General features: G+C 41.1%; 5 protein-coding genes and 1 long non-coding RNA gene across 18 annotated transcripts; 4 read left to right on the top strand and 2 right to left on the bottom strand.

Moving 5' to 3' along the window:
* Positions 1-57,864: 57,864 nt before the first annotated feature.
* Positions 57,865-75,151, bottom strand: thumpd1 (THUMP domain containing 1). Its single transcript, XM_072559936.1, has 5 exons — positions 75,099-75,151; positions 74,738-74,940; positions 61,862-62,030; positions 59,944-60,192; positions 57,865-58,784 (listed from the first exon to the last, which is right to left on the bottom strand). The coding sequence occupies exons 2-5, from the start codon at positions 74,936-74,938 to the stop codon at positions 58,444-58,446; spliced, it is 960 nt and encodes a 319-aa protein (XP_072416037.1). The 5' UTR covers positions 74,939-74,940; positions 75,099-75,151; the 3' UTR covers positions 57,865-58,443.
* Positions 75,152-75,266: 115 nt separating this feature from the next.
* LOC140464620 (acyl-coenzyme A synthetase ACSM3, mitochondrial-like) lies at positions 75,267-160,442 on the top strand. 10 transcript variants are annotated; one of them, XM_072559927.1, is made up of 14 exons: positions 75,267-75,454; positions 97,044-97,340; positions 99,147-99,357; positions 105,436-105,643; positions 113,165-113,308; positions 117,811-117,967; positions 120,976-121,055; positions 130,285-130,408; positions 133,189-133,269; positions 138,827-138,928; positions 142,734-142,861; positions 144,115-144,214; positions 144,588-144,707; positions 160,206-160,442. In XM_072559927.1, the coding sequence occupies exons 2-14, from the start codon at positions 97,086-97,088 to the stop codon at positions 160,293-160,295; spliced, it is 1,800 nt and encodes a 599-aa protein (XP_072416028.1). In that variant the 5' UTR covers positions 75,267-75,454; positions 97,044-97,085; the 3' UTR covers positions 160,296-160,442. The 10 variants fall into 10 exon arrangements, 9 of the variants coding, with proteins under 9 accessions (XP_072416028.1, XP_072416027.1, XP_072416025.1 ...); XM_072559926.1 differs by lacking the exon at positions 75,267-75,454 and adding an exon at positions 95,975-96,074; XM_072559924.1 differs by lacking the exon at positions 75,267-75,454 and adding an exon at positions 96,128-96,239.
* Positions 160,443-170,612: 10,170 nt separating this feature from the next.
* Positions 170,613-224,122, top strand: LOC140464622 (acyl-coenzyme A synthetase ACSM3, mitochondrial-like). Of its 2 annotated transcripts, XM_072559933.1 has the most exons (13): positions 170,613-170,867; positions 171,710-171,920; positions 186,615-186,822; positions 190,202-190,345; positions 192,710-192,866; positions 198,807-198,886; positions 200,927-201,050; positions 210,017-210,097; positions 212,464-212,565; positions 219,188-219,315; positions 222,158-222,257; positions 222,713-222,832; positions 223,414-224,122. In XM_072559933.1, the coding sequence occupies exons 1-13, from the start codon at positions 170,637-170,639 to the stop codon at positions 223,498-223,500; spliced, it is 1,773 nt and encodes a 590-aa protein (XP_072416034.1). In that variant the 5' UTR covers positions 170,613-170,636; the 3' UTR covers positions 223,501-224,122. The 2 variants fall into 2 exon arrangements, with proteins under 2 accessions (XP_072416034.1, XP_072416036.1); XM_072559935.1 differs by lacking the exons at positions 198,807-198,886; positions 200,927-201,050.
* A 1,697-nt stretch (positions 224,123-225,819) lies between these two features.
* Positions 225,820-239,781, bottom strand: eri2 (ERI1 exoribonuclease family member 2). 2 transcript variants are annotated; one of them, XM_072559923.1, is made up of 9 exons: positions 239,477-239,781; positions 237,082-237,146; positions 235,307-235,390; positions 234,589-234,716; positions 233,675-233,831; positions 233,185-233,285; positions 231,852-231,933; positions 227,810-227,898; positions 225,820-227,636 (listed from the first exon to the last, which is right to left on the bottom strand). In XM_072559923.1, the coding sequence occupies exons 4-9, from the start codon at positions 234,610-234,612 to the stop codon at positions 226,263-226,265; spliced, it is 1,827 nt and encodes a 608-aa protein (XP_072416024.1). In that variant the 5' UTR covers positions 234,613-234,716; positions 235,307-235,390; positions 237,082-237,146; positions 239,477-239,781; the 3' UTR covers positions 225,820-226,262. The 2 variants fall into 2 exon arrangements, with proteins under 2 accessions (XP_072416024.1, XP_072416023.1); XM_072559922.1 differs by having other exon boundaries at positions 239,565-239,781.
* On the top strand, positions 227,591-234,080 carry LOC140464623 (uncharacterized). Its single transcript, XR_011954951.1, has 3 exons — positions 227,591-227,659; positions 227,765-227,869; positions 233,603-234,080. It is a non-coding gene; the product is annotated as an uncharacterized lncRNA (long non-coding RNA).
* Positions 239,782-239,915: 134 nt separating the features above from the next.
* Positions 239,916-287,347, top strand: LOC140464618 (RNA exonuclease 5-like). 2 transcript variants are annotated; one of them, XM_072559919.1, is made up of 20 exons: positions 239,916-240,024; positions 245,622-245,897; positions 247,892-248,007; positions 249,037-249,163; positions 250,945-251,038; positions 251,583-251,750; positions 252,182-252,270; positions 254,850-254,965; positions 256,760-256,898; positions 260,659-260,753; positions 266,132-266,234; positions 268,163-268,329; positions 271,472-271,592; positions 273,883-274,008; positions 275,532-275,669; positions 278,147-278,239; positions 282,487-282,703; positions 283,571-283,788; positions 284,622-284,731; positions 286,171-287,347. In XM_072559919.1, exons 2-20 carry the CDS (start codon positions 245,754-245,756, stop codon positions 286,223-286,225), a joined length of 2,436 nt encoding a protein of 811 aa, XP_072416020.1. In that variant the 5' UTR covers positions 239,916-240,024; positions 245,622-245,753; the 3' UTR covers positions 286,226-287,347. The 2 variants fall into 2 exon arrangements, with proteins under 2 accessions (XP_072416020.1, XP_072416022.1); XM_072559921.1 differs by lacking the exon at positions 275,532-275,669.
* The last annotated feature ends 1,011 nt before the right edge of the window (positions 287,348-288,358 follow it).

Below are 288,358 nucleotides of genomic sequence, written 5' to 3'. Positions count from 1 at the left end.
TCCTCCCTCGTCATCCAGCATGACTAGATTAGCTTGGGCTAAAGGTGGAGTCTTGCCCCTCAATCCCAGCCTCCATAGACCAACTGTACTGAATTAATGTGCTTTTCCCTCTTTTTTTCCATGTGTAGCATTCCTATCACAGCCCTGAATTAAAGCACCAAATATTAGCTGGAGTTGTGTTGCATGCAATTGCCCAGTATTATGTTGTAATTTACGAGTTTATGTTACGATGTGTATAGTTTGTGTTGTATTGCATTGCCTTGAGGGCCCATACCTAGCAGTACCTGGCTTTCAACATTGTCCAAACAGAATTAATTTCTCACTTTTACAATTGGAAATGGCACAAGATGCTGTGGAGTGGATTCAACATCAGAGTGAAAAAGTGTGGTGCTGGAAAAGCACAGCCGGTCAGGCAGCATCCAAGGAGCAGGAGTGTCAATGTTTTGAGCATAAGCTCTTCATCAGGAATGTTTCTGATGAAGAGCTTATGCTCGAAATGTTGACACTCCTGCTCCTTGGATGTTGTCTGACCGGCTGTGCTTTTCCAGCACCACACTTTTTCACTCTGATCTCCAGCATGTGCAGTCCTCACTTTCGCCTTGTGGATTCAACATACCCATTAGTGAAAGGATATAATGTGAAAGTTATTGTGTCATCCTAGGGTTCAATATGAAGCTATTTATTATTTTTTACAATTATTAATGGACCTTTGGTTGTTGAAAGGTTTCCCTTGGCAGAGGAGAAGCAGATTACAGTTCAACTATGACTCAGCCAGCAGTACTCTCACCTCTGCATTACAAGGAATGATGTCTCACTCCAGGGCTTGAGCTCAGCTGTACATGCCAACAGTCTGCTGCAGTACTGAGGGAACGCTGCAGTACTGAGGGAGTGCAGGAGTACTGAGGGAGTGCTAGAGTACTGTGGGAGTGCTGCAGTACTGTGGGAGTGTTGCAGTATTGGTGGAGTGCTGCAATACTGAGGGAGTTCTGCAGTACTGAGGGAGTGCTGCAGTACTGAGGGAATGCTGGAGTACTGTGGGAGTGCAGGAGTACTGTGGGAGTGCTGGAGTACTGTGGGAGTGCTGCAGTACTGGTGGAGTGCTGCAATACTGAGGGAGTTCTGCAGTACTGAGGGAGTGCTGCAGTACTGAGGGAATGCTGGAGTACTGTGGGAGTGCTGAAGTACTGTGGGAGTGCTGCAGTACTGGTGGATGCTGCAATACTGAGGGAGTTCTGCAGTACTGAGGGAGTTCTACAGTACTGAGGGAGTGCTGCAGTACTGAAGGAATGCTGGAGTACTGTGGGAGTGCAGGAGTACTGTGGGAGTGCTGGAGTACTGTGGGAGTGCTGCAGTACTGGTGGAGTGCTGCAATACTGAGGGAGTTCTGCAGTACTGAGGGAGTGCTGCAGTACTGAGGGAATGCTGGAGTACTGTGGGAGTGCTGAAGTACTGTGGGAGTGCTACAGTACTGGTGGATGCTGCAATACTGAGGGAGTTCTGCAGTACTGAGGGAGTTCTACAGTACTGAGGGAGTGTTGCAGTAGGGTCATAGAGTCATAGAGATGTACAGCATGGAAACAGACCCTTTGGTCCAACCTTTCCATGCCGACCAGATATCCCAAACCAATCTAGTCCCACCTGCCAGCACCCAGCCCATATCCCTCCAAACCCTTCCTATTCCTATACCCATCCAAATGCCTCTAAAATGCTGCAATTGTACTAGCCTCCACCACATCCTCTGGCAGCTCATTCCATACGCGCACCACCCTCTGAGTGAAAAAGTTGCCCCTTAGGTCTCTTTTATATCTTTCCCCTCTCACCCTAAACCTATGCCCTCTAGTTCTGGACTCCCCCACCCCAGGAAAAAGACTTTGTCTATTTAACCTATCCATGTCCCTCATGATTTTATGAACCTCTATAAGGTCAGCCCTCAGCTCCCAATGCTCCAGGGAAAACAGGCCTAGTCTATTCAACCTCTCCTTATAGTTCAAATCCTTGAAAATCTTTTCTGAACCCTTTCAAGTTTCGCAACATCTTTTCGATCGGAAGGAGACCAGAATTACATGCAATATTCCAACAGTGGCCTAACCAATGTCCTGTACAATTGCAACATGACCTCCCAACTCCTGTACTCAATACTCTGACCAATAAAGGAAAGCATATTAAATGCCTTTTTCACTATCCTATCTGCCTGAAACTCTACTTTCAAGGAACTATGAACCTTTACTCCAAGGTCCCTTTGTTCAGCAACACTCCCTAGAACCTTACCATTAAGTGTATAAGTCCTGCTAAGATTTGCTTTCCCAAAATGCAGCATCGCACATTTCTCTAAATTAAACTGCATCTGCCACTTCTCAGCCCATTGGCCCATCTGATCAAGATACCATTGTATCTGAGGTAACTTTCTTTGCTTTCTTTACACCTCCAATTTTGCTACTGTACTGAGGGAGTGCTACAATACTGAGAGAGAGCTGCAGTACTGTTGGAGAACTGCAGTACTGAGGGAGTGCTGCACTACTGAGGGAGTTTTGCAGTAGAGAGAGTGTTGCAATACTGAGGGAGTGATGCAGTACTGTGGGAGTGCTGCAGGACTGAGAACGTTGCAGGACTGGGGCAGTGCTGCAGTACTGAGGGATTGCTGCAGGACAGAGAGTGTTGCAGGACTGAGACAGTGTTGCAATACTGAGGGAATACTGCAGTGCTGAGGGAATGCTGCAGTACTGAGGAAGTGTTGCACTTCTCAGACATTAAACTGAGGTCCTGATGCCTGCTCAGGTGGATGCAAAAGATCCCTTGGTATTATTTTGAGGAAGACTGGGAAATCATCCTTCACATCCTGGCCAAGATTCCAGCAGCTCAATGACTAGCCCTGCAGCCTCACAGCGCCAGGGACCCAGGTTCAATTCCAGCCTCAGGCATTTGTCTGTGCGGAGTTTGCACATTCTCCCTGCATCTGCATGGGTTTCCTCCATGTGCTCCGATGTACTCCCACAGTCCGAAGATGTGCCAGTTAGGTGGACAGGCACAGTCCAGGTAGATGACCCATGGGAAATGCAGGATTATTAGGACAGGGTTAAGGGTGAGTCTGGAGGATTGGTGTGGACCCAATGGGCTGACTCTATGGTTCTATGAAAATTTACCCCTCAATCAACACTGTAAAAATGTAGCATCTGTTTGTTATCACATTACTGTCTGTGGGAGCCCGCTGTTTGCAAAATGGCTGCTGTGTTTCCTACATTACCACAGTAACAACTTGGCAAAGGTAATGCATTGGCTGTAAAGTGCTTTGAGATGTTTGATATCATGAACAGTGCTCTATAAATGCAAGTCTTTCTTTTTCTTCTTAGGTAATCAAGAATTGTGCCTAAACAGACTTAGATGAGTAATTCTCTCTATTTCCACTTGGTCGAATTACATTTGATAGCCATGTAAAGGTGAATATTCTTTCAACAATTTACCACTCTTCTTCAACTCATTATAACTTGAAAGAGCCTACAGCTTCTGATGCGAACTTTATTTGAAGTTATGACATTCATTGAACATTGCCTTGTCTGACAAACTTGTCCATACTCATTGAGTGGGAAACTGCGAGGTCTTTGATCAAGGATTAAATCTAAATGTAATTGCCTTAACTGCCATTAGTTTTATTTTATTAATAAATGTCACAAATATTTACTTAAAGAAAAGCAGCAATGCAGCGAATGCAGGAAATCTGTCATAAAAACAGAAAGTGCTGGAGAAACTCAGCAGACCTGGCAGCAACTGTAGCGAGAGAAGACAGAAAGAACGTTTTGTTTCCAGTATATTTGTGTTTTTTTTGGAACAGTCCCAAAGAGCAATTAGCGCACAGGCATGAAGTGCTGCATCACAGCCAAGCACCAGGCAGCAGCTGTGTGTCATAAAGTTGGCACTGCCCATATGTTCACAAAGGAACTCCTGAGCATCTTCAGCAATATAAGTGTTGCATCAAGAGTAAAGCTGAGAATTCTATCAACTGATACTGGTTACAATGATACTTGTACAATGAGGAATGTGAGGGGTATTCCCGATCAATTTAATGAATAACTATTTGTTATTTATATAGATTTTGCTGAGAATGGTGAACACAAATTTCACAGTGAATGCAATGATCGATTAAATGTAGAGGAGGTTTGGTATTCCAAATTGTCAATGGTTCATCGGAATAGTGAATGGGTTGAGTGCGATTTCCAAAACCATGGAACACCTCAGAAAAATGCGGTAAAATGTGCTGATGTCATTGCACTCCACCTGATATCATCTGCACAGGAGGCTATCATAGGAAATAGGAGCGGGAGTAGGCCATTCGGCCCTTCAGCATGACAATGGCTCCCAGCACCAACTTTAATGGCAGCCTATGTTAGGAACACACATTATTTTTCATGACTTCCATTCATTGGGTAGTATTCAATGGAAGTGATCAGTCTCTCTCCCACTGGCTGGTGAGCACTACATCTGGGAAGATATTAACTGGGCAGCAGCAAGTGACTCTCCCTGAGCTGAAGGGCCCTGGGGACAGATGTCCTGGCTTCAGAGGCTCTTAATCGTTTAGCATTGACACAGGAAGGTGGAGGGGGTATGGGGACAAGAGTGGGTGTGTAGGAGTGGCTGTCACCATTTACTACACCCACCTGAGACCTAAGATCACCAAAGGACCGAGGGACAGATGAGTGATGGCTGGATGGCACCAAAGGGTGGAGGGCAGGATGGCAAAGAATTGGCGCCAGTGGGCTCTTTCTCTCAACCATCCCATTGCCGCTTTCTTGATCAGGCATTGAGTATCTTTGAACAAGTGTCGCATCTCAAAGGGTTACCTATTTGGCTTCCTACAAAGGCCAGGATCCTTCATGTCACTGGATGAACACACCCACCATGAGGTCCTTAAGTGGGCATAAATAGGTGCCAAGATCATCCGCAGACCTGCCTGCCATGAACATTATTGGGGTAAGGGAGAGAAAACACTGGAGTACCCCTTTCTCACCTTCTATCATAATAAGTACCTCCTCACTTGCCCCCAACTGTACCATGACAGAGTCGAGAGTGTGGTGCTGGAAAAGCACAGCAGGCCAGGCAGCATCCTGATGAAGGGATTTTGCCCAAAACATCGATTTTACTGCTCCTCAAGTGCTGCCTGACCTGCTGTGCTTTTCCAGCACCACACTCTCGACTCTAACCTCCAGCATCGGTAGTCCTCACTTTCGCCTGTACAGTGACAGAGACCTAGTACTTGCATATTGCCAGAATGCTTTGTTTCATCTACCCTCGTATGAAAGGTAAGAGGAGCAATATATTAAAAAATTATTGGGAGGATTGTTCCACACATGACAACTCCCAGGGCCTATTATGTAGTCAGAACTTTAATTACACTGTAAATTGAGCATTTTGTTTCCCTAAGTAAGGGCTGCAATTCTTTTTCATTTTAAGCCATGAATTGTAAACACTCAATCAGGAGAGAGTTCGAGCTTTGGACTTGAAGCATAACACATATAAATTTTGCGCTAAATCAGAGTGTGGGAAAAGGATGCCTTGTGAAATTGTCAACACATTAGCCACTTTGCTTACATCATTGCAGTAAAAGACTCTCTTTAGTAAATGTCAGTAACTTAGGTCTCATTAACCAGTTGCCCAAGTTTCCCACAAGGTTGGCTTGTTTGTAGATCCCCTAATTTATCCACAGGAGGGGATACACCAGCCTCCCTACAATTTAAGATTTCGCTTATCTTAGACAAATGTTGGCATATATACGGTCATTTGTGGTGTGCAGTTGAAATATAGTTGGATGAGTATCAAGGGCTGATAATGACTGAAAAACAAACAATCCCTTCCACCCGTACCACTCTCCTGTTGCTGAGTAAAACAACTAACTCAACAAAAGAGCTCTTTTAGCAAACTGATTAACATCACAACAGATAAACATTTCACATCAGTACTACAATCTCCACAGCTCTACCAGTTAAGTCTACTTAGTTTGTGATATGCATTTATACTGTGGACTATTACCAAATAAATCTATCAATAATAATTAAAATCCAATCTTACTTAGTTCAGAAATAGCTTTAAACCTTGGCTCATAGGTGCGATAGTAACTATTTCAAACCCCATTGCCCTTCGTATCTCTTTTAAATCTTTGTCCTCTCATCTTCAAAATCTGCTGTTCTAGATTTTAAAACACAAGGGTAGTGAGAGGGAAGGTTGGGGAGATTTTGAATGAGATGGCATAATGTTAGAATTCAAGTTAGGGGAGTGAAACGATGGAGCACTTTGAGGATAGGAGAAATCTGGAAATATCTGCTTGGATCAATTAGAGCATTCAAAACAGAACAACAGACTTTTTTGTTATATCAAGGGATATGGAACAAAGGTGCAGTGCGATAATGGTCAGCCATGATCAAGTGGAGTCAGTAGTTCGATGGCATTTTTTTCTTTCTAAACCCCTATTAAAATTCTGGAGGCATTACTGTGAGAGTCACCGATGTTTACATGTATCTTCAACAACTGAGATCAAAACATAATCCCATCCCCTCTAGCAATCCTTGCTACGTGCCTTAACAAATTTTGGGCTCAGCAAATATCACATGCACTTCACAGCAAATGAATAAATTTTCATTCATTAATTATGTCATAGAAATGTCAGACAGTGGTCACAAAAGAATATCCTAGAGACATCAAATGAAAAACATGAGCAGATATTCTTTTTTATTTATGGTAGGGAGTGGTCAGAAATATAGGCTTTGCTAACAAGGCATCAGAAGGTGGTGGTAAAGCAACTATTTGAATCACAGTAGTCTGTGTGTTGCAGATATACTCACTTGATAGTAAGAAAATTCCAGGGTTTGACCCAGTGACAATGAAGGAACAATGTTATATTTCCAAGTCAGGATGATATGTGCTTGGAGACATGCACCTCCTAAACATGCTCTTTTAGACAGACTAAGGCACAAGTTTGGCATTAGCTACATTTATAATGTAATCAGCTTGATTTGTTTCTTTTTATCATACCTAACTAATTATAATTCATGAAGAAGAGTTATTTCATATCATTCATTTACAAAATTTTGAGCTAGCAATCAGTTTGGAGAGGAAAAATAGCATGGGGTGGTGTTGGAATAAATGTCCTCACTGTCACAGGAATGTTCAGTAAGATCAGAATATCTTTACAATGTGTTTGATCAAGGAAGGCATAGAACTGAGTAGCTTTAGAGTCATAGAGATGTACAGCACGGAAACAGACCCTTTGGTCCAACTCATCCCTGCCAACCAGATATCCCAAATTAATTTGGCCAATATCCCTCTAAACCCTTCCCATTTATGTACCCATGCAGATGCCTTTTAAGTGTTTTAATTGTGCTAGCCTCCACCACTTCCTCTGGCAGCACATTCCAAAAATGCACCACTTTCTGCATAAAAAAAGTTGGGTCCCTTTAAATCTTTCTCCTCTCACCTTAAACCTATGTCCTCTGGTTTTGGACTCCCCCACCCCAGGGAAAAGACCTTGACTATTCACCCTTGTCACAAAGCTGACTCCTTTTTTTCTAAAGGCTGTTCCTTTTCTCAAGAATGCTATCTCCTTGTTTTTTTTCAGAGGGGTCGTTAACGCTTTCGGTGCCGGTTAGACTGGTTTGGTACAGAGATTAAAGAGTATTGAGGGTCCCTTTTGTTTATATGTAAACAGATGAGACTGCAGGCCAAAGTGGTCATGTTTTAGAAGTGACCTAGTTAATGAAAGGGGAGTGGTCAGTTCTCTAGCTGAGCAATTCAGTCCAGAACTAGTTGGGAGTTCAGCAGTAAGCAGTGTGGAAACTCAGTCTCTCGCTTTCTGCCCTTCTAACTTCTGTGTTTTAAGGGGGTTTGCTTACTGGGACTGTTGTGTATATTCGGAACAGCATAATTAATTCTAGTTTGGATTGACTGAGTTCTGTAGGGGTTCTTTATTCTGTTCTTTGTGTTTCATCATGTGATTTCATGAATAAATTTCTGTCTGTTTTAAAACCTAATAGCCAACCTAGCTAGCTTACTTCTGGTAATTCTCACTGTACACTTACCAAAACAAATTGCAAAGTTATGGTCTGGGTTGCCTGCTCAAGAATGTTTTGAGTAGTCAGGCCTAGTTCATAACACCCTATCCATGCCCCTCATGATTTTATAAACCTCTATAAGGTCACTCCTCGGCCTCTGACTCTCCAGGGAAAACAGCCCCAGTTTATTCAGTCTCTCCCTATAGTTTAAACTCTCCAAAGCTGGCTACGTCTTTGTAAATCTTTTCTGAAACCTTTCATGTTTTGCACATTTTTTCCAATAGGAGTGAAACCAGAGTTAACTGAGAGTTTTCATGGGAAATTGACCACAGTAAGAGCACTCGGTACTGATCCCATAAAATGCACTACCATTCAACAAGAAGACCTCACTTGTCTTTGTATTTAAAGGATTGTCAAGATTTTCCAAAGTCTAGCTTGAACCTGCCCCTCTTAACAAGCTGGTTAATTCTTTTGCTTCAAGCTGAAATTATGTTCCTTTGAACACTGCCCTTCCTGCCAGAAATTTTGTTAGGGCAATTTGTGACAGAATTAAATCAATGTTATTTTTTCTGACTGCACTGTTTAGCTTTTACTGACATTTCATTAATTACAATGTAAGTTTTATAAACAAGAGCTTGGTCAATAGGCAATTTCTTAATAAATCTAGGAATGAGAAAAGGGCATTCAAACCCAATATCTCACCCAGCTATTTCAATTTATATTATTGAATCAACGAATCCCTACAGTGCGGGAAGCGGACATTTGGCCCATGGGGTCTGCATTGACACTCCGAACAGCATCCCATCCAAACTCAGCCCCCCCCCCCCCTCACCCTATTGCTGCAAACCTGCATTTACCATGGCTAACCCACCTAGTCTGCACATCCCTGAATGCTGCAGAACAGTTTGTCATGGCCAATCCTCTTAACCTGCACATCCCTGGACACTATAGTACAGTTTGTCATGGCCAATTCTCTTAACCTGCACATCCCTGGACACGACAGAACAGTTTATCATGGCCAATCCTCTTAACCTGCACATCCCTGGACACTATAGAACAGTTTGTCATGGCCAATCCTCTTAACCTGCACATCCCTGGACACAACAGAACAGTTTATCATGGCCAATCCTCTTAACCTGCACATCTTTGGATTGTGGGAGGAAACCAGAGTACCCGGACAAACTCACGCAGGGGGGATGTGCAACCTCCATACAGACTGTCACCCAAGGTTGGAATCGAACCAGGTCCCCATTTCTGTGAGGCATCAGTGGTATCTGTGATGTTTTGGTTTTGCTATTCTTACGTCTCTACATAAGCTGGTAAGATGATATGCTCTTACAATTGGCAATTGTGCATCCCAGCAAACTGATCATTTCCCTTGATGAATGCTTCTATCACAGCCCTACTGAGCACCGTGCTACTGACTGACCTAGATCTCAATGTGAATGATCCATCACCAACCCTGCATCCTTTGGAAGATACTAGCGAAAAGAAGAGGTCGAGAAGGTTTGTTTGAGCATTGACTCTTAACCTTTTCACAGAAAGGTGATGGAAGAAAAGAATGCTGCTACCAATATGGACTCAAACATTCTAGCCATCACAGTACAACTATATCTTCCAATCAGGCAGCAGCTTAACACATGGTCACTGTGTGCTTTCTGTAGTTACTGGGGCAACAAGCTTCCAGCAGGGAATTGTGTAACCGGACTCCTCCAGCAGGGGGCAATGGTGATGGAGGGCATTGAGTCAGAGAGCTGAGCAATACACCAGCAGGTGGTGGCAGTGAGGGGGTGGGGGAAACTGAGGCAGTCCAACTGTTGATGAAACTTAGGTGAATTTTGTGGAAGGAAAGGGAAAAAAGAAAGGAAGTTTTCAATACTATGCAGGCTTATTCCATGTAGGCATTGCAAAAAGCTCCTCATTTATCCTTAATTTCCCCTCATGTTTCCAATGACCTGATGCCAACGGAATAAAGAATCCCTGTGTCATGGTCTTTGAGTTGCCCATGTGTTCAAAACTCATGTTAGATAATGCTTCTGCCCATTTCTTCCAGGATTATCCAATCCCTGCTGCCAAAGAGATGCATTCCCTGGGAATTCCATCAGAGTCAGTGAAAGATGGGACATGGCTCCTTTTTATTCCGATGATAGCTGCCAGACTTTGAGTGGTAGTGGCTGGATGAATGAAGTAGTGAGTGAGGGTGTTGGTGAGTGAAGTGTGTAGGCAGATGAAATGGGTAGGAGAGGTAAGTGGGTGTGTGGACAAAATCCTAGCTGGAGTGAGTCAGGACCATTCAGATCTGAATAGGAGCCAGTCAAGTATTTAGGGTAATCGGGTGGTTGGCAGGTGGGGTGGTAATGTCTGGTCAGGGGGTAGTTGGGTCCACTTGGGCTATCAGAGGGGTATTCAGGTTCGATAACAGGGTGGGGGGGAGCTTAACTGCAGAGTTAACTAGTTGTCGGTTAAGGTTTTTGCCTAATCTTTCCTCTCCAACATGATCTCAGAGTCAGACACATATATGGAGGGTCCCAGGGAGCACAAGAGTTGCCCATCAGGGATTTAAACTTCCCAAGCATTTCCACTGTAGGTTCAAACATCAGCATTTCCACAGAAACCTGACTCACATCTTCAGTTGTGCTGCCAGTTCTGACAATCTGGAGACCAGAAGATTTGGCCATAGTTTTACCACATTTAAATATATCTAAATCAGTCACAACATTGGAGCTTGAAGGCATCTGTACATAAATAGCCCTTTAAAAGTTGCAGCACTAAAACCAATGAACAAAACAATGCCACGCTGTAACTAAATGTGTTCCAGATACAGAGTGGACCATAGACTTCCAGTGCTTTTTGCTTCAAGCAATGTAGTGGTTTTGATAAAATGAAAATATTATGGATGCTGGAAATCTGCAATAATAAAAAAAAATGCTGGAAATACTCAGTAGGTCAGGCTGAATTTAGGCAGAGAAAAACAACATTCAAGGTTCAGATTGATGGCCACTCTTCAGGCAAAAAGATCCATTTCTTTCTGACAAATGGTTACTTGAAACATTTGTTCTGTTTCTCTCTTCACATGTACGGCTTGACCTAGATATGTTTACAGCTCTCATTTTCTGTTTTCATTCCAATTGTTTTAATGCCCTAGTGATAGTAAAAGGGCTAAAGCTGTGAATTTTCAGAAGTAGCCAATTAATGATGGAACTAATAAGCCAAATCTCTCCAATTTTACTCAACTACAGTAACCATCCTTACTACAATTCCCTATTGTTATAGATGTTTATAAATTGAATGTCACGAATTAACAGGTTAGCAGATGAACGTTACCGTTTTGCCGAATCCATCATTCAGAACCGTCTTCTAAGAAATAATTTCACTTCATAATAACTGCAATTTTCAGCATTTTTGTTTGAAAATTAGTTGTATCTAGTTAGGGCTTACAATAATTAGTCTTGGAACTACAATGACTAAAACAAAAGACAAGAGCTAACTGTGTAAAACTATAATGGGATAATAGCCTGGATAAGTGCTGCTCCAACAGCACTCAGTGACAAAGCAACCCACATCCATCACCTTCAATATTCCCTTCACCATCAACATGCAGTAGCAGCAGTGTGTACCATCATTTTTTTTCCCTATCACTCATGGGATGTCAGCATTGCTGGCTGGGCCGGCATTTAGTGCCCATTCCTATCTGCCCCTAAGAAGGTGGTAGGAAGCTGCCTTCATGAATCATTGCAGTCAACTTGGTGTACAATACAACACTGTCAGGAAAGGGATTCTAGGATTTTAACCCAGCAAGAGTGAGGGAACGGTTATATATTTCCAAGTCAGGATGGTGAGTGACTTGGAGGGGAACTAGCAGGTGCTGGTTTCCCATGTATTTGCTGTCCTCGTCTTTCTAGATGCAAGTGATTGTGGGTTTGTAAGGTGTTGTATAAGGATCTTTTGGTGAATTTCTGCAGTATACCTTGTCGATGGTACACACTGCTCCTACTGAATGTCAATGATGGTGAGACTAAATGCTTGTAGATATGGTGCCAATCAAATGTCCTGGATGGTGTTAAGCTTGAGTGTTTTTGGACTCATCCAGGTAGGTAGGGAGTATTCCCACATACTTCTAACTTGTGTCTTGTAGGTGGTGGACAAGCTCTGAGGAGTCAGAAGGTGAATTACTTACTACAGGATTCAAAACCTCTGACTTGGTCTTGCAGCCACAGTATTTATATGGCTATCCAGTTCAGTTTCTAGTTGATGGTCAGGGTTCTGTTACTGAGGGATTCAGTGGTAATAATGCTATGGAATGTCAAGGTTAGCTTCTCTTTTGTTAGAGATGGTCATTGCTTGACACTAGTATGTCACAAAAGTCATTTGCCTCTTGTCAGCCCAAGTCTGGATCTTGTCCAGGTCTTAAAAGGTAAAAACAATGACTGCAGATGCTGAAAATCAAATACTGGATTAGTGGTGCTGTAAGAGCACAGCAGTTCAGGCAGCATCCCACGAGATTTCGCTGCTCGTGGGATGCTGCCTGAACTGCTGTGCTCTTCCAGCACCACTAATCCAGTACTTGTCCAGGTCTTGTTGGGTTTCAATATGGACTGCTTCGATGCCTGAGAGGTTGTGAATGGTCCTGGAAATTCTGCCAATATCAGCAAACATCCCCATTTCTGATCTTATGATGGAAGGAAGGTCATCGATGAAGGAGCTGATAATGGTTGGGCCTAATACACTACCCTGAGAAGTCCTACAGAAATGTCCTGATCTGGGATGACTGGCCCCATTAACTACGCCCATAAGACTTAGTGCCAGGTATAAGTCTAACCAAACAGAGAGTTCCCCAAAGTCCCATTGACTCCAGCTTTATTTCTTGATGCCACTGAGATGACTGACATCAAACAACCACAACAAGCTTTCATTGTGCTATGTATCACTTTAATAAGTGATTCGCTGACACCAGTTTTGCTAGGGGTCATTGATGCCACGCACAATTAAATGTGGCCTTGATGTCAAGGGCAGTCATTCTTGCCTTACCTCTAGTAATCGGCTCTTTTGTCTGCTTTTGAACAAAGGCTGGAATAAGGTCAAGAGCTGAGTGGGCTTGGCAGAACTCAAACTGGGTGTCAGTGAGCAGGTTATAGCTAAGCAGGTACCGGTGGACAACACTATTGATGACACCTCCTATCTGTTACTTAAGACTGAGAATAGACTGATGGAGTGGTAATTGGAAGATTTGGACTTATCCAGCTTTGTGTGTACAAGACAGACCAAGACAATTTTCCAACTTGTTAGGTAGATGCTAGTGTTGTAGCTGGTCATTGGAACAGCTTGGCTAGAGGTGCAGCAAGTTCTGGAGTACAAGTCTTCAGTACTATTGTAGAATGTTGTCAGAGCCCAGTAACCATTACTTTCAGTTGTTTCTTGATTTTACATGGAAAGGATCAGATTGGCTGAAGACTGGCATCTGTGAGGCTTCAGAAGATGATGGGATGATCCATCACTTCTGGTTGACTATTGTTGCTAACATTTCAGCTTATCTACATAATACACTGCAGCAACTTACCAAGACTTCTTCCACAGAACCTTCCAAACCCACAACCAACACCAGCTCAAAGGACAAAGGGCAACAGGTCCATGGGAACACCACAACCCTCAAGTTCCCCTCTGAGTCCTGATTTGGAGCTATGTCGCCATCCCTTCTGGAACAGGCTTGAAACTCCCTTCCTTACAGCACTGCAGGTTTTCCTACACCTCAAGGACATCAGCGGTTAAAAAAGAGAGCTCACCACCATCTTCTTCAGGGCAGTTAAGGAAGTGCAATAAATGCTGGCCTAGCTAGTGACGAGCACATCCCATAGATGAATAAAGAAAGCAGTCACTTTGGCAAAGCAAGGTAGACCTAATATGGGAATAATGTTGTGTCAATGAATAAACCATGGGTACTCAACCAACCATCAATTGTGGCTAACGCAGTTGCTACATTTACTACTAAAGCATGGTAAGTCATTACTTAAAAATGAAAAGATAAGATCATGAAGCTGAAATAGTGCAAACAAAGACGAAAAATATTTCAAGAATAATTATGTGCATTTGCTTTTATTGATAAAAGCTGGCTTCATGTTTCTAATTACTGCAATTTTACACAAATGAATAAATGCTAGAGTTAACGACAATAGAATTTTTTTTCACATATTATGTTCATTACATTTGTCTGAATTCAATGTACTGCAGCTGTTGAGTCATAAGGAAGTGACTGAGACAGAAGGAGCAATGTAAATGTGTTGACAGCAAAGCACACTGTCATGAAGATTCACCCACGGTAAATGTAATCGCTGAGTGAAGGCATTATAGCTGAAAAAGGCCATTCTGAAGCAGTGGATTCCAAAATGGAACTTTATCCAACTATTTCCATCACAGGGAAGCAGAGTGACATTGTAACAGCTGATCTTTGATCATCTCCTGGCTTTCAAGTTCAAATTCGCAAAATTTGTCAGAGCACTGAATGAATTATGGGCGGCACGGTGGCACAGTGGTTAGCACTGCTGCCTCACAGCGCCAGAAACCGGGGTTCATTTCCCGCCTCAGGCGACTGACTGTGTGGAGTTTGCACATTCTCCCCGTGTCTGCGTGGGTTTCCTCCGGGTGCTCCAGTTTCCTCCCACAGTCCAAAGATGTGCAGGTCAGGTGAATTGGGCATGCTAAATTGCCTGTAGTGTTAGGTAAGGGGTAGATGTAGATGTAGGGGTATGGGTGGGTTGCGCTTCGTCGGGGCAGTGTGGACTTGTTGGGCCGAAGGGCCTGTTTCCACACTGTAAGTAATCTAATCTAATCTACACTGAATCAGGGTCTCTTCAGTGCCCATCACCAAAAGTAGCTCAGTAGCACCACAACTGACAGACATGGTCAAGTCCTAAAGATATATCTGTCGGATTGGGCCTCTTTCAGTTGAGGAGACAACCAACATGAGAGAAATGACAAATCTCAGCTATTGTTCTGGGGACCTGAGTTCAAATCCCACCATGGCAGGTGATGGAATTTGAATTCAATTTTTAAAAATCTAAAATTAAGAATCTTCTGATGACCACTAAACCATTGTCGATTGTTGGAAAAATCCATCTGGCTGACTAATATCCTTCAGGGAAGGAAACCTGCTCTCCTCATCTGGTTTAGCCAACATGTGACTCCAGACCCACAGCAATATGGTTGACTCTCCGTCAACCTCTGAAATGGCCCAGCAAGCCATTGTTGTATCAAACAGTATGAAGGAATTAAACCAGAATGAACACCTGGCATTGACCCCAGTACTGGAAAAGAAAACGCTAGAAACAGCCGTGTTGAACCGCCAAAGTCCTCCTGACTAACATCTTGGGGCTAGTGCCAAAACTGGGAGAGCTGACTAACAGACGAGTCAAACAACAGCCTGACACAGTCATAACCATGGAATCATATCTTACAGACGACATCCCAGACACCAACTTTATCATCTCTGTACAAGTCCAGTCCCACCAGCAGGACAGATCCAGTAGAAGTGGCAGCACAGTGGTCTATAGTTGGAAGGACGTAGCCCTGGGAATCCTCAACATTGACTCTGGACTCTACGAATGACTTCAGGTTAAACATGGAAAAGGAAAACTCCTGCCGATTACCACATACCGCCCACCCTCATCTGACGAACAATACTCCCTCTATATTGAAGAACATTTGGAGGAAACACTGAGAGTGACAAACGTACAAAATGAACTCTGGGTGGGGGGATTTCAATGTCCACCGCCAAGTGTGGCTTGGCAGCAGCACTACAGATCGAGCTGGTCAGGCCCTAAAGGACATAGCTGCTAGATTGGGTCTGCAACAGATGGTGAGGGAACCAACAAGAGGGAAAGATGTACTTGACCTCATCCTTACCAATCTGCCCACTGCAGATACCGACCGCAGCAGTTCAAGAAAGCAGCTCACCATTACCTGCTGAAGGGCAAGTAGGTATGGGCAATAAATGCTGGCCCACCCAGTGACACCCACAACCCAAGATGAATTTTAAAAAACCAACCCCCTGCAGATGCGCTTTTCCACAATGCTGGTAGGAGGGACCTGCATAAACACTCTACCCGGAGTTATCTCTTAACCAGCACCTGAAGCATAATATCTAATCATTATTGTGTCACAGGTTCTTAAGAATTTGATGACTGCATTTCTTGCACAGTAATAACGACTACATTTTGAAAATGCTTCATTGTACAATAAAGTGATTTCGAATATCCTGAGAGTGTGAAAGATGTGAAATAAATGCAAGCTCTTCCTTTACCTGCCTGTCACATTTTAATTGCTTCAGCTGTAACTTCATGTAATCGATAGCTTAATGTTACAACAATATTCTGCAAAATGGCAATCAAGATTGCAACATGCCGGCTTCTTCAGAATGCCTGCGAACAGCTTGGGGCTCCTCATGTCTGAATCGTCTGAAGTGAAGCTCCCTTCGAACTGCCGCAGAATTATCAAAGCCGGCAACCCGAAGCCCATCCCAAAACCACCATCAAAAGGAGCAGTGTAGATTCAAAGCTCTACCCTGAGTTTGAAAAATAGTTGGGGAAGCCCACAAGTTAATTTCAAAAGGAGCAAAAAAAGACCTTTCCAGAGAGATCATAAAGTTGGCTTATCAGCAGCCTGACTCTTTCAATTTGATTTCTTTCATGTTTGGAAACTTGGGAGGGGGCTATGTTTCATTGATTCCTTTCAAGTTATCTTTAAAAAATGGCAAGGTATGCACTGAGTTAAACACAACATATTGATCTAATTTTTGAGTTGCTGTTTATACAGTCAAAATGACCTCATGACAATTTTATGCCTAATTAGCAGCATTTTATATTAGGTAGTTCCTGTTTCTTATTGTTGCATGAAGTCAAACATAGAAAAAAAATTAGATCTTCATCACAGAATGTAAAATGTACATTTGTGGATGAATTTAAAATTTGACCTTGAGGTGAGACTGTTAGAGAGATGGTGGTGGAGCGATAATGTTGTGAGGCTATAAGCCTGAGACCCAGGCTTATTCTCTGAGGACAGCTAGTTCAAATCCCACCATGGTGACTGGTGGACTTCCAGTTCCGTTAATAAAGTCTAGAATTGGAAGCTAGTCTCTCTACCTAATGGTGAGCATGCAGCTATCATCAAATTTCATTCTGAAGAAGACTTGTATCAGACTCAGGATATTAAGTCTTTTTTTCTATCTCCAGAGATGCTGCCAGATCTGTTGAGCTTCTCCAGCATTTCCTGTGTTTGTGTCAGGTCTCCAGCATATGTACAATTTTGCTTTTATCCATAAAAACCCATAGGACATGACGGAGCTCTGCCATCCCTACCTGGTCTGGCCTATGTGAGACTCTAGACCCACAGCAATGTAGCTGATTTTTGGCTGGCCCAGCAAGTCATTCTGCACAAGGGCAATTATGAATTTGCTACAACACTTGGCCTTGCTAGCGATACCCCCCTTCCACAAAACAATAAAAAGCTCAATTCGTCCCATGCTCCTTTATAATTGAAAAGGAGTTTCATTCAAATGTGATGTGTCTTTGGAATCCCCAGAGGCTTAGAGCTCCTCCATGTTGCATTTAACTAGAGAAGGTGAAAAAAAGATTGACCAATCTAATATCAGAACTGTGAGGTTATACCAATCAAGAACAAGCTAGAATCAAAATCAGAAGTTGCTGGAAAAGCTCAGCAGGTCTGGCAGCATGTGAAGAGACTTTTCTTCACAAATGCTGCCAGACCTGCTGAGCTTTTGCAGCAACTTCTGTTTTTGTTTCGGATTTGTAGCATCCATAGTTTGTTCGGTTTTTAAGAACAATTTTCTAGATGTCTGGTAGCCTTAATCTTAGAAAGCTTCCTACATCAGAGTGCGACAGCTCACAAGTTTATGTCTGTTTCCAGGAACAGGTCACTGGCCCTAAGGTGAGATATAACTTGGGGCCACCAATCTGCATCATATGGTTGACCAGGAACATTCCTGTAGGCCTATTGGAAGGATTTACAGGTTGACAATCAAACAATTCGTTCACGTGATGAACATTATCTGCCTGAGTCCATTGAGTGCTGGAGAGGGACTTAACCTCAGCACTCCTGCCTCATTGGCAGGAACTCTACCCACCGGGATAGGCATGGAGAAAAGGTAGGGGTAGGAGAGGGGACTGTGCTTAAAATGAAGGGTCATAAATATTTTAAGAATCATCGATAAATCCAATAGGGAATTCAGGGTAAAAGCCTTTACACGGAGAATGTGGATCTTGCTAGTACAGAGAGTGGATGGGTGAGACAAGGCTCAGATATTTAGAAGGGTAGGTTAAGTATGAAAGAAATGTTTAAATTGGGTGGAGAGTTCATGAGAAGCACAGATATCAACATATACTAGTTGGGCCAAAACCTCTGGTTCTGTTCAATAAAATCCAAGTAATTCTATGTAATACATAGGAAAACCACACACTAAGAGATGAGAGCTTGCACAGTAAGGCATGCAATTTTGAAAATCGAAACCAATTCCCCTCAGTTGCTGTAATGTTAATTTGATGTTGTATAAAAATCTCAGTCTCAGTGAAACCAGCAGTCCATGTGGGAAGCAGTGAACATCGTGGCTGCTACTTCAAATTAGCAAGAATGGAACAGCAATTGCATCTGTTGTTTTATTAACTGAACTGGTTTCATCTCAGAGGAAAACAGCACTGTTTTTCAGGACTCGCCGGATTTTAATAAACAGCCACAGGGAACGGACAGTATCACCTGAAAATTACAATTGTTAGGACCAGCAGAGGAGGGGTCATGGGTCCCCTCTTTTTATAATCCCTCTTGATCAGCTACGAGTTGTTTTTCCCTTTTAGCATGTAGCTATCATTAAACTTAATTAACCAGTTCAAAAATGAAGGCGAGTGAATTCCAAGGATTTCTTGAGTGAGAGATTGGAGTTTAATCGCCACTACTCTGAAAAAATATAAAGCAAAAAAAAATCAAACACACACCCAATACACAGATATTGAGGGAAGGATATAAGGAGGTACAGGCAGGAAATGAAAGGGAGTTGCAGTTTACAGGATTTTCAAGTCATGTATTACAAGTGTTTAGCTTCTATTTTGTTTTCTCCATAATGGCAAAGGTGAGAATGGCCTGTAATTCTTCTTGAATTGTTGTTGTTCCAAGTTGCTTTTCATCAACTTTCTTTCTGAGCTTGAAAAAGGCTGTGTGTGTGTCTATCTGTCTCTGTAGGTGTGTGTGTGTGTGTGTGAGAGAGAAAGAGAGAGAAGAACTTCCAAAATCCTTGCTGTTATCAGTCCATGTGGCTTTCTGCTTCTGCGTTGTTCCTCAGAGCAAGCTACTGAAATATGGTTGATTTGTATATTCCGAGGAGAAAGTGAGGACTGCAGATGCTGGAGATCAGAGCTGAAAAATGTGTTGCTGGAAAAATGCAGCAGGTCAGGCAGCATCCAAGGAACAGGAGAATCGACGTTTCGGGCATAAGGCCTTCTTCAGGAACTTCCTGAAGAAAGGCTTATGCCCAAAACGTCAATTCTTCTGCTCCTTGGATGCTGCCTGACCTGCTACGCTTTCCAGCAACACATTTTTCAGCATTTGTATATTCCAAGGCTAGCTCCATTTACTTTTTCAAAACCGAACACTCTGCAGGTAACCTTTTACCCTAATATGTGAAGCTATCATGAATCCATGAGAAAACTAAATTTATCAATGTTTCACTGAGTTTCAGTTGTAAGAGTACAGAATTTTCTTTGGAGATGTAAGCTGAAATTGAATTTGGATGCTATAATTGAAGTACCAGGACAATTTTACAATTTAAAGTACAGGTGCTGCATATTTTTTGGAGTTTTGTGATATAATGCTGCTTTTTGAAGCATTTGAGGCAAAATGGCACTGAGGATCTTTTGAGTTAAGGAAATGCTGTCCGACAGTAGCCCTCTGATCAGTTGAGCTGCAGAGTGTTAAAAAGCTGCAAGTGCCAGCACCAATGAGAGAAAGTTCCAGAGCCTGCAAACTGAAGCCATCCATCTTTCCCTCCCTCTCCTTTTCGTTCCCATCATGTGGGAAAAAGACAAAAAAATCAAGAAAGCTTCAAAGAAATAACTCTGATGGAAGAAAAGATCTAGGTCTACCAGATCAACTGTTGAATCAAAGAACAACCAACCTCTACAGACAAGAGTGTCAGCATTGTTAAATATCAGAATAATTGTGAGAAAATAACTTTCCATCTTGTAATCTAAGACTTTGAAATTTGTTTATCCAGTCTACATTCTTTCACCATCAATGGCATCTGTGTTAAACAATTTTTCTTCATCTGCCCTAGTTGTGATTCAGTCTATGTGTCATTGAGGTTTTTGAAGGGATATAGTTTAAGTGGCATAGATTTTATTAGGAATCCCTTCTTTTCTCTGTTTTTGTTAAAGTGAAGTGTGTTATAATGAATAGTTCTGATGTTCCTGAAGAATCCTGGTATGAATTAATTTTGTCTTGAATTGCAGTCAATCAAGCAAATTGATCATTGTGGTTGGTGTCGTTGGGATTTTATACCCTTTGTGACAGCTTGTGAAATTGTGTGCCATGATTGGTGTACTGTTCCCAGCGAAGAGAGGACACTGTGTCTTCATGACTACAATGGTACTTCTGAGGCAGTTGGTTTTGTGTTCCATGGCTTGCCTGGGCTTGTCAACTGAATACAGCAACCATTTTAGGCTAGTAGTATCCTATTTAAAACCAGTTTCCATGAAAGTCTCAGCTATTAAAGTCAATTTTGGTACGTTGATGGTCCATTTTCACTTTGATTGGAGCACAATGAATAATTTACATAACCTTTTCCCCCATATTCCCTCCCAATTTGCCCTCTTTTCCATTCCCATACCTGATCATATCTGCCAGTATTTTATTCGGCCTTCACCTGGCGAGTCCAGGAAACCAGTTGTTCGGGGAGACCCTAGTCCTGGCAACTGAATTGAGGTTTTTTACAGGGTGTAGATGCATTTCTGATGGCCAGGGATAACTGAATGCACTTGTTACAGGTTTGAAGTCGCCTTACCGGAGTGAGTTGCAGAAACCACCACGAGCTGCTCGAAAGGTCTTTGTTCTTTCCTAATCTGCTGTCAGCCCCTCCACATCTCCCTCCCTTAACCTAGCCTCTGCATGGCCTTTTGGCTTTCTCCTGATGCTCTCCGACCAGTTTTGCTCTTCCTCTTTATCCTGTCCTGAGGCTTCCTTCATGACCTTTTGGATCTCGTCCACATCTGGTACTGCTCTCTGCTCTAACTATGGCTGATCAATTAAAACATGCCCAGTGCTGAGGATGTGACACAACCTCCTGCAACTGCACTGAACGATGCCAAGCAACTTGCTAAACTAATAAGCGGACTCAGGAAATCAGGTTCTGATTGTTTATTTTGTACGTACATATAGAGATGAACATTGACATGTGAAGTAAAAGGCTGGTGGTTGACAAACCATCTTCAAGCTTTATACAGATTACAGTACACATATTACCACTCCTTCACTTCACTCGTTTTATCTTTATTTTCCTATAGGCGTGGAAACAGACCTTTTAGTTAAATCAGTCTGCGGGCAATCAAGTTCTGGATTAGTGGTGCTGGAAGAGCACAGCAATTCAGGCAGCATCCAAGTAGCTTCGAAATCGACGTTTCGGGCAAAAGCCCTTCATCAGGAACAATCAAGTTCCCAAACTAAAGTAATCCCACCTGCCCATATCCCTTCAAACCCTTACTATTCATGACCTTATCCAATGTCTTTTAAATGTTATAAGTACACCTGCATTCACCACTTTCTCTTGCAGTTCATTCTACACAGGAACCACTTTCTGAGTAAAAAGTTGTCCCTTATGACCTTTTTAAATCTTTCTTCTCTCATCTTAAAGAAATGCCTCCTAGTTTCAAACTCCCTCACCCAAGGGAAAGAACGGTTGTCATTCACCTTATCTATCCTTTTACCCAAGGTCAACTCTATCTTGCTGAGAGTGCAGCTTCTCTCCTTTTAGCCTGCTGTGGATACCTGTGGTTCCCATTTACTTTTGCAATATGACTAAAAGTTTAACCCTTAACTAACTGAAAATAATTCAACCCCTTCAGCTCCAGAGAGCAGCTCCCAGATCGCTCAAGCCCCTCACTCCATATGCTACCTGTTCGCACTTCGGTCAGGGATCACGACACAAATTGAAGCTGTTATGGATCATTGTCACCCACTTATGGTCACCAATATCAATCAGTTACCTGATAAATAGATGGGCTCTGTCCAAAAAAGCTAGATTGTAAAGTTTAATCATTAGCTTCAAATGCTCAAGATTGTTGCAAAACCTAGATTGGCTGAATAGTTCAAGATGAGCACAACCAGACCGTTTTAATAAAAGATAAACATGGATCACATTGGTTTGTTCCACTGCTGGATTCTCAGCTTTCTCACCCACAGTCCACAATTAGTGAAGATAGGAGAAAGTGAGGACTGCAGATGCTGAAGATCAGAGTCGAAGAATGTGGTGGTGGAAAAGCATGACCAGTCAGGCAGCATCCGAGGAGCAGGAGAATCATTTCAAGCATTATCCCTTTATCATTAATGTATTCCAGAATCCATGCAGGATCATGATGAAGAGCTTTTCCAGCACCACACTCTTCCAGTTAGTGAAGATAGGTAACTGCACCTCCCCCACAATAACACTCAACATTGGAGCAGAGCAAGGATGTATTCTCAGGCCCTTACTATACTCCCTGTAGCCCCAACTGTGTTGCCAAACTCTGAATGAACACCATGTACAAGTTCACTGCTGACACCACCGTAGTAGGATGGATATCTAACAAAGACAAGTCAAACTACCGAAAGGAGATAGAGGGCTTGGTGTCACGGTGCAGTGAAAACAATCTCTCTCTCTCAATGTCAGCAAAAGGAAAGAACTGGTCATTGACTTCAGAAAGAAAGGAAGAGAACACGCCCCCATCTCCATCAACGGAACTGAGAAGGTGGTGAGCATCAAGTTCCTCAAAGTGACGATAACTCACAACCTGTCCTGGAACTCCCATGTGGATGCAACATTGAAGAAGGCACAACGACGCCTCTTCTTCCACAGGCGGCTTAGGAAATTCAACATGTCTGTAAGGACCCTCACCAACTTTTACAGATGCACCATGGAAAGCATGGTGACAAGTGACAAGAAATCAATCAATCAATCAATCAATCAATCAATCAATCAATCAATCAATCAATCAATCAATCAATCAATCAATCAACCATCCCCTGGAATTTTGAAAGCAAAAGAATGTGAACATTTGCAATATTTTTCCAGGACATTGGAACACACCCACTATTTCATTGAAGGAAATGATGTATATAATCTATCCATCCTTTCTGTAGTCAGCGCTTACAATCACTAACTGTCACAGTAATTGTGTAGACACTGTCTACCTCCCAATGACTATAAGCATAGCACAGTCAGCCTCCCTATGAAGGTTCCCCCTCTACTTGCACTTTCTGATCAGATATACAGTATCAGGAGATTCACTTTCCCCAAGCCAAGCCTACACTGCCACATGTACTGTACTTTGATTTGTCAAAGTAGCAAGACCTACATGGTTTGCAAATTCATCAAGGGGGCAGTGACGGAGTGTGCTGGCTGTCCTACAGACAAACCCCTCCACAGTTATGATGTTCAGAGCAGTTATCAAGCAAATGGCCCTTTGATTTGTACTCTTCGAAATGGTAATGTCATCAGCTAGCCATAAATGCACTAAACTTGTCTTTTCATGTGAGCAAACAATTTCATCTGCATTTTCTTGAAAATTTGACTGCCAGCACCAAGAAAGATCACTGTATTTTCAGAGAATGGCAGCTTTTCTAAAGGTCTGGGGGATAATTACAGAAATAGCTCCACATGGTCCTATTAATGGCATGGACTATCATCCAGGTACATTCTTAAGGTGTGCAATATTACAGAGCTATACCACTCCTCCATGGAGTGCAAATGTTCTGCATTTTTCTTCCCACCTATGTTAGATTAGACTAGTTTCATTTGGGAAACCTAGTCAGCATAGATGATTTGGACTGAAGGGTCTGTTTCCATTCTATATGACTAAGCAAGTAGAAGAAAAATAATTATGACTGATTTAAGTATGGTTCGTATACAATGGGAAATTATACTGCACATCCATAAGCGTCATCACACAAATCTCAACTAAGGGCTGAGCAGTCACTATAATGAATCCTGTGATGCAGATAGCTTCCATAGTCAGCGTGTTTTAAGTAATATTACAATCCATATCATGGCAAATGTCAGAAAGCCACTCATAATATTATAGGAAACCTATTATTGTTCAAGTTATGCATGAAGCAGTATGAATAATAAATGCATTGGCCTTTAACCTGTTGAAGAGCAAGCATTTTATTTTAATCAATGACTAATACTGTACATCCATATCTCCCATTGATTACTTTACCACAAAGTGCAACTTTGCAAAATCAATTACAGAACATGAGGAGAACAGGCTTCTAATTATAATTTCTGCTGCAGAAATGGATTTTTCTTTGTATTAACCAAGGTGAAAGATGATACATGAGTGACTGAACCATTTTCTTTCGTTGTTCACCAATTATGCTACACAAGATTGAATATAACATATCTTTTATGCAATTGAAAGTCTCCTCTCTGTTGCTCAATGTCAATTCCAATTTTATTCATTCCTGGAAAGATAGCACCATTATAAAGGATGTCAACCCTAACTGCCCTTGATAAGGTGGTGGTGAGCTACTGTCTTAAACCACTGCTATTCACATGGTGTATATACAGACTTCCAGGAATTTAACCCAGTGATGATGAAAGAACAATAGGAAGGTGTGCATCTTAGAGAGCATGCTAAATTTCCATGCACCCACTGCCCTTATTAATTCAAGGATTTGTATGATACTTGAAAAAAAACTTGGCAATTTGATCTCATGCATTCACATCGTGCTGCCACTGTATGAGAATGATGAATGGAGTAAATCCTTAAGGTTGTGGATGGACTGCTAATCAAACAGGCTATTTTGGACTGAATAGTATCAAGCTCCTTGAGTGTTTTTGGAGTGTCCTGTAGATGGTGACATTAGGAGTCAAAGTAAGTTCTATCTGCAGAATTCCCAGCCTTGTGATCTTCAGTAGTCACAGTCCCTTTATGACTGATCTACTTAAGCTATTGATCACTGTTATGCCCTAGGATGTTGAAGGTCTGTAAAGGAGAGATGGTTACACTCTCTCCTGTTGGAGATGGTCATTGACTGGTACTTGTGTGGGTGTTGTCCAGGCCTGATGCATTATTGCAGGAGTGGCAAATAGAATTTAAATACTGTTTAATTATCAAGCAATATCCCAAATCACACCTTATGGATATTTTCTAATTGACCCATTCAGTGGTGTTATTACATTCCTGTGGAGCAGGTGGGATTTGACACTAGGCCTCCTGGTCCAGAAATATGGATATTACCACTTTGCCACAAGACCAAAAAGTCTTGCTTGTAGCTGAATATGTTTGGGCTTCAAGCACTACCCTAAGGAACTCTGATTCCTTTATTCCAGACTCAGTCAAGTGCAGACTTGACGTCAACAGTAGTCACTCTCACCTCATTCTGGTCATTAGCTTTGATGTCCATGTTTGGACCAATGCTGTAATAAGACCTGGAGATGAGTAACTCTGGAGGAATCAAACTGAATATTGGTGAGCAATGGTTATCGAGTACCACTTGATAGCAACGTCAACTTGACATCTGATAAGATGGCGGTGAAGTAGGATTTCAGAGCCCTGGGTCTTGTCTGCTCTGTCCACCTTATTTTTTAAATTTCTTCTCTCTTAACTCATGTTTTTCTTCTTTTTTTCTTTTTCACTTACCTCTTATTAAAGAATTCGGTCTCTGCGATGGTTTTGGTGAGTGGGCCAGTGTGGATACGAGTGAGCCCCGGCAGCATCAGCAGTGGCTGCATGAGTAAAGGGGTGGCCTGAAGCCAACTCACAGCAGTGACAGAAGAGTCAAGTTTGGGCTGGTGCGGTACCTGGTGGTATCAGTGGCACCTGTACTGGCGAGGTCCAGTGAGGCCTCATAGTGACAACAGCATTGGTGGAGGCAAGATGGTGCCGAAGAGTACAGACTTTTGTTCCAGAAACAGGCGGCAACAGCAAAGGGGACTCATGCCTAACCACCAGGCCCATGGACCGTGATGGGGCACTTAATAAGAAGGACTGGAAAGGTGAACACTTTTTCTTTATTTCTTCATTCTTCTGCCTGTATATTCTGGGGTTTTTTCTGCGCTTTAAGATGGTGCCAAAGAGTGGTGACACAATGCACCACTTTTCACTGTGTTTTGTAAAAAAGAATACAGGTGACATTAAATTTATCAAATCAAATCCAATCAAACAGAACAAACAGAACCTTCCATGATGATTGAGAGTAGACTGATTGATTCAGCAGTAACTGATCAAATAGAATTTGTGCTTCCAGAGCAACGTTCCACATTGTAGGGAAGATCCTTGAATTGCAGTTCCACTGGAGCGCATTGACTATAGGCCTAGCTAATTAGAGTCATTGAGTCATAGAGATGTACAGCATGGAAACAGACCCTTCGGTGCAACTCATCCATGCTGACCAGATATCCTAAATTAATCTAGTCCCATTTGCCAACATTTGGCCCCTATCCCTCTAAATCCTTCCTATTCATACGCCCATTCTTTTAAATGCTGAAATTGTGCCAACCACCACCACTTCCCCTGGCAGTGGATTCCGTACAAACACCACCCTCTGCATGAAAAAGTTGCCCCTTACATCCCTTTTAAATGTCTCCCTTCTCAGCTTAAACCTATGTCCTCTAGCTCTGGACTCTGGGGAAAACACCTTAGCTATTTACCCTATCCATTCCCCTCATGATTTTATAAACCTCTATAAGGTCACCCCTCAACCTCCAATGTTCCAGGTAAAACAGCCCTAGCCTATTCAGCCTCCCTCTATAGCTCAAATCCTCCAACCCTGGCAACATCCTTGTAAATCTTTTCTGAACTGTTTCATGTTTCACAACACCCTTCTTATATCAGGGAGACCAGAATTGAATGCTGTATTCCAAAAGTGGCCTAATCAATGTCCTGTACAACCGCACCATGACCTCCCAACTCCTATACTCAATGAAGTAAAGGCAACTTCAACAAAGATCAACAAAGGCAAGCATACCAAACACCTTCTTCACTAGGAGAAAGTGAGGACAGCAGATGTTGGAGATCAGAGTCAAAAAGTGTGGTACTGGAAAAGCACAGCTGGTCAGGCAGCAGCTGAGGAGCAGGAGAGTTGACATGCTGGCATACGTCCCTTTTCACTACCCTAGCTACCTAGGACTCTACTTCCAAGGAACTATGAACCTGCACTCCAAGGTCTCTTTGTTCAGCAACACTCCCCAGGACCTTATCTCTAACTATATAAGTCATGACCTGATTTGCCTTCCCATGATGCAACACCTCACATTAAATTAAATTAGATCGGCCACTCCTTAGCCCATCTGATCAAGGTCCCATTGTGCTCTGCGGTAACCTTCTTTGCTATCCACTACACCTCTAATTTTGGTGCCATTTTCAAACTTACTAATCATACCTCCCAAGTTCATATCCACATTTTAGAGCACAGGTCTTCAGTGTTACAGCGAGATGTTCAGGGGACCCATTGCCTTTCCTGTACTGTTTACTTTGACTTCTCTCATAATATCGCATGGAGTGGATCAAATTTATTTAAGGCTGACCTACTGTGCTTTTATTATCATCCCTGCATGTCTGACTGAAGATGTTTGCAAATTTGTCAGCCTTGCCTTTTGAACTCATGAGCTGGTCACCTCCATCATTGAGAATAGGAATATTTGCACAGTATCCTCTTCTTGTTAGCAGTTTAAGTGTTCATCATCATTCATGACTGAATGTGGCAGAACTGCAGAACATTGACCTGGTCTGATAAGATATGGATTTGTATAGCTGCCTAAAACTTGCTGCTTCCACTGTTCAGCATGCTTGTAGTTCTCTGTAGTCATTTCACTAGGTTACCATCTCATTTTTAGGTAAGTTTGTTGCTGCTTCTGTCATTCTGTTTTGCACTATTGAATGAACCAGCGTTTGATCCTGTCTTAATGGAGATGGTTGAGTGAAGGATATGCCTTGGATGTACTTAATGACTAGTCTCGACATCCCTCAGCAACAAAGAGTTCCACTATCTCACCACCCTCCTCATCTCTGTCTTAATTCGTCGAACCTTTACTTGGATATGATGCCGTCTGGATCTTGAATCTCCCACAAGAAGAATTAACCTCTCCATATCTATCTTGTCACACCCCCTGTGAATCTTATACATTCTTTTTTGGAAGCTGGGCAAAATAAGTGACAAGGCTGTTCATTATGGATGGGCGACACGGTGGTTAGCACTGCTGCCTCAGAGCACCAGAGACCTGGGTTCAATTCCCACCTCAGGCGACTGTGTGGAGTTTGCACATTCTCCCCGTGTCTGCGTGGGTTTCCTCTGGGTGCTCCGGTTTCCTCCCACAGTCCAAAGATGTACAGGGCAGGTGAATTGGCCATGCTAAATTGTCCGTAGCGTTAGGTAAGGGATAGATGTAGGGGTATGGGTGGGTTGCGCTTCGGCGGGGCGGTGTGGACTTGTTGGGCCGAAGGGCCTGTTTCCACACTGTAAGTGATCTAACCTGAGACTTAGATTTAGATTTTTATTGTCACATGTACTCAAGTACAGGAGAACAGTGAAAAGTGTATAATATTGCCACGCATGGCACCACCTTAGATTCAAAGGTACAAAAAGCTCAGGTACAATGCACTAATCCTCCTTTTGAACCATTGGCAGCAGCTTGTTACAACTGAGTGACTAGAGCTAGGCATTTTTAGAGGGAGTTAAAGTTAGACTGGAGTTGGAGATGGCAGCAAGTGGGAATAAATAACTCAGAACAAGGTACAACATACAATTTCAAGATGGATTTTAAACTGAATTTCAGTTCTCAAACCATGCTTGGGTTTGTACTTGGATTTATGAATGCAGGTTCAAATGGCGATCGAAGCAACATATTCACTACACTGATGTATCTTACCTGCAAAAATCATAGCTTGATACAACTGTAGAGCCCACTGCACATATTAAAATGGGCACCAAGTTATGCAGAAGCCTTTGTCTTCCTTCGGTTACATCAGATTTCACAATTGTACCACAGATCTTTTGTCTGACATATTCTGGGCAATTATAAAAGAAAGGATTGTAACATAAAAATATCTCTGTGATCCAGTCAGTTAAACAAGAATATTAATTTACAACTGGCATGTCATCTAATGGAAGGGGATGTAGCTAAGTTAAAATGACTTTCCTGCCTGATCTTCAGATTTGAACAGGACAATGCAGATTTCAGCAGCCCCAGGACAGGGTTTCTAGCCTCAGCTTGAGTCTCCCTAAACCCTGCAGCTCAGTGTGACTTTGAAAATGTCAGGGCAAGAAGTCACTGATCAGGATCGGCGATGCAAGATCGGGTAACAAACAATATTCTTTTTTGTAATCTCAATGCTGAACAGCAAAATCCACAAGCTCCTTAGATAAATGAAGCCAGCTCTGAAAAATGCCACATGCGGTTTATTGCTGGGGAATTGGCATCATGAAGCTGTTTTGATCTGATGTGAGCCTTTAGTTATGATAAAATACTGCATTGATAGGATCAGAGGCACCATGTCAAAGAAAATTAGGCTGATCCTGCCCCCTCTTGAAAAGAAGGTAGTACTGCACTTGTACAACGCCAAATGTATTAAGCAGACATTACAGCACTGCATTACTTACCTTGCATATGAGTAAGATCAAAAGAGATGTATTTTCTTTTTAACACCAAGAGCATAATTGTTAGATGCTAACTTCTGAATTGTTGAGCTGGACAGGTATCATGCTTCTGTTCTTTCCCTTGCTTAAATGTAGGGCACAACAGACAGCCAACGTAACAGACTTCCAGCTTTGCTCATACGTACAGGGACAGGTGGACTGGCGATCCTGTTGCCTGCTACAGTGTGAACCTGCTACCAAGGAAACTGGGTCAAACAAGCAGGGGGTTAGAATGTGTTGCCACAGCTCAGTTACATGATAGTGGAGCTACCACACGGGTCAAGTCTGACTGTATAACAGGGTTTTGGAACAGAAGCGAAGAGAGGAATATATCCCTGACTTTTAACATTGTGATTCTTTGGACAGGCAGGCACATTTAACATTTTCGACCGAATGGACTGCAAAAGGAATTATCTGTCAGTCTTGCAGATGAAGAGGAAATGGTTAGTCATTGAAAAATATTAGCCTTCATACTTCAAATAAATCCTTTCTCTACGGTTAGTGGTCAGGGTCTAGATTAGAGTGGTGCTGGAAAAGCACAGCAGGTCAGGCAGCATCCGAGGAGCAGGAAAATCGACGTTTCAGGCAAAAGGTTAGTGGTCAGGAACCAGCAGTGCTCATGGGGAAGGGAAGTCTATTTTGTTTATAACAACATAGGCAGACTCAGGAGACTGGGGCTGTTCTCTTTGGCAAAGGATAAGGGGAAATTTAATGGAGGCCTTCGGAATCATGAAGTAAGTAAGAGGAGAGTTGTTTTTAATAATAACAGTGACTAATCAGAGAACACAGGATTAAGGTAATTGGAAAGGAAACATAAGTGTTTTACTGCCCACTGAATGATTGTAATCAGCAATGCATGTCCCCGAGAGGGTCCTTTAATGGTAAACTCCAAAAGACAACTGAATAACTACTTGAAGGCACAACATTTGTAGGATCACGAGGAAAAGGCAGGGGAGTGGAACTGATTTACCTGCTCTTTCAAAGAGTTGGTATAGGCAGGATGGGCCAAATGGCCACCACCTTTGTTGCATCATTCTGTGATTCATATTCCAATCCTGATTTTAAATCTGAGAGTGAGTGGATTTTTCAATTAGTTAACATTTCATCTTGCAACCTCTCTTCCACTTTGTAAATGGATCAGTCTTTCCCTTCCACAGGTGAGCCTGTATGCCAGTGTGGATTAGCCATACCAGGTGGACACCTCATTTTTAAGTCTGCATGCAGATGCTCCTGACTTGCTCTCCTGCTCTCCTCATTGAACCAAGGATGGTCTCCTGGCTTGATGGTAATGGTAAAGTAAGGAATCAGTCAGGCCCGAAAGCTATAGATTACAGTGATATATATGCAAACAGTTGATGGCCCAGAGCACCTCAAAGCTTCACAGTTTTGAGCTGAAAGATCTGTTCCAAACCTATCCTGCTGGTAATCCCATGCAACATGATGAAGGAAGTGTTTTGAAGTCAATGGAAATAAAAGTTGGGAGTGACATAAATGAGCTTTCATATGAACATCATCTGCTTCGCACAATTGTACAAAGTTGAAATGACCCTATTTATGTTTTGAAGAGATCCTCAGGACTGTTTGAACAGCTGCTGTGTGTAAAGCTGTAAAATGGCTAATGCTTGTTCTAGTAACATGACTGCAAGCATGAAAGTTACTAAATGTCCACATTAGGAAGGGACTGGTCCTATCTGATCCAAAAAGGAATTTTTTTTTAGGGTAAGTGACAAGGTCAGCAATAAATCCAGAGACACTGGCCACTTCTGTGTCACAGTTTGCCAAAGGGTAGGTAGGTCACCCAAAACCTCGCCTACCTTTGTGCAAATACCAGTAGAGTGATGGTGGTTGCAGCCAGGAGGCCTCATAGAATTCCACCCAATGTCTTTGACCAGTAGTAGGCATTGGCTCTGCAATGCGCCAAGGCAACTGGGTGAAAGCTGTGCAGCCTTTTTTTTTACAGACAGAGGGGGATGTTTCCTGTCAAGGACTGCCTGCAGTCCCAGCTATGCCCACTGACAATGGTGGCACTGCTGGAATGAGATTGGCTGGGCTTTGGAATCTCCTTCAAAAGGAGGTGGAAGTCTCACCCTGAGCCAATTAACAGTCATGGGATTGGCGTGAGAGGGGGTGGTGGTGGCAGTGGTGTGGCTGGGCAAGCATAAGTGGGCGCACTCATATCTTTTAAGTGAGAAACTTCTAGCAACAAGTCAAAATCTGGCCAATGTTTTTGAGTTCTGGCATAGGTATATGTGCACCAGTAGACAGGGAGAAATAAAACCCTTTTTCTCGTCAGGTTGGAAAAGAAATTCTGTCTGCCATCATGAGTAGATTTTTCAGGCACTTGGGTGACATTCACACATCACAGGTATCAACAATTTAGCGAGATAAAGTGTCCTTTTCACCTCTAAGTCATTGGTTCCAAGTGTTAGCCCAAACTTTTATATCTGGTTGAAAGGACCCTTTTGTGAAATGAATTTTGATATGTTCCATCCAGTCCTGTTGGAAGCAAGCAAAAAGCAAACATTATTTGCCATGAATAAGGATTCACATTATTAGTGTGGGAAATGGAATCCTGTCACACAGAAACAAGGTAGTTTGTTCTGAGCTTGATGGGTCACGGGATGGGGGGTGATGGTTGTGGTTTCAGGGTGTTGAAACCAGAACATGTTGTTAAGTAGCTGAAGATACAGTTTGTAAAAAAAAAATTCTCAGTTGGAAATAAAGGTGAGCTGTACCTCAAGGTCAAAAATGTAAATGTTTCCGTTTTCCCGCAACTTGGTGAACACAAAATCAACAGATCAGTGATATTCTTCAGAAAGAAAAAACAAATAATATGCAGAATTATTATTCCCTCACAAAAACGATGGAGATCTTTCATGAAATTGTGGGTTAGCTTTTAAAGAAGTCAAAAATCAACACTCTGTACCCTGCTCTTTTTCCCAGTTGTGAGACTGGTATAAGGTTTGAAGTTATAAATCAAAGCGGTCCTCTCTGCTTGAGAAAAGAATTGACATCTTAATTAGCAGGTTCATAAAAACTTTGATAATTATATTCTGAAGAAACTAGACAAAACCTTCAAAAAAGCTTTGAGTATCATAATTACAGTAGTTAAGGAAACCGTACATTCAAGCATTTAAATTTTGAGCCAGTTTTGCCGGGGGGGGGGGATCATTTATACCTGCCTTTAATGTGTTTCTGTTTAAGAAGTGTACGAGAATATTTTTATATCAATAAGTCATGGTTTCAAAATCCCTGTTCAGTTGGCATTAATTTTGAGATAAGAAAGAGATGTCAAAGAACACCATTTAATTTTATGTGCATGATGTAAGGCCAGAAATCTTTGGCAAATATATCAACAAGGTACAGGTGTGAGATTTATGTGATAAAAAGGAGCCAAGTAGCAGATGACTCATCACCGTCCAGAGATTTCAACTTCAATATCTGGTTATCATTTGAATCCACATTGCTAACTTATATGGGTCATTGGCTCTTGCTGTTATAGACTGTAGAAGCTTGGAAAAGGACCCAATAAAGTCTAATCGAAGTCAGTTCAGGCCATGACGTTCATTAAGCAATAACGTTGAGCATTCATTGACAATTCCACTTCTCCGTCTTTGTATAATGTGACAGTGATGCGTGCCACAGCACAAAGCCTCACAGGATTGACTTGGAATCATCGACTTAAATGTAAACAGCTGTGAATATCCCAGTGACAGTACGGTCAGCAACCAGAGGATGGAGATTTAAGATAATAGACAAAATACCGTGAATACAGGGAGGGGCGGAGAATTCTTTCTGTATGGCAAGTTTTACAACGTGCAATGCACTTCTCTGAAAAAGTGAAGGAAGCAAATTCAGCACTGAATGTTAGAAGGGAGGTGGATACATAGTTAAGAACTGAATATTTGAAAGCTGCAGAGAAAGGACAAAAGAGACTGGAGCTAATTATTTTTTTAAAAAAGACCAATTTAAAAATGACCTTCAATGCTGTGTAATTTCAATGTAATTCGTTAAAGCTAGATCTTTGTGGAAGATTTTCTCTAATTGCACAATAAGTAAACAAGCGACGTGGACTGCATGGAATCTAAGGGAATGTCTGTTCTTTCTTCTGTTCTTTACAGTAAGTAAAACACACTATAAAATGGTTCTGCATTGATTGTAAAACAATGTCCAACATTACCTATTATTTATCACAATGCAGTATGATAAAGACGGAACTTGCACCCACATTGCCACTTTCACTGCCCCGGATGTCTCAAAGAATTTTACATACGAGTAATTTAATGTACAATCTCGAATCAGACACTTAAAGCCTTGAGCATCTTCCAACATTTAATGAGAACATGGCAGATCTGAGGCCTAACTTGACACCTTTGTTCTATTTCCCTTAATGCCTTTAATTAAGAAAACAAAACTATCAACTTCAAATTTAGCTATCCAATTTAGCCAGTACTAATTGTCATTTGTGAAAAAATGTTCCAAACATTTACCATCCCTCATCACAGATATAGGGAGTCAATGGCCGAGTGGTATTATCGCTGGACTGTTATTCCAGACACCCAGGTAATATTCTGGGGATTCAGGTTTGAATCTGGAATGAAGAGTCTAATGATGACCATGAATCCATTGTTGATTGTCAGGGTAAAACCCATCTTGTTCACTAATGTCCTTCAGTGAAGGAAGCTTCAATCCTGGCACAGTGGTTCAGTGGTTAGCACTGCTGCCTCACAGCACCAGGGACCTGGGTTTGATCCCAGCCTCCGGCAACTGTGCAAACTCCACACAGACATTTTCTCCGTGTCTGCGTGGGTTTTCTTCAGGTGCTCCGGTTTCTTCCCACAATCCAAAGATGTGCAGATTAGGTGAATTGGCCATGCTCAATTGCCCATAGTGTTCAGGGATATGTAGGTTAGGTGCATTAGTCAGGGGTAAACATTGAATAATAGGATTGCTCCCAAGAGTGGGCCTGTTTCTACACTGTAGGAATTCTATGGTCTACGGTGTAGGTTTGCTCGCTGAGCTGTAGATTTGATATCCAGATGTTTCATTACCTGGCTAGGTAACATCATCAGTGGTGACCTCCAAGCGAAGGCGCAGCTGTTGTCTCCTGCTTTCTATTTATATGTTTGTCCTGGATGGGTTCCTGGGGTTTGTGGTGATGTCATTTCCTGTTTGTTTTCTGAGGGGTTGATAGATGGTATCTAGATCTATGTGTTTGTTTATGGCGTTGTGGTTGGAGTGCCAGCCTCTAGGAATTCTCTGGCATGTGGTTGACTCTTAACTTCCCTCTGCGCAATTAAGACTTAGCAACAAATGCTGCTCCAGCCAGTGGTGCCCTTGTTCCATTGAATGAATAAAACAAAAATCCTATGAATCCACTGCTGAGAGGTCTTGTCCTGATATCTTAGACTATGTCTGAAGAATTAGAATAAGTTTGCTCATTGAGTTGGAATTGGAGAATTAGATTCTCCAACTAGTGGGAATAGTCTCTCTTCATGTACCTTACTTCTCTAAGTCCAGGTATTTTCTTCATCAACCTGTTCAGAGATGTTATCTCACACCTCCAGCAGGTGGCACTTGAACCCAGTCCTGCCTGGTGCAAGGACCCCTAGCTGCGGTAGGCCTAAAGTACAGGGACTCTTTGAGGCCTGGGTCACTTCGCAGAAGCGCTGTGTTTGAAGACCCCTTGTTCAGAAGATGAACTCTTTATGTAAGATGCTTTTATTCTTTATGTCACTAAAAATGGCATAAGGTTTGGCAACAAAACAATTTTCACTATCTTTCTAGATGTATGTGACAATAAATAAGTTGCCATCCTAGTCTAGAGGTATGGACACTACCACTTCTCCACAATAATCCCTCTTCAAGAAGTCCACATAACTAACATCTATAGGTATCCCCAAGATACTGTAGTCATACAGGCTTTTCAGACATGACCTTACCCTTACAAATCTAAACTCTCTCTGATCATCTGTAAATTTCAAGTTTTTCACTCACTCTACTCATAAGCACGGACTCTAAAAATTCCTCAATAATTCCTTACATAGTCATATGATATGTGCAATTTTCCAATCTAAAAGAAAAGTTCCTAAATCCAGAGAATTTTAGAGGATTATGTTGAGGGCATCTGCAATTCTGTCATCCACTTCTGTTAAATCCGTGTAAGGGAAACTCATTAACACTATTGTTGTCTTCATTCCTGTTGTTTGGCTAGTGTTAATTCTGGTGCTCTCCTGATCTGTTCATTTCCATGGGATTACCTGAGTTCTGAGCTCTTCCTCCACTGCGAAACCTGATACAAAGTGAATGTCCAGTCTGTCTGCCATTTCTTTATTATCATTGACAATATTGCCGTCATCAATTTTTTTCAAGACTCCTTTAATGTTCCCAACTGCAATGTATTTCTTTAAATAAAAATTATGTTGATTTTTGATACTCTGAGCAAGCTTCTTTTCATACCCTTTGTAGCTTACCATCTGTTTTGTCACCTTTGTACATTGTGCCTTTCCTATTTGCCAGGATCTGCATGTTTTTATTTTGCACTTTGAATGCTGTTTCGTTTAGTTTTGCACTGTCTCTTAACTCTTTAGTCACCCAAGCCATTTCTTCTGGCAATTAGAACCTCAGGCCCTTAAGGGTGTAAATGTAAAATAAATTTATGAACACCGTCTTCTGATCTTGTAGTTGATACTGTGGGCACCGGGATTCTGAGCAACCATTTAGCATTTCACCTTTTCAAAGATGCTGAATTCAATCGTATTGCTGTTAAATACATTCCTGCACTGTTAGACTGTTAATTGGATCTAACTCATTAATAATTCTAACATGGCAAGCACCCTCCCCCACTCAGTTTTAGAAAAGAAAGGAAGGAGGAAGAAGGAGGGAAAAAGGGAATAAATAGAAAGAAGGGTGGAAACAAAAGAAGGAAAGAAAGGAAGCCATGTCTTCTGACCAGAGGTCATCTCCGAAAACAAAATAGAAATGTTAGCAAAATGAAGAAAATCAGAGCGCTAATAAGTTTCCCTTCATTGGGATTAATTGATTTGATTTGATATATTTTCACCCTAAGTACAGTGAAAAGCCTTGTTTGCAAGCAGTACAAGCAGATCACAGTAAGCAAGGACATATAAAACATAGGGTGCTTAGACAGAGTGAGGCATACAGGTCACACGGCATAGGAGGCACACGAAGCAAGATCAACATTAACAAGATCAACATTATTTGAAGTTAGAGAGTCCAAAATCAGTCTAATAACGCTAGGGAACAAGCTGTTTTTGAATCTGCTGGTGTGTGTGTGTGTTCAAGCTTCTGTATCTTCTGCCTGATGGAAGGGGTTGTAGGAGAGCATGACTGGGCTGGGAGGGGTCTTTATTGATGTTAGCAACCTTTCTGTGGCAATGAGAAGTGTAAATGGAGTCCATGGATGGGAGGTTGGCTTGCGTGATGGTCTGGGCTGTGAATACAATCTTCTGTCGTTTCTTATAGTCCTGGGCAGAGCGGTTGCTGTACCAGGCCGTTATGCACCTGGACAGTACGCTTTCTATGGTGCACCTGTAAACGTTGGTGAGGGTCCTTATAGACATGTCAAATTTCCTAAGATGCCTGAGGAAGAAGGGGCATTGTTGTATCTTCTTGAGTGTCACATCTACGTGGGAGATCCAGGACAGGTTGTTAATTATCGTCACTATTAGCAACTTGACCCTCTCAACCTCCGTCTCGTTGATCTAGATGGGGTGGGGGGGGGGGTGGTGTTCTCCTCCTTTCTTTCAGAAACAGGTGACAAAATTGCAAGTGCCCTCATGATCATCTTATAAAATTCATGCACATCCAACGGGTCTCAGTCAGTCACCCTTTGTCCATTGCCTTACAAATGTTTCTCTTGAGGTACTTAACCAACTCCCCTTCAAAGGCCAGAATTAAATCTGCCTCTACCACACTTCAGATCCTAAACACTTGCTGCGTCGCAATTACTTCCATCACATCACCGCAGGTTCTTCTGTTGTTCACTCCAAATCATTCTCTTCTGCCAAAGAGAACTGTTTCTCCATTTGTACTCTCAAATCTACTGGTGTCATTCCTCTAAAGGATGTCAGTCTCACAGAAGACTGTTTCATTATACACAGGATTTCATTAGATTGTATTGGATATATGGCACAGAAACTTGGCCCAGACACTAAAATGTACTGCATTCAAAAGATATTCAGTATGGTGTGACATTAAATGTTTCTGCACAAGATAAGATTTCATTGTGTTGGGGTAATATATGAGCATGGATATAGTATTGACCAACTAACTGAAAACAAGTGAGTTGAAATAAATGGGTTATTTTCAGTTGGCAAACTGTAAGAGTGGAGTGCCACAGGGATCAGTGCCAGGATTGAAACTATTTACAATCAATATCAGTGACTTGGGATGAAAAGGCAGACTGTATTGTACTATCAGTAAATTAGGCTACTTAAGTAGGTGGAAAAGCAAGTTGTAAATAGTGCACAAGTCTGCCAAGTGTTGCAGCTAAGTTAAATGAGAGGGCTAAAGTTTGGAATATATTTTGGGAAAACATGACGGTATCCATTTTGGTGGAAGGAATAAAAAAGCAGAATGTAAACAGAAAGAGATTACAAAACACTGTCTTCCATAAAAATAGGGAAATCTCAACACAACTATCCAGGACATTTGTGAGACCACTCCTGGAGTACTATGTGCAGTTTTGGTCATCTTATTAAAGGAGACATATAGATATAAATAATATGGGAAGCAGTTCAGTAAGAGTTCTATTAGATTAATTCCTGGGATGATGGAATTGTCTTAAAAGGAATGGTTGAGCAGATTAGGCCTGTTCAAGTCTAGAAGAATGAAAGATGATCATATGGAAAGATGGAAAATTCTGACTGGGCTTGACAGACTAGATGCTAGGAGGATATTTCCACTCACGGAAGAAGCAAGAACTATGGGACACAATTTCAAAATAAGGGGTCTTTCATTTTAGATGGAAATGAGGAAGAGTTTCTTCTCTCCAAGAGTCACTATTCTTTGGAATTCTCTACTCCAGAGAACACCAGAACTTGGACTTTGAAAATATTTAATGGTGAATTCATCAGCTGTTTGATCTACAAGACAGCCAAGGATGCTGAGGAGAAAGGAGTTGAGAATACAATCAGATTAATCATATTCATGAACGGCACAGCAGGCTTGAAGGACTAAATAATCTATTCCTGCTCATTTTTCTTATGTTCTGATGCTACCATTTGCTGAAAATGAACCTCCTCCCATTTTTCTTTACCTACATCTATCTACCTGACAAAGAAGCAGCAGTCCAAAAGCTTGTACTTCCAAATCAATCATAAAAATGGGGTGGCACGGTGGCTCAGTGTTTAGCACTGCTGTCTCACAGCCTTTGGGCAACTGTCTGTGTGAAGTTTGCTAATTCTCCCTGTGCCTGCGTGAGTTTTCACCCACAATCCAAAAATGTGCAGGTTAGGTGAATTGGCTGAGCTAAATTGCGCATAGTGTTAGGTGCATTAGTCAGGGGTAAATGTAGGAGAATGGATCTGGGTGGGTTACTCTTCAGAGGGTTGGTGTGGACTTATTGGGCCAAAGGATCTGTTTCCATACTGTAGGGAATCTAATTAAATAAACCTGTTGGACTATAAACTGGTGTTGTGTGATTTTTAACTTTGTCCACCAGCATGTCGACATCACATCTATCATTATATTACTATTTCTCTTTCCTCATATTTTACTCATATATCGTCTAGCTTCCCCTTAAGTGCATCTGTACTACTGTCTTCAACCACTTCTTGTTGGAGTGCAATCCACAATCTCACCAGTAAAGAAGGTTCTTCTGAATTTCTTAGTGGATATTTTGGTGAGTACCTTACATTGGTGGCTTCATGTGACACTCTCATCCTCTTGGTATCTATGCTTTTAACACCTTTCACAATTGTTAATACCTGTACTAGGTTAACAGTGAACCCTCTCTTTCTCCAGAGGAAAAAGGAGACCCACCCAGCCTTTCTCAACTGTATACCCGCACTTTTCTGAATATCATCCTTGGACATCTTCTCTACACCTTCTCCAGTGTTTGTATATCCTTTTTGTAAAATAATAACTTTTCAAAATCCAGCAGTATTTTCCAGATAAGAGGGGAAGTGATATGCCTGATACTAATAATATTGGACCAATAATCCAGAACCCAAGGCTTTGATGTTCTGGAGACAGGGATTTGAATCTCACTATGGGAGCTGGGGAAAGGTGAATTCAATTTTAAAAATCTGGAATTAAGACTAGTCCAATGGCAATCACTTTCAATAGAAAATGTATCTGGTTCACGAATGTGTTTTAGGGAAGGCAATCCTCTGGCCTACATAATTGGGTGTCACGGTGGAACAGTCACTGAAGGTTGACATGCAGGTGCAGCAGGCAATGAGGAAAGCTAATGGCATAGCAAGAGGATTTGAGTATAGAGTATGGATGTCTTGCTACAGTTATATAGGGCCTTGGTGAGGCCATACCTGAGTACTGTGCACAGTTTTGGTCTCCTAGGACATTCTTGCTATTGAGGGAGTCCAACGAATATTCACCAGACAATTCCCAGGAGGGCAGGACTGACATATGAAGGAAGATTGGATTGACTGGGCTTGTACTCGCTGGAATTTTGAAGAATGAGGGAGAAATCTAATAGAAACATAAAAAAAGGGATGGGGTGGGACAGGCTAGATGCAGAAAGAATGTTCCTGATGTTAGGGAAGTCCAGAACTAGGGGGTCACAGTCTAAGAATAAGGGGTAAGCCATTCAGGACTGAGCAGAGGAAGAATTTCTACATTCATTTTGAACCTGTGGAATTCTCTCCCACAGGAAGCTGTCGGGGCCAGTTCGTCAGATATATTTAAGAGGGACCTAGACGTGGCCCTTGCAGCTAAAGGGATCAAGGGGCATGGAGAGAAAGTGGAAGTGGGATACTGAAATTGCGTGATCAGCCATGATCATATTGAATAGTGGTGCTGACTCCAAGGGCCGAATGGCCTACTCCTGTTTCAATGTGACTCCGGACAACTACTGCACAGTTAACTCCTAACTACCCTCTGAAATGGCTTCACAAGCCATCCAGTTCTTCAGCAATTAGGGATGGTCAATAAACACTAGTCTAGCCGACAATGCCCACATCCTGAAAATAAATAAAAACGCCACATACAGTGAAGCAGCTTCCTACTATGTGCTTGCTGTTCTCACTGAAAGAACAAAGAACATGCAAAACGGTCTTTGTACAGTTTCTGGCACCAGTAAGCACCCCACTTATCAAGTCTCAGTAAATCTCCCATGCTGAGCATCAGCCAGTCGAGGAGATCTCTGTGTGATCTGGCAGATCTTGAAATGAATCTGCCACAAAGTATATTACTCCACTAAAGAAAAAAACAACCATAATGAAATGATGATGGATGGGAACAGCCTGTTTTGAATCTTAGTGCAGTATAGGTCTGGATGGAGTGCAGGGAAATGTGTTATATTCACCACTATACTGCAGCAGAAAGCAGTAGGTACCTGGTTTAGCTGCGAAATGTGTTTGAGGCTCACATCTGAATATCATAGAATCAGAGAAGCCTTACAGTGTGGAAGCAGGCCATTCAGCCCACTGAGTTCACACTGACCCTCTGAAGAGCATCCCACCCAGATCTGCCCCCCCCGCCCCGCCCCCGACTCAATCCTAGTAACCCTGCATTTTCCATGGCTAATCCACCTAGCTTGCACAGCCCTGGGCATAATGGTCAATTTAGCATGGCAAATCCACCAAATCTGCACATCTTTGGACTGTGGGAGGAAACTGGAGCACCCAGAGGAAACCTGCGCAGACATGGGGAGAATGTGCAAACACCACACAAACACAGTCATCTGAGGGTGGTCCCTGGCATTGTGAGGCAGCATTGCTAACCACTGAGCTACTGTACCATCCTCATATAAGGCACAATCCTAGAGGGTGCAGTCTGAAACACTTGTCGTAGGTTGTCGAATGCAACATGAAGATTCAAGGCATGCAAATTAAACAATAGTAAATATCTAAAGCAGGAATGACTTCATTAGTAAAATATATTGGCAAATATTATATTAGCTATGCTTATGGACACCCTTAATGGCAAGTAGCCAAATGAATCTTCAAGTATCCATCACAGTACGCTGACTTCTGTGTCCTTATCTATGTTTCAATTAGCGTTGCAAGCACAGAACGCGCCCATCCAGCCCTCATACCCATATCAGCTCTTCAAAAGAGCTATACAATAAGCCCCACGCTCCCTGCTCATTCTTCTCATTTTCACTTTTCAAGTGTATGGTTATTATAGCTAGAGAAATTTCTGTTATGTCCATCTGAACTTTAATATAGGATTTCCATTAGCTCTCAGACACTGTATCATTATAGGTTTCCATAAATGATTACGCAATTTGTTCATCTTTAAGTGGAAAGAATTGACAGCAGATAGGTATCAATTTGGCCCCTTCATCGCTTTGTACAATGTCACTCAATTATGGTAATTCCATTATAGTTTTTTGACGTTGTAACCAACCCTTACCCATCCCAACCCCAGGCAAGATCTTTCCTCACACTAAGATCTTTTCTATAAAATCTTACTTTTGTTTCTCAATTTCCAGCTCCTTGTATTACTTTTCATTTTATTAAATTGATCACCCTGCTCTCTTTTTGAATAATTCCCCTGTTCTTCTTTATTCTGTTCGCTGGTTTCCACGCCCACCATTATTTGGAACTTTCTTTTATTCATTTATGGGATGGGGATTACACAGGCTCCATCCAGCATTTATTGTACATCAATAATTGCCCAGAAGGCAGCTTAGAGTCAACCATTTCACTATGGGTCTGGAAGTCTCAGGTAGGCCAGAGGGGGTAAGGATGGCAGATTCTGTCCCAAAAGGACAATAGTAAACCAGATGGGCTTTTTTCCACAATTGTTCTCAGTCATCATTAAACTCATATTTCCAGATTTTTATGGAATTCAAATTCCACTATCTGCCATAGTGGGATTTGAACCAAGTCCCCAGAACATTGTCTAGTCTAATGTAACACCACGAGGCCATCATTTACCTTAGTAAAGGGAACAAAAGTAGGCTAATAAGGCCATTGAGTACTCCCTCGTAATCGATACAATCATGGCTGATCGAACACTTCAATGCACTTCACACACCCATAGCCCCATACCCTGTATGCTATTGGTAATAAGAAATCTATCAACTTCTACCTTAAAAGGTTGAAATACAGCCTTCTGCAGTATAGAATTCCAAAGGTTTACAACCCTCCGAGTAAAATAAATTCTCTTCATCTTCGACTGAAGTGGCACCTTCCCTCACTTTTCCATTGTGCTTCCTAGTTCTAGTCTTATCAACCAGAGAAAGCATCTACCCATATCTTTACTGTCTATCCCTTTCACTATTTAATAAGGTTCAATGAGATCACATCTCATTCTTCAAAATCCTAGTGAATACAGGCCACGTTTGCCAAATCTCCCTTCATAGGACAGTCCCGCCACTCCAGAACCAAATCTGGGGAACCTTTGCTGCACCCCCTCGATGGCAATAATATCTCTGAGATTGTACCTGGAATACTGTGTGTAGTTTCACTCTAACCAAGCGCTTATACAATTGAAACAAGACCTCATGACTCCTGTACTCTAATCCTCTTGTGATAAAGGCTAACTTTCCATTAGCCTTCCTAATAACCTGCTGCAAGACTACCAATGTCCCTGCGTATATCTATACTTCCCAAACTCTTACCATTTAAGAAATACTCTGTACACCCATTCCTCCTACCAAAGTGGATAGCCTCACATTTTTCCATATTATATCCCACCTTCATGCTCTTGTCTATTCACTAAGTCTACCCAATTTCTCCTCACGACACACATTACCACATACCATCTGCAAATTTGGAAGTAATACATTTGGTCCCCACTTCCAAATCTTTAAATACATCATGAACAGCTGGGGCCTACATGCTGATACTGATGGTATCCCACTAGTCATTCCTGCCAATGTGAGAATGACGCATTTATTCCTATGCTCCGTTTTCTGTCTGTTAGCCAATCATTGATACATATTAGTTCATTACTTCCTATCCCATGAGCCCTAAATTTTATAATTAGCCTCCTGTAAAGACTTTATCAAAAGCCTTCTGAAAAACCAACTATATTCATCAGCTCTCTTTTATCAACTTTGTTAGTAACATAATCAAAAACAGGTTTGTCAAACATAATTTCCCATTTGCAAATTTATGCTGACCATGGACCAAATAATGCCAGCATCTAGTTATCATATCCTTCACTTTACTTATTTGTTCATGGGAAGTGGACATCACTGGCCCAACCAGCATTTGTTGACCATCCCTAAACAGATTGAGTTGTTTTGTCCCCAGTTGAGATGCAAACACATTGCTGTGGGTCTGGAGGTACACATAGACCAAGCAAGGTAAGAATGGCAGATTTCCTTCTCTAATACACATTCATGAACCAGATAGGTTGTTAGAACAATTGTTTATATGTTTCTGATAGCTTTTTTTCACCACTTCCAGATTTTTATTGAATTCAAATTTCACTACCTGTCACAGTAGGATTTGAATCCATGTCCCCAAACTTTAACCTAAATCTCTGGCTTACTAGGTTACTGGCACAATCACCTTCCCATTTGCTGTCAGTCTCAGGAAACCCCAATTGCTCCTCAATTTTTTTTTTACTCATTAGTAAACCTTTCTTTAACCTGCCAATCGCATTCTTATTCTTCAGTGCCCAACTATCTCTGCTTAATTATTGTCAAAAAGCTGGATGACCACATTGAATAGGTATCCAAGGCAAAACAAAAGAACTGACAACATTAAATTACACTCACCTACAAAATGAATAATATCAGGAGATTTTAATTCCACCCCCGCCCCTAAAATAAATTATAATTTAAAAAAATGTGGGGGGGGGGGGGTGGAATTTATGTAAAATGTTCTACAGAACTTCCTCGATCAGTATGTTCTCAGACTATCTAAGGGGCCATAGTTGGATTTAATGTTGGGGAATGACAGGAGCCAAAGTATCTGTGGGGGAAACACTTGGGTAATAGTTATCCTCATTTCATAAGGTTTAGATTAGTAATGAGAGGAACAATTTAAAGCAGGATCTAAAGTAAAGTTGTCAACTGTCCACTGCATTTTCTGGAATTGTCAATTAATCCCCTGGACAACACTGTGAACAAAGCAGAATTAAAATCACAGGGGCATTAAAAACTTATTTCCTTTGAATATTTTTGCTTATTTGTTTAAGAAATATTGGAGATATAAAAACATAACTTTGTAAGGTCATTATAAGCGGGTCATCACTTCTGGAAGCCTTCAGGAACAATCTCAGATCTAATGTGACACACAGCTTTAGGTCCTGATGCTATGTGAGTCATTAGTGGTGGTGGCTCCAGATCTGACCACCACTCTCAGTGCCCTTGCATGCACATTCCTCCGGGTGAGACAGCCAGCCCACTCTGTAACCTACATGGGGCACCCAGACTCTGACCCACTTCCCATCTGCCAAACAAATATTTTGAGATAAACCCCTTGGACTCTGGGCCTCAGCATAAACTCAACTCCCAGTCCTCCTGGCCTTGAGGTGAAGCCCAACACAGTCTGGGTTGGAAGGACTGTTACTCGAAACTCTTATTTCTCCATTTTTCTAATGTATTGCTGGACTTTTTATTTCTTTACTTTTATCATTTTTCCCATGAATACATGTGACAATAAAGCTAATTCGAATACTAAATCCCTGGGAATCTTCTAATGATCTCAGAGTGCCTTTGAGCCCTGATTTGAGAATCACGGGACCAAGATGCAGCAAAGAATAAAGTACAAAGATGAATAATGTGTGTGAAACACGGCTGTGTCCTAGCCCCCATCCTATTTGACATCTTCTTCTCTGTGCTCCTGCCTTGTGCCGCCCCCACAGATACAATACCAGGTCAGACAGCAAGTTCCACACTGTCCAGACTGAAAGTCATGAGAAGACTACAGCTTGCATCGATAAGAGAACTTTGATAATGCCACGTTAGTCACCCAAATGGAAACTTGGTTACAAAATACTCTTCAATTGTTTTGTTTCTACTCCACATACTACCTCACCATGTTAACATATTCTCTTCTGTATCTGAAATAATTTTTATTGGTAGACTTCCCCTAGTTATCCTTTATCATCAATAATCACTTGTACGGTGCTTTAATATCAAATAATGCCTCCTCTCACAAGTACAGATGCCAATTCAAAGAAGGAAAGTTTGAGAGGAGTAATCAGATGTTTGAGAAAACAGGTGGAGAAAGGAAATGATGGCAATTTAACTATTTACAGCTTAGGGGGAGGTAATGGCCTAGTGGTATTATCACTGGGCTGTTAAACTAGACACCCAGGTAATGGTCCGAGGTTCCAGGTCTTACCCCACCATGGCAGATGGTGGAATTTGAATGTAATAAAAATCTGGAATTAAGAATCTAATGATGACCTCATGAATCCATTATCAATTGTTGGAAAACCCTGTCTGGTTGTTAATGTCCTTTAGGGAAGGAAACTGCCATCCTTACTCAGTCTGACTCAAGACACTGGTTGGCTCTTAACTACCCTCTGGGCAATTAGGGATGGCTATAAATGCTCACCAAGAATGAATGAATAGGAAAAAAAAACTGATATAGCACCTTTCATGAAATGAAATGTTCCAAGGCACTTCATTGATGCAATGCAAAACAAAACAAGACACTGATCCACATAAGGCGATATTAAGTCATGTGGCCAAAAGCTTTATCAAGGATGGCTTTAAGTAGTGTCTAAAGGAGGAAAGTGAAACGTAGAGGCAGAGGAAGGGAATTCCAAATGGAGCCGAGGCATCTTAGAGGGTTGTGGGACTGGAGGAGATTATAGAGATAGGGTGAAGCAAGACCATGGCAGAATTTAGACAGTAGGATGGGATTTTAAAATCAAAACTTTGCTTGATCAAGAGCTGATGTAAATCAGCAAACACGGATGTGACAGGTGAATGGAACTTGATAGATTAATTCATGGCCTGCAGCATTTTGCATATAGATTGTGGGAGACTGCATTGGAATAGTCGAGTCTAGAGGTAATAAAGGCATGAATGGTTGGGGGAGGACGAGGTTAGGCAGATGAAATGAGGCAGGGATGAAATCAGGTGATGTGGTAGGTAAAAACAGTCTTAGTCTGGATGTAATCAGGAATTATTTTGGCATTAAATATGACCCCTGATTTCGAACAGACTGGTTTACTCACAAACTGTTGCTAGGGTGATGAATGAAGTCTGGAGCTAGGTATTGAAAACAATAGCTTCGGTCTTTCTAATCTTATTAACAGCAGGAAAACTTCGCTAAACCCAGCATTGTGAAAAAGGGAGGTGCCTTGAAAACATTAGGGAATCCCAGAGATAATGGTGTGGGATCGGAGAAAGAAGATTTAATGTGATTCTGATTGCAATGAGATGGACAGGAATAAAACCAGTGGGAAGTAGTTCCACTAAGCTGGATGACACTATGGAGACATTGGAAAAGGATCGATGGTCAATCATGTCAAGCCTGCAGTTAGGTTGAGAAAAGCAAGGAGGAAAGCTTACCGTTGTCACTTTGTCTCCTTGATCGGAGAGAAATATCCAAAGGCAGCTGATGGCACGGAAGCATTGTTGAGGCAAAAGCCAGATAGTGGTGGAAAGACATCGCATGAGGTGCGAATCATCATAGTGAAGAGAACAGGGAGAGATAATGCATCTCAGTCACGTTAGTGAGTTTAAACCATGAAAAGTTGTGCCTATGGTGTTTGAAGTTGCAGGTTTTTCCACAGACATCAAATATGTTATGTTACAGCAGTAATTCACTCCGAACACTGAACAATGACTGGCCTGACACTGTTGCTTGGAAACGTGCTAGAAGCTAAGTGCCTTCTAAAAGAAAAGGGTTGTACTTGGAAAATTATCTGTAAAACTGAAATGTTCTCCCTGCAGATTGTTCAAGAGGCTTCAGGCATTTATTGTACAGCAGCTCAGATCATTCAGAGACCCAAAGGGAAATAACAAACATTATTGCCAGAAAATTCTGTCATGATGTTTCATCTTATCCTTTGGAGAAAATAGTGAAGAGGTCCAGATTTCAGGACTCAGTGAAGTGCTGCCAGTAATTGCTGCGAGCATCCTTGCACACTGTGTGATATCAGCATGCAATGAGTCTTTGCACGTCTGCCCTCGAATGTCCTTTACTTAAAGGGGAAACGTGCCCTTTCCTTTTTCACAAAAACAAAAGATTCGAGGAAAAAAAACAAGAAAATATAGTAAAACCTCAACTGTTTGGATACATAAATTAAAGTCATGCTAGTCTTTTATATAATGGGCCAGTAAAATGTGGGACATTTTGAGGTGTTGAAGGAGGAGTCTGAACAGCATTGTATACACAAATCTGACATTTGGCTTAACACAATGCTGTCTAGATTGTATATGTTTCATTGCCAATTGTACACACAAATGATGTAAACTGGGCAAGTTTTGTGAGCACATAAATACTAATTGATCAGCACAAACCCCATCACCACATACTGACAAACAGAATCTATTAAATGTAGTGGAACCTGATTTTCATGCTTTGCTTGGCACTGAAGAAAATAAAAACTCATCCAACAAAACTCACGCATTAACTTCCACAGCCATACATCAGCAAAGGATTTACTCTTCCTAAGGGGTTTTGGAGGCATATTTACTGCCTACTAGGGTACAACACCACACTGATTAGTGAGATTACTAGTCCACAAACGAGCTACATAGTCTCATCTGGAATTGCAATCAATGTGTAATCATTGCCACCCCAAATTAGGGATTGTGGCTCCTGATTGCCATCTACTGACTGTCACTGGTAAGTGCATATGGTTAGATGTCAGATTAAAGTAGGGTTTGACCCAGCTGTGATAGCACGCACAGATGAAAAGGTTGCCAAAACTCTCTGATTGAGCACCACATTAACAATTGTTATTTAGGCAAGGTGCTGAAGGATTTCCAGCACCTGTGGAGCCTACTCCAGCATGGGTGCCTGTCTTCAGGAAATCAGATTTGGAAAAGGAGGAAAAAGGAGAAACGAAGAATCCTTGGACCATTATCCTGTTAAAAGAAAACTTTTACGCTTTGTACCTCAAATGAAAATATGATTCTATGAAGTGCTCTTTTCTGATGTTACTGGGTTCGAAAGGAAGTTTTCCTAAAATCAACTTCAAGAACAGCAGATGCAATGGAAATGATAGCAAAAACAGTCAAAATGGCAGTGACAATAATAACAGCAATATCTCCAACAGCAGCAGTGATAAACACAGCAGCAACAGCAATGTCTACACAGAACTGCTTAGATAAGGTGGGGCAAGATTTTTAACTTGATATATCAGCAATGATGATAGACATATAAATCACCCCCTCCTCATCACATGGCTCACAAAAACACCTAAACTATGACCACAGGAATCAATAGTTAAAAATCACATAACACCAGGCTTGGAAGCACTAGCTTTTGAAGCGCTGCTCCTTCATCAGGTGATTAATGCTTCCAAATAAACCTGTTGGACTATAACCTGGTGTTGTGTGATTTTTAACTTTGTACACCCCTGTCCAACACCGGCGTCTCCAAATCTCAGGAATTGACATGCTGTACGTTACGCGATCAAGAGGACACTTCACCCAATCAAAGTTGCCTTCCTGAAATCTGCAGATGCTAACATAATCATCAACAGAAGCAAGCACTCGTCCCAACTGAGAGCATTGAGGTGAGACCTGGAGGCAAGGCCCAGCCCAGCCCAGTCTGGAGAAGAGACAAAGCGAGGTCTGGAGGACTGGGTTGGAAGGACTGTTATTCTGAACGTTTTATTTATTCCTATAATTTTGTACTTTTGTACCCAGTCTGTGTTTGATATCTACCATAGCTCCTGTCTGTTTGGTAAAAAAAAGCCCTCATGAGCTTAAAAAGTCCACTGACTACTTCACAAAGCAGAATGACACCCAGCATGGACGGAATTACAGCTACTAAAAGCAGAAATTGCTAGAAAAGTTCAGCAGGTCTGGCAACATCCGTGAAGAGAAATCAGAGTTAATGTTTCAGGTCCAATGACCCTTCCTCAAAACTGCACCCGCAGTTCTTCTGGTTTTTATTTGGAATTCCTGCCAAACTGCTAAAGCTCAGAAAGTCCCAAATACTGCCACATCTTCACAGCCTCTGTCTTCTGGTGTTGCAAGAAGCAAAAATGATCACAGTACATAACAACTGAGGAGAGCCACCAGAATGCATACTTCCACCAAGCTGCTAGAATCAACATTATTAGGGTAATTGCTCACCTCTTCCTTGAGACTTTTCCCTGCTAGGTGCTCTCCAACTACAAAGCTGAAAAAGGTGAATACCTTTATTAAGAGCTTCCATCTCACTGAAGACACTTCAGGTCAATCCACGTGCATAAAGATTTTCTGAAAACTCCGCCAGCATTTTTGTAGCTGTGACAAAAATCTATCACAGCAGCAGTGATAGAATTTTGCTGATTATTTTAAAATATTGGGAACTAAGTAAAACAATAGACAATATTCCTTTTTAAAAAATCAAATTGGCGGATCTCCCAACGTTAATGTTCCTTTTAAAGAAACTTCAGGATCTGGATCTGGACACATCTGCGTACAAAACAGTCAGTTGTAGCTTGAGCCATTTTCTAACTGAATACCAAGTTTCAATGAAATCCACTCGTGCGCAGGCAGTGGGCTACTGGTTTATACTACTGAACTGTTAATTCAGAGCCCCAGATAGCATCCCAGGGACCTAGACTGGAATCCTACCAATGACAGATGGTGGAATTTGAAATCAATAAATATCTGGAATTAAGAATCTAATGATGACCATGAATCCATTGCAGATTGTCAGAAAACCCTGTCTGGTCCACCAGAGTTCTTTAGGGAAGGAAACTGCCAGCCTTAACTGGTCTGGTATACATGTGACTCCAGACCCACAGCCCATATGGTTGACTCTTACCTGCCCTCTGGGCAACAAATGCTGCCTAGCCAGCAATGCCATTATCTTGTGAATGTATAGAAGAAACAAAAATATTGTTTACCAAGACAAGATGGAAGAAAACATTACTTCCAAACGTATTCAATGGTGGAGGAAAAACAAAGGCAACAGAAGACATTGTAACAATTACAGTGGGATCTCATTCCTTGCAATATTAATTTGATTTGTTATTGTCACATGTACTACCCTTACAAATCATGCCTTACATAAGCGAACAAGTATAACCCCAGTTATACTCTCTTCCATTGGACAGAGGTTTTGAAACACATCAAAAAAATTCAAGATTCCCTCCTTCCCCACTGTTATCAGACTTATGGATGGAACTCTCATATATTATAGCTGATCTTTCTCTACACCTTCTCTGTAACACTATATTCTGCATTCTGTTCTATTACCCTGATGTACTTATGATTTGTCTGGTTAGCACACACAATACTTTTCATTGTATCTCAGTACATGTGGCAATAACAAATCAAGTATTGGAAAGGTCTTTGCTACATTGCAAAATGAAAAATATTCAGAAGTACAGTCCAGTTTCCATGCTGGCAGGTTGATAGTGGATCTAACCATCTCCATATGCCAGCTACAAGGTAGTGAAACAGGAGATACCTCTTTAACAACATCTGAGAAAGAAGTTCAGATATTCAACATAATCAGCGTGATGGAACTCCACAAGATCTGGGGAAATTGACTGTCTGCCAATGCTAAGCGAAAGGGAGGACTGCAGATGCTGGAGTTTAGAGTTGAGAGTGTGATGCTAGAAAAGCACAGCAGGTCAGGCAGCATCCGAGAAGCAGGACAATCAACATTTCAGGCCAATGCTGCTCAGTCTCAACCACTCCTTTCATGGCATCAGGCAATGCATTGAATAGTTTGATAGCACACCTGAAAGTTCAGAATGAAGAATGGAGTGAAGCTGGATTGTATCATGACTGCTACTATATTTGGCCTCTTCATCTCCATGCTCCTCACCTGTACCTCCCCTGCAGATATGGAAGGAATTTATCTGAATACCGGGTCAGATTCAAGCTCCACACTCCGTCCAGTCTAAAAGCAAAGACACAAATAACAGTACACTGTGATCAAAGAATTCGTTTATGCTGATGATGCTTTACTAGTAGCAGCTGGAGCTAAATGACCAAGAGGACACCCAAAGTTCAGTTTCATGGCTGCTTGCTCATATAAAGCCTTAAACACTAACTCTCTGACTTGCCGTTATGCCATAACACTGTATACAAATTGAAAATGCATCGAGATCTTAGCAAATAATTCAGAAATGCAAATCTGCTGTTTTAAAATATACCAAAAGCTGATGACAGAAGAAAATGGCGACATCATGCATGAGTTGGTATGTGCCACGGTGACAATCAGTGACCATAATGTCTTGGCAACAGGCACTAAACACCAAAACCAATCAAGTTTTGAGAAGATTTGTAGCTCAGCTTGAGGTTCTGGATGTAGGTTTGCTCGCTGAACTGGAAGGTTCATTTCCAGATGCTTTGTCACCCTACTAGGTAACATCTTCAGTGGGCCTCAGGCAAAGCACTGCTGATAAGCCCTGCTTTCTATTTATATGTTTGGGTTTCTTTGGGTTGGTGATGTCATTTCCTGTGAAGTCACTTCCTGTTCTTTCTCCCCGGAGGTGGTAGATGGGGTCTATCTCGATGTGTTTATTGATAGAGTTCCGGTTGGAATGCCATGCTTCTGGAAATTCTTGTGCGTGTCCTTGTTTGGCTTGTCGTAGGATGGATGTGTTGTTTTAGTCAAAGTGGTGTCCTTTCTCATTGGGATGTAAGGATACTAGTGAGAGAGGGTCATGTCTATTTGTGGCTAGTTGGTGTTCATGTATCCTGGTGGCTAGTTTTCTGCCTGCATGTCCAATGTAGTGTTTGTTACAGTCCTTGCACAGTATTTTGTAAATGACATTAGTTTTGCTTGTCTGTATAAGGTCTTTCAAGTTCATTAACTACTGTTGTAGTGTGTTGGTGGGTTTGTGGGCTACCATGATGCCAAGGGGTCTGAGTAGTCTGGCAGTCATTTCCAATATGTCTTTGATGTAGGGGGAGCGGCCAGGGTTTCTGGACGCATTTTGTCTGCTTGTTTGGGTTGGTTGCTGAGAAATCAGTGGACTGTGTTCATTAGGTACCCATTCTTTTTGAATATACTGTATAGGTGATTTTCCTCTGTGCTGCAGTGTGTGGTGGATTGTTGAAATAATGTTCTGATGCTGCTTCATTTGTGGATGTTGGGATGATAGCTTCTGTAGTTCAGTATTTGATCTGTATGTGTTTTCCTGTAGACACTGATTTGAAGTTCGCCATTGGCTGTTCGCTCTATCGTGACATCTAGGAATGGCAGTTTGTTGTTGTTTTCCTCCTCTTTAGCGAACTTTATGCCAGTACAATGAACCTTCCAGCTCAGCCAGCAAACCTACATCTATTAAGTCATTTACTAATAAAAGATTCTTTTTCCTTGATCAATACAGGTTTTTCTTTAAAACAAGATGCACATCCCCTTTCTCTGTATGAAACAATTCATTATTAATACATCCCTATTTAGATTAACTATAAATCATAATATCCTGAGGCATTTTACCAAGTAAAACCATCTGAGTATGCGTGTTTAATCAGGCAGCAAGAAAAGCCAAATCACTTCTGATGCACTGCCCAAAGAGTTTAAATTGATAAATCACAATATTTTATTTAGCAAGCTAAAACATCCAGTTAGCAATTCTAATTGGAGCTGGAGCAATCTCTGAGAGACATATTATCCAAGAGATTCATTTTGGAGAAGTCAGTGTCTAGCTGCAAGTCCCTGGATTATGATTTGATTATAAAGCTCAGTGCATTACGATCCACAATCTTAAAAAGGGGCACTTTCCCCTTCACTGTTTGATCACACAGCATTTTTCACTGGCCACTCGGGTGTTTAATTTCTTCCTAGTGGTGGAAATTTGAATAAATATTCATGCACCTTGTGTCTTTCACTGTGTCTCACACCTGCACACACACAACATGGGTGCTGGGGGAAAAAAATAAGCACTACTGCAGTTAGGTGGTAGTGTGGGTGTAAAATAAAAAAAAATAGAAACAGGAGATTAGATTCGTAAAAAAATAAAAAGGGGCACTTCCTTCATTACAGGAAAAGTAGTGGAGCAGATGTTCATCATCAGCATCACAGTGAGATCACAGGCAGTTGTGTCAAAACGCAGTGTACAAATTGCAATTGTATTGAAATCTTGAGAAATAATCTAAAAATGCAAATCTGCTGTTTTAAAATATATTGATGAAAGCACTGCTTGAGGAAGTAACTGGGACAAAAGTAAATATGAACATTCACTGAGTGGACCCAAAACGTCAGTCCAACAAACATGACAGAATCTAAGGGAATTAGCATGATAATAGATTAAAATTGGGTAATAAGACTATTAAAAGTTAGCAGAGAAACCCTGTAACACTCTATTCTCATCTTTACTAATAATTAACCTCCTAAGAAGAGGAATATGCATGGTCAGAAGTGACATTTAACGTAGTGGGAATCGGGGAAGGCTAAAGCTTGCACCAAACAGAATGCTGGAAGTAGCCAAATTAAACATAAACAAGTTAGATGAAAGGAAAACTCACTTTTAGATTCCAGTCAGTTTCCAAAAATAACTATCGCTTGTTAAGAGGGAAGACACCTTTTAATTTTAAACCAAAATTTCTATTTTTTAAATCCACAATTAAGTCATTATTTAAAATGTCTCAAATATTATCAATCTGTTCACATGTTCAGCCTTAAAACCTTCAGTCCAGTCATTTATGTTTTGAATTCTAACTATTATATACAAATCTCCTAATGGTTGCAATAAAAATAGGCATGGTTACTTCTCTAACACATGATGTTCCTTTTCACATTGTACCTTTCATCTTTGCTTCAGGATTTAAGTTACAATAAAAGTCAAGGATTAACTGATGCAATAATTGTGACATGAACCAGAAAATCCACATACCACAGGAGTCAAGGTCATGCCATGCTCGGAGTTCAAAAGATATTATTTTACAGGTGTTTGCAAAATCAACAAGTTAATGATGAGTTTGCCTACTGATTAACGTAACCTGATTCCCCGATGCATGGAATCACAGAGTACAGAAGTGGATCATCAGTCAGAGTCTGCACTGATTAAAAAAAATGAACTGGTCCACTTTCCAGCACTTGACCCATAGCCTTGAACTTTATGACATTTCACGTGGTCGTCCAAGAACTTTTTAAAGACTTTCCCCTTTGACCAGCCTCCCAGGCAGTGCATTCCAGATTCCCACCATCCTCTGAGAGAAAAATTTTTTTTCAGAGATTAGATTAGATTCCCTATAGTGTGGAAACAGGCCCTTCGGCCCAACAAGTCCACACCGACTCTCCGAAGGGTAACCCACCCAGACCCATTTCCCTCTGACTAATGCACCTAATACTATGGGCAATTTAACATGGCCAATTCATCTTTGGATTGTGGGACGAAATCGGACCACCCGGAGGAAACCCACGCAGACACGGGGAGAATGTGCAAACTCCACACAATCACCTGAGGCTAGAATCGAACCTGGGACCCTAGTGCTGTGAGGCAGCAGTGCTAACCACTGAGCCATCGTACCACCTAATGTTTTCCTCAAATTGCCTCTGCCTTTCACATTAAAGTTATGCTCCTTTGTTAGTGACCCTTCAACAAAGGGGAATCGCTGCTATCTATCTGCCCTGTCCATGCTCTTCAAACTTGCATGCCTCAAATCAGATCCCATCTCAGCCTTCTCTGCTCGAAAAAAAAACCTGAGTTTATCCAGCCTCTCTTCATGGAGAAACTGCTCCAGCTCAGGCAATATTCTGGTGAATCTCCTCAGCAACTCTCCACTACAATGGCATCCTCCTCCACTGCCTCGCCGCCATCTACCTCAGACCCAATCAACATTGAAGGTGCAACTCTTCAGTCACCATCTTTCACCCCTAGCCAGCACTCCTCCACCTCCACCTCGCCACCACCTGTGCCAGACCCACCAACATCAGAGTCACATCTGTCACCGCTGGGCCCACCTCATTGTAAAGTTCCAACATGACCTCCCTGCTTTTATAATCTGACTACCCTATGAAACAGTCACGCCGCCTTCAGGGATCTGTGCACAACCACTGCAAGACTCCCCCCGTTCCTGAGTTTTGTGGTGATCTGCCCTTCACTGAGTCCTCCCTTGCCTTGTTACTTATTCCAAAGTGTAACTTTAATGTAACTGCATTTTTCAAAAAGTTCATAAAATCATCATTGAAAGTCTGAACATGCACCAGCGGATGAGGATTAAACCCTCAACTTCATTCAAATGTTCTCTGCTTGTAAGTAAACAGGCAACATGGCTTTTAAGATGAAGTTGTTTTTAAGACAGTACCAGTTTAGAACAATGTTGAATCATGGGTCATTTTTTTAAAAACATGAAATAATAAATCAATGTTAAATTTCAATGAGAGATCATTGTCATTCAATTCTCCCTAGACCATGCATCACAGTAAATTAATGCATATGTAAAAGTGACATTTTTAACCGTTGGTCCTAGTGACCCTGAGTTTGCTGTAGTAATGACAGCAAAGCCAATCAACATTTGCCGTTATTACTTCATTGAAACCAACAGCAACACACATACCATGATTCCAGCTGCAATCAAACCAGGTAGGTAACATAGCCTTGGGGTTCCTAGTCACAACTAAACTGAATAGTATTCATCCCCTGACTATACTAATCCCAATCAGTACCATAGCTACTCCCTATCCCTCTTACTCCCTCACTGGAACAGCCTCCTTTTACCATAGAGCCTAGAGTTTGTTCGCATGCAAGCTTCAGTCACATCCTAGGCTTTGGTATGTTGAAATTGAAGTAAATCATGACAAAGTAACTGATCATATGACCCTAAAGACAACAAATCTAGAGTAGTCCTTTTCCTATTTCAATCCACAATTATGATGCAGAATAAAAATATGATTTGTAACAAGTAAAAACTTGAAGTCATAAATTAGCTCAAAATAAATAAAAGGAACAATTTATTTCACCCCTCCCCTGAATTCCCATTCACCAAATTCTCAACTTACCATTCTGCTTATGATGGAATCAGTGTTTTGATTTGAAATGCCTCACCCTCATTTCCAAATCCTTCCATGGACTTGTCCCTCGCTCTCTTGAATCTTAGCCAACCCCAGAGGTATCCAAGATAGCTACACTTCTCAAGTTCTGATCCATTGTGCATTCTCAATTATTATCATTCTATCAAAGATGGCAGTCTCCAGATGTCTCTGATTCCTTCCCACAGCTCTCTCCTTCACCCTATTCCTTTATAGTACACCTAAAAACCTTGGACTACTTTTTGACCATCTTGCCTAACATCTCTCATGTGATTCAGTATAATATTGTGTCTTCAAAGTTGTGTGAAATTCCATAGGTCTTTTCATTACATTACAAATTGAGGACAATAGCATGGATTTCAATCCAGCTCCGACTGAGCACTGTACCTAACTCAGCATTAACTGGGATTCTGGAGACCACATCTCAACTCGTGAGCAAAATAGAAAGGAGATACATTGATTGAGTAACAGTTTAGGTACGCTGTTTACTAGATTAGAGGGAATTTTGCTTTGAGTCACCAACAGTCCAGGAAATTCAGGAGAAATTTCCACACCTAACAAATGTCAAGAATGTGCAATGTAGTAGTTGAGACAAACACTGGTTCTCAAAAAGGTCTGCAGTGACTTCATTGGAATGCAAAAATCTGAATACATACATAGCACACTTTACAACAATCATAAAAAGATAACATGACAATCCAAAGTAGAAGTCAAGTAGATGAAAATACTTTCACTTGACCATCTTTAATTTTTCTTTCAAAGATCAAAATTACAACCTCAAGAACTACAATTTTCAGATCCATGTCATCATTTTATAACACACTTCCATATGCAAGTTTAACTTAACACAACAACTATAATTATTCCAGGAATTATTTAAAGTCCCAATTCATTGCAAATAGTGCATAGCTCATAAAATAAGATTTGGGTTTCTGAGAGGTAAAATTAAATTGCAACATTTCAACTTTCCTTAAAGATGGCCAAAATGTATTCTGTTTCTAAAAACAAAGTTTTAAAAAAAATTGTCAGTAACAACCATGCCAAAAGAGACAATCCACAAAGAACCTTATTGTATAGCACCCTTATCATCCTGCACAGATACTGTTTGTGAAATATAACCTTTTCGAGTGAGCATGAGGGACATCTTCCTCCTAAAATACACAAAGGTGTTACTTGCTCATTGCTTAGAAAAGATCTGGTATACAAAAACACACGAAGAACCAGGCTGTGTAAAGGTCACAACCCAATGGATACTGACCAAGACAGGTTTTTCAACACTGAATCAAATCATCTTTCTCAAGACTCTATTCTCCACTTTCCGGTTCCTGAAGATTTTCTTTACCATTTCCAGCAGAATGTTCCAATTCCTGCTCGTCTTGCCCACCTTTCGTCTTGGCTTCCTTTGCATCTGATGACTCCTTTGACTCTTGACAATTATCATTCTCAGAGGGAACAGCATAGATGGTTTTCTTCAATTTTCCTTCAATGTCACTTTTTGCCACTTCTTGCAAATTGTATTTGCGAAAAAGTATATAGTCCTGGACGACGCTCACACAACAAACACCTTTGATTATTTCCACGATGATGGTATATTCAGGGTTGTTAAGGTCCACTTTGTTTTCGGGATTCAAATTTATTACTACCCCTGCAAAGGGACAGGTTGAAACAAAATTCATTCCAAGTACATAAACAAAAAAAAAAATCAGCAATCAAGTTTCCACACCACACACATCTAGAGAATTACATAATATGAAAATAAATGCATGAGACTAACTAGTGGCAGTTAATCACTCTGCTTATTTAGCAAAGGTAAATGAATTCTAACCAACCGATGTTTTATTGCTTCATTTCAAAACCTTTACTGCTTTGTAATGGAACAACTGCATTGACAACATTCAAAGTTAGCAACAGGATAGACTGTAATTAAATGTTTGCATCTGTATATTAAATTTGAAGTATCCCACAATTCCTGCCCTCTGAACACTATTAATACTGAAAATATTCAGGATGTTGTGGAAACTGTCACATGCAGACCTAACAAATTGAAACAGATTAAGACTTCCGTTCCACTCCACAAGTTTCTGACACAAATAAATGAAGACCCTGCACTTAGGATGGTGTGATCTGCGACAGATCACTTAGTGTTAAGAGTTGCTGAAGCAACAATTACATCTATTTTGTAGTCTGGAGCTATAGAGAGTGATGGTAGAATATCCAACTTTCTTTCTATCATGACTAAATAGAACTCTCTCCCACTTTTAGCACCTGCCATTGTTAACCTGCAAACGCTTCCAATACAATCAATTTATTTGGACACATAAAATACACTCTTCCTTAGCCTGGGATGGGATTTGACTCAGAAGCTGATGACTCAGAGGCAGGGACTCTACTGATTGCACCACAAGAACCCAACTGGGTTAGGGGTGGAAAATATGGAAAACAGAAGTAGGGAGCCAGGTCGGCCCATGTTATGAACTGGCAGAGGGTTAGAAGCGGGAGAGCAGGCAAGGCCTACCAGCAAGCTCCATCGCTGCTAACTTTGCTATTAAAGTCAGGCAAGGTAGACAAGGAAACAAGAAACATTTACAGGTAAAGAAAACGGGAGGAATTTATCCACAAAAGTGTTAAAGCAGAAGGATCATTTTTAAAAGAAGTCAAACAAAACCTACAATATCAATCTTCACTCTTTGTAACAAAGCACATATCTTTTCAAAAGCTTAGTTCCATCATTAGCATCTATTCACATATTACCAAACAAACAAAAACAAAAAATACCTTCAGTATACGGAAACCGTCATATCTACCTGCCAGAGCCCTGATGACATCATCTCTGCTCATATGACTATTGTTCCTGGCTTTATAAACAATCTGGAAAGTAGCCTTTTTTGGAGCTTTGAACCAGGGTTCCAGGAAAGTCTCAAAATACTTTGGGATCTCCTCCATGAAAGCCTTGCATGACCCTGACACTGGCAACATCCGCAGTATAGCTCGAGTCTTCTTCTTCTTGGTTGCATACAGATCCTTCAAAATATAGTGCACTAATTTGTCTGGTTCTGTTTTGTAGAAAAAATACAAATTAAAAACTTAAGATTCTTAAGTCAGCAATTCAATTCTCACATCAAAAATGCTAACAAGAGTTTGGTGCAAGTCTGCACTGGTACACGTCAATGAAACCACTTGCAAATCAAGTGTATACCTATATATATATTATACACACACACGCATTATTTAAGCTGCTCATTCAAAATATCACAGCACGTGAATAAAGTTACTCAAATGCAACCAGTAATGTTTAGTAATTTAGTAGCACAGAATTTGCCTATTGCTGAAAAAAGGCACATTTTGTCAAAGCTTTTTGTCTTCACGCATCAGGATATTTCAAAAAGAATACAAATTCAAGGTTAAAAAACTTCTATACTGCACAAGGGTGATGATTGATTGCAAGTGGTCTCTGATTGGGACAGGTCAATTAATGCTGATTTGCAGTTAACAACCATGCTTCATTAAGTTTTAAACACAAACAAAAACAGAAATTGCTGGAAAAGCTCAGCGGGTCTGGCAGCATCAGTGGAGAGAAATTAGGAGTTAATATTTCAGAGCCAGTTCCCCTTCTTCAGAACCTCAGGTTCGGCATTTTCTCTCCCACCCCCAAAAAAAAAACACCCATTAAAAAGAAAAAATGTATTATTCCTTCGTGACCGACTTTCAATTTTTGATATTGTGGAAAACACCACTCCTTTCCAACATCTCGCCTCAGTCAGTTCAGCAAGGTTCACCTCACTTATTTCCACTCTATTCAATCAGAGAGGGAGGAAATCTAGCAATAACTTCTGTCCCTCAACTGCCCTGTGGCATACCCAAGGATCTCCAGTTCCTCTTTATTTATTCATAGCACGTGGACATCACTGGCTCAGCATTTCTTGCCTTTCCCTATTTGCCCTTGAGAAGGGAGTAGCAAGTCACCTTGAAACCTACAGCCTTTGAACTGTAGACAAACTGCAGTGGTACTCAAGTTTCATGTTACTGACCCTATGTGAAAGGAGGAATGGCAACATAGGTCCATATAAAGTTAACAATCACACAACACCAGCTTATAGTCCAACAGGTTTAATTGGAAGCACTCTAGCTTTCAGAGCAGCGCTTCCAACTAAATCTGTTGACTATAACCTGGTGTGTGTTGTTAACTTTGTACACCCCAGTCCAACACCAGCATCTCCAAATCATAGATGCATATATTCCTTGACAATAATCAACTTCAGACATGGAATCGGCATCCACATATACTCTGTCAACACCAAGCTCTTCCTTTCCACAAGCTCTTCAAAACACTATCTATTGTACTGTTTACATGACATCCTTCCTCAAAATGAGGCACAATTTACTCTAGCTAATTGTTGGAAGACTGAAACCTAATTTTCAGTAAACACAAGAAAACTGCAAACCCCACCACTGCCCAGCTGGACTGTAACCTCTTGTGCTCACAAAGCAAGTACCCATCCCTAGTCCTGTCACCTTTGTAATAGCACCCAATTCCAAAAAAAAAGCACCACCTGTAAAAGTGGAAATTTATAACAATCATGGAGCAACTTAAACTGGTCAGGCAGCATCTTTGAATTTGCCTCGTTATTTTGTGTCAAAACAATATTTGTTTCAAGATTCTGCAATTACTCCCACAAAATGGAATAAAATTAAAATCCACTACAAAAAAGGAGAACACATTACCAATGTTAAGAGTTCTGATGAAGACCACATTGTTGGCTCCACTGTCCAAAGCCTGGAATCGCCGAAGACGACTTTGTGTTGATGTGTGGATCTGTTCTACTTCCTTCTCCAAAGCAGCTTCAGCATCATCATCATCTTCCTCATCTTCACTATTTGGTTCCTCTACAAACTGGGAAAAATACCAGCAGAATTTTTGAATTTGAATATCAATTTTTCATTTTGTAAATAGTGTGTCAATAGCTGTATGTTAACATTTATCCATGACAAACTAGTGCCTCCTGCTCAAAATTAAGTACTTGTTCTGAGTGTATCAGAACATGTTGTGTTGTATGATATAAGCCATTCAGTTTCCTGTAGTTGGACATAAACTTAATATTGCTGTCTAAAATTTGCTAAATGTTTTCTTGCTTCCATTAACTTAGTCAACTCTGCACCATTACTGACATTCACAAATGATGCAGCCACTAAAAGTGAAAGCCAAAATTTATGCATCAGCACAGCCAAAATTCATTCCATCAGACATGAAAGTATTCTCACACCATTTCAATTAGTCTCTAATTAAGGAAAGAACTTAAAATCAATGATTTTAAGAGTGTGTTCTGTTTAGCAAGCCTGGAATACACACATGTCAAAACAAGACTGTTATAAATGGGCTACATCACATATCTAAAAGCAAAAATACAAAATTAGAAGAAAAACACTATTCTGGTGATCCTTAATGATTACTATGTTATTTGTTAATTATCTACTTACTCTGTTCCTTCTTCACTTTCTGATTGAAAATTAATTTAGTTTGCTTCAGTAATGCTCAGAAATAAAACACTGGAAGAGGCTATTGTTCGTGTTCAGATGATAAAGAAAATGATAAAAGAGCTTCAACAGTCTATGAGATGAATTTACTTTGAGTTCATTACTGTGGACACTCAATGTAAAAGTACATTTCTGTATTCAGTCTCAAATTCAGTATGGGTTACCACAATCAAAAAGGACATTGTGCCATTTTACATGAAAAGTCGTTAAATAAAAATAACTACTGTTATTGTTGGGGTGGAATAAGAGATCAATGTTATAACAGTAAGGGGTGTGCAGGAGATCTCAGCAGAGTCAGACAAAGGCCAAGTGGGTCATTGACTGAACTGAATTTCCAACAGTGTAAAGTGGAAATTCAACTGTTCAACTGGTAAATCATATCCAAGTTCAGATTTTAAGAGTTATTGTCAGTAACCTTTAAACGAATAAAATTGCCTAATTAAAGAAGGTAGCTGCTTGAAGGTGGCTGTTTGGATTCAAAATTCCTTTGTCGAAATGACATGGTGATCACTGTAGCTAAACAGGTAAACCGAAGAGACCTTTATAAGAAAGTGAAGTCATTCACCTCAGAGTTAGGAAGGAGCAAGGTCAGTTGGTGTGAGACATCAGCAGAGTGAGATGAATGCTGAGCGAGTTACTGGAAATCTGGGGCAAAAGAGGACAGAGGTGCTTTAATTGGGGTTTTCAGCAAGGAGTAAACACTCCAGAGTGAGAGGCAAGTGGGAGAGGATAAAAGGTTTGGACTGAGTGGCCTACCTGCAGTGAGACCAGCAGCTAAGTGTTGTCATAAACCACAGCAAGATGTGAGTACAGGGAAAGAAGATGATTGTTGAGTAAGATTGATCAATATTTCTTGTAAAGTAAAAGGTTTAAACTAAAAAGGTCTTCAATTTGTCTTTTAGGTCTCCAACGCTTTTCTCCTCTCTTAAAAATAACTGCTTAAGTATTTGATTAGTGATATTTTTTCCCTCCAATTCTTCAGTTTTGAAATAGCCACATAGTGGCTGGTATCCAGTCACCCTTTATTTACATATGTACTGTATCTGGGCTCTGACCAGCCAGCTCAAAGCCAGACCCTAGACTGAGGAGACCTTCTGAATCTATTTATATCTGTCAGCCAAAGCTCCCTGCTTGGGGTTGTTAACCTGGACCAATCTAGAATCTCAGTTAATGAGATACACCTGACCATGGTTCCAATCACTACAAGTTTATACAGTCAATATCGTTCCAGTGAAATGTAAAGTGCAAGGACTCTTAAGTATTTAATTAATTTCAGACTCATCCACGTTTATACTCCATTTGCCAAATTTTGGCTTATCCATCTAATCTAGCCATATCTATTTTAGTGCTATCTACAAATTTGGTTCCAGTGCTTTATATAGAGTCAGAGATGTACAGCGTGGAAACTGATCCTTCAGTAGAACTCGTCCAAGCCAACCAGATATCCCAACTTAATCTAGCCCATTTGCCAGAATCTAGCCCATATCCCTCCAAACCCTTCCTATTCATATACCCACCCAGATGCCTTTTAAATGTTGTAATTGTACAAGCCTCCACCACTTCCTCTGGCAGCTCATTCCATACATTTCATCCTCTGTTGTTGTGGTTCTGTTCACCGAGCTGGGAATTTGTGTTGCAGACATTTCGTCCCCTGTCTAGGTGACATCCTCAGTGCTTGGGAGCCTCCTGTGAAGCGCTTCTGTGATGTTTCCTCCGGCATTTATAGTGGTTTGTCTCTGCCGCTTCCAATTATCAGTTCCAGCTGTCCGCTGCAGTGGCCGGTATATTGGGTCCAGGTCGATGTGCTTATTGATTGAATCTGTGGATGAGTGCCATGCCTCTAGGAATTCCCTGGCTGTTCTCTGTTTGGCTTGTCCTATAATATTAGTGTTGTCCCATTCGAATTCATGTTGCTTGTCATCTGCGTGTGTGGCTACTAAGGATAGTTGGTTGTGTCGTTTCGTGGCTAGTTGGTGTTCATGGATGCGGATCGTTAGCTGTCTTCCTGTTTGTCCTATGTAGTGTTTTGTGCAGTCCTTGCATGGGTGTTTGTACACTACATTGGTTTTGCTCATGCTGGGTATCGGGTCCTTCGTTCTGGTGAGTTGTTGTCTGAGAGTGGCTTTTGGTTTGTGTGCTGTTATGAGTCCTAGTGGTCGCAGTAGTCTGGCTGTCAGTTCAGAAATGCTCTTGATGTATGGTAGTGTGGCTAGTCCTTTGGGTTGCGGCAAGCATCCATGAACATCAACTAGCCACAAAACGACAGGACCAGCTATCCTTAGTAGCCACACACACAGATGACAAACAACATGAGTTTGAATGGGACAGCACTACTATTATAGGACAAGCCAAACAGAGAACAGCCAGGGAATTCCTAGAGGCACGGCACTCATCCACAGATTCAATCAATAAGCACATCGACCTGGACCCAATATTCCGACCACTGCAACGGACAGCTGGAACTGACAACTGGAAGCGGCAGAGACAAATCCCTATAAATGCCGGAGGAAACATCACAGAAGCGCTTCACAGGAGGCTCCCAAGCACTGAGGATGTCACCTAGACAGGAGACGAAATGTCTGCAACACAAATTCCCAGCTCGGTGAACAGAACCACAACAACGAGCACCCGAGCTACAAATCTTCTCAAAAACTTTGAATTTCATCCTCTGCTTGAAAAGTTTGCCCCTTAGGTCTCTTTTATATCTTTTTCCTCTCACCCTAAACCTTTGCCCTCTAGTTCTGGACTCACTTACACCAGCAAAAAGATTTTGTCTATTTATCCTACATATGCCCCTCATGATTTTATAAACCTCAATAAGGTCACCCCTCAGCCTGTGATGCTCCAGGGAAAACAGTCCGAGCCTATTCAACCTCTCCCGATAGCTGAAATCCTCCAATCCTGGCAACATCCTTGTAAATCTTTTCTGAACCCTTTCAAGTTTCACAACATCCTTCCGATATGACGGAGACCAGAATTGCACGCAATATTCCAAGGTGGCCTAACCAATGTCCTGTACAGCCGCAACATGACCTCCCAACTCCTGTACTCAACACTCTGACAAATAAAGGAATGCATACCATAAGCCTTCTTCACTATCCTACCTACCTGCGACTCCACTTTCAAGGAGCTATGAACATGCACTCCAAGGTCTCTTTGTTCAGCAACACTCCCTAGGACCTTACCATTAAGTGTGCAAGTCCTGCTAAGATTTGCATTCCCAAAATACAGCACCTCACATTTATCCAAATTAAACCTCATCTGCCACTCCTCAGCCCACTGGCTCATCTGATCGTTGTTACCTGAGGCAACCTTCTTCGCTGTCCACTACACCTCCAATTTTAGTGTCACCTGCAAACAGTCTAACTACACCTCTTATGCTCACATCCAAATCATTTACATAAATGATGAAAAGTAGTGGGCCCAGCACCAATTCTTGTGGCACTCCACTGGTCACAGGCCTCCAGGCTCATTGGACTATAACTCCCTGGCTTTCTCTTAACGCCTTTCTTAAATAATGGCACCACAATAGCCAACCTCCAGTCTTCCGGTACCTCACCTATGACTATCAATGATACAAGTATCTCAGCAAAGGGCCCAACAATCACTTCCCTAGCTTCCCGCAGATTTCTAGGATACACCTGATCAGGTCCTGGGGATTTATCCACTTTTTAATGCATTTTAAAGACATCCAACATTTTTCAAGATATCACCATCTATTTCCCTACATTCTATATCTTCCCTGTCATTCTCTGCAGTAAACAATGATGCAAAACACTCATTTAATATCTCCCCCATCTCCTGCGGTTCCACACAAAGGCCGCCCTGCTGATCTTTGAGGGTCCCTATTCTCTCTCTACTTACCCTTTTGTCCTTAAATGTATTTGTAAAAACCCTTTGGATTCTCCTTAACTCTATTTGCCAAAACTATCTCATGTCCCCTTTTTGCCCTCCTGATTTCCCTCTTAAGTATACCCCTACTGCCTTTATACTCTAAGGATTCATTCAATCTATCCTGTCTGTACCGGAGATATGCTTCCTTCTTTTTCTTAACTAAACCGTCAACCGTCATCCAGCATTCCCTACACCTACCAGCCTTTCCTTTCACCCAAACAGGAATATACTGTCTCTGGACTCTCGTTATCTCTTTCTGAAGGCTTCCCATTTTCCAGCCATCCCTTTATCTGTGAACATTTGCCCCCAGCCAGCTTTTGAAAATTCTTGCCTATTACCGTCAACATTTGCCTTCCTCCATTTTAGGTTCTTTAGACTAGATTACCTACAGTGTGGAAACAGGCCCTTCGGCCCAACAAGTCCACACCAACCCTCCGAAGAGTAATCCACCCCAACTAATGCACCTAACAACTATGGACAATTTAACATGGCCAATTCACTTAAGCTGCACATCTTGGGAATGTGGGAGGAAACCGGAATACCTGGAGGAAACCCATGCAGACATATACAGCTTCAACTTTTAGATCTAGTCTATCCTTTTCCATCACTATTTTAAAACTAATAGAATTATGGCCGCTGGCCCCAAAGTGCTCCCCCACTGACACCTCAGTCACCTGCCTTGCCTCATTTCCCAAGAGTAGGTCAAGTTTTGCACCTTCTCTAGTAGGACATCCACATACTAAATCAGAAAATTGTCTTGTACACACTTAAGAAATTCCTCTCCATCTAAACCTTTAACACTACGGCAGTCCCAGTCAATGTTTGGAAAGTTAAAATCCCCTACCATAACCACCCTATTATTCTTACAGATAACAGAGATCTCCTTACAAATCTGTTTCTCAATTTTCCTCTGACTATTTAGGGGGTCTATAATACAATTCCAATAAGGTGATCATCCCTTTCTTATTTCTCAGTTCCACCCAAATAACTTCCCTGGATGTATTTCCGGGAATATTCTCCCTCGATACAGCTGTAATGTTGTCCCTTATCAAAAACACCACTCCCCCTCCTCTCTTGCCTCCCTTTCTGTCCATCCTGTTGTATTTGTATCTTGGAACATTAAGCAGCCAGCCCTGTCCAACCCTGAGCCACATTTCTATGCTACCCCAGTCCCATGTTCCTAACCATGTCCTGAGTTCATCTGCCTTCCTGATTAGGCCTCTTGCATTGAAATAAATGCAGTTTAATTTATCAGTCCTACTTTGTTCTCTGTTTCGTCCCTGCCTGCCCTGACTGTTTACCTCGCTTCTTTTCTCAACTGTACCAGGCTCAGATTGATCTCTTTCTTCACTATCTCCTATGCCATTGTACACATTGAAACCAATGACCTCCTGCTGGGCCCTCTCCCACTTGAGAACATTCTGCACCCTCTTAGAGACATCCTTAATCCTGGCACCAGGGAGGCAACACACCAATCTGATTTTTCACTGCTGGCCACAGAAATGTCTGTCTGTGCCTTGGACAAGAGAGTCCCCTCATACAATCGACCTCTTGGAATCCGACGTACCCCTCGTTGCATTCGAGCCAGTCTCTATATCTCAATTAAACATATAATCAAGAAAGAACCCACTCTATTCACTATTGTAGATTTATAGCTGAAAATGTGTTGCTGGAAAAGCACAGCAGGTCAGGCAGCATCCAAGGAACAGGAGAATCGACGTTTCGGGCATAAGCCGTTCTTCAGGAATGAGGAAAGTGTGTCCAGCAGGCTAAGATAAAAGGAAGGGAGGAGGGACTTGGGGGAGGGGCATTGGAAATGCGATAGGTGGAAGGAGGTCAAGGTGGGGGTGATAGGCTGGAGTGGGGTGGGGGCGGAGAGGTCAGGAAGAAGATTGCAGGTTAGGAAGGTGGCGCTGAGTTCGAGGGATTTGACTGAGACGAGGTGGGGGGAGGGGAAATGAGGAAACTGGAGAAATCGGAGTTCATCCCTTGTGGTTGGAGGGTTCAGAGGCGGAAGATGAGGCGCTCTTCCTCCAACCGTCATGTCGCTATGGTCGCCTCATCCACCGCCTAGAAACCCTCCAACCACAAGGGATGAACTCCGATTTCTCCAGTTTCCTCATTTCCCCTCCCCTCACCTTGTCTCAGTCAAATCCCTCGAACTCAGCGCCACCTTCCTAACCTGCAATCTTCTTCCTGACCTCTCCGCCCCCACCCCACTCCGGCCTATCACCCTCACCTTGACCTCCTTCCACCTATCGCATTTCCAACGCCCCTCCCCCAAGTCCCTCCTCCCTACCTTTTATCTTAGCCTGCTGGACACACTTTCCTCATTCCTGAAGAACGGCTTATGCCCGAAACGTCGATTCTCCTGTTCCTTAGATGCTGCCTGACCTGCTGCGCTTTTCCAGCAACACATTTTCAGCTCTGATCTCCAGCATCTGTGGTCCTCACTTTCTCCTCCCATTGTAGATTTATAGTAAGGCTATACTTAACTATTCACTTATCTGTTTCTCTGCTGTGACCTTTCCCAAACAGGTTCCTCCAACATCAGGTGTGAATTTCACTTTTTGTTAATTTTCCTAGATCACTCTGATATCCAGCGATACATGAATTCAACAGCAATGGCAGTAACTGTGCAGGTTCATTGCTATGTCAGTTGGCAGTGTGGGTTTCTTTCGCGCTCGCTCTCTCTATCTCTCTCTCTCTTGCACTGACATGATCATGTGCTGCCTTTGTCTGTCCCTCTCCATTTTCAAAGTGCCTTTATTTGACTTTTCTTTTTCTCCAAAGTTCCAAAACAATGCAACAGCATATAAAGCAGTCATTGCTGCTCCAGGAATTCAAGGAAATCACCTCCAACACCTAAAATAACCTCAAAAAAAAAGGAGCAGCCTGTTACAGCCAGAAATGTTTCCCCTCCTCTAATCTTAGATTACCCAGAATCCCAGTCTGTGCATGCAAATCATTAAGGCAGATTGTAAATAGCTGAGGCCCCAAGAACTGAAATCTGGCACTCCACTAAGTACTACTTACCAATCAGAAAAGGATCCATTTATCCTGACTCTGCTTTCTGGTGGTTAGTCAAACCTCTATCTTATCTTGTGTATTAACCTTTTGTGTGGCACCTTATTAAATGCCTTCTAGAAGCCCTGTATATCAACAGGCCCACTATTATCCACTTTGCTTGTTACAGCTTTGAAGAACTCTAGCAAATTAGTCAAACACGCTTTACCCTTCACAAAACCATGCTGACTCTCTGATGGATTGTGTTTTGAATTTACAAATGTCCCGTTACTATTTCCTTAATAATGTATTTCAACTATTTCCCAATGACAGCTGTTAAATTAACATGTCTTGTTTCCTACTTTCTGGTCCCTTCCTTTTTGAAAAAGGGTATTATATGAGTATTTTTCCAATCCACTAGAAACTTTCCTACATCCAAGGAATTCTGGAATATTATAACCAATGCATCCACTATCTCTGCTGTCACTTCCTTTTAAGACCAGGAGGATGTAGGCCATGAGGCTTGGGGACTGGCCTGTCTTAGATCCCAATTATTTCCTCAGAATTTTATCCCAAATGAGGCCAATTTTTTTACAATCCTCCTTTCCTATAATCTCTACATTAACTCTTATTATTGGGGTGCTTTCAGTATCCTCCACTGTGAAAACTAAGGCAAAATATTGACTGTCTCCACTATTTGTTTTAACAGCACAAGAAATACGTACAGGAGAAGGCTGTTCGGCACCTCGCTTTCATTCAATAGAATCATAGCTGATCTGACGCTCCTCATGCCCACTTTCCCCATAAACTTTGATTTATTTACTGATCAAGAGTCTCTCAGCCTTTGAATATACACAAGGACTCTGCTCCCACAGCTCTCAATGGCAAGAAGCTCCAAAGGCTCTCAACCCTCCGAAGAAATTCCTCATTTCTGTCTTAAATCGGCACCCCTTTATTCTGACAGTATGCTGTCTGGTCCAGACTGTCCCATGAGAGGAAACATCCTCTCGGCACTTAGCATTTCAAGCCCCTTAAGAATCAATTATTGACTCCCCAGTCTCATTCTCTAGGGGTCTTACATTTACTTAGCTGTTCTCTTCCTTTTTATATACATATAGAAGCTTCTGCTTTCCGTTTTTATATTTTACGGTAAATCTTGTTCCATAATTTAACATTTGCTAATTTTAATACTTTTTAGTCACCTTTTGTGGGTCTTTAAAAATTCCCCAATCCTCTAAGCTGCCACTGACCTTTGCATTATGGTATGCCTTGGTTTTTATCTTTGTTAAACTTTCTCGCTTCACCATCCCCCTTGTATTCTTTCTTCTCTCTACAATATATTTTATTTGGGAGGAATTGAACACATCTTAAAATTGTTCATCAGCTGTCCTACCCTTTTAGCCTTTAGGCCAGCTCCCGTAGGGCCAAGTCTGTTCACAGGTGTATCTATATAAGTACTTTTGTTTAACACCACAGAACTAGTGTGCAACACTACCTGCTATGATCGCTGTTCATTAGAGGATCCTTTACTACGAAATTATAAATTAATCCCATCTCATGACAATACTAAAATCTAAAATAGCCTTCAACCTGCTTGGTTAGCAGCATATCACTCCAAGAAACATTATGAATGCTCCCTCTCGGTTACCCTTGCCAATTTGATTAACCCAGTCTATATGCATATTAAAAGCAGTCATGATTATTGTACCCTTCTCACAAGCCCCTGGTATTTCCTGGCTTGCATTGAGTCCTACTGTAGAACTACTGATAGGGGACTGTAATGGACTAGGCCAGACCCCTCAAAACATTTCAAGAAGGTAGCCCAGACCCTAATTTTGCTAGTTGTTTTACTAAGGTGTAACGTGGATATTTGAGGAGATCTGCCGCTGGTCAAACCATTTAGTTTTAAACAAAACAGAATTCATTTACAAGATTACTGAATGAATACAAACAAAAGAAAACAGAATACCAAAAAACGTAACCTCTCCAAAAACCCACAGATCATCCCAACTCAATGATGCTGTTCCAAATACTTGCAACAAGCCCCATAAACACCTCTTGGCACAAAAGGAAAAATCAATCACAGGTTCTTATAGGACAGAAGTCAGAAGAGAGTACCAGCCTGGACTTGCTTCTTTGGGTCCAGCAGCTTTTTCAACCCTACTGTTAAAAACTAAGCCAAACCAAACCAAACCAGAGTGAAGTTGAGCTGGGAGAACTGGCCACTCTCCTTTCATTGTACAAGTGTTCTTATTAAAACCTGAAAGTCTTCTGTCTGAGTCAGTATTTGTTAGCTATAAACAAATTGGCCGGGAATCCCTTCAACTCCAGACTTTTTGGTGTATGTGTCTTTTATGACCTCTCAGGAAAAAAAAAAGCCAAGCACAACATAACCTTGTTAAGGGAGCAGCTTCGTCACAGGACCTACAGATCACTTCCAGCAGGGACTTCTTTCCCTTGCTACTTTTTACTTATACCCAGACAAATTCCTAGTCTTGCTCTCCAGTGCCAAAATCATACCATCACTCTCTTCCTTTAATAACAAAGCCACACCACCTTCAAGGTTGAGGCTACTGCAATGCCACCTTCTAATACCTGCTTCACCTGTAGTTACACCCTCCTATCCATAACCAAATTTCAGGTAATTACCTCCTGAAATACAGCATCTAGGTATCCCCTTCCCTGCGATGGTGTGCCAGTGTCTGAAACGCAGACTCATATCATAAATGAGTTGAACTTTCTCAAGCAACCAACACTTGCTACAAATGTGGTCACTATGAGCCATAATGGAAGCCACCAGCTCCCACATGCTGTAGCTGCAACACATTGCCTGGCCCTGCGTCTCTCTCTTTTATTTAATTAGATTGTCATTTTTTTTAAAATTGAAATTTATCCCTGATGATTTCAGAATCCTTCTGGACACTTTCTAACAGGTTCCTACCTCTGGCCCAGGAAATCCAGGTTCAAATCCTATCCTGCTCGAAAGTGTACAATAACATCACTGAACAGGTTGATTAGACAGTGTCTACACTTATCTAATGAGACTGGAGTTCAAGTTCCACCTGCTCCAGAACAGTGCGTTAGCAATTCTGAACAGCTTAATTAGAAAATATTTACACTTTTCTAATGCAAGGGAGTTCAAGTCCCACCTGGAAAAGCGTGCCATAACATGCCTAAACAGACTGATCGGAAAAATATGTAGCTATTTTCAAATTTACAGCTATTTAGGGACAGTCCCTATTGGTAGTTTCTTACCAACCAATTAACACACACTATTTCCTGTGATGTCACTCCATTGCTATCTTTCTACTTCAATACAGTCAATTGCCAGCAGCTGAATGTATTGATTCTGCTCTCAGGTAAGTGCAAGCCTCGGCTGCTCCTGACTCCATTCGCAGGTAAATGCAATCTTCACTCACTGGCTGTAATTTATATTTTCCCTTTTGAGGCTACTAAAAGTAGGCAGGTTTTGCTAAACCTGTACAAGGCACTAATAAGATTGCAACTGAGATAATGAATAGTTTTGACCCAATTTCTAAGGAAAGATATACTGGAGTAAAAAGCAGTTTAGAGGTTTTTTTGGCTGACGGCAAGTATGGAGGGACTGTCTAAAGGAAAAGTAGAGTCTGTACCGATTGGAATTTAGAATGAGGGGTGACCTTGTTGAAACTTTCAATATTCTTAGGGATTTAAGAGTAGATGTCTCAGAAAGAAGAGGTTGGACATTTTAAGTTCGGTGGAGAGGAATGTCTTCTCTTAGGATAGTGAATCTGTGGAAATTTTTAAAACTGCTGAAGCCTATCAAGGCTGGGTTGTTAAGTATATTCAAGACTGAGAGCTTTCTTTAAAAAAATCAGTAAAGGAATCAAGAGTTATTGGGAAAAGGCAGAAAAATTGAGCTGGGGATAATCAGATCAACCATGACGTATTTGGATAGCGAAGCAGATTCAATGGGCTAAGTGGCCTACTCTGTTCCTATGGTCGAACAGTTGACAGTAAGCTTGTAAAATTAAACTGTGACAAAGTGATCAGAACATGCTTGGAATTCTAAACTTCTCATATTCCTACTCCTTCTGTAAAATCAGTTTTTAAATTAAACAACACAATTAACTATTGCAAAATGTTAACGTTTCTATATATAATACACACTGAGTTGAGTTTAATCGAGACAGCAGGTAGCCTAAAAGTCTAAGGTGGTCTTCCCTCCCCTCCCAAAAAATCAAGATGCTGCCTCCCAATGACAGTAAAGCAGGTTACAGGGGTGGGGGAGGGCTCAGTCTGACAGCCATCACTCCAGAAGCATTTTAAATTCCCTCCATTGCAGGGAAGCTGTGGCCAGTTTTAATCTAATTTTTTTTCTAGTTCAGTAGCCTCAGAAGCACTCCCTTCGAGCTGATATGACATCTCACTCATCCACACAACAGTAGTTCCTAACTTTAATGGTAGGGCTGCTGATCTGAAGATGGTGGAGGGCCTCCCACATCTTCTATTAATTGGCCATCCAATGCCAGGAGCCCACCAGCTAAGCTTAATTGGATGTTGAGATGTTGCCTTTGTCAGCCAATTGCCTTGTTCTTTTTTTTAAAGTCCCATCCACCACTGTGATGTGGGATCAGGACTGACAAATATTGCCAACTTCAAAGGCTATGCAAATCCAGAATGACCACCAGACCTGGATTTAACAGGAGTGTTGAAACCATCCCCTCCCCCAGTATGGGCAACAGCCTCACTGCAGCTTGTCAACTTGTCCCTTATCCCCTCCAATAAGTTACACCCTCTTTCCCTGCCCCCTTCTCCAAAGCCCAAAGAGATGGTCAGATACTTTAGGGACACCTACGTGACTCTTGGACAGGCACATGGAAAATAGTACAATGAAGGGTATGTAAGTTAGTCTGATCTTAGAGTAGGATAGAAGGCCGATACAAAATGGAGGGCTGAAGGGCCTGTACTGTTCTATGTTCCATGGTAACTCTGCTCAAAGCCAGCCTATGGTCTTCACGTTTTTCGGATACTTTGGAATCTGTACGTAATGTGAGTGATTTTAGAGATAAGTTTCACTTTTAAAAGCTCCAAATTAGTCTGATGCCACATGCAAGCAACTCGAAACTCAGTTTGCTAACTCTTCTCTATAAAACACAGAGCCCGCGGATTCTGGCTGCACTGCACCTTCTCTGGGCCGTACAGTTGGTCCGCATATTCATTCAGAAGACTGTACGCTTCGGCCGTGCATTTCTTCTCATTCATATTGCAGGTGATGAGTAGTCCTTGCATCCCCACCTCCAGCTCACTGCTCCCGCGGTGTTTCTTGGCCGCATGGCTCACGTACGCACTCTTGTTTCTTTTCTTCGCCCTTGGTTCTGTTGCCATTGCTGTTCCAAAGGAAAATGCTGAAATTAATAAGTATTGAGCAACGGGCACCGCAGCTTGAAACATATACAAAAGCAACCTGGTGTGCTACTCGTCTGAGTATTTCAACTGCATCATTTAAATGTATTGTACCAAATAAATAGCCTCAATCCACACTTACACGCTCCCGTCCAAACCCCCACTAATTCTAAAGGACTCCTCCTTTCAACATCATTAAACTGCGACACGACAATGTACAGCCTGCCACTGGGTCCTAGTGCTAGAGGAAATCTTGGCAATTTGCAAATCGTTTCAGGTCGATGTTTTCTGAGATGCCCAGAATTTTCCAAACCGAAAGCAAAATGCCAAAGAATAATCCTCAAAGCTAACTTTTTGTTTCGCCTGTTTTATGAAGCGTATGCATTCTCTTTAAATATCCTTGCCACTTCTCGACTGAAAAAAATCTGAACGAAATTGCAGTAAAGCAAAGACAATAAGATGTGACAAAGTCTACCAGATGAGGGGTTAACAGCATATGTAAGTTATTGAAAATTGATTCATTTGAGTTTTTTTTAAAGCAGATGAAACATTGTTCAGTTTTCAGTTACCAGGTAGTGGTATTCACTTCAGCTAGTAGTGCACATACAATAATAAATTTTTATGACACTTTTAAAATATTAAAACGGTCCAGATCAAACAATGAGTTGCGGGAAGACAATTTTAAGTATTAGGAGTTTTAGCGAGAATTTGAGAGAACTGTTTTTTTCACCCAAAGGGTTGTGGATATTTAGAACTCACCTAAAAGAGTGTTGGAAGCAGAAACTCTTAAGACATTTTGAAGAACTGTTTAAACGAACATGTAAAACACTAGAGCATACAAGACTACAGACCAAGTGCTGTAGAATAGATGGATGTTTGCCAACTAGCGTAGACCACTATGGACACATTTTTAAAAGTGTGTGACTCTATCAATTCCACACTGAACTACATTGAGGCATAAAAGTACTGCTGACCAAAACACATGGTCAAAGAGGGATGTTTTAAGGAGCATCTTAATAGTGGAAACAGGCAGAGAAGTATTGGAATCTGTTAAAACTGAAGGTCTTGATAACCGAAGGCACGACCACCATTGGTGTAATCAAAATCAAAGGATCTCACCGGACCAGAATTAAAGATATATTGCTTGGAAAAAAAATACACAATTTGTTTAAACTTATTTGTTTTGCACTCATCCAGAAATTTTGCACGAGTATCAAATCAAGAAGAAAGTGAACTATTATGATGCATAACAATGCTGATAGGTTAACAACTGAACCCCGGAGAATGCATCCATCATTACCGATTGACTGTTAACAGCCAAGTTTTTGTTAGATAAATTTTCAACCAACCAGGTTAATTCTGACTGATCAAGGTTTTGACCTGAGAAATACTGTAAACCAAATGATTCTTGCTTATTTTGTTGAGTTGAAATAGTGCACATCCACGTTCTTTCTGTCTGCAAAGAACACTACATATTAATGTGTAGTTTCCAGTACACACGTGTGCCAAACTGCAAACTCAACATTCCTGAATTGGTTGTCACCATAATTATTCACATTGAGGATTATCCAACAAATGCTGTCCAATTGCAAAATCACATCTAACATCAGATACTGTTGCAAATGTGGGCTGGTCAAATACAATCAGTACCTTGCTTGTCTCAAGAAGGGACATCTTGTTGATTTGAGCTGCCAGTCTTTGAAACCTATGACCTACATACCTGGCATCACACTGACACTAAATTTCATATATCATTTTTGTGGTAAGCAAACATCTTTAGGCTTGACAGCAGCATTGTGTAGTGATGAACGCCACTCACTGCTACTGCATAGCAGCAACTCATTCATTCATTCATTGGCAGTCCCTGGCAAATGAAAATGAGTCTCTTCCGCTCTCAGGGTGAGGCCATTAGTGGCTGTACAGACCAATGTGGCGACTGCAGGCTCTGTTATATATGGGGCAGGTGGTGGTCATGGGAAGGGCCAAATGGTGCTTTGGTGTGGCAGCATGCTCCTTTCACTGTTTATCACCTGGTTTCTGCTTTTTCCCAATGGTAAGTCACAGTGCTCATAGAATCCCTATAGTGTGGAAGCAGACTATTTAGCCCATCGAGTCCACACTGATCTTCTGAACAGCATTCCATCTAGACCTACTTGTCTTGATGGCTTCCCAGATGCTCCTCCTCTACCTTGGACAATCTTAGGCCGGTGATACCTACATGTCCATAGGATTGCAGCACTTTGTCAGTGAGGTCTTGAGGGTATCACTGAAGCACTTCTGGAGCTTGCCTGCCATTTCAAACGAGTTTTGAGAAGATTTGTAGTTCAGATTGAGGTTCTAGATGTAGGTTTGCTCAGAGCTGGAAGATTCAATTCCAGACATCTCATCACCCTACTAGGTAACATCTTCAGTGGGCCTCCGGCAAAGCACTGCTGATGATTCCTGCTTTTTATTTATATGTTTAGGTTGGTGATGCCATTTCCTGTGGTGATGTCAGTTCCTCTTTTTCTCAGGGAGTGGTAAATGGGGTCTAACTTGATGTGTTGATCGAGTTAGATCCCATCTGCCACCCCTGAGAAAAAGAACAGGAAATGACATCACCAATCCAAAGAAATCCAAACATAAAAATAGAAAGCAGGAATCATCAGCAGTGCTTTGCCCAGCGGCCCACTGAAGATGTTACTTAGGGTGACGAAACATCTGGAAATTAACCTTCTAGCTCAGCGAGCAAACCTACATTCTATTTCAAAGCTGGGAGTAGAGCACCTGCTTTTGTTGGTCATACGGATGATGTGCCCAGCCCATCATCACTGATCAAAGGTGGTCAATGCCTTGATGCTGGGGATGTTGGCTGTTAAGATGTAAGTGGGAAGAGTGCATAGAAAATGTCTCACTGTTCCACAAAAAGCAACAAAATGCATAAAATACCAATGATACCATCAAAGTGACCAAGTTGACTGCTCCTTAGTACAAAGGCAATTCAGACAAGTGAAAAGAGGCAATTTCTATGTTGTATGTTTGCTCGCTGAGCTGGTAGATTTGTTCTCAGACATTTCATCATCATGCCACATAATATCATGTGAGCCTCCAATGAAGCTCTGTTGTTCTGACCCACTTTCTATTTATGTGCCTTAGTCTGTTAAGGTGGGTGATATAATTTCCAGTTCTTTTTCTGAGAGGTTGGTAAATGGGCTCCAAATCGATGTGTTTGTTGATAGAGTTCCAGTTTGAATGCCAGGTCTCTAGGAATTCCGGTGTGTGTCTTTGTTTAGCCTTTCCAAGGATAGTTGACTTGTCCCAGTCAAAGTGGTGTCCTTCTTCGTTTGTGTGCAAGGATACTAGTGGTAGTTGGTCATGTCTTTTGGTGGCTAGTTTCCTGCCTGTCTGTCAGCTGTAGTGTTTGTTGCAGTCATTTATATATGACATTCATTTTGTTAGTTGTTGGTACAGGGTCCTTTAGGTTTTTCAGTAGCTGTTTCAATGTGTTTGGTAAGTTTGTGGGCTACCATGATGCCTAGGAGTCGTAGTAGTCTGCTCATCATCTTCGAGATGTCTTTGATGTATGGTAGTGTAGCTAGAGTCTCTGGGCGTGTTGTGTCTTCTTGTTTTGGTTTGTTGTTTAAGAATCGATGAACTGTGCTTATTGAGTACCCATTGTTCTTGAATATGTTGTATAGGGTTTTTTAGGGTGTAGATTTGCTCGCTGAGCTGTAGGTTTGATATCCAGATGTTTCATTACCTGGCTAACATCATCAGTGGCAACCTCCAAGCAAAACGAAGCTGTTGTCTCCTGCATTCTATTTATATCTTTCTCCTGGATGGGGTTCCTGGGGTTTGTGGTCATGTCATTTCCTGTTCGTTTTCTGAGGGGTTGATAGATGACATCTAGATCTATGCGTTTGTTTATGGTATTGTGGTTGGAGTGCCAGGCCTCTAGGAATTCTCTGGCATGTCTTTGCTTAGCCTGTCCCAGGATAGATATGTTGTCCCAGTTGAAATAATGGGTTTTTTTTCATCTGTGTGTAGGGCTATGAGGGAGAGAGGGTCGTGTCTTTCTGTGGCTAGCTGGTGTTCATGTATCCTGGTGGCTAACTTTCTTCCTGTTTGTCCTACGTAGTATTTGTGGCAGTCCTTGCATGGAATTTTGTAGATGATGTTGGTTTTGTCCATGGGTTGTACTGGGTCTTTTAAGTTTGTTAGTTTTTGTTTGAGTGTTGGTGGGTTTGTGTGCTACTAGGATTCTGAGGGGTCTTAGTAGTCTGGCTGTCATTTCTGAAACTTCTTTGATATATGGTAAGGTGGTTAGGGTTTCTGGCTGTGTTTGGTCTGCTTGTCATGGTTTGTTCTTGAGGAATCTGCGCACTATTATTTGAGTATCCGTTCTTCGTGAATACGTTGTATAGGTGGTTCTCCTCTGTTTTCCAAAGTTTGTCTGTGTGGTGGCTCGTTGGAATAGTGTTCTGATACAGCTTCGTTTGTGTTTGTTGGGATGGTTGCTGGTGTAGTTAAGTATTTGGTCAGTGTTTGTCGATTTTCTGTATACGCAAGTTTGTAGTTCTCTGTTGTCCTTTCTTTCGACTGTGACATCCAGGAATGTTGTTGGTTTCTTCCTCCTTGGTGAACTTTATGCCTGTGAGGGTGTTGTTGATGATGTTAAATGTCTCTTCTATCTTGTTTCGTTTTGTGATGACAAAGATGTCATCTACATAGCGGACCCAGATTTTTGGTTTGATGGTTGGTAGGGCTGTTTATTCTAGTCTTTGCATTACCACTTCTGCTATGAATGAATGCTCTTGTCTAAAAGGGTTTTTTTTCGGCTGCTTGTAGTTCCTGGGTGCTGCAGTATGTTGTGACTCATTTAAATAATGTCCTGAGGCAGCTCCATTTGTGGGTGTTAAGATGATTGCTCTTGTAGTTAAGTATCTGGTCTGTGCGTGTTGCTTTCCTGTAGATGCTGGTCTGCTGCTCTCCAGCACACCGACATACAGACTAGCAAAGAAACTTCAACGTAAACTGAAATACCTAGTAGAAGACTCACGCTACTCCATCCACTCCAACAAGAATTCCTGAACAGCATCAAAAACATTAAGATAGAAACGGATGAAGTCATTGCCCTATTCACATCAATTAACATCAGCCTAGCCAAAGATACACTGACCTCACTACTAGATGAGCCAAGGACACAAACACCAGACAGCACAAACTCCATCAGCAAGGATAACATCCTCAAGATAATAGATCTGTGCCTCACTATCCATTTCACCTTCAACAACAAGACCTACAAACAAATCAATGGGACACCCATGGGATCACCAGTATCAGGATTCCTAGAAGCAGGTGTGCAGAAATTAGAATGAACAGCCCTCCCCACGATCCAACCCAAGCTTTGGGTCCGCTATGTGGATGACACCTTTTGTCATCACGAAATGGAACAAATTAGAGAAAGCCGACAACATCATTAACAAAATCCTTACTGGTATAAATTTTCACCAAAGAGGAAGAGAACAACAAACTCCCCTTCTGAGATGTCACAGTGGAACAAACAGCCAATGGAGAGTTGCAGACCAGCGTCAACAGGAAAGCAACACACACAGACCAGATACTCAACTACAAGAGCAATCATCCCAACACCCACAAACGGAGCTGCATCAGAACATTATTTAAATGAGCTACAACACACTGCAACACCTAGGAACTACGAGCAACCGTAGAAGAATACCAATGCAATGTATTCAAGAACAATAAGTACAGTTTGCCAATTTTTAAACAAGAAGACATGATGCATCAAAGACATCTCGAAGATGACAAGCAGACTACTGCAACTCCTTGGCATCATGGTAGCTCACAAACCTACCAACACACTGAAACAGCTACTGATTAACCTAAAGGACCCTGTACCAAAACCAACAAAACAAATGCAATATACAAAATACCCTGCAAAGACTGCAACAAACACGACATCAGACAAACAGCAGGAAAGTAGCCACCAGGAGACACGAGCACCAACTAGCGACCAAAAGACATGGCCAACTATCACTAATACCCTTACACACAGATGAAGAAAGACACCACTTCGACTAGGACAATACATCCATCCTAAGACAGGCTAAATAAAGATATGCACGGAAATTTCTAGGGGCCTGGCATTCAAACTGGAACTCCATCAATAAACTCATTGATATGGACCCCATATACCAACCTCTCAGAAAAAGAACCGGAAATGATATCACTCACCTTAACAGACCAAGACACAGAAATAGAAAGTGGGACAGAACACCAGTGCTTCAATGGAGGCTCGCTGATGTTACCTAGCATGGTCCTGAAACATCTGAGAACAAACCTACCAGCTCAGCGAGCAAACTTACAACCTGAGCTACAAATCTTCTCAAAAATTGCAGGGCATTTCTAATTTATTTAGCTTAAGCTCTTCAAAATCTCAAACATGCAAACAATCAACATAAGGGACAAAAGACAAATGGTTTCATCCATACTACAGCTAGAAAAAGAACATAAGCAAGGTGGTCAAAAGTCTAAACTATAAAGTTTAAAGGCTTTTTATTTCACATGTTTCTTTAGATTTTTACAATGATCATGGTGGTTCTTCAATTTGATGATTGGTCAGGTGAATTTTGGTCTTGTATGAATTATTTTAAGTTGTCTTGGTTTTTCTTTTCCTTACAAATAGAATGATACTTTCTATCTGCAAGTTGTGGATGTCTCTTTTTCACCTCTGCTGCTCTTAGCACTTGCAGCTTTTCCACTCTGTGTAGCTCAACCAATCAGAAAATGGTTGTCAGGAAATTTCCTTGTTAGTTTCTCAGAGCTACTCAGTCTCTCGCACACCTTCTTATGGTGACATTGTGCTGCAGAGCTCAACAATATACTGCACTTGAATTTCAAGCTGCAAAACTTTCTTAGTAGTCCAAGTAAGGCAGCAGGGGTACAAATTACCCAGTGTCAACTGGGAAGGTAATGACAATACAGGAAGCTTTTGAGACATTGTAATTAGAATGAGTACACTTTAAATCATTTAACATGGATCCATTGGTGGTCTCATGCCAGAAGCTGTGTTAATTGCAGCTCGAGTAGCATATATTAAAGCTGCTGCAGTTCGAAAAGCTCATTGTTGAATTTTGGAATGCCTCCTGTCCCAGACCCTGCCTCTGGGCACTCTCTTGATGCTCTTAATGGAGTGTCTTGGGGGTCTTAAACATTTTACTTTGAACACAATGTGTTCAAAGCATGCTGATTGCCTGAACACTCCAGCTAGGATTGATGGAATCGGACCCCCTTTCCATTTGTTGGTTTTTGGAAGTGAGACCATGATTTAAGACGGAAGGCCAAGAGCATTTGTTCGGTACCATTAGAGAAGAAACTCTTGGTCTGGTGCAAAATGAGCAAATGCGAAAACATATTAGTCCATAACAAATGGGCATTATGTTAAGATGAAAGACTGGAAGTTTAGAGGGGATTTTAGGAAAATATTTTTGACCCATAGAGTGGTGGGAATCAGGAGCACTGTTTGGGAAGACAGTTAAGAGGAGAGCCTCAATCTTCGAAAAAGGTCGCTTCTTATTCTTCTAAACTCTAATGAGTATTAGCTCAACTTCTGTTTGCAAGAAAATCCCTCCATATCTAGAATGAATCTAATGAACCTTTTTCTGGACCATCTCCATTGCAAGTATATCATTCCTTAGACGAGTAATTGGATGAACACTTGTATCATAATATTCAAGGCTGTGCAATTAGTATGGACAGGAGTGTATTTTTGGTGGTACTCCACAAAGGGCCTTTTCTATACTGTATGATTCTTAGGAGACTAAAACTATTCAATCTTCCAAGTGTGGTCTTACCAGCACCTTATTTTCTTTTGCATGTGTCATCTTAATATTTTATTCTTTTTTGCTTTCAGATTAGCTGTTCATTATTCTGCTATTTTAAAAGGGCCTTTTACTTTCTTTTTTATCACATTACTGATCCCATTGGCTTTGCTCCACCTAGATGTTAGTCAATATTTATCTTTTACTCAACAGCATACAAAATAAAATCTGTTATCCTATTGCTGTGCAGTGAAGCTTGCTGTTGCTCCAGTGGTTGCCCTTAAAATTTTGCATTGTTGACTGCAAAGCACTTTAGGATATTGAGAACTTATAAAGGAAATGAAAAAAATGACTTGACTAATTCTGCTCCGAGGGTGGGTTGAGATATTTTTGCAGAGGCTTTTCGTTTCATCTCGCGAAAGGTGCCGACATGCAAGAATGAAAAGTGCGATGAAAATATCGTGTTCGCAAGTTTCTTCAAACGTTTCATCACTTGCTAGCAGCTACAACTTCCTTTCAAAGTTGAAGTGCTTCTTTCAAACTACTGATAGCTTTTACATTGCAGCAGCAATCCCTTTGGTGGGGAATGGCTACCTGTGCTCATCAAAGAAGGTGCGACTTCATCATGCGCTTTTTCCTTCAAAAAAAAATTCGACTGTAACAAGAGTCCCGTGGCGTGAAAAGGGCAATGTAAATGTAATTGTTTCATTCTGGGACTGATCTACTGTTAGTCATGCCACAACAACTTGATGGGTGCGTCGCCATGTTGAACGAATTGCCATCTTAGGGCGACGTGTTTGTCGGAAAGTGACGGTGTCACGAAAAACGAGCAGCAACCACAGCGAAGGAAATGGGAACAGGCAACCGGCAATAAATGCACCGAAAGCACTGGGATGGAGCGACTGAACGTAGGCCACGGAATTCTTGTTTTCTGTCAAGCTTGTTCTCATTGACATCCCCCCCCCCCCCCACAGACGGCAAGCAAATTTTTCTCTCGCTAACCGTCGAGGAGATTGCATACTGCGCATGCACGACGCGGGAAATAGGCGGGTGGTGACGTCGGTACTGCGCATGCGCGGAGGTGGGTAGCTTGCTGTCCAAAGGGGGGGAGGTCATGTGACCGGGCGTGAGGTTGTCGGTTAGCGGTTCGCGAGGGACAACATAACATTTATATCGGAGACACACCTTTCTGCAGCGAAAGGGAGGAATAATTGTATGTAAAAAGATGTCATATTTGTTTACTAGTTTCTCGCCTATCTTCTCAACGAGACCCCTTGTGCTCCTCATTTCAATTGAAGTTGTTAACCGTTTCGTCTCACCTTGAAATCGATGTCATTCTTTTCAGAATCTCCTCAAAACTAATCTTTTCCCCCCCACCAGCCTTGCAAACAACTGTAGCACCTCTAAACTCCCATCATTTTCCTCCCAGGTCCTTGAATGTGCAGCCAATTTTTGAAATTATGGAATAGTACAGCATGGAACGAGACCTTTTTAGCCAGTCATGGCTGCGCCAGTTGTCAAACATCCATCTACAGTACTTCAATCCCATTTTCCACCACTTCATCAGTAACCTTGCATGTTGTGGTGTTTACTGCTTTAAATATCTTGAGGTTTCCCCCCTCCACCCAATGTTATAAGTTTCGGATCGCCACCTCCTGAGTTACAAGGCTGCTGACCCAGCAATAACGACCTGGGTGTCATTGGTTGGTCGCCTCGGATCAAGATTCATGATGGAGGCGGCACAGCAAAGATGAACTCTTTCAACTTTGTCTTTTTTTAACCTTTTGAAGTATTCGAATGACGCCAGATGGTGGCAACAGTTGAAGCTTTTCACTGTATTTTACTATGCCATTCATTGCAGAATACAAGTGACAACAAATGATCATTCATAAATCATCATTCACAATCTGGATGGAAAAATGAACCTTCATCTAAAACCCTGCATCTTACCTTCAAAACTGTGACCCTTCTACTGAGGGGAAAATGTTTCTCCCTCCTATCTATGCCCCTTCCTAACTTTGTAGATCTCAGTGAGATCCCCCTTCCCTTCTGTGCTCAAAGGAAAACAACCCCAGCCTATGTGGTCTCATCAGAGTTGTTCCATCCCAGACAACATCCGGGTGAATCTCCTCTGCATCTTGTGCAATCATAGCTTCCCCATTGTGTGTTGACCAGGACTGTATGCAGTACACCAGCTGTGACCTAATTAACGTTATGTACAGAAGCAAAAACATAACTTGGTTTCTGGCATCTGCAGTTATTGGGTCTATATTTAACATGTGTATAACTCTATCATAATGAATAGATTCAAGAACAGCTTCTTCCCCATTGTTATCAGACTTGTGAACAAACCTCTCATTTTTTTTAGAATTGCTCTTTCTCTGTACCTTCTCTGTAGCTGTAATGTTATACTCTGCATTCTATCCTATTATCCTGATGTACATATTTAAGGGTATGATTTGTCTCGTTAGCCTGCAATATAATACATTTCACTGTATGTCAGTACATGTGACAATAATAAATCAAATCCTTGCTCTTGTATTCAATGTCTTGATCAATAATGATAAGTATCGCAAATCCATTCTTAACCTGTCCTATGGAATAGTGCACCACGGTCCCTTTGATCCTGTGTACTTTCTAGAGACTGACCGGTCAACATGTATTCCCTTGCATTATTTGACTTCCCAAAATGCATCACCCACACTTGTCAGGATTTACTTGCATTTGCCATTGTTCTATAGTCTAAGGCTTTCCTCCTAGCTATTTACCATGCTATCATTCCTTTTCATTTGCAGACTTCTACATTCGACATTCACATCAAGTCCATTAACATACAAACTAACAGAAATAGACTAAGCACGAAACCCTGTGGTAGCCGACTAGATACAGGATTCCAGTCACAAAAACATCCTTTAGCCATCATCCTCTGCCTCCTGTCCCAAAACCAATTTTGGATCCAATCTGCCACATTGCCCTGGATCCTGCAGACTCTTACCTTTTAAGCCAGCCTGCCATATGAGATATTGTCAAAGCCTTACTGAAGTCCATGAAGACTACAGCATCTGCACTGCTTTCATCTACAAATTAGTTTCATCTTCTCCTGGAACTCAAGTTTTGAATTTCTATCACCATATTGAAACAGTTGTTATCAGTCAGAAATCTCTCCACAGGTGACTGGCAACAGTAAATACTCCCTCTTTGGTCTGTCAACTGCATTTGTCATCCTTCTCCACATCTTTCTGCCATTGTTGAATGTTTGGGACGGTAATCACATTATCTTACTGTTGTGGTTCTGTTCACCGAGCTGGGAATTTGTGTTGCAGACGTTTCGTCCCCTGTCTAGGTGACATCCTCAGTGCTTGGGAGCCTCCAAAGAAGTGCAGGTTAGGTGAATTGGCCATGCTAAATTGCCCTTAGAGTTTGGGAGAAAGTGAGGACTGCAGATGCTGGGGATCAGAGCTTAAAAATATGTTGCTGGAAAAGCGCAGCAGGTCAGGCAGCATCAAAGGAGAAGGAGAATCGACGTTTCGGGCATAAGCCCTTTTTCAGGAATGAGGAGGGTGTGCCAAACAGGCTAAGATAAAAGATAGGGAGGAGGGATTTGGGGGAGGGGCGTTGGGAATGCGATAGGTGGAAGGAGGTTAAGGTGAGGGTGATAGGCCGGAGAGGGGGTGGGGACGGAGAGGTCGGGAAGAAGATTGCAGGTCAAGAAGGCGGTGTTGAGTCTGAGGGTTGGGACTGAGAAAAGGTGGGGGGAGGGGAAATGAGAAAGCTGGAGAAATCTGCATTCATCCCTTGTGGTTGGAGGGTTCCTAGGCGGAAGATGAGTTGCTCTTCCTCCAGGCGTCGTGTTGCCATGGTCTGACAATGGAGGAGGCCAAGGACCTGCATGTCCTTGGCGGAATGGGAGGGGGAGTTAAAGTGTTCAGCCACGGGGCGATTGGGTTGGTTGGTGCGGGTGTCCCAGAGGTGTTCTCTGAAACGTTCCGCAAGTAGGCAGCCTGTCTCCCCAATGTATAGGAGGCCGTATCTGGTGCAGTGGATGCAGTAAATGATGTGTGTGGAGGTACAGGTGAATTTCTGATGGATATTGAAGGATCCCTTGGGGCCTTGGAGGGAAGTGAGGGGGAGGTGTGGGTGCAAGTTTTGCATTTTTTTGCGGTTGCAGGGGAACGTGCCGGGAGTGGAGGTTGGGTTGATGGGGGGTGTGGATCTGACCAGGGAGTCGGGGAGGGAGTGGTCTTTCCGTAACGCTGATAGGGGTGGGGAGGGAAATATATCCTTGATGGTGGAGTCCATTTGGAGGTGGCGGAAATGACGAAGGATGATCCAATGTATCTGAAGGTTGGTGGGGTGGTAGGTGAGGACCAGTGGGGTTCTGTCCTGGTGGCGATTGGAGGGGCGGGGTTCAAGGGTGGAAGAGCGGAAAGTGGAGGAGATGCGGCGGAGAGCATCGTCAATCACGTCTGGGGGGAAATTGCAGTCTTTGAAGGAGGAGGCCATCTGGGTTGTTCGGTATTGGAATTGGTCCTCCTGGGAGCAGATGCAGCTAAGGAATTGGGAATGTGGGGTGGCATTTTTACAGGGGGTAGGGTGGGAAGAGGTGTAATCTAGGTAGCTGTGGGAGTCATTCGATTTATAGTATACGTCCGTGTTGAGTCGGTCGTCCGAGATAGAGATGGAGAGGTCTAGGAAGGGGAAGGAGGAGTCTGAGAAGGTCCAGATAAATTTGAGGTCGGGGTGGAAGGTATAAGTAAAGTTGATGAACTGTTCAACCTCCTCGTGGGAGCACGAAGTAGCGCCGATACAGTCATCAATGTAGCAGAGGAAAAGTGGACTGTTCCACATATCCAACAAAGAGGCAGGCATTGCTGGGGCCCATGCGGGTGCCCATGGCTACTCCTTTGGTTTGGAGGAAGTGGGAGGATTGGAAGGAGAAGTTGTTAAGAGTGAGGACCAGTTCAGTCAGTCGAAGGAGAGTGTCAGTGGAAGGGTACTAGTTGGTTTGGAGGGAAAGGAAGAAGCGGATGGCTTTGAGGCCTTCGTGATGGGGGATGGTAGTGTATAGGGACTGGATGTCCATGGTGAAGATAAGGCGCTGGGGGCCGGGGAAGCGAAAATCATGGAGGAGGTGGAGGGCATGGGTGGTGTCCCGAACGTAGGTGGGGAGTTCTTGGACTAAGGGGGACAGGTCCGTATCAAGGTATGCAGAAATGAGTTCAGTGGGGCAGGAGCAGGCTGAGACAATGGGTCAGCCGGGGCAGTCACGTTTGTGGATTTTGGGCAGGAGGTAGAAACGGGTGGTGCGGGGTTGTGGGACTATGAGGTTGGAGGTGGTGGATGGGAGATCCCCTGAGGTGATGAGGTTATGGATGGTCTGGGAGATGATGGTTTGGTGGTGGGAGGTTGGGTCATGGTCAAGGGGGCAGTAGGAGGAGGTGTCTGTGAGCTGGCGTTTAGCCTCAGCAATATAAAGATCGGTGCGCCATTCTACCACCGTGCCTCCCTTGTCTGGTGGTTTGATGGTGAGGTTGGGGTTGGAGTGGAGGGCTGCACGTTCCGAGGGTGAGAGGTTGGTTGAGAGGGGTGGAGAAGTTGAGGCGGTCAATGTCACAACGGCAGTTGGCTATGAAGAGATCGAGGGCGGGTAAGAGGCCAGCACGGGGTGTCCAGGTGGATGGGGTGTGTTGGAGGCGGGAGAAGGGGTTGTCAGAGGGTGGGCGGGAGTCCTGGTTTAGAAAGGAAATGGATCTGGGTGGGTTATTCTTCGGAGGGTTGGTGTGGACTTGTTGGGCCAAATGGCCTGTTTCAATACTGTAAGGAATCTAATCTCTCCAAGCGTTTATCCTTCTCCCATTCCTTTTCACCATCTATGTGTTGCATTAGCCAAAAGCACAGCATTTGTTTTCATTTGCAAATTAATAGCGTCTTGCTGTGTATCTTGCCACCATTTTTTCAATTCATCCACTATCCCCAAATCCCTTGCCTGACATCTGTTATGGCAGAGCAGAAAATCCTTCTGGTTAATCATTTGGGAGGCTGGTTAATCATTTAGGGGGACCAAAGCAATTGTCCTTGGTCCCTGCTATTCTACTCCCCAGCTGCTGCGTCCATCCCTTTGGGAAAAATCTGAGGCTGACGAAGATTTCACAAACTTAGTGTTATATTTGTCTGAGATCAGCTATCATGAAGACCACATGCTTCTGTCACTGTGGCATCTTCTGAATTTAACGCTGCTTCAGCTCTTGCTAAACACTTCATTCTTGTCTTTGTTATCTCTAGATTTGAATGCTCCAATGCACTTTAGTTGGCCTATTATATTCTAGCCTTCATAATTAAAAGCCACCGATGGTTATAGAGATGCACAGTTACTGGCATTGTTGACTCTGGTCTCACATGTCCATTTTTCCTTCCTGTAAAAATTCCCAGTTGCACTTTCAGTGTGTTCTGCACAGCAATGCTAAAATCCAAAATGTACAAAGGCAATGTCAAAGTTCAATGCTTTGCTCCAGCAACATTTTGGCTTAATTACTTCCCACTTTTTCATACCTTAATCTTGCACAATGGTTGAAGCTATGGTTTACTATGAGCTCACAAGACTGGAAAGAGACCTTGGAGTGCAGGTTCATAGCTCCTTGAAAGTGGAGTCGCAGGTAGATAGGATAGTGAAGAAGGCATTTGGTAAACGTTCCTTTATTGGCCTGAGTATTGAGTACAGGAGTTGGGAGGTCATGTTGCGGCTGTACAGGACATTGGTTAGGCCAGTGTTGGAATATTGCGTGCAATTCTGGTCTCCTTCCTATCAGAAAGATGTTGTGAAACTTGAAAGGGTTCAGAAAAGATTTACAAGGATGTTGCCAAGGTTGGAGGATTTGAGCTATAGGGAGAGGCTGAACACGCTGGGGCTGTTTTCCCTGGACTGTCAGAGGCTGAGGGGTGACCCTTTGGAGCTTTACAAAATTATGAGGGGCATGGATAGGATAAATAGACAAAGTCGTTTCCCTGGGGTCGAGGAGTCCAGAACTAGAGGGCATAAGTTTAGGGTGAGAGGGGAAAGATATTAAAGAGACCTAAGGGGCAACTGTTTCACACAGAGGGTGGTACGTGTATGGAATGAGCTGCCAGAGGATGTGGTGGAGGCTGGTACAATTGCAACATTTAAGAGGCATTTGGATGGGTATATGAATAGGAAGGATTTGGAGGGATATGGGCCGGGTGCTGGCAAGTGGGACTAGATTGGGTTGGGATATCTGGTTGGCGTGGACAGGTTGGACCGAAGGGTCTGTTTCCATGTTGTACATCTCTATGACTCTATGATTCTATTGATGCCAAGGTCAATTCATTATTGCTTATTTCCCTTTTCCTACCACCAGAGAGGTGATGACATTGCATTATAATCCCCCAAAAGTTTCCTGAAACGGAAAGGTCATGGGTCTGGGAGTCTTGGACTTAAGTTTGAGTCTGATCTGCAGAATGTGCAGTGTGTATCTCTATGTCAGCACGCGTTCCCTTTGCACATTGCAGGTATTAATACAAGGGTAGTGCAAGCACCATAAACATGGCAAGTAGATGTGTCTGTGTTTTTCTCTCTGTCATAATCTCTTGTAATTTAATTCTCTGTCAATACAACATTTTTCTTGAAAACAAAAAGCCACCAAAACATGCTACTTGATCCTTACTCACCCCACATCCCATTAATCAATTCTAGACAAATTAAACAGTTAAACAAGAACTCGGTTGTGATATTCTTCTTGTTTATTAATCCCTCCATGGTCTCACTCCTCCCTAGAGCTGTAATTTTCACTAGCGCCTCAAGTATCCAAGATGAGTGTTCATATAATTATAGCTTCTTGAACACCTCTGATTTTGATTGCTCACTAATTAGTAGCTAAACTTTCAAGAGGAAAGATCCTCCTGGACTTTGTCCTGTCCAATCTAGCTGTGCAGATGCATCTGTTTATGATAGTATTTCCAGGAGTGGCCTCTCCACGGTGGTGTCCAGAATTGACCATATGATTCTTTATTCCCTTTACTGTAGATACCTACTAAATCAAAGTTAAGTCAACACTGTTAAAATATGTTCATAGAAAGAAATGCCTGATATCGATTCCTCATACTGCCAAGGCTTTCAACTCTCATTGAAGAAAGAATCAATGGATGGATTAGTTTCTTTAATATATTGTGCATTACCTCCTGCATGCGAACCTCCTTATTATCTACAAAAGCTGAGTGAACAGAATCTTAAAAGTTCCATCTTGAAGTTAGTGAGATTTATCAGTTTGCTCGCTTGGATAATGGTTTTACAGTGACTTAAGTCGCAAGTTTTATAGATGTGGCACATTCCATTTTTCTTTGTTCCATCTAGGTGAGCTCCTTCTATTGTCACTAAGGTTTTTAGCAATAGTTCGTACTGCTCAATTGGGATGGACCATGGAAAAGAATCACTTGTTTTGTCTTGAAAGACTGCAGCTCTGTATAATTGCCTGCTCCTATGTCTTGTGTCTTCAGTGTGCACAGTAAAAAAATACTGAGTTGCTGCATGTGAACCCCCGAAAATTAAATATGTTCAAAATGTACAAATAAAAATAAGCTACCTTTTTCTTAACCCTGCTCCTTCAATCGTAAGATCATTACTGAACTGATTTTAACCTCAACTTTACATTCTTGCAAATTCAGTTCCAGTCTAATGAAGAAGACTTTAGTATCAGTGACACTAAAACACAACCTTTCGGGCCTTTTCTCAAAGCTATTTATCAGCTAAGTGTTCCTTATGCATACAACTCAAAGTTCAAGAACACTATTATCCCCTGAAAACTGATTACTAAACTTAGTGATCTTTAACTAACCCCACTCTGCAAATGGATCCTCAGTTTCCTGACCCACAGACCACAATCAGTGAAGATTCATCTCACTAACACTGAACACTGGAGCCCCCAAGGGTACATACTCAGCCCCCTACCATACGCACTGTATACCCATGATTCTGTCGCCAAATATCAGACTAATGCCATTTACAAGTTCGCTGATGACGGCAACGTAGTCGGTCGAATCTTAGATGGTGATGAAACAGACTACAGACAGGAGGTGGAAGACCTGGAAAAACAACCTAGCGCTCAATGGCGGCAAAACCAAAGAACTCATGATTGACTTTTGGCATGGTGTTACTCATGCCCCCCCCCTACACATTAACAGCACAGAGATGGAACGAGTGGAGAGTGCAAGCTCTTGGGGGTGGTCGTCCACAACGAGCTTTCTTGGACTCTTCATGTGGACACACTGGTTACAAAGCCCCAACAATGTCTCTTCTTCCTCAGGCAGCTGAGGAAATTTGGCATGACAGCGAATATCCTTGCCAAGTTATATAGGTGTGCCATCGAGAGCATTCTGTTTGGATGTATCGCTACTTGGTATGGCAACTATACCGTTCAAGATCGGAGATGGTTACAAAGAGTGGTGTACTTGGCCCAGATAATCACAAAGGCCAACCCATGTATAAAATCCATCTACCAGGCCCTTTGTTAAGGAAAGGCCGCCAGCATTCTCAAAGATCTGTCTCACCCTGGCAATGTTTTTCTACAACCTCTATTACAGGAGAGTAGGAACAAAACCTAAACACATGCACCAGCTGGTTTCGAAACAATTTCTACCCTACTGTTGCTAAAATACTGAATGGACTCTCAAACTCTTAACATTCGCCTGTACCTGTGTTTTTGTTTTTGCTGCTGTTTACCTATTATTTACTTAGCTATACTACTTAACTATGTGATCTGTCTGTATTGCTTGCAAGAGGCCCTAACAGCTTTCTCAAATGAAAATAAATGATTCCATAATATTTCAAAGAAAATTAGGGAGATGTTCTCTGCCATCCTGGCCAATATCTATCCCTCAACAAACACCACTGTTAAGCCACCACTGCTTCTATGACTTTGTTGAATGCAAACTGGCTGCTACATTTCCTATAGTACAACAGCGACTACATTTGTGAAGTGCTTTGAGACAGTGAAAAGTGCTGTAAAATGCGAATTTTTTAAGGCACAAAACTGTTGGTATCTCAAAAACAATTTCTCAACATATTCAACGGATCTTTTCCTGCTTAAGTTCATGAGACTAGCAATTAAAACTTCATTCTTCTTCCACATAAACATAAGCATGCCCCCAGTAGGGGAAAAAAATTCCTTAAGATAACTTTGCTGTCAGTCCACTACTTAAATGGACTTTCACATCACAAAAGTAGATCAAACAGATGAAAGGTAATTACAAACATATTCTTTCAACAAAACCTGAATAGATTCTGGTTAGGTGCAGAGCATTTTCATTTGAAGGTTTCCTAAATAGTCAAACAATCTTTTTACATTATCCACCATGTAAGGCTGTTTGAAACAGATTGATTGATTGAAAAATCAGTTCCCCTTCTGCTGAAAGATATTAAGTATTTGGGTGTAGAGTGAGGATATGTTTGAGGTGGTGTATCATTTTAATCTAGAGCAGGCTTTATGATCTTTGAATTTTAGACAAATCAAAACATAGGTCAGGGATACAGTCACATGCTTTTACAGGTTCTGAAAACTTCCTTAAATAGAAGATTTAATGGTCAAATAAAGACAATTTATTTTCCTTATTTCCTAGTTTCAAGGTAAATTTAAAGCAAGTTCTAATTATCTTAGCAATTCTTTCAGATCCTCTTGCGTTTTTACTATTTCCTTCTGTTCAATCTGTTCATTCTTCACGTGCTTTTCTTGCAGTTGGATGACAACAACTTGTTTTTTTTTCTTATTAACCATGTGTGTCTTCTAATTCATTTAATTTTTATGCAAAGCCTGTTGAGGGCAATACAGACTCCCAGAGGTGAGGGGAGGGGCAAATTTTTGACTTCATCTTCATCACAACATTTTGTCCCATTTCATCTCTGACCTTTTTCTTTAGTGCACCAATGTCCTTCTTTGTGGTCTTGGATCATCATTTTTTCTATAAACTCAGCAGACCAGTCCTAGATATTTTCCAATCAACTTGCCTGGCTCAGAGATAAGGACACTAGTACAACACCCTAACAGCCTTAACCAACTCATTCTTTATTTTCAAAATATAACCTATTTTTCTAATTGGCTTGTTCAGGGATATTTTTAATAGAATCTACAGTGTGGAATATGCCATTTGGGCCATAAAGTCCACTCTGATCCTCCAAAGAGGATCCCACCTCCATACCATTTAACCCTGCATATCCCATGGCAAATCCACCTAACCTGAACATTGTTGTGATTTGGAGGTGCCACTGTTGAACTGAGGTGTACAAAATTAAAAATTACATAACACCAGGTTACAGTCCAACAGGTTTATTTGGAAGCACTGGCTTTTCAAGCGCTGCTCCTTCATCGGTGGTTGTGGAGTATAAAATCACAAGACATTGAATTTATAGCAAAAGTTTACAGTGTGGTGCAACCAAAATTATATATTAAAAAAGACCTGGACTGTTTGTGAAGTATCTCATCTTTTAGAACTACCGTGTTGGTTTCTGTTCTTTCATATGTAAATCACAGAACTTTTTAAAATTACATTCTCAAGTGAACTTTAACAATAGGTGCCATGTTGGCCCAGATAATGCATTGAAGGTGTGAGGTACCCTGTGTGAGGCTGTCTGTGCCCCAATGTTCAGACTGATTCTATTTCTAAAAAAAAGGGATTTAGAGAATCTTCCATGGATTCATGCAGTTTTTTGAGCAAAGTAAAATGTAATTCTGCAAATACTCTTGTGGGGTGAATTTGTATGTGTTTGTGTGGGGTGAGGGGGGTGGTAGTGGTATGAGCATTTGTGAGAGAGTGAGAGTGCAAAGGGGTAGAAGTCTGTGAGAGGGTGCAAGTGTGGGTGTGTATGTGTGAGCGTATGATAGAGAGCTTGTGTGTGAGAGAGGGTCTGCATCAGTATATGGGTCTCTGTGTGTGTGGTTGTGAGAGTGTGTAGTGTAGTGGGGTCACCTGTAATGTGACATGAACCCAAGGTCCCAGATGAGGCCATCCCCATGGGTACTGAACTTGGCTATCAGCCTCTGCTCAGCCATTTTGCATTGTTGCCCGTCCCAAAGTCCTCCAAGGCGGACTTCGGGACAGGCAACAACGCAAAGTGACTGAGCCGAGACTGATAGCCAAGTTCAGTACCCATGGGGATGGCCTCAGCCAGGACCGTGGGTTCATCTCACACTGCAGGTGACCCATTGAACTACATATTCTCATAAACCTTCTCCCCCCTCCCCCCAACACACACACTGTTCTACAGATCCATACACTCATGCAGACCCTCTCATACACTCACACATACACATGCACACTCTCGCAGACTTACAATTCTCTCTTGCACACACGCACTCTTACATACACTCATACCCCCCACACAGACACGCACGTGCACACACACAAGTTTGTGGAGTGAATTTGTACTTGCAGAATTACATTTTAGTTTGCTGAAAAACTGCATGAATCCATGTAAGTTTTTCTAAATTCCTTTTTTAGAAATAGAATCAGTTTGAACATTGGGGCACAGACAGCCTCACACAGGGCACCTCACACCTTCAATGAAATATCTGGGCCGACATGGCACCTATTGTTAAAGTTCACTTGAGAATGTAACCTTTTTTATAAAAAAGTTCTGTGATTTACATATTAGCTTACTTCGTGTGGAAACACGCCCTTCGGCCCAACAAGCGGACCTGCCGAAGCGCAACCCACCCAGACCCGTTCCCCCACACCTAACACTACAGGCAATTTAGCATGGCCAATTCACCTGACCTGCACATTTTTGGACTGTGGGAGGAAACGGGAGCACCCAGAGGAAACCCACACAGACATGGGTGCTGTGAGGCAGCAGTGCAAACCACTGTGCCACCGTGCCGCCGACACGGTCGTTCTAGAAGATAAGAGATGTAACAAGCAATCTAGATCTTTTTCAATATATAATTTCAGTTACATAGCAGTGTAAACTTTTGTTATAAGTTCCGTGTCTTACGATCTCATACTCCACAACCACCTGATGAAGGAGCAGCGCTCTGAAAGCTGCTTCCAAATAAACCTGTTGGACTATAATCTGGTGTGTGATTTTTTTTAAACTTCGCACATTATAGGACTATGGGAGGAATCTTGAGCACCCGAGGAAACCCTTGCAGGTACGGGGCAAACTCCACACGGACAGTCACTAACAGATGGAATGGAACCCGGGTCCCTGGCGCTGGGTGGCAGCAGCGCTAACCTCTGAGCCACTGCCGCCATGTTTGGAGCTGTTGTGACTTGGACCTGGACCTCTCGGTTTGTGGGTACGATCATTACCACTGCACCACAAGGGGGCTGTGAAACCATAACACTGCCAAACTCAGTTTGGAGATGTTCCTGCATACTCCTCTGGAGTGGATGGCACTCTAAACCAGGCCTCCGGGTCCAGGGATAGGAACGACCACTGCACTACAATAGGCTTATTAAATGTGAGTCTTCGCCACTCACTTGCTACCAAAGTCTTACGTCAGACGTTGGTCTAATTGTCCGGCTATGCTATCACTTCCATGAGTGCTAGTATTGCCAGAAAAGACGGAGTATACAGAAAGGTTTCGGGGATTCAAAGTGTGTAGGTATCTTAGAGTCCGAGGAAAGGGTAGAGGGGCTTGTAGTGTCAGGTTATGTGTGTTGCGCGGGAGTGAAATTCTGTGGACTGATAAATGCAGGGCAAAGTCTGTTTGGCGGCGTACGCCTCCCCACTTCTTCCTTCACGTAGATTTCTTTTTTAAAGAAGTACTGTATCCTATCTGAGAGCTATAGCCAATCGCATTTTGGTATGGATTGGGTAATATTGGGGTCAATTGAGTTTGCGCTTTCAGCAAGCTCAGTTGATTCCTTGTTATTTCTTTATATACCACGGGCAAGGTAAAAGGAAATAGCGAACTAGCAGGGGAAGAAAAATAGCAGCAATTCAACCAGGCAGTGGTTGGTAAAACAACATGCAGCGGAGGTAAAAGGCCAACTAATTAAGGGCTGTTCAAACAAAATGATTATAACTTATATGCCAGCATTTTCCTCTTCCTTGTCCCGTTAGTACCTGCATCTCAATACCTGGTTGCAATAAATAGTTTGAACCAAGCGACTAAGGTCAATCCTGGTTGAACATTGAATATGAATTAACAAGTGTACCGCGGGTGCTGTAAGTAACTGATTCATTTTGATTTTGTGGTTATGTGTTCTGCAATCTCAATTTTTTTACAAAACGTTTGTCATTATTTTGTTTTTCTTTCTAGTTTTACTGGGTATATTGGCTGCCATATTCGACATGATATAAAATGAATGTTCTAATAAATCGATTTGGTAGAGTGAAGCTACGAATAAGAAATGGCAATCCATTTTATTTGGCAAATTGCAATCAAAGACTTTTCTGGACATTGAAGACACAATTCAGATCATTCTCAAATAATAAGACTTGTAAGCCTCAGAATTTCACAGACTATGAATCTATTAAACAGCAGTACAAACCACAAGTGCCAGAATACTTCAATTTTGCAAGTGATATCCTCGATAAGTGGAGTGAAATGGAAAAGGTACTTTAAATACAAATTATAACTGTACTATACAACAGGGTTATAATGCAAATATCTGTGAAATTAGAATGGTTTATGAATTCACCCATGTTAGGAATAATTGAATAGTTGGTTAGTGCATTCTCTACTTCAGGAAGTTTTAACTTCTGCAAAGTTAAGACTTTTGCCAATTATGGCCATTCTAAAATGATAAATGTGTTAATATGTCTTGTTCAGAACTAAGAGAGGAAACCTATTTGGCATGATTTTCTAAAATTACAAAAACTATACAAATATTCATTTAAATTTGATTTTTAAATGTACAAAATTGTTAGAAATGGGTAATTTCAAGGACAGTGAGAGAAAGTGAGGACCACAGATGCTGGAGATCAGAGTCAAGAATGTGTGCTGGAAAAGCACAGCAGGTCAGGCAGCTTCCGGGAGGCAAGAGAATCGAAGTTTTGAAGATAAGCCCTTAATCAGGAATCAGGCTTGTGGGCTCCGAGAGATAAATGGGAGGGGGTGCGGTGGGGTTGCAGGGGGCGGGGAAGGGAGCTGAGAATGTGATAGGTAGATGAAGGGGGTGGAGAAGGTGACAGGCTGGAGAGGAGGGTGGAGCGGATCGATGGGAAAGGTGATTGACAGGTCAAGAGGGCAGTACCAAGTTGGAGGCTTGGGACTGGGATAATATTGGGGGAGGAGAAATTAGGAAACTGGTGAAATCCACATTGATATCGTGTGGTTCCAAGGTGGAACATGAGGTGTTCTTCCTCCAGGCATCAGGTGGTAAAGGTTTGGCGATGGAGAAGGCTCAGGACCTGCATGTCCTTGGTGGAGTGGGGAGGGGGGTTGAAGTGTTCAGCCGCGGGGCAGTGGGGTTGGTTGGTGCGGGTGCCCCAGGGATGTTCTCTGAAATGATCTGCAAGTTGCCGGCCTGTCTCCCTGATGTAGAGGAGACCATATCGGGTGCAACATTTACAGTCAGTAGCATTGGTGCAGGTACAGTAAATTTCTGTGGGATGTGGAAGGATCCTTTGGGGCCTTAGATGGAGGTGAGTGGGGAGGTATGGGCACAGGTTTACACTTCCTGCAGTGGCAGGGGAAGGTACTGGGAGTGGGGTGTGGGGGAGAGGGGGGAGTGCGTGGATCTAACAAGGGAGTCACAGAGAGAATGGTTGCTCTGGAGTGCTAATGGGGTGGGGAGGGAAATATATCTCTAGTGGTGGGGTTTGTTTGTAGATAGTGTAAGTGGCAGAGGATGATGCAATGTAATGCCTCATATTCTGCCTCGGGACCCTGCAACCACCCAGAATCAATGTAGATTTCACTAGTTTCCTCATTTCCCATCCCCCCACATTATCCCAGTCCTCAGCGTCCAGCTCAGCACTGACCTCTTGACTTGTCCATCAGCTTTCCTATCTAGCTACTGCACCCTCCTCTCCAACCTATCACCTTCCCCACCTTCATCTACCTATCACATTCTCAGCTACCTTCCCCACCCCCCTCCCATTTATCTCTCAGCCTCTGGTCCACAAGCTTCATTCCTGATGAAGGACTTATGCCCAAAATGTCGATTCTTCAGCTTCTTTGATAATTTCAGGGACAGTATATCACTGACCAGAACTTGCTATGAAAAACAAAATCGTGGTAGTATTAATACATAGATTAAACTTTCTAAAAAGAAAATGTGCTGAGTATTTTTTTCACTAAATCTTATTCAAATACAGTGTTTTCTGTGGAAAACATTTTGAGGTATGGTGCCTTCAGATACTTGTTTTTTTTACATGTTTGATAATTCCACTGATATTTTCACATTTCACATTTCAGGCTGGAAGTAGAGGTTCAAATCCTGCTTTCTGGTGGTTGAGTGAACACGGGCAAGAAGTGAAATGGAGTTTCCAGGATCTTGACATTTACTCTAAGAAGGTGGCCAATGTCCTGTCAGATGCCTGTGATCTACAGTTAAAGGATCGAGTCATTGTTATTCTGCCCAGAGTTCCAGAATGGTGGCTTATAAACATAGCATGCATTAGAACAGGTAAAGTATTGTGGTCAACATGTCTTGAGATGGATGTTTAGTAAAAGACATCTGAATTGGTTTGAATTGAATTAGCTTTATTGTCTCACAAACTCAATGAGTACAGTGAAACATGTATACATAACCACCTGCAGCACAATCTTAGGTACACTTTCTTTAGTCACAAGGTCTTAGAAAATTGAGAAATAAAATATCCAGCATTCCAAAAATAAAAGTCCAGAACAGCGCTTCTCCAACCCTTACCTGGCAGTTCACCTCCAGTCCACACCCACCCCCCGCTTCAAGACCACACTGGGCTTCACCCTGAGGATCATGACACTGGGAAATCGCTCTAGACTGCCCCGCTGAGCCTGAGAACCCCAGGACATAATAGGAGCTATCGTCAGAGGCAGGGAGTCATCTGCCAGGAGGGAAGAAGAGAAAGAAAACACCAAGAAGGGAAAAGAAAGAGAAGAAAAGAAGGAGATGATCGGGCAGAGCGGACGATCTCTGACTGAAGCAATGTACTCTGCCACCAATGTACTCTGCCACCAACTTGAACCATTTCTTTATTTTGCTGACCTATAAGAGATTGTATCATAGCAACCAGACTCAAAATCAGAACCTTGTAAGGAGTTCCAAATAACTCTTGCATGTTGCTCTTAGTTGACAGATTTGTAACCATTTTTGTTTTAAGCCTGCAATTATTGGCAAAATGGATGCTGAGTTTGGGTGCATCAATGATTTGTGGCCTTTCCAAACTATATGTAATTCATTCGCCTCCCACTTAATTACACTTGCAGGTCATGCATTGATAGTGACATTGCATTTGTTTTAATAAAACTATATCTGTTAAAAAAAAATTAAGTCATTATTAGCGAGATTTGAGAAGATTTATTCTGGATGTAGTTGTAGTTCTATTCCCCAAGCTGGGAATTTGTGTTGCAGACGTTTCGTCCCCTGTCTAGGTGATATCCTCAGTGCTTGGGAGCCTCCTGTGAAGCGCTTCTGTGATGTTTCCTCCGGCATTTATAATGGTTTGTATCTGCCGCTTCCGGTTGTCAGTTCCAGCTGTCCGCTGCAGTGGCCGGTATATTGGGTCCTGATCGATGTGCTTGTTGATTGAATCTGTGAATGAGTGCCATGCCTCTAGGAATTCCCTGGCTGTTCTCTGTTTGGCTTGTCCAATAATAGTAGTGTTGTCCCAGTCAAACTCATGTTGATTATCATCTGCGTGTGTGGCTACTAAGGATAGCTGGTTATGTCGTTTCGTGGCTAGTTGGTGTTCTGGATGTAAGTTTGCTCGCTGAGCTGGAAGATTCATTTTCAGATGTTTCATCACCATACCAGGTAACATCTTCAGTGAGCCTCCAGACTAAGCACTGCGGGTGTTTCCTGCTTTCTATTTATTGAGTTTCCTTGAGGTGGTGATGTCATTTCCTGTGTGGTGTCATTTACTATGGTGATTTCATTTCCTGTTGTTTTTCTCAGGGGGTGGTAAATGGGATCCAAGTCAATGTGTTTTTTGGTAGAGTTCCGGTTAGAATGCCATGCTTCTAGGAATTTTTATACATGTCTCTGTTTGGCTTGTCCTCGGATGGATGTGTGGTCCCAGTCGAGGTGGGTGTGCTTTCTTATTTGTATGTACGGATACCAGTGAGAGAGGATCGTCTTTTTTTGGCTAGTTGACGTTTGTGTATCCTGGTGGGTAGTTTTCTGCCTGTTTATCCAATGTAGTGTTTGTTACAGTCCTTGCACGGTATTTTGTGAATGACATTAGTTTTGCTCGTTGTCTGTTTAGGGTCTTTCCAGTTCATTAGCTACTGTTTAGTTTGTTGGTAGGTTTATGGGCTTCCATGATGCCAAGGGGTCTGAGTAGTCTGGCAGTCATATCTGAGATGTCTTTGATGTAGGGGAGAGTGGCTAGGGTTTCTGGACATGTTTTGTCTGCTTGTTTGGATTTTTTGCTGAGAAATCAGTGGACTGTGTTCATTAGGTACCCATTCTTTTTGAATACACTGTATAGGTGAATTTCCTTGGTGCTGCAGTGTGTGGTGGCTTGTTGAAATAATGTTCTGATGCTGCTTCGTTTGTGGATGTTGGGATGATTCCTTCTGTAGTTCATTATTTGGTCCGTATATGTTGTTTTCCTGTAGACACTGGTTTGAAGTTTCCCATTGGCTGTTCGCTCTACTGTGACATCTAGGAATGGCAGATTGTTGTTGTTTCCTCCTCTTTTAGTGAATTTTATGCCAGTACTATGAACCTTCTAGCTCAACAAGCAAAACCTACATCCATTAAGTCATTACATTTGTAAGAAAATTAACCAGGTTCTGTTGGTAGATTTTTGGTGTTTTAGTGATCCAATTGAACCTTCAGTTTTGGACCACTAATTTGTAGTCCACTCTAGGATAAGAGATTCCCTTGAGGAATATACAGTAATAAGACTGAGTAGTAACAAATTGGATAGCTTGGATGCAGTGGTAATGTCCCTATCTCTGAGTCAGATGTTTTAGTTTTAAGTCCTTTTCTAGGATTTGAGACCATGGAAGGTGTGCTTATGAAGCAGCCAAGCCACGCAATGATATCCTACATATTCTTCCAGAGTTCAACCCTTCATACCTCAGGCTATTGATTTTTGTGAGCTGCAGAAACGGTCATAAGTATACCACAGACCCATAGAATAAAATGCCTACAGTGTGGAAGCAGGCCATTCAGCCCATTGAATCCACACCAATCTTCCAAAGAATGTCCCATCCAGACCCACCCTCTTTTCTCTTTCTGTAGCTTGCATTTCCCATGGCTAATCGACCTCACCTGCTTATTCCTGGACACTATGAGCAATTTAGCATGGCCAATCCACTTAACCTGGGACTGTGGGAGGAAATCAGAGCACTGGAGAAATTCAATGCAGACACTGGGAGCATGTACAAAATCCACACGGCTACCTGATGAAGGATCAGCGCTCCAAATTCTAGTACTTCCAAATAAGATTGTTGGAGTATAACCTGGTATCGTGTGATTTTTTTTTAAACTTCGTCTACCCCAGTCCTATACCAGCTCCTCCACACCAAAACTCCACACACAGTTACCCAAGGGTGGAATCAAACCAATGCTGTGAGGCAGCAGTGCTAACCACTAAGCTACTGTATTGTCCATAACCCTGTACTGAATAATAAGACATAAACAGAAAATACTGAAGTGTTCTGCAAGGTAAGCAGCGTCTGTGGAAAAGAACACATTTAACTTTTAAAGTCTATGACTTTTTCAGAACTGGAAGACATTATAGCTACAGCAAAGAAGCAGCCCTCTGAAAGCTTGTACTTCCAAATCTGTCATAAAAATGGGGTGGCACAGTGGCTTAGTGTGGGTGACTGTGCAAACTCCACAGACATTCCAGGCTTGGGTGACTGTGCAAGCTCCACAGACATTCTCCCCATGTCTGCATGGGTTCCTGGTGCTCCGGTTTCCTTCCACAATCCAAAAGATGTGCAGGTCGGGTGAATTGGCCAAGTTAAATTAGTCAGAGGAAACTGGGTCTGGGTGGGTTGTTCTTTGGGGGGGTCAATGTGGACTGGTTAGGCTGAAGGGCCTGTTTCCACATTGTAGGGAATCTAATTATAACAATTTTTAAACAAATACAGGCAGGGTTAGGAAAGAGCAGAGAAGAACAAAAGTGAAGGTCTAAGTTTTGGTGGAAGGCAGGTGACATTTATTGTGCGGAAAAACTATTACAGTTACCTGTCTGAAACATGGGAGCAATGGTTATGATCAGAAATTGCTGAACTCCACCCTGAGTTTTCTATGCTCTTATAAATTTTAGATTACACCCTTCCAACTACAGTGAAAAATGTGATTCTTAAGATTTCAGTGAAATAGTGTAGAGGCTGGAACAATGTGGTCAGAATATAAGTGAGACAATGGGCAGAGTCTTTCCAGCCAGCTCTTGAACGATGTGGGCACTGGCAAGTCAGTCTATAAAATTTGACAAGAATGGGAAAATGGGATTCTTGACTTAGAATAAGATTCAACTTTCCCAAGGTTCTAACAGTGAGACAAGAATCTCACTAGTGAGCAGCAAGGAGCCTATTTGCATGCACTAACATGTCATTATTACAGAATCTCACCTCATTTTTCTGGGGTTTGTTATTTTCCCAGACATCGAAGAGAAACAAGACAGCAACAATTTCTGACATAAACCTTTGAGCAGGTGCCTGACAGCTGCAACTCATCAGTGTCTTCTCTGCGTATCCTTTTTACCCAGCATTCCCTAACATCTCAGGGCACATTTCATGGTACCTGAATGCCTGCATCCTCCATCCATACATGTTGGCATTGGCAAAGCACCAATGTAACCATGTCAAAGAGCACATTTGAGACTTAGTTTTCCAACAGCTCAGCACTTAAACACCAAGCTCCAAAGTACAGTATTAATGCTTATGCTTGCAAGCTAAAAGTAGATGTTCAGCAATCACTCAGTCTGCATTTGGTATTCCCAGTATCAAAAAGGAACACTAGAAGAGAAGGAAGATTATGCTTGGTTGCATTGACCAGGGTTGGTGAAGTTGCTGTTCCTTCCAATGCGCTGTTATCATGAAATGCATCTTCCTCTCTACTCCCCATTTTTTCTTTGCATTATCTTGGACTACCATGTTCTTTTTGGCACCCTTACAAAGTGCAGGAGATGAAATACATGTCTCTTTATCTCCCACTTCTCAATATGCTGGGCCCTGAACATTCATAGGTGAAAGTGTGATTTAATTATACTACTTTGAATTTAGCATCTTAAATTTGTTTCTCAAAATATAGTATTCTGTATACCAGAAGGCTATGTGAAGATTGATAAATATTTTGTGAACATTTTGTTCAATTTGCAAATGTAATCCTAAACTCTTGGTCATTTGTTGTTGTGGTAAAACAATGGCTTTAATAGGTGTATTTTATTCTTTTTATTTAATATGAAGAGACATTGGGATAGTGGTGCTAACTGAGCTGTTCTGGCCCATAAAGTAAGCAGCTTGAGAGGCCATGGATTTTTTAAAAAGTTCAAACAATAGGAGTAGCATGAATGGGTGGAGTTAGGCTCCCACAGAACCAGGGTTTTAGTTTAGTTTTCAGTAATTGTTGGGGTTTTGAAGCTGCCATATGTCTCTCCCTACTACTGCAAAATATTTAAGTTCTCCCTGTCTGCCAGAATTTTCTTTTGATGTTCTTTTCTCCTGAACTGGAGAAACACTGCATGCCAGACGATCTATTTTACTGAATTTGTCTTTGAGTATGTTTATGGGATGCTTCTATATTGGAACAGTGGCTGTTAAGTATTTAAATAATCTATTTATTCTGTTAAGTTTTCAATAGAGTTAAAGATTTTGTTCTTCCCCTGCAGTTAAAATACAGTCTGTTCTGTTTAAAACCAAAGAGTGTGACCAACTGAATTACATCTAGAACACAGCACCTTACACTTGCCTTTATATCAGATAAAAGTTACGATCTAGACTATCTTCTTGATATGTTTGCAGGGGGTTTGGTCTGGACCATAACATTGTTTTAATTCTCTGTACTACCTCCACTCCAATCTCTCTGTCGTGGCCACTTGCACCATTCCAAGAAATTTTATTGGGAACTCAAGAATTTTTTTTTTGATTTAGCACTTTACAACCTTTTGGATGCTGAATTCCGATATTGATAATCTATCCCCTTTTTGTTTTTCATACTTGAGATTGTGATTCATTAAACCATCCTTGCATTCTACTTTTAATACAGAAATTTCTTCTTTATTTCTTTCCCCTTTCCTCCTTCACTGCATGTCAGTGTACTTGAACCTGTTATATCTGTAATGTTTTCCAGTCCTTTTGGAAGGGCTCAAAACTGAACTCTTAATCCTTCCACAAACAAATGCTACTTTGTCTGCTGAGTATTTCCAGCATCTTCAATTTATGTGATAGGTTTCCAACATTTTATTTTGCATTATAGATAATACAGATCAGGTTTGTTGCCTTGAATCAAATCAAATCTGAATTAATAAATTAGTTCCAATTAATTCTAAAACTTTTTTTACAAATATTTAGGTATTAAACTTTTTGTTTTTACTCTGTTTAGGTACTGTACTGATCCCTGGCACAACTCAGTTAACAGCCACCGATATTTTACACCGGCTTCAAGCCTCCAAAGCAAAATGCATCATTACAGATGACAGCCTGGTGGATGCTGTAGATTTGGTGGCATCCAAGTGTTCGTCTCTCAAAGTAAAGGTGACGATATCGCATGCACAAAGAGGGGGATGGATGAACTTCCAAGATCTTTTCCGGTTAGTAATAGCTGTATTTACATGGAGTCATTTTAAAATTGATTTGTGCTTCATGACCTCAAAGTAAACATGCTTCAAACATATGTATAGATAGTGACAACATTTTCAATTAAGGTATTGAGACTGTTTAATATTTAGTCAGTTAACTGGGTTGAATTGGAATAGTGATACGCTGTGAAATTCTTATCACTTCAAGGAGCTTTGAACACCATAATTGTTTGATCAGTTAATTAAATAAATGTTATTTTTATTTGAACATTTTATTGTGTATTTTTTTGATAAATGTTGCAATAATTTTGCTGTATGAAATTCAAGTGAAATGCTGAAGGGTGGAACTCTAGGATACCAAGTTTTCAGTCACCCTTTGAAAAGCACTGTATCGATGCAAGCTGTTTTGGAACTAAAGAGAGTTCAAGAACACTGCTGTTTTAATTAATATGTTTTCATCTCTGTTGGGCACTTTCAGCCTATTCTAATTGTGTTGATGGTAGCAGTGGCCTGCAACCACCAACACTGTGCTATCGTATCTCCCCAAAACACCTCACTTCTTTTTGGTATCTACTTGCAACATTCCTAGGATCCACCTATATAATTGAATATGTGATGCATAGAACATAGAAGAGTTACAGCATAGAACAGGCCCTTCAGCCCACGATGTTGTGCCGACCACTGATCCTCATGTATGCACCCTCAAATTTCTGTGACCATATGCATGTCCAGGAGTCTCTTAAATGTCCCCAATGACCCTGCCTCCACAACTGCTACTGGCAATGCATTCCATACTCTCTCAACTCTCTGTGTAAAAAACCCGCCTCTGACATCCCCTCTATACTTTCCTCCAACCAGCTTAAAACTATGACCCCTCATGTTAGTCATTTCTGCCCTGGAAAATAGTCTCTGGCTATTGACTCTATCTATGCCTCTCACTATCTTGTACACCTCAATTAGGTCCCCTCTCCTCCTCCTTTTCTCCAATGAAAAAGGTCCACGCTCAGTCAACCTCTCCTCATAAGATAAGCCCTCTAGTCCAGGTAGGATCCTGGTAAACCTCCTCTGAACCCTCTCCAAAGCATCCACATCTTTCTTATAATAGGGCGACCAGAACTGGACGCAGTAATCCAAATGCGGTCTAACCAAAGTTTTATAGAGCTGCAACAAGATCTCATGACTCTTAAACTCAATACCCGTGTTAATGAAAGCCAAAACACCATATGCTTTCTTAACAACCCTGTCCACATGGGTGGCCATTTTAAGGGATCTATGTAATTTTTAAAAAAACTGCCTTACCTTAGCTGCAGTCTTCCGGGTTCGTGTTACCTCCGCTGCTGCTCGCATGTGGAACCCATCCCACTGAATTCATTTTGTTAAAGTATAAGTAGAAATCCCTGTAGGTAGCAGATTACGAACACAAAAATCTATTCATTGGTGGTAAACTATAAGTGAGCTGGAAGAATTTCTACCCAAGATAGTTCACTGTCTTATTTGTCCTTTGGCAGAAGCTGAAAAAGGTGTGAATGAGCTACTTAAAGCCAACACAAATGTAAATTCTAAAGAAAAAAGTATCAGTTTTTCATGTACTTCAATTGTGCATACTACATATGATAAGCTGTTTCGGCCTGAAATTAAATGAAACACTTTAAAGATGCTATAACAAGTACCTTAATATTGACATTTTACACTAATAACTAATGCTTTTTGCATATGATTGGTACAAAAGAAAATTTAATATCCATTTTAAATGGGGGTTGGTTAAGTAGTGAGTACACATAATATAAAGGAGGAAAGATTACCAGGTCCATGATACTCACCATATCAATTGGATGGTGCAGTAGTATGCATCCTCCAGGTGGTATGAGTGGTCCCAGATTTACAAGCATATGACTTTAGAAATCTCAAACTTGTAAATGATATCCAACATGCAAATGTTTCCTTTTTTTTAAAAGCAGCTATTTTACTGGCCCTGCATTTTGTTCCATATTTGTGTCATTTTCAGAAAAGCTCAACTAATCTCTGGGAGTCTGTACATTGTATCATCAGATTATACTTGTACATTTCATTCATTTTTAGATGCAGCAGACTTCTTCTACCCTATACTGTTCAATGTTTCTATGCTTTTTTTAAAGAAAAAAATGCCCTTGTATCCTAGTTATGCTGTCACGTGTATCATTTTACAGTCTTTCAATCTCCAGTCATTCACTAACATTTTCTTTTATATTAAATTAAATATTAGACATTGCACTGTGAAGAAAATTCTTGCAATGAAGTTGTCTAAAAATTTAAATCTGCAATATGTGTTCTCAAATTCTGGCATTAATATTTGTGTAAGTATTTTGCCAAAATGGGAGTTGACTTGCACAATCTATTTCCAGTGAGATCAAATGCCTTGAATATTCTTGTTTGAGAGCTGTTATGGAGACTTTGTGCCTTTCATGCGTGTTTCACTATCTTTATAAGTGAGCTGCATAAACACTATTTATTATGAGAGGAAGTAAAAATGAATAACATGTCATTGAGGTAAATTTACAGAACAGCATTTATGATTAGACTCAGACTCTTCTTTACAAGGAGATGATAAGGAAGCAGGGAAATCTTTAGCAATCTGCAAACATGGGCAAGTGTCAGGGGTTCAGGACTTCATTCAATTTTGTTTAATCCATTTTCAGTCCAGTCGCTCCAGTGGGAAGGTTTACAGGATGAAGGAGCCAGAGATTGCAAGGAAGAGCGTGTCAGATTGTGTGGAGAGATCCTGGGTCAAAATTGCTAGGGCAATTGGATTCCAGGAGGACTATTTCATTGATGTTCAACATCAAATAATGAAGAGGGAGTCTAGAGACCACAGTAAGGGTGGCAGTTTGAGGCAAGATGGTTTGGAGGAGGCAGAGGAGGTGAAAGCATTCGCGCTGCAGAAGGCATGCTGGATAAGCACTTAACATTCTATCCAAATGGCTACCAAAATCTAGGGCATGTTGCCTTATTTGAGAATTACAATTAATTGTCTTTCTTTTAGTACCAAGTTAGAGAGAGATTCATACAGAATGGAAACTGGCCCTTTAGCCTACAATGTCTGTGCTAATCTACAAATACCAAATACATTAAGCCCATTTACTTGCACTTGGTCCATAGCCTACAATGCCCAGTAAAATTAACATCAATGTTTGAAAAAATAATGGAATCCAAACTGAGGAGAGAAAAGGGCACATTAAAAATGGGAAAAAAGGTAATAAGTACTAATCTTGAATTTTAAAAAGGAAAATCTTGCTTGACTAGTTTTATTCCGTTTTTGAGGAGGTAGGTGATAACGCGGGAGGTGTCATTTATCTGGTTTTTCAAAAGCCTTTCAATTAGATGTCCTATAGTAGTCTAATTAATAGGTCAGAGAATGTGGAATCCTTCTGTAAAAGGTATCCCATTCCAGACTGACGAGGTCAGAGGATCCATCTAGAATAAGTCACAAAATGAATTTCTGGGTGAATCCAAGATTTGAAGCAGAGAGTTGGAGTAAAGGTTATTTATTCAGAGTAACAGAAGGTGACAAAATGATGTTCCACAATGATCAGTGCTGTGACCATGTTCGCAATTTGTATTAATGGTTTGGACTTTGAAATCAAAACACAGTTTGACATTTTCAAATAGCACCAACTAGAGAGTATGGATTAGTCGATAAAAGAAATTATACAAGCATATTAATAAACTTTCAAAATGAACAAATTGGTAATTTCTGTTTAACAGAAATGCAAAATGTTACATTTTGATCAGATATTAAGGGAATGTTGGTCGAGAAATAAGGAGATTTTGGAGTTTGAGTACATCAATTACTAAAAATTGGCCACCAGACCAGAAAGATTTTATTTCCGGAAACACAGAATAGTTGAACCTTGGCTCGACTGTATGTAGAGTGCTGCTTGCAGGTTAGGTTGCCACATTGTGAAAAAGATTTAGAAAAACTGGGTTTACAAGGATGATATCCACAAATGCATTATATCCATATCAGAAAAGGATGAAAATGAAGGCTTTCTATTAAGCAAATAGAACTCCTTTTAAAATGCTGGACGATCTCAAAAGAGTGAATACAAGAAATGTATGTTCCTTTCCACAACAGAAACTAACTGGTATTATCAATCTAAGGCGAGAGAAAGTGAGAACTGCAGATGCTGGAGATCAGTGTCAAAAAGTATGGAAAAGCACAGCCGGTCAGGCAGCATCTGAGGAACAGGAGAGTTGACATTTCGAGCATAAGCTTTTCAGCAGGAATGTGTTGGTGGGGACCTCAATAAAGGCCTCACCTTCATCCCACTATACGCTCCCACATCAACAAATTCAAAACACGTCGTGACATTGGATTTTTCTTCCTTTGCCTCTGTGCTTACTTTTTCCATCAGGACTTCTACCCACTCTCCGAGGACTCCTTCACCCACTTCCAACATACTCCATCCAGTGGACACCAAGTGCTGGTCTGTTACCCGCCCTCTATCTCTTTGTCTCCAACTCGTGCAGTGACATTAACTGTCTCATTAACCACTCCAAGCTCTCACCCTCACAACGCACAGCCCTCCATTCCCTCAGCTCCAATTCTAACCTCACTATCAAACCAGCAGACAAGTGGGTGCAGTAGTAGTTTGGCACACTGACCTGTACGCTGCTGAAACCAGGTGCCAACCTACTGACACCTCCTACTGCCCCCTCGACCACGACCGCACCTCCTATCAATAAACTATCATCTCACAAACCATCCACAACCTCATCATCACCACAGGGGATCTCCCATCTACACCCTCCAACCTCAGAGTCCGGGAACTCTGTGCTGCCCCAGTGGACCTATCATCTCTGCCTGATCCTGCCAACCAAACTTATCTCCTTATACCTTGACACCATTCTATCCCCCTTGGTCCAAGATCTCCCCACATATATTCAGGACCCCCCAAGTCCTCCACCTCCGCCATGACTTTCAGTTCCCTGGCCCCCAATGTCTCATCTTCACCATGGGCATCCAGTCCCTGTACACATCCATCCACCATGGCAAAGGCCTCCAACCCCTCTGTTTCTTCCTCTTCCGCCAACCCAACCAGTCCCCTTCCACTGACACACTCGTTCGCTTGGCTGAACTTTTCCTCACCCTCAACAATTTCTGCTTTTGAATCCGCCCACTACCAAAGGGGGAGCCCTGGGCCTGGCTATGCCTGCCTCTTTGGGTACATGGAACAGTCTATCTTCTGTAGCTACACCGGCACTATTTCCCACCTTTTCCTCCGCATATCGATAACTGGATCGGCGCTACCTCGTGCTCCCATGGGGAGGTTGAACAGTTCATCAACTTCATGAACACCTTTCCAACCTGACATCAAGTTCACCTACACCATCTTAGACACCTCCCTCTCCTTCCTGGACCTTTCTATCTCCATTTACGGCAACCAACTCAACTCACTAATTCAAACCCACCGACTCCCACAGCTACCTGGACTACACCTCCTCCTGTAAAAATGCTATCCCTTACTCCCAATTCCTCTGCCGCATCTGCTCCTAGGAGGACCAATTCCACTCCAGAATGTCCCAGATGGCCTCCTACTTCAAGGATCGCAAGTTCCCCTCCCATATGGTCAGGAATTCCCTCCAGTGCATCTCCTCCACTTCCTGCACCTCGGCCCTTGAACCCCACTCCTCCAATTACAACAAGGACAGAACTCCCAGTCCTCACCTTCTAACCCATTGACCTCCGGTTACAACGCATCATCCTCCACCATTTCCGCCACCTACAGTCAGACCCCACCACCAGAGATATATTTCCCTCCCCGCCCATCTCAGCATTCCGTAGAGACCATTTACTCCGCGACTTCCTAATTAGGTTAACCAACCACCCTCCACTCCTGGCACCTTGCCTCGCCACTGCAATGTGTAAAATGTGCACCCACACCTCCCCCTCACCTTCATCCAAGCCCCAAAGGATCCTTCCACATTTGGCTGAGATTTTCTTGCACCTCCATACACCTCATCCCTTTGTCCATTGCACTTGATGTGGTCTCCTGTACACTGGGGAGACAGGGTGCCAACATGTGGAACGATTCAAGAGAACATCGTTGGGACACAAGCACCAATCATGCCCACTGTCTTGTAGCTGGGCGGCCTCCGCTGTCAAATTCTAGCCACCCGATGCCTGGAGGAAGAACACCTCATCTTCAGCCTTGGAACCCTCCAACCACATGGGATCAATGTCAATTTCACCAGTACCCTGATCTCCCCTCCCCCCACCTCATCCCAGATCCAACCCTCCAATTCGACACCATCTTCTTGAACTGTCCTACCTGTACATCATCTTTTCCACCTATTTGCTCCACCTTCTGCTTTGACCTATCACCATCACCTTCATCTGCCTATAGCATTCCTAGCTATCCTCAACCCCCTCCCATTTATCTCTCAACCCCCTTGCACCCACCCCCACATTGCTGATGAAGAGTTTTGCTCAAGACGTCGACTCTCCTTCTCCTTGGATGCTGCCTGACTGGCTGCACTTTACCAGCACCACACTTTTTGATTATCAGTTTAAGGCAGCAAGTAAAAATTCCAATACAGAATCCAGAAATTATCTATTTATTGAAAGGGTAGTGAGAATATGAAAATTGATACTACAGGTTGATGTGAATATTATTGATGCACTTAAATTGAAGTTAGACAAGCAAATACAAAATTACATAATTGTTTTGGTGCAGGAGAAAGTTATTTAAACTATTATGTCTGCACCTTCTGAATTAGTTTTTAAACTTGGTGCGTCTTGTGTCTTTTACCTGTAATCCTGTGCATTGTTTCTATTTAAGTGATCAGATTCTTGAACGTCTCAATTGCATTTCCTTTCACTATATTTCCAAGAGATGTATTAATGTATTCCATAATCTTCCTGATGAAGAGCTTATACTCAAAACATCAACTCTCCTGCTCCTCGGATGCTGCGTGACCTGCTGTGCTTTTCCAGAACCACACTTTTCGACTCTGATCTCCAGCATCTGCAGTCCTCACTTTCTCCTAATGTATTCCATAACCTAACTATTTGCTTTGTTTAAAAAAAAAGTTTTTATTTGCTCCTTGCATTTGCACACCAAGAAAAATGAAATAGGAAATTATATTGCTTTCGATTTGAAAGGTGGAAGAAAGTTCAAGTGAGGCATAAACCAAAATAGAGTGGCCGAGCACATGGCTTGATTCTCCACTGTATCTCCTGTTTAAAAACACTCGTAGGTCACTCTCTTAAAATTTTGATTCCTTTCTTTCATCTTGTGTATTATAACTTCCTCAATTTTAGAATCAAGAAGTTTCCAGCACAATGGGAACGAGTATGTATTAGCTAGCAAGACAATTGTTATTCATAGTATTTGACAAGACAGCATCCAATCTTTAAACCACGTTTTGTTTGAATCACCCTGTAAGTGTAATTGTATGGGAGTATTCTAATTTAAACAAAAAAAATCTTGTTTTCTAAGAATTTCGGAATTATTGTTAAAATTAACCTAAGGATCTTTCATTCTACCTCCTAAGAAATGCAAAAGAATACCACAAATGTGCAAATACCAAGAGTTTGGACCCGATGGCCATTTTCTTTACCAGTGGAACTACAGGAGCTCCAAAAATGGCCCTTCATACCCACTGCAGTTATGGAATGGGCCTTACAGTAAATGGAAGGTCAGAGAACTAACATGTATAAGTTATACAATAATTTGGTATTGTTTTGGAACTTGAGCACCATTCTGTTAATAACAAAGGCATTGTATTGTTCTTTTTTAAACTTAGTCCTAAAATTTTTTTTTTGTTGTGGCAATTAATGACTTTACTCCATATGTTTTATTATAATATTTGTTGTTTTCTGTACCACAGCCAATGCACAAAAAGGCAACCTGCTTACAGTGCTTTGTAAGTGACATTCTTTCACAATCTACAAGGCAGAGAGTCTTAAAATCGCTGGATATTAACTTTATAATATGTACTACTAATAGAAAAGATCCCATGTTTGCAAGATTTGAGACATTTTTCTATGATTACAACATTTGAGAACTTAACATTAGAAACAGTCATTGTATGGCCATTGCTGCTGGGTAGAAAGCAGGTGTAAAGAAAAACAATTGTAAGACTGCGTCCAACACCCTGATAATGGCATTGAACTTAAATTGTTTCAGCCATTGTCTTTAAACAAAAATTCAGATATCCTAAAAATGTTGTTTGACTGCATACATATGTTAATAGAGCTTCCTGTTTAAGGAGCAGTTGGAGTAATTTCCCTTTGAGCAGTGCAATGAAAGGTTTTCCAGTAATTGCAGTAGTTTTACCAGTGGCTGACAATGAACAAGTAAGAATATTTTTGTTATAGTGTAAAACTATGTGTGCTAATGACCAGTATTAGGAAAACGATACAATTGAGAAATCAAGGGAATAAAGAAGGGTCAGAGGGAGGTGAAAATAAATATAAGAAAAGCAAAGAGAGATTATGAAAAAAAAGATTGGCAGTTAACACAAGGGAAATCCCAAAAACTTGTATAAGCACTTCACTAGTAAAATAGTAAAAAGAGCAGTAAGACCATAAGACATTAGAGCAGAAATTAGGCTATTCTGTCCACCAAGTCTGCTCCGCAATTCAATTATGGCTGATATGTTTCTCAACCCCACTCTCCCCATAACTTTTGATTCTCGTAACAATCAGAAAACTGTCTATCTTTATCTTAAAAATACTCAATGATCTAGCCTCCACAGCCTCCTGTGGCAATGAATTCTATAGATTCATCGCTGTCTGATCACTAGGAATCAGAAAAGGGATTTACACATAGAGGCAAGGTTGAAATGTTAAATTTAATACTGATTTTATTTATGAGGCTGATGATGCTCAGGCCATAAGTACTAGGAACAGGAGGAGGCCATTAGGTCCCACAAGTCTGCTCTGCCATATGGTAGAATCATAGCTGATAACAACATTCCTTTTCCTGCCTTTTCCTCCAAATCCTTGATTCCCCAACTGATAAGAATCTATCAATCTTAGCCTAAATATAAGCAATTTTCTCAGAGGGCTTAGTGTCTTTGGAACTCCTTTCCTCCATAGCTCTCTGTGACAAGGAGTTCCAAAGACACTCAACCTTCTGAGAAAAGAAATTCCTCCTCATCTCAGTCTTAAATTGGTGCTCCTTTATTCTGAAACTATTTCCTCTCATCCTAGATTTTCCCGTGAAGGGAAACATCCTTTCAGCATTAACCTTACCTGTTTCCTTAAGACGTCTATATAGGAGATCACTTCTCATTCTTCTCAACTCTAGAGAAGAGAGTCCACCAACCTGTTTAGTCTTTGTTTCTCTTCATACCAGGGATCATCCTAGTGAACATTTTCTGAACTGTCTCCAATAAAATGATATCTTTCCCTAAATAAGCTAACCTCAACTGCGACAGTACTCCAGATGTGGTTTCACCACCATTTTGTACAGATGCAGCAAGCCTGCACTACTTTGTACTCCAACCATCTTGAAATAAGGGCCAACATTCCATTAGCCTTCCTAATTACCTGCTGCTGGCTTTCTTAGTTTCGTAAACAAATACTCCCAAGTCCCTTTGTGTTGCAGCTTTTCTCCATTTTAACAATATTTTGTTCTCCCTTCCAAAATGAATAATTTCACATTTTCCCATCTTATCCTCCATTTGCCAACTTTTTGCCCACATCCTTAATCTATATGTCTCTTCGTAATCTGTTTATATCCCCCTCCCAACTTGTCTTTCCATCTCTTTTTGTCATTTGCAGATTTGGTTGTAGTACATTTGCTTCCTTCCTCAAGTTGTTAATATGTGTAGTAAATAGTTGTTGCCCCAGCACTAATCCCTGTGGAACCCCACTGGTTACAACCTGAAAAAGAATCCCTTATCCCCACTTGCTGTTTCCTACCTGTTAGCCAATTCTCTTTCCACACTAATATATTCCCTCCAATACCATGGGCTGTTATGTTATAACTTAACCCTTTTGGGAGGTACTTTGTCAAATACTTTCTGGAAGCCCAAGTACTATACTTCTACTGGTTTCTCTCCATTGGATTGAGATTTCCTTGAAAACTTTGATAAATTAATCACATGATTTCCCTTTTCTGAAGCGACGGTGACTTCTAGTCATGGTGACAGACAAGGCAACACAGTCACTAGAAAGCTTTAAAATTGATAAGGAACGATGTATTGGATAAGATGTTTAAAGTGGAATGCACTTAGACTGGATGAGATGCATCCAAGCATTCTAAAGGATGCTAGAGTGGAAATTGCAGAGGCTTTGGCAATAATCTTTCAGTCTTCCCTAGACTCCAGGGAGTTGCCAAATGACTGGAGAATTGCAAACATTGCATTTTTGTTTAAAACAAAAGGTTGTAAAGGTAGGCCCAGCAATTACATGCAGTCAGTTCGACTTTGTTATGGGGAAGCTCTTAGGGACAACTATCTGGCATAGAATTAATAGTTATATGGAAAATATGTGTTTACTTTTGAAGAGTCAGCATGGCTTTGTCAAAGGAAATCCATATCTAAGTATTTCCCTAGATTTTTTTCAAAGAAATAAAAGAGAATTAATGAGGACAAGGTTGTTAATATCGGTGTAAGTGGACTTCCAAATAGATTTGATGCAGTGCCGTGCAATGGTTTGAGAGTTTTGTAGGTCAGGGAATAAAAACGACAACAGCATTATGTATTCAAAATTAGCTGAGTGATAGGAAACAAATGATTAGTAGGGCTGGAGGAAATCCGCTTTGTAGCAGACTTGCCCAGGTTTTGGTATTGGGGACCCTTGTTTATCCCATTTTATACAAATGATAGAGACCTTGGTTGGCAGGGGACAGTTTCATAGTTTGTGGATGACATAAAACTTGAGAGAATTGCAAACTGTGAATTTCAAAAGGAACTTTGACAAGTTGGTGGAGTGGCTAGATAGGTATCAGATGAAGTTCGCTAAAGAGAAGTTTGAGGTGATGGACTTTGATTCAAAGAACATGAATAGACAGTATGAAATAAAGGTAGTATCCTAAAGGAGGTGCTGGAACAGAGAGACCTGGTCTTTTATGTGTATAGGTTGTTAAAGATGGTAAGACAGGTAGTGAGAACAGTAAAGCCACATATGAAATTTTATTTTTCATAAATAAAGGCATTGATTACAAGAGTAGGGAGGTCATGATGAACTGAGACCTCATCTAGATTAGACCTTGTCTTGAGTACTGTGTATGTTTCTGAGTATCACACTGTGTGGTGTGGTGTGGTCTGGGGGGGGTGGTGATTGGGTTAGTGTGATATGAATGCGTTGGAGAGAGTTTAGAAGAGAATTGTGAGAATGTGGTTTCTTATCCCTGGAATCAGTTGTGAGGAAAGATTGGAGAAGTTATGATTGTCCTCCTTGGAGAGTTATCTAAGTAGAGATTTGATAAAAGTTTTCAAAATTATGAGAGGAGAAATTGTTCCTGCATGTAAAATTATTAAGAACCAGAGGAATTGGAGTCTGAAAAGTGCTATCTGGAAATGTGATGGAGGCAGGTTCAATGGAGATGTTTAGGAGAGCCTCCGTTAGATTAGTTGTTTCTGTTTAAAGAATGTGGATTCCTGGGAACAGAGACTGAATGGCCTCCTTTTGCACTGTATCAATTTTGTGAATAAAGCTCAAAGAACAGCACCTTTTTCAATTGGGCTGTTTGTTTGTATTGCTACATGCTTCCTCCCTGGGGCCATCTATTAGTTCTTCTGTGGATTCAGTATTACTCTATAACTCTGCTCCACTTTTGGCATTTAATGTCTTCAATCTTCTGCCCTCGCAAGGATGTTCTCTATTTTCTTTTCACATTCTTTATTTCACCCAGATGATGCTTTCTTACGTGTCCCAATTCTAACGTCATAATCTTGATGTGAATGCTTTCTCCACCAACATTTCTAGATTTTCTGAGTATTCCCAACAATTTCTGTTAATTTTCCTGATCAAGAATTGAATCTGGCATTTTCCTGAAAGTTGTTTTATAATACTCACTGTCACTTGGACAGAATCCCCACCTATTTCAGTTGATAGAAGTTTTATTATTATACAAACTTCATTTTGTTCTGATCCAAAACAAAATCCAGCATTAGCTAGTCTTCCAAAAGTAGTTTGGTTATAATGCAGCAGGACAGGAAATTGACTATATAATGCCCTCTACCAGGTACTGGTTAGATCTCACTCCTTCTGATGTGATGTGGAATACCTCAGACACTGGCTGGGCTAAGTCTGCATGGAGCAGCTTCTTTTCACCTTGGATTCAAGGAGCTTGTGTTTTTGTCCATCAGATGCCACGGTTTGATTCGAAAATTATATTGGAAGTAAGCAAACAGTCATTAGCTTTCAATTTTAAAATATATTGCATGTATACTGTTGCGACTAATTGTATAAACCCCTTACCTGTGGAATGAATTCCATGATCAATGCGATTCCTTTTCTTCAATGCCATTATATGGCATTCCTGATCAAAACACAGCACTTAATTACAAACTTTTGCTTTGGGTACTTTTTTTATTATTTTCAGTCATTCCATTGCGGGCTTATAGCCAGAGGAAAAGCTTTCTTTGGAAGTCTAGATGACCATCTACAAATTACAGATATTTATTTTGCTTTAAATTTGCCCTGAATTTATGATCATTTATTAAGTTGTTAAGTTAAAAAATGTGTTCATTGGCTCTCTTTATTCTGTTGTTTAATGTGAATGTTTGATTTTGTGAGTACGGTTTGCTGAAGTTCCTTCCAATTCCTAGCAACAGCAATCTCCTCTTAGGAGATAGTAGACTACAGAATAATGGATGCTGGAAAAACCTTTTTAGGGGGTGGTGGGGGCCGAGTGTTCCTTCTCTCCATTTTTAAATCAAAATTATTGCAGTTTTGCTCCTAGGTTTTCCTAAAGTCTGAGTCAGTTGAGAGCATTCTTAACAGGTGCTAACTACAGACTCATGATGAACAGAAATAGGCCATTCAGCCCAAAACGTCTGGACTGCTGTTCAGTGAGATCAAGGCTGATCTGATAACTCTCCACTTCTTTTCCCCAAAACCTTTGTTGCCATTGCTAATTAAAACTCTACCTCAGCTTTCAATATCCTTAATGACCCAGTCTCTGCAACCTCTAAGATAAAGAAGATTCACTACCCTCAAAAGAAATTCTTCCTCAACTCTGTCTTAAATGTGCAATCCCTTATTGTAAGATTATGCCAAATGATTCTAGACTCTTCCCCAATGTTGGCCCTTACTTCAAAGGGGTTGGAGTACAAAGTAGGGAAGGCTTGCTGCAATTGTACAAGGTGAGATCACATCTGGAGTACTGAGAGTGGTTTTGGTCCTCTTATTTCCAGGGAATATCAGTTCAGAGAAGGTTCACTAGAATAATCCCTGGATATGGAGGGATTTTCTTGTGAACAAAGGCTAAACAGGTGGGGGCTGGAGAAGTGATCTCATTGAAACATGGGATTCTTAAGGAGTTTGACAGAGTTAATGCTGAGAAGAGTTTCCCCTCACGGGAGAGCCTAGGATCAGAGGGCATTGTTTAAGAATAAAGGAGTGCCAATTTAACACTAAGGGTAGGATTTCTTATGAGGGTTGAAAATATTTGGAACTCCTCGTCACAGAGAGCTGTGGGGACGGATTCCTTGTGTATATTTAACGCTAAGGTAGATTCTTGATCAATAGAGGGTTATGGGGAAAAGGCAAGAAAGTAGACGTGAGGAATGCTGGATCCATGATCCTGTTAAATAGTGGAGCAGAGCAGGCTTAAGGGGCCCAATGGTGTATTTGTATTCCTATTTCTTATGGTGTTACCTGAAAGTTGAATCAATTGTGGTTAACAAAAGAAATTTAAAGATTGCCTTCAAACAAGAAAAGTGGTTAAGACCAAAGATTATGAGCAATTTCGAATCCAGCAAATGATGACAAAGAAGCTAATTATCAAAAGGGAAAAGAGAATATGAATACATGCTAATGCAAACTTAATGAAAAAACAACAGCACAGCACAGGAACAGGCTTTTGGCCCCCCAAGGCTGCATGATGCCTTTCTAAACTAAAACCCTTTTTGCCTTCACACTGTCTGAATCCCTCTATCCCATGTCCATTCATACATCTATCAAGATGCCTCTTTAAAGTTTTCATTATGTCCTCCTCCTCCATCTCATTTGCTAATGCATTCCACTTACCACTGTTTTCTTTTAAGAAAAGCCTGCCTCTTACATCTCCTTTTAAATTTACTGCCTTTTACCTCAAATCTAGTAATTGACATTTCTACCCCAGGAAAAAGATGATATCCATTCTGTCCATGCCTCTCATAACTTGTAAACTTCTTATTAGATAGCCGCTCAATACTGGACTGTAAGATCATCTTTAGCATGTGAGAAATAAAAGATGTCAGTGATTAGGAAAGCATGTGAAATGTTGGCCTTCGTCGCAAGGAGATTTGAATGAAGGAGTAAAGATGTTTTGCTGCAGTCGTATAGAGCCTAATGAACATGTCCCTGCAATATAGTGTGCAGTTTTGGTAATCTTATTTAAAGAAGGATGTATACCAATTCCTCATTATCCATGGGGGTTAGGAGTATGAAAATCCTGTCAATAACAAATGTGCACACTGCTTCAGTGTAACTCTCCTACCTATCATAAAGGACTGCTTAATCAGACCAGATGTGTCAGTGGAGAAAAAAGGATAGGGTCTGGGCCAACCTTGACTACACTGTTCATGTGTAACAAGGAATGACTGTACTGGGAAGGGGGGAGGAAGAGGAAGAGAGGAGACAGAAAGACTGCAGCAGAGTCTTGCTATATTAGCCCTTGGGATGACGGGATTGTTTTGTATGGAGAACGTGAGAAAACTAGGTCTGTATTCTCTAGAGATTTGAATAATGAGATGAGTTCATTAAAAAATAGACTTCGAAAACTTGTATAAGGCCATTTTTGTATTTTTGTGGAAGGTGATGAGGTGTTTCCCCGGTAAGTCTAGAACCAGGGGATATAATCTCAGAATAAGAGATAGGCCATTTTAAGTGTGAGATGTGAAGGAATTTCTTTACACAGGGTAATCAATCTTTGGAGTTAACTATCTGAGGGCAGTGAAAGCCCAGTCATTGAGCATATTCAAGATAGAAATCTATGATAGATTTATGGATATTAAAATATATTAAAGGATATGGGAATAGTAGAGGAAAGTAGCATTGCATTAGATGATCACCCAAGGTCTATATAATGGTGGAGCAGATTTAATGGGCTCAATGAATCGCTTCTGCATCTGTGTTCCTCTGTTCCTATGATATTATTTTATTGTCATTTGGATGATTTTATTTTTAAATGTTCTTTTCCCAGGTTTTATCCACGTATCCCATAACAACCTTCTGTTCTCCACCTACTGTATATCGTATGCTAGTGCAAAATAATGTCAAAAGGTACTGTATTAATTTTCTGATTATTCATTGATTACCATCCATTTAAGCTAAGCATATATAACAATGAAATCTACCTAAATCATCCAGTTATCTGCACTCCTGCACAGGAGCTCCTTAATAACATTTACAGCTCCATCCTGATTTGGTGCAATCAACTTTTACAAAGTACTTCATTATTTTTGTAGTTTTATTTTTCTTAAGGTGATATTCTCCAGATATTTATTTATGGATCAAAACCTTTCCAGCTTGATAAGAATTTACATTGTGGTCAACAGACTCCTGAATGTACATTGTTTTTTGCATGTAGGAGGTTGGTTAGTTCAGTGGCTGTTTGGCTGGCTGGTCTGCAAGGCAGAAGGATGCCAACGGTGTGGGTTCAGTTCCTGTACTAGCTGAGATTACCACAAAGGACTCTCCTTTAAAATCTGTCCCCTCACCTGAGGCATGGTGACCCTCAGGTTAAACCACCATCAAGCTTGTCTCAAATGAGAGAGCAGCCTTATGCTCGCGTAAGACTTTGGGACTTTATCTTTTATATTGTCTATAAAGAATTTATTATAAAGAAATATAAAGAAATTAATTAGTCAGGAATCAATTATATGCCCAGTAAGTGTTCCAGTGGGGCCACATTCAAAGCATTGATGTGTCACTTTTGTGTGTCATATAATAATGGCCAAATAATTTGCACACTGTGGTGATAGTGAAAGGACATTCAGTGGTTAGAGGAACATACAGGAGGTTCTGTGGTTGCAAGCGAGACTCCCGGATGGTATCTTGTTTCCTGGTTGCAAGCGAGACTCCCGGATGGTATCTTGTTTCCTGAGTGTCAAGGTCAGAGTGTCTCAGATCGAGCCTACTGGATTCTTAAGTGGGAGGGTGAGCAGCTGAAAGCTGTGGTACACATCGGTACCAATGACATAGCAAGAAAAAGGGATGAAGACCTGAAAAATGAATATAGGCAGTTAGGTTGGAAGCTAAAAGGTAGGAGTAGGAGTAGTGAGGCTAGGAACTCTGCAGCTGAAAACGTGGCTGCAGAGCAGGTGTAGAAGGGAGGGCTTCAGATATGTGGATCATTGGAACTCCTTGTGGGGAAGGTGCGACCTGTACAAGGAGGATAGGTTGCACCTGCACTGGAAGGGAACCAGTATCCTGAGCAGCAAATTTGCTAGAGCTCTTTGGAAGGGTTTAAACTAGTTTGGCAGGGGGATGGGGATTGGAGCTACAGATCAGAGGAGAGGCTAGTTGGTGAACAGACAGAGGGTGCAGAGACTCTGTGAGGAAGGATAGACAGTCAATAGAGCAAAGTTGCAGTCAGTGTGATGGGTTGAAGTCTGTCTATTTTAATGCAAGAAGTGTCAAGAATAAGGGTGATGATCCAGAGCATGGATGAGATTAACACAAAGGAGCTACAATGCTGTAGCCATTATGGAGACTTGGATATCACAGAGGCAGGAATGGTTCTTGCATGTTCCTGGGTTTAGATGTTTCAAAAGGAATAGGGAGGGAGATTGGGGCGGGGGGGGGGGGGCGGGGGGAGGTGTGGAGAGAATGGCATGGCTAATCAGGGATAGTATCATAGCTGCAGAAAGGGATGTCATTGAGGAGGGTTTATCTACTGAGTCAATATGGGTGGAAGTCAGAAACAGGAAAGGTGCAGTCACTATACTGGGAGTTTTCTATAGCGACCCACCCCCTCCAGCAACAGAGACATGGAGGAGCAGATTGGGAGGCATACTTTGGAAATATGCAGAAGTTACAGGGTTGCTGTCATGGGTGACTTCAACTTCCCTAATATTGATTGGAACCTCCTTAGTGCGGATAGTTTGGATCAAGCAGATTTTGTCAGGTATGTCCAGGAAGGATTCCTGACTCAATAGGCTGACTACAGGGGAGGCCATATTGGATTTGGTGTTTGATAACAAACCAAATCAGTTGTCAGATGTCTTGGTGGGAGAGCATTTAATTGATGGAGGGAGGATTACAATGCTATTAGGCAGAAATTGTGGAGCTTAAATTGGGAACAGATGTTTTCAGGGAAATGCACAACAAGAATGTGGAGGCTGTTTAGGGAGCACTTGCAAGGATAGGTTTGTCCAGTTGAGGCAAGGAAGAGCTTGTAGGATGAAGGAACCTTGGATGGGGAGATGTGGAACATCTAGTCAAAAGGAAGAAGAAAGCTTACTTAAGGTTAAGGAAGCAAGAACCAGACAGCGTTCTAGGGGGTTACAACATAACCAGGAAGGAACTGAATGAAAAACCTTGGCGTGTAGGATTAAGGAAAACCCCAAGGTGTTCTACACTTGCATGAGGAACAAGAGGATGGCCAAAGTGAGGGTAGAGCCAATCAGGGAGAGTGGAGGGAACTTGTGCCTGGAGTCAGAGGAGGTATGGGAGGTCCTTAATGAACACTTTGCTTCAGTATTCATTAGTGAGAGAGACCTTGTCATTTGTGAGGACAGTGTGAAACACGCTGATACGCTCAAACAGGTTGATGTTAAGAAGGAGGATGTGCTGGAAATTTTGAAAAACATGAAGATAGCTAAGCCCCCGGGCCAGACAAGATCTACCCAAAGTTACTATGGGAAGCAAGAGAAGAGATTGCTGCACCTTTGAAAATGACCTTTTCATTGGAGTAGTACCACTGGAGTAGTACCAGATGATTGGAAGGTAGCAAATATTATTCCCTTGTTCAAGAAAGGAAATAGGGCTAACCCTGGGAATTATAGACCAGTCAGTCTTAGGTCAGTGGTGGGCAAATTATTGGAGAGGATTCTGAAAGACAGGATTTATGATCACTTGGAAAAGCGTAGCTCGATTAGAGATAGTCAGCATGGCTTTGAGAGGGCCAGGTCATGCCCCTCAAGCTTTATTGAATTCTTTGAGGATGCGATAAAACACACTGATGAAAGTAGAACAGTGGATGAGTGTAAATGGATTTTAGCAAGGCATTTGATAAGGTTCCTCATGGTAGGCTCATTCAGAAAGTAAGGAGGCATGAGATATAGAATTAGCTGGCCCATAGAAAACAGTGGGTGGTAGCAGGTGGAAAATATTCAGCTTGGAGCTCGGTGACCATTGGTGTTCCGCAGGGATCTCTGTTCTTTGTGATTTTTATAAATGACCTGGATGAGAAAGTGGAAGGGTGGGTTAGTAAGTTTGCCGATGACATGAAGGTTGGTGGAGTTGTGGATAGTGTGGCGGCCTGTTGGTTGCAACTGGGCATCGACAGGATGGAGAGCTGGACTGAGAAGTGGCAAATGGAGTTCAACCTGGAAAAATGTGAAGTGATTCATTTTGGAGGGTCGAATTTGAATGCAGATTACAGGGATAAAAGTAGGCATCTTGGCAGTGTGGAGGAACAGAGGGATCTTGAAGTCCATGTCCATAGATCTCTCAAAGTTGCCACGAAGTGAACAAAGTGTATGGTATGTGTTCCTTTATTAGTCAGAGTATTGAGTACAGGAGTTCGGTGGTCCTGTTAAAGCGTATCAGCCTGGTTAGGCCACTTTTGGAATATTGAGTGCAATTCTGGTCTCCTTCCTGTCAGAAGGATATTGTGAAACTTGAAGGGTTCAGAAAAGATTTAATGTGGATATTGCCAGGATTGGAGGATTTGAGCTATAGGGAGACGTTGAATCGGCTGGGGCTGTTTTCCCTGGAACGTCAGAGGCTGAGGGGTGACCTTATTGAGGTTTGTAAAATCATGAGGGGCATGGATAGGATAAATAGACAAAGTCTCTTCCCTGGGGTCAGGGAGTCCAGAACTAGAGGGCATGGTTTTAGGATAAAAGGGGAAAGATATAAAAGAGATCTAAGGGGCAATCTTTTCATGCAGAGGGTGGTACGTGTGTGGAATGAACTGCCAGAGGAAGTGGTGGAGGCTGGTACAATTGCAACATTTAAAAGGCATCAGGATGGGTATATGAATAGGAAGGGTTTAGAGGGATATGGCCGGGTGCTGGCAAGTGGGACTAGATTGGGTGGGAAATCTGTGGCATAGACGAGTTGGACTGAAGGGTCTGATTCCATGCTGTACATCTCTCTGACTCTTAAGTTGATACAGTTGTTAAGAATATGTATGGTGTGTTGGCATTCATTAGCAGTGGGATTGAGTTTAAGAGCCATGAGGTTATGCTGTAGCTCTGTGAAGTCCTGGTTCAATCACTTGGAATATTGTGTTCAGTTCCGGTTGCCTCATTATAGGAAGGGTGTGGAAGATTTAGAGAGGGTGCAGAGGAGATTTACCAGATGCTTCCTGGTCTGGAGGGCATGTCTTATGAAGAAAGGTTGAGGACACTAGGGCTTTTCTCTTTGGAGTGGAGAAGGATGAGAGATGACTTGATAGAGGTGTGCAATATGGTGAGGGGAGTAGATAGAGTGTATAGCCAGAGACTTTTTCCCAGGGCAAAAATGGCTATCACGAGGGGACATAATTTTAAGACAAGTGGAGAAGGTTTAGGAGAAATATCAGAGATAGGTTATTTACCCAAAGAGTGGTGGGTGCATGGAGTGCACTGCCAGCAGTAGTAGAAGAGTCAGATACATTAGGGACATTTAATCGATTCTTGGATAGGCAAATGGATGATAGTAAAATGAAGGGTATATAGGTTAGTTTGATCTTCGAGTAGGAGAAAAGGTTGGCACAACATCGAAGTCTGAAGGGTCTGTACTGTGCTGTACTATATGTTCTATGTAATTTTCTACTAAGCAGCATGGAAATTAAAATTAAGCAAAGACCACTCTTCTTATCAAACTTAGTGTAATTATTGCAAACAGCTGGCCACCAGAGGACTACCAGAGGTCAGTGGTGACAGCACATTATCTGATGTGGAAAATGTGATCCATGTTTAAAAGAAAAAGCCGCATATCATGCAAAAACAAAATACTTATCAGTGCAAGAATGAAAACACAGCGAAAGCAACAAGAATTAGGCGCTGATGTCATTGTGGCATTTAAGAAGATTAAACAAGTGAAGTCTAGACATTCAGTACAAATTCTCTGTTGTAAAAGTTGCCTAGTTTATCATTATTTCACTTCAACATTGGTAAGTTTTTAAGACCAGAAATCTCAATGAGGATCACGAGATTTGTCCAAACATAGTTACAGTAGTACAATATAGTACCTTAAATGATTGACACCAACGAATAAAGAAAATTTACAGCCCAGGAATAGGCCTTTTGGCCCTCCAAGCCTGAGCCGATCCAAATCCACTGTCTAAACAATCACCCAATTCCTAAGCATCTGTAACCCTCTTCTCCGCACCTACACATGCATCTCTCCAGACACACCTTAAATGAATCTACCTTGCCTGTTTCTGCTAGCAACACGTTCCAGGCACCTACCACCCTCTGTGTAAAGTACTTGCCGCATATAACCCCCTTAACTTTTCACCTTGAACACGTGACCTCTCGTTATAGAATCCCTCCCTGGGAAAAAGCTTATCTCTATCTCTTAATGATTTTGTAGACCTCCATCAGGACCCCCTCAATCTCCTTTTTTCTAATGAAAATAATCCTAATCTACTCAACCTCTCTACATAGCTAGCACCTTCCATAGCAGGCAACATCTTCGTAAACCTTCTCTACACCCTCTCCAAAGTATCCAGATCCTTTGGGAATGTGACGACCACAACTGTATACAGTATTCTAAATGCAGCCGAACCAAAGTCTTGAACAATTTTATCATGACCTGCCAGCTGTCATACTCGATACCCCATCCAATGAAGGCAAGCATACCATATGCCTTCTTGACCACTCTATCCACCTGTGCAGCAACCTTCAGGGTACAATGGACCTGAACTCACAGATCTCTCTGCTTTTCCTAAGGCTCTTCCATTTACAGCGTAGTTCATTCTAGAATTAGACATCCCAAAATGCATCACCTCACATTTGCCTGGATTGAACTCCATCTGCCACTTCTCTGCCCAACTTTCCAGTCTATCTATATTCTCCTGTATTCTTTGACAGTCCCCTATGCTTTCTGCTACTCCACCAATCTTCATGTCATCTGCAAACTTACTGATCAGACCAACAATGCCTTCTTCCAGATCATTTATGTATATTACAAACAACAGTGGCTCCAGCACTGACCCCTGTGGAACACCACTGGTCACCTTTCTCCATTTCGAGAAACTCCCTTCAACTACTACTACTCTGTCTCCTATTGCTCAACCAGTTCTTTATCCACCTAGCTAGAACACCCTGCACACAATGTGACTTCACTTTCTCCATTAGTTTACCATGGGGAACCTTATCAAACGCTTTACTAAGGTCCATGTATATGACATCTACAGCCTTCCTTTCCTCTATCAATTTGGTCACTTCCTCAAAGAAATCTATTAAGTTGGTAAGGCACGATCTACCCCGCACAAAACTATGTTGCTTATCACTGACAAGCCCATTCTTTCCCAAATATAAATAGATTTTATCCCTCAATACCTTCTCCAGCAACTTTCCCACCACTGAAGTCAGACTCACTGGTCTGCAGTTACCTGGAAACATCTTGTTATAGCATCTCCCTCTCCTATTGATAACTATCTGCAATATGGGCCATTGTACTCACCAAGCATCAGACTGCCTCCCAGAGCTGCCTCCTGCTTGACAACATTCACCACTCTCTTTCCTCCTCCTGCCAGGACTTGCCCAGACATAACAGAGCCCGTGTTCCTGGCTGCAAGATGTCAGTCACTTTGGAGATTATCAGCAAAGACATAGAGCAGACATTCTAACAGTGTAAGAAGTAGTGAACTTCTATCTACAAAACTGCAAAGTTATTTATAAAGATGCTGTGGATGACACATCAATGGGTTCTCATTAAGTATTTTTCTTTCTTCTCAATCTGTCTAAGTGCAGTCCTAACTTCCTCAACAAGGATGGAGGGAACCTGCTATGTACTTGTCCCTGTTGGCCTGAAAATCTTTGCTGATCATCCATGGGAGTGTTTGGGCGTAGAGAGTCTGAGCTTGTAGCAATTGACCTGTCCAGATGCAAACTCGCCCTTTTCAGCCTGACATTTACAGACTTTGGCATCACAGACAGAGGGAGTTAAAAGCCCTGGGCAGCTCTGAAGCAATGTTCTTTCTTAATTTGTTTTTCTGCTGCAAACAGATTGCTGACTGCCTACAACAAACCTGGCTGCTGCCCTGTCTGTGCAGTTTGTTGAAATCACTCACGTCATGGTCTTCTGACTGGGACTGAGCATTCCCGAGTACCAAAGACCTGGGACTATTTCTTTCTCAACCATCTCTAGAGAAGTGCTGTCCTTCGAGCTTGTGCTGAGCTTTGCTGGAACAGTGCAGCAAGCCTGAGACTGATGTTGGCCAGGGAATAAGGTGGTGTGTTGAACCAGCAGGCAACGGGAAACTAAGAGTCTTTATTCATAGAATCATAGAATCCCTACAGTGCGGAAACAGGCCATTTGGCCCAACAAGTCCCTCCAAAGGTGAAAGTGAGGACTGCAGATGCTGGAGATCATAGTCAAGAGTGTGGTGCTGCAAAAGCACAGCAGGTCAGGCAGCATCCAAGGAACAGGAGAATGAAGGGCTTTTCCCTGAAACGTTGATTCTCCTGCTCCTTGAATGCTGCCTGTCCTGCTGTGCTTTTCCAGCACCACACTCAAGTCCCTCCAGAGAGTATCCCACTCAGACCCATTCCCTACCCTATCACTTTATATTTCTCCTGACTAATGCATCTAACCTACCCATCCCTGAACAGTATAGGCAATTTAGCTTGGCCAATTCATCTTTGGACTGTGGGAGAAAATGGGAGCACCTAGAGGATGTCACCTAGACAGGGGACGAAACGTTTGCAAGACAAATTCCCAGCTCGGCGAACAGAACCACAACAACGAGCACCCGAGCTTCAAATCTTCTCCCAAATCTAGATTAGAGTGGTGCTGGAAAAGCACAGCAGGTCAGGCAGCTCACTCATGTCATTTTGATTTTTCTCAGGATGGTAACTCAGTAATTTATCCCAATTTTTGGCAACTTCCTCATTGTCCAATTTAATTTGAGGAATGTCCAATCCAGAATCCTCTGAACTTGGTTTGTCTGTCTGTGTAATAATGATTAACACTTCTCCTCTTGCTTTCCTTCCCTTTTGAGCATATTCACATGACACACTATGTGAGATTTCTTCCTGTCTGGAGTCCTTACCAAGTAGTTCACCTCACTAAATTTCCTTTCAATTTGATAAGGTCCACGACACCTTGCTTTTAAAGGTTCACCTGTTATTGGAAGTAACATTAATGTTTTATCCTCAGTAGCAAAACTGTGACTTTTGGATTTCTAGTCTGCTTCCTATTTCATTGCATGCTACGATACTTTTAAGTGCTGTCTCGCCAACTCCCCAGCTCTATTTAATCGTTCTCTAAAATTTGACGCATAGTCCAATTGTGTGGTCCCTGAATTCTGACCTACTAATTTCTCGTAAATCAATTTTAACAGTCCTCTTACGTCATGCCCAAAAACTAATTCAAATGAACATTGGTCGATTCATTTGATGCATCTCTGATCGCAAAATGCATAAACTGAATTCCCTTATCCCAATCATCTGGATAGTCCTGACTATAAGTCCTCAACATAGCCTTTAATGCTTGATGCCACCTTTCTCGTGCTGCCTGTGATTCTGAATGGTACGCAGTAGATTTGAATTGTTTAATTTCTGAGCTGCTGTCCATAACTGCCTTGAATAGTTTAGATGTGAAGTTTGACCATTGATCTGATGTATCTCTATTCGTGGTCCGTATCGAGTCAAAAAAAATGTGGATAATACCTCTACAATCTTTTTAGCTGTAACATTGTGTGATGGAATGGCCACTGGAAATCTAGTCAATACATCCACTATTGATAACAAATATTGAGGTAGGGGACCTAAGCAATCAATTAAGACTCTTGTAAAAGGTTCCTCATTATACCAGGTTTTTTAAAAAGACTTGAAATCTTTCTGCCTGAAAATCTGTTTGGTATATACAAAAAGGGTTCCACTAATCTATTCAAACCCAGTCTAGTTGGAGCCTGGCCAATCCCCTCTCTGAGAAAAAAAGCTCAAAGGCACAGTAACTTTGAGAAAAGACCAACTTTGTGACACTACCTCAACTTGATATTTCCCTCCCTTGTCTAGTTCCTTCCCATTTCTGCGATATATTGAGAATTTAACTTCGCAAACAATGTGATTGATGCTGCAAGTTCTCTTCGATACTTGTGACCTCATGTAGTTTATTTTTAATCTAGTTACAGATTCAAAAGCCTCCAGCACTGTGTGAGTGCTGGAGAGCCCATGAACCCTGAAGTGATGGTGACTTGGAAAAAACAAACGGGCTTAGACATCTATGAAGGATATGGCCAAACCGAGACTGTACGTGCTTTGATCTTGAGTAGCAGTTTTGTTTTCTTTAATGAAGGGTGAAAGAAACCATGCAGCGTTTTGCAATGAATGGAAGTGCCTATAACCTAGGAAAGCAGTTCTTGGTTATTTCCTTTGGAAACAGCACGTAACATTGGATCATCCTCATTGCAAAAATAACTGAAAAGTTCTCTTCTCCACTGCATCTCCTGTAAGTCCACTCATCTGTTCTCACTTCCATCAAATTTGAGAAACTTGTGGACTTCTTTGTCATTAGGATTGAGACTGGTTGGTCTGCATGCCCCATTTCCCTTGCACGCCAAGCCAGACATTAAAAGTAAATCTTTCTCTCCAACTGCCCAGAGGTGGCTGGTTATGTAATACTGTGGCAAATACCACTGGTGTTCCACCAACAGTTTACTTCCATCCCTTGAAAATTACTCTCAAAAGCAGAGAGAAGACCTGATAGAAGCCTGCCATAATTGCCTGAATGAACATGACCCCAAGAGATTGTTTGGACTTCAGCCCAACTCATTAAGAATGTAAGACCATTAGAAACAAAAGGAAGCTTTACAGCCCATTGAGTCCGCTTTGCCATTCAGTGAAATCATGGCTGATCTGATCATTGTCAATGCCACTTTCCTGCCTTAATATCGTGTTGCATTCTGCCTGTGAAAACCATCGTCTACTTGAAATTTAATTATGCAGGTCAGCATGTTTTACGTAGCCTTGCAGCAACATTTGCAAATTGCATTTTATAGAATAACGTCTACACCACATTACAAAATTAGAATAGAGCGCATCATAGAGTTTTAGTGAGGTGGTCACACCTAAGGTGCAGGCAGAGAATAGCTGGGTTACCACCACAAAAGGCAAAAAATACAGGATTCCTCTGTAGCCATCCCACTCGAAAACAAGTATACAGTTTCGGATACTGTTTGGGGGAGTGGTGACCATTCACAGGAAAACACTGACTGGTTCTGGCACACAGCAGCAAAGGGTAAGGGTAAACAGGACCTAAGTGATAGGAGACTCGCTACAAGGGAGGGTTTAAACTAGATTGGCATGGGGTTAGGATCAAAGTGAGGACTGCAGATGCTGGAGATCAGTCAAAAAGTGTGGTGCTGGAAAAGCACAGCTGGTCAGGCAGCATCAAAGGAGCAGGAGATACGATATTTCAAGCATAAGCTCCTCATCAGAGAGGCAAGTATGAGGTTGGAAGGAAATACAGGAATCAGAAATAGCAAGATGAAGAGACAGGTCAGGCTAGAACACAACAGGGAGCGAGGATTGCCTGTCAGATTAAATTTCATCTATTTCAATGCAAGAGGGCTGACAGGTAAGGCTGATGAACTCAGGGTGTGGATACATACGTGGGGCTGGGACATTATAGCCATTATAGAAACACAGCTAAGGGAGGGACAGGACTGGTAGCTTAATGTGCCGGAATACAGATGATTTAGGCGGGACAGAGGTGGAGGGAAATGGGGAGGAGCAGTTGCATTTTTGATTAAGGGGAGTATCACAGCAGTAGTCGGAGCTGAAATAACTGAGGGATCAACCAGTGAGGCTTTGTGGTGGAGCTAAGAAATAAGAAAGGGATGCTGAACTTATTGAGGTTGTACTATCGGCCCCCAAATAGTCAATGGGAATTAGAAGAACAAATATGCATGGAGATTGGCAACGCTTGCAGGAGCAATAGGGTTGGCATAGTAGGGGATTTTAATTTTCCTAACATAGACTGGGACTACCATGATGTTAAAGGCTTAGATAGAGTGGAATTTGTTAAGTGTGTTCAGAAAAATTTCCTCAAGCAGTTTATAGAGAATCCTACTCAGGAAAGGACAAAACTTGATCTATTATTGGGAAATAGGGCAGGACAGGTGACTGAGGTGACAGTGGGGGAGCACTTTGGCACCAGTGACCATTGTTCTATTACTTTTAAAATAGTTAATGGAGAGGGACAAAATTGGTCCACAGGTTCAAGTTCTAAATTGGGGCAGGACAGTTTTTTGGTAGAATTAGACAGGAGCTTGCAGGGATTGATTGGAGTGATTTGTTTGCAGGCAAAGGAACCTCCAGCAAGTGGGAGGCCTTTAAAAGTGTGATAGCTAGAGTTCAAGGTCTGTGTGCTCTTGTGAAGGTAAAGGGCAAGGTTGGCAGGAGTAGAGAACTTTGGATGGCAAGAAGTATTGAGACTTTGACCAGAAAAAAGGAGGAGGCATGGCTCAGGTACAGGCAGCTGGGATCAAGACTGGAGGCCTATGACTATGGTATGCCTCAGGGGTTGGGGCTGGGTCCATTGTTGTTTGTTATCTATATCAGTAATTTGGGTGAGAATGTACAAGGTATGATTAGTAAGTTTGCAGAATTAAACCAGTGCCTCTGTTACATAGAAAATGCATACTTATTGATGGTATTGATGTAATCTTCATTAAAATACTTTATCCCCATGCTAGGAAAAAGATCACTTCTCCATATTTTGCATTTGCTCATGAAACAAGTGACTGTTTCTACTTTTCACCGGCAGTTCTTATGTTATATGAGTAAGGCTGACTACTTAGAATCAATTTAACCTGAACCGATAACTCTGAGTACATCCATCCACATAACACTGAGAGCCTTGTACAAAACCTGCATTCCCTGTGTTCGGTTGAAAATCAACATGGAGAGCAATACTAACAAATGAGCTGGTATTTTTATATTAGTTAATCTGGATTGTATTTTCTGATTGTTAGAATGCTAAGCATTGAGCTTATAATATTTTTGCTCTACCCATGATCATGATTTAGGTATTAATCTGTGCAACATTCAAAGGGATGAAAATTAAGCCTGGCTCAATGGGGAAGCCATCTCCAGCATATAATGTGCAGGTAAAAAGTGTGTCTCTGATGTCTTAAATTTCCATTGAAAATGCAAATCCTGAGTTGCAGTGTTAATTTTTTTTCAATGGTCTTTGACTGTTGTCCTGAAATTCCTATGAAACATATTGTAAACAATTCTAAAAGAACTGACATATCCACTTTTGAGAAGTGTAATACTGATCACAATAAGAAGGTTTCTTGTGTAACCTTTGGTTCTTTCGTCAGTCAATTTAAATCTATATAAGCTGGTAACTGACCCTTCTACCTAAGAAATATTTATAGCTCCCCAATTTTACAGCATCTTCCAATCTTTAGTCATGCTTACACTGATAAGAGTAACTTAGAGATCCTCAGAATATCCTCAAACATTCTATCGCCAACTAATTTTCTATCTCCCTGTCCTGTAAGCAACAGGACAGCTAATTTTAAAAAAGAGACAAACACAAAAAAGAGTTCGTGACTAATTCTTGTGTTTTGTTAAACTGGAAGCTAGCAATGCCTTCTCTGCACTTAGAATCATAAAGTCGTACAGCATGGAAGTAGATCCTTCAGTCTAACCAGTCCGTGCCAACCATAATTCCAAACTAAACTAGCCCCACGTGCACGCATTTGGCCCATATCCCTCTAAACATTTCCAATTCATGTACTTACCTTAGAGTCTTTTAAACATTATAACGGCAGCCACATCCACTACTTCCTCTGGAAATTCTTTCCACTCATGAACCACACTCAGTGAAATCTTAAAAAAAATGCCTCTCATGTCTTTTTTTAAACCTTTCTGTTCTCACCTAAAAATATGCCCCTGGTCTAGAAATCACCGATCCTAGGGAAAAGACACCTGCCATTCACTTATCTATACCATTCTTCATTTGTAAACCTCTAAAAGATCACCTCTCAACTTCCTGTACTACAATGAAAAAAAGTTCCTGCTTCTCCTTATAACTCAAACCCTCCATTCCCGCCAACATCCTGGTAAATCTCATTTGAACCCTTTCCAGCTTAATAATATACTTCCTATAAGAGGGTGACTGGAACTGAACACAGTACTCCAGAAGAAGTCCCATCAACATAATGTCCCAACTCTTATATTCAAAAATCTGAGCACTAAAGGCAAGCATGGTAAATGCTTCTTAACCATCTTATCTAATATGTGATGCAAACGTCAAAGAAGTATGGACCTGAACCTGTAGGTCTTTCTGTTTGACAACATTGCCCACTGCCCTACTTTTAATTGTATAAATCTTGTCTTTGTTTGTTTTACCAAAATGTAACATCACACATTTATCCAAATTATACTCCATTTGCAACTCTTTAGCCTACTGACCCAACTGATCAATGATGTGGAGGAGCCAGTGTTGACTGAGGTGGACAAAGCTAAAAATCACATACCACTAATGCTCTGAAAGCTAGTGCTTCCAAATAAACCTGTTGGACTATAACCTGGTGTTGTGTAATTTTTAATTTTGTCCAATTGATCAAGATCTCTTCTTCACTATCCGCCATCCTACCAATTTTGGTGGTCATATGCAAACTTACTAACCATGCTTTCTATATTCTCATCTAACTCATTTATGTAAGTGACTAACAAAAGTAGACCCAGTACTGGTCACAGGTCTCTGGTCAGAAAAACAACTGTCCACCATTAGTCTCTGTCTCCTGTTGTTAAGCCAATTTTGTATCCAGTTGGAAAGCTCACCTTGAATCCCATGTGTTCTAACTTTACTGATTAGTCTACCATGTGAAATCTTGTCAGAGGCTTTACTAAAGTCCAAGTAAACAATGTCTATCGCTCTGCCTTAATCAATCTTCTTGGTTACTTCCACAAAAAAAAAATCAAGTTTTTGAGACACTATTTCCCTCGCACAAAACCATACTGAATATCCTAAATCACTCCTTGCCTCTCCAAATACATATAAATCCTGTATTTCAGAATTACTTGCAACAACTTACCCACCACCACCATTTAAATACAGCAGCACTTTCTCTCTGCGCTGAAGTACCACCCAGATAATATACTCAAATCTTGGAATAGAGATAAGAACAAACCAATGAGTCAAATGGGGACGAATAAACTTTTTAAAATGCAGTACGTAAACCTATAAGGTTGGTTTCACCCATGCATGCCTCAAGGGCATGATATGAACAAACTGGTCAGTGTGGACATGGCTCATTCCAAATGTGTTCCCATCTAAACTTATTTCACATTTGGAGTCAGACAGAGGTATATTTCTGGATGGAAAGTTTGCACGCAGCACAGTGATGTAAATGGTGCTGCCACACCAATTTGTCTTGAAATCAAAGGAGTACCAAACCTGACAGGAATGGTGAATGAATGGTGAAAAGACCCAAAGGTCTCTTAATTTCTGCAAGCTTTCTAAAGGGAGGGTTTAAACTAATGTGACAGGGGGATGGGAACCAAATGAGGAGGTTAGTGGACAATAAGGAGATGGTAATTAAAACCTGCAAGGAACTAGATAATGAAGTCAGCATGACTAAAGGGAAGAATAGGCAGGGAGCAGATGATGAACGCAAAGGGACAGGTGGTCTGAGGTGTATTTGTTTTAATACGAGAATTATAGTAGGTAAAGCAAATGAACCTAGGGCTTGGATTAGTACCTGGGAGTATGATGTTATTGCTATTACTGAGACTTGGTTGAGGGAAGGGCAAGATTGGCAACTAAATATCCCAGGACATAGATGTTTCAGGCAGAATAGAGAGGGAGGTAAAAGGGGTGGTGGGGTTGCATTACTGATCAGAGGATATCACAGCTGTCCTGAAGGAGGGCATTATGGAGGACTGGAGCATAGAGGCAATATGTGCAAAGCTCAGAAGTAGGAAGGGTGTGGTAACAATGTTGGGGCTGTATTACAGGCCTCTCAACAACAAGCGCGAGATAGTGGTACAAATATGAAGACAGATTATGGAAAGATGTAGGAGTATCAGGGTGGTGGTGATGGGAGATTTGATTTTCCAAACATTGGCTGAGATTCCCTTAGTGTTAGAGGTTTAGATGGAGCAGAATTTGTAAGGAGCATCCAGGAGGGTTTTATAGAGCAGTATGTAAATAGTCCAACTCGGGAAGGGGGCCATACTGGACCTGGTGTTGGGGAATGAGCCCAGCTAGGTGGTTGAAGTTTCAGTAGGAGATTACTTTTGAAATAGTGATCACAATTCCATAATTATTAGAATACTCATAGACAAAAACGAGAGTGGTTGCAAAGGAAGAGTACTAAATTGGGTGGAGGCCAACTATAGCAAAATTTGGCAGGAACTGGGAATATGGATTGAGAGCAACTGTTGTGGGTAAATCCATATTTGATATGTGGGAACCTTTTAAAGAGAGCTTGATTAGAGTGCCAGACATACATATCCCTGCGAAAATGAGAGATAGAAATGGCAAGGTTACGGAACCATGGATGACAGGTGAAATTGTGAGACTAGCAAAGAGGAAAAAGGAAGCATATGTAAGATTTAGGCAACTGAAAACAGACGAAGATTTGGAAGAATATCGGGAAAGTAGGACCAATCTGAAATGAGAAATTAAGAGGGCTAAAAGGGGTCATGAAATATCTTTAGCAAATAGGGTTAAGGAAAATCCCAAAGCCTTTTATTCATATATAAGGAGCCAGAAGTAACTAGAGAAAGAGTTGACCCACTCAAGGACGAAGAAGGAAAGTTATGCATAGAGTCAGAGAAAATGGATGAGATTCTTACTGAGTAGTTTGCATCGATGTTCACCAAGGAGAGGGACATGTGGATGTTGAGGTTAAGGATAGATGTTTGATTACTCGAGATCAAGTCAGCATAAGGAAGGAGGAAGTGGATATTCTAAAAGGCAGTAAGGTGGACAAGTCCCCTGGCCTAGATGGGATCTATCCCAGGTTACAAAGGGAACTGAGAGAGGAAATAGCTGGGGCCTTATCGGATATCTTTGCAGTATTCTTGAACATGGGTGAGGTCCTGGAGGACTGGAGAGTTGCTAATGTTGTCCCCTTGATTAAGAAGGGTAGCAGGGATAATCCAGGTAATTGTAGATCAGTGAGCCTGACGTCAGTGGTAAGGAAGCTGCTGGAGAAGATACCGAGGGAGAGGATGTATTCCCATTTGGAAGAAAATGGGCTTATCAGTGATAGGCAGTATGGTTTTGTGCAGGAAAGGTCATGTCTTACCAACTTAATAGAATTCTTTGAGGAAGAGACAAAGGTGATTGATGAGGGAATGGCTATAGATGTCGTATACATTGACTTCAGTAAGGTATTTGTTAAGGTTTCCCAAGATTGGCTGATGGAGAAGGTGAAGTCGCATGGATCCAGGGTGTACTCGATGGATGGATAGAGAACTGGCTGGGCAACTGGAGACAGAGTAGTAGTGGAAGGGAGGTTCTCAAAATGGAGAACTGTGACCAGTCGAATTCGACAGGGAATCGTGCTGGGACCACTAGTGTTTGTGATATACATAAATGATCTGGAGGAAGGTATAGGTGGTCTGATTAGCAAGTTTGCAGGTGACACAAAGATTGGTGGAATAGTGGATAGTGAAAGGGACTGTCAGAGAATGCAGCAGAATATAGATAGATTAGAAAGTTGGGTGGAGAAATGGCAGGTGGAGTTCAATCTGGGCAAATGCAAGGTGATGCATTTTGGAAGATCCAGTTCAAGAACGAACTGTGCAGTAAATGAAAAAGCCCTGGGGAAATTGATGTACAGAGAGATTTGGGTGTTGAGGTCCATTGTTCCCTGAAGGTGGCAACGCAGGTCGATAGAGTGGCCAGGAAGGCATATGGCATGCTTTCCTTCATCTGACGGGGTATTGAGTACAAGAGTTGGCAGGTCATGTTACAATTGTATAGGACTTTGGTTCAGTCACATTTGGAATACTGCGTACAGTTCTGGTCACGACATTACTGGAAGGTTTTGGATGCTTTGGAGGTGGTGCAGAGGAGGTTCACAGGATGTTGCCTGTTATGAAGGGCACTAGCTATGAAGAGAAGTTGAGTAGGTTAGGATTATTTCCATTAGAAACACAGAGGTTGAGGGGGACCTGATTGAGGTCTACACAATCATGAGAGATTCGGACAGTATGGATAGCAAGAAGCTTTTTCCCAGAGTAGGGGACTCAATTATTAAGGGTCACGAGTTCAAGGTGAAATGGGAAGTGCTTAAGGGAAATATACATGGAAAGTTCTTTTACACAGAGGTTGGTGGGTACCTGGAACACGTTGCCAGCAAAGGTGGTAGAGATGGGTGCGATAGCATCATTTAAAATTTATCTAGACAGATACATGAATGAACAGGGAGCAGAGGGATACAAATCCTTGGAAAATAGGTGACAGGTTTAGGTAGAGGATCTGGATCAGTGCAGGTTTAGAGGGCCGAAGGGCCTGTTCCTGTGCTGTAATTTTCTTTGTTCTTTCCTTCAGAAACCCAGAACAGCATTAAGTTAATACCTTCTACAGAAAATCTAAACTGAAAAGCGTATCAACTTTGATTTTTATTGAGAGTCCAAGAAATGATTATTCCTGCTGCTGTGTGTATGTTTTCATAATTCTTGTTGTTCTTGTTTCAGATTGTTGATGAGAATTGCAATGTGGTTCCTCCTGAAGTGGAAGGTGAAATTGCCATTCAAATGAAGCCTGTGAAACCCTTTGGCCTCTTTTCTGGATACATTGTACAGTAACTCTATTTTGAGTACTTAGGATAATTTCAGATGATTTCAGCTATTATATAATTACTTGTGTAATGTGCTTTGTTAGTTGCTGAATGTGACGTTTCTGATTTAGTGAAACTGCTTAATTAGTAGTGTCTTAAGCAATGGAACTGAGTCAGATTTATTTGTTTCATTTTGACTCTCTGAAATCTAAAGACTGGAGGCATTCCTCCACATTTAGAAGATCTCAAAGTGCCAACTTTTGTCTTGACACAGTAATAGATATTTTTCTGGCAAGTGTCTGACCAAGTAGGGGTCAGGTAGTGCATATCCGACCCATGTCGGACTACAAGTAACCTCAGCAGAACTTTTGGCACCAGTCTAATTTAAAAATGTGGACAATCCCCTAATCTCTTTAAGGTACTTCATGTTGTGGCAGGAAAATTTAAAGGGAAAGTCAATATTGAGAATTTTCAAGATTTGGAGGAGCTGGTATTGTACTGGGTGGATAAAGTTAAAAATCACACAACATCAGGTTATAGTCCAACAGGTTTACTTGGAGGCACTAGCTTTCAAAGCACTGCTTTTTCTTCAGGTAGTTGTGCAGAATTTTCAAGCACACAATTGAAATATACTTTTTTTTTAGATTAGATTACTTACAGTGTGGAAACAGACCCTTTGGCCCAACAAGTCCACACCGACCCACTGAAGCGCAACCCACCCAGACCCATTCCCCTACATTTACCCCTTCACCTAACACTACAGGCAATTTTAGCATGGCCAATTCACCTGATCAGCACATATTTGGATTGTGGGAGGAAACTGGAGCACCCAGAAGAAACCCACGCAGACACAGGGAGAATGTGTAAACTCCACACAGAGAGTCGCCTGAGGCGGGAATTGAACCCAGGTCCCAGGCGCTGTGAGGCAGCAGTGCTAACCACTGTGCCGCCCATTTAAAAGTCAGTTCAGAAACCACAACACTGTGATGGGCAGGAATCGAACCCAAGTCAACTGTTTGGAAGGCAGCTATGCTCACCACTATACCACCATCCCCCTTGTCAAATTATTTTAAGAAGTAGAGTGTGCCCAAGATGCTTGTCTTTCAGCTAGAGTAAGTGCTGTAGAAAACGGGAATCTCTTTAAGTATTTGACCACCACTAAGTGCCAAGATGAACTTTTCAGAATGTATAGGTGGCGGCCATGAATGCAAATAACCTCTATTTAGTGAACTTGGAATGCAAAACAACGCAGTAATCTCTCTAGGTTAGGTATAGTATAATAACCTGCCAAGACCATATATTGAAGGAGAGGTTTCATGGTAAATTAAGTTACCTCAGTCAATGCTTGTGAATTGAGACAATTAATTTGACTTCCCCTGTCACACTTTTTGTTTCGAGAAGAAAGTGAGGACTGCAGATGCTGGAGATCAGAGCTGAAAATGTGTTGCTGGAAAAGTGCAGCATCCAAGGAACAGGAGAATCAACATTTCGGGCATAAACCCTTCTTCAGGAATCATGCCCGAAACATCGATTCTCCTGTTCCTTGGATGCTGCCTGACCTGCTGCGCTTTTCCAGCAACACATTTTAAACACTTTTTGTTTCCCCCTTGCCTACCTAGCCAATCCTTCCTCAAGGTTTCCCTCTATAATAACACTGAACCTCCATTATTTTGCAAAACATTATCTCTAACCTCCCTCATGTCATCTCCAAGTTCAATTTAGCCATTTGCTCTCTTATCTGTTTTCTTGAGCTAGTTTTCACTAAACTGTGGACCATAAAATTCCTTTCATAAACCCATGCTAATTGACAAGCATTTTGGACTCACTCTAGTACTTACAATAATTTGACAAGTATATTTCAATTCTGTGCTTGCAAATTATCGACATCGACCTTCCCTGTTAAATTTTCCCATCACTGCACAAAGTACTTTTTCAAGAGATTGGGGCTTGTCAGCATTTTCAAATTAGGTGCTTGTCCACATTGTTCATAGTTCCATCCGAGCATTTACATTTTCCTTCCACCTGCACATTCCAATTTCCTTACCAGCTTTTAATACCCTAGAATGGCAGCAATTAAGTTGTCAAAGTACCAGAACTTTAAGTCCCATTGTTTCTGCAGTCTATCATTTTAAAACAAATTATACTGAATTTGCAGAACTGGAATACATTATCTCTGCCGAAACAACATTTTATTTTAAATCTGCTTTGAAAATGTGATTTTTGTTTCTCTTATGGGTGTTTATTTTTTAATTTAGAATCATTGAATTTTATAGACAGAAGGAGGCTATTCAACTTATTATAGAGTCAGAGAGATGTACAGCACGGAAACAGACCCTTCAGTCCAACCTGTCCACGCCAACCAGATATCCCAACCCAATCTAGTCCCACCTGCCAGCAGCTGGCCCATATCCTTCCAATTCATATACCCATCCAGATCCCTTTTCAATGTTGCAGTTGTACTAGCCTCCACCACTTCCTCTGGCAGCTCCTTCCATATACATATCACCCTCTGTGTGAAAAAGTTGTCCCTGAGGTCTCTTTTATATCTTTCCCCTCTCACCCTAAACCTATGCCCTCTAGTTCTGAATTCCCCCACCCCAGGGAAAAGACTTTGTCTATTTATCTTTCCATGCCCCTCCTGATTTTATAAACCTCTATAAGGTCACCTCTCAGCCTTTGACGCTCTGGGGAAAACAGTCCCAGACTGTTCAACCTCTCCCTGTAGCTCAAATCCTCCAACCCTGGCAACATCCTTGTAAATCCTTTCTGAACCCTTTCAAGTTTCATAACATCTTTCCGATAGGAAGGAGACCAGAATTGCATGCAATATTGCATCTGTGCCAGCTCCTGAAAGAGCTATCCAGCTAGTCCCATTCTCCAGCCCTAACTTTGTAGGTCTTTAAATTCATCACTTTCAAATATATATCCAGCACCATTTAAATATCTTCTATGGAATCAGCATCCACCACTCTCCCAGGCAGCGCACTCCAAATCCTAACTGAGTAAAGAGGTTCCTCCTCATCTCACCACGAACTCTCTTGCTGACAATCTTGACACTGCAACCACTCATTACTGACATATGGACCAGTGAAAACAGAATATCCTTCTTTACCCTGTCACAATTGTTCACAATTTTGAACACTGCAATAAGGTCACCTCTTAATCTATTTTACTCCGAGAGAATAAACCCAACTTTTCTCGTCTCTAAAATCTCTTATTCCTGATAGAATTCTAGTAAATGTCCTTTGCAATCACTCCAGGGCTTTAATATCCTTCCTTGAAATAAAGTGCCCATAGCTGAACACAGTTCTTGTATTTTAAGCCTTGGCCAAGTGACCCATGACCCTATCGTGTTGCCTTGAAGTATATGTGCACACCATGGTCCAGCTGATTCTGCGTTCTACCCAATGTGCATCATTCATTATGGATTCTCCTGTACTGTTCGTTCTTTCAAAATGCATCACTTCACCTTTTTCATATTATCGTCCTTCTGTCATTTTTCTACCCATTTGACTGGCCTGTCAGTGTATTCTTGTGGATTGAAAGAAGGATCTAAATAAAAATATTAAACAGTGGATAAAGATTAGGTTTAAGAAAGAATCAAGAGCTTTGTACAACCTAACCTCAGAATAGGTCTTCTGCATTTCAAATGATCTTCTAGTACCTATTTAATCCCCTGTTTATATATTTTTCTCTAAAACTATCAAGTATTTCATATAGGAAATTAGATTTATTAAAGGCATTTTTAACCACAAAGTATGCTAGTTTTAAATTATTATTACATTAATTTTGAACTCTGACCTGCTCTCTTTATATGTTGCTAGGATGATCCACAACGAACTGCCACAGTTCTACGAAATGACTATTTTCTGACTGGAGACCGTGGTAAAATGGATGAGGATGGGTACTTCTGGTTTCTTGGAAGATCAGATGATGTAATTTTATCAGCTGGGTATAGTGATCTAATTATCCACATCTAATTTATTCAGTGTTTCAAATAAAAGCTTAGCATCTAATGTATTTTACATTGCAAAGATAATCTTATTAATTTGCTAAGTATTACAAATTACAATTTTTAAAAAATGTTTGACTTGAAAATCAAGCTATTCAATTCCAGCAAAAATTAACAATAGCGATCTAGTAGGACTTTGTGAAATGAGTTTGTGTTTGAGGTGACTGGTTAACAAGGCTGGACAGTTTGTAAATTGAAAATGACACACGTACTCAACTTCTGAAGGGGCAATAAAACACACTGATTAAAAATGTTATCATATATAATTGTAATGAGAGAGACAAAATAACAAATATATAATTGTGTTGAGAGAGAGAAAATAACAAATACTCAACAGTAACTGATATGGCTGAATATGTTGAGAACTCAGTAAGTAATTGTGGAATGACTTTCCTATATATGTGTATTGGAGTAACAAAGGCTAAGTGTGTTTCTAGCACTCAGCAGTCTCTTGTCCTGCTTGCCATGGGCATAACCAAGTACAAGTGGGATCTCCAAAAGACATGCAGCCACTGTAACCCTCAATATCAGTAAACTTTGAGCGTATTAGATCCACAAGTTCTGGACCAGTATAAGATGCCAGTGTTAGCACCTAATTTGCTAGATTAGAGTGGTGCTGGAAAAGCATAGCAGATCAGGCAGCATCCGAGGAGCAGGAAAATCGACATTTCGGGCAAAAGCCCTTCATTAGGAATGGCTTCTTGACTCTAACCTCGAGCACCTGCAATACCCATTTCTACCTAATTTGCTAGATTTGGCAACTAATTTGTGATTGCATTTTGACTTATTTAGTTACTGGAATAGATTGTTCACACAATCCTCTCCTTCATGTCAACCAGCAAATTATTTAAAACATAGTGCTGACAAAGAACTGCTTTAAAAATGTATTCATGACATGTGGTTAAATTGGCTAGGGAAGCATTAAGTGCCCATCTTTAATTGCCTAAGGTTAGTTAAAAGTCACCCACGTTGTAGGTCTGAATTCAAATGTAGACCTAACAAATTACGAATGGCTGATTTCATTCCCTGAAGGACTGTAATGAACAATCGACAACAGTTACGTGAAACTCTGCAGTCTGGCAGCATCCGTGGGGAGAAAACAGTTAATGTTTCTAGTCCAGTGACTAGATAAAAATACTTGATCGTAAGTCACTATTCCAATTAATGTCCCTTTAATATTAAAAATGTTATAGGTATCGTGTTGGACCATTTGAAGTAGAAAATGCACTGATAGAGCATCCAGCTGTCGCTGAATCTGCTGTGGTTGGAAGCCCAGATCCTGTCAGAGGAGAGGTATGCTTGGAAAATAACACCGATTTAATTAAGCAATTAATTTATTAGCTAATTTTCTTTTGAAGATTAGACTGGAGACATCATTAGCAGGATTTAACTCCTAACGAGATCACATTGAAGCTCGGCAATATTTTATGTAGGAGTAGAATTAATCCAGGCCTCCTTGGTTTATTTTTAGATCACATTTTGGGGAATATTTAGATTTGTAAATTTGACAGCCTGGCCTTCTCACCCTTATAATATTCAACAAATTGCACATGTTATTTTTTTTAAAAATGGGGGCTTCATTGGCATAACGGATTGTGGTAATTTTTAGCTGGATGGTCGATCTTTGAATAATATTTTTCTGATTTTAAAATGCTTTCTTTTAAAGGTTGTAAAGGCATTTATTGTTCGAAGTTCTACTTGTATCTCTCAAGATCCTGATGAATTAATTAAAGAATTACAAGATCATGTTAAGAAAATCACAGCACCATATAAATACCCAAGGAAGGTCTGTATTTTATCTGACCTTAACCTTAGTTTTGTCCTGTTGTTATAGAGTATATTATTTTCTCATAATAACAGCAAATAATTAGAGTCATAGAGGTGGACAGCATGGAAACAGACCCTTCAGTCCAACTCGTCCATGCTGACCAGATATGCCAACCCAATCTAGTCCCACTTGGCAGCACCTGGCCCATATCCCTCCAAATCCTTCCTATTAATTTACCCATCCAGATGCCTTCTAAATGTTGCAATTGTACCATCCTCCGCCAGTTCCTCTGGCAGCTCATTCCTTAACATTCCACCCTCTATGTGAAAAAGTTGCCCCTTAGGTCTCTTTTATAACTTCACCCTCTTACCCTAAACCTATGCCCCCTCATTCTGGACTCCCCCACCTCACAGAAGAGACTTTGTCTATTTATCCAGCCATGCCCCTCATGATTTTATAAACCTCCAGAAGGTCACTGCTCAGCCTCCGACGCTGCAGGGAAAACAGCCCCAACATCTCCCTATAGCTCGAATCTACCAACCCTGGCAACAACCTTATAAATCTTTTCTGAACCCTTTCACATTTCATAACATCCTTCCGATATGAAGGAGGCTAGAACTGCATGCAATATTTCAAAAGTGGCCTAACCTATGTCCTGTACAGCCGCAACATGACCTCCCAATTCCTGTACTCAATGCTCTGACCAATAAAGGAAAGCATACCAAATGCCTTCTTCACTATCCTACCTAACTGAAACTCCACTTTCAAGGAGTTACGAACCTGCAGTCCAAGGTTTCTTTATTCAGCAACATTCCCTAGGACCTTACCATTAAGTGTGTAAGTCCTGCTAAGATTTGCTTTCCCAAAATGCAGCACCTCACATTTATCGAAATTAAACTCCATCTGCCAATTCTCAGCCCATTGGCCATCTGATCAAGATCCCGTTGTATTCTGACATAACCTTCTTCACTGTCCACTATACCTCCAATTTTGGTGTCATCTGCAAACTTACCAACTATATCTCTTATGCTCATATCCAAATAATTTATGTAACTGACGAAAGGTCGTGGACCCAGCACTGATCCTTGTGACACTCCACTGGTCACAGGCCTACAGTCTGAAAAATAACCCTCCACCACCCTCTGTCTTCTATCTTTGAGCCAGTTCTGTATCCAAATGGCTAGTTCTTCCTGTATTCCATGAAATCTAACCTTGTCAACCAGTCTCCCATGGGGAACCTTGTCAAACGCCTTACTGAAGTCCCTATCAATGACATCCACCGCTCTGCCCTTATCAATCCTCTTTGTTACTTCTTCAAAAAACTCAGTCAAGTTTGCGAGACATGATTTCCCATGCACAATTCACCAACACATTCCACCCGGACTTTAAATTTACCTGGACCATCTCTGACACCTCCCTCCCCTTCCTGGACCTCTCCATCTCCATTAATGACGACCGACTTGACACTGACATTTTTTAAAAACCCACCGACTCTCACAGCAACCTGGATTCCACCTCTTCCTACCCTATCTCTTGCAAAAATGCCATCCCGTATTCCCAATTCCTCCGCCTCTGCCGTATCTGCTCCCAGGAGGACCAATTCCACCACAGAACACACCAGATGGCCTCCTTCATTAGAGACCACAATTTCCCTTCCCACGTGGTTAAAGATGCCCTCCAATGCATCTCGTCCACATCCCGCACCTCCGCCCTCAGACCCCACCCCTCTAACCGTAACAAGGACAGAACGCCCCTGGTGGTCACCTCCCACCCTACCAACCTTCGCATAAACCAAATCATCCACCGACATTTCCGCCGCCACCAAAAAGACCCCACCCCTTTCCGCCTTCCGCAAAGACCGTTCCCTCCGTGACTACCTGGTCAGGTCCACGTCCCCCATAACCCACCCTCCCATCTTCCCCTGCCACCACAGGAACTGCAAAACCTGTGCCCTCACCTCCATCCAAGGCCCTAAAGGAGCCTTCCACATCCATCAAAGTTTTACCTGCACATTCACGAATATCATTTATTGTGTCTGTTGCTCCCAAAGCGGTCTCCTCTACATTGGGGAGACTGGACGCCTCCTAGCAGAGCGCTTTAGGGAATATCTCCGGGACACCCGCACCAATCAACCACACCACCCTGTGGCCCAACATTTCAACTCCCCCTCCAACTCTGCCGAGGACATGGAGGTCCTGGGCCTCCTTCACCACCGCTCCGTCACCACCAGACGCCTGGATGAAGAACGCCTCATCTTCCGCCTCGGAACACTTCAACCCCAGGGCATCAATGTGGACTTCAACAGTTTCCTGATTTCCCCTTCCCCCACCTCACCCTAGTTCGAAACTTCCAGCTCAGCACTGTCCCCATGATTTGTCCTACCTGCCTATCTTCTTTTCCACCTATCCACTCCACCCTCCCCCCGCCCCCAATCTATCACCTTCATCCCCTCCCCCACTCACCTATTGTACTCTATGCTACTTTCTCCCCACCCCCAACCTCCTCTAGCTTATCTCTCCACGCTTCAGGCTCTCTGCCTTTATTCCTGATGAAGGGCTTTTGCCCGAAACGTCGATTTTACTGCTCTTTGGATGCTGCCTGAACTGCTGTGCTCTTCCAGCACCCGCCTTTCCAAATACACGTACATCCTGTTCCTCAGGATTCCCTCCAACAACTTGCCCACCACCAACATCAGGCTCTCTGGTCTATAGTTCCCTCGCTTGTCCTTGCCACCCATCGTAAACAGTGGCATCATGTTAGCCAACCTCCAGTCTTCCAGCACCTCATCTGTGACTATCAATGAAACAGATATCTTAGCAAGGGGCCCAGCAATCACTTCCCTCGCTGCTGCAGAGTTTGAGAGTACACCTGATCAGGATTTTGGGATTTATCCACTTTTTTTGTATTTCAAGACATCTAACACGTCCTCCTCTGTAATATGGATATTTTTCAAGATGTTACCATCTATTTCCCTACATTCTATATCTTCCATGTCCTTTTCCACAGTAAACACTGATGCAAAATACTCTTAGTATCTTCTCCCATCTCCTGTAACTCCACATAAAGGCTGCCTTGCTGATCTTTGAGGGGCCCTATTCTTTGCTGCTTCTGGTTTCACTCGTTTGTTTATTTCTCTTTTTGGTTTGATGTCAAACAACAGCTATTCCTCATTCTGACTTTTAGTCAGGGCCTTTGACCCTTTACAAGCCCCAATACCATTCCATTTGGCCCTCAACCAGAAAGCCTATTGTCACTGAATCTCCTGTACCCAAAACCTATCAAAGACCTTACGGTTGATCTTTCTTTCATTTACCTTTCTCGGTTTTAACCAACCAGAAACATTAATTATGTTGCTCTCTCTGACGATGCTCTTGAACTTTCCAGATTGTTTTAATACCTACTTAACAAGTAACTTTGTTGTCATTTCCAGTGAGCACAGTGAAAACCAAGGTTGGGAATTTATTATTAAAGCACTTGCACTAAAACTGACGTTAAAAAAAATTGAATGGACAGAAATTATTCGGTTTAATAGCAGCTTGAACATTGGATTCAAATCTACCGCCACTACAACGTCATCATAACCGCCATCACATCGATGTGGTAAAAACAATGACTGCAGATGCTGGAAAGCAAATACTGGATTAGTGGTGCTGGAAGAGCACAGCAGTTCAGGCAGCATCCAACGAGCAGTGAAATTGACGTTTCAGGCAACAGCCCTTCATCAGGAATAAAGGCAGTGAGCCTGAAGCGTGGAGAGATAAGCTAGAGGAGGGGGGGGGAAAGAGTAGCATAGAGTACAATGGGTGAGTGGGGGAGGAGATGAAGGTGATAGGTCAAGGAGGAGAGGGTGGAGTGGATAGGTGGAAAAGGAGATAGGCAGGTCAGACAAGTCCGGGCAAGTCAAGGAGACAGTGCTGAGCTGGAAGTTTGAAACTAGGATGAGGTGGGGGAAGGGGAAATGAGGAAGCTGTTGAAGTCCACATTGTTGCCCTGGGGTTGAAGTGTTTCAAGGCGGAAGATGAGGCGTTCTTCCTCCAGGCGTCTGGTGGTGAGGGAGCGGCGGTGAAGGAGGCCCAGGACCTCCATGTCCTCGGCAGAGTGGGAGGGGGAGTTGAAATGTTGGGCCACGGGGCGGTTTGGTTGATTGGTGCGGGTGTCCCAGAGATGTTCCCTAAAGCGCTCTGCTAGGAGGCGCCCAGTCTCCCCAATGTAGAGGAGACCACATCGGGAGCAACGGATACAATAAATGATATTAGTCGATGTGCAGGTAGAACTTTGATGGATGTGGAAGGCTCCTTGAGGGCCTTGGATAGAGGTGAGGGAGGAGGTGTGGGCACAGGTTTTACAGTTCCTGCGGTGGCAGGGGAAAGTGCCAGAATGGGAGGGTGGATCGTAAGGGGGTGTGGACCTGACCCTCTCCTCCTTGACCTATCACCTTCATCCCCTCCCCCACTCACCCATTGTACTCTATGCTACTTTCTCCCCCCCCACCCTCCTACCCTCCTCCCCTCCTCTAGCTTATCTCTCCATGCTTCAGGCTCGCTGCCTTTATTCCTGATGAAGTGCTTTTGCCCGAAACGTCGATTTCGCTGCTCGTTGGATGCTGCCTGAACTGCTGTGCTCTTCCAGCACCACTAATCCAGTATCACATCGATGTGATCGAGGCTGCCATAGTGATGCCTGATGGGGGCGGAGCTGATAGTGGGCGGGGCTTGATTGTGCAGTGCGAGATCTCATTGAGGCGGCTCCGTGATGGGGCGGGGTCTCAGGGGGGTGGGGCTTCGTGGCGATGGGCAGGGCTATCGATGGTGAGTGTGACGTGATGACGCACCGCGCATGGACGTTTCGCGCTCTGCCGGTTAAGTCTTTCCTCTGGTGTGGGCTCCCAGTCTGTGGGTGGATCAGTGACATCCCGGGTAGGGGAATCGTGTTAGTTTATACCCGCCGCGGACTTCTCTTTTCCTTGAGTTGGCTCCTGAGGGATGGCATCGCTCCGGCCTGGTCACGTGGCGTCAATGTCCCCTCTCTCCATGGCCTGGCCTGGCCACATGGTGTCAGTTCAATGCCTCCCTCTGTCCCTGAAGTGTAAATATCTGTCTCATTTAACAGGCAATGACCCCCAGACTGCTTTCCATTAACCAGTTATTGGCCTCCTATTAATAAGCAGGTAGCTTCTCTTCACTTGTCCATGAGAGCTTTGAGTAAAGACAAGTGGCATCACAGCCAAGCCCCATGTGAACAGAACCTGGTCTGTGTAGAGTTTCTGTAAAGACCCTGGAATGGGTTGTCAGAATCCATGGGAATTTATCATCTCTCACACTGGGGCACAATTGTAACATCTCAGCAGCAGTCCTAACTGAAATCAGTAAACCATTGTGGTGAATTTAATTTCTTTTATTTACTCTTGAGACATGGATGCTACTGGCTGACCATGTGAGAAACAGGGTACAAACATTGACTACAGATGCTGGAAACCAGATTCTGGATTAGTGGTGCTGGAAGAACACAGCAGTTCAGGCAGCTCCTCGGATGCTGCCTGAACTGCTGTGTTCTTCCAGCGCCACTAATCCAGAATGTGAGAAACAGAACTCACTCACATATCAGCCTGAGACAAAGCCTTGGAAACAAGAACAATTTATTACGGCCTTGCAAGTACTGGACACCTCTGCACTCAAGCAAAAATGCACGTGAAAACAAAGCATGTAAGCATTCTTATTCAGTTTGCAAGTTGCGGAATCATGCCTCCCTTTTCCCATCCTATCATAAGCCGATTACCTCACTTGTTTTTTTTTCTCTCTAGTTATTTTCTTATCTGTCTATCCTGCTGTCCTTGTATGTCTGCATTCTTTGTTCCTTGTTTGTTACAGCTTGTTCTTTTGTCCAGTTTCTTTTATCATACTATACGCTTTATTGTGAATGTCCCTGCTGCTTCTTTTGTGGTCAACTACAACACTTTAAAGTTATTTCTTAGTTTAAAACTATTTCTTAAACAAAAACCTCTATATTCGTTAAAATCTTAGCCTTAAGTATGCTGCAAGAATCCCGTGACCATTTGTGTAATGTTCCCCTTCCCCTCCCCCCACAATACCCCCTCCCCCACCTGCAGAAACTACATTTCTAACCTCCCACAATTTACCCTTTTCTTTTTTTAAAACTGTTGTTTCTGCACTTAAGTCTCCTTTAATCCATTTTTCTTATGTTCTGCCCTCTTACACCTTTTGGTGATGAGGTTCACAATCTTACATTTAACATTTGTGTTGTTTGTACCTCGAACTCTAGAAGCATTCTTTGACTTTCTCTTTGTTGCATATCACCTGCTGATTGTAAAAGCATCTGATGATGTATTTGGGTTCCTTCCCCAAGGGATGTCATCAGTCGGCTCATTACCCATTTTAGGACATTGAACCCTACCACCAGACCCACTAATATCAATAATCCATAGATAGCTAGATTGACTAACCACCTTCCCCAACCAGTCAATCCCCAATTCCCCCATTCCCATCCTTTTTCATTCCAGTACCGATTACCAGCCTCCCTTATCTTGGCGATTTTGTCTCGCACATGTTTGGAGATATCAGTAATGTTAGAGGAGACCTCAGGTATGTACGAACAACATTCCTCTCCAATTAGTGCACAGGTACCACCCTTCTCTGCTCGAATGTAATCGAGAGCCATCCTGTTCTAAAGGGTCGTTAGCCTAGTGGCAATCATTTCGGTTGTTATGGCTGCTACTTGGGATTGGGTTCCAGCCAACGCATCGGCAGTATTGTTGGCCAACTCTTCTAGGGAAGCTGCCAACTTTTGTATTTCTACTCCTGCTTGAGCAGTCCCATACATAGGTATCAAAGTCCAGAGGAGGCGATCTCCTTCGGTTACTTTCCGGGTTACTCACCTTCCTCCCTGTTTATTCTGAGATATTTTAGGGGCTCTCTTTAACAGCCTCAAGTGGGGAATTATAAAGTCGAGGTAGCAGCAGCCACTCCAGCCTTTCTGGCTTTGAGGCAGTGTTTGATCAACCTCATAACATGCATGCATTCCTATACATTTGGTCACACAAATGTATTTTTCCCCGGGAATAAATGGATTGGCCTTTAGGCCGTATACCCAATATGTTCCGTTTAATATTCGGGGAATGGTCACGGCAGTGGCTTGGCTGGTGTAGACACAAGATGATTTTCCTAATTGGAAGGGTGCGGTATCACTCTGTTTACAGAAACAAGTGGTATTTACTGCTCCTTTCGGTGGGGAAACTCTAAGGCCATCGATAGCACCCAGAATTTTCCAAGCTGGTCAAGGGAACCATCCTGCAAAGTTATAATTACCCCTTTCAAATCTCCAAGTTGTATCATTTGAGCCCGAGTCAAATTGTTGTATGTCATACACTTTTTCTTTGGTAAGTGGTATTACCGTGAGAGGAATTCCGGATTCCCCATGGTGTGGTATCTCCGCACATACCCAACAGTCGGTATGCCCCTTTAGTTTAGCATAATTCTGACATAAAGTGGTAAAATGATTTTTCCCACCCCCCTTGGCAGCTAGCGCCAATATTATAGTGACAATATAAGGCTGACCACTCATTTCAGCTCACAACCCTATCTGTCTATTCCCTAACCCTTTGTATGCCAGGGAGGAGTGAGTCCATACAACACTTATAATTGTTTTGGGATACAGTTTTTTTAACCAATACTTAATAGTCTCTTATCTCAGTCCATTCTTTTTGCTCAGTTTGACTTTCAGAGGGTTGTCTGTAGGATGAGCTTGCCACTCTGCTGAAGGCGAAGGAGCGTCCACGGGGCCCTTAACAAGAGTGTGATGACTCCACCCTTTTTCAGCAGTTCAGATGGCTGTTTCAGTAGTCAGGAGGGTTAGGAACAGTCCCTCCCAGCTTGGGTGCAGTTTGGTATCTTTGCAGGTCTTTATTAGGACCTAATCACCTGGTCGTATCCGATGTACTGCGAACTCAAGTGGAGGTGTCTGGGTCAACAGGCCCTTCTTCCTAAGGACAGACAAAGAAGAGCCGATCGCCACAATATAGTTCTTTAAAAACTTACCATTGAACTCCACAGATGGTAATTCCCCTCTTCCACCCAAGAAAGGTAATCCAAGCATCATCTCATAAGGTGAGAGGCCAATATCACGCCTAGGCGCAGTCCTAATGTGTAGCAATGCAATAGGTAAACATTTTGTCCATGGTAATCGAGTCTCTAGGACTAGCTTAGACAACTGCTTCTTTAAGGTTTGATTCATTCGTTCCACCCGTCCAGAGGAAGGCGGGTACCAAGGAGTGTGGAATTCCCAAGAGATTTCTAATTCCACCATTACTTCTTGTAGGATCTGAGAGGTAAAATGGCAACCTTGCTGGCCTATACTTTCCACCACTCCATATCGAGGAATTATATGTCCTAAAAGAATTTTCACTACTCCCTTCGAGATAGCTGAGGACATTGGAAATGCCTCCACCCACCCAGTTAGGTGATCCATTAGGACTAATAAGTACTTTTGTTTCCCTACTGGGGGTAATTCTGTGTAATCTACCTGCATTCTTTGAAAAGGTCTTACCCCAGGGTTTCTTCCACCTCTTGGCCCCCCTCTCGTTACTTTCTTATTAATCTTTTGGCAAGTCGGGCATCCTACACATACTTGCTTGGCTAATGTGTATATCCCTTTACATCCGTACTTCCTTAACACTATGTCACACATAGCTTGGGAGCCCTAATGACTGCCTTGGTGCAAGGTGGTTAGGATGTTTCTCATGACTGGTTTACTTAATAACTCCCTTCCATCTGGGAGGATCCATCTTCTTTGGGTTGTCTTAGTGGCCCCCATTTCCTGGAATTCCCTTTCCTCTTCCGTGTACACGGGGTTCACGGAAGGGGACTCCACTATGGGCGTGAGAACCCGTATTTTTGTTACTGTATGGCTCATAGCTGCCTCTTTGGCTGCCTCGTCTGCTAGCCTATTCCCTCTGGCTTTTAGAGTGTTCCCCTTCTGATGCCCAGGTACATGGACTATAGCTATTTCCAGGGGTAATTCCAAATTTTTCAACACTTGTCCTATCAACTCTTCGTGTATCAATTCCTTTCCCCAGCAATTGATTAGTCCACATTCTTGCCATATTTTTCCGAAGGTATATACCACTCTGCAGGCATACTTAGAGTCGGTGTAAGTTGTCCCATCTCGGTTCTCTAATTGTTTTAAAGCTTGGTTTAATGCATACAACTCACAAGTCTGGGCCGACCATGTGTTAGGCAACCGGTCAGCCTCAACCGTTCGATTCTCATTGCTGTCCACTACTGCATATCCATTGTGTCTTTTTCCTTGTACTAGTTCTGATGACCTGTCGATAAACAGTCTGTCCCCGTCATGTAAGGGAATATCCTTTAGGTCCTGTCTAACTTTGGTTTGATACTCTAGGATATCCAGACAGTCATGTTCTAATTCGCGTTTGTCCAGAGGTTCTCCTTTCCATAGGAAGGTAGCTGGATTTAGACCGGTGTCTGTTGCTAACACAAGGTCATCTCTCTCCATCAGGATGGCTTCATATTTTAAAATTCGTGAGTCTGTCAACCATCTCCCTGCCTTTTGGTTTAACACAGTTCTAACTTGATGGGGGGTACTAACGACTAGTGCCCCTCCAAAAGTAAGTTTACGGCTTTCCTCTACCAGTATGGCAGTGGCTGCTACTGCCTGTATACATTCAGGCCATCCTCTCGATACAGGGTTCAAGATCTTGGACAGGAAGGCTATGGGCTGTCTCTTTCCCCCTCCTTTCTGGGTTAACACTCCTAAGGCTGCTCCATCATTTACTGTCACAAAAAGGTGGAGTGGTTTATCTAGGGAGGGAAGGGCCAACACCGGAGCTTGTATTAGACTACGCTTCAACTCATGTAACCCTTCCTTTTCCTCTTCTGTCCAGTGCAGTCTTTCATGTTCAGATTCTGTCAATTTGTAATATAACCCCTTTGTTTTCTGGGCGTATGCTTCTATCCATAATCTACAATAGCCTACCAGCCCCAAGAACTTCCATAATTCTTGTTTGGTGGTCGGAAGGGGCAGTTCTACTATCCCTTTAATTCTCTCATGGTTAATGCGCCTCGTGCCTTCACTAATAAGGTGTCCTAAGTATTTCACCTCTTTCTCTACATATTGCAATTTATTACAATTTATTCCTAGATACTCTTAAACCCTGTTGCCCTAGGAAATTTAACAGTCTATTGGTGGCTAAGCTCACATCATCTCTCTTTTGTCCTGATGCAAGTGAAATCGTCCACATATTGTAACAATGACGTTCCCCGAGGCATTTTATGTTGTTCCAGTACTTGCCCGAATAGATTAAGTGATTCTGTGAATCCCTGGGGAAGTACCGTCCATCGGAACTGTTGTTTTCTACCAGTGTATGAGTTTTCCCACTCAAAAGCAAACATGTCGTGGCTTTCTGGGGCCAGAGGACAAGCCCAGAATGCATCTTTTAAATCATTTACACTAAACCAGCAGTGGTTACACGGTATTTTGCCTAGCAAAGTATATGGATTAGGTACCACCGGGTGTCGTGTTCGAATCAATCGGTTCAATGCCCTAAGATCCTGCACCAATCGATAGGTTCCATCTGGTTTGCGAACGGGCAGTATTGGGGTATTAAAGGGCGACATACATGGTTCTAACAGTCCAGTTTTTACCAAAGGATCTATAACTGGTTGCAGACCTCTACGGCCTTCCAACGATATAGGGTATTGTCTAACCCGAACCGTCTCATCTTCTCGAGTCAACGTAATCACCAACAGAGTAATCGTTAGATGCCCTGTGTTATCCGCTTTCGCCCACACGACAGAGCTGATTTGTTTTTCTTCAATAGGTGTTAACATAGCCATCGTTACAGTTACTGCACTATCCTTCACCCCAATTTTTAAACCCAGCAATATAATCAAATCCCTACCTAATACATTACTTCCAATGTCAGGAATATATAGTAATTGTCCTATCACTTCCTCATCATTTCTTCTAATTAAGGTTGGTTCAAAAATAGGCACCAAGAGTTCTTCACCTATTACTCCGGAAACCTTAAGATACTCATTAGTCAATTTAACGCCGGTAGGTCTAAAACTTAGGGATGACCGTGCTGCTCCCGTGTCCACCAAAAATACTGCCTCCTTCCCTTCAGGTCCCACCTTTAAATTTATCAAGGGTTCCGGTGGGTCTCAGGAGGAAGGAACTCCTGACTATTCTCTCCCTAGCTACCCTTTTGTCCTTAATATTTTGTAAAAACCCTTTGGATACTCCTTAATTCAATTTGCCAAAGCTATCTCATGTCCCCTTTCTGTCTTCCTGATTTCCCTCTTAAGTATACTCCCACTGCCTTTATACTCTTGTAAGGATTCATTCGAACTATCCTGTCTATACCTGACATATGCTTCTTTCTTTTTCTTAACCAAACCCTCAATTTCTCTAGTCATCCAGCCTTCCCTACACCTACCTGCCTTTCGTTTCACCCTAACGGGAATATACTGTCTCTGTTTTTAAGGTGAAGGGTGGAAGGTATAGGGGAGATGTCAGGGGTGGGTTCTTCACCCAGAGAGTGGTGGGGGCATGGAATGCGCTGCCCGTGGGAGTGGTAGAGTCAGATTCATTGGCGACCTTTAAGCGGCATTTGGATAGGTACATGGATGGGTGCTTAATCTAGGATAGAAGTTCGGCACAACATCGTGGGCCGAAGGGCCTGTTCTGTGCTGTATTGTTCTATGTTCTATGTTCTATGGACTCGTTAGCTCATTTTTGAAGGCTTCCTATTTTCCAGCTGTCCCTTTACCTGCAAAACTTCTGCTCCCAGTCAGCTTTTGAAAATTATTGCCTAATAACCGTCAAAATTACCCTTCACCCAATTAGAACTTCAACTTTTAGATCTGGTCTATCCTTTTTTCCATCACTATTTAAAAACTAATACAATTATGGTCACTGCCCGAAAGTGCTCCCCCACTGACACCTCAGTCACCTGCCTTGCTTTATTTCCCAAGAGTAGGTCAGGTTTTGCACTTTCTCTAGTAGATTCTCTATTGGATCGGAAAATTTTCTTGCACACACTTAACAAATTCCTCTCCATCTAAACCCTCAACACTATGGTAGTCCCAATTTATATTTTGAAAGTTAAAATTCCCTACCATAACCACCCTATTATTCTTACAGATAACTGAGATCTCCTTACAAATCTGTTTCTCAATTTCCCTCTGACTATTACGGGGTCTATCATACAATCCTTTTCTTATTTCTCAGATCAACCCAAATAACTTCCCTGAATGTGTATCCTCCCAAAGTACAGCTGTAATGCTATCCCTTATCAAAAATGCCACTCGCCCTCCTCTCTTGCCTCCCTTTCTATCCTTCTGTATCCTGGACCATTAAGCTGCCAGTCCTGTCCATCCTTGAGCCATGTTTCTGCAATTGCTGTGATATCCCAGTCCCATGTTCCTAAATATGCCCTGAGTTCACTTGCCTTCCCTGTTAGGTCTCTTGCATCGAAATAAGTGTAGTTTAATTTATCGGTCCTACCTTGTTTTCTGCTTTGTCCCTGCCCGCACTGATTGTTTGACTGGTTTCTTTTCTCAGATTGTACCAGTCTTAGATTGATCTCTTTCCTCACTATCTCCCAAAGTCCCACCCACTTCCTTAATAGTGTAAATCCTCCTGAGCAACTCTAGCAAATCTCCCTGCCAGTATATTAGTCCCTTTCCAATTCAAGTACAATCTGTCCTTCTTGTACAAGTCACTTATACCCCTAAAGAGATTCCAATGATCCAAAACTTCTTGCAAGTCTGTGGCGTAGTGATAATGTCAGTAAACTTACAGTCTTTAAGAACTAGGAGAAGGAGTAGCAATTTGGTACAATCATGGCTGATCTCAACCCTACTTAATAATTCCTCCATAATTTATGCAATGAATGAGCATCCACCACATTCTGAGGTAGTGAATTCCAGAGATTCACAGCACTTTGAGAGAAGTAATTTCTCCTCATCTCTGTTTTAAATCTGCTACGTCTTGTAGTAAAACTATCGTTTTTCATTCTGGATTACTCCCCATGGGGAAACATCCTTTTTAACATCTTCTTTATCAATCCCAATAGCATCCAATGTACCTCAATTAGCTCTCCTTTATTATTCTAAACTCCAGAAAGCATAGACCTAAACTGCTCAATTTCTCTTCATAAAACAAACTCTTCAATCTTGGAATCAATCGAGTAAACCTCCTCTGAACTACCTCTAATACAACTCCATGTTTCCCTCAAGTAATGGTACCAAAGTGTGCGTAATTCTCCTTGACTCACTAAGGCCTTGTACAGCTACAGCAACATTTCCCTACTGTCTGGAGGCATAGACTAATGCTCTGAGGACATAAGTTTAAATACCATTGTAGCTGGTGAAATTTAAATTCAATTATTAACTATTATTCTTTGTCATAAAGACTCACTAAGATTCTTAAGGAAGGAGGTTTGCTTTCCTGACCTGGTCAGGCCTACATGTGACTCCAGGTCTGTAGAAATGTGGTTGACTCCTAACAGCCATCTAAAATGGCCTGGCAGCTGTTCAGTTTAAGGACAGTTAGGAATTGGCAACAAATTTTAGCCTTGCCAATAATGCCCTTATCCCACCTGGATGGAAAGGCAACTGACGCATTTTTTAATTATGTGCATTTTTACTTAACAGAACTGTTATGTTCTGTCTTGGTCTTGATCAGAAGTCTTTTTTGAATTGAAAATCGGAGTTATTGACAAAAAGAATGAAGCCATAAGATTCCATGGTTTAAAACAAAATAATTTTTATTATACAAGAGTCAAACAAAGCAAGTACTAAATAATATCTTGGTTACTTGTGTAGCTTAACGCTTAGAATCAACGTTATTGAAATATGAATTAACTGGTGAATTGTGGTTGATTATAAGCTATAATTTACACATTACTTGAATTTGCCATTTAATATGTCACATATAGACAGGGTGGTTAAAAAGGTGTTTGATACACTTGCATTCATTGCTCATTTCTTTGAGTACAGGAGTTGGGAAGTCATGTTGAGGTTGTACAGGACATTGGTGAGGCCTCTTCTGGAATACTGCATCCAGTTCTGGTCATCCAATATTAGAAAGGATAAATTGGAGCAGGTTCAGGAAAGATTTATTAGAATGTTGCCTGGTATGGAAGGTTTGAAATGTAAAGGAAAGCTGAAAAATCTGGAACTTTCTTCACTGGAGTGTAGGATGTTGAGAGGCGACCTGATCGAAGTTTGTAAAGTAATGAGAAATATTGATAGAATTAATGATATTTGTCTTTTCTTTCCCTAGGAAGGGGGATTTTAAAACTAAGGGGCACATTTTTAAGGTGAGAGGAGAAAGATTTGAAAAGACACGAGGCAAATGTTTTACACAGAGGGTGGTTCCCATATGGAATGGTGAATTTACAACAGTGACAATGTTTAAAAGACATTTGGATAGATAAATTAATAGGAAAGATTTAGAGGGATATGGACCAGGTGGAGGCAGGTGGCACTGGTTTAGTTTGGCGATCATATTTGGCATGGATCTTTTTGTCTGGAGGGTCTGTTTCCCTGCTGTATGACTGTATGGATTGACTTGGCAGTCCACTGAGCATATGTCATCTGCTTCAGCAACAACATTCTTCAAAGCCAAATTGCTTACAAATAATTTCTGTTGCTCTCTTTTGGGATTTAGCCTGATCCTCTGCAGACAGCAGAGCATTAATAACCTGGGTTCCACAGACAGAGTTTTAACAAAAAATAGCACACTTCTACAGAACCTCCTCAACACTGCTAATAATGGTCTGGATGCTGTAGATCAAATGTTTCAAAAAGTAACAGAAACAACTGTATACCACCTATTCTTAACTGTGTCTTCTTCACCCCAGCTGTGTTGCACTAATGGAATCATCTTCTGAGCTCTGATGGTTTCTGTCCATTTCACAATGTTTAAACCAACTTTAATCTCCACTAAGTTTTTGTTTGCAATGTTAGTTCCAGTTTTAGCCTTAAGAAACTGATAGAAAGATTTAATTAAAAATCAATCTAGTTCTAGGATTATAAATAAATAGATCTGAATGACATAATGGGAATTATTTTAATGCACCTTTAAAATTTTCCACTTTAGATTGTCCATATAACTAAACAACAGCCTAGTAAAGATTCTTAGCACCAGATGAACATAGCACATCTTACTGAAATTACATCACACTTGAAAATTAGCAAATGGAAAGTCCAGCATCAGTGAAATTGTTCTTTTCTCCAAACTTTGATTTTTTTTTCTCAGCAAAATCAGTTTTTTTAATATTAAACAGCTAAACATCAACTGTCATTACTTTAAGTATGAACTGTTTAATGCAATTGCTGCTTCTGATCTGCTCAACAGGTGCCTTCTTCAGCCTCTGACACATCCCTGTTCTCAAATTTACAAAGTTATTGATAAAGAGCTTTGGCCTTTCTGAATGCACATCTATTCATAGATTGTCTTTTTGTCTCCCCACAGATTGAATTTGTGAAGCAACTGCCCAAGACTATTAGTGGAAAAATCAAAAGAAATGTGTTACGAAAGAAAGAATGGGAGGAAAAAAACTGAGACCTAATTCATTATTGTATAACATTGTAAAATGAAGTAATTAATACAAGCAAAACATGGATTGAATTAATAATTTGAAGAAAACAAAAATGACATGTTATCTGATTAATCTGTTCAAGATAATGAAGCATTTATTACAAAGTTGAAGTGTGTCCTCCTGTCTACTATTTGTTCAGATTTATAGCACTCCAGTTGAAGAGTGTAACATCATCCCACACCATTTTTGAGCCTCACATGACTTAGGTTTTGAGAGATTTCATATTTTGAAGAATAATCAGATTTCTGGTAACCAAGCTTTCGGATACTGTAGCCAGCACTTACTGAGACAAACAATTTTTAAAATTTTAGTTTAACATAAAGCCAAAGAAGAACAACATTGAAATTTATTTTTAAATTAAATCGGACTGTTACTGAGTTTTGAATTTACATGCTGCATGTGGGTGCTTGTTCAGTGGGGCCTGAAGCAGAATTCTTTCATCATTTATAACTTTGGTTATGAATTGTCAACTGCATGATCTATACCTACGGGGAGTTCAAAGCCACCTTTTAAAAAGTATTTGCAAGAAATTTTATCTTGTACCAGCAATATGACTGCAGAATATTATTTTTTTAATTAGTAGTAGTGATATGAGGAAGAAACTGTTTTCAAACAGCAAATGGGTAAGATTTGCATTACTTAAATATGTGTGGAGGCAGGTTCAGTTAAAGTATTCAAAAGAGAATTAGACCATTTTTTAAAAAGGAGCAATGTGCAGGATTGTGGAGAGAAGAGAGGGAGCCAACATTCAGTAATTTGATGGAGATGTGATTTTCTGTATTGTAACAACACTGGGAATTTTATCAAAATCAGCTGAGTGTTTATCTCCATCAATCCTGGCAAATTGTCTCATGCAGTTATTAGCAACTGACCTCCGTATGTATTCACCTTGTCCCGATGGCACTGCTCTCGCACTAACGTCTGAGTACCAGTGGAAAAAGTACATGCTATTGCCAAAGACTGAAATTGCTGCCACTGGTGCTGTCTTTATGTACCAATCAGTCACTGCAAGCCAGGAACTGTCATTCACACTTACTATGTGAGAAGGATTATACTGGAGATGTGCCAATTTACGTTTTATTGATTTGCTTGTAAGGACCTATATTACCTGGTGGATGGGGTAGTGCTCTTTTCTCAAAACCACCAGAGGAGACCAAAGCACCAGAACTTTCCAGCCTGGTCTAGATTCAACACTTGGATCTAAGGGAATCAAGGGTTATGGGTAAAAGGCCAGAAATGGAGTTATTAGGTCAAAACACGATCTTGTTGAATAGTGAAGCAGACACACTGGGCTGTTTGGCTTATTTCTCCTCCAATGTCTTATGGTTTTAATTCTGCATGTGATAGCAACCATTACTCATTTTGATTGTGTATTTGTAATTTGGACGAGGATGGAAAGCAACAAAGGTTGCATTTTGTTCAATGAGTCACATGTCTCTCAGTGTAGGTGAGCCCCCCCCACACCAAATCTTATTATTCAATTCTTCCTCGCCCTCTTTGTAAACACCAATGTTTCCACCCAACTCTTTTATTGAACGGCTCATCTACCCACTGTACTCCAGTTCCCAGTCACAACAGTTTAATTATGCCAAACATAATCATGTTTGACGCCCTATCAAAATCAGGATACAATGACCTGCAGTACCTCTTGCCCTCCCATGGCATTCTCTCCCCATCTCCCACCTGATAATGTCCCTCTGTGTCCCTGCATGATGTCTCCAATCACTATTATTGACTTCCCTGAATTCGCATCACAGCACTGTCACCTGATAACCCATGAACTCTATGGACTGACTGTGGTCCATCTCCTGGATGACTTAAGAACAACTGTAACTGATCAAAGCCCAGATTCCTGACACACCTCTATTCAGCTGTCCATTATTGCTAATCCCCAATCTGGATGATTGGCCATGACCCATTTGCTGGGCAGTAGTGGTATGGATTTTGAGAATCCATTTAACCCAAGTATCTGAATGACCACAAGCAAGCCCTTGAACTGATTTCAGGTGATGCCTTTGACTTACTGCATTGGTACTTCTTGAGAGAAGACAGTCCTTGACTGAGGACTTACTCCCTTTAGTCTTTAAGATGGGGCTATTTGGTGGCAGCACAAGCTGCGTACTTGTGGAATAAGCTGCTACCACATCCTTCAGGTGAGCTACACAGTACTATACAGACACACATCAACTTATTGGACTAATCATTGCTGACAACCATGACAAACTGCATGGTTACACTAAAAAGCAAGACAAGGCAGAAGTACTGTGAACCTGTGAATTCTGAATGAGGTGGTAAAGAGCAAAAAGACAAGCAAGAATGCTGTGAGCAGCAAATAGGTACAAAGTAACTGAGCACTAAGAGAGCAAACTAAAAGCCCTGAAGTGCACCTTGGTCCAACCCATGAAGTGAGTGCTTTAATCTGCTCACAAAGTGCCCTGGCAGCAGGATTACAGTGCAAGATATTGGTGCCCTCCAAGGTTTTTCTCAATGTTATAAATCTAATATTTCTGACCTTGCCTTTTTTTTCCCAACTGAATTGCTATTGCCTTGTTGTTAAGGGGGAATTCTGCACTTGGGAAACACAGAAAGGAGACAATAAAGTAGTTCAAATGAGTGCTGAACATAGTGATATCAAAGAAAAATTGAAATGTAACAAATGAAAAGAAGCTATAAACAGGTTATCATAAAGCAATCAAATTAATTCCTGGGAGGTAGATCTCTCTGGCATGGTTGACAATTATTACCACAAGAAGGTGGTGGTTACCCACCTTCATGAACTGTTGCAGTTTATCTCTTGATAGTATGTCCACAAGGTGTGAAGAATTTGATACAGCATTGGTGAAGGGACAGGGGTATATGACCAATTTAGGATTATGTATGACTTATAGGGTAGATTCAAAATGCTGGAATTCTCATGAATCTGCCGTCTTTAACAGCTTAAGGAGTAGACATCACAACCATATTAGGCAACGGGTGGCTGTTTAGCCTAACGGAGAAAGTGCATATCAAGCAGCCTGCTTCATCTGGATGTTTGGGCTCCTTAAGTCTTGGTTTTAGCTGTGTGCATCCAATTAAGTAAAAAGATAATCCATCATATGTATCAAATGTGATTTGTAGATGGTGGCAATGCTTACTAGGATCAAGAGCTGAGCTATTGTTAACAGAATATTCTGCCCTTGCTCTTTCGTAGACAGGCTCACAATCCCCCTTGCACCATATGTGCACTAATAGGCAGAGGGCAAAGGGGCAGAACATTTGAAAGGGTTAGTATAAGTTAAAATTTCCTGCCAGATCCCTGGTAAAAGCATCCCAGCTTACTTGGCCAAAAAAGCTTCCTGTTCAGGTGTAAGGTTTTGTTAGCTCACATGCAAAGTACTGGAATGTTTTTCACAGATCAAGGAGGCCTTGGAGTCATAAAGTTCTTAATGTACTCAACTAAGATGCAAGTAACATACTTGAAAACATGGACACCATTTTATACAGCCTGAGAAGAGCATGCTGATTAGTTGGCCTATTGTTAACATGGAAGTATAGCAGGAATTATTAACTCAAAAAGTGTGGTGCTGGAAAAACACAGCCGGTAATACAGCATCCAAGGAGCAGGTGAGTTGACATTTCGAGCATAAGGTCTTCATCAGGAATGTGACTAATCTCCAGCATCTGCAGTCCTCATTTTTTCCTAGTAATTATTAACTTTCATTCTTAACGTTCAGACCAGTAAACTCTGGGCAAGATGTTGCCATTGGGAAGAAAGCAGAGATTGCCAATCTCTCAGTAAGTATGTGGATGCGCCTATTAGAGGAGGTGCAAAACTTGACCTACTCTTGGGAAATAAGGCAGGGCAGGTGACTGAGGTGTCAGTGGGGGAGCACTTTGGGGCCAATGACCATAGTTCTATTAGTTTTAAAATAGTAATGGAAAAGGATAGACCAGATCTAAAAGTTGAAGTTCTAAATTGTTAGAAGACTAATTTTGACAGTATTAGGTAAGAACTGTCAAAAGCTGATTGGGGGAAAATGTTCGCAGGTAAAGGGACGGTGGGAAAATGGGAAGCCTTCAGAAATGAGATAACGAGAGTCCAGAGACAGTATATTCCTGTTAGGGTGAAAGGAAAGGTTGGTAGGTGTAAGGAAGGCTGGATGACAAGAGAAATTGAGGGTTTGGTTAAGAAAAAGAAGGAAGCATATGTCAGGTATAGACAGGATAGATCAAGTGAATCCTTAGAAGAGTATAAAGGCAGTAGGACTATACTTAAGAGGGAAATCAGGAGGGCAAAAGGGACATGAGATATCTTTGGCAAATAGGGTAAAGGAGAATCCAAAGAGTTTTTACAAGTACATTAAGGACAAAAGGGTAACTAGGGAGAGAATAGGGCCCCTCAATGATCAGCAAGGCAGCCTTTGCGTGGAGTCGCAGAAAATGGGGGAGATACTAAATGAATATTTTGCATCAGTATTTTCTGTGTAAAAGAATATGGAAGATGTAGACTGTAGGGAAATAGATGGTGACATTTTGCAAAATGTCCAGATTACAGAGGAGGAAGTGCTGGATGGCTTGAAATGGATGAAGGTGGATAAATCCCCAGGACCTGATCAGGTGTACCCGAGAACGCTGTGGGAAGCTAGAGAAGTGATTTCTGGGCCTCTCGCTGAGATATCTGTATTGTCAATAGTCACAGGTGAGGTGCCGGAAGACTGGAGGTTGGCTAATGTGGTGTCACTATTTAAGAAGGTTGGTAAGGACAAGCCAGGGAACTATAGACCATTGAGCCTTACGTCAGTGGTGGGCAAGTTGTTGGAGGGAATCCTAAGGGACAGATGTATATGTATTTGGAAAGGCAAGGACTGATTAGGAATAGTCAACATGGTTTTGTGCGTGGGAAATCATGTCTCACAAACTCGATTGAGTTTTTTGAAGAAGTAACAAAGAGGATTGATGAGGGCAGAGCAGTAGATGTGATCTATATGGACTTCCATATGGCATTCGACAAGGTTCCCCATGGGACACTGGTTAGCAAGGTTAGATCTCATGGAATACAGGGAGAACTAGCAATTTGGATACAGAACTGGCCCGAAGGTAGAAGACAGAGGGTAGTGGTGTAGGGTTGTTTTTCAGACTGGAGGCCTGTGACCAGTGGAGTGCCACAAGGATTGGTGCTGGGTCCACTACTTTTTGTCATTTATATAAATGATTTTGATGTGAGCATAAGAGGTATAGTTGGTAGGTTTGCAGATGACACCAAAATTGGAGGTGTAGTGAGCAGCGAAGATGGTTACCTCAGATTACAACCGGATCTTGATCAGATGGGCCAATGTGCTGAGGAGTGGCAGATGAAGTTAAATTTGGATAAATGTGAAGCGCTGCATTTTGGGAAAGCAAATCTTAGCAGGACGTATGTACTTAATGGTAAGGTTCTCGGGAGTGTTGCTAAACAAAGAGACCTTGGAGTGCAGGTTCATAGCTCCTTGAGATTGAATAGGCTGGGGCTGTTTTCCCTGAAGTGTCAGAAGCTGAGGGGTGACCTTATGGAGTTTTATAAACTCATGAGACGCATGGATAGGATAAATAGACAAAGTCTTTTCCTTTGGGTGGGGGAATCCAGAACTAGAGGGCATAGGTTTAGGGTGAGAGGGGAAAGATTTAAAAGAGACTTAAGGGCAACATTTTCACGCAGAGAGTGGTATATATATGGACTGAGCTGCCAGAGGAAGTGGTGGAGGCTAGTATAATTGCAACATTTAAGAGGCATCTTGATGGGTATATAAATAGGAAGGGTTTGGAGGGAAATGGGCCGAGTGCTGGCAGGTGGGACTAGATTAAGTTGAGATATGTGGTCAGCATTGACGAGTTGGGCTGAAGGGTGTGTTTCCATGCCTTAAAGCTCTATGACTCTAAGGTAGTGAGTGCCTGGAATGCACTGCCAGAGGAGTTGAAGGAGGCAGATAAATTAGATTCCCTACAGTGTGGAAATAGGCCCTTCAGTCCAACAAGTCTACACTGACCCTCCGAAGAGCGACCCACCCAGATCCATTCCCCTACATTTATCCCTGACTAATCCACCTAACACTACGGGCAATTTAGAATGGCCAATTCACCTAACCTGCAGATCTTTGGACTGTGGAAGGAACCTGGAGCACCCGGAGGAAACACACACTGACACAGGGAGAATGTGCAAACTCCACACAGACAGTTGCCCGAGGTGGGAGTTGAACCCAAGTCCCTGGTGCTGTGAGGCAGCAGTGCTAACCACTGAGCCACTGTGCCACCCCCTAAGAAATCATCTCTGTAGGACCTCACAGAGGACAGTCAACATGGACGGCTGTCAAAGAAGTGCATTACGCTTAATACAATAGCAATGTTTTACAGACATCTTGCCAGATACATGAATAGGCAGGGAATAGAGGGATGCGGACCACACAGAGGCAAAAGATTGTTCGATTTAGATAGGCAACATGTATTGGTGCAGTCCTGGTGAGCCAAAGAGGACAAAGTGAGGACTGCAGATGCTAGAGATTAGAGTCAAGCGTGTGGTGCTGGGAAAGCACAGCAGATCAGGCAGCTGCAGAAGGGCTTATGCCCGATACGTCAAACTCCTTGGATGCCTGCCTGGTCTGCTGTGCATTTTTAGCACCACACTCTCAACTGGTGAGCCAAAGAGCATAGTTCTGTGCTGTACCGTACTTTGTTCTTTGTTCACAAATGAACACAAGCCTGTACCAAAACAAAACAGTCCTAACTTTATTAGCAAACAAGTTACAAAAACTTTTGCCATGCAACAATACTATCTCTAATCCAATTTAACCCCTTAGGTTTACAATACTTCCTGAATCTCTTGTAGATTTGCAAAACCACGCTCTCTGTCACTGTTTCTGTGGGACTGTGAAGCTGCTTTCTCTCTTTTGCTCTCTCTCTCTCTCTCTCTCTCTCTCTCCAGACAGTCAGCAGGTTTCTGTCTTTGGCCATGCTGAACTCCTCAGAAGGTCCAGAGGGCAATCTGCAGGTGAACCCTGTTTTTGTACCTTTTTAGATGGCTTTCTGGAACTTTCCATAGTTCCGGCCAATCGGGGACACTCGCTTAAAGCTGTGTCAGTTATTCAGGTGGCTTGTTATTGTTTGTTTCTTTGTGTAGCAGGAATCTGCTGCCTTTTTGTCTGGACCCTCTTTTGTTTCGCAGATGAGTTGTTGAGGATATGCCTGTCCAGGATAACCGTTGCTTTTCAAATTATGTGAATGTCATTAAAACCTGGGTGCTGTGTTTGTACTGTGTCTGGTGTGTGGGTTTTGGGTCTTCAGAGTTTTACTTGACCAATGTATCTAGCACCTCTTGTTGTCTGGCCAAGTCAGCAATCTGTCTGTGTTTTAGCACCCAAGAGGCAGCGACACAACCAATTCCCTCCTCAAGCAGGGGAAACAATATTGTATACAATATTCCAAATATTTCACTCATGCCTTGTACAATTGTGGCAACACTTCACTATTGTTATATTTGACTCCTTTCTCAATAAGCGCCAAAATTCCACTGCCTTCCTTATTATCTGCTGTACCTACATACTAGCTTTCTGAAATTCATGTGCTAGGACACCCAGATCTCTCTGCACTGAAGTCCTCTAAAGCTTTACTCCATTTAGGTAATAAATTGCCTTTCTATTCCTGCAACAAAAATGGATAACCTCACATTTATCCACTTAGACGTCATCTGTCAAATTTATCGGTCCATTCATTTAACATAGCCATATCCACAGGGTAAATTTCATATTTCTTCCTTCCAGCTTACTGTTCCACTTATTTTAGCATAATCTGAAAATTTGACATTCTATCCCCACACCCAAGTAATGGCAATAGATTGCGAACAATTGGGTGCAAGAACCAAATCCTGTGGCATTCCACTCATTGCATAATGCCAACAAGAAAATCATCCATTTATCCCAACTCTGCTTTCTGTTGCCAATCCTCTATCCAAGCTAATAACTTACCTCTAACTCCGTATGGATCGATTTCATTTTGCAACATAAAGCTGACTTCTTGATCCTTTTGTTGTGGTTCTGTTCGCCGAGCTGGGAATTTGTGTTGCAGACGTTTTGTCCCCTGTCTAGGTGACATCCTCAGTGCTTGGGAGCCTCCTGTGAAGCGCTTCTGTGATCTTTCCTCCGGAATTTGTAGTGATTTGTACCTGCCACTTCCGGTTGTCAGTTCCAGCTGCCCGCTGCAGTGGCCGGTATATTGGGTCCAGGTCGATGTGCTTATTGATTGAATCTGTGGATGAGTGCCATGCCTCTAGGAATTCCCCGGCTGTTCTCTGTTTGGCTTGTCCTATAGTAGTAGTGTTGTCCCAATCGAACTCATGTTGCTTGTCATCTGAGTGTGTGGCTACTAAGGATAGCTGGTCATGTCGTTTCGTGGCTAGTTGGTGTTCATGGATGCAGACCGTTAGCTGTCTTCCTGTTTGTCCTATGTAGTGTTTTGTGCAGTCCTTGCATGGGATTTTGTACACTACATTGGTTTTGCTCATGCTGGGTATCGGGTCCTTCGTCCTGGTGAGTTGTTGTCTGAGAGTGGCTGTTGGTTTATGTGCTGTTATGAGTCCTGGTGGTTGCAGTAGTCAGGCTGTCAGTTCAGAAATGTTTTTGATGTATGGTAGTGTGGTTAGTCCTTTGGGTTGTGGAATGTCCTCATTCCGTTGTCTTTCCCTTAGGCATCTGTTGATGAAATTACGGGGGTATCTTTTTTTGGTGAATACATTCTTTGGTGTTCTTCTTCCTCTTTTTGTAGTTCTGGTGTACTGCAGTCTCACCAAATGGACAATTCACCACAAAGGTATACAGGAAATCCACACACACAGACCAAGTCCTAAACTACGAAAGCAACCACCCCAACACACACAAAAGAAGTTGCATCAAGACACTGTTCAAAAGGGCCACAACACACTGCAGTACACCAGAACTGCAAAAAGAGGAAGAACACCTATACAATGTATTCGCCAAAAATGGATATCCCTGCAATTTCATCAACAGATGCCTAAGGGAAAGACAACGATCCACATCCATGAACACCAACTAGCCACGAAACGACATGACCAGGTATCCTTAGTAGCCACACACTCAGATAACAAGCAACATGAGTTCAACTGGGACAACACTACTATTATAGGACAAGCCAAACAGAGAACAGCCAGGGAATTCCTAGAGGCGTGGCACTCATCCACAGATTCAATCAATAAGCACATCGACCTGGACCCAATATACCGGCCACTGCAGCGGACAGCTGGAACTGACAACTGGAAGCGGCAGAGACAAATCACTATAAATGCCGGAGGAAACATCACAGGAGGCTCCCAAGCACTGAGGATGTCACCTAGACAGGGGACGACACGTCTGCAACACAAATTCCCAGCTCGGGGAACAGAACCACAACAACGAGCACCCGAGCTACAAATCTTCTCCCCAAATCTTGATCCTTTTCGTCATGTTATGTTCTGTATTATCAAAGAATTGTGTACTTGACTGAATTGTACAAATGTAATTCCTAAATGAGTTCATTTGAAAACAGGAGCTGTAGGTTTATAGACTTGCCCATTACAATCCATGTGTGAAGTAGTACAAGTTATTTGATCCCATAGGCCAGTGATTCACAAGCATTTTCCCACTGAGAACATATACCAAAGCACAGAAATTGTGAGGTCCTTCAGTAGGCAGTAGAGGTTGGGGGAGGAGGTTAGAGAAAAAGACCTCCAGGACTCGCAGGGTGGAGTGTGTTTGGGAGAACTTGCAACCCCAAGTTTCAGCTTCAGACCACACTTGAAAAGTCCTACCATCGGACATCATGCCACATTGACTGCTTTTACATTAATATGCCTTTTCATATTCACAAGTCCATTCTTATTCATGCATATATTTAAGGGTTTCATGAACTGTCTAAGTTCAACTAATCAGAAGCAACTTAAGCAATCTGGCTAGTCTGTATGTCAATAATGTTCCTAAAATGCTGAGTAATATTCCTGACCTGACCTTGAACTACACAGTACTACCATTTAGCTGAGCTTAACAATTGGAATATAATTGCAAATGTCAATTCTGGTTAACCTCTGAACAGGGCTCTTCAAATCTTCAACACAGTAAATCATTGTAAATAATTTGAAAATCATTAACGTGTCTTTATTTCACAGTTACACATTTACTTCTGTTGATGATCCTAATTCTCGCACCAAGTTTTTGTCATTATTACTATTCATCCTTCTAGTTTCATTGTGCATTTTGCTTCTCTATTCCACATGTAGTTAAATTAATATCTGACTGATTCTATTTGGTATGTTGAAGTTACAAATAATGAGTGTTAACTCACTGCGCTTGGTTCGTTGCGATCGAAGAGCTTTTACAACTTTGAAGATACAATTAAGATCATTATTTGCAAGTAGTAAAACATGTAACCCTAAGAATTTCAAAGACTATGAATCTATCAAACAGGAGTACAAGTCACAAGTGCCAGAATACTTCAATTTTGCAAATGATGTCCTCGATAACTGGAGTAGAATGGAAAAGGTATTTTGTTATCTTGTATGATAGATGGAGTTCATTTTTAGATGTAAGAAATGTTTTCTGTGAAACTTGAAGAAGTTATGGACTCATCAGTGTTTTAATTAGTTGCATGGTTGGTACAATTTAGGCATTCTATGTAAAATTATATATTTTAACATAGAAATTATAGCCATTTAAAATTATAGCCATTATAGTTACGTTTAAATACTATAAGCCTTCTTTTATAATGTTGAGAATTAGCAAAAGTAATTTTTCTGCTTTGATCTTTTGAAGTTACACAATTTATTCAAATATTTATTCAAGTTCAGTTGAACATTTATAGTGATATTTAAAACAGACATTTCATGGACAGCTTTTAGCTGCCCAGCTCTTGTGGGTGACATGGTGGTACAGTGGTGAGCACTGCTGCCGCATAGTGCCAGAGACCTAGGTTCAATTCCTGCCTCAGGCAGCTGTCTGTGTGGAGCTTGCATATTCTCCCTGTATCTATGTGGGTTTCCTCCGGGTGCTCCAGTTTTCTCCCACAGTCCAAAAATGTGCAGGTTAGGTGAATTGGCCATGCTAAATTGCCTGTAGTGTTAGGTGTAGGGGAATGGGTCTGGGTGGGTTGCTTCTTTGGAGGGTTGGGCTGAAGGGCCTGTTTCTGCACTGTAAGTAATCTAATCGAAACATTTCAACTGTTGCAATTCAATCATTAGAAAGCTTTTTTAAAAAAATATGCATGCTCTGCATATGTTTTCTATAAGCCTATTCATTAAATTTTAGTGTTTTCTATGAAAAATCTTTGTCGTATGGTGCATTCTTGCATTTTTACTTGCTTGATATTTCCACTGATGTTCACACAGGTTGGAAGCAGAAGTTCAAACCCTGCTTTCTGGTGGTTGAGTGAACATGGACAACAAGTGAAATGGAGCTTCCAGGACCTTGAAGTCCACTCCAAGAAGGTGGCCAATATCCTGTCAGATGCCTGTGACCTACAGTTAAAGGATAGGGTTCTTGTTATCCTGCCCAGAGTTCCAGAATGGTGGCTTGTGAACATAGCATGCATTAGAACAGGTAAAGGTGTTGTGGTAACATGGTGTTTAAAATGGATGTTTAGCAAAAGCATTTTTCTGTCTGCTTCCTACAAGAAATTGTCTTGAAGCAATCCATTTAAAGATCAAATTCTCACAGAGAGTTCTGAAGAACTTATTCAAATTTATTCAAGTTTACAAATTTGGAAATATCTTTGCTTAAGCTCTTCACTTTTAGTAGAAATGGGTTCTGAGCCCAGTATGATGGAACTGAATTAATACCTTAGCAATAATCATTAATCCTGAGTGATTTTGTCCTTTTCAATACATATGTAATTCAGCATCCTCCCATTTATTGGATTTAATTATTTAGGCAAATCATCCATTGATGGTGACATCACAGTTTTGGTTTCAATGTCAGTATTTTTGAAATGGAATAGAGATTGTAATGATTTTGAAAGCCTGTTAACTAGTACTAGGGCATGGAAACCGGGCCGAACCAAATCAGACTTTCTACTTAAGTAATCACAACACAGTGAAATTAAAAGCTTCAAACATTCTCAAAAGTGATCCCAATGGTTCCCAACCAGACGTTTTGAACAACCAATTCTAGACTCTGCAAATAATGAATTCTCTACTTGGTTTATAGCTTAAACAAAAGACTTAGCAATTTATTAACTTTATTGCAGTAACTTTCTCAGAAAAAAATTAAACAACAAAGTAATCTAATTGATGTCTATGTTTAAACTCAATAATGATTGCTTTCAGCTCCGTTCACAAGAAGACAGACAGACAGACAAAGAAACACAGATAAGACATAACTAAAATAAAGTAACAAAACTAGTCAGTTAACTTAAGTGGTTTTCCCAATGCTTTTTCTGCAGGCAAATTTGATTGGTTCTTGGTTGATTTACTGAAGATGTCAATCAGGGCTACTTTTTCAGCTCACTCAGAGGAAGTCAGTGATACTTATAACTTAGTTACCAGTTACCATTCAACATCTGCCATCTGCTTGTCCATAAGGCTTCTTCCAGACTTGCTAGAACCAATTCCCAGGTACTGAGATCATTAATGGCCATGTTAATGGGAGATTAGGCAAGAAGCTTTTAAATCTTCATGCTGACACACTAACAAACTCCCTTTCACAGAAAACACAATCCAATGCTTTCTCCCACTCTCGGAACAGCTATATAAACTTTTGGTCATGAACCAACCTGCAATTAACTTCCAGGTATGGCCTCACATACAAACAACAGCTTGTTTGTTTTATTTTGTTTTAATATAAGCTCTAGTCCATGGTCCAACTGTTGCACTTGTTATGGTCCAAGCCAGACCCCCTCAAAACATTTCAAGAAGGTAGCCTGAACCCTAACTTTGCTAATTGTTTTAAGCAGATGTATAGCGGATATTTCAGGGTGATGCAGCTGGTCAAACCTCTTAGTTTCAAATAAAATAGAATTTATTTAAAAGATTACCAAATGAAAAACAAACAAAAGAGGACAGAATATAGAATAACAACTTATCTGAAAACCTAAGAGATTATTGCAGTTTAACCTATCCCGGGTTACTGAGGAAATCAAGAGAGGAAATAGCTGGGGTCTTAACAGATATTTTGCAGCATCCTTAAACATGGGTGAGGTCCCGGAGGACTGGAGAATTGCTAATGTTGTCCCCTTGTTTAAGAAGGGTAGCAGGGATAATCCAGGTAATTATAGACTGGTGAGCCTGACATCAATGGTAGGAAATCTGCTGGACAAGATACTGAGGGATAAGATCTATTTACATTTGGAAGAAAATGGGCTTATCAGTGACTTACCAACTTCATAAAATTCTTCGAGGACGTGACAAAGTTGATTGATGAGGGAAGGGCTGTAGATGTCATATATATGGGCTTCAGTAAATCATTTGATAAGATTCTCCATGGTAGGATGATGGAAAAAGTGAAGTCACATGGGGTCCATGGTGTACTAGTTAGATGGATAGAGAACTGACTGAGCAGCAGGAGACAGAGTAGTAGTGGCAGAGAGTTTCTCAAAATGGAGAACTGTGACCAGTGGTGTTCCACAGGGATCTGTGTTGGGACCACTGTTATTTGTGAATACATAAATGATCTGGAAGAACATATAGGTGGTCTGATTAGCAAGTTTGCAGATGACACTAAGATTTGTGCAGTAGCAGACAGTGAAGGGGACTGTCAGAGAATGCAGCAGAATATAGATAGATTGGAGAGCTGGGCATGGAAATGATCAATGGAGTTCAATCCGAGCAAATGTGAGGTGATGCACTTTGGAAGATCCAATCCAAAAGTGAACTGTATGGTAAATGTTAAAGCCCTGGGGAAAATTGATGCCCACAGCGATCTGGGTGTTCAGGTCCATTGTACCCTGAAGATGGCAATGCAGGTCGATAGAGTGATCAAGAAGGCATATGGCATGCTTTCCTTCATCTGACGGGGTATTGAGTACAACAGTTGGCAGGTCATGTTACCGTTGTATGGGACTTTGGTTTGGCCACATTTGAAACACTGCGTACAGTTCTGGTAGCACAATGCCAGAAGGATGTGGATGCTTTGGAGAGGGTGCAGAGGAGGTCCGCCAGGATGGTTGCCTGGTATGGAAGGTGCTAGCTAGCTATGAGGAGAGGTTATGATTATTTTCGTTAGAAAGACGGGGGTTGAGGAGTAACCTAATTGAGGCCTACAAATTCACGAGATATAGACATATGGATAGCATGAAGCTTTTTCCCAGAGTGGGGGACTCAATTACTGCGGGTCATGAGTTCAAGATGAGAAGGGAAAAGTTTAGGGGAGATATGCATGGAAAGTTCCTTACGCAGAGGGTGGTGGGTGCCTGGAATGCATTGCTAGTGGAGGCAATTAAGGCCGGCACAATAGCATCATTTAAGATGTATCTAGCTAGACATATGAATGGACAGAGAGCAGAGGGATGCAGATCTTTAGGAAATAGGTGACATTTAGATAGAGGATCTGGATTGGTGCAGGTTTGGAGGGCTGAAGGGCTTGTTCCTATGCTGTAATTATCTTTGTTCTTAATGAGGCTGTTCCAAATACTTGCAACAATCCCATAAACACCCCTTGGCAAAAAAGGTAAAATCAAACACAGGGTCTTACGGGGAGAGAGAGATGGCAGAGAGATTCAGCATGAAACACCTTTTTCCATGTAGCTGTTTCTTGGACCAGCGGCCTCAAACTGCCTGACTGCTTTTAGTGAACAGCCAGACTGCTAAAACCAAACCAAACCAGAGAAAAGCTGAGCTGAGAGAACTGGCCACTCACCTTTCATTGTACAGGTTTTTTGTTTAAACTTGAAAGCCTTCTGCCAGAGAAACACCCTTCAACCCCATACTTCTCAGAATCTCTGCTTTTGCAACGTCTCTGATATAAAAAAAAAGCCAGAGACAGCATTACCTTGTTAAAGGAGCAGCACTATCACATACTCACTGTGCTCAATTCACATCTCCAAACCAATATAAAATAAAGATAATGAAAAATTAGTGAGGATTCTCACACCAAGTTTTGGTGGCAGATCTTTCAACTTTATTGAAACCATGGGAATCTACAATTCTGAACAATTTGTAATCCAGCCCAAGCTCAAGAAAAATTTACTTCCTGTGGAATGACAGTAATGAGATTGAGTAGTCGCAAACTGCATTTAAGTTTATGTTTGAAGAAGCTGGTGTTGGATTCTTGCACCTACTCTCCACAATGGGTTACACATGAAAATCAGGCACTCTCTTATAGGCACAAAGGTTCAGCTGAATTTGTCCAGCCCCTGGATGATGTGGACAATGGCGAATAAGTTGGGAAGCATAGTGAGTCCATAAAAATTAAATACTCAAATTTGAGGAAACAAAACTTTAATTCTACAATTATGTTTTGAATGGTGAGATGAGAATCTTGCTAGTATCAAGATGCCAATTTGCATGCACTTAATCTCACCTCATTAATATGCAATTTTCTATTCTCCCATGTGCCAGAGAGAAGCTAGGCAGTGACAATTCCCAATATGGAAGTCAGAGTATATATTTGGCAGCTTCAGTCTGCCACTTGTTACTCCTGGCTTCCATCTTAGACAGCAATCACGAACACAGAGTCATAGAGTCATAGAGATGTATAACATGGAAACAGACCCTTCAGTTTTACCTGTCCATGCCGACCAAACATACCAAACTAATCTCATCCCATTTGCCAGATCATACATCCCAAGACTACAATTCATTTCACAGGAGCGCCATTAAGAAAATCAAACACCAAATCACTCAAGGTGTTATCTGAACAGTACTCCAACATTGGCCTTACAAGCGCTATACACAGCTCCATCATAACCTTCTTACTTTTGTAATCTAAGTTTCGACTAATAAAGGCAAATATCCCATATACCTTCTTAACCATCTTATCAACTTGTCCTGCTGCTTTCATAGGTCTATGGATATACATATCAAGGTCTCAATGATCTTCTGTACTTCCTAGGACCCTACCCTTCTATGTATACTCCCTTGCCTTATTAATCATCTCAAAATGCACCACCTTACACTTGTCAGGGTTAAACTGCATTTGCTACTGCTCAGTTCATCTGACCAGCTGGTCTGTAATGTAACTGGGCAAAACATGGAAGGTCAAGCTGCCAGAATTGGAAAGGGCAGATAGCTCGAAGGGTGGAGGCTGGACATTACAGAGATAGGAAGGAGCAAAGCCTTGGTGGGACTTGAAAGTAAGGAGCGAAATAATAAAATCAAGTTTGACTGGGAGCCATTGTAAGTCAGTGAGCACAGCGGTGAGAGAGGAATGGGGCTTTAAGTGAATTAAGATAGGGGCAACAAGAGTTTTTGATGCTGGAAGCTGACCGGGAGTAGGTTTCAGTATGGAACATGCTAAATGGTGGAACATTTGCAATGTACCATTGGTTTCACCAGTGGACAAAAACCTTCCTGGCCTCCAGACGAGCAGCTGAAATGTAACTCTCAGTGTTTTGCAGCTGTTGCATGTACTTTGGTCTATAATCCACTACACTGCACAATATGGCAGCACACACTCCACTCCACTGTGGATGCTGAGTTGAAGTGTGCTGCACATGATTGATTGCTTTAGAATGTGAATGTTTTTGACACCACAGGCTCAGAAACTGATGTTGAAATCACAGAAAATGAACAGGAATACGCTCCACAGCCTGTTAATTTATGTCTGGGTGTAAACGCTGATGGTAACTCTTACCTTATTGAGAAATGAGGATAACAGGGATGTCTGCCCCAAATCGACACTTGGAATATGTGTTCAGTTCTGGTCGCCTCACTATAGGAAGGATGTGGAAGCTACAGAGAAGGTGCAGAGGGGATTTACAAGGATGCTGCCTGGACTGGAGGGCGTGCCTTATGAAGAAAGGTTGAGGGTGCTAGGGCTTTTCTCATTGGAGCAAAGAAGGATGAGAGGCATCTTGATAGAGGTGTGCAATATGATGAGAGGCGTAGATAGAGTGGATAGCCAGAGACTTTATCCCCGAGCGGAAATGGTGATCATGAGGGGACATAATTTTGAAGTGATTGGAGGAAGGTTTTGCGGAGTTGTCAGAGATGGGTTCAGTGGTGGGTGCATGGAGTGCACTGCCAGCAGTGGTAGTAAAGTCAGATGCATTAGGGACATTTAAGCAATTCTTGGATAGGCACATGGATGATAGTAAAATGAAAGGTGTGTAGGTTAGTTTGATCTTACAGTAGGATAAAAGGTTGACACAACATCGAGGGCTGAAGGTTCTGTCCTGTGCTGTACTGTTCTATGTTCTACATCCCTCTAAACCCTTCCTATTCATATACCTGATTTGGAGATGCAGGTGTTGGACTGGGGTATACAAAGTTAAAAATCACACAACACCATGTTATAGTCCAACAGGTTTAATTGGAAGCACTAGCTTTCAAAGCTCTGCTCCTTCATCAGGTGGCTTCACAACCACTGGATGAAGGAGCAGCGCTCCAAAAGCTAGTGCTTCCAATTAAACCTGTTGGACTATAACCTGGTGTTGTGTGATTTTTAACTTTATTTATATACCCATATAAAATGTTGTAATTGTACTAACCCACACTACATCCTCTGGCAGCTCATTCCATATGCACACCACCCTCTATGTGAAAATGTTGCCCCTTAGGTCCCATCTAAATTTTTGCCCACTCACCCTAAACCTATGGACTCAAGTTCTGGACTCCCCCACCCCAGGGAAAAGACCTGAATATTTATTCTATCCATGCCCCTCATAATTTTGAAAACCTCTATAAGGTCACCCCTCAGCCTCCAATGCTCCAGGGAAAACAGCCTTAGCCTGTTTAGCCTCTCCTTGTAGCTCAAACCCACCAACCCTGGCATGCACAGAGCATGTTCCACAGACAGCAGCCCCTTAAACCACTGATATCCCCCCGAGCACACCCAACCGTGGAGGTTCGCATCAAACACCCATCAGCTTCATCACATCATTGTGGCACATCTCTGACTCACTTAGAGTACAGTTCACCACTTCAATGCTGCACTTCCCAACCCTCTGATACCTTTCATTGGCATGCTGCTGCTGCTACTGCTAGGAATTCCACAGAAAAACAGACAACTCTACCTGCGACTCCACTTTCAAGGAACTATGAAGCTGCACTCCAAGGCTGAACAGCCGCAACGTGACCTCCCAACTCCTATACTCAATACTCTGACCAATAAAGGAAAGCATACCAAACGCCTTCTTCACGATCCTATCTACCTGTGACTCCACTTTCAAGGAGCTATGAACCTACACTCCAAAGTCTCTTTGTTCAGTAACATTCCCTAGGACCTTACCATTAAGTGTATAAGTCCTTCTAAGATCTGCTTTCCCAAAATGCAGCACTTCGCATTTATCTGAATTAAACTCCATCTGCTACTTCTCAGTCCATAGGCCCATCTGGTCCAGATCCTGTTGTAATCTGAGGTAACTCTCTTCGCAGTCCACTGCACCAACAATTTTGGTGTCATCTGCAAACTTACTAACTGTACCTCTTATGCTCGCATCCAAATCATTTATGTAAATGACAAAACGTAGAGGACCTAGCACCGACCCTTGTGGCACTCCACTGGTCACAGGTCTCCAGTCTGTAAACCAACCCTCCAGCACCACTCTCTGTCTTCTACCTTGAGCCAGTTTTGTATTCAACTGGCTAGTTCTTCCTGTATTCCGTGAGATCTAACCTTGCTAATCAGTCTCGCATGGGGAACCTTGTCAAATGCCTTACAGAAGTCCATATAGATCACATCTACCACTCTGCCCTCATCAATCCTCTTTGTTACTTCCTCAAAAAACTCAATCAAGTTTGTGAGACATGATTTCCCATGCACAAAGCCATGTTGACTATCCCTAATCAGTCCTTGCCTTTCCAAATACATGTACATCCTGTCCCTCAGGATTCCCTCCAACAAATTGCCCACCACTGAGGTCAGGCTCATTGGCCTATAGTTTCCTGGCTTGTCCTTACCACCTTTGTTAAACAGTGGCACCACGTTTGCAACCTCTAGTCTTCTGGCACCACATCTGTGACTATCAATGATACAAATATCTCAGCAAGGGGCCCAGCAATCACTTCTCTAGCTTTCCACAGAGTTCTCGGGTACACCTGATCAGGTCCTGGGGATTTATCCACCTTTACCCTTTTCAAGACATCCAGCACTTGCTCCTCTGTAATATGGACGTTTTGCAAGATGTCACCATCTATTTCCTTACATTCTATATCTTCCATATCCTTTTACATAGAAAATACTGATGCAAAATACTCATTTAGTATCTCCCCCATTTTCTGCGGCCCCACACAAAGGCCGCCTTGCTGATCTTTGAGGGGCCCTATTCTCTCCCTAGTTACCCTTTTGTCCTGAATGTATTTGTAAAACCTCTTTTTGGATTCTCCTAAATTCTATTTGCCAAAGCTATCTCATGTCTCCTTTTTTCCCTCCCGATTTCCCTCTTATGTATGCTGCCTTTATACTCTTCTAAGGATTAATTCAATCTCTCCTATCTATACCTTACATATGCTTCCTTCTTTTTCTTAACTAAACCCTCAATTTCTTTAGTCATCCAGCATTCCCTATACCTACCGGCCTTCCCTTTCACTCTAACAGGAATATACTGTCTCTCGATTCTTGTTATCTCATTTCTGAAGGCTTCTCATTTTCCAGCCGTCCCTTTACCTGCGAACATCTGCCCCCAGTCAGCTTTTGAAAGTTCTAACCTAATACAATCAAAATTGGCCTTTCTCCAATTTAGAACTTCAACTTTTAGGTCTTGTCTATCCTTTTCCATCATTTTTTAAAATCAAATAGAATTATGGTCACTGGCCCCAAAGTGCTCCCCCACTGACACCTCAGTCACCTGCCCTGCCTTATTTCCCAAGAGTAGGTCAAGTTTTGCACCTTGTCTAGTAGGTACATCCACATACTGAATCAGAAAATTGTCTTGTACACACTTAACAAATTCCTCCCCATCTAAACCCTTAACACTATGGCAGTCCCAGTCTATGTTTGGAAAGTTAAAATCCCCTACCATAACCACCCTATTATTCTTACAGATAGCTGAGATCTCCTTACAAGTGTGTTTTTCAATTTCCCTCTGACTATTAGAGGGTCTATAATACAATCCCAATAAGGTGATTATCCCTTTCTTTTTTCTCAGTTCCACCCAAATAACTTCCTGGATGTATTTCCGGGAATATCCTCCCTCAGCACAGCTGTAATGCTATCCGTTATCAAAAATGCCATCACCCCCCTCCTCTCTTGCCTCCCTTTCTATCCTTCCTGTAGCATTTGTATCCTGGAACATTAAGCTGCCAGTCCTGCCCATTCCTGAGCCATGTTTCTGTAATTGCTATGATATCCCAGTCCCATGTTCCTAACCATGCCCTGAGTTCATTTGCCTTCCTTGTTAGGCCCCTTGCATTGAAATAAATGCAGTTTAATTTATTAGTCCTACCTTGTCCCTGCCTGCCCTGACTGTTTGACTCGCTTCTGTTCTCAACTGTATCAGTCTCAGATTGATCTCTTTCCTCACTATCTCTCTGGGTCCCACCCCCACCTCTCCTCACTACCCCCCCCCCCCCCCCCCCCCAACACCACCACCATCTTACTAGTTTAAATCCTCTCAAGCAGCTCCAGCAAATTTCCCTGCCAGTATATTAGTCCCCTTCCAATTTAGGTGCAATCTGACCTTCTTGAAGGGATATGGGCCGGGTGCTGGCAGGTGGGACTAAATTGGGTTGGGATATCTGGTTAACATGGTTCTGGATTAGTGGTGCTGGAAAAGCACAGCAGTTCAGGCAGCATCCGAGAAGCAGTAAAATCGACGTTTCGGGCAAAAACCTTTCATCAGGAATCAGGTATCTGGTTGGCATGGACAGGTTAGACCGAAGGGTCTGTTTGCTGTCCATCTCTATGACTCTATGACTATGACTCTATAACTCATGGGTTGGATTAGCGTGCATCTATGGGCTCCTCACTTGCTCTCTTGGAGCTTACTCACTTTTTATCTACATGGATGCTCACAGTATCTCTGCCTTGCCTTGCAGTTTTGCACTTTCTCACCTCATTCATAGCTTAAAGATTCACAGTACTTTGCCTTGCCTTCCTATATAGCACAGACACCAGCTTATCATGATTGTCAACAGTAATGAGGCAAGGGGATGAACATGTTGCTATATGGCACCATGTTACATGCTATACATCATGTGCCACATCTTACATAACAAATGTGCTTCATCCAAATAACCATGTCTCAAGTACTAAGGAGAGTAGTCCCCAGTCAGGTCAAGGGAAATGGCCTTCACTCACAGTGTCCCAGCACAAGAGCATCATCCAAGATCAATCCACAGGCTTGGGTACAGTCAGCCGGCCACTTGAGGTGTCTGCAGTCAGGGCTGTATATGCCTACAGTTTGGGAAGTGGGCCACAGTCTGTCCTGCAAGTCCAGCTCAAACTGTCGGTGGATTTGTGGTAAGTTAGTTGGTGAGCTACACCCAGATCAGAGGTATACCCACAATTGGACTGGGGAATCTCTTCACTGAAAGTCAGCAAGATGTTATCAGGAACCCTGGGGAAGTCAATTTTGGGGTTTGTGGAATGCAGCAGGGGTAATAGTTTTGAAAGGGGCAACACAACATATAAGCAAGGGAGATGAGGAAATATAACAGGGTAAGGGGTACTGTGGGAGGAGGTATCAATGATAGTTCCTACCACTTATGCTTCAATGGGGGGACAGTGCATGAGTATTCCGTATGCCTGGGGTTTGGGGGTGAATTGGCTAGGTAGGTAAAAGAGTCGGGTGAGAATATGAGGAAGCTCAAAGTTACTGGAGTTGAGAGAGGGCAAGAAATAAGATATGCAGGTGTCACCTAGACTGGGAGGCTGACACTTCGACTTATTTGGTGAAGCGTTGCCTTCCATGATCATTCAAATTGCAAGTGCCCGAAGCTTACCTCCACAATGTCCTCAGTTTCTGATGTTGTTCCACCAAAGGTCCACAGTGGTTTGAAGCTCAATCAGTAAGAAACTAAGAAATCTGGGGCAATTCAATACTGGCCCTCACTCCATTCAATCATTACCATCGAACAGTGGATCAACTCTCATTCAATGGAGAGTGCAAGAGGGCATCCCAAAGGCAGCACCAGGCAGACTTAAAAATGAGGTGCCAACTTGGTGCAGCTACCAAATAGGTGAGGTGAGAGTGACAGCCTTTCACATCAAGGCTGCTTTCAACCACGTGTGACATCAAGGAGCCCTAGCAAAACTGTAACCAATGGGTATCTGGGGACAAAATATGCACTGGTTGGAGTCATACTTGCTACATAGGCAAATGATTGTCATTTTCAAAGATCAGTCATCTTCAGGACATCTCTGCAGGAATTCCTCAGGGTAGTGTTTCCAGGCCCAACCATCTTCAGCTGCTTCACCCAATCCTCCACTGTGGGGTCAGAAGTGGGAATGTTCTCTGATGATTGCACAATGCGCAGCATTTGTGACTCCTCAGATACTGAAGTAGCTCATGCTCAAATGCAACAAGAACTGGACTCTATCCAGGCTTGGGCTGACAACTGGCAAGTAACATTCGAATCATACAATGACAGGAAAGGACCATCACCAATAACCTAGTCACCATTCCTTGACATTCAAGGGTGTTATTACCATTGAATCCCCCCACTGTCAATATGCGAGGTGTTACCATTGACCAGAAACTCAGTGAACTTGCCACATAAACACAATGTCTACAAGAACAGGTCAGAGGCTAGAAATACTGTGACAAGTAACTCACCTCCAGACTCCCCAAAGCCTGACCACAAGTCAGAGGTGATGGAATACTTCTTATTTGCCTGAAGTTCCAACATCCAGAAGAAAACAGCACGCTTGATTAGATTAGATTAGATTAGATTACTTACAGTGTGGAAACAGGCCCTTCGGCCCAACAAGTCCACACCGCCCCGCCGAAGCGCAACCCACCCATACCCCTACATCTACCCCTTACCTGACACTACGGGCAATTTAGCATGGCCAATTCACCTGACCTGCACATCTTTGGACTGTGGGAGGAAACCGGAGCACCCAGAGGAAACCCACGCAGACACGGGGAGAATGTGCAAACTCCACACAGTCAGTCGCCTGAGGCAGGAATTGAACCCGGGTCTCTGGCGCTGTGAGGCAGCAGTGCTAACCACTGTGCCACCGTGCCGCTTGATTGGCACCACATCCACAAATGTCCATTCCTTCCACCACCGATGCTCAGTAGCAACGGTGTGTACTATCTATAAGATGCACTTCAGAAATTCACCAAAGATCCTTAGATAGCATCTTCCAAACCCACAGCTACTTCCATCCAGAAGAACAAGGGCAGTAGGTACATGAGAACACCACCACCTGCATGTTCCACTCCAAGCCACTCACCATTCTGACTTGAAAATATATCGCTGTTCCTTTACTATCACTGGGTCAAGATCATAGAATGTCCCCCCAAGGGCATTGTGGGTCAACCTACAGCATGTGGATTGCAGGTTTTATGAAGGTGGCTCACCGCCACCTTCTCAAGGGCAGCTAGGGACGGGTGATAAATGCTGGCATGGCCAGCGGTGCCAACATCCCAGAGTGAATTAAAGAAAGCCAACTAATGAAGATGCACATTTCCTCAATGTTGGTATGGGTGATCTCCAAGAGGAAACATTTGCAACCTCAGTAGTTGAATAAGTATTTTTAAAGTGAAGCTAGGAGAGATACTTGGTTAGGATAGAGCATCTAAGGATATTGCTGAGAAAAAGAGTTATATCTTTCTTTTAATATTTGTGACATTATTTTTCCAATTTTTCCAAGCATATGATCTGAGTCTGAAATCTGGCTTGTTTTTTTTACTTAACAAGGTAATCATTCACAAAAACAGAAACTTACAATATTCTATATTTCATTTTAATAAAATAAAGTTACAAATGAAGTTTATTATTAGATTAGATTACTTACAGTGTGGAAACAGGCCCTTCGGCCCAACAAGTCCACACCGACGCACAACCCACCCAGACCCATTCCCCTACATTTACCCCTTCACCTAACACTACAGGCAATTTAGCATGGCCAATTCACCTAACCTGCACATTTTTGGACTGTGGGAGGAAACCAGAGCACCCGGAGGGAACCCACACAGACACGGGGAGAATGTGCAAACTCCACACAGAGAATCGCCTGAGGCAGGAATTGAACCCGGGTTTCTGGCGCTGTGGGGCAGCAGTGCTAACCACTGTGCCACTGTGCCACCTACAATAAATTATGCAAAACAAATGAAAAAATAAAATGAACCAAACTATTTATATACACAAGATAAAACATTTCTTCCAACAACACCCCTTTGCAGTACTCCAACAGCAGAGGGACCTCCCTTCTCTATCAGACCTCTATGTTTTGACTGAACTGTTGCTTTCAATTCCCAGTCTTGAGAGTTTGATAGCTTCCTCCTTGAGTATTCACACACTGGGTTTTGACTATCTCAGATTTAAATAAAGATTCTAATTAAATATATCAGGTCTGGAATTTTTAATCTAAACTCCTTGCACTGGGGGACCCTGTTTCTAACTGTTCTGAACTATCTCCTTTCATCAAGAGAGACTGTTTTACACATCTAGGTTCCTCCAGTACTTCTGCAAACTGAAAGCAAAAGGTGGGTGTTTCCCCCTAAAAAGATCCAGGTCCTTCTAACATGAATCACAAAAGGTTGGTTTGCAGGTGCTGCAGGTAATTAAGAAGGCAAATGGAATATTGTCCTTCATTGCTCGAGGGATGAAAGAGGGATAAAAACAGAGAGGTTATGCTACAGTAGTATAAGGTACTGATGAGGCCACGCCTGGAGTACTGTGTGCAGTTTTGGTCTCATTACTTGAGAAATGATGTACTCGCATTGGAGGGGGTGCACAGCCTAAAGCCAAAGGGGAGGCGATTTAGGACTGAGTTGAGGAGGAACTTCTTCACCTGAATCTATGGAATTCCCTGCCCAGAGAAGCAGATGAGGCTACCTTGTTGAGTGGTTTTTAAGGCAAAGACAGATAGATTTTTGTTTAAAAAAAGGAAGGAAGGATTATGGTGAGCAGATGGGTAAGTGGAGCTGAGTGTATGCAAAGATCAGCCATAATGTTATTGAAAGGCGGAGCAGGCTTGAGGGGCCAGACGGCCGACTTCTTCCCCGATTCCTTATGTTCTTTTGATGTAGCTTAATGCGCTTCACTATTTACTCGGTCCAGCATAAAACACATCCAATGCAAACAAAATGCCTTCAGAGTCCAGGACATCTCTCCCTCATTTCGAGAGAAAATAAACAGACAGTGATAAAGAAACTCAACAGATCTGGCAGTATCCGTGGAGAGAGAGAAACAAAGTTAACGTTTCAAGACCAGTATGACTCTTCTTTTGAAGTGTAAATCATAAACAAATCATATACCTTATATTCTAATAAATATACATATATACTTTCTCTTTCTTTCTTTCTTGTGTCGAAGAGATTGATGTCCTTTTCTTAAATGTACATTGGTAGCCTCTTGCTGAATGTGTTTACTGACTGATCATCACAGTGACCAAATTGTAAAAATAAAATCTCGCTTGATCGAGTCAGGTTTCTTTCTGCAATGTGACTTTCCACCAAATGTGTTAATGATAAAGTTCACATGAAATCTCTCCTATCTTTGCTTGCTCAATTATTCAAGGGTCACGAACACGTGTAATTTAATTATAAAGCAGGGAAACAAGGTCGGATCCAAATCCAGTTCAAGCTGGAAAGTTACCAAGCCACACGCTTTGACATTATTCTTAAACACAGGTTAGCCATTTATCCAACTGAACTAACTATTCTCCAGATAACTTTTACCTCCATTATTTTCAGACTTCAGGTAGTGTAAAGCACTCCTGCCTTCTACCTTAACATAGAACTTCGCTTCTCTCTCCTCCCCTTATTCCCTGTAGTGTTTTCCAGTTTGTTGGAAGGGCACAGATCAAAAACTTTAATTCGTCCAGTCTGACAGAGGCTGCTTCATCTGCCAAATATTTCCATCATCTTCGGTTTATATGATAGGTTTCCAGCACACTCACATATAATACAAATCAAACTCATTTCTTTAAAATAACTCAGATCCGATTCATAAGTTAGTTCCAATTAATTCTAAAGCTAAATGTTTGCAGGTATTTAGATATTGTTTTTGTCTGTGCTCTGTTTAGGTACTGTACTGATCCCTGGAACAACTCAGTTAACAGCCACCGATATTTTACACCGTCTTCAAGCCTCCAAAGCAAAATGCATCATTACAGATGACAGCCTGGTGGATGCTGTAGAGTCAGTGGCATCCAACTGCCCTTCTCTCAAAGCAAAGTTGGTTGTATCACAAAAACATAAACAGGGATGGATGAACTTCCAAGACCTTTTCCGGTTAGTAACAATTAGTTTGATGGAGAATAATTGTGAAATAGAATAACTTCAAAAGAAACTTCAAGTGTATCCAAAGATATTAAAGATATTTCAATAAGTTAATTCAATCAATTTGGCACAAGGCCTTAACAATACTTCATTATTAGTAATTATAGTCATTTTGTAGTATAGAACTTGATTATTGCTAGTAAAGTCACATTTTGTCAAAGCTTTTTGGCTAGCGTTCATATAGCAATTTGCAAAAATAATATTGGAAGGGGAAGTAACATCTGTATTTTATAAGAGGAGAAAGCTGATTAATTGGCAAGTGGACTTCTTGGGGGTTTGCAATGTGGAGCTTTTGCACATACCAGAAGCCACATAAATTGACACACAAGGCCATCTCTGTTCTTTGCAGACAGATTTTAAAAATGTATAAATGCTGTGCCTGTTTCTACTCAACACAATTGATGATCGCCATTTTCTTATTAATTTCTCAGGGCAATGTCTGACCAATCAAAACTAACCTACTTGGTTTAAAATTTAAACAAAATTTGGCAGCCAATTGTCAGTCATCATCTGAGTAGTACCTTCACCATGGCAATAAATCTACTAATCAAAGTCTATTGCAAACCAATTACCTAATTCGGGTTGAAATATTATTTTCCACTTTATTGGTATTTCTTGTGAATTGTCCTGATGAATGCAAGATGAAAAGTTTCAACAAAATGTATTTTTTCAGCAGTATTAATAATCAACGAGCTATATAAATGAATGAAAAAGTAACTTGAAGATTTTTAACTTATCATAAACTTTGAGCTCCATAATTGTCCTGCTTTACCAAATCTAATCAATTAATAGCATTTTGAGGCAGTTCTTCAAAAGGCTCTGGGACAGCCATCCAGAATAGGACAGAGATTCCACTCACCTTTACATATTTGTATTGACTTGGTAGCAAGATGTTGCTGCAGTGGTAATATCACTGGACTAGCAATCCAGAAACCCAAGCAAGTGTCCTAGGGATGTGAGTTTAAATCACATCATGGCAGATCATGAAACTTGTATTCAATGAAAAACTCTGTAATTTGAAGACTCTTGTGGTAGAGTCCCTACTGCTAAGCCAGGGGGGCCCATGTTCAAGTCCCACCTTCTCCAGAGAGGTGTCATGACACTTCTGAGAAGACAAAAGTATTTGACTATTGCATTTGGAAGAGGTGCAGGCTAGAGTGCCTTAGTTCCCCCTCTAAAACCATTTTGATTTGGCCCCTCCCTTTTTCCCTACCCTTCCTCTAGTTTGGATAGCCCTGGTAGATAGTGCTTGTTAATGACCAATTCTTTAATTTGTCAAACAGGTGGTTTGGTGGTGGGTATGCCAAAAAAGAATTACTTTGGCTCCTTTTCTCCCATTGTGGAGTTTACATTGGTCAACCCCCTGACCCTCCACCATTGCCTTAGTTCACTGCTTCCATAATATCGTTCCACCATGATCCTATTGGCATGAGCATTTTCCAAGAACAGTGAGAGCTGGGGCTCTCCCTCTAAGAGTCATAGAGTCATAGAGAGTACAGCAATAGACACATTGTTGTTATAATTCAGCCAGAGTCAAGAATGTGGTGCTGGAAAAGCACAGCAGGTCAGGCAGCATCCGAGCAGCAGGAGAGTCCACGTTTCAGGCAAAAGCCCTTCATCTGGAATGAGGCTGTGAGCCAACGGGGTGGCGAGATAAATGGGAGGGAGGTGGGGCTGGGGGAAGGTAGCTGAGTTAGATAGATGGAGGTGGGGAAAATGATGATAGGTTGAAGAGGAGGGTGGAGCACATAGATGGGAAGGAAGATGGACAGGAAAGCAGTGCCGAGTTGGAAGGTTGGATCTGGGATAAGGTGGCGGGAAGGGAAATGAGGAAACTGGTGAAATCCACATTGATGCCATGGGGTTTGAGGGTCCCCAAGGCGAGAGATGAGGCGTTCTTCCTCCAGGAGTTGGGTGGTTAAGGAGTGGTGTTGGAGGAGGCCCAAGACCTGCATGCCCAAGCAAAGTGGGAGGGGGAGTTGAAGTGTTTGACCATGGGGCAGTGGGGTTGGTCGGTGCAGGTATCCTGAAGATGTTCTCTATAACGGTGTGTGAGTAGGTGTCCTGTCTCCCTAGAGTAGAGGAGACTGCATCAGGAGCAATGAATACAGTAAATGACATGTATAGAAGTGCAGGTAAAATTCTGATCAATGTGGAAGGCTCCTTTGGTGCCTTGGACGGAGGTGAGTTGGGAGGTGTGGACACAGGTTTTGCAATTCCTGTGGTGGCAGGGGAAGGTGCCAGGAGGGGAGAGTGGGTTGGTGGGGGGCTTAGACCTGATAACAGAGTCGCAGAGGGAACAGTCGTTATGGAAAGCAGATAAGGGTGGGGAGGAAAATATACCTTTGGTGGTGGGGTCCATTTGTAGGTCGTGAAAATGAGGGAGGATGATGCGATGTATATGGAGGTTGGTGGGGTGGAAGGTGAGGACTGGGGGTGGGGGGGGTTCTGTCTTTGTTGCAGTTGGAAGGGTGGGGTTCAAGGGCAGAGGTACGGGAACTGGATGAGATGCGCTGGACGGCATCATCAGCCACATAGGAGGGGATATTGTAGTCTTTAAAGAAGGAGGCCATCTGGTGTGTTCTGTGGTGGAACTGGACCTCCTGGGAGCAGATGCGGTGGAGGTGGAGGAATTGGGAATAAGGGATAACTTAATGGGAGGAGGTGTAGTCCAGGTAACCCAGTCAGTAGTCTATAGTGGGTCTTATTACCTCAGAGCTCACAACCCTATTTGGGGTCCTGAGCCCTAAATTGGGAAGCCTTGTCTTAGTTGAAAGTATCACCAGTAATCTTAGTGCTACGAGACAAAGTTCTTTTCTATATCAATATGTCCTCTTGCCTTACTTAAATAAATTGACTTGTAATTATTTTCCAGACTTCATTAAATGAATCAAAAAGCCATCATATCTTTTTTCTTTAAAATTTGAGTCCTTGCCTTTGTCTGTTTTTCTCAGATAAAAAAATTGCAACACAAAGGGCATGTGGTGTTGATTGATTAATAAGACAAAATAACATATTGGTAATTATTTACAGTGTTCAGACAAAACAATTCCCAAATAGACTTAAATAACCTTTGATGCCATTTTTAAATGCATGAGAATACAAGGTTTGGAGGAGCTGGTGTTGGACTGGGGTGGACAAAGTTAAAAATCACACAACACCAGGTTATAGTCCAACAGGAACAGGTCTTCAATTAAATCTGTTGGACTAATGCCTGGTGTTCTGTGATTTTTAAACTATGAGAATACAAGTTGCTTTAAAATAATTATAAGTATCCCTTTGAAAAAGAAAATGCAAATAATTGTCAAGGGTCTTAATTCTATCTCCTAAGAAACGCATCGGATGACCACAAATGTGTAAACACCAAGAGTTTGGACCCGATGGCCATTTTCTTCACCAGTGGATCGACAGGAGCTCCAAAAATGGCCCTTCATACCCACTGCAGTTATGGAATAGGCCACACAGTAAATGGAAGGTCAGAGAACTATTTCATGCATAAATTTGAAGTATGTGTGAAATGTTGGTAATGATAGATCTGGAGCTAAGAACAAAATATTTTGCAAAGCATTTTACAAGATTAAGCCGAAAATATCAATCACAAATGTTGTAAGTGTTGCGTTTACTATTTATTTTTCTTCTAAGATTGTCTTCCAGGACTAAATATTACTAAAGGTAAAGCCACCATAGCTTTACCAGATCTTCAGAATGCTTTCTCATTACAGAGTGATGATAGTGGTTGAACCTGAGGATCACCACACCTCAGATGAGGGGAGAGGTTGAGAAGGAGAATCCTTCATGGAAACCTCAGCTGGTGCAGAAACTGAACCCATCCCAATGCCGCTGTCCAGCCAACTGAGCTATCACCAATCCCCTAGTGCAACGGCACGCAGAATATTATTGTCAGAATGTTCTCAGAGACCATAGTTTTTGCAGTGTCTAGTTCCTTTAGCTGTTTCTTGATTTCCTGAGGAGTGAATAGAAATGGCCAAAGAATCATATCTGTGATGCTTGGGGACCGCAGGAGGAAGCTAAGGTGAATCATCCATTTGGCATTTCTGCCTGAAAATGGCTGCAAATGCTTCCAACTTGTCATGTACATGGTTATGATGGACTTCCCTTTCATTGAGGATGGGGATGTTTGTGAAGCTACCTCCTCTGGGTAGTTATTTAACTGTCCACCACCATTCAAGCATGGATGGGCAAGTGTCAGAGCTTTGATCTGATCTCTTGGTTGTGGGATCACTTAGTTCTGTCTATTGTAACCTGATTCCACTGTTTGGCATGGACACAATCCTGTGTTGGAGATTAACCAGGCTGGCATCTCATAGAATTGTTATGAATTACAGAGTTATTTCAAAGCATAGGGAGGCCATTAGGCCTATTGGCCTGCACTTCCTCTTGGGCTATGTCTGTTACTGCTCCAGGTAAGGCCTCCTGTTCGCTTCATTTGAATCCATTGGCTTGATGCTAATGGTAGAATGAGGGATATGCTGGACTGGGAGTTTGCAGTTTTATTGGAACTGATGGTCCACAGAACCTCATGGGAGCCCAGTTTTGGGTTGCTAGATCTATTCCAAATCCATCTTATTTAGCACAATGACAACGCCACACAATGTGATGGAGGATATTCTCAATGAGAAGTTGGGACTTCAGCTTCACAAGAACTGTGTGGTGGTCAGTCCAATCTATACTGCCATGGACAGATGTGGTCTGTGATAGGAAAATTTGCAATAATAGACTGGAATATTAGACGCTGTCTAATAGATTATTCCTCTTGTTGGTTTTGTGCATCAAATGCCACACACCCAGTACTTAGACAGCTTGTTCAGGAATGAAATGACTAAGCCACCCTTCAAGAGTAACATTGAAATCCCCTGCCCACTCTGTGCTTGTGCCACCCTAAAGTGCTTCCCATATATGGAAGAGTTATGATTCATTAGTGGAAGGGGGGGCTGTAAAGAAATTTCCTCATTCACGTTTTGGTCTGATGCTACAAGACCTCATGCAGTTCAGAGCTATTATCTCAAGACAATGACCACCTCATTTTAAAATCCTGTGCCATCATTTCTGCTGGGTCTAACCTGGCAATAAGACAGGACATACTCAGGGACGTTAATGATGGTACCTGGGACATTAGCTCTAAGATATTATTTTGTGAGAATGACGATGTCAGACTTTTGCACAAACTAGCACATGGGATAGTCACAAGTCTCCAGAGATTGTTAAGGAAGACGTCACAGGGTAAGGCACATTCTATAGCTATTTGATTGTGGAATCTCATTTATCTCCCCACCCTTCAGGCTCTCTGCCTGTATTCCTGATGAAGAGCTTTTGCATGAAACGTCGATTTTACTGCTCCTCGGATGCTGCCTGAACTGCTGTGCTCTTCCAGCACCACTAATCCAGAATCTGGTTTCCAGCAGCTGCAGTCATTGTTTTTACCCTGTGGAATCAACCAGTCAAGCCAGAGTCTTCTGACTGTTTTAGCAGGAGTCAAGGAAGCTAAAATGGAGATAAAGGATTACAGTACTCTTCATTGTTTTTTATTAAACTCCTTCCACAATTTCTCCCTTCTCCCATTCATTCAATGACACTTGGAGCAAGCAGCCTTGTCAATGGTCTGTAATTTATTATAATCAGTACTGTAGTGCTATGCTACAGAATACTCACAATGCTATTGGGGTACTTTGCTTCAGGTATTTCAATTGACAGGAATTTTACTATTAAAAGGGTTTAATTTTGTCTGGAAATTCAGCATTAGCTAGTCTTCCAAAAGTAGTTTATAAGCGGTTATAAGGCAGCGGGACAGAAAACTGATTATGATAATGCGCTCTACCAGGTACTGGTTGGATCTTACTGCCTCTGATGTGGTGTGGTGTAGCTCAGACACTGGCTGGGTTAAGTCTGCATGGAACAGCTTCTTTTCACCTTGGATTCAAGGAGCGTGTACTTTTGTCCATCAGATGCCACGGTTTGATCCCAAAACCATGTTAGAAGTAAGTGAACAGTTGCTGTCCTTTTTCAGTAAATTGTGATTATTAGTGTTGAGTCCAGTTTTATAAACACATGAGCTGTGGAATAAACTGTATCCAATGTATACTTTCTATTCACTTCCATGGTATGGCAATCGTAATAAAAGCACAGCACATTAATACGAACTCATACTTCAGGCAAAAAATATATTTTAAATGATTTATTCCAATTGACTAATCACAAATTATCACAAATTAATCACAAGCAAAAGCCTGCTTTGAAAGTCTAAACGCCTCAGTGAATATAACACATTGGGTTATTTTTGACTACACCAAATTTCTAGTCAATTATTAAGTGGCTGAGGTTTGAAATATGTCCGTTGACATTGATTTTCTGCATTATATATTCTGGGTAATCCAAGATGGAGATCAGTAAGAGCTGCTCCTTTTTTGAGGTATTTTAGGTATTAGAGGTGATTTCCTTGAATTCCAGAAGCAGCAATTACTGTTTTGTATGCTGTTGCATTGTTTTGGAACTTTGGGAGGGAGAAAGATCAAAACAATGGCACTTTAAAAGGAGGAGGACAGACAAAGGCAGCAATCACATGGTCAGAGAAAGTAGCATGATACAGTAGAGAATCTGCAATGAAGAGCTGATGAAGGGTTTATGCCTGAAATGTTCACTCTCCTGCTCCTTGGATGCTGCCTGATCAGCTGTGCTTTTGCAGCACCACAATTTTTCATTCTGATCTGCAGTCCTCACTTTCTCACAGCGTGAATCTGCACAGTTACTGCCCTTGCTGTTTCAGTTCAAGTATCTCTGGACATTGGAGTGCATCTAGGAAAAATTAACAAACAGTGAAATTCACAGCTGACCTTGGAGGAACCTGTGTGGGAGAGCTCACAGCACAGGAACAGATAAGTGCATAGTTCTTAGTGAGTTTAGAGAAGATTTGTAGCTCAGGTTGAGGTTTTGGATGTAGGAGCTGGAAGGTTCATTTCCAAACGTTTCATCACCCTACTAGGTAACATCTTCAGTGGGCCTCAGGTGAAACCATGCTGAAAATTCCTGCTTTCTATTTATAAGTTTGGGTTTCTTTGGGTTGGTGATGTCATTTCCTGTGTGGTTTTATTTCCTGTGGTGAAGTCACTTCCTGTTCCTTTTCTTAGGGGGTGGTGGATGGGGTCTAACTCAATATGTTTGTTGATAGAGTTCCGGTTGGAATGCCATGCTTCTAAAAATTCTCGTGCATATCTTTGTATGGCTTGTCCCCGGTGGATGTGTTGTCCCAGTCAAAGTGGTGTCCTTCCTTATCTGTATGCACGGATACTAGTGAGAGAGGTCATGTCATTTGTGGCTAGTTGGTGTTCATGTATCCTGGTGGCTAGTTTTATGCCCTTTTGTCCTTTGTAGTGTTTGTTACAGTCCTTGCACGGTATTTTGTAAATGACATTAGTTTTGCTCATTGTCTGATAGGACCTTTCAACTTCATTAGCTGCTGTTTTAGTGTATTGTTGGGTTTGTGGGCTACCATGATGCAAAGGGGTCTGAGTAGTCTGGCAGTCATTTCCAAGATGGGACCCAGGGAGATAGTGAGGAAAGAGATCAATCTGAGACTGCTACAGTTAGGAAAAGGAGCAAATCAAACAGTCAGGTCAGACAGGGACAAAGCAGAGAACAGGGTCGGACTGATAAATTAAACTGTATTTATTTGAATGCAACAGACCTAACAGTGAAGTCATATGAACTCAGGGCATGGTTAGGAACATGGGACTGGGGTATCATTGCAATTACAGAAACATGGCTCAGGGATGGACAGGACTGGCAACTTAATGTTCCAGGATACAAATGCTACAGGAAGGACAAAGGGAGGCAAGAGAGAAGAGGAGGCCCGGGGTGGGGGGGGAGCGTGCATTTGATAAGAGATAGCATTGTGGCTGTACTTAGAGAAGATATTCCTGGGAATACATGCACAGAAGTTATTTGGATGGAACTGAGAAATGAGAAAGGGATGATCACTTTATTAGGATTGAATTCTCAACCCCATAATAGCCATCGGGAAATTGAGAAACTGATTTGTAAAATTTCAGTTATCTGTAAGACTAATAGGTTGGTAATGGTATGGGATTTTTAATTTTCCAAACATTCACTGGGACTGCCATAGTGTTAAGGGATTCGATGGACAGGAATTTGTTAAGTGTGTACAAGAAAATTTTCTGATTCAGTATGTGGATGTACCTATTAGAGAAGGTGCAAAACCTGACCTACCCTTGGGAAATAAGGGCATGGCAAGTGACTGAGTTGTCAGCAGGGAACACTATGGGGCCAGTGACCATAATTCTATTGGTTTTAAAATAGTGATGGAAAAGGATAGACCGGGTTTAAAAGTTGAAGTTCCAAATTGGAGGAAGGCCAATTTTGGCGGTATTAGGCAAGAACTTTCTAAAGTTGAATGGGGGCAAATGTTCTCAGGTAAAGAGATGGATGGAAAATGGGAAGCCTTCAAAAATGAGATAATGGGAGTTCAGAGACAGTATATTCCTGTTAGGGTGAAAGGCAAGTCTGGTAAGTGTAGGAAATGTTGAATGACTAGAGAAATTGAGGGTTTGGTTAAGAAAACGAAGGAAGCATATATCAAGTATAGGCAGCAGAGATCAAGCGAATCCTTAGAAGAGGATAAAGGCAGTAGGAGTATACCTAAAAGGGAAATCAGGAGGGCAAAAATGGACATGAGATAGCTTTGGCAAATAGGGTTAAGGAGAATCCAAAGGGATGCTACAAATACATTAAGGACAAAAGGGCAACTAGGGAGAAAATAGGGCACTATAAAGATCAGCAAGCCAACCTATGCCTGGAACGAAAGGAGATGGGGGAGATACCTAACAAGGTTTTGCATCAGTGTTTACTGTGGAGAAGGATGTGGATAGATATAGAATGTGGGGAAATAGATGGTGACATCTTGAAAAATGTCCATATTACAGAGGAGGAGGTGCTGGATGTCTTAACACACATAAAGTTGAATAAATCCCCAGGACCTGATCAGGTGTACTCTAGAACTCTGTGTGAAGCTAGGGAAGTGATTGCTGAACGCCTTGCTGAGATATTTGTGTCATCGATAGTCACAGGTGAAGTGCCAGAAGACTGGAGGTTTGCAAACGTGATGCCATTATTTATGAAAGGTGGTAAGGAAATGTTGGGGAACTATAGACCTGTGAGCCTGACATCGGTGGTGGGCAAGTTGTTGGAGGGAATCCTGAGAGACAGGATTTACACGTATTTGGAAAGGCGGGGACAGATTAGGGATAGTCAACATGGCTTTGAGCCTGGGAAATCATGTCTCACAAATTTGATTAAGTGTTTTGAAGAAGTAACAAAGAGGATTGATGTGGGCAGAGCGGTGGACGTGATCTATATGGACTTCAATGAGGTGTACAATAACGATCTTCATGGAACACAGGTGAGCAAGGTTAAATCTCATGGAAAACAGGGAGAACTAGACTTTGGATACAGAATTAACTTGAAAGTAGAAGACAGAGGGTAGTGGTGGTGGAGGGCTGCTTTTCAGACTGGAGGCCTGTGCATAGCAGTGTGCCACAAGGATCGGTGCTGGGTCTACTGCTTTTCAACAGTTATATAAATTATTTGGATATGAATATAGGAGGTATCGTTAGTAAGTTTGCAGATAACACCAAAATTGGTGAGATCAGATGGGCCAATGGGCCGAGGAGAGGCAGATGGTGTTTAATTTAGATAAATGTGTTGCATTTTGGAAAGGCAAATCAGGGCAGGACTTATACATTTAATGGTAAGGTCCTGGGGAGCATTGCTGAGCAAAGAGACGTTGCAGTGCAGTTCATGGTTCCTTGAAAGTGGAGTTGCAGGTCGTTAGGATAGTGACGAAGATGTTTGCTATGCTTTCCTTTGTTGGTCAGAGCACTGAGTATAGGAGTTGGGAGGTCATTTTGTGGCTGTACAGGACATTGGTTCGGCCACTTTTGAAATATTGTGTGTAATTCTGGTGTCTCTGCTTTGGAAGGATGTTGTGAAACTTGAAAAGGTTCAGAAAAGATGTCCAAGGATTTTGCCAGGGTTGGAGGATTTGAACTATAGGGAAAGGCTTAATAGGCTGGGGCTGTTTTACTGCAGCGTCGGAAGCTGAGGGGTGACCTTATAGAGTTTTACAAAATGATGTAGGTTATGGATAGGGTAAATAGACAAGGTATTTTTCCTGAGGTGGGGGAGTCCAGAACTAGAAAGGATAGGTTTAGAGTGAAAGGGGAAAAATTTAGAAAGGACCTAAGGGCAACTTTTTCATGCAAAGGGAGGTGTGTGTGTGTGTGTGTGTGTATACAGCATTTACAAGGCATCTGGATGAGTATATGAATAGGATGGTTTTAGAGGAATATGGGCCAAATGCTAGCAAAGGAGACTAAATTAGGTTACGATATCTGGTCAGCATAGACGAGTTAGACACAAGGGTCGGTTTCACACTGTCTCTATGAATGTTTGTCTTCATGAGTTTCCACAGGTCCTGCCAACATCAATCAGAACACAGTCTATGATAGATTAATTTATGTTTCAAATAATTTTCATTTTAATGTGGTTACAGATCAGCTCCAAGATTGGAGAACTGAAGGTCAATCCACAACAATCATCAGTTTTCCATTTTCACTCATAGGGAAAATGACCCTTGAATGGTCTGAATGCAGAGTGCTTGATGGATCACATTTCATGTGTATGCCAGAAGCATTTTAATGATGATGTGCCTCACCCATCTCTTTGTGTTATATGTGGAATTGCCAGAGCTCTTTTGTTGCTAAAGTCTCTTGCAAGAAGTTTGGTTTTTCCTCTCAAAACAATTTGTACTTCAGGCTGTCTTTCAACAAAGCCCACATTCCCCTCTGTTACTGGATGCTTCTCTCCCAGTAAGTCTCACTTTTCCACAGAAAATGCAAAACAAATATCCTTTCATTTTACCTCATCACAAAATAATTTTTTTTCTGCTTTTGCAACTTCCTTGTCCCCATGTTCATCAATAATACCATGGTTATTGTTCTTAGGATGTCTCTTATTTTTCCTAAATTGGACTCAGTGGACAGGCTATTAACATTTGTTTATTGAAGTCTTACAATTTCCACATGATCCTAACAGGAATAAGAACTGTAAAACTATTAAGTATGTACATTAATTTGCAATGCACAGCACCAAGGCCCCGGGTTTACCCCTGATTCCGCCCTTGGCCAACTGTGTGAAGTTTGCACATTCTCCTTGTGTCTGTCTGGGTTTGCTCCAGTTTCCTGCCACAGTCCAAAGTTGTGCAGGTTAGGTGGATTGGCCATGCTAAATTGCCCATAGTGACCAGGAATATGCAGGCTAAGTGGGTTAGCCGTGGCAAATATGGAGTTACAAGAATAGGGTAGGCAGATGGGTCTGGGTGGGATGCTCTTCAGACGGTCGGTGTGGACTTGATGGGCTGAATGGCCTGCTTCCACACTGTGGGGTTTCTGTGATTCTATGATACTAGTTGTTTCTCAAAGAGGGACTGCATTGCCAACTTTCTTTTATTTTGTTTCTATTACATTATTTACCTTATTATCCTTTCAAGACTTTGCATTTAAATGATTCATTTTTGGAATTACGTTTTAATCTGGCTGAGTGTCACTCACTCTGATTCCAACGTCCAACAGGTCTGCACTTTTGTCCATTTTTGGTGTGACTGTGAGGAATGGTGGGAACCAAGTCTTTCCAAATCAAAAAAAAGCATTTCTGGTACAGTGACAGGAAGGTTGTACTGGATATCATGTGGGTTTTTTTAAAATGTGGGAAGGTTTATTTTTCACTGTGTACTGGCAACTATGGTTATGTGTGGAATCCAGAACATTCCTGATGTTCTTTGAAGATTGCTATTTATTATTGCATTTGGCTTTGAGATGATAATTGATTGTGAAATGATCCTTTCCTAGGTTTTATCCAAGTTTCCAATAACAACCCTCTGTTGTCCGCCCACTGTATATCGTATGCTTGTACAGAATGATCTTACCAGGTAGCGTATTAAATTTCTGATCGTTCTTTGTTTCACATCCATTTTGGCAGAGCATGTATAACAACCATGCAAAAAAACACGCTGTTGTCTGCATTCATGCACAAGACTCCTTCGGACCATTCACACCTCCTTCCCAATCTGGCACAATGTCCCTTTCTCTTCACTAATTCCCACATCATCGTTAATAATATTTGTTTCCTCAGATACATACTCTCCAAATTACTGTGCCTTTTTAACACCTTTATTGCAGTTTATTCATGCATATTAGTAAAGGACTGAACAAAAACTTGAACTATGTAATCATTGCTCGCACGTTCTTTAATTCTTCATTTCAACAACAGAAATTGATTCAAACTTAGAAACCGGGAAGGGACTCATTCTAGGAGAAAGTGAGGACTGCAGATGCTGGAGATCAGAGCTGAAAATGTGTTGCTGGAAAAGCGCAGCAGGTCAGGCAGCATCCAAGGAACAGGAGAATCGACGTTTCGGGCATCAGCCTTCTTCAGGATTCCTGAAGAAGGGCTGATGCCCGAAACGTCGATTCTCCTGTTCCTTGGATGCTGCCTGACCTCCTGCGCTTTTCCAGGGATTCATTCAAAAATAATGCAATATCACTGATCTAATTTGATTCTCTTTTGTAATCTGAATTTCTATGTTCTGAATTGATTCTCTAGATATCTTACTTGAGCCACTTTCAATTTGAATGTTCCTATTTTTAAGAAATGAGAACTGTCCAGGTTTGAAATTCAAACTTCCAATAGACAATTATCTGTGTTCGGAAGCCTCAGAAATCTGAGTTAGATTTGGAGACTGGATAGAGGGTTCTAACTGACTTACCTGGATAGTTATGCAGGAAATGTTAGATGGAAAAATCACAATCCTAACTTCTGTGTAATTATACAACTGAATCCTCTGACTCTCCACTGACACCAATGCCTCAAGAAACTTGCCCACCAACCTCCCAATTCTTATCAACCAGTCCCCGATTACTTTTCCTGACTCCCACAAAATGCCCTACCCAAAATTACCCTGTCTCCTGCCCAACCCAATTCCCCCTTAACCGGGCAAACCAGCATTGACCCTTCAAATGCCCTACCCCTTGTCAAACCTCTCACCTGAACCAACCAGACTGCCCACCATTGGACTAGCACTCTTAATCTTCCAATGCCTACCCTAACCTATCCACCTCAACCTGATTTACCACCATTACCCGATTATCACCTTCCAATCTTATCTCTAATCCTGAAACCACCATCTACCACCCTACCCTTCTACCCAAATAGCACCCTTGCCCCTCACCCATTTCCACCCTTATCTCTCAGCCACCTTTAATCCTTCAACTACTCATGCTATACAATTACGATACACACTTAGGTTCTCTCCTTAGCTTCTCAGGAGGCTGTGGGACATTTAAACTCTCTAACTGTTGGAATGCAACAACTCATCCTGTAAAAAGACGGTGAGTCTTCTATGATGTCTTCTCCAAGCTGCTGTCTGTGAAGTTTCTTTTGCTTCATGCACTGTGGGATCTTCCAGTGGGCAAAAATATGGGTCAGAAGACAGGCCCAAAGGAATCACAGACGGGCAAAGTTTTGACTCAAGTCTTTAGATCAGAGTGGTGCTGGAAAAGCACAGCAGGTCAGGCAGCATCCGAGGAGCAGGAAAATCAATGTTTCAGGCAAAAGCCCTTCATCAGGAAAGGTTTTTGCCTGAAACGCCGATTTTCCTGTTCCGCGGATGCTGCCTGACCTGCTGTGCTTTTCCAGCACCACTCTGATCTAATCTTTGATGTCCAGCATCTGCAGTCCTCACTTTTGCCTAGTTAACTTTTTGACTTAAGCCAACAAGTTTCCAAAATATCAAATATAAATGTAGCTTAATCTACAATGGCCTGAATATATTTTTAACGTTCTTTAAAAAAGCAGTATTTTAACTTTGGGTTTCAATACATGGTATAATGGGAATTTCTCTCAACATACAACAAGGTCAGTGCTAAACAGTTACGGTATCATTTGTGGCTTCACTGTTTTTCAAATTTAGTTACAGGTTCAGAAGCCTCCAGCACTGTGTGACTGGTGGTGAGTCCAGCAGCCCTGAAGTAATGGCCAAATGGAAAGAAGAGACAGGCTTAGACATCTATGAAGGATATGGCCAGAGCGAGACTGTACGTGTTTTAATCCTGAGTAAGAGTTTTGTTTCCTTAAAGGAATAAAACAAACCAAACAGCTTTTTGTAATGAAGGAACATGCCCTGTAACATCGAAAAGCAATTTCTTGAACCTTAAGAAAAAGCATTGAATTAGCCAGCACGCAAAGCTTCTTTTCTCCACTCCCGACCATCTCCTTCAATCACTCCTCATCTGTTCCCTGCACCCTCACTTCCACTGAGTGTGAGAAACTTATTGATATTGGGATTGAAAGCAGCAGTCCGATGTCAACAAATTTATAGCATTCTTGCCTCTGTTCCACAATGATGTGGAGGTGCTGGTGTTGGACTGAGGCAGACAAGGTCAGAATTCACACAACACCACGGCCCAATTGAAATCACAAGCTTTCGGCGTGCTTGTCAGGTGAGGAGCAACGCTCTGAAAGCTTGTGATTTCAAATAAACCAGTTGGACTATAACCTGGTGTCATGTGACCTCTGAGAATGGAGGAGACTCACTCCTATGGTGGCTCCAGCATAGACATAGTTGGCACTCCAGCATGGAAATAATGGCGGTTACCTTGGTGCCGCAGGTCATAGAGTCATAGAGATGTACAGCATGGAAACATACCCTTCGGTCCAACCTGTCTAGGCCGACCAGCTATCTCAACCCAATCTCGTCCTACCTGCCAGCACCCAGCCCATATCCCGCCATACCCTTCCTATTCATATACCCATCCAAATGCCTCTTAAATGTTGAAATTGTATCAGCCTCCACCATATCCTCTGGCAGCTCATTCCGTACATGTACCACCCTCTGTGTGAAAACGTTGCCCCTTAGGTCTCTTTTATATCTTTCCCCTCTCACCCTAAACCTATAGCCTCTAGTTCTAGACTCCCCGACCCCAGGGAAAAGACTTTGTCTATTTATCCTATCCATGCCCCTCATAATTTTGTAAACCTCTATAAGGGTCACTCCTCAGCCTCCGACGCTCCAGGGAAAACAGCCCCAGCCTGTTCAGCCTTTCCCTGTAGCTCAGATCCTCCAACCCTGGCAACATCCTTGTAAATCTTTTCTGAACCCTTTCAAGTTTCACAACATCTTTCCGATAGGAAGGAGACCAGAATTGCACACAATATTCCAACAGTGGCCTAACCAATGTCCTGTACAGCTGCAACATGACCTCCCAACTCCTGTACTCAATACTCTGACCAATAAAGGAAAGCATACCAAACGCCTTCTTCACTATCCTATCTACCTGCTACTCCACTTTCAAGGAGCTATGAATCTGCACTCCAAGGTCTCTTTGTTCAGCAACACTCCCTACGACCTTACCATTAAGTGGTTAAGTCCTGCTAAGATTTGTTTTCCCAAAATGCAGCACCTCGCATTTATCTGAATTAAACTCCATCTGCCACTTCCCAGGCCATAGGCCCATCTGGTCCAGATCCTGTTGTAATCTGAAGTAACTCTCTTCACTGTCCACTACACCTCCAATTTTGGTGTCATCTACAAACTTACTAACTGTACCTCTTATGCTTGCATCCAAATCATTTATGTAAATGACAAAAGGGAGAGGGCTCAGCACCAATCTTTGTGGCACTCCACTGGTCACAGGCCTCCAGTATGAAAAACAACCCTCCACCACCACCCTCTGTCTTCTACCTTTGAGCCAGTTCTGTATCCAAATGACTAGCTCTGCCTGTATTCCACGAGATCTAACCTTGCTAATCGGTCTCCCATGGGGAACCTTGTCGAACGCCTTACTGAAGTCCATATAGATCACATCTACTGCTCTGCCCTCATCAATCTTCTTTGTTACTTCTTAAAAAAACTCAATCAAGTTTGTGAGACATGAGTTCCCACACACAAAGCCATGTTGATTATCCCGAATCAGTCCTTGCCTTTTCAAATACATGTACATCCTGTCCCTCAGGATTCCCTCCAACAACTTGCCCATCACTGAGGTCAGGCTCACCGGTCTATAGTTCCCTGACTTATCTTTACCGCCCTTCTTAAACAGTGGCACCACGTTTGCCAACCTCCAGTCTTCTGGCACCTCACCTGTGACTATCGATGATACAAATGTCTCAGCAAGAGGCCCAACAATCACTTCTCTAGCTTCCCACAGAGTTCTCGGGTACACCTGATCAGGTCCTGGGGATTTATTCACCTTCAACCGTTTCAAGCCATCCAGCACTTGCTCCTCTGTAATCTGGACATTTTGCAAAATGTCACCATCTATTTCCCTACAGTCTATATCTTCCATATCCTTTTCCACAGTAAATACTGATGCAAAATATTCATTTAGTATCTCCCCCATTTTCTGTAGCTCCATACAAAGGCCACCTAGCTGATCTTTGAGGCACCCTATTCTCTCCCTAGTTACCCTTTTGTCCTTAATATCTTTGTAAAAACCCTTTGGATTCTCCTTAATTGTATTTGCCAAAGCTACTCATGTCCCTGTTTTGCCCTCCTGATTTCCCGCTTAAGTATACTCCTAATTTCTTTATACTCTTCTAAGGATTCATTCTATCTATCCTGTCTATACCTGACATATGCTTCCTTCTTTTTCTTAACCAAACCCTCAATTTCTTTAGTCATCCAGCATTCCCTATACCTACCAGGTCCTTCAGAATGTTGTGGGTTCAAGCGACAGCCCAGGTTTTGAGCACAAAAAGAAATCAAGGCTGCCACTCTGGTACTGTGCTGTCAGGGACACCAGATTTCATATGAAATGTGAAACCGCCTGGCTAAGTATTATTTCAACTTGCACTCAGCAAACCTAGCAAGGAGGAAGCTACATTCCAAACATCTCTGCTCCACTGACAGCTCTGAGGAGGAAGTCAATAAACCCTCAGAGGATATATACTGATGAGTCATTCACTGGCTCCCTCCACCAGTTGATAGACCTTCACCTTTGTGGGCATTCTATTTCACTTAGACTTAGGCACATTCTAGCGAGCACATGACTAGCACCACTTCACAGTCAGTGGAGGAAGCAGTGCCTGAGGTCACTGACACTGAGTAGACTCCCAGAGATCAGGTATTTGCTCAGGCCAATACAGAAGATGTCTATGTCCTGTACTCAGCCCGAATTGAGATGGTCAACCTGCAGAGAGAGAGAGAGAGAGAGAGAGGAATATCAGGCAACACGGCCACAGGCACCTAATAGGCTAGAATGAGAATGGAGGAGTCTCACTCCTATGATGGCTCCAGCATGGATGTACTTGGCCTTCACCATGAGTGGGAATAGTGACAGCTACCTTGGAGACCTAGATCCTTCAGAATAATCAGTGCTGCTTGATATATACTCAGACCTGCCCTTATAGCCATGAGCACTCAGCATGAATGGCAAGGTGAGAGGGTTACAAGGGACCATGGCCTCAGAGAGGAAATAGGGTGGTGCCCAGTAGGCATGCAAGGGGAGAAACTATCTCCTCCCAACACTCTCCCGGACACTTCCTTTCAATACATTCCAGATGTAACTTGCCCTTCAACCTCCCACATACCTGTGACCCTAATTTCTGCAGTGGTAAGAGGGTGAGCCCACAAATGGGCAAGAGACTCTCAGTCAGCACCCAGGTGCCCAGAATGGGCCTAATGCAGAGAGAATGAGATCAGAAGGTTGTTTCAGTTTGTAATACAAGCCACTGCATTTTCCAAATCTCTTTGTGGACAGCACAGTGGCTCAGTGGTTAGCACTGCTGTCTCACAGCGCCAGATTCAATTCCTGCCCTAGGTGACTGTCTGTGTGGAGTTTGCATGTTCTCCCCACATCTGCATGGGTTTTCTCCGGGTGCTCTGGTTTCCTCCCACAATCCAAAAGATGTGCAGATCAGAAAAATCGGTCATGCTAAATTGCCTAAAGTGTTAGGTGCAGTAGTTGGGGTGGAATGGGTCTGGATGGGTTACTCTCTGGAAGGTCGGTGTGGACTGGTTGGGCTGAAGGGCCTGTTTCCATACTGTACGGTAAGTCATCTAATCAAATTTGATCCTCCAGTAAGTCAGAATCTCAGGGATTCAGCTGTGGGTGCCCTCTGCTGGCTAAAAACAAACCCAGCCAATATGTTGCTTTGTTCCTGCAGCATTGACTGACAGAAATATGCAAACCCGACTCCTTTTAAATATGGAGAAAGAATTTCAATGAATACTCTGAAGTTTAAGCTTCCTAATTAAACAGAAACAAAACACTTTCGTTGAATATCACATAAAATGCTGTTTATAAATAGTTGCCAATATGGAATCTCTGACTGGAGTATTTGATTGAAATCGTTAAATCAGAGCAGAATATTGGATCGTAAACAAGGAATTGAAATGCCTGTTTCCTGTAAGTATGGTTTCTTCTGTTGTATAGAAATGTAGGAAGTGTATTCTTCAGAGGTTACAGTATATTGGAACAACAATTAACATTTCTTATAGGAAGCAGTGAGCCATTATTGTGCGCCACCATTATGTCTAGATGCTGCAATTTAATTGGGCTTACACCTGGCATAATAGATATAATTGGACATAGTTTACCCTGGAGCAATTGACTCCCAAATGTTATAAACAAGAAGTTGGACTGGGGAACTTTCTGTTCTTTCACTAACTATCTGCTCAATGGCTGGCTCATCACTTCTGGGATTTTCCATCAGAACTAGCAGAAGACCTACATGGGAGTGTTGTACAAAATGATCTGTCATTTTGTGTAATTGCAAAGCAGGACTTGAGCATATGTCCCAGGTGCAGTGTCACTGTGGGTGTTTGTTTGAAAGGAGAGAGTGAGAGAGGAATTTAATCTTTGTAATTTAATCCTTGCCGCCATCTGGAAACCAGCAGGATACTCAGGGTTCCTCTTTTGGGGAAGGCCTACCACATTAATTGCACATCAGGCTTACAAGTGGCCAGCATTGCTTCTTTCATTGGAATAAAAGAGCGTGGTAGTGGAAATCCACAAAGCTGGTCATCAATCAGACCAGCAGATCACCATCAATGCCACCAAAAGATTGCCAAGGGATGCCAGGCCTGAGGCAAATTAGGTTGCCAACAGGTGTTTAGGATGGGTTCAGCATAGTAGGAAGATCAGAGTCAAGGGCTTTCAGATGTCTCCCCACTTTCTCATTGCTCAGTCTTTCAGTCAGGCACTCAGTGGTGTCTTTAAACAAGGGACCCCAATCTGGGGACCCAAACATGACAGCGTTTATTTTTTGGTCTTCCCTCATGGTAACCTCCTCACCAACTGTTAGTTGAATACCTACAGTGGCAGGCTGAAAGCCCAACTACCAGCTTTCCCACCCTTGGTTTACTCAGGCAGAAGTGGCTATATCTGCACACTACACCTTCTGCTCCAATCTGGGTGAGCTGCCAAACTCATCAAGAGGGCATTCTATTCCACTGCCCCCAAAGGGTGCTGCCCCCAATTTCTACTCCTGTGTTTAATTATTTGAAAACTCTTGATTTCTGTGACAGATGTAAAAGGGCTCGACTGAGCTAAACTGAAACACTGTCCACTCTGAAATCTAACAGAACTGCTGAGAGGAGCACTGCACAGTTTAAGACATTCGAGCTGACAGCTGTTGAAATCAGGTTCAGTCTCTTGCTAGGGACACATGTTTTAATAATTCTTGTTAGTCATAGATTTTTAAAAATTCTTTCATGGGATGTGGGTGTCATTGCGTAGGTCTGCATTTATTGCCCATCCCTGACTGCCTGGGGACAGTTAAGAGTCACTACATCGCCAAGAGTCACATAGAGGCCAGACCAGGTAAGGATGGCTGATTTCCTTCCCTGAAGTACACTAGTATTAAGAGTGGACGTAACCTGTAGATAGTTGTTGAGGTGTAATAAATTGCAGCTTGTTATCTAAGACATGGGCTTCTTCTCTTATCCATGATTTATCTTTCCCCATAGACCACTAGAAAGCCCCTATCTAACATTGGAATAAGGATTAGTAGCAATACTCTTCCTCCCAACTACAGGTGGTTGATACCAAGGACTTCTCATTGTGATTATAACAATCTTCAACTGCCCAGAGGTGACTGGTCATGTTATACTGCAGCAAATGCTAATGTTCCACATAATTTGCTCTTCTCCTGAAACTGACTTTTCAATACTGCTATAATTATTTAAATAAGGGGTATAGATAAGGTGAATGCAGGTGTCTTTTCCCTAGTGTGGAGGATTTCAAGACTAGGAGGGCATATTTTTAAGGTGAGAGGAGAAAGATTTTAAAAAGCCACGGGGGCAATTGTTTTACATAGAGACTGGTTCATGTGTGGAATGAACTTCCATAGGAAGTCATGGATGTGGGTTTGGTTACAGCGTTTAAGAGACATTTTAGATAAGTATAAAAATAAGAAATGTGGCAAATGTGTGCTAAATGCAGGCAGGCGGGACTAATTTAGTTTGGGATTATGGTCAGCATGGACTGGTTGGATCGAAGGGTCTATTCCTATGCTGTATAGTTCTATGACTCTATAAGCCTGAACCCAGGAAATTGGCCAATCGGAGCTCCCAACTGTTAATGTTCTGCTGACTGCTTTCTTTGAAGAAAATTGTCCCTTTGCTATTTAAGAGGACAATATTTGTGACACGACTAGGGCATTTATTTCTCAGCTATGACTGATATATAACCTGTTCTATGGCAGTTGTTTCAGTGTAAGTGCAATACGCTTTCAACTTGTACACCACTACTTTATATTTCTTTGTTCAGAATTGTTTCACCTGCATTATATTCCTGAAATTATCTGGTTTCCCGTAATAACTCAAGTTACACCAATGTTTGGAAATGTGTTTGTGCATTTAAAACATACCCCAAGTCCATTTAATTCAGTGTTGGTTTGCTCAGCCCTCCCATTTATGATGCTAACAGCTGGTTCATTAAGATTAAATAGAGCTATGCAAATCAACACTGTAGTAGTGGAATTTTAAACAGAACTCAGAATGTAGTTATTTATGATGAAAATGTCCAGAAAATGATATATTTGAAAGTGATTAACAACTGTGCTATAAATTGGACACAAATGTTCTTGAAAGCTTAAGCATAATGACAGAACTTACTGCCAATGGTGGCTGATGGGATGTTACAGTCATTCAATGATTTCAGCCACATACTTCTGTTTATTTTAAGGAAGTTAGAAAGCTGTGTAGGTAGTGCCAACATTTTTGCTCTCTACTTCAAATCTGAATTTTCTTAATTCAAATGAACCACAATATTATTTCTATTTATTGACAAAATTATGTTGTTTTCATTCAATTATTTATTGTGCTCAAAATGTCGGGATTGATAGAAGCAGACTGTAACAGAAAGATGGAGAAATGTTATCACCTTTTGAAGTGAAATGCATTTTATAATCTCCTCATCCATTTCTGCTGCTTGTAAGCCAACAATAGTTGCCTGGCTGTCAGATCAAAAGTTCTGTGTTATCAGTATTATTTACATTAGAATTACTCGAAGAATGCAAATATAGCAATAATATCTCAGCAGATTTCAGAAGCCTTGCAACATGATTTGCAAATTGTAGACTGTGGAATAACATGCTGCAATATATTATACTACACAACAATACAGGTACGCATTACTTTTCTATTCATGGGCATCACTGGTTGGGCTAGCATTTATTGCAGTTTACTTTGCAGTCAAAGGAAGTAATATAGGCGAATTCCCCTGTTTTGTCTGTGAATGAAATTAGATCCTCGAGTGCAGAATGTATGTATATTTATTAAGGTAATCTTTGTCAACGTGTTATTTATTTATTCCCTTGTGGGTATGGGTGTAATTGGCTGAGCTAACCTTTATGGCCTGTTCCCAGTTGCCCTTGAGAAGGTGCTGGTGAGCTGTCTTTTTGAACCACTGCAGTCCATATGCTGTAAGTAAACCTACAATGTTGTTAGGGAGGGAATTCCAGAATTTTGACCAGCGACAGTGAAGGAATGGCAATAAATTTCCAAGACAAGGTGGTGAGTGGCTTTTAGAGGGGAACTTACACATGTGGTGGTGTTTCCGTATATCTGCAGGCTGTGTCCTTCAAGGTTGTAGTGGTTATGTTTGGAAGGTGCTGTCTGAGGATCTTTGGTGAATTTCTGCAGAGCATCTGGCAGATGGTACACACTGCTGTCACTGAGCATCAGCAGTGAAGAGAGTGGATATTTGTGGATGTAGTGCCAATCAACTGGGCTGCTTTGACCTGGATGGTGTCAAGCTTCTTGCATGTTGTTGGAGCTGCACACATTCAGACAAGTAGAGAGTATTCAATCACACTCCTGACTTGTGTCTTCTAGATAGTGGACAGGCTTTGCATCATCAGGAGGTCTGTTATCCATGGCAGTATTCCTAGCCTTCAAACTGCTCTTGTAGCCAAGTATTTATATGGCCAGTACAGTTCAGATTCTGATCAATGCTAGTCCTTTGGGTGTTGATAGTGAGGGATTCAGTGATGGTAATGATCTTGACTATCAAAGGGCGATGGTTAATTGTCTTTTCTTGGAGATGGTCAGTCCCTGGCATTTGTATGGCGTCAGTGTTATTTTGTTTCCTACAGGAATAGAGGCCAACTCCCATTTTTTTCTGTGAACGAAATTAGTCCCTTTGGAGGACAGAATATACATAAACCAACATAATCTCTGTCAAAGTGTTATTTATTAATGCTGAAAAATGGGCCACGTCTGCATATTTTGTGTAATGTTCATTCCCAGGGCAGCTGATTTTTTTTTCACACTAACATTTGCTATCGTTTGAGTAAGGTGAACAGTTTAGAATCAATTTGTGGTTGTTGTATTCTGTGGATCTGAGTACAGTCAACCACAGCACAGACAAAGCCATGTGCAGTTACAGATCTGCTGATGTTTATCCAGTTTTATGAGATCTATGGCCAGCAATCCTCCACTGACAACTGCGGTTATATTCTTTAGCAATGATTAACTAAAATTAATCTGGGACATACTTTATCCTGCTTTGGACTGTTAAATGCAGATTATAACAGTTTTTGCTTTGCTTTCGTACAGGTTTTGCTCTGTGCAACATTCAAAGGCATGAAAATTAAACTTGGTTCAATGGGGAAGCCAGCTCCTGAAATTAACGTGCAAGTAAGTTCTAACGATCCGTTCCCTTTCAATAGCCATTAAAGATCCAAATCCTGAGCTGCAGTGTTTTAGTTTCAATCTTTTCTCCCGTCAATTGCTCATTGTGTTTCTGAAATTACAGCCAGAAATGATAGCATATTACTCCAAAAAAAAAGCAATTCTTATTATGAATTAAGATTGTGCATTCCATATCCTCGTGGATCTTCTGGTTCTTATGCCAATTGTCTTAATGCTGTACACTGCAGTGACTGACCTTTCTTTGATTGAAGCTACCAGTTTGAAAGGCTACGCCTCTTCCAATCTTGAAAAGAGCTTTCATTAATATGTCAGTGCTTGAAGAAATCTCCAGAGCATCCCAGAATACATTACAAACAACAAGTTACTTTTTGTGGTAATTCACTGTGGTTCCTCACTCTTCTGTAACAAAACAGGAAAATATATGGGCAGTAAAGTGCCTTAAACACAACAGTCAAGGGACCAATTCTTATGTTTTGTTGGTCTTGGGAGATGTTAACTGCAGCATCTCCTCTGCACTTTTCCAACTACTGCAGCACATCTTCGCTGTACTGAAGTACCAGCCTGGATAATGTACTTAAATCCACTACTTTCTAATTCCGAGGTGAGGCTAATACCCATGAGCCAAGTTGACAAGAATAAACTAAGTTTTAAATGCATTGAGAAAATCTGTAGGGTTGGTTTCACTAATGTCTGCCTGGTGGAAATGAAATAGATATTTTCCCATCAGAATGTACCTCAGATGTACATGACAGGGACCTCTCAATTTAGACATACCCTTGTGTAACACGGAAATGCCACAGTTCAATCACGCCATCAGTGCTGCAACATCAGTATAATTTGAAATCAAAGGATTCTAACATGGTACCAAGCCTTCCAGAAGAACCTGGTAGGCTACAGCAATATGGCAAGACACCACAGTTTATATGTGCTGCAAGTTTCTAACGTATTAGCATTTGGGAATTTCGATTCTAAAGTACAGGTCTTTGGCTTTGGAGGGGACTGGTTCTTTTTACAAGGTCAGAAAGTTGTTTTATTTTAATAGCGAGTTCAAAACAGTCTTTCCAAAAAAACCACGTGACTTAAGTTAAATATCTGAGCCAGCTGCGGAGTTATTTGTTGAAGTGTTTCAAAAGCTAAATTTCGTTGATACCAAAGAAACAGTTGGCCAGGGCCAACAATCAGGTTTCAATTGAGAAGGCAAAGTTCCTCCCAGCAGAAGGGCAGTTTAGTTTGTGGCAGGCTTCAGCCTATCAGAGGTGAAAAGTCATCTTAAACTACATTAGTAGTTCAAGTAGACAGGGCGTTGCGGTTAGGAAAAGTCAGTGAGGTGATTAATATCTGTTCATTTTGGGGAGAGACAGTAATGGAGAGAAACAAATTTGGTAAAGGTGCAGGAAGACATTTGCAACTTTGTCACTGGGCTGAGAAATTAAACACTGAGATGCATATCTGTAAAGAATAGTATTGAGAATTTTTCTTTTATTAATTCATGGAATGAGGGCATCACTGGCGAAGCCAGCATTTTTGTCTATCCCTAATTGACTAGAGGGCAGTTTAAGAGTCAGCCATATTGCTATGGGTCTTGGAGTCACATGTAGACTAGATCAGGAGTTTCCTGGTTTCCTTCCCTAAAGGGCATTTGTAACCAGATGTTTTTTTCTCCAAACAATCAACAATTGTCATTAGTTTGTGGCAGGCTTCAGCCTATCAGAGGTGTAAAGTCATCTTAAACAGTCACAGTCGTCAATAGATTTGTAATTTAATTTCTTTAAAAAATTGAATTCAAATTCCACCACCTGCTTTGGCAGGATTTGGACTTGGGATCCCAGTACGTTAGCTAGGTCTCTGGATTAATAGTCAAGTGATAATATGACTAGGCCATTGCCTTCTCTACATTGAAAAGCTGAAAATAGTTGAACTGTTCTTTTTGTTGTTTCAGATAAGCTGCTTTTCAAATTGCCATTTATGTAGCTTTGCTTTTCTTTGTCTAAGAACTTCATGTTCTTTTGTTCGAAGTACATTTGAAGCCTCATATGAATATATTCTGTGACTGAACATCATGGCCACCAAATTACAAAAAATACAACTTATGGTCTATCAAGTCATGTTTCAGTCTGGGAACTGACTCATCTGGTATCCATTTTCTAGATCATAACACTCTTTACAATTTTTTTTGTGAACATTCCTTCAGAATGTGGCACAACATAGACAGTGTATGTGGTAAATGCTACACTTGATACTAAATTTGAGCTAGAAAGCACTTCTACTGGGCAGTCAACCTAATTGTATTTTTTTGAAGTGGTTGTTTATGCTGCTATTTGCACATTTTATAATTGTTATTCTTGTTTCAGATTATTGATGAGAATCACAATGTGGTTCCTCCTGGAGTGGAAGGTCAAATCGCTGTTCAAATGAAGCCCGTTAGACCTTTTGGCCTCTTTTCTGGATACATTGTACAGTAACCATCTTTTTATTACATAACTGAAAGCTGTAATTATTTCATGTAATGTACTTTGTGCTTATTGATGAATATGACATTTTTTGATTTCGTGAAGCTAGTTAATTAGCGGTGAGTGATGTAGTGAAATTGTAGAAAAATTTACTCAACCCTTTTGACCTCTCAAATCTACAAAATGGATGTGTTCTTCATATCCTTGGCAAATCTCAATATAAGAACTTAATTTTCTGGACCAAAGCAAATATTTTCTTGGTGTACATTTAATCCACGTCAGGTTTTGAGATGACCTTTGGCACCAACCAAAAGATGGTTAAAAACCATTCACTAGCTCTCAATCTATTGATTCAGTTCTTCCTTGTAGTGGGCTGGATATTGAACAGGGGAAGATCAATGTTGACATTTTGTCAGCGCAGAACTGAGAGATACTTATCAAATATATGTAAGAAATGGAACACTGCCCATATAAAGTGGAGCAAACGCTCCAGAGATGTTTCAGGTTTTGAGCATTTGCCATTTCAATAAACTCTTCAGAACATATGTAGGGTGGCTATCAAAGCAAATGCATTCACCAGGTTGGGGGGGGGTAGGGTAATCTATTATCAACAATATTTTTTAATATAAAAGCATGCATTGCATAGTCACTTCTCAATCACATACATTAACTGGGATGGTTCGTTCAAATCTCTTTGTTACATTTCCCCTTTTCTCTTAGCAAGCCTCTTCAAGACATCTCTCCACGGATTTCTCCCCATAGTAGCACCGAACCCACACCCCACCCACCCCCCCCCACCATACAAACATTGAACCTGCAGATTTTTCTGACATTTCTTTCCCATCACTTCCATCTTAACCCTTTCTCTAATCTGTTCTCTTGGCCCATTTCTATGAAGCAATAGACAACATAAACTTCTATACATGAGTCTATGCTAGTTGACATTGTCAAAGGTTCCTTGAAACAAGAAGTATGTCCTCCTTCCACCCTGCAGGCGCTATTTTACCACCAGTATTTTTTAGAACCCTCGGAAAAGCATCAAGTCTGATAAATTTGTCAGCTTTTTTTTATTCACTTATGGGAGTTGGGCATCATAGGCTGGGCCAGCATTTCTTGCCCCTCCCTAGATGTCCTTGAGAAGGTGATAGTGAGCTGCCTTCTTGAACCATTGCAGTCCATTTGCTGTAGGTTGACTCACAATGCTCTTAGAGAAGGAATTCCAGAATTTTAACCCAGCGACAGTGAAGGAATGGAGATATATTTCCAAGTCAGGATGGTGACTGGCTTTGGGGAGGGGTGATCTTGCAGGTGGTGATGTTCCCGTTTGCCCCACTATTTTCTCAGTTAATTTTTTTAAAAGGTAAATCCACCATGAACTTCCCCTTAATTTATTTTTAGGCTCCTTGAACCACTGACATCCCAGCTCTGGTCCAAATAGCACATAGAGAACAATTGCCATGAGGTTGCCCTAATGGGCTTTAAAACCAATAATTGGTACTAAACCAGGAGCTCAAACTCTTTTTGGCAACTGTCTTGAAAGAAACAAAATGGAACACAAGGGAAATGTGAAAAAAAATGTAAAATTACTCAAGTAACTTACTATTTAAATATTTTTTTAATTAAATAAATGAATTTAAAGCATGTTTAACATCATAGAAGACGATTTTGAAGTGAAAAGTTCCTGCAACTGCTAAAACCCTGACTGGAAGTGAAAGGCATTCTTATCTAGGATCCTTTGCTTTACTTTTGCAGAATTATTTTGACTACAGATAAGTATGAGGCACTGACAAAGTATCTGCCCCAATAACATGCATTGTAGGATTGAATATGTTTTCTTACACAATTGAGAATCAGGATTATAGGCAAGAATCCAAAAAGGGAATATTCCTCTCTCTTTTGTTTTTAGAACTCATTCAGGCTATTTGATTGATGGAAAAGTCTTTCAAAATGTGTTAAGAATATCTCAGGAATCTGTATCACAGGGAATCTTCACTGGCAGTACCACACAGCAGGACCTTTCAGATCTGAAATCTTTCCTTGAGATATAAGATTCCATTTATAGAGACATCTTTCTGTGATTACTTAAAAGCTGTTTTGAGCTATTTTAAAAAGGATTCCTTGGATCCAAACTAAGAGTTTATCAGACGTTTGAAAACTTGATTGGGAAAATTATAACCATTTTCCAGACATGAATCACGGTGCCCAAGAGACATAAAGTAACATAAGGCCAACTCTTCTATTTTATTGACTATTTACTTCTGAGTCCCTAGGTGGGTTTTACTGTGAGAACTATGGAGTTCTCTCACCATATCTTTCCAAATCTGCCTCAGTAACTACCTACCCCATTCCCATGGTATCCTTTACAAAGCTTTCTGGTCCCAATTTTCCACACGCATTCTCGGAGCAATTCACCACTCAGTGACTATCCATTGAAAGGCCAGCATTTTTTGTGATCATGCCATTTTTGAAAGGGCACTGTGCCTTTCATTGTCTAGTAGGGGAACACAACATACACACAAGAAATTGAACAAGTACAAACTTGAGCTTTTATCATAGAAAGCAAACAGACACACAAACAAAAACAAAAACAAAAAAGAGGCTGAAGCTTGCCCCAACATCATGACCAATGAGCATTTAACAATTCACAATTATCTGCTGCACCCAGCTGTTACCTGATGGAAACAGTTTCAGTGAGGTTCTGTCTTGTAGTTGCACCCAAGGAAACGGAGTTGTGTCCTTGTCAATGACAGCTTCCATTTCCTCAAAAATAGTTCTTGTTCCCCTCGCTCATAGACTCAGACGTACAGCTCAGAAACAGACTCTTTGGTCCAACTCATCCAAACTGACCAGATATCCTAAATAAATCTAGTCCCATTTGCCAGCATTTAGTCCACATCACTCTAAAACCTTCCTATTCATATACATATCCAGATGCCTTTTCAGCAATGTAATTGTACCAGACTCTGGCAGCTCATTGCATACACGCACCACTATCTACATAAAAAAGTTGCCCCTTTTTACCAGCTCCCTCCAACATGGTATACAGAAGAATCTAAACTGCTGCTTGGGATGGTCAGATTAGAGACTGCCTAACAGCTTGAATGAATTCAATTTTTAAGATTGCTGGAATGCAAACCACATCTGCTGGTACACTTTTATTAATTTTAAAACTTTCTTCACCAAACTACAAACAATAATCCTACCCCATTGCATCCTGTGGCAAGAACTCCAATTGAGTTTTAACATTGCCTTTAAAATCTATGATACATCCAAAATACTTCTGGGCCCAACTCTTTGGGCAAAGGTGAACTCATGTGTTATCTCCATCATTTGAATAAACGGAGCCTATGCACAAAGGCACAGCACCAGAAAATGAAGATTTGTCCAGTTACTGTTTATGCATGATTCTGGCCAGAAATAATAAAAAGCATCATGAACAAAGAGGTAAAGATTAGATTTAAGAAGGTCATTAAACTTTGTATGAGCCTGACCTCAACAAATGCTTTTTGTGGATGTTGGTTTGCTCGTTGAGCTGGAAGGTTCGTTTTCAGACGTTTCGTCACCATACTAGGTAACATCATCAGTGAGCCTCCGGCTGAAGCACTGGTGGTAGGGCCTGCTTTCTATTTGTGCGTTTAGGTTTCCTTGGGTTGGCGATGTCATTTCCTGTGATGACTTCATTTCCTGTTCTTTTTCTAAGGGGTTGGTAAATGGGAACCAAGTCAATGTGTTTGTTGATAAGAGTTCCATTTGGAATGCCATGCTTCTAGTAACTCTTGTTCGTGTTTCTGTTTGGCTTGTCCTAGCATGGATGTATTGTCCCAGTCAAAGTGGTGTCCTTCTTCATCTGTATGTAAGGATATCAGTGAGAGTGGGTCATGTCCTTTTGTGGCTAGTTGACGTTAATGTATCCTGCTGCTAGTTTTATGCCTGTTTGTCCAATGTAATATTTGTTACAGTCCTTGCAAGTTATTTTGTAAATGACATTAGTTTTGCTTGTTGTCTGTATAGGGTCTTTCAAGTTCATTAGCTGCTGTTTTAGTGTATTGGTGAGCTTGTGGGCTACCATGATGCCAAGGGGTCTGAGTAGTCTGGCAGTCATTTCCAAGGTGTCTTTGATGTAGGGGAGAGTGGCTAGGGTTTCTGTATGTGTTTTGTCTGCTTGTTTGGGTATGTTGCTGAGAAATCGACGGACAGTGTTCATAGAGTACCCGTTCTTTTTGAACACACTGAACAGGTAATTTTCCTATGCTTTTCCTATTTCCTCTGTGCTGCAGTGTGTGGTGGATCGTTGAAATAATGCAGCTCCGTTTGTGATTACTTCCGTAGTTCAGTATTTGGTCCGTATGTGTTGTTTTCCTGTAGACGGGGTTTGAAGTTCCCCATTGGCTGTTCGCTCTACTGTGACATCTAGGAATGGCAGTTTATTGTTGTTTTCCTCCTCTTTAGTGAATTTTATGCCAATAAGGGTATTATTGATGGTCTTGAAGGTTTCCTCTAATTTGTTTGGTTTAATGATGTCAAAGGTGTCATTCACGTAGTGAACCCAAAGTTTGTTTGAGTCTCTGCATTAATGTCTCTGCTAAGAACCCTAAGAAGCAATCATCCCAACATCCACAAACGAAGCTACATTGGAACATTATTTCAATGAACCACCACACACAGCAGCACAGAGGAACTATGAAGAGCAGAGAAAAATCTTCTATTCAGTGTATTCAAAAAGAATGGGTACCCAACAAACATAGTCTGCCGATTTCTCAGCAACAAACCCAAACAAGCAGACAAAACACATCCATAAACCCTAGCCACTCTCCCTACATCAAAGGAATCTTGGAAATGACTGCCAGACTACTCAGGCCACTTGGCATCATGGTAGCCCACAGATCCACCAATACACTAAAACAGCAGCTAATGAACTTGAAAGACCTTATACAGACAAGCAAAACTAATATCATTTACAAAATACCTTGCAAAAACTGTAACCAACACTACATTAGACAAACAGGCATAAAACTAGCCAGCAGGGTTCATGAACGTCAACTAGCCACAAAAAGACATGACCCATTCTCATAGTATCCTTACATCAGCAACCCAAGGAAACCTAAAGGTCATACCACCAGTGCTTCATCCAGAGGTTCACTGATGATTTTACTAGTATGGTGATGAAACATCAAAACGGACCTTCCAGCTCAGTGAGCAAAGCTACATCTAGAATCTCAACCTGAGCTACAAATTTTCTCAACAGTTGTTAAATGCTCTGTGTTTCAAAATGCTTTCTCGTATGCTTCACACCTTGGTAATTTTCCCTAAAGCTATTACTAATTTATATAGAAAAAGGCTCATATTAAAATAGAATGTAATCTTAAACTACAAAGCTTATATTTACGAAAGATGTAATTGTTTAGGTTTATAAAAGGTAATTCATGCTAGACTAATCAAGTGGATTTTTTTTTGAGGATATAACTGGTAGAATAGAAGGGAGAATCAGTGGTGTGGTGTATGTGGATTTTCAGAAGGTTTTTGATTAGATCCTTCATAGAGTTTAGTCAGCAAAGTTAAATCACATAGAATAGGAAACAATAGATTGGCATGGATCAAGAACTGTTTGACAGATAGGAAAAGGAGTGTGGGAATAAATGAGTCTTTTTTTCTAATGGCACACAGTGGCACAAAGTGGAGTGTCACAACAGGCTATTCACAATATGTGTTAATGACCTGGATGAAGGAACCAAATGCAGCATTTCCAAATTTATTGACAACACAAAGCTGGGTATAGTTGTGAATTGTGAGGAGACTTCAATGTAATTTAGACAAGCTGAGTGAGTGGTCAAACATATGGCAGAACTACATAATGTAGTTAAGTCACTGATGTAGTTAAGTGTGAAATTATACACGAGTGTGAAAAACAGAAAGATATTATTTAAATGGAGAGATACTGGGAACTGTGGACGTACAAAGGAATCTGGGTGTCCTCATATACTAGTCAATGAAAGAGAAGCAAGCAAATAGGAAGGCCATCATTGCAAGATTTAGGTTCAGAAGTAGTGGTGGCTTAGTGATATAGAGTCTTGTTGAGACCACACCTAGTGTGTGTAGTTTAAGTCTCCCTACCAAAAAAAATGAATGTACTTGCTATAGAGGGAGTGCTGCAGAGATTCATTAGCTTGATACCAGTGATGCCAGGACTGCCATAAAAAGCGAGATTTCTTCAGCCCGTCCTCTATTCACTAGAGCTTAAACAGATGTCAGGAGATCTGATTGAAACATATAAAGTTCTAATGGACTGGAATGCAGGGAGTGTTTTCCCTTTTTGGAGAGTCTAGAATCAGGGGACATAGTCTCAAGACACAGGGTAGACCACTTAGGACTGAGATCAGGAAAAAGTTGTTCACTCAAAGGGTGGTGAAACGGTGGAATTTTTTTTTTTAAATCACAGAAGGCTGTGAAGGCCAAGACACTGAGATATTCAACAAAAAGATTTTTTTTTAGATATTAAAGGCATCAAGACATATGAGAAGAAAACATGAATGTGGTATTGAGTTAAGGGATTAGCCATGATCATATGAATGCTCCTAGTTTCATTGATGCTTTTGAACTTTGAGCTGACTTCTTTATATGCTGCTAGGGTGATCCACAACAAACAGCCGCAGTTCTACAAGATGACTATTATCTGACAGGAGACCGTGGGCGAATGGATGAGGATGGATATGTCTGGTTTCATGGAAGAACAGATGATATAATTTTATCAGCTGGGTATTGTGATCTAAATATCCACATTTTATTTTCTCAATGTTTTACTGTTACACAATTAAGAGTAGATGGCTGGACTGCTATAGTTTACCATACAAAGAGAATATTTGGGTATTTATTAAGGTGCTAAATATTGATGATAATATTTTAAAATATGGCTTAAATATCAAACTGTCAAATTCAAGTAAAGATTGATTGCTACTAAGACTTGGGATAAACACCCCTGCTGATTTAAACCTGACACACAGAAGCTCACCTCACACGGTAATCTATTAAATTTCGAGAGGCAAAGAACTATCCCAGAGGTCACTATTTAAAGTAAAAATTAATAATTTTATTCTTTAAGTCCAACAGAGAACATTAAAACAACAGCTATTTACAACTCCTTTCTCTTAAACCTTTACCTCCCACTCGACAATACTGGTCTGATAAATTTAAGAGGGCATTTACGGCAAATCAACTTCAAACCCAGTTGTCATCTTCGGATGTTGAACTTTCTCTGTAGATTTTTCCAGATCAGCTTTGGTCTTCTGCTGCACAAATTTCTTATGGACAGGTGCCTTCCACAGAGCTATTCTGCTGACGGTCTTTATTTGTGGGTGCTCTTAACTGTTCAAAATGTCTGGTTTTATACCCCAAAATATCGGGTCATTTCATTGGTTTGATGTCATCCCAAACAGTAAATTCAAATTCAATTGGATTTTGGTATCTGGGGCATAATTTAAACTGATCGGCTGAACTTGAACTTAATTTTGTACCATGGCAACACAGTACCAGCTATTTGTGTCAATCAAATGTTTCATTTTTAAATTGTTCAGCACATGGTGCTTTCAGTCCTTGCCCGTCTCCTCTCTCTCAAAGGTACAGTACACCTACACCTTCATAACAACTGCAATGACTGAAGTACTTACATTTCTGTACGTAATAAGTTGCTGTATTTGAGATAATCGGTGAACAAGGCTGTACAATTTTAAATAGAACAATGACAAATGAACAACCTCAACACCAAACAGAGAGGTGTTGGTTAGGTCCTTCATAGAATTTAGTGAGCAAAGTTAGAGCACATATAATAGGGAACAATAGACTAGCATGGATCAGGAAAGGAAACAGATAGGAAACAGAGTGTGAGAATAAATGAGTCTTTTTCCTCGTGGCAGACAGTGACTAGTGGAGTAGCATAACACACAAAAATGACAAGAACATAATCATAGTACCAGTGGACAAGGTCAGAATGACATTATCATGGACAAGACCAAGTCGATTCAGAAAGCAGAAAAATGACTTGCAGATACCAACATCCACCTAGGGAGGGAGTGTGACCACATGCCACAGCTAACCAACAGAATAAACAACACTCTACAGAACCTACAAAAATAACAAACTAATAACCAGAAAGCAACAGCACCCCAAGATTTTACAGATTAGCCAAAGTACTTAGACCAGATGTGCCACTTAGACCCATAGAACTCCATCGCATAAACTGGCAAAAGAACTTCAACAAAAACTAAAACATCTTATCAATGGATTCAAACATGCCATACAATCATCACAGGAATTCCTAGACAACATCAGGAATATAAACATAGACAAGGATGAGGCAATGATCTCATTTGATGTAACCACATTGTTCACTTCAATTGACAAAACTCTGGCCAGACAGAAAATAGCCAACCTCCTGGACAAGCAGAACAGACAACATGACAGGGAACGTTTCAACAAGGAGTGCATAGTCAAACACTATATAGGACAAACAGGCAGACAGCTAGCAATTCACATTCACGAACACAAACTATCCACGATCAGTTGTCCCTAGTAGCTACACACACAGATGACAAGGACCACAAATTCGACTGGGACAACACAACGATCATAGGACAAGCCAAGCCGAGGACAGCCAGACATTTTCTAGAAGCATGGCACTCATCCATGGACTCCATCAGCAAGCAATAGACTCAGACCCCATATACCAGCCACTACAACAAATAACCAGAACCGGCAACCGGAAGCAGAGGAATGGAACCAAATAATTTCCGGAAGACACAGTACAGCAGCACTTCACAGGAGGCTGCGAAGCTCTGAATGTCAACTAGACAGGGGGCAAAACATCTGCAAATCAACATCCCAGCTTGGCAAACATATCCACAACTACAACAACAGGCACCCAAGCTACAAATCTTTACGCAAACCTTGAGTGAAAATATAGAGCGCGACCTTTAAAGAGCTTTTAAATCCATAATTAATAGTTTTGTTGTACGTACTTGTGATGAGGGATGGGAGAAAAACAAGTGTGCAATAACTTATATAGCTGAATAGATCAAAAAAGTAGTTGAAAAGTGACCTTTGCTACTATATGTAGACACGTATAGGAATAACCAAAGTTGAAACTATTTTCAACTGGAAAAATCGATGCGATTTTCACACTGGAGCAGAAAAGTTTATTTTGCTTTGTAGTAAGGAAAGGGAAATATCAAAACAGAAAAATACATGACTCGATGCCCTGATTACCGGAGTCACAAAATTGTATCTGACACTGAAATACAAATTAAGCTTACAATGTTTTATTAGCTGTGCTGCAGTAGCTGCATAACGTACAAAGTATTCCTAAGATTTAATTCCTGGAGGAGATCGTTCACTCAGGCTGTTCTTGCATACCAACCAGCAGCATGTGTGTCAAGAGTGACAGCAGTAGAAAAACTGGGAGTAGGTCACAGGAGAGAGTGAAAATATATCCAGAAAAGTCTTAAAAATGTAAACTATCAAAAAACGTGAATCATGAATGAACATCATCCATTAATAATGCTTGAGAGAAGTTAATGATGCAACTCAACATACTAAAATGTTACAGATATCGTATTGGACCATTTGAAGTCGAAAATGCACTGACAACACATCCAGCTGTGGCAGATTGTGCTGTGGTTGGCAGTCCTGATCCTATCAGAGGCGAGGTAAGCTTAACAACAAGCTTGCTATTAAAAGGAAATTCTGCCACTGAATGAGAGTTTAAAACTAATCTGCAGATATCTTTAGTGGGAATTATGACCTAACAAAATTGCATTTAAAATTTCCCCCAAAGTTTTCAACTAGGAGAGGCTTTTAGGCAGGAAGCTCAAAGCTATATTTATGTTCTTACACATTTGGTGAAATTTTAAGATCTGAAAACCAAACAAACTGCAACTGCTGGAAACCAGAAGCAGTAATTAAGATCTGAAACTGCACTAACCTCACCTTTACATCTCCTTTAAAAGATGTAGTGATTTAAAATTTGGATTTTAAAAAATACACATTTTGTGGCAAAGTCAGCTACATCATTTGCACAACACCTAACAGGCCCTGAAGCAGGACGGTCACATTTTGAAAACTTGTATTTTTCCTGTTTGAATGACATTTCTTTGTTTTTAAGGTTGTGAAGGCATTTGTTGTTCAAAATGCTGCTTATACCTTGGCTGATCCTGACAAGTTAATCAAAGAATTACAAGATCATGTCAAGAAAGTCACAGCACCATATAAATACCCAAGGAAGGTCAGTATTTTACCTGACTTAATTTCCTGAAATAGAATTACAGCTGTTAATAATAGCTTATGTTCTTGCAAATTCAGTCATTGAGATGATAGGTAAATGATAGCAAGTCATCGTACTGTGTATTTTTATTACAGACCAGTTATAAGGTATATCTGTCACCATGTTGAGATGTTATTTAATACTCATTTTTAAACCATCACAGTTTCCGAACAAGAGGCAGATGATTTTGCCAAGTGTGATCTATGCCATGATACTCGTAAATTGCAGGCACTTTGGGGATCTATGTTAGGTGTTTGTCTTGTTTGCATGTCATTTTCAATATGATTGTTTGCATGGCTCCCTTTGAACATTTAATTCAAACTTTGATTTGTCTGCAGTTTTAAACTACCTCATGAATATTCATACAGACAGCCATAAATCCATCACTGTAGAAAAATTCAATGAATCTTGCTTTATGTAAAACTTTCAGTACGGTCTTTTCAGTGCTTAGATGCAAGACCTTAGATAACCAAACTTACAGCAAAGAGGGAGAAGTGCTCAGAAACGTGCACTAACAGAAACTACTTTTGTTTTCGGCACAGATTGAATTTGTGGACAGTCTGCCCAAGACCATTAGTGGGAAAGTCAAAAGAAATCTGCTACGAGAAAAAGAACGGGGACAAAGCTGAGACCGAAATCGCCCTCATACAACATTATAAAATGGAATCATCAAAAGAAAGCAACAATCTTAATTTGATCAATGAACTTAAATAATACAAGTAACATGGTTACGGATTAATACAAGTCATAACAGAGAATGGATTTTGTTCAAAATAGTGAAGGAGGAATTTATTCCGAATACGCAATGTCCTTTTATCTGCTCTTGAACATTTAAAAAAAACAAGTCGAACAGCAACAGTTTTTCTATCCCAGGGAAAGTGTATACTTATTACAATCAGGGATTTCATATGTTGAACTATAGCCCATGTTTCAAGAGTCTAAATTTTACAATACGAAAATGTTCACATTGTAACTAACTGGGGAAGAAACATGTTAAATTCAAATATAACGGCCAAAGTATAACCACATTGAAGTTGGTTTTCAAGTAAAATTTGACACAACATCGATGTCTGAATGGAGAAAAAAAGGAGACCACCTTCTAAATTTATAAGTCATAGACAGTAATCTATTGGTCAATTATTGGTGATGTGATCTATCAAGAAATACAGAGTTTAAGCCCAAAAGGCATTGCACCTAAATGTTGCAATTATATCTTCCACAAGAAATTAGCATTCAGAATATAGTCTTCAGAATATAGTCTACAGAATATATTTAAAAAAAAGGAAAGGGAGCGTAGCCCTTTTTGGGGCCAGTAACTCAAGTAGTGAGCATTCAAACTCCACTCTAGCATATTGCAAAATTGAATAAATTTGGTAATTGTTGTAGACTAGTATTAGATAGGATAGAATCTCAGATAGTTCTCTAATGTATCTCAGTGTAGAAGTCCATTGCCTCTCCTCAGTCAGACCCATCATTTATGGCTGATGCCTAATCCCCTTTGAAACGGTATAGCAAATTGCACACAATGTTCAATGATAAAGCGCAAACAATTGGTGAAACAATGAGCGATAAACCAGGCAGCATTTTGGAAGGGGACCCCGACTTCAAGCCCACTCAATCTCCAAGATTTCTAACATTAAAGACATAAACCTCCAGCCAATTTGGTTTACTTCACAGGACACCGATGAGCAGTTAAGTGGACTAGACTATGAGTCTTGCATACAGCCTAGTGCAAACATTCAAGATCTATGAACTATGACCTAAACTAGCTGTTCAGTTATGACTATGACAGAGAATACAGAGAAATTAAAATAGTTTAGATAATTAAATTAGAAGATAATTTCATTGTTGCTCTACTAGGGCTTACGTCTCTGCAGGCAGATACACGGCAATGGAAATAAACTTCAATAAGTTAATTAAAGAAAAATAGAAGCATTCAACTGCACCACTTAAGAGAGAAAATCACATTAGTGAATTTTCAATCATAATTCAAGCAAATTATCAGAATTTAACACTACAGTATCAGTTCCACAAAACAGCTTGCTCATTTGCTGTATTAGGGATTCCTGAAGATTTTAATGAAGGACAACATCAGCCTTTATTTCTGCATTTTGTCTGTTCCATCAGGAGATGTTTTCGTATCCACAGCAGTTCTTTAAGAACTACTACATGGCTTGATTGCTGCTAGCCAGACTTCCAAAATAAGTCTTCCATGATTTGAAAGTATTTTTAAATACAATTACAGGGAGAACTGGACTTGCTAAACTTCAAGGCCAGTGGTTTCCACAGATGATGAGCACTCCAATGCTATTTCATTTGCAGAGCTGACCTGTAGTCATTTACACACAAAAAGTACTCATAGTAAATGGAATAGTTTTTTAATATAAAGAAAATCTGGCATTCATAGCATCTTATACCCCTGAACATCAAAAAGCACTTCACATAATGAATTGTGCAGAGCAGTTACTTTATAAAGAATATAAAAATACTATAAAAATAAAACTAAATGAAAACATATAAGATTACTGACGGAGTATGGGACATGAATGAAATGGCATTCTCTTGAATGACACTTCTTTGGGAGAAGACTAAAGACAGTATGGCATTCTCCCTAAAACAGTAAACATGATTTGGTTTCAGAATTGTTTAGTAAGTGATAAAGATGTTGAAAATCCAACTGATGCCACTTTCTGCCAATTTCAGCCCTAATTTTAATTGCACACTTGACTATGAATGGGTTTTGCGTGTATTAAAATCTCACCCTTTGATCTCCATCAGAATTGGGTTTGTACATACGTTTCTGCTAGTAGAAGTTAGTTCCCTGTTACAATAGCACTCATTAAAGAAAACATCCACTTCATAAACATAAGAATTTGAAATGTTTCTCATTATTTGATTTAAAATAAATGCACCACACATGGTACTCAACTAATAAAACTTTAAAGTCATATGGCCATAATTAACCAGGTTATTGGAATGCTACTAAAGAGAATGAAATGAAAAGGGAGAAAAAAAACACGCTGGAGTGGGGCACAAAAGCAGCAATGCATGGAGAATATGTTAGCAGGACAATGTTGGATCCAATCCCCTATAATCCTTCAATCAGTTAGCCCTTCACACTTGAGGCTTATAGATGTACACAGACATTACATTGGACACTTTCAGAACACATACAAAAGAAGCTCGATGAAAAGTTTACACAAGTTACGAGAAGTTAAATCCATTTACATTTGATGCAAGTACTCAGAGATATTTTAGTTGAGTGCACTCAGAAACCTGATTACAACAGTTACCACACTATTTCAACCTTCCAATAGGCCAGACTGATTTGGGACATGATAAATCGAAGAAACTATCAAACACTCTCGACAAGACAGCTATATTGTGAGTTTCAAAAAGAAAATCGGAGGCCTTGATGTTTGCGTTGGGAAGAAGGGAAGACTCCAGATGAAACAGTATCACAAGTATTAATAGACGAGGCTGATGAACTTCTCTCCTTCTTCAATACCCACTCCCATTTGAAGTACCCACAACCCTTGCTATTCTCTGCATTCCTTTTCCATACTGTGCAAGAATAGAAGGCTTTCCCTTGATTTGGGCCCACTTTCGACACAGTAAGCCTCTTAGCTCTCCGACCGCAGCCACATAGCGGAGGAGTGATCTTGTCACTACTTATTCGCTGAAGTACCTTGTGGGAATGGTTTGTTGGAGGAATAACTTTTGAAACTGGCTTATTATTTGAAGGTAGAGAGCCATTAGATGACAATTCTTTGTCTGAATATACAATAAATGATTGTCTTTTAGAAGCATGAAGCTTGAAGGGACTTGAATGTGTGTCTTTTCTTTTAACACCAATACGTAAAGAGTTATTTGATTTAGGGGACCGCACAAAACGTGTAGATTCAGTGCTTTCTCTGGAAGAGCTGGACTGAACTTTGGAAATCTTCACGTTAGGTACTTTGAAGATGGACTGACTTTCAGCTTGCTTCATAACTTCAGCTACATCATAGATGATTGTTTGAGGACTCCTATAAATGACCTTCTGAGTCTTTCCAGCTTCTGAATGACCAGTCAATTTGTCATCTTTCCTGTTCTTTAGTGGTCCTCCAGCAACTGGACAATCTGTATTTTCCTCTTCAAGCACACTTGATGATTTACAATTTTGCTCTTGTTCCTCATAATCTATAGAATGCTCATTACCTGATAAAGGTAGTACAGCCACCTCTTCCCAATCTTGCCAGGGAGCCTCAGACTCTGGCAAGCTATCATCTAGGTCAGAAAAACTTGTAACAGACTCAACAGTAGTTGACACAAGCAACAAGTTATTTGGACTATCACTGGGTTTAGTTTCCACATTTCCCTTTGTGATCTGATTTTTAACATTGTTGATCAAATGTAGTCCAGGTTTCTGTGCTTTGCAAACAGTAGAAGTAGAAAGTCCATTGATTAGAGTCCTGGGTGATATTAAACTCTTGTACTGGATATTTACATCAGTGCAACTTTTGGAATCTACATTCTCCGTAAGATGGCTGGCAGATTTGGGACACGATGCCAAAGTCGGTTGTGTTTGCTTCACTAAGCTATTATGTTCACAGTTTGTCCTTGTATGTCTGATTTCAGCCTTTTCTACGTCAGAAGCATTTTCTGAAACTGAGCAAGTCGTGCTGCCAGTGCCTATACCTTTGGGACTTGCATGGGTGATTTTGCAATCTTCAAGAAAGTTTGCAGTAGGTCGTCTTACAATAGGATTCTTCATGGGTGCAACCTAATGAAAATGCCACAATTATGGTAATCACCTCCAGATTGTTTGATCCTGAACATTTAAAGCACCAAGTGTCAAGATTACTTGAGTGAACCAAGTCATAAGTGTCAAATATTTATCTTGTGTTACAGGTCCAACAGGGATGAAAGTCTGGAAGCTCACAAATGGCCACTCACCCTATCCAATGACTTGGTGATTTTCATGGTACAACCATCACAGATCATCTGCCAGGCAAGGTGAGCAGTGTTGCGGGCATCATCCAGGCCTGATTTGAACATGATGAGAATTGAGAACAACATAGTAGAATAGAGTGAATAATTGGAATTTGCGATCTGCTTTTGGACACACAATTTATGTAAGACTTGCTTGCTGATTAATGCAAATTTAGACAATTTTAAAGTTAAAATTGTAACTTTCCACAAATTGCTTTTGTTCATTGTGAATTTCAGAAGGTAGCCTTCATTATATGTGAATAAATCTTGCATTATATCAAGTAGATTCTACAGTACTTTAAGAAACCAATGATTTTCATTCACTTGGGAAAACTTTATTGATTGGAGTCAATTGCTGTTTCACTAAAAGAAAGGATTTTGATTAGATTAAGTGTGTTAAAGAACCACAAATTGCTAGATTCTTTTAATTGATGAAATGGAAGATGCAGTTAATATGCTTTGAGCATATTGGGTTGAGGCTAATATATTGGATAGAAGAATGGTTGAAAAACAAAAAAGGGAGGAAGAATTTTAAAAAAGTGTCATTTATAGATTAGGAGGTTGTTGCTACTGGGATGTCACAAGAATCAGTGCTGGGGCCTCAGCTATTTACAATCTAAATCCATGACATCAATGAACACAGTATATCCAAGTTGGCTCGTAACATAAAACTGGGTGGCAAAATAAATTGTGAGAAGGACATAAAGTCTGCAAAGACTCAAGAGAGTGATTAAGAAGGTGGCAGAGGGAATACATTGTGGAAGAAATGTTAGGTTATTCACTTTGATAGGAAGAACTGAAAATATTTTTACTTTAACTTTTTTTTAATTACGGCAAAACTATTACCTATTGGTGCTCAGAAGGCCATTCTTATATGTGAAACAAGAAAATTGACACAGATACAATAAGCCATTAGGTACGCAAATGATATGTGGGCATTTATTGCAGGGGTTTTGGAGTACAAGAATTGTACATTTTCAACAATTGGATGGGGCTTTAATGCAACAATAGTTGAAGTAGTGTACATTGCTTTGGTCTCTGTACCCAATGAAAGATATATTCTCTTATAGAGAGTTCAACAAAAATTCTTTGGTTGGTTCACAGAATGAACATCGAAACAGGAGTAGGCCATTAGCCTGGTCAGCCATAACAGAACGTGGTTGATCATCATCATTAAATGTCAATTTCTCCATGATATCCTCATTGCCTTGATAACATTAGCATTTAGAAATCAATCTTTGTCTCGAACAGCCTCTATCAATGAGTTTCCACTAACCTCCAGAGTAAAGAATCCCAAAGCTCCAAAATCCTTTTTTGAGTGACGATATTCTTCATCTCAATTCTAGATGGCTTAACCCTAATTCTGAGATTATGTCCCCTCAAAAAGGGCAAATTCTTTCTACATCCAACCTGTCTAGTTCATTAAGTACCTTATAAGCTTCACCAAGATCACTTTTTTTTCTTCTAGATTGTAGAGTAAACAGACCCAGTCTCCTTAACCTCTCTTCATAGGACAGTATCACCACCTCAAGAATTAGTCTAGTAATCTTTTGCTACACTCCTTTTATAGCAAGTATATCTCTCTTCAGGCGAGGAGACCAAACCTGTGCTCAATAGTCTCAGTGCAATCTCACCAAAGTTCTGTACACTTGAAGCAAGACATCTTCACTCCTTTACACAAATCCTTTTGTGATTAAAGCCATTTGCTTTCCTAATTACTTGTTACAGCTGCAGGTTGGCTTTCAGTAACACACAAAGAGAATCAACACAGGTTCCTTTGGACATCAACACTTCTCAATCTCTCTCACCATTTAAGAACTACTCTGCACCTCTGTTCCTCTTAGTAAATATTTACCATCTACCACGTCCTTGTCTACGCAGTCAGCCTATTCAAATTTCACTGAAGCCTCTTTGTATCCACCTCACAACTGAAATTCCTCTCTAGTTTTATGACACCTGCAAACTTGTAAATGTTCATTCAGTCCTCATCACCAAATCAAATCATTGATTGATAGGGGGTTGTCCTGGGGAAATCCATATTGTCTAAAGTATTGAGAGATGAGAACAAAGAACAAAGAAAATTTACAGGTCAGGAACAGGCTCCTCGGCCCTCCAAGTCTATGCCGATCCAAATCCAATGATTAAACCTATCGCCCAATTCCTAAGGATCTGTATCCCTCTGCTCCACACCAACTCATGCATCGATCCAGACCCACCTTAAATGAACCTACTGTGCCTGCCTCTACTACCTCTGCTGGCAACGTGTTCCAGGCACCAACTGCCCTCTGTGTAAAGCACTTGCCGCGTGTATCCCCCTTAAACTTTTCTCCTCTCACCTTGAATGCATGACCTCTCGTTATTGAATCCTTCACCCTGGGAAAAAGCTCATCTCTATCTACCCTGTCTATACTCTTCATGATTTTATAGACCTCCATCAGGTCCACCCTCAATCTCTTTCTCTAATGAAAACAACCTACTCAATCTCTTTTCAAAGCTAGCATCTTCCATACCAGGAAACATCCTCATAAACCTTCTCTGCACGCTCTCCAAAGCGTCTACATCCTTTTGGTAATATGGCGACCGGAACTGTACACAGTATTCTAAATGTAGCCAAACCAAAGTCTTGTACAATTTTAACATGAGCTGCCAGCTCTTATACTCAATACCCCGTCCGATGAAGGCAAGCATACCCTATGCCTTCTTGACCACTCTATCCACCAGTGCAGCCACCTTCAGGGTATAATGGACCTGAACTCTCAGATCTCTCTGCTCATCAACTTTTCCCAAGGCTCTTCCATTTACAGTATAGTTCGCTCTAGAATTAGACCTTCCAAAATGCATCACCTCACATTTGCCTGGATTGAACTCCATCTGCCACTTCTCCACCCAACTCTCCAGTCTATATACACATATATTCTTCTGTACTCTTTAACAGTCCCCCAGGCTTTCTGCTACTCCACCAATCTTCGTGCCATCTGCAAATGTACTGATCAGACTACCAATGCCGTCTTCCAGATCACTTACGTATATCACATACAACAGTGGCCCCAGCACTGATCCCTGTGGAATACCATTGGTCACCTTTCTCCACTTCAAGAAACTCCCTTCAACTACTACTCTGTGTCTCCTGTTGCTCAGTCAGTTCTTTATCCACCTAGCTAGAATACCCTACACACCATCTCCATGAGATGTGCTCTTGCTGAATCATACAAGATGCTGACCAACTATTTCCCCTAGCTAGAGACTCTAGAACTAGGAGGCATAGTTCTCAGTAAGAGGCTTGCCATTTAAGACTGAAAAGAGAATTACTCCCATTCAGAGAGTTGTAAGTCTTTGGACTTGCTCACTCCAGACTGCCTACTCCCATTTCTTACATGACAGTCAAAGAATAAGAAAGAGAGAATGAAAGCAGAAAGAAAGAGGGAGAGAAAGAAAGTTAAGAAGAGAATAATAGTGAAAAAAAGTGATAATTGGAGAAACTAAGGGTAAAGATAATAGGTGCAGGACACCCATAATTTGAGCACATGGAGACACTTTACTCCTTTAAGTGCTTTCAATTAGATGATTTGTTTAAAGGTTTTCTCAAGAAATAAAAAAAAAGAGTCACTTATGAAATTAGGGTCATGAGTCAGGTGAAAAACTGTATACTTGTAATATTTCACTTTTTAAATAATCCCAAACTGAAAAAAGATTGACTTCTGGTTTCCTCCTTCACCAAATAGCTGTTAGAAATTTATGAAAGGGCAGAAGACTCTGGAACTCTCTTCCCTTAAAAAAACTGAGGGTGGAACACAATTGAAAATTACAAAACTGAGAGTAATATAGTTTCAATAGGAAAATACACAGTTTATATAACCAAAATGGCCAAAGGAGTTAAGATGAAGATTAGTATGATATAATTAAATGGTGGATCAGCTTCAAGGCATTAAATGGCCCAGGCCTGTTCTGTTCCTGTTCCTATAAAGCCAAACACAACTACCAAGACAATGCAACATGGACTACTTACCAGAATGTTCACGTCCTAAAAACATTATGCCCAGGTCCTGCAAAGCTCCATTCAGACCTTTTGGCTTTCGGCCATAGAACACCTGCCATACAAACAAGTCATGTAAGACCAGTCATTACAGAAAACGTAAATATGTTAATCTGAGCTATAGCCAATGGTCATGGAACAATATAAATGCATAATTTGCTAAGCACGTACATTTTGAAAAATTGTAGAATTGACCTGATTGCTATTCCATCAGCATATATTCTTGAATGTTTTATTCAGACACTTAACTGAGATCTAAACTTTAATTTTGCACAAGCCAATTTTGTCCAGTTTTGTTTAACTCGAGATCAACCTAATTTTTTAATATCATTTTCAGATAGGAATGGAGGTGAGGGAACAAAAGTTAAACTTAAAATCACCAGAGGTCAGGGTTATCTTTAAGAACAAAGTTTAAACGTTCAGCAAGTGTCCACTAAGCAGTAATCTATCCCTCCAATCTACATTAATCCAGTATGCAGCAATTACCACGAAAGAAGAATCGTTGACTGAATTGGGGGGAATGTGTGGCAATCTGGACAATGGTGTGGGAAAAATGAAATTTTACAGCACAAATGGCGGGCCAAGAAACACACTGGCTGTGCCACTTGGACCAATTCCTCTGTGACCAACTGAGCTCTCAATCTTTATCTGCTACTTAAAGTTCAATACAAATATCAGAATCTGTGTTTTAATTTTATGTTGGTCAGGATATCGCATCAAAGAGCCTCAAAATCCAGCTAGTTCCTCAATTTTAGCTGCTTGTGTCATAGGGTGAGGCAAATAGGAAACTAAAGTACACTGGAGTGGAAACCATTAATTATCCCAATGTTTGACAGAATACTAGGTTGTAGCATTTGCCTAATTTCTTTGCCTTTTCCATATTGCTGTGTTATTCCAGTCAATTCTGCTTCACTTCAGATCAGGGATATAAATTTGCTTTCCACCAAACCACCTCTATTTTTTCTCTCCTTTCTCAGTTTGGTTGGTGGGCCTCTGGTGAGTAAAGACTGTACACGCATGGTCTTATGTCTTTCTAACAGCTATCTGTTTCACTAATAACATTTTTTATATCAAGCTCCTTAACAGTTTTACGTGATGCAATTCATTAATCATTCAACTAATTTACACCTTCTTGATGATTTTAGTAACTGTTGATTTTTTTTCCTTCCCTAAACACATTTGAACTAGATTGAACATATACTTTAATTCCTAAAACTAAAAATTAGCATGGAAAATGGGAATAAATGTAGCTGAAGCCTAGTATGCAAAGATATTGGACTATACCCTTTCCAAACTGTGTGCATACCTTGTAGGTTTTTCGAAGGTCAATCCAACTGTTCAGAACAGCCGGTTTTCTAATATCTTTCCTTTTACATTCATATTGCAAGCACACTCCTAGATCCCAGTCTACAGACATCAAAAGGAATGTGGTTAAATATGGCATGTAAAATTCTGATTCAAACCTACACAGTAGAATTCGTACATAAATTCCAAGGGCGGAAAGTGAAAGGTCACAAATTGAAATATCACAAAAATAGTGTCAATGTAAAGGTTACATGCAACGAGAAATTGTTGATTTGATTTGAAATGATACGTACTTTATTAAATTGAGCACAATCATGTTGATTGCTGTATATACAGGAAAAAAAAAATCAATGCAGGAGAAGTGTAATTGCTTTTCAAACAGAATAAATAGTAATCAATGTATTTTTTCACTTTTGTAGGTTATGTTCAGTTCCAGTAAAGCTCCTCAATGTTGAAATGAAATAAGTGGCTTACATTGATTAGCACCATACCTGACCACGTTACAAAAGCACAAGGTCTTAATTCGAGGCCACATAGCTGAGACATATCATTGGCAAAAACAATGTTCTTCTCTTGCTGAAGCTTCCGAATCCAGCGGGAAAACTGCGACAAGCATATTGCAAGAGGAACTCCAGCTTCAACCTGCCACTGGAAACATTAAAGATAACAGTGAATACACTTAGTTCCAAAACTTTCAATAATCACATTCTACAACTGTACACCAGACAGAAATCTCAGGATCTTAGTATATTGCAAATCATATTGAAAATAGCTCATTTATTAAAGTAGTACTCTGAAAATTATTGGCTTTTAACAGCCCAGGTGCACAGGCCATTCAGCCCTCAAGTCAGTTCTGCTACTAAATTAGATCAGTGATCTGTACTTCAATTGCCTTTACTTAACACCATATCCCTCAACTTGATTCAGAGGAATGGTGACCTAGTGAAATAAGTTCCAAACTTTAAAAAATGACAGTAAGCATTTTTCTAACTCAGCTTTTTACTGGCTAGGTCACATAGGTTTGCATTAGAAAAGATGAGTTTTATTGGGGCATCAGCAATTTTTTAAAAAATTGACTTGCTGAGAGAAATAAGGATACTTGCTTGTGAAGCTTTTTATCTCACATTCATCAGGACAGTGTCACAAGAACACCAACCTCAAAGAGAACAACACTTTAAGCTCTTATCAGAGTTGGTTCCTTTGAGATTTGATATTCTTATGAATCTGTCCTGATGATCAAAGCAAGAGAAATTTAACAGTACTTCTCCCTTCCTCAGCAAAGGTCTTCTACACCACCAAGCAGCAAGTTACGAAAATGTAGAATGAGTTTATGTAGGCTGCAACATTTCAACAAGAAAGTCATGTCTTCGTCACAAATACTTTAGCCCCATATTGTACTAAATACCTGCTTAATGCCAGTTAGCTCCATGCAGAACCCAGCCAGGAGTGGATGCTCTTGAGGCTGAACATAGGTGTGAAATTCAAGCTCAATCTCTCCATTGGAAGTATTGAGCAGCACTGCTGGAAATTCAACTAGATTGTAGAAAAATAAAGAAAACCACTTCAAAATCACCAACATAGCACCCAAGACATACTTAAAAGCAAAGATTTCCTTTCACAATTTTAAGCATGTTTGATATCAATTCAGATATCATAACCTCACATAATTTCTTCAAAGTAGCAAAAAGCAGTATTAATCAAAACTTGACAGAGAGCAAGCCACAGAAGGAGGTATCAGGACAGATCGTTAAGAGCTTGTCAAGGAGCAATTTTAAGAGCAGAGACAGGGGCTGGGAATTGAACCAGTTTAGAGAAGGAATTCTAGAGCTTAAGGCTACACGGTTGAAGGCATGGCAACCAATGGCGGAGAGATTAAAATCAGGGACATGCAAAAGGACAGAAATGGAGAAGCAACTTTTTCACACAGAGGGAGACGTGAGAAGAGCATGTACTCACCTCCCCTTTTACTAAATCATAAAACTTCTCAAACCTCTTACCCTTCTTACAGGTTGCACGTTTTTCCTTTGAGAAATGTAACTAATCTCACAGAATTTACAATACAATAGAAGCTCCTTCAATATACTTGATAAAGTAATGGCAAACTAGTGTAGACTTATACTCACTTATTTCTGGACTGTAGCGAGTCCTCCCATCTTTCCAGCAAGTGGATTCAAAGTCAATAATAATTAAATATGAGAAAAACTGATCTGCAAAGTAGAAAGAGTTAGCATCCAGCTTAGTTTTCACAAAGAACCAACATACCTATATTATCTGGGGTCTGCTGCATAGTTTTGATGCTTAGGTCCTAAGGTGGAATGGTATGTATCCCACACTGTAGGTTAGATAATATGCTCAGATACTTTAGTGGCAAAGTATCCATAAAAAAGCACGTTAAAACAAAATCAGATGACAATTGAAGAAACTTTCCAGTAGAGTAATAAAGATGTACAGTTCAGAAACAGACCCTTTGGTCCTGCTTGTCCATGCCTACCAGACATCCTAACCCAATCTAGTCCCATTTGCCAGCACTTGGCCCATATCTCTCTAAACCCTCCTAATTCATATTCCCCCATCCAGATGCCTTTTAAATGTTGCAGTTGTACTAGCTTCCACCACTTCCTTTGGCAGCTCATTCCATACACGCACCACCCTTTGTGTGACAGCGTTGTCCCTTAGGTCCCTTTTATGTCTTTTCCCTCTCACCCTAAACCTATGCCCTCTTGTTCTGAACTCCCCCACTCCAGAGAAAAGACTTTGTCTATTTACCCTATCCATGCGCCTAATGATTTTATAAACCGCTATAAGGTCACCCCTCAAAGCTCCAAGGAAAACAGAACCAGCCTATTCAGCCTCTCCCTATAGCTCAAACCTTCCAACCCTGGCAACATCCTTGCAAATTTTTCCTGAACCCTTTCAAGTTTCACAACATCATTCTGATAGGAAGGAGCCCAGAATTGCACACAATATTCCAAAAGTAGCCTAACCAACGTCTTGTACAGCCGCAATATGACCTCCCAACTCCTATACTCAATACTCAAACAATTTATGTAAATCTCTATTTCCAGTTTTGTGGAACTGGTTAAATAATCTTAAAAAGCCATAGGAAGAGACTCTCTATTGATACAGTTGTTTTCAAGATTTGTTCTGCTTCTAAAACTGTATACCATATCCTTGCATTTAAAAATATAAAGAGACCTAGGATAAATTTGTTCCAATTAAATTTCCACACCACATTTACATTTAGAAGTGCACATGTAAACTTGTCATATTGTACAAACACCTTGCTGTCAGTGGAGATGAAGCATCACCATTACAAAGGGGTAAAAATGGGAGAGTTTGAGTTTGACTATGAACTTTCTATTATAAATTAGATTAGATTAGATTCCCTACATGTGGAAATTAGATTAGATTAGATTCCCTACATGTGGAAACAGACCCTTCGGCCCAACCAGTCCACACCGACTCTCCGAAGAGTAACCCACCCCAGACCCAACTCCCTCTAACTAATGCACCTAACACTATGGGCAATTTAGCATGGCCAATTCACCTGGCCTGCACGTCTTTGGACTGTGGGAGGAAACCGGAGCACTCGGAGGAAACCCACGCAGACACAGGGAGAATGTGCAAACTCCACACAAACAGTCGCCCGAGGCTGGAATCGAACCTGGGACCCTGGTGCTGTGAGGTAGCAGTGCTAACCACTGAACCACTGTGGAGATAGGAATTTATAAATGAACATATAAAAACAAGTAGAAAGTGTGTAATTTTAAATTAGGAACCGAATTACATCTGCACATCCGAATCCAAATCCAAATCTTCTCTGCCCTGTAACACAGCTTCAGCTGAGAACTGCTTGACCTTGACTCAAAATATAGAATAAACATCACATGGTACTTACTGGATTTGGGTTTTTTGTTGACCTCAGGAGATGGTGACGAGTGTTTTCTAATTATACCAAGTTGCCTGGACAAAATACAGGAAAGATTATATGAGCAAACCAGCTATGTTAAAATACTAACAATGTTGGTTAACTCCAATCATCAATCCCAATAAACATGAAAGGTCAAGTTGTTAAACCGTGCATCAATTTTTAAACTGTACATTATTTTACTTTAAATAGAATTGCAAGATAAACTAATCTTGACCAACTGTGGACATTACAAACAATAAATGTCTCAAACTAATTGTTGCAGTTTGCTAATATCATGCCATTTGAGAGAAACAAGTGGTGGGTATCAATTGTCTTTCAGCACATATGAATAAGGGATAGCTGGATCACTAGGGTTGTGAGATGAGAACTTTAAGACTCAAACTCTTCTCCCTCCTGTCATCTTGCAGAAGACGCCAGAACATACGGTCTATCACGGCCAGACTGTGCAACAGTTTCTTCCCCCAAGCCATCAGGCTCCTTAACACATTATAATCAGACCCTTTACCATCTAAAATTCTTTTGTATTGCTGCTAGAAAAATGAATACTATTCATCATTCTTCTGTTACACCGTAAGTTGCATGTTTTGCACTTCATGCTGTGTACGATTGTGTAGTTTGTGCTGTCAATGTAGCACCCTCGGTACTGGAGGAACGCAGTCTCGTTTTTACTGTATCAGTTGTATATAGTAGAAATGACAAATAAAAGCTACTCTTAGCTATTCTATTCTCTTCTCTAAATAAACTCTTCCCACAAAGAAAAGTGAGTATCTTGGACTGGCATGGAATTTATTAACACTGGAGACTGAAACCTATGTGACTCCTGGCAATCAAGTAAGCAGTATGCATCAAATTCTAAACCACTGACCAAATACGTTTGCAAAAACAAAAATATTATGAAAATATTAAACTGCCACTCCTCACCTAACACATACTTCTTTCACAAGAAATTAATCAAGAGTAGGAATTCAGATCTCACCACATTTATTGCCAAAGTTCACCTCATTCAGAGTAAAACTGCAATCAAAAGGTGAGAACTGTCAGCAAATTAATGCTTTTTATTCATAATATGCAAGAATCATGCAACATCCCTGTCCAACTATCTTTGAATGTTTTTGAATATCCTCATAAATATCTATCATAAAGAGTCACAATGTCCAAATTTCAACAAGTCACCAAGGCTCCTTCGAAACCTTTTACCTCTGCCATCTGGATGAGCAAAAGCAGCAGATGCGTGAGAATACTATCTGCAACTTCCCCTTCAAGTCCCACATCATTCTGACCTGGCAAAATATCCTTCATTGTTGTCAGAACTCTCTGCAGAATAGCACTAAGTGCATTTACAATACACAGGCTACAACAGCTTAAGAAGGCAGCTAACGACCTCTTTCTAAAGGAAATTAAGGATAAGAAATAAATGCCGGTCTTGTCAGCAGTGTTCACATTTGGGATGCACGAAAAGAAAAAAAACTAGTCATCCTTGGGTCTATCTTCTTTTAAAAATTAACATCATCAAAGGCACTCCAATGTCTTGTGGGATACTTTAATGTCAAAGATACTTTCAAAATACCTGTTGTTGTTACAGAATCTTTATAAGTAAAGGGCAGATACCACCTCAGCTTTCCTGCTACCTCCTTTTCTTCCCAGAACCATGACCTATCCCACCAGCCTCCATGTTTGCTGGATGACCCACCACCATTTCTGCCACCCACAGCGTGACACAATGACTAAATTATTCCCCTCCCCCCTCATTATTAAAAAAGCAGCCCCTCTAAAACTCCTTGAAGAAATACCCTTCTTTTCAACATACACAGAGTGGGATAACTGCCTTTCTAACTCCTCCCCAAACAAGAAACACACCTTCACCGTGAAACTGCAATTTCCTTGAACTATTTTCAGTTTAGTAAACTTCTCACAAAGTGATTTAAACTGTAATGGAGAGATCAAATGCACCTCCTGATCAGTCCACAAACCCTTAATCTCAGATTGTGGTCACTTGCTGATTTAACCTCCGCTCCCACATTACTCCCACACTGCAGCAGCTTTCCAGTCGTGTTTCAGGAACAGAATGTCATCTTTGCAGTTCTCTGGACTCACAGCAGAGTTCATTATTTCAAACCATAACCTCTTTTACAGTTTTTACATATGCCTTTGCTGCTTCTAGTTTCACTCGTTTGTTTATTTCTCTTTTTGGTTTGATGTCAAACAACAGCTATTCCTCATTCTGACTTTTAGTCAGGGCCTTTGATCCTTTACAAGCCCCAATACCATTCCATTTGGCCCTCAACCAGAAAGCCTATTGTCACTGAATCTCCTGTACCCAAAACCTATCAAAGACCTTACGGTTAATCTTCCTTTCATTTACCGTTCTCGGTTTTAACCAACCAGAAACATTAATTATGTTGCTCTCTCTGACGATACTCTTGAACTTTCCAGATTGTTTTAATACCTACTTAGCAAGTAACTTCGTTGTCATTGTCCAGTGAGCACAGTGAAAACCAAGGTTGGGAATTTATTATTGAAGCACCTGCACTAAAATTGACGTTAAAAAAAATCTAATGGATAGAAATTACTCGGTTTAACAGCAGCTTGAACATTGGATTCAAATCTACCGCCACTACAATGTCGTCATAACCGCCATCACATCGATGTGATCGAGGCTGCCGTAGTCATGCCTGATGGGGGCGGAGCTGATACAGTGGGCGGGGCTTGATTGAGTAGTGCGAGATCTCATTGAGGCGGCTCCGTGATGGGGCGGGGTCTCAGGGGGGTGGGGCTTCGTGGCGATGGGCAGGGCTATCGATGGTGAGTGTGACGTGATGACGCACCGCGCATGGACGTTTCGCGCTCTGCCGGTTAAGTCTTTCCTCTGGTGTGGGCTCCCAGTCTGTGGGTGGATCAGTGACATCCCGGGTAGGGGAATCGTGTTAGTTTATACCCGCCGCGGACTTCTCTTTTCCTTGAGTTGGCTCCTGAGGGATGGCATCGCTCCGGCCTGGTCACGTGGCGTCAATGTCCCCTCTCTCCATGGCCTGGCCTGGCCACATGGTGTCAGTTCAATGCCCCCCTCTGTCCCTGAAGTGTAAATATCTGTCTCATTTAACAGGCAATGACCCCCAGACTGCTTTCCATTAACCAGTTATTGGCCTCCTATTAATAAGCAGGTAGCTTCTCTTCACTTGTCCATGAGAGCTTTGAGTAAAGACAAGTGGCATCACAGCCAAGCCCCATGTGAACAGAACCTGGTCTGTGTAGAGTTTCTGTAAAGACCCTGGAATGGGTTGTCAGAATCCATGGGAATTTATCATCTCTCACACTGGGGCACAATTGTAACATCTCAGCAGCAGTCCTAACTGAAATCAGTAAACCATTGTGGTGAATTTAATTTATTTTATTTACTCTTGAGACATGGATGCTACTGGCTGACCAGAATTTATTTTGAGATTGAAGTAGTGTCCTTGCAGTCTTTGTGGTCACGGTGTAGCATCTGAATAATTAAGATTGCGTTGAGATGGCTGGATGAATAGCTAAAGTATATTTCTGGTGTTGGCTTTCTCGCTGATAGCTGAATCCACTGTTAAGTATTGGGATTCAAAGAAGGGGCATCCTTTTGCGTTGTATACCACGTTCCAGCATGAGTTCACATCTTAAAAAAAGGATTACTTTAATAATTCCAGTTCTGATATGTTAGTCTTGCCATCACAAAATATATGTCTATCAGAATTTATTAGACTTATTTAGTAATCATTTTTCCTCATTAACCAGCTCCCCAACGTGATTGTTTTTTGCTATTTTGACAAATATTCAGCCTTATATTGCCAAATCTGTCACGAGTTAGATGGTTGAGGGATTGCTGCACTAATAATATGCCATCTTTCAGAAAAGATGCTAAGTTTCTGTCAGTGCTGTTAGATGTACATAAAAGTAAAGACAAGTGGCATCACAGCCAAGCCCATGGCACTATTTTGAAATTCAATAGGGGAGTTCTCCTTGTCCATCAATCCTCAACCAACCTCATATAAAAGTTTGTCATTTAGATTAATGATTTCAATGAGAATACATGAGACATGGTTAGTATGTTTGCACATTTCACCAAAATTGGTGGTATAGTGGACAGTGAAGAAGGTTATCTAAGATTACAAAGAGATCTTGATCAATTGGACTAATGGGCTGAGGAGTAGCAGTTGGAGTTTAGTTTGGATAGATGTGAGGTATTGCATTTTGGTAATACAAACAAAAACAGGGCTTCTACAATTAACGGTAGGCCCCTGGGTAATGTTGTAGAATAGAGAGACCTAGGGGTTCAGGTACATATTTCTTTGAAATTTGCATCACAAGTAGGGTGTTTAAGAAGGTGTTTAGCACATTTTCCTTCATAGCTCAGACCTTTGAGCATAGCAATTGGCACATCATGTTGAGATTGTATGGGACATTCGTGAGGCCTCTTCTGGAGTACTGTGTGCAGTTCTGGTCTACCTGTTATTGGAAGGATAATTATTATTGGAGAGGATTGGGAAACAATTCACCAGGATGTTGTTTGGAATGGAAGCTTGAGATGTAAAAATAGACTGGAAAGATTGGAACTTTTTCACTGCAGCGTAGGAGTTTCAGGGGTGACTTTTTTGATGTTTATACAATCATGAGGATCATCAATAAATTGAATGACAAGGGTCTTTTCCCTAGGGTGGATGAGTTAAAAACAAAGGGCATATTTTTCTGGTGATAGGAAAAAGATTTAAAAAGGACATTAAGAGCAACTTTTGTACAAAGAAAGTGATTTGTGTATGGAATGAACTTTCACAGAAAGTGATGGATGCACGTTCAGTTACAATATTTAAAATGCATTTATATAGGTTCATGAGCAGGAAGGTTTGGAGGGATATGGGCCAAGCACAGGTAGGTGGGACTGGTTTCATTTGGGAACATGATCAGTGTGGAGTCATTAGACTAAAGGATCTGTTTCCATGCTGTATGATTCTCACATTGCTGCTTATTGGAGCATCCTTTATCCAAATTAGCTGTCACATTTTATATGTTACAACAGTCAGAACTGGCTCTACAATAGAGTTATTCAGGGAAGCACCCTGGGCCCCATGTTGGGACTGTAGCCAAGTTGGGGGTGGATGTGTGTGGGTGGTGATGTGGGGCCAGTAGCCAGGGTGGGGATGACCTTTGAAAAGGTAAGTGTGCCACTGCTGGACTTTGTGTTGAATTTAGCTGGAGTTTGTGTTGCTGTACTTGTACAGGACCTTGGTGCGATCATGTCTGGAGTATTGTGTGCAGTTTTTATCTCCTTATCTGAGGATGGATGTTCTGGCAACGTAGGGAGTGCAACGAAGGTTTACCGGACCAATTCCTGGTATGATAGGGCTGACGTGGACAGAGAGGCTGGATCGATTTAGGACTGTATTCACTGGAGTTTAGAAGAACACGGGGAATCTCATAAAATTCTGACAGAGTAAACACAGATAAACATTTCTGATGATCTGGGAATCCTGATCCAAGGGCCACAATCGAAGGATATAAAGTAGAACATTTAGGTCTGATATGAGGGAAATTTCTTCACCAAAGAAGTGGTGACCCTGCGGAATTCTCAGCGACAGAAAGTAGTTGAGACCAAAGCATTAACTGATTACATGAAGGAGTTAGATATAGTTCTTAGGGCTAAAGGTATTAAAGGGAATGGGGAGAAAGCAGGTACAGGGTGCTTAGTTGGATGATGTCTGTGATCATATTGAATAGTAGAGTATTCTCAAAGGGCAGAATGGCCTACTCCTGCTCTCACCTTCTTTGTTTCTGGTTTTGTGTGAAGACAGCAAAATATCATTAACACAAGTGAGGAATGATGCAAATGACAGAAAAGCTGTAAAGCTCAGTGGAATTGAGAGAGACTAAGTGTGACTTGCCCCACAACGAAAGGGGCTATAACCCCCCCCACCTCTCCCCCCCCCCCCCCCCGCCCCCGATGGCTCTGACAGCAGTGACCACACTTCAAAAGGATTTCATTGGTTACAAAGTGGTTTAAGTTGTTTTGAGGCAATGGCAGGCACTATATAAATGCAAATCTTTCAAAATATTCATGTCAGATAATTGAGAGACATCAGTTCTTATCATTCTATTGTGGTGATAGGGAGAGCATGAAGGAGTAAGAGTGTAAAATTGAAATACTGAGGATGCTGGAAATCTGAAGCAAAAACAAAAATTGCTGGAAGAACTAAACAGGTTTGATACCGTTTATGGAGAGAGAAATAGAGTGAACGTTCCGAATCCAGTGTAACTTTTCTTTGGAACAGTCATTCCGAACAAGAGTCATTCTGAATTTGAGTGAGTGTAAGTTAATAAGAAATGACTGAAACTGCTCAAGTTTGGAAAGGAATACTGTTATGTTTATTGGAATCATTGTGAATTGTAAGGTTTGCACATATCAACTGCTTATTTTTTTCAGGATTACTTTATTAATATATTGAGATTGTATTACAAAAAATATCAGAACTTGCATTCATGTGGCACCTTTTACAAAGTAAGATGTCTCAAGCAATATTAGTGAGTTATAATCAATCCAGTGAGATATTACTTCTGAAATTAAGGATTGTCATTCTAGGACAGAGATAAAACTGTTTCTCTTGGAGATTTGTGCAACTATGGAACTCTCCCTTAGAAGGTGGAGTCATTGAACACTTTTAATATTTTACAATATAGTGTCAATATGATATCCATAAAATAAATCTGCTGGAACATAAGCAATTGCAGTGTTTGTACCTTAATGATGATCCCAATGAACATATCAGTATTCCCTTTCAAATTTGAATACTTTCAGTCATTTCTTATCAACTTTTAAGGCAGAGCTAAATAGATCCTTGTTAGATAAGGGACTGAAAGTTATTGGTGGTAGACAGGAATGTGGAATGCAGAACACAAACAAATCAGCAAAGATTTTATTGAATGATGAGCAGGTGTGAATAGCCACACTGTCTACTTATGCTCCTAATTTGTGTGTTCTTTTGTATGACACTAGAGTCATAGAAATGTACAACATGGAAACAGACCCTCTGGTCCAACTCATCCATGCTGATCAGATATCCTAACCTAATCGAGTCCCATTTGCCAGCACCTAGCCCATATCCTTGTAAGCCCTTCTTATTCACATACCCATCCAACTGTCTTTTAATTGCTGTAATTGTACCAGCCTCCACCACTTCCTCTGGCAGCGCATTCTATACACGCACCACCCTCTGCGTGAAAAAGTTGCTCCTCAGGTCCCTTTTATATCCTTTCCCTCTCACCCTAAACCTATGCCCTCTAGTTCTGGACTCCCCAACCCCAGGGAAAATACCTTGTCTATTTATCTTATCCATGCCCCTCATGATTTTATGAACCTCTATAAGGTCACCCCTCAGCCTCCGACGCTCCAGGGAAAACAGCCCTAGCCTATTCAGCTTCTCTGTATAGCTCAAATCCTCCAACCTTGGCAACACCCTTGTAAGTCTTTTCTGAACCCTTTCATGTTTCACAACATCCTTCCAATAGGAAGGAGACCAGAATTGCATGCAATATTCCAACAGTGGCCTATCCAGTGTCCTATACAGCTGCAATATAACCTCCCAACCCCTGTACTCAATGCTCTGACCAATAAAGGAAAGTATACCAAACTCTTTCTTCAGTATCCTATTTACCTGCAAATCTCAAGGAACTATGAACCTCCATTCCAAGGTCTCTTTGTTCAGCAACACTCCCCAGGACCTTACCATTAAGTATATAAGTCCTGCTCTGATTTGCTTTTCCAAAATGCAGCACCTTGCATTTATCTAAACTCCATCTGCCACTCCTCAGCCCATTGACCCATCTGATCATGATCCTGTTGTACTATGTGGTAACCGTCTTCGCTGTCCACTAAACCTCCAATTTTGGTGTCATCTTCAAAATTACTAACTATACCTCTTATAGTCACATTCAAATAATTTATATAAATGAAGAAAAGTAGTGGACCCAGCACCGATCCTTTTGTGGCACTCCACTGGTCACAGGCCTCCAGTCTGAAAAGCAACCTTCCAACATCAGCCTTTGTCTTCTACCTTCGAGCCAGTTCTGTATCCAAAAGGCTAACCTTGCTAACCAATCCATCATGAGGAACCTTGTTGAACGCCTTACTGAAGTCCATTTGGATAACATCCACTGCTCTGCCCTCATCAATTGTCTTTGTTATTTCTTCAGAAAACTCAATCAAGTTAGCGAGTCACGATTTCCCACACACGCAAAGCCATGCTGACTATCTCTATTCAGTCCATTCCTTTCCAAAGACATGTAAATTCTGTCCCTAAGGATTCCCCCCAACAACTTTCCCACCGCCGACGGCAGGCTCACTTGTCTTATTGTTCCCTGGCTTTCCTTACCACCCTTCTTTAATAGTGGCACCACATTAGCCATTTAACTGACTTATTGTACAGTAAGTGAAATTGATAAATACTTGTTTTAATATTAGTCACTAACATATTTTGTTTTACCTTTTACAGATACAAGGAATTTTAAAAACAAATACATAAATGTGATGGGCTGCCAACCAGACGAGTGGATCTTTTCCTCGTAGTTAAGCTGCTGGCAGTATTGTTATTTCTTCCTATTGTTGCAATTGTAAGATTTATCAGATGGCTGATGATGCCAAAAGACTGTGTAAACGAAAGAGAGCAGGAGAAAATGGTACAGAGGAAATAAAGAAGAAGGCAGCCAAAATCCAAAATAGGACCACTGTGGAAAGTGACATTAGACAAAGCAGCCAAATTCACCCAAAGGTAAAGAAACTAAAAACATAGGTCATTACGTGACTGGTCAAATTCAAAATGTTTGCCATTGTGAACTGAATTAGAACTTTCATATTATTCCCATGGCACAACAATCATGGAAACTGAAGTGAAAAGCATACTTGACCAGTTTGGCACAGATTGTCTAGAATTGCCGACAGAATGGATTAATTGAGTGTGAAATATATTGGTCAGCTATCCATCTTTCTTTTCAGGGAGTGTGCTATGGTGTGCAGTTTGCTCTGCACTGATTGGCTTCCGCAGTTCGCTCTTTTGCTAGGGGGAGAATGGTTATACATTGTTACTATAGTTCAACTAGTAATCCAGAGGTTGAACCTCATGGTCTGCAGGCAAGGGTTCAACTCATCCAAAAACAGGTGAAATTTGAATTCAGTTAATTCTTGCGATGTGGAATTTTTTTTGACTACACTCCAAATGTACTTCATGATAGTAAAGAGCTTTGAAGCATCCAGTGGTTGTGACAAGTGCTATCTAAATTCCAGTTTTTCTTTAAAACTCTTCCCATTATTTCCAAACCAGGTGCTCTCTCTACTGTTTCACTTCCTCTCAATCTCTAACTTTGTTCATTTTACTCCTTAAACTGCTTAGGCCTCAGCTCTAGAGTTCACCCATACCAGTCAGATTTTAATAAACAAGTTAAAAACTGTAATGAAAGAAAAAGCTGCTGGAGATTGAAATAAGAACAGGAAGTGCTGGAAAAACCCAGCAGGCTGGTAGCATCTGTGGAAGAGAGACAGAATTGATGTTTCATGTTGATTATGTCTCTGCTTTGAAGTCTTTGAAGAAGATTCATAATAGATTTGAAATGTGAATGTTGTTTCTGTCTCTACAGAAACTGCCAGTGGAGGTGAGTTTTTCCAGCACTTTCATTTTATACCTGAAATACTATTTCTGAACAAACATTTTGGTTATACAGCAAACTTATGAACCAGTCCTCTCTAATCTGGCAAAATTAAATACTGCAAATACCAGATGTTTACTGTATTATCACAGTCTTCGCGATGTCCAAGTAGTCAGCTGAAGGTGTGAGTGAGAAGGCTATCTGCCAGTGAGTTTTGTTTAAGGCAAAGTTGTATTATTATTTAAATGATTTATGCTGTAAAAAAAGCATAACAGTATTGTGTATACCCGCTGCACTACGTTTCTATTAGTGTGTGTTTTTACTGATTGTGTGGATCTCTTCATCCTCCGGAATATTTGATTCTCTGATACACTCTTGGTCCCGTAGGTGCCAGTAAATAAAAAGTTTGCTGTATTCTGTAGCACCTTAGGTTGTTTCACTATTACAGATGCTATTTAAATTTAATCTATTCTTGGTATGACACCTTGCTACTTAGTTGCACAAAACTGGCTTTCTTGAATGCAAAATGATCTCATCTTCATTACATTTAACAGTAAGTTCTAAAATAAACAGCCTGTGAAAGTCATGATTGAAATCCTTTGTGGTCACAATCTTATTATTTTATAAATAAACACATAAGTAAAGGTGTGATTTTTTTTTTCTTCAAAGATTACTTCAGTTATTGAAACGCTGTTTCTACCTCTATTATTTTAAATCATAATTAGAAATAGATTCTTTTTGTTAAGTTCAGGGCAGTGTTTATTTGTGGTTTCTTTTGATAGTATATTTTCAACTGGTCACCCCCTTTATGCCTACTTGCATCCTGCAGTTTTTGATTAGGAGCTACAGGGTTTCTAGAGGATTCATGTGCCCTGCTTTATTGAACTATGTCTTAGCCTCTGTTTGCACCTCCCATGCTGGAATAGCTGAGATCAGTCTGAAGGCAGCATTAGGAAACATGGGCATGACCTCAGGCTTTGTGAAGCAGTGTTTCACCTTTTTAGAATAAAATCTTGTATGTTCTTTATGTAGCACAGTCAAATAATTAAGTCATTCTTTTGAAAATGGTCCTAGAGTGCTGTTCCACAACAATAACCTTGTTTCTTTTGGATTTGTTTTATAGCGTGTTCCTGTTTTCACCATCAATCCAGAAAGCAACCCCTGTGCCATTACTTATGAGCAACTCTGTGGGCTAATAAACTATGCTGTATTGGGAGAAGTGAGAAGTTCTCTTCCCAGGTAGTGTATGTTAGATGCTTGTGGTCAATTCTGCACCACTCTGTCATAGTGAGAGTCCCCTATCATGGGGGCTTTGACTGGTTTTCTTTCAGCTGAGCTAGCATCTCACCTTCTGTGCCGTTCCCTCGGTCTTTCATGACTTGTACTGGAGTGCGGAGTTTTTCATTTTCCCACAGCCCCACATGCAGTAAGTCTCTCTCTTTCTTTGTATAAAATTGTTTCCCAATTTCCTGTAAAATAATTGTGGTATTTATACATTAGTCCATACCAAGAAATCTAGTAAAAATTATGGATATAAACAGTGTTTTCTGTGCAATTTTGTGGAAGTATTTTGGATTTTCACAGACCTGGCACAATCTCAGATGTATTGTCTTTGAGAGTAACACCGCACTCGGTGAAGCATAAATGACATTGGTAAAGAGACGCATCTGAAATATTACTCGAGTGTGGTGCTGGAAAAGCACAACAGGTCAGGCACTATCCAAGGAGCAGGAGAATCGACATTTCGGGTGAAAGCCCTTCATCAGGAATGATGAAGGGGTGCTGCCTGACCTGCTGTGCTTTTCCAGCACTACATTCTCGACTCTGATCTCCAGCATCTGCAGTCCTCACTTTCTCTGTATCTGAAATATTAACCCATCTTCCTCTTTTAGAACCTGATTGACCCACCATGCATTTTGAACATGCTCTGTTTATATTTCTGAATTTGATAACCTATCCAACAGAAATCATTCATTGAATGGGAGTTTTCAGCTGTAATTTGTAGACGTTGAACAAAGCAAAGATACTAAATACAGAATATTTGGGGTTGTGAAACAGATGGCTATTTGTCTGAGGCTGCAGACCTCACAACCTTTGTGCATGAAATTGTATGTATAAAGCAATGCTCTTGATTGATCAGCAAGTCAGATAAAGATACTTTTCTCTTTTAGTCAAGGTCTTTGTCTTAATGTGCAGCTTCTGAGGATATTCCAAATGGCCAGGTGTTTGACTATAAGAGGGTGTTTTAGTGCCATTTTCTTTCTACAGCTGGTGCCAAGTTCACAACCAGAAAGAACTTAAAGGAGTAGCAGTGATTATTCTACATGGAGTGAGTCAGATGCACTTCTACAGATACTACCTCCAATTTAAGCACCTGAAGAAAAGGTTTAGATTTGTAAGTTTACTGTTTCAGTTATTGTATTTAGAAATCTATTTTACGATAACCATATATCCTGACCCATTTGACCCAGAGAATTAACATCTAAGGTGGGCTGTTCAATGTAGTTGGAAAATGTCCTGCTGGAAAAGCACAGCTGGTCAAGCAGCATCCGAGGAGCAGGGTATAAGATCTTCATCTGGAATGTGTTGCTGTTTCAAGCATAAGCCCTTAATCAGAAATGTCCAATGTAGCTGGTCTGTGCTGGTGTTTATACTCCAAAGCAACCTCTCCCACTCTGATGATCTCTTCTCACCCTGCCACCTTCCATTCTCCCTCACATTAATCCTTTAAAAGGTATCACTTCAACTACTCTGTGTCGCAACAAGTACCATAATTCTTATTTTTATCTGAAGAAGTTATTTTTTATGTCTATTATGTTGTATTTTTTAAAAATTAAGCTGTTAGATATCGTTCTTGTTTATTTATCTTGTGTTTTTGAATATTTTTGCTGAAGTAGTGGTCCATGGTAATATTGGTGATGTTCACTTAGTTATGGAAATTGACAGGGCAAGAAAGTTGATCACAAGTCTACTCTGAATTTGTGGTTCTGTTATTGAACTTCTCATCCACTTGTATTGCATTGCAATGAATGTGTCACTCTGTCTGTGTTAGTGTTTTGGGGCAGATGGTGGCGTAGTGATAATGTCATTGGACTTGTAATCCAGACACCCAGGCTAATATTCTAGGGACATGGCAGATGGTAAAATTTGAATCCAGTAAAAGCTAGCTTAATAGCAACCATTTAAACACTCTTAATTGTTTTGAAAAATCATCGGTTTCACTAAGATTCTTTAGGGAAGGGAAACTGCCATTCTTAACATGGTCTGGCCTACCTCTGACTCCAGACTACAGTAATGTGGTTGTCTCTTAAGTGCCTCTGAGCAGTGAGGAATCGGTATTAAATGCTGGCCTAGCGTCCACATCCCAGGAACAAATATGGAAAAATATACAGCCTCACTGACCTGATCTTGCTTTGGCCAGCTTCAGTATATTTGGAGAAAGGGATTTCTCACCAGTTCACAGGTCACAACTTCAAGAAAACATGAGTTTCCTTGTTTCCTAGGTGCTTGGGAAGCCAAGGACTTGACCTTGAACTCCATTCCCTTCCCAAAAACCCCCACCTCACCATGTTAAAGATTGACCAGCTGAACTGTCTGTAAACTCTACTTTGTCCCATTGGAACCATATGCAAATGATATAAATGAGTTATAAGACATGAGCTGCATTCAAGTGAATCTCTCATTTACTACGACTGTCACTGCCTGTGTGCATGTGCAAGAAGTGCTTCCTTGGTGTTAACAATAACATCTATTGTGGGTCCAAACTTAGTTGCACATACAAATATTTTAAAATGAAAACAACCAGTAGGATTTCATTTGGCTAGGATGGGCAAACAATGGGTCGAAATAACTGACGGCACTTGCTGCACGCACATTCACAATGCACACATTCACATATGGTACATGACCACTTGGCCAAGACAGCTTCCTCCACTTGTGGATCTCTACAACAGCCATGAATTCCCTTCAGGAGAGAAGACTAATGAAACTAATTTGTTTATTTGAACATAAAGTTATCATGCTCTTAAAAAGAAAAATCAACTTACTACATTGATGACTATAAAACAAACAGTTTCTTGCAGAATGTCCCCAGTACCCAGTAGATGATATAAATGTTTTTGTTTATGTTCACATAGTACTGTAGCTACTATTCTTCTTCTTTCTGTTTACTTACAGAGATTTAGCCTGCCCCCTCCTTCTGATGATTTTGTGCTTCGTATTTTTGGAACTGAGAAATTACTCCCACAAGATAAAAGTCCTGTAGTGAATGGTAATGACATAACAAAATATATTTATTGCACAAAGGGACAAAATGCATGTTTTTTTCTCTGTTACTTTTGCAGCAAAACATGGGATTAAACTGATTCAATGCAATCTGCTTGGCTATTTGCTATCTGCTCACTTACCAACTGAAATGAAATACCTTTTTGATTTAAATGTGGCTTCAAATTACAAGTCTGCCTATGAACTGACCAGAGATGTGCACAAGATAGTGCATGTCCAGAACAGAACACAATGTTATATCCCTGGTTTATATTGATCTATATTGGCACACCTCTGAATAAAAGACTCTCAAACCACTTGTGGTCAAGTGAACAACTGTAGTACCCACAAAATAATATCCATAGTAGACCCAAACTTAGTTGTATGTATAAATATTTTCAAATCAAATATAAATATTTTTTGGGCTTAAAGTAGGGACGGGATAGATTGCAAAGTGTGGAGATTAGGGATGCAAAACAAAAAGCTGCACTTTATAGCAAATGCTGTTCAGTTAGGAAGAATGTACTAACAAATTTAACTGTTCATTTCAGGCAGCTCTGCAGTAAATGGTCATTGTCTTATGACAGAGAATAATAACTGCAAATCATCAGATGTTGACAATCATCCCATCATCATTAAATATGGCAGAAACAAACAAGGCTTAACCAGTTTTTTGTTGACTGAAGATGAGTTGATAAAGAATGATTATCCTGTTGCAGGTCAGTTACAGTCACCTGAACACACCTTCACCGTGTTAATCGTTCAGTTGAAACTGTACCTTAAGTACATTTTTGACACTTCTATTTTTGTTCTAACTACTTCAGTTCTGTATTTAGACAGCCTTCATAATTAAACGCATATCACCTTGTGCCTTTGAGATTACCTTCACTGGAATTTGATCACTAGATATATTTTTTTGGTGACTTGATCAAGGTAACAGAAAAAAACCTGTCTATAAATTGCTTCAGCTATTGAGTCCATTCTCTGTTTCTTTCTAATAGAAAGGTGTTGGATGATAAGAATTATTGGTTGGTTTTAACTGTTTGATTATGTTGCATCAATGTATACTGTGGTTGTAAAAATGGCTTTATTTTGCTATTTTGGTAGTGTGACCACTGTACTCCTTGCTTGCTTTTTCAAAATATATTAGGTACTCCTCATTCAGAAGGATTTATCCAAAGTGGGTGCACAGCTAAAGTAACTAACAACAGTCCATTGTTGGGCCTAGACTGTGAAATGGTAAGTTAATTCTCCTGTTTAAAGTCCACTGGAGTTAAAAATTGTAAGTTGAAGCAAGAGGAATGTAGAATGTTTGGGCCAAGTTACAAGCGAATGTAAGGCTGTGGTATTACAAACTACCTGCAAGTCCAGACTTCTGGACTAACTTGTACAGTGTTATTTCTCTCTTTGCTACTTACAGCATATAATATAGATAATTTGCTGTATTGGTCACACGAAGAAAAACCTTACCTAACATTAGATTTTAGAGAGAACACTGCACTAATTTTTTTTTTAGATTGCTTACAGTGTGGAAACAGGCCCTTCGGTCCAACAAGTCCACACTGACCCGCTGAAGCACAACCCACCCAGAGCCATTCCCCTACATTTACCCCTTCAACTAACACTACGGGCAAATTAGCATGCCAACTCACCTAACCTGCACATTTTTTTTTGGACTATGAGAGTCAACCTAAAGCATGCATTTTTCTGCCTCCCGGGGTGTATAAATTGAACTATTACTTCAGTTTTTTAATCATAGGAAAGCTAGCTATTAGAGAATATTAGATACTGATATCTAAATATAGAGTGATTATACAGCAAATGGAGGTGATTGCTGGTAGAATTTAAGTTCAGTAAAACTCTAAAATTAAAAATCTAATGATGACCATAAAAACATTGTTGATTGTTGGGAAAAGCCCATTTAGTTCACTAATGTCCTTTAGGGGAGGAAACTGCCATCCTTACCCGCTCTGGCATGCAGGTGACTCGAGAGCAGCAAAGTGGTTGACAATAAATGCTCTCCTAGCCAGTGATGCCCATGTCCAGTGAATAAAAAAAATACTTAACCTGACACAAGTATACAGCTTATCATAGTGGTTACAATGTTTACTTTCAGTGGATGGTATTGACTCCCATTTTTATACAAAACAGTTTTAAGTCTAAAGGAAACCTTCACTGTTCCCATTGCCTAATTCCCTGAGCTGCTCTTAGGCATGGCAGTTTGTCAACTGTAACATTTACCACTCCATGCTCCTGATCACAAGTGGCATCGCTCAAGTTCTTAAAAAGGTATTGTTGTGTCCTCTGATCAGCCAACTTGTTTCATTCCACGATTGTGGTTGCCACTCATACTGCAGTTTCCATGGTTCTGTAAGACAGAATATAATAGACACTGATCATCACTGGTTAGTCCTTATTCTTTCTCATAGTTGTTGCGATTCCATGCTCATTGATCTGTGGCCAGTGTTTCCACCATCATTTACTTTCTATAACCACATGTGCATTACGAGTAGGACTTAACCATGTCCTGATCCCCTTTGAACTAGGATATTGATTGGTGAATGTTAGCTTTGCAACTTTCTGCTGCCTCTACGAATTTTAAAAATGTCTTTTTGCATTGAATATGACTATATGGTATCCCCCAAATGTATGTTTTCACCTATCCAATGTAATCATGTTGTCATGCACTACCCCCCCATGTGTATTTTTATCCAAGTATTGCTTGATCTGCTTTCCTTCCCCTTTAAGCATTGGGCTAGGGCTACAAATTAGGGGACCTGCCTTAAACCAGTTTTTAAAATTATTATCTGGGACCAGGCAACATTCAGGGTAAGCAGCTATGAGGAAGTGAGGACTGCAGATGCTGGAGATCAGAGTCCAGAATGTGGTGCTAGTAAAGCACAGCAGGTCAGGCAGCATCCAAGGAGCAGGAGAATCGTCAATTCTCTTGCTCCTCGGATGCTGCCTGACTTGCTGTGCATTTCCAGTACCACACTCTCGATTCAGGGTAATCAGTTTGTTTCAAGTGCACATTATTTCAAATCACGGAATAATCATTTCATATCAACAGTCTGTGGGTTTCTTGACTCCCTGAGCAACTCTGTTTCCTGAGAGTTGACCACATTTGAAATTGCTGCTTCTTTAACTGTGGTATGAGGATTTGAAATTAAAAATGACCAGAATTGCCCCCACAACTGTGGAGGATGTGTTTTACTTGAACATCACAATGTCATTCTTACCCAGTAACTTGGATCTTTAAATCTAGGTGATTTCCACAGCCCTGTAGCTTAATTGCTGGAGTTTAGATTAATCATCAAGTCTCTCCAAACTTCTCAGTTTCTTTTTTACTCTTTGAAATTCAAATTACCTAAATGTTTGCTTCTAAATCCTGATCAGCAATATCCAAAATTAAAATAAATTCATCGTTTACTGAGAAATACAGCAGAAACCAGAATCTTCAAACTTTGCAACATTTTTAACCCCAAGGTCTGGTCAACCTAATGGAGTATTCATTGAAATTACTCCAGACATTAAAAATAAATCAATTTGTTTTGCACACATGGAATAAGAATAGCACATGCTCTTAAGGAAAGGAAACTAAGCAGCAAACTACTTTAAAACCATGCACAAGATGTGCCGCAATGAGTTAAAGCACCTTTAAGTGACATGGACACTGGCCATGAAACTACTGACACTCTTTGTCCAGCCTGACACTCTCTCCCACTCCAGAAATAGACAAAGAAATTGTCCCATCCCAGTGGTTATTCCAGAAAACTTGAAATGTGGGTAATTTATTGTATTAATTTGAATTATTCCAGTGCCTGACCACAAAAGGGAATGAGCTGACTCGTGTCTCTGTTGTCAATGCAGATGGATGTTGTGTTATGGATGAGCTGGTGAAACCAGACAACCCAATCCTCAACTACCTCACCAGGTAATGATTAAATTGTAAGATTATTAGTAGATTGTTTGTTTGACTAAAACATTGTTGGCCTGCTTAATAAATGAAATATAAAGGGACGCTTCAATATGTGCTCTTATGCATTTCATTCAAGTATTGCATTTATCCGAGTTTTGTGCCTTTTTATTGTGTGGCAGAGTTCCTGTTATGATAACATAAAGCTCTGAATATATTGTGAGAACTGGGTAGCCCAGTTTGCAGCATTTGCACATCTGTGGAAGAAGGTTGTGAGTTCAAGTCTCAATCCAGAGACCTGAGCACCAGATCAAGGCTCATACTCCAGTCAGGACGGAGAAAGTGAGGGATTGCAGATCAGAGTCGAGAGCGTGGTGCTGGAGATCAGAATCAAGAGTGCGGTGCTGGGAAAACACAGCAGGTCAGGCAGCATTCGAGGAGCAGGGGAATTGATGTTTTGGGCATAAGCCCTTCAGGATACTGCCTGTCCTGCTGTGCTTTTCCAGCATCACACTCTCGACTCTGATTCTTCAGTCAGTTCTAAAATGCAACACAATCAGAGATACTGTCTTTTAGTTGAAGTATTAAGCTGAGGTCCTGTATGCTGTCCCTTTTCAACATTAAATAATTTATAGTACAATTCCAAAGAGCATAGAAGTCTTCCATGATGTCTGAAACCAACACTCACCTCCCAACAATGTCATTTTAGAACAAATTATCTGGTGAATATTTTTATATTTATGAGACTAGCTTTGCACTCATTTGCTGTTTTTTTTTTACAATGCATGCAAAATTACTGAGTTGACCGTATAGTGCTTTAGAACACGCTGAGAAAGGCATTTCATAAATGCATGTTTTATTCTTTCCTTAGTCAAAGCTTAGTTGAGGCGTAATGGAAGAATTGCTTGCAATATTTTAGATGTAATTAGTATTATGTTGGTTCCATGACCAATTTGACTCATGATTTTGTGGACTGCATTGATTTTGACACAACTTTGAGCACCTGGTGGTACAAACAATACCTTTCTGTGTGGGTGTTTGTAATGATAATTGACAAAAGCCAAGTATGAAATTAAGGAGATTACTTCTCGAGTCAGAAACGTTACCATGTATTTTTCTAATATGGCATTAATGTGGTTTAAGAACAATGCAACATTATAATGGCACCATGAAGCATTATTGGGCCGCATTTAATTGGGAATACAGCTTTTCCACAGAATGTTCTTGGATTTTAATATGTAATATAAATAAAACCCCATTAACTCATCCACGCTTTCGGTAGAAACAGGAGGAAACTGTTGAAAATTAGATTCTGTCTGACCTTACTAATCTGCATGATTTAATATGAAGTTGAAAATTTCCCATTTTATTAAGTTGTTCTGGTGACCACATGAACTGGAATAAAATCTTTATTAGCTTGCTGCTATTTTCCTTCTAAAACTCAAACACCCCCCCCTCACAAAATGTTAACAGGAGGTTGCAATCCCAAATTGTTATAGAGTTTGGTGAGAGTTTATAAGTCTTCTTCATCTATGGACATAGTATAACCAATGAGTTGCAGCTTCAGTCCAGTGTCTCTTGTGTAGCCCTCAGATGTATGGGTTATAGTTAGATAATTATTTTTTAGAAATATGAAAATTGTTTATTTTATTGTGCTAAAGTAGAATTATAAGGCAATTAAGTGTGCATATTAAATGAAATTGCCTTTTTCTTGTATAAATATCTTGGCTAAATTCTAAGAATACAATGTATTTAAAATTTTGACATTTTACAAAATCGATGATTTGATATATGACAAATTGCACAATGCAGGTTCTCTGGAATTACGAAGACAATGCTGATGCCAGTGGAAACAAAGCTGAGGGATGTTCAAGCTAAGTTAAAGAAGCTCTTACCCAATGATGCTGTACTTGTGGGCCATTCTTTAAACAATGACTTGAAAGCTTTAAAAGTAAGAATGATATATGTCCGTGTAATTTTCTGCACACAAATGTTAGAAATGTGAATCAGCTTTTAGAACTGAGGTGAAATGTCTCTCAAGGATTCAAAAGTTAGATACAGTAGTGATTGGGAAAAGGACTAGGTGGATCTCATTGACTATGAGATCCTTGATTGGAGTCCTGGCTGGCAGATATAAACAGGCCATTCAAAAAGTCTCCTCATTCTAGGGACTGGCTCTGAGTGGGCTGGTCAGAGCCCATATACTGTGCATGTATAAATAAAGGGTAACTCAGTGACAGGATACCAGCCTTTGTGTAGTTATATCAGATATCCGTTGTATTAATTGAGAGACAATATCAAAAGCACATGTTAGTACACTGCCATTTCAGCACAAGGGGTTGGATTGAATTAAGACTTGATTATGAGGGGATAAAACAATAAAGAATAAATAAACACTTAAGAGATTTTTTTCAACCGTACCTTGCTGCCATCTTTTTTGCTAATTGACTGGATGTGCCCCTCAACATTGATGGGAGGCCCAAACCTTTCTCAGGGCCTGGGTTCATCAGGATTCAGGACTGTGGGCAAGTAATGGTTTTCCTGGGATAGTAAGTAGGCCATCGCTTTGTCGGGTGGGGATGGAATTGTGTGAGGCTGGAGCTGGCCTAGCCTGGACTTTGTGGAGCCTAGAAGTACATTCCTGTTTCCCCAAGCTGCATAGTGCTATGATAAAACTTATCTGTGAGCTTCTTGTTGTCTGGGCCACCAGCTGCTTGACAGAATGCAGTGAAATGACAAACAAGCTCATATTTATATCAAAATACTGTAATCCTGTACTGAAAGGCCCTGATGCTGCCACACGTACTAGGCTCAGAAACAAATGCTGTGGCCTTGATGATGATAGTAGTGGGGCAGAGAATTGTTCATGGAGTCGTAGAGCCGTATAGCATGAACACAGACCTTTGTGTCCAACTCGTCCATGCTGACCAGATATCCAAAATAAATCTAATCCTATTTACTAGCACTTGGCCCATATCCCTCTAAACCCATCCTATTCATATTCAGATGCCTTTTAAATGTTTTAATTGTACCAGCCTCCACCACTTCCTCTGGCAGCTTATTCCATACAAGCACCACCCTTTGCATGAAAAATTGCCCCTTAGGTCCTTTTTAATTCTTTCCCCTCTCACCTTAAACCTATACCCTGTATATTTGCACTCCTCTACCTTGGGGAAAAAGTCTTGGCTATTCACCGTATCTATGCCCTTCATGATTTCATAAACTTCTGTAAGGTCACCCCTCAGCCTGTGACGCTCCAGAAAAAAAAAGCCCAGCCGATTCAGCCTCCTTCTATTGCTCAAGCCCTCTAACCCTGGCAACGTCCTCATAAATCTTTTCTGAACCCTTTCAAGTTTCATAACATCCTTCCTATAGCAGAGACCAGAATTGCACACAACATTCCAGAAGTGGCCTAATCAATGTCTTGTACAGCACAACATGACCACCCAACACCTACACTCAATACACTGGCCAATAAAGGCAAGCATACCAAACGCCGCCTTCACTGTCCTGTCTACCTGAGATTCTATTTCAAGGAACTATAAACCTGCACTCCAAGGTCTCTTTGTTTTGTAGCACTCCTCAGGACCTTACCATTAAGTGTAGAAGTCCTGCCCTGATTTGCCTTTCCAAAATGCAGCACCTCACATTTATCTAAGTTAAACTCCATCTGCTATTCCTCAGCCCATTGGCGCATCTGATCAAGGTCCCATTGTACGCTGAGGTAACCTTCTTGGCTGTCCACTGCTCTACCAATTTTGGTGTCATTTGCAAACTTACTGACCATATCTCCTATGTTCACATCCAAATCATTTATATAAATGAAGAAAAGCAGTGGACCCAACACTGAACCTTGTGGCACACCGCTGGTCACAGGCCTCCAGTTTGAAAAGGAACCCTCCACCACCATCCTCTGTCTCCTACCTTCAAGCAAGTTCTGTATCCAAATGGCTAGTTCTTCCCATATTCCATGTGATCTAACATGGGCGGCACCGTGGCACAGTGGTTAGCACTGCTGCCTCACAGCGCCAGAGACCCGGGTTCAATTCCCGCCTCAGGCGACTCATTCTCCCCGTGTCTGTGTGGGTTTCTTCCGGGTGCTCCAACAATCCAAAAATGTGCAGGTTAGGTGAACTGGCTGTGCTGAATTGCCCGTGGTGTTAGGTGAAGGGGTAAATGTAGGAGAATGGGTCTGGGTGGTTTGCGCTTTGGTAGGTTGGTGTGGACTTGTTGGGCCGGGGGTCCTGTTTCCACACTGTAAGTAATCTATTCTAAATAATCTAATCTAACCTTCCTAACACAGTCTGCCATGCGGAATTTGTTGAACACTTCACTGATGTCCATATAGACTACATCCGCCGCTCTGCCTTGATTAGTCCTTTTCAAAAAACCCATAAGTTAGTGAGACACAATTTCCCATATACAAAGCCATGTTGACTATCCCTAATCAGTCCTTGTCTTTCCAAATACATGTAAATCCTGTCCCTGAGGATCCCCCCAGTATTTGCCTAGCACTGATGTCAGGCTCACTAGTCTATAATTCCCTGACTTTCCTTACTGCCTTTCTTAAATAGTGGCACCACAGTAGCCAACCTCCAGTCTTCTGGCACCTCATTTGTGGCTATCAATGATACAAATATCTCAGCCAGGGGCTCAGCAATCACTTTGCCAGCTTCCTACAAAAGTTCTGCAGTACACCTGATTAGGTCCCAGGGATTTATCAATTTTTATGCGTTTTAAGACGTGCAGCATCTCCTCCCCTGTAATATGGCCATTTTTCAAGATGTTGCTATTTATTTCCTTAAGTGCCCTAGCTTTCATATCTTTCTCCACAGTAAACACTGATGCAAAATACTCATTTAGTATCTTCCCCATCTCCTGTGGTTCTACAAATAGGCGACTTTGCTGATCTTTAAGAGGTTCTATTCTCTCCCTAGTTACCCTTTGTTTAATGTATTTGTAGAATCCATTTGGCTTCTCCTTTTGCCAAAGCTATCTCTTGTCTCCTTTGTGCCCTCCTAATTTCCCTCTTAAGTGTACTTGTGCTGCCTTTATACTCTTCTAGGAATTCACTCGAGCCCTACTGTCTCCTTAATGTCTTCAGAGAATTGGAAGGATAAACAGGAGGCCTCACATTTTTCCTGTCAAAATTTATTAATTAAATAATCTTGAACAGCTACAATGCCATCTGCTCCCAAGAAAGTCAATTTTTAACAACAAATCACCATCAAAACTGTTCTGTCAGTCTGTGTGTGAGGCTGTAAGAAATGGAAATCACACAGATAGGAAAAAGGATGCTTTTCTAGCCTTGGTGGTCAAATCTATTTAAGATTAACTTAATATGATCTCTGCAGTTTCTGACCCACAAGTGATTGGCTCTGTACCCAAATCCTAAATCTTCTGTGACTTTGTTTTGACACAAGTAGAAATGGTGTTCTTTTACTGTCATTTTACAAGGTGTTTTTATTTCATTTCTGCTGGTATATTTTTGTTTGGCTTGAGTTTCTTTAATTGCATTGGTTTTAAAAACTGCAAATTGGCTTTTAGCAGTCACACAAAACCCTGTGCTAACACAGGCAATCAGCTGTAACTAAGGCAGGTGCTGCATGGGAAACAGAATTGTCACGTGAATTGCTAATGTTCAGTGTAACTTTTGTTTTCTGTTTATATTTTGCATACCTCAGTAATTGAGTGCAATTTGTTTTTTATAGATGATTCATTCAAATATAATTGACACATCACTGCTTTATGCCAGAGACTTCGGTCAGAGATTTAAGTTAAAAGTTTTGGCAAGAAGTGTTCTGGGGTGAGTTAATTGTTTACTTGCATAGACCTGTGGGTCTGGAAGCACAGGGGTCACTTGATGATTGTTATTGGAAGGAAATGATATCTACTCATGAGCATTTTCAGATGAAATATGTCTTTATATTATTTAAAGTTCTGTTAGTGAATTTCTATATAAGATGCATGCAGTAGATTATTTTTAAAGGAAAATGTGAGATTGCTGAGTCTGGTTCCGCACTAAAGATGAAGCAAAAGACATAATATAGATATAGAGTCATATAGCACAGAAACAGACCTTTTGGTCCAATTCGTCTGCACCAAACAGATATTCCAATCTGACCTAGTCCCATTTGCCAGCATTTGGCCCATATCTCTCTGAACCTTCCTATTTATATATCTATCTAGATGCCTTTTAAATAGAGTCATAGAGCTGTACAGCACAGAAACAGAACTTTCAGTCCAACTTGTCCATGCCACCAGATATCCTAATTTAATCTGGAGCCATTTGCCAACATTTAACCCATATCCCTCTAAACATTTCCTGTTCAAATACCCATCCAGGTGCCTTTTAAATGTTGTGATTGTACCAGCCTCCACCACTTCCTCTGGCAGCTCATTCCATACGCACACCACCCTCTGTGCCCCTGAGGTCCCTTTTAAGTCTTCCCCCTCTCACCTTAAACCTATGCCGTCTAGTTTTGGACTCCACTACACTGGGGAAAAGACCTTGGCTATTCACCTTTTCTATGCCCCTCATGATTTTATAAATTCTATAATGTCCTATATGATTTCCTCATCATAGAAAAAGACCTTGATTATACACCCTATCCATACCACTCACAATTTTATAAATCCCTATAAGGTTAGACCCCCTTAGTACTGAAGCAGACATTTTACCTGATCTGTAATGCACTCCCAGCTGTCTTGCTAAATCTCATTTATATAGTGTGTTGCATATGCAGTGTGCAAAACTGTTTTTTAATCAACAAAGTACCAAGCCTGACTGTGAAAAAATACAATTTACAACGTCCCTTTAATGTTGAGGTAAAATATATCCACTATAGGAATTGTAATGTTGTGTGAACTGCATGAAGTCCCATTCTGGCTCCAGGCATGTCAACAACTCACAAACAATCTGTTATTTGATCATTTGAAAGCTGTAAACTTAAAAGAAACAAAACTGAAGTAGAAAGCGCAGGTGACATATTTAAAAAGAAGTCAGTGAGAAAGGTTTCCCTCCACCTACAATGGGTCTAAACTACCTGTGCTGAAAATGGTGTGAGGGAGGCAATGAGGAAATCCTGTCTGTCTTCTCAGATTTTAACTATCAAATTTGATGCAATTGTATTTTAAGCTCATGAAGTCAATGCCTAGTTTATTTTCCCCTTTCTTTCTATCTATCCACCCAACCACCCCACTTTACTCCATCAACAATAGCTGAAGCTGACCAGTAGACAAGGGGCGAAATGATGATACAGAATGCAACCTCGCTGTGCGAACAGCTGAACAACACAGCCACCCGTTTAGCGATTTAAAATTAGTGAATGAAAGCTCAGGTGAGGTGTGTGAAGCTACTCACTCTCCATCTGCCAAGCTAGTTCAGACCTCGTTATTATTGATCCACTGGTGACTGCAGATGAGAAAGGCTATTTTACAAAAATATTCCTCCTTCCCACCTTTGTTCCTCCAAATTGTTTCTTAAACAAAGTCTGTTCCCAATTCTCTTGGCCCCATTGCCACAAAACTCCTGACTGCCAGTTCTTCTTTCCTGGTTGCCATATCAGCTTCGCCTGTTCCATCAGGGATTGCTGGTATGACAATTGCTTCCTTTGCTTGTTCTAACCTATCTCCTTCTGAACTCACAGCACTTTGCCTTACTCTGTTATTCATCCTGCAGACACACCAGCGAGTTCACTAGGGATCACAGGGCTTGGACACTCAGGACTGAACCGTGCTATTTCTGACATTGAAGTGGGAGAGATGGTGGTATAATGGACAGTGAAGAAGGTTATCTAAGGGTACAATGAGATCTTGATCAACTGGGCCAATGGGCCAAGAAATGGCAGGTGGAGTTTAATGCTAGGTGTTGCATTTTGATAAGACAAACCAGGGCAGGACTTACGTTGTTAATGGTAGGGCTCTGGTATTGTTGTTGAACAGAGGGACCTGTTCATAGTTCCTTGAAAGTGCTGTCACAGGTAGACAGGGTGGTGAAGAAGGTGATTGGCATGCTTGTCTTCATTGGTCAGAATATTGAGTAAAGGAATTGGAACATCATGTTGTGGCTGGACAAGACATTGCTGAAGTCACTTTTAGAATACTGCATGCAATTCCGGTCACCCTGCTATAGGAAAGATGTTGTTAAACTAGAAAGAGTACAGAAAAAATCTACAAGGACGGGTTGGAGGATTTGAGTTATAAGGAGAGCCTGGATAGGCTGGGTCGTTTTTCCCTGGAGCGACATAGGCTGAGAGCTGACCCAGTAGAGGGTTATGAAATCATGAGGGGCATAGGTAAGGTGAATAGCCAAGGTCTTTTTCCAAGGGTAGGGGAGTCCAAAACTAGAGGTGAGAGGGGAAAGATTTAAAAGGGACCTTTTCCATGTAGAGGGTGGTGCATGTAATAATGAGCTGCCAGAGGAAGTGGTTAAGGCAGGTACAATTACAACACTTAAATGACAATTTGACGGGTACATGAGTAGGAAGGGTTTAAAGGGATATGGGCCAAACACAGGCAAATGGAATTAGGTGAGATTAACATACCTGGTCGGAATGGACAAGTGGGATTGAAGGGTTGGTTTCTGTGCTGTATGACTCCATGACACAGGTCCAACCCTAGTATTATCAACACAGTGAAATGTTGATGTCTGTCCTTCTACCAAGCAAGGGGAAACAACAGTTCTCTGATACTTCCTCCTATCTCCATTGACCATAATCTCGGCACTAACATCAAAGCCAATGTTTTCTGGTCCACTCCAGACATTTCCTCTTTCCCTTGTTCCTGTCTTTTGTATTCCCCTCTGACTTCCATGCAACCTGCCTCCACAGCTTCCAAAGCCTCATTGACAGTACCGTCATAGTAGACATATTGTTTTAGCCTGTAAATTCCCTGCTGAGCTGATTTCTTTCTATCTCAAATGTTTTTGTCTTCCCTTGTGCAATCTCTTCTGACCTATATCAATGATTTTTCAATACTCTGTAACTTTTATAATTCTCAGTGTCCTGACCAAAACCATCTCCTTATTCTTCTAGTTGCTCCACACCTCCAACTCAGCTCGGTAATCTGAAAGCTTTCTGTTTCTTCCCTGAAATTAGGCCCAACTAGCTCCCATCCTCACCATCCTCTGCTGCCTCACTGAACAATATCTTTCTATTGAACAATTTTTCCTTCAAATCCACTTGCTTCCTCCAAACAAGAAGTGTAGTGGGTATCAGCATGGGACCGAGATGCGCTTGCCATTTTGTGGCATATGTGGAATGTTCCTGACCTACTCAGGTTTCTCCCTCAATTCTTCTATACATCGATGAATATTGGTGTCATTTCCTGCTTGGAGATTGAGCTGGGAAATTTCATCCACTTTGCATCCAATTTCCACCCTTCTCTCACCTTCAGCTGATCTGGCAGTAACTCTTCCCTTTCCTATCAACAAATATTCACTAAAAGGCCGTTCTCTCCTGCAGTTGCCTTGATGGCACTTCCTCACACCCTCTTTTCTATAATGCCTCTATCCATTCTCCCAGTTCCTCCTTCTCTGTTGTATGTGTTTGGTCAGTCCAATCAGGCATGCCAATGATTCCGATAAATGTTCTATTTTCTCAACTAAGTGCCTTGACCACAACCTTTTGTTTTCTTTCATACCCTACTCCTGCTCTCAGTTCTATTCCTCCTTGCCAGACCTATAATAGGGCCCCTTTCTTCTCCATCCGTTCCATCAATATTTATTGAATCAAGCTGTATCATTCAGCATGAAGCCCCAGCCAAACACATCTTCCTCTTCTCTTCCTTTTCACAGAATAAAAGAATTGTTATAACTGAAAAGGAGGCTATTCAGCTTTTCAATGAGCATCATTACCTAGTGCAAATCTCCTGCTTTTCCCCTGTGCCCTTGCACAATATTTCAATCCAAATAATTATCTATTGCTGTCTTTAATATCTTAATTCTATCTGCTGTTACCACACTTCAAGTCAGTGCATTCCATACCCTAACTACCCTCTGCGTGGAAAAAGAAATTCTCGCATCACCCTTGTTACTTTGACATTTCACTTTTAAATCTATGCCTTCTTGATCATTTTACAAGTGGGAACAACTTCTCTCTATCTGGTCTATCCAGCCTACTCATAATTATGAAGAGGTTAATCAAATTTCCTCTCCGCCTTCTCTCCAAGGAGAACAGTCCCAATTTCTCATTCTTAAAATGATTCTTATAAATTGCTTCTGGATTCTCTGCATTGCATTCACATTTTTCCTATAATGTGGCATTCACAAATGAACACAACTTTTATAGCATTCCCGCCTGGACACCCTGGTCTACTCCTCAAACACCCCTTTTGTTTTCCTCCTGTACTTTTCCATGCAAGCACAGGAGATGCAGTTCCTGCTCTTTACCTCCTCCTATGTCACTGTCAAATGCCCATATTGGTCCTTCCAAGTGAAATAGTAATTTGCTTGTACTTCTTTTAATTATGAATACTGTATTTGCTGCTTACAGTGCAGTCTCCTCCACAAAGAGAGATCAAATGTGTACTGCATTTTCACTTTGTTTTGAAGGCATGAACTTGATTTTATACTTCACCTGCTAATGTCTCAATTAGCAAGCTCTGAGCCAGTCCTGACAAAGGCTTTTGGCCCAAATCGTTGACTTTCCTGCACTTCAGATGCTGTCTGACCTGCTGTGTTTTCCCAGCTGTACATCTATTGACTCTGGATCAGAGCCCTATCTTTCAATTGGACACTTTGCAGACTTCTGGACTTGAAATTAATTCAGTAATTTTAGACTATAGCCTTTCCCCCCATTTTGTTTCATGTTTCTTTGCTGGTTTGTTTTTATTTATCTCTCAAATCTTTGTTCAAGACCTATTACATTTTCAACTTCCCATCCGTTCTCATGAAAGACATGAGAAGTTAACTGTGCAACTTACTTGCCCTATAGAAGGTGCCAAACCTGTTTCTATTTTTATTTCCAATGTCCAGCATTCACAGTACTTTGCTTTCAGAATAGGAGCATTGGTTTTCGTTGAGCTTCATCACCCAGATTAGAAGGGCTTTCAAGCTTAGAGAATTTTACACAGTAGAATTGGCAATTTATAGTCTGGTCTTCTAAATTCTTATATGAAATAAGACATTGTAAAATACTTTTTTTCTCAAAATCTATCATTAAGTGTATAATTCTTCCCAAGCAGAAAGGAAATTCAGTCAGAAGGAGTGATTGGTCATGATGCATCTGAAGATGCAAGAGCAGCTCTGGAGTTGGCACAATATTTCATCAAGCAGGGACCCATGAAGGTGTGTTAACAAACAAAGACTGTGTAGGTATTGGCCTTGATCAGTGGGAATAATTTTATTTGGACTTGATGCTGGCATTTCTGTGTGCATTGATTAGGAAACCATTAAAACAAAGTATGTATGTTAAATATAAAACACACTGGGGGGAATTTTAATTAACCTGCACAAATGGAACAAATATAGGTGTATAAAGGTTGCTAAAATAGGGCAAAGGCTTAATGCTGGGGTCCCAGCATGGCCCTGTCAATGTTTGCATTAATCGGTGCACATTTGACCGCATGTCGGAAAACCCCTGGTGGGACAGGCAAGTCTGCAATTACATATACAGAAAGCCCCTTATCTGTAATTCTGACTTTAACTGTCAGCATGTGGATTTCCCCAATGTCTGAAAAAACACTGTGGAACTTACTATCTACACCATCATGTTCTTCCCTGAGCCCTGATGTTTGCAGAGCAGATCAGTTGTAATCCCAGCTATTGCCTGTTTAAATACATGAGGCTTTAATGTAGTGATCTCGCCTGCCTCTCTGCTGTTATTGGTCAGGAAACCTAGAATGCCGGGGGGGGGGTTACTATTGTTGAGAGAGAAAGTGAGCAATGCATGTGCTGGAGATCAGAGTTGAAGAGCATGGTGCTGGAAAAGCACAGCCGGTCAGGCAGCATCCGAAGAGCAGGGAGAATCATCGTTCCGAGCATAAGCTCTTCATTACTACAGTTGCCATATTGAAGAGCCCCGAACAATCTTGCTTCATGGCTTCTTGCGTTCCCAACTTGCCGATAACCTCCCCCACTGCAGCAAAGGTTAAATTTCTGCCACAGCTGCATTTTGGAAGCTTTAAGTATTGTTTTAAAATCCCAGACTCACTTAAAGTTTTACATGATGTGAAAGTGTCCCAGAAATTATAAGGCTGCTAATTTCAGAGAGCAGCAGAGACTGGCTTTACCTGAAGTTGTGATGTTAGCAATTTGCACAAATTCCTGTAACTTTCAGGTTGGAAAATGGGTGCAGCGAGGTATTGTAAGAGAGCTTAGAAAATTAAAGGTGTGCACAGAAGTGACTATATTTTCATTATTTTAATGCAAAAGCATAAATCAAAATGTACTTAAATATCAGTTCACCAATCAAGCTTGCAGTTTTTCCATATGTCTCCAGTATTAACAATTTGACAGCTATAGCAGATCAAATCACTAATCCTGTTAAGATTATCTTTTGTTGTTTCTTTTGATGAAATATCTTTATTCTTCAGTTGGACAGTTTGTTATGTCATGTTATTTTAGTAATTGAGCTGCTTTTTATAAAATTATCTTCATGTTTGCAGTGCTGAAGGTTGTGTCTTTATCGTCACGTAGTTGAATATCATGGAACCTCAAGGTCTCACCTAAGGAAACACTGAGCCAGTTTATCTTGCTCTCCTGCGGTTTAGGGAGCAGCAGGGGGCAGACGTCTTCCACGTAATATGGATTTTGGTGTGGATTCTCATTAGCATAACTCTTTCACAGAGAATGTACTTCTGGTTGGCAGGAAACCATATTGCACTTCCATTCCAGCTGTTTTTGGTAACTTGGGTGGCGGAAGCATTTTATAGTCTTGGGATGATGATCATATCACCTGGTGTTCTGCATAAGTAGTCACTACTTCTTTTGTTTCAAATACATGCCTTTTATCTTAAAATGTCCACATTTAATGTCAGTACAGAGTACACCCCACTATTTCATTGTTTTAAAACTGTCTTTTAACTTAGCTGTCTGACATTGTCATTGTCAGTAGCTGCCGGGGAACATGAAATCAATTGTAGTGAATGTTAATGGTCTCAAATGAATTAGCAGACTTATTTGAAATAAAATCAGCTTCACATGCAGAGCCCAGAATGTTTAAATTACCAATCTGGGCATAGTTCATTAATATTCAGCTAATGCTTTGGTTACAGGTAGCAAAGTTGAACCTGGAGAATTTCCAAACTAAACAGCCAACAGGAGATCATTTCACAACACGGCCTGAAGGCAGAAGTCTGACAAACAGGCTGTCAGATTCCCTGAAAGCAAACTGCAGCGAGGTAGATAGATTAATAGACAGACCACCACTGCATTGTGGCAGGTTAGTTCATGATATTTTATCACTTTGAAAGCATTTATATTTAGATTGTTCTGCACTGAGAAACCACAGATCTTTTAACAGCTGTATAAAATGACGTTCTCCTGGATTTGATTGCACAGTCTTTTAATTTCACATTCAGTGTTGTGCTTCAATGGAGAGCTGTGACATAGGGCATGCAGGAGTCTTGAGTTTTTACTATCCCTTCGGGGGGCTGATGCTTAGATAACAAGTTTCTGCTTAAAGCATTTTCTGGAATTCTCCCACTTTCCCTGCAAAGAAATTCTACAATCATCTTCTAACATGGTGGAAGTGCATGGAAAGTGTACTGAAGTTAACACTGCCAGCTACTAAAATCTGAATAGTCCAGTAACTAATGTATTTGGCATTCATTTTTGTCTGACATGCACATCAACCCATTGCTACCTTGACCATTCTGTGAGCAAAAATGCTGAGCATTACACCACCTATCAGGGCAGTGACTTGCTGAATCCAGTGAATTCTGGATTAGTGGTGCTGGAAGAGCACAGCAGTTCAGGCAGCATCCAAGTAGCTTCGAAAGCCGCTTTTGCCCGAAACGTCGATTTCGAAGCTACTTGGATGCTGCCTGAACTGCTGTGCTCTTCCAGCACCACTAATCCAAATCTGGTTTCCAGCATCTGCAGTCATTGTTTTTACCTTGTTGATTTGAATCCAGTGAAACCCAACCCCAACCCCAAGGGCCTGGTCCATCCTCCAGATTCTGTTAGTGAGCAGAAGTGACACAGTTCTGCTTGATTGTGGTGGGTTTGTCTTCTTTGCAATCATTTATCGGCATGCTTACCATCTGGCAGCAAGCCTAACTTCCGACAGATCTTGATTACCATAACCTTCCCCACCCTACTCTAATAGAAAAATGCTTATATTACTGTTCTTCTTATTATAATAAGTAATAAATGTAAACAAGTTGTCACTTATTACTCAATCATAAACATCACATTCATCCATTAACACATTAACACTGAGTACAGACTTATAAGGTGATGGTAGAATTTCTTTCTTAATAGAGTCGGTTCTGCTATAACGCAGTAGTTCCATTCTCATGCAGCCCCATGTTATAAGAAAATGATATAATAGCAGCACCATTTAAACTAATGGAGCTGGAATTGCAGTATAACTAATACACGCTTTAAAACTGCGCTTTAGAAACATTGTCTCTAATTTGTCAGTTGTGTTATACTGAATTCATGTTAACGAAGTGCGTGTTATTAGCAGAACAGCCTATATAAATTAATGATTTAGTGTTTTGTTAAAATGGCCACTCAGAATGTTTGCATTATTAGTCTTTTTGTGGACTGGTTCTTACATTTAATGATATTCCTTCATGGCTAGACCAGGATTTGTTGCCTGTCCCTTGTTCCTAGTTAAGAATCAACCACATTACTGTGGGACTGTAGGTCGGGCCAGGTAAGGAATTTCCTTCCTTAAAGGAAATGAGTGAACTAGGTGGGCTTTTATAACAACCAACATGGTTTCCATTGAATCCTATGATTTCAATTTTGCCATTTGCCATGGTGGGATTTGAACGCATGTGCCCAGACATTAGCCTAGGAATAGCTACACCATCAAGTCAGCCTATCTATGTGTGACTTTCACCTCGTATCCAATGGCAACTGAAAACAGAGCCATAAAATCTGAGGGAATTAATATTTGGGCTGACATACTAACATAAAGAAAAAATGCTGGAAATACTAAACTGAAGAGAAGAGAAGGGGGTGGCATAATAGTAATGTCATAGAGTCATAGAGATGTACAGCACGGAAACAGATCCTTTGGTCCAACTTGTCCATACCGACCAGCTATCCCAACCCAATCAAGTCCCTCTTGCCAGTACCTGGCCCATATCGCACCAATCACTTCCTATTCATACACCGATCCAGATGCCTTTTAAATGTTGCAATTGTACTAACCTCCATCACTTTCTCTGGCAGTTCATTCCATAAACATTCCACCCTCTGCGTGAAAATGTTGCCCTGTAGGTCTCTTTTATCTTTCCCTGCTCATCCTAAACCTATGCCTTCTAGTTCTGGACTCCCTGACCCCAGGGAAAAGACTTTATCTATTTATCCTATCCATGCCCCTCACGATTTTATAGACCTCTATAAGGTCACCCCTCAGTGTCCGACGCTCTAGGGAAAACAACCCCAGCTTATTCAACCTCTCCTTACAGCTTAAATCCTCCAACCCTGGCAACATCCTTGTAAATCTTTTCTGAACCCTTTCAAGTTTCACAGCATCTTTCCGATAGGAAGGAGACCAGAATTGCACACAATATTCCAACAATGGCCTAACCAATGTCCTGTACAGCCACAATATGACCTCCCAATTCCTGTACTCAATACTCTGACCACTAAAGGAAAGCATACCAAACGCCTTCTTCACTATCCTATGTACCTGCGACTCCACTTTCAAGGAGCTATGAACTTGCACACCAAGGTGTCTTTGTTCAGCAACACTCCCACGACTTTACCATTAAGTGTATAAGTCCTGTTAATATTTGCTTTCCCAAAATGCAGCACTTTGTATATATCTAAATTAAACTCCATCTCCCACTTCTCAGCCCATTGGTCAAGATCCTGTTGGAATCTGAGGTAACCTTCTTCACTGTCCACTACACCTATAATTTTGGTGTCATCCTCATCTAACTATTTATCTTATGCTCACATCCAAATCCAAATGACAAAAAGTAGTGGACCAGCACCGATCCCTGTTGTACTCCCCTGGTCACAAGCCTCCAGTCTGAAAATTAACCCTCCACCACTACCCTCTGTCTTCTACCTTCAATCCAGTTCTGTATCCAAATGGCTAGTTCTCCTGTATTCCATGATATCTAACCTTGCTAATCAGGCTCCCCTGTTGTCGAATGCCTTATTGAAGTCCATGTAGATCACATCCACTGCTCATCTTTGATTTTGCATGTCATCATTGTAAAGTTCTCATTTATTTATTCTAATTGTATTTTGCAGTTGTTCAGCGTATTATACTCTAGGCAAATTATTTAACTCACTCTGCACCAAAACTCCTGTCATGTTCTCTGTTACACTTTTAGAGGTGGTAGTAATCAATGTGCAATGCAAGTAACAAGAATATCTTTTCTGCCATCTAGTTTGGTTAACACTTTGTGTGCGCAAGATCAGAAAGCAGTTCTATTAGGCACAAATAAAGCAATGAAGGAGCTGATACATCAAGAAGCCTGGCACAAAATTGAATGTAAAACAGACAAAGAAGTAAGTGATATACCAGCCATAACTTATAGCCAGAGATTCTGTTCAGAAATCTTTGAGAATTCTCCCCATGAACTAGAAGTGGACATGATACATTCAACCCTCTACATGAGCATAATTGATCGCTGCAATTAAAATCACTTTGTAAAATTCTTGTTTTCTGTTCGTGAACCTCCATTGACAACCTGAACAACTGTGGCAGAACTGACAGTGTCACTAACACATAAATAGAATACCTTAGACTATTTGAATATTTCTTTTTCTTAGTTGTATTTTTGCATGTATACGGTATCACAATTTTTTTACAATGTTGAAAGTTCTGTTAATGTCATCATAGTAAATAATATCCTAGGGCATTGCAAGGTCATTTGCTTTTGATGTCAAACAGCTTTAAAACAAGAGAGATGAATAGATTTTGTGTAGTGAGGGAGGGGTTTGAAGGATAGGAAGGGGAAAAAGGTGAGTGCAGAACAGAGGGCAGGGTGCAGGACTGGAGAGTATATTGTGGAGAGCGGTGGGGCAGTGTTGAAAACCAGGGATCCAAAGGCAGAGCCACTGGAACAATACTGAACTGTCTGTGCAAACTCAGCAATGGTGTCAAATGACAATTCCTTTTTGCAGAGATTTGGGTTAACACAGCTCTGTGAGGGGGATGAAATTGGGGAACTGTGTTTAAAAACAGGCTTTTCTAGCTAGCTGTCAGTGACAATTGCTTTAAAGGGCTACTGAGTATAGAGTCATAGAGATGTATAGCACGGAAACCGACCCTTGGGTCCAGCTTGTCCATGCCGACCAGATGTCACGACCTAATCCAGTCCCACCTGCCAGTACCCGACCCAAATCCTGCCAGTACCCGACCCAAATCCTGCCAAGCCCTTCCTATTCATCTACCCTTCTAGATGCCTTTTAAACGTTGCAATTGTACTAGCCCCTACCACTTCATCTGGCAGCTCATTCCATTCACGTACCACCCTCTGCTTGAAAAGATTGCCCCTTAAGTCTCTTTTATATCTTTCTCCTCTCACCATAAACCTATGCCCTCTAGTTCTGGACTCCCCTACCCCAGGGAAGAGACTTTGTCTATTTATCCTATCCATGCCCCTCATGATTTTGTAAACCTCTATAAGGTCACCCCTCAGTCTCTGACACTCCAGGGAAAACAGCCCCAGCCTATTCAACCTCTCCCTATAAATCAAATCCTCCAACCCTGGCAGCATCCTTTTCTGAACCCTTTCAAGTTTCACAACATCCTTCCAGTAGGAAGGAGACCAGAATTGTATGCAGTATTCCAACAGTGGCCTAACCAATGTCCTGTACAGTTGCAACATGACCTCCTAACTCCCATACACAATACTCTGACCAAAAAGGAAAGTCTACCAAATGCCTTCTTCACTATCTTATCTACCTGCGACTCTACTTTCAAGGAATTATGAACCTGCACTCCAAGGTCTCTTCGTTCAGCAACGCTCCTTACACCTTACTATTAAGCGTATAAGTCCAAAGATACGCTTTCCCAAAACACAACACCTTATATTGATCCAAATTAAACTACATCTGCCACTCCACAGCCCATTTGCCCATCTAATCAAAATCCCATTGTAATCTGAGGTAACCTTCATCGCTGCCCACTGCACCTCCAATTTTGGTGTCACCTGCAAATTTACTAACTGTGTACCACTTTTGCTCACATCCAAATCATTTATATAAATTATGAAAAGTTTTGGACCCAGCACCGATCCTTATGTCACCCCACTGGTCAAAGACCTCCAGTCGGAAAAACAACCCTCCTTCACCACCCTCTGTCTTCAAGCCAGTTCTTTATCCACATTTCTCCCTGTATTCCATGAGATCTAACTTTGGTAACCAGCTTCCCATGGGGTACCTTGACAAACGTCTTACTGAAGTCCATATAGATCACGTCTACCGCTCTGTCCTCTTCAGTCCTCTTTGTTACTCCTTCAAGATGACAGATTCCATTGAGGAAAATGGGCTTTTCCTTGGCTCAAAAGTTACTTCTATTCTTTATAAAACATGATAAAGGCTTATTGTAGTCAGGACAAGTGTGACTGGAACTACAGACAAGTAAGGAACCTCTTAGGATTGATATTCCCATTGATGTAGATACAGAAAGTTTTTACCAAGTTTTGCGATAGAGTACGTTGGCCATTCTATTGTAATTTGTTTTTTCTGTAGATCCCTTGCTTAAATCACCTGAAAATACTCTAAAGTTGCTGTATTTTCTCACTTTTTACTTGAAATGTCATCAGTTTATACCTGAATATATTGTCCGCAGGTTGTTCAGCAAGCTCAGAATGAGATCCCATTTGCCTCGCTAAGTTTAAGTCACTTTACATCTTATTCCGAATATAGTGTGTATAATCTACATACGAAGATTCACAAGGGACTACTGCATGAAAAGGTACGACATTATAATAACTGAGATCTCTGTACAGTAATAATTTAGTTTTATCATAGCATGTTGTGTCAAAGCAAATATATTGTGCAAGATTCTTATTTATTTGTATAAACATGCATGCCATCAACTTTAGGAATAATTTGGCCATTAAATAACTAAGTTTATTATTGTACACATTTTCTTCATTTATAAGTCTTTTGGAATCACCAGTAAAAGAATATGAAGATTATTCTGGTCTTGAGCCAGATGGTTGTATTCTGCTGGTAGTATCCTCCTACAATTGAATCCTGAAGGCCACCTATGGTTCCAATTATAATTTCATGAACAAATTAAAGTGGTTGCTAAACTGATCCAGCATCCAGGACTGGCAGCACAGTGGCTCAGTAGTTAGCACTGTCGCTTCACAGCACCAAGGTCCCAGGTTCAATTCTGTGTGGGGTTTACACATTTTCCCTGTGTCCGGGTGCTCCAGTTTCCTCCCAGAGTCCAGAGATGTGCAGGTTAGGTCGATCAGCCATGTTAAATTGCCCGTAGTGTCCAGGGATATGCAGGCTAGTTGGATTAGCCATGGGAAATGTGGGGTTACAGAGATGGGATAGGGGCGTGGGTCTGGGTGCGATGCTGTTCAGATGGTCAGTACAGGCTCGATCGACTTAATGGCCTGCTTCCACACTATAGTGGTTCTATGGTTCTAAATAACAGGCAGCTTCTATGATTCTAAAATTGATGACCTTCTTTTGCTTTTTATAAGGACTTAATGGGTTCTCATGGGTGTTTTATTTTCTAATTGAACTCAGGTTGTAGGCAGAGGGACCCTCTTGTGCTGCAATGGTAATGTCCCTTTCCCTTGACCGAGAGGCTGGGCTCAAGTCCTACCTGCTCCAGGGTTATGGAATAACATCACTGAGCAGGTTGGTTAGGAGAAAACCGGTTGTGGATGCACCTTACAAGGCTGCATTTATTACTCAGAGGAGGGGAAAGTGAGGATTGCCAGTGCGCAGGACCTAAAAGCATATACCCGAAACATCATCTGTCCTTCTTGGATGTTGCCTGACCTGCTGTGCTTTTCCAGTGCCACACTTTTCAACTCTGCATTTATATAATAACTCTACATTATTATTTTCTGCCTGAGGGTAACAGTGAAGCCTTGTTTTCAGACTGCTCAGTACCTGTGATGCTGATACACCAATGCTGATATTAGGTAGGGAATTCCAGGATATTTGTTGCAGATGTGTTTCAAGTTAGGATGGTCAGTGTTTTGAGTTAGTGGGCTATTGATGACATTGCTGCTCCTGTTCCTCTCTGTGATGGAGGTTGCCAAGGAGAGAGGTACTGCAGGTCATTTTATTGATTGTCCTTGTACCTACTACAGCCACAGGGTACCAGTGATATTGAAGTAACAGTGATACCTGTAACAGCAACGTAATGAACTTGTAGAATTACAGATACCTGGAGATCACTACCCTTCATCATACAGCATCTGTTAATATGTCTTAATTCCGTTTAATTTTCAAATCTCCCTACAGATGAGACAGAAATTGTCAGAAATGTGTACTGTCTACGCTGGTCCATTCTGCAAGGATTTCTGTTTAACATCTGTCGAAAGAACATTCCAAAATTGTGGTTCCATCAGTTCTATCAGTGTTATCACAGAAACACACAAGGTACAAACAGTCAAAGTTCAATTAAAATGGAAAGGCCCTTTTGTGTTTCAGAAATTCTTAGCTACAAACTACAAATGATTTGGAGATGCCGGTGTTGGACTGGGGTGTACAAAGTTAAAAATCACACAACACCAGGTTATAGTCCAACAGGTTTATTTGGAAGCACTAGCTTTCAGCGGTTGTGGAGTACACAATTGGAAGACACATCAGTTACATCACACTGTAAGCTTTTACTATAAAATCTATGTCTTACAATTGTGTACTCCACAGCCACCTGATGAAGGAGCAGCTCTTTGAAAGCTAGTGTTTCCAATTAAACCTGTTGGACTATAACCTGGTGTTGTGTGATTTTTAACTTTGTATAAACTACAAAAATAGTGGCTAACAGAATTGTCATTTTCAAAATATTTCCAGTCCACTAGAGAGATCAGTATTTGTTGTTTAACCATTAGCTTTCCCTCTCAGAGCAGTATATAACAGGTATGTTGGTGCTAATGTGACTGTCTGCCACAAATGATGATCAGTAAATTCATAATAGGTTAGTTGAACATATTACCAGATGCAGTCCTGTATCATATCAAGCTTCTTCACTGCTATATACATGTGTGTCATTGTTGGAGGACTTTGCCAATTGCATTTCATAATTTCTTCTCTAGTTAGGGCATTTGTAAATTGCTGACCCATAACACACAGTCAGTAAAACGTTGAGTGACCTTGGGGCACAATGGCTGGAATTTAGTTCCTAAAACAAAGGAATAATTTCACAAGCAGACCCCACAGTAACGTTTAACCTCCAACATTTCAAAACAAAATTTAAATTGATATGATCACAAAAGTGCCTAAAATAGATTGTTCATCCTGGTATCATAAGCAGGCCTTCATGATTATCTCCAGTGTTACTAACAAACTGTTGGTTCAATGTATATATAAATAGTGGACTATGATAAATGTTGTATAAATAATTTGATCTGTGATGGAGTTAGGTGCGCTGCATGGGTAAAGTTATAGGGACACTGAGGCAGGAGCTGGAAAAACTAAGAGGGAAATGGAAACTGCAGGATTAAGGATGGATGATAGTGCCTATAGGACCTGAATTAGGAATGGGAGATAGAGAAGCAATCAAAGATGCTGGAAATAATCCACAACATGAATTTGGCATCATGGTATAAACACTTGTCCCAGGTATTGCCCTATGTGTCAGAATAGTCAGCCCAGCAGCTTCGAGCATGGTAAATGTAAAATTCCAAATTACAGCAGAGTCAGTGATGGTGGTGAAGAATCAAAGTGTTGGGCAATGTGCAAAAGCACAATATGGCATGATTTGAAGATGCCGGTGTTTGACTGGGGTGTACAAAGTTAAAAATCACACAACTGAAAATGTGTTGCTGGAAAAGTGCAGCAGGTCAGGCAACATCCAAGGAGCAGGAGATGCAGTCCTGTATCATATCAGAACATATCATATCGTATCAGGAAGTTGTCAGAAATTCCTGAAGAAGGGCTCATGCCTAAAACGTCGATTCTTCTGCTCCTTGGATGCTGCCTGACCTGCTGCGCTTTTCCAGCAACACATTTTCAGCTCTGATCTCCAGCATCTGCAGTTCTCACTTTCTCCTAAAAATCACACAACGCCAGGTTATAGTCCAACAGGTTTAATTGGAAGCACACTAGCTTTCGGAGCGCCACTACCTCATCAGGTGGTTGTGATGAAGGAGCGTTGCTCCGAAAGCTAGTGCGCTTTCAATTAAACCTGTTGGACGATAACCTGGTGTTGTGTGATTTTTAACACAATATGGCAGGTACAGCTGGAAAGGGTATGATGATGTGTGTAGATAACAAGCTTAGCTTAGGGAACGAGAGCAAAAAAGTGGCTACCATATCTCATAAGAATGACTTTGGTGAGCACACTGTGATATCTTTAGAGTAAATCTTGAAACACCTGTCAATTCTTGAAAAAGTATTGCCAGACATTATCTCCTTCAGTAATTCTCAACAAGCGTTTGAGTTGTAAAACTTTCAGCCCCTTGTGCTTATTTAATGGCTAAGTTTGAGGGTCAGCCTTCAGACCATTTTACCACTCTCACCGAAGTACTGAGATTGTGGACTTAAGTACAACATCTAAAATAGGACTCCATTGCTGTACTAGGGTACTGCAGTACTCTCAGGATACCATACTTTCGATGAAATGTTAAGACCTTATCTGACCTCTTAGGTCAGTTCTCCACATTGCCTGGCCTTCAACCATTATCACTGGAAAACAGGTTATCAGATCATTTACTGCTGCATTTTTGGAACAGCAAGCATGTTTGTTGTCCTGTTTCCCCATATTATGTTTCAATAAATGATTACTTTTAGACATCCCAAGTCATGAATCCTACTCGATAAATGCAGGTGATTTTTTAGGCATCTTATTAGTTAATAAAGAAAGAACTGTATTGTAAGATAATGGTTGCATGATTTTGTTTTCATTCTCTTTACAGCCCTATGTGCGTATTGAGTATGCACTTCCTGAAAGTGCACTCCTTGCTGTGCTTACATTGAATGGAAGCGTTGTGGGGCAATTTCCCATTACGGTAACAGCACTGAAATTTGAATTTTCTTTCATCCTTTTCGGAATTCTTTTGATAGTTGCAAAAAGTAGTAAGACAAAGTCTCAGTGCCTCACAGGTCAGTCCTCTTGAAGTATTCAAGCTTTACACATGCATTTCATGAGCAAATACCACTTATATTACCTATCTGTCAGTCTGCGCATTCTGCTGTAGCTTATATTTTTATGTGTACAGTTACCTCATTTTTAGTAACACATAATAGATTAAATTTTGTCTGAATTTTTGCACTTAACATAGAATGTTAACTTCTATTTTGCGATGACAATGTTATGAATTTTGAACTAGGCTCATTTTTTTAAATCATTACTGGAATGAGGGCATTGCTGGCTATGGGACTTTATTGCCCATCCCTAATTGTCCGTAGAACAGTTAAGACTCAACCACATTGTTGGAGATCTGGAGTCACATGTAAGCCAGCTCTGGTATGGATAGCAGTTTCCTTTCCTAAAGGACATTAGTGAACCAGATGGGTTTTTCCAACAATCAGCAATGGATTCATGGTCATCGTTAGATTCTTAATTCCAGGTATTTCTTGACTTCAAATTCCAGCATCTGCCAAGGTGGGATTCGAACCCAGGTCCTCAGAACATTACCTGGGCCTCTGGATTAAAAGTCCAACAATAATACAACTAGGTATCGCCTTCCCTTGCCATAATAAGCAAAATGTATTAAATTCCATTTCATATCTAGATAAGTTAGCCAATTAATTTCATGATATTTTGGGGGGAACATTTTTATTATTGAGAATTAAAATGTTATAGCCAAAATTGAACTGTTTGCAACCAGTGTCAACAGTGCCACTGTCCGAGGCTGGGTATAGTATCTATGCCGTTTGTAACACTGTGAAGGCATACAACCAGGTAAGAAGGGATGAATCATTCCCCTGTTTTTAAGCTTCGCAATTGACCATAACAAAGATTTTTAATTCTTTATGGCATGTAGCTATATCACACTTCATTAAAGCATAAATGGTATTTCAGATTAAGGAGCTACTTACAAGGTTTTCTCATGTGAAAGATAAGAATTATGTTGTTTACAAACCCCATGAAAATTTTTTAAAAAGCAATATCGAACACAAACGCAAGTATAAATTTAAAAATAAGAGAGAGCCTAATTCAAAAAAGATGATCAAGGATAAGAAGTCCTCAAAATCCTTGAAGTGTTAGGTTTTAACATGAGATTACTGTTGTAATTAATTAAGCAACAAGCCCTTAATTAAATTTGTATCCTCAGCAGTAACCATGTTTGTAGACACTTTTAAGTTTTCTGTGAATGGATGTTTCTTCAATTTGCTTTTTGTTGATCATGGTTTTCTGACGGGCTGAGAGAAAAGGCAGAGATGGAGAGCAAGCCTTTCAAATTCTACTGTTCTGAATCCATCATTCCTTCTTTCTACTCTACTCCAAAAGCTGTCTGAAGTGTGGTTCATGTATGACTTATTGCTTTTTCAAAGTTGGATAATCTGCAGGTGACTTTCATCCCAATGTATGAGACTTTAAGAAAGGTGTGAATCAACCAAGTGATGCAGATCTGAGTTTCAGTGCTTTTTATATTGGTTAATTTTGCCTCAGACTGATGCTTGTTTATTGAGAACTTCATGAGCTTGGCTAAACTTGGTCAAATAAATGGCCACTGTTGCTGTCTTAAGTCAGTGTTTTTACTTTTCAAAAATCATTTTGATCCATGAAAGGTCCAAGGCATTAAAGTCAGAGGATTGAATGCAAAAAAAATCTATTTTTATCATTATTGTAACACTCTGCAATCATTCTCCATTTAAAGAATACTTTTCTCCCCCATTCTTCCTGCCAATGTGAAACACTTCATATTTTCAAACATTGTAATTAATCTGTCAGGTTTGTGCCCACTCACTGAGCCTATCTATGTATGTCCACTAAGTTATGTAAACCTCGGAGGTCTGTGCAGCAGCAGGAAAAATTAAAGGGAATATTACCCTCTACCATGAGCTTTTATTTTCCGCAATAAGTTTTGATTTGGCACCTTATTAAATGTTGTCTGAAAAACCAACTTTACCATATCTACCTGCTCGCCTTTACTCCCTACATTTATTACTCCTTCAAAGAACTTCAATAAATTGGTTAAATAATTTCCCTTGTATGAAACCATGTTGATACTTTCTGATTACTTTCAGTTCTTACAATCCCTTCAATGATTAATTCTAACACTTTCCCCGTGGGAGATATCAGACTAACTGGGATATCATTTCTTGTTTTCTGCTTACCTCCCTTCTTGAATATAGAGGCTGTATTTACTACTTTCCAATCCAATGGAACCCTTCCCAAATCTGGGGAGTTTTGTAAAGTTAATACCAACATATCTACAAGTTCATCAGTCACCTTTTTTTAAGACCTTGGGATGAAGTCCATCAACCCAGAGACTTGTCAGCTTGTGGCTCCATCAGATCACTTCATTCATGATTATAATTTCACTCCGTTCCTCTCTCCCTTCTCTGTCCTGATTTATAGCTATCACTGGAATGCTATTTGTATCCTCTATATTGAAGACAGAAGCAAAATATTTTGTTTGTTTCACTTGCCATTTCTTTATTATCTGCTATTAATTCCCTATTCTTACTCTTAGGGGACAACTATTCACTTACCAGGTCGGTTCTTCTCATACTCTAATTGCTTCCTTCAGCTAACCTTTCAGTTATTCTCTGCTATTCTTTACATCTTGACCAATTCTCAGACCTGCTACTTAAATTTGCATAGTTGTGTACTTTTCCTATTAAGTTTGATGCTTTCCCTGTTTGATGTACCACATTTTTATATATTTGATCCCTTGTTCCATACTGTTTAGTTTAAAACCCTCTCTACTTCCCGAGTTCAGCAATTTGTAAAAAAAACTGACACCACCACAGTTCAGGTGTAGTTCATCTCCCACCTTCTCCAATACTGATGCCAGTGACCCATGAACCAGAACTTCTTCCACACCAGTCTTTGAGCTGTGCATTCATTGGTCAAATTTTATGTACCGTGTGCCTATAAGAACAGGAGAAGGCTTTCAGCCCCTCAAGCCTACTCTGCTATTCTATAAGAACATGGCTCTTCTGACACACCTCTCATCCATTTTCCTGCCAAATCCCCATAACTCTTCATTTGCCTACTGGTAATGAATTTATCTCAGCTTTAAATATACAGAAGGACTCTGACCACAGCCCTCTGTGGCAAGTAGTTCCAAAGATTCTCAACCCTCTGGAAGGCCTATATACACAGGTAGTTATACAGATATTATAACCTTTTGTGGTTCAGTTTCTTAATTTAGTGCATAGCTCTTCAAATATTCAATGCCAAACCTGTCTTTATTTTGCCTATGTTGTTGGTACCCTGCATGAACCTTGAAGGTGAATTTCTTTCTAGCCCTGAGTAGATTTCTTGAACCCTGACAGTGGGCAGCCATCACAGCCATGTGGATTCTCACACTTTGCTGCAGAGAATGGAGTCAATTCTCCCCACCACTACTACAGCTAGTCCTTTCCGGTTCCCCGATGTGTTGCAGGTCTGCAGTTTGGCCTTTAGTTTGTTAGATCTGAGCCAAAACTTAGTTCCAAAAATCTAGTGCAGATGTGTTTGCTCCCGATCACAGTGGTGTCCAGCTGCACCCACATGCTGCAACATTACCCTCCGTCGCTAATGAGTTTTAATTATTCACTTACTTATGCTGCTTGTTATATATTCTAACTTCACAACCAATCTGTGTGCTTTATTAAAGCTTAAGAATACAACAATTAATGACTTACCGGAGACTCACCAAATAACTAGCTCCCTTCTCTGTTGTAGAACCAATTCTAATCAGCCCTAATAAATCTGAAGAATCAATAAGTGCACTGGTGCAACAAAAAAAATCACTTTAGTGACTGAGCTTAACTTGAAGAAACTGATCAGGTTTACTATAACTTTATTTCTGAAAATGTGTTAGTGTTGCTAAGAACAGATTAATCTATGATCCTGATACAAAGCTTCATGTGCTTCTGATTAACTTGGACAGGTTTTACAGTTTTCTACTGTAAAATTATAACACTCCAGACTGGAATGTCAAAATTCATTTTCTGTGAAACTCTTACATGTGTCAGAGAGAGAGCCTTTCCTCCTACTTGTCTAAATTGTATCCATATCAAGGAGGTAGCCTGCTGGTCAGCTCTAGTGTTAGATAAAATTGCTAATAGAAACAGTATTTTTTTTCTAATTCTTCAGGTTCAAAGACCTACTAAAGAAAGCACACTGGATTGTGATCATGTCCTAAAGAAGCTGGAAAATGATGTCACAAACAGAGCGGTTATTTATGTATCAGGAATTGCACAGACCCTGACAAAGAATCGCCTCAATAAGAAATTCAGCAAATTTGGACATATTGAGGCTATTATTTACCCTGGTGATGATATTGGCGCAAAGCCGCAGGATTGCTTTATAAGTAAGTAAATCAATATCATAATTTGATAAAAGAAAATCTCAGATTATATACATTGAACATTTTCACTGTTGATTTTTCAAATTGGTAGAAAAGGCGTATTTTAGCTGTGCTTCATGTAGCAAATAAGTGTTGGAAGTTTTCTATAAAATTGAAGAAGTCATCGTGTATTTATTGGGGTTGCTTCGGTTTCCTTTTCACAAGACATTACCTGTTGAGAAGCTGTGGAAAAGCACTGGGGAGGGACAGCAAGCCTGTTCTGTTCTGCAGTTACAAATCCATAATTTTATCTCTCTGTCTGAAATTGATGTCACAGGGCATTTGCATTCAATACTGCGTCAGGATGGCTCATGCCCAATATTTTAATTTGGAAAATTTCCCATCTGAGGTATACTGAGAGCTCCCAAAGAAAATTGAGTTTGGTCTATTTCTTTCTTCAAAATGTCCTTATGGCTCTTCAAACTAGCTTTAGCAAGGACTTGGAACCAGGTTTGTGAAGTTCACTTGGAGTGGAAAACTGTGTAGAATAGAGAAATCAACACAAATAAACTTGATTTGTTCTATAACCTTCAAAGTTAAACTTTTTATAAACTGACTACTTGCATGGCTTTGAGATTTCATGGAAATTGGTAGGGTGATGGAAGAGACAAATCTTTAGGTTATAGAAATGAAAGCTTGAAATGAAGCTATATCTTCTTGAAATCCCAATTCTAATTCCAGACATATTTGTCGGATCCCTTTCAAAGCAGAAGTTGAGTGAGGGAACTGAAGGATTCAGATTTGTCTGGTGGATTTCTTGGAAAATTTTGCTTGACTTCATGACTTCAGTTGGAAATCGTGAATAGTAATTCTGTGCGATTTATTGTTTAGAATACGGAAGCTTGGAGAGTGCTCTAAAGGCCCAGGCAGCAATGAATGGACAAGAAGTGAGAAACCAAAAACTGAATGTAATAAGAGCTCTCACTCCCTACCACCTCCAATCCTGGGCTGCTCAAAAGTCTTACACCGCACTGAACCCGAGGACATCTGACCCTCTGCCATTCGACGGGCATTCTTTTGAGAAGAGAAAAGAAAAACTTTCTCAGTGTGTGAGTTTTTGTCATTAAACTATTTTCTGTTCTTTTATGTTATTTTTAAGCTACTTGACCGTGTTTGAAAGGGAAGGAGAGAAAGGAAGTTAAGAGCTAAAAAAGGAGAAAGAGAAATATATTAAGTATCATACAAATAACTGAAGCCTATATTTATCATTGACATTTTAATTTTAGAAGCAGAGCGGTTTAGGAATGATGTACCCAAACCTTCCACACAAAAAATTGCTGTTGCAAAGGTGGATTAAAAAGTGAATATCCATATTAGTACATGAAATGCTCAATGCTAACAGAACACTACAACTGGTCCATACAACTGGAAAAAGCTGTTAGTCATAGCCAGCTGTTAAATCAGATATTGAGACAATTGTAGCAAATGGTAAACAAAAACGTGAAAAAGCTGCAGATGCTGGAAATTGGAAACAAGACCAGAAATTGCTGGAAAAACTCAGTAGGTCTGGCAATATCTGTGGAGAGAAAGCAGAGTTAACAATTCGGGCCCAGTGACTCTTCTTCAGAAGATCTGAAGGAGCTGAAGACCTGCTGAGTTTTTCCAACAATTTCTGCTTTTGTAGCAAATGGTACCTTACACTGATAGCTGAAGTGCAAAATGTTCCTTTCAATCCTCCTGATTTGTTGAATTTAATATTAACAATAGATCGGAATCATAATATTAAACGTAAGAGCCACTAACTTACTCATAACACTGAATCAGTAGTCCAGGGCAGTGATCACAAGAGTTGGCTGTAGAATGATGATGGAATGAATGGGTAGAAGGCAGACAAACCTCACTCAGAATTAGCCATGCTAATAATGTACTTTGCATCAATTAGGAGCAAGAATTGAAAAGCATAATGAGTACAATAGATCGACGTACAGGGAGACTCTTCAGGGCATTACCCAACAACACACTGTGCATGGTCCTGCTGCCAGGAACAAACAGGTAAAATAATGCAGAAGTCTGTGTTTTAAAATTCATTAGAGGCCATGTGTGATGCCAACTGTGTGCAACGTTCACTCCCACAATCTTGGGCTTATGATGAACTCAGGCTACTTTGTAAAACCAGGATGTAGTCTTACATTCGGTAATGTGTTTGTATCAGTCAGAGATTTTCTTATTGTCTGAGTGAAATGTCTCATTTCATTGCTCTGATCAATAGAGATTAGGTAAGTATCAACCTTGTAAATTCTCTTACAGGTTACTTCATTATTCCTGATCAGTCAAAGCTGTGTCTAGCTTGTGTGATATGCAATATATATTTCATTGACTTGTTTACCTCCCCGGTATTGCTTTATTTTTAAATGAAATTTGAACAGCTTTCTCTCCATCATTTACTGCTGTCCCTTGATGATGGTTCAATGAGTGTTAGTGCTTCATGGAGTGATTTCATTCATATATGTGTCTTGGCAGCAAAGCCTGTCAAACTACTTAGCATGTGATGCGTCTCATATTTACCTTAATCCTCACACAATATTCCACATACACATATCGAGCGGAATATCGATCAGGTGAAAGAACCCTGGCTGAATTTTCCCTAACCCAGGGACACTGAGTAAGTTGCAGTGCCAACTTCACCCCTGGATGAAACCAGCTAGCTCAGAACACGTCCAGCCTGGGATTCGCCTAGTCTGGAGGATCAAGAGTGAACTGGTGAGAGAGCCAGAGAAACATACCCACTTTTGCCCACTTATGATCAAGTTATTTAGAAATAAAGACCAGCATTCTATTAGCGTTTTTAATTGTTTTACTTCTTCATTACATTTTAATAATAAGTGTATCTGAGGTACATCCCAAGTCCCTTTGGACCGTTCGTGTTTCTAGTTTTCTTTGTAAGGAAGAGTTTACCATGATGAACCGAAGAAGGGAGAATCCCTCCTATACATGGATAAAGAGAGAGGATTACCAAATCACTTTTATATTCATTATATTCAATAAGACTATTTTAAAATGTAATATTTAGTCAGCTGTGGCAGCACCTTAGTAATGTGCATGCCTACAATAGACCATTCTTAGTCTAAAAGAATGTAAATCTAATGTAAATACGGCCTTGGTCAGTTTTCATGTGGTCCAGATTTTGGACATAAAGCAGTGTTGTAGTTTCACCTGATTTATCGCACATTGATACCTTGGCAAACAAATTTACAGTTTTTGCAATCAGTGTACTCATTGTACCTGTAGAGGAAGTGCATTGGGTGCCAATATATCACATTGTGTATTACCCCTTTTTTTTGAATGGTCAGAGAAGAGTAGATTCAGGAATCATGTTGTTAAAAAGAGTTTCTTTTTAAAGAAGAGAGTTGGTAAAATTATAGAATTTTTTTTGAAACTCTGTACAGTTTTTTTAAATATGATTTCATTGAATGTTTGTTTTCTCTCTATAGTGCCCAATGCTCAGCGCCTGGCCTTTGTCTCCTTGAAATAAAGCAGGATCCTTAAACCAATTGTTCATTCTGGACTGGAGGTGTTTGTCTTCTGATGATACAGACTCTATGACTCTATAACTGACTTACTGAACCAATTAGCAAGTGAATATGGTTCCTGAACCACACTCCTTTTATGAATACTGCTGAACTTGGTCAACAGCAATAACTCAGCTAAGAAAGCTGCTCAATTTTTTAATTAAATTTTTTTAAAAGGAATGTTTCAAGTGTGAAAATGATGTCAGATGTGCACTATCGGTTAAGTTAATGCTATTGAATACTTCTGATTAGAGAGCAACAGCAGTGGGCCAGAGCCTAGGTCTTGCCAATTTTAGGTCAAGTTCAGCAGAAAATATTTCTCCAGACTGCCAACTTTGACTATTTGAGCAAGTCTCATTGCAAGGCTCTCCTGTCACTGCAGAGAGATTGCAAACATGTTCCAACAAGCATGAAACAACAGTTCTACTGCCAAAATTTCACTTACTTTTCCCAGCCATGCTTTTATGTTGGTATTTTTGTTTTTGAGTTCACAGTCTTGTTTCAAACTTTTAGGAGCAAGAGAACAGAAATATCTATTCAACCTTTGTTTCACCATTCAGTTAGATTATGGCTGATCAGCAATCTAACATCATAATTTCTAATCCGGTGCTTCATATCTATTTACATCTTTTGGTCAACAAAAGTATGTCAGTCTCCTTATTAAAACCATAAACAAGTTTGGCATCAATTGCCATTTGTGGTAGAGTTCCATGCATATGTGTATGTGTAACAGTATTTCCTAAGTTTGCTCCTGAAAGATCTGTGTTCATGCCCCTAGATTCTCAGCAAGTAGGGATAAGATAGCTAATGAGAAACTAATCCCTTTAATATCTTGAAAATGTTGCCAAACCACCTGTAAATCTCCTAATTCCAGGGAATACATGTTTATTTAAGATGGCCATGTAATTTAATCTTTAGAATCTTAAATATTATTCGAACAAACCTATGAAGTGCTCTCCTCAAGCTCTCTACGTCCTCCTTTTTGTGGTACTCTAGGCTATGTTTGTTCAGAATTTTATATAGCTGGAATCATGTCTTTTGCCCACTTATGGTCAAGTTATTTAGAAATAAAGACCAGCATTCTGGTTAGCGTTCTTAATTGTTTTACTTCTTCATTACTTTTTAATAATAAGTGTATCTGAGATACATCCCAAGTCCCTTTGGACCGTTCGTGTTTCTAGTTTTCTTTTCATTGTTTACAAAGTGCCTTGTTCTATCCCTTTTTATTCCAAAGTAGTTGACCTCATATTTGTCTACACTAAAATCCATTTGGCACAGTTTTGCCCATTCATTTAATCTGTCAATAGATTGTAACATGTTGTAATTTTATGCTTCCATTTATAATGTTTGCACTGTATTGTCAGGAAGCTTAAATGTGTAACTTTTTAACCCATCACCTGAGTCTTTAATAAATAGTTCAGGCGCCAATACATTTCCTTGCAGACACCACAAGTCACATCCTGCTAATTAGCATATCTAACCAGTTTTCCTAATCTGTCTTCTGATCTCGTAACCTAGTCAATAATTTGCCTTCAATTCTGTGAGCTAGTCGTTTAGGAGGAATTTTATGAAGTCCATGTAAATAATATCCATAAACATTCCTTGTCCCCAGCTTTAGGTTCCTCTAAAAAATTAAATACAGTTCATTCGGAATGACCTCCTTTTTATAAAACCCATGCTGGTTATTTCCGATTAGCTGAACATTTTCAAGGCATTAACTGCTGTATAAATCTCAGCAATTTCCTGATGACAGTGGCTAGCATTGATCACCTATTGTACAACAGTATAAACCCAGTATTTAAAATGCCATTTATTTATATGAATGTTGTGTTTTGAGAAACTGAAGAGAATTCCTAGAGGCTTGGCACTCCAACCACAACGCCATAAACAAGCACACAGATCGAGACACTATCTATCAACTCCTCAGAAAACGAACCGGAAATGACATCACCACACACCCCAGGAACCCCATCCAGGACAAACATATAAATAGAAAGCAGGAGACACAGCTTCGCTTCACTTGGAGGTCGCCACTGATGATGTTACTTAGCCAGGTAATGAAATGTCTGGATATCAAACCTACAGCTCAGTGAGCAAACCTACACCCTAA

Source organism: Chiloscyllium punctatum, chromosome 40 (assembly GCF_047496795.1).
Source record: "Chiloscyllium punctatum isolate Juve2018m chromosome 40, sChiPun1.3, whole genome shotgun sequence".
In the NCBI taxonomy this organism is placed as follows: domain Eukaryota; kingdom Metazoa; phylum Chordata; class Chondrichthyes; order Orectolobiformes; family Hemiscylliidae; genus Chiloscyllium; species Chiloscyllium punctatum.
This window is presented reverse-complemented; position numbering and strand designations above follow the sequence as displayed.

Bases quoted from the DNA above. Each gene is read 5' to 3' on its own strand.
- LOC140464620 (XM_072559927.1), top strand. From the start codon at position 97,086: ATGAATGTTCTAATAAATCGATTTGGTAGAGTGAAGCTACGAATAAGA. The intron at 138,929-142,733 runs GTACAGTAACTC...ATATGTTGCTAG, and splicing joins GCCTCTTTTCTGGATACATT to GATGATCCACAACGAACTGC. The intron at 144,708-160,205 runs GTCTGTATTTTA...GTCTCCCCACAG, and splicing joins CATATAAATACCCAAGGAAG to ATTGAATTTGTGAAGCAACT.
- thumpd1 (XM_072559936.1), bottom strand. From the start codon at position 74,938: ATGGCAACAGAACCAAGGGCGAAGAAAAGAAACAAGAGTGCGTACGTG. The intron at 62,031-74,737 runs GTGCAGTGCAGC...TATTTTTCCCAG, and splicing joins AACTGTACGGCCCAGAGAAG to TTTGTAGAGGAACCAAATAG. The intron at 58,785-59,943 runs GTAGATATGACG...GTCCCTTTGCAG, and splicing joins TGTCATCAGGGCTCTGGCAG to GGGTAGTAATAAATTTGAAT.
- LOC140464622 (XM_072559933.1), top strand. From the start codon at position 170,637: ATGTTGAAGTTACAAATAATGAGTGTTAACTCACTGCGCTTGGTTCGT. The intron at 186,823-190,201 runs GTTAGTAACAAT...CTATCTCCTAAG, and splicing joins AACTTCCAAGACCTTTTCCG to AAACGCATCGGATGACCACA. The intron at 210,098-212,463 runs GTAAGTTCTAAC...TTCTTGTTTCAG, and splicing joins CTCCTGAAATTAACGTGCAA to ATTATTGATGAGAATCACAA.
- LOC140464618 (XM_072559919.1), top strand. From the start codon at position 245,754: ATGGCTGATGATGCCAAAAGACTGTGTAAACGAAAGAGAGCAGGAGAA. The intron at 252,271-254,849 runs GTAAGTTAATTC...GAATTATTCCAG, and splicing joins TGGGCCTAGACTGTGAAATG to TGCCTGACCACAAAAGGGAA. The intron at 284,732-286,170 runs GTAAAATAATGC...TTCTCTCTATAG, and splicing joins CTGCTGCCAGGAACAAACAG to TGCCCAATGCTCAGCGCCTG.
- eri2 (XM_072559922.1), bottom strand. From the start codon at position 239,587: ATGACAACGAAGTTACTTGCTAA. The intron at 233,286-233,674 runs GTATGGTGCTAA...TGATGTCTGTAG, and splicing joins TGCTTTTGTAACGTGGTCAG to ACTGGGATCTAGGAGTGTGC. The intron at 231,934-233,184 runs GTATGCACACAG...TTTGTATGGCAG, and splicing joins ACCTTCGAAAAACCTACAAG to GTGTTCTATGGCCGAAAGCC.